General features: G+C 38.9%; 1 protein-coding gene across 13 annotated transcripts; it reads left to right on the top strand.

Annotated features, from left to right (window-relative positions):
• Window positions 1–88,638: 88,638 nt before the first annotated feature.
• On the top strand, window positions 88,639–255,147 carry LOC121445061 (rho guanine nucleotide exchange factor 9). 13 transcript variants are annotated; one of them, XM_041647052.1, is made up of 12 exons: window positions 122,331–123,161; window positions 123,690–123,734; window positions 152,227–152,406; window positions 175,062–175,253; window positions 192,243–192,422; window positions 218,899–219,131; window positions 223,082–223,211; window positions 229,945–230,076; window positions 239,843–240,086; window positions 248,752–248,820; window positions 249,470–249,531; window positions 251,886–252,003. In XM_041647052.1, the coding sequence occupies exons 1-11, from the start codon at window positions 123,153–123,155 to the stop codon at window positions 249,490–249,492; spliced, it is 1,437 nt and encodes a 478-aa protein (XP_041502986.1). In that variant the 5' UTR covers window positions 122,331–123,152; the 3' UTR covers window positions 249,493–249,531; window positions 251,886–252,003. The 13 variants fall into 13 exon arrangements, with proteins under 13 accessions (XP_041502979.1, XP_041502990.1, XP_041502986.1 ...); XM_041647049.1 differs by lacking the exon at window positions 249,470–249,531 and having other exon boundaries at window positions 122,331–123,150; window positions 251,886–255,147; XM_041647044.1 differs by lacking the exon at window positions 249,470–249,531 and having other exon boundaries at window positions 122,331–123,157; window positions 251,886–255,147.
• Window positions 255,148–288,358: the final 33,211 nt, after the last annotated feature.

Here is a 288,358-nt window from a genome sequence, read left to right as displayed (position 1 = left end):
AGGCAAGGCCAGTTCAGAATCCCTCTCCACTATTGCTTAGGGTTTAGCTGGTGGTCATCCTTGTGTTCCCAAAAAGAAAGTACAAGCTGTAGAGATAAATCCTGATGCCACTGCCAGTGGCCCTGCAGTCTTCCCCAGTGCTACAACTGTCATCCACATTCAAAGGGTCTTTATTGGTCCTATTTGTATATAAGAGGGCTACTGATTTTTTTTCTTTAAGTTAATCTTGTATCCTGCCACTTACTGAAGGTGTTTATCGGCTGTAGGAGTTTCCTGGTAGAATTTTTGGGGTCACTTATATACACTATCATATCATCTGCAAATACAGAAAGTCTAATTTCTTCCCTTCTATGGTAATATCTTGTTTGGACAAATAAAGCTTGCCTGAAGATCAGAAGGCCGAGCTAGCCACTAGCTAACCATAGAGGTCTAGAGGTCTATACATACAGACAAGAAGTGATATGGCTGGGCAGAGAGAGGAAGTGATAAGTCAGGAGGAAACAATAACTCTGTCTCTTTTCATTGAGGAAGTGGAGACATAAGGTGGCTGTGGTTTTGCTCCTTCACCTCTCTAGGGTGAGATTTCTCTACTTTCTTTGTGTAGGCACTTAGTGATATAAAGTTTCCTCTTAGCACTGCTTTCATAGTGTCTCATAAATTTGAGTATGTTGTGTGGTCATTTTCATTGAATCCTAGGAAGTCTTTATTTTCTTTCTTTATTTCTTCCTTGATGATTCAGTTGAGCATTGTTCAATTTCCATGAGGTTGTTGAATTTCTGCAATTAGTGATGCTATTGAATTCTAACTTTAAGCCATCGTGATCTGATAAGATACAGAGGGTTAGTACAATTTCTTTTGTATCTGTTGAGGTTTGCTTTGTTACCGAGTATGTGGTCAGTTTTAGACAAGGTTCCATGAGGTGCCGAGAAGAAGGTATATTCTTTTATGTTTGAATGGAATATTCTATAAATGTCTGTTAAGTCCATTTGAGTCATAAGATCTGTTAGTTCCCTTATTTCTTTCAAGTTTCTGCCTGGCTGTCATGTCCATTGTGGAGAGTGGGGTGTTGAAATCTCCCATTATTGTATGTGGTATGATGTGTAATTTAGGCTTTAGTAATGTTTCCTTTACAAATGTGGGTGTCCTTGTATTTGGAAAATAGATGTTTAGAATTGAGACTTCATCTTGATGGATTTTCCTGTGATGAATATGAAATGTCCTTCTCCATCTCTTTTGATTAATTTTAGTTTAAAGTCTATTTTGTTAGCTATTAGAATAGCTACACCTGCTTGTTTCTTAGGTCCATTTGATTGGAAAATCTTCTCCTAACTCTTTACTCTGAGGTGATGTCTGTCTTTGAGATTGAAGTGCGTTTCCTGTATGCAGCAGAAGGATGGATCCTATTTTTGTATCCGTCCTGATAGCCCGTGTCTTCTTACAGGTGGATTGAAACCATTGATATTAAGAGATATTAATGACCAGTGATTGTTAATTCTTGTTAGATTTGGTTTTGTTCTTGGTGGTGGTGGTAGTATTTGTATGTTTCCCTTCTTTGGAGTTTTCTGATGTTAGGTTATTTGTTGCCTGTGTTTTCATGGGTGAAGCTACCTTCTTTAGGTTGGAGTTTTCCTTTTCATGCTTTCTTTAGTGCTAGATTTGTGGATAGGTGTTTAAATTTGGTTTTGTCATAGAATATCTTTTTTTTATCTCCATCTATAGTGATTGAGGACTTTTCAGAATGTCTTTCCAGGACTTTCTGACTTTCAGAGTTTACATTGAGAAGTCGGGTGTAATTCTTATAGGTCTGCCATTATATGTTACTTGGCCTTTTTCTGTTGCAGCTCTTAGTACTCTTTCTTTATTCTATATGTTTAGTGTTTTGATTATTATGTGGCAAGGGGACATTTTGGTCCAGTCTATTTGGTGTTCTGTAGGCTTCTTGTACTTCCATAGATATGTCTGTCATACCAATATTCTATGTGATGGTTAGCCTTAGTTATCAGACTGAGTAAAAATAACCCAGGAGACATAGCACAGGCAATGTCTAAGAAGGCATTTTCAGGGAGAATTAACTTAAGAGGAAGACCCATACTCAGAATGATCAGTCTTCCAATGTACGGCCCACACAGATTGAAGTCCAAATAAAAGCAGTTTGTACGGATCTTCACATTTATTTCCTGACTATTTATTGTTGCTGCTCAAATCAGACTCTGTTTTTTTTGTTGTCCTTTTCTTTTTGCTTCTCTTTCTTCCTTTTTATGAACTTCCAATATGAGCTTAATATCAGCAAGGAACATCAGCACGAGATTGGGACTGCTAAGGCCTTCTGCTTTTAGACTTGGCCAAGCCTCTTTAGTGTGCCAACAGCCATTTTAAACTACCAAACCCCTATCAGGTAAATTTATCTGTCCATATATGTATATGTGTAGGTATGTATGTATGTGCCTATCACCAATTTCTGCACATGGTCACACAATCTATTGATTCTGTTTCTCTAGAGAACCTTGCCTAATATGCCTGATGCCAGACAACTGGGATATGCCTGGCAGGTAACAAAAGTCTACTGGATAAAAAAAAAATCCAAGTCATCAAAGCATCACCAGTGGACTTTAGGGAGAGAGACAAAGCTATAGAATGTTTTAGCAAAGATATGAGCTACAAAGTGTGTTAAATAATGTCCCCAAAGGATATACAAGAACTCTGGACAAGCCTTGGGAGAATACAAAGGTCCTATCTATTAATATGTTTATCCTACCATTTCATAGAAGCAAAGAGGAAGGAAAAGCAAACTTCCTTCAATAATAATAAAGACCAACTGGTGAGATAGACAAAGCTTAAGTCCTGCTTTCAAATTCCATGTTTTCATTTATATCTTCAACACGTTTAGATAGGAATTAGTCCTTCTATTTAAAAAGAGGTAAAGAAAAACCCACGGTACCCTGAGTGACCAGGCAGCAGCATCCTCTTCCACCAACCATCATCTGTCACACCACTTACCACTGGACCCACCGGCCACACCTGCACCTGGAGGGGCAGGTGATTCTTGGGGTTTGACAAGAATTTAGGATTTTGATATTCCCTTTATTTATGTTACTACCCTTGCTCTCTTAAAGACTGGATTGTCTTACCTTTTTTAATCTTACCTTTTTAAAATAGAGATTCATGCTATTAGAAAGATAAAATGAAGGGATGTCCCTGGAACGTGCTTTTATTATCCTAGTTGTTTGAGATAACAAGACAGTATATAACCCAGCAATTAAACAAGATGCATGGGTAGAAAATGGGCTACTAAAGGGACTGCTCATCACAAGTAAACATTTTAAACCAGAATCTTGCTTTTCAGTGTTCTTTAAAAGGTGAAATTGTTTAACACATAGAAGAGAAAACTGGGACTTCTGAAAATGGCCTTCAAATACATGAAAGATTGTCCGTGCCTCCAGAGGCTGGATCAAGGAAAATTGATTGTTTTTAATATTAAGAATTTGATATAAATATAAAGCAACATTTCTTGGCCTGGTTCTTTCTAAAGATTTTAGTATGATCTGAGCATGTGGATTGAAAATATGAGTTAGAGGATTTTCGCTCAAAGGTTCTTTACTTCTAGAAATCCAGAATTTTAGTCCAAACTTTAAGGACATATTATAATGATGAAAATGATTTCGCTAAGCATATTTCTCAAACAATAGAAGATAAGATTACCCATACTTGGTAAGAGAATGCACAAGATTTTTGGAATTATAAAAATATATTAATATCTGTGTCTAATAAATACAATTTGTATATTCTGCTACACGAACTCATTTTGTATTATTTTATTCTCTTGTAGCTTCACAACCACAGTTACATGATGGTTCAGTTTTGAGTAGTTTTAATCAACCTGTTAATATTCATTTGCTAGGCACCTACCATATATAGAGCATTGAACTAAAAATTTTACTTTGTGACAGAATACAAATATTATAAGTTCATAACCCACAAAGAAGGGGAAATGGAAGTAGACATGACCAGAGAACATTTTTGTAAAATATTGTTGAGAGGAGACTAATTTCTGTACCCTCAACTTTCACAAAGTAGCCTTCCTAGTTAATGAAAAACATTATCTTTTATTTTTATTTCCTGCTACAGGATAATTGTCCGCAGGAAAAAGGACAGAACATCCATTAGAGAAAATTGAAGCACTCTCATCTAATTTGAAAGTATATAGAGGTCACTCTGGTAGTTTCAGGTTGAAATTTTCGAAATGGAAGGTTTGGGTGAGGTACTCAGACTAGCTCAGGCAGGGTGTATTACTAGGACTCAGATCAAAGCAGCAAACTTGAAATAACAAAAAGCACGGGCTCTTTCCTCCCAGGAAACTTCAGCGAGCTCTTATTTCTGCAGCACAGAAGTTTTTGTCTCCTAGTTTATTCGCTGCTATAATTCTCAAAACTTGTATGTTTCATGCTGCAAAGAATTCTGAAGCACACGTTGTGGGATGTCTAAGTCAACCTCAGTAGCAAATTTACCACCACAGATGCTCATTTTTTTTTAATTTGAATGTTTAACCCAGGCACAGCTTTATTCTTGAACTTTGGTTAGAAGGAAGACTCTGCAGTGGGAGACAAAAGAGGTAGGTAATGAGGGTTCCTTCCTGCTTTGGAGTCAGCTGCAGCCAGGGAGGGTCTTGTTCGTGCCACCGGTAGCTGTTCTTTTTTTTTTCCTTATTTTATTATTATTTATTTATTTGTTAAAGATTTCTGTCTCCTCCCCGCCACCGCCTCCCATATCACTCCCCCTCCCCCAACTAACTCCCCCTCCCTCATCAGCCCAAAGAGCAGTCAGGGTTCCCTGCACTGTGGGAAGTCCAAGGACCTCCCACCTCCATCCAGGTCTAGAAAGGTGAGCATCCAAACAGCCTAGGCTCCCACAAAGCCAGTACGTGCAGTAGGATCAAAACCCAGTGCCATTGTTCTTGAGTTATCAGTAGTCCTCAATGTCTGCTATGTTCAGCAAGTCCGGTTTTATCCCATGCTTTTTCAGACCCAGTCCAGCTGGCCTTGTTGAGTTCCCGATAAAACATCCCCATTGTCTCAGTGTGTGGATGCACCCCTTGCGGTCCTGAGTTCCTTGCTCGTGCTCTCTCTCCTTCTGCTCCTGATTTGGACCTTGGGGTTTCAGTCCGGTGCTCCAATGTGGGACTCTGTCTCTGTCTCCTTTCATCGCCTGATGAAGACTAATTTCCAGGAGGGTGACTATGTGTTTTTCTTTGGGTTTACCTTCTTATTTAGCTTCCCTAGGATCACGAATTATAGGCTCAATGCCCCTTATTTATGGCTAGAAACCAACTATGAGTGAGTACATCCCATGTTCCTCTTTTTGGGTCTGGCTTACCTCACTCAGGATAGTGTTTTCTATTTCTGTCCATTTGCATGCAAAATTCAAGAAGTCATTGTTTTTTACTGCTGAGTAGTACTCTAATATGTGTATATTCCATACTTTCTTCATCCATTCTTCTGTTGATGGGCATCTAGGTTGTTTCCAGGTTCAGGCTACTACAAACAATGCTGCTATGAACATAGTTGAGCATATACTTTTGTTGTATGATAGGGCATCTCTTGGGTATATTCCCAAGAGTGGTATAGCTGGGTCCAGGGTTAGGTTGATCCTGAATTTCCTGAGAAACCGCCACACTGCTTTCCAGAGTGGTTACACAAGTTTACATTCCCACCAGCAATGGATGAGTGTACCCCTTTCTCTACAACCTCTCCATCAAAGGCTATCATTGGTGTTTTTTATTTTAGCCATTCTGACAGGTGTAAGATGGTATCTTAAAGTTGTCTTGATTTGCATTTCCCTGATCGCTAAGGAAGTTGAGCATGACCTTAAGTGTCTTTTGGCCATTTGAACTTCTTCTGTTGAGAATTCTCTGTTCAGCTCAGTGCCGCATTTTATAATTGGGCTGATTAGCCTTTTACGGTCTAGTTTCTTGAGTTCTTTATATATTTTGGAGATCAGACCTTTGTCAGTTGCGGGGTTGGTGAAGATCTTCTCCCAGTCAGTGGGTTGCCTTTTTGTCTTAGTGACAGTGTCCTTTGCTTTACAGAAGCTTCTCAGTCTCAGGAGGTCCCATTAATTCAAAGATGCCCTTAATGTCTGTGCTGCTGGGGTTATACGTAGGAAGTGGTTTTCTGTACCCATGTGTTGTAGAATACTTCCCACTTTCTCTTCTCTCAGGTTCAGTGTGTTCAGACTGATATTGAGATCTTTAATCCATTTAGACTTGAGTTTTGTGCATGGTGATAGATATGGATCTATTTTCATTCTTCTACAGATTGACATCCAGTTTTGTCAGCACAGTTTGTTGAAGATGCTCTCTTTTTTCCATTGTATACTTTTAGCTCCTATATCAAAAATCAGGTGTTCATAGGTTTGTGGGTTAAAGTCCGGGTCTTCTATTCGATTCCATTGGTCGACTTCTCTGTTTTTATGCCAATACCAAGCTGCTTTCAGTACTGTAGCTCTGTTAATAGAGTTTGAAGTCAGGGATGGTAATGCCTCCAGACGATCCTTTATTATATAGGATTGTTTTGGCTATCCTGGGTTTTTTTGTTTTTCCATATAGAGTTGATTATTGTCTTCTCAAGGTCTGTGAAGAATTTTGATGGGATTTTGATGGGGATTTCATTGAATCTATAGATTGCTTTTGGTAGAATTGCCATTTTTACTATGTTGATCCTCCCAATCCAAGAGCAGGGGAGATCCTTCCATTTTCTGGTGTCCTCTTCAATTTCTTTCTTCAAAGACTTAAAGTTCTTGTCAAATAGATCTTTCACTTCTTTGGTCAGAGTTACCCCAAGATATTTTATGCTATTTGTGGCTATCGTGAAAGGTGATGTTTCTCTGATTTCCCTCTCTGTTTCCTTATCCTTTGTGTATAGGAAGGCAACTGATTTTTTAGAGTTGATCTTGTATCCTGCCACATTACTAAAGGTGTTTTTCAGCTGTAGGAGTTCTTTGGTAAAGTTTTTGGGGTCGCTTATGTATACTATCATATCATCTGCAAATAACGAAAGTTTAACTTCTTCCTTTCCAATACGAATCCCCTTGATCCCCTTATGTTGTCTTATTGCTATTGCTAGAAATTCAAGCACTATATTGAAGAGGTATGGAGAGCCTTGTCGTGTTCCTGATTTTAGTGGGATGGCTTTGAGTTTTTCTCCGTTTAATTTAATGTTGGCTGTCGGCTTGCTGTAAATTGCTTTTATTATATTTAGGTATGACCTTTGTATCCCTATGACCAAGATCTTTATCATAAAGGGGTGTTGAATTTTGTCGAATGCTTTTTCCGCATGTAGTGAAATGATCATATGGTTTTTTTCTTTCAGTTTATTTATATGATGGATTACATTGATAGATTTGCGTATGTTGAACCAGCCCTGCATCTCTGAATCCAAGAACACGTTCGAAAAGTTATTCATTTTTTTTGTAGTGAAAAGACGTGGAATATTGATCCTCAATCTCCCACCCAGGGCCATCACCTGCTGAGTGTCAAACCCAGGACCTTAGACATGCCAGGTGATCTTTCTTCTCTTCAACTTCCTTATAATACAATGTTTAAGTATTAGTCACAATGCTATGTGTATCTCTTGGATTTATTCTCCACATCTAAGCAAAATTTTAAGGATCCTTACCATTCTCTTATTAAACACTCTATGGGTTACAGCTCTGTGGGACTGCCAACATAAAATACACAGGCCTTACCTTGCAGGGAATAAAAAGACATTTTATTCTGGAGCCAAGTATGAGTGATCATAACCTAGGAATACAGATTTAGGTTTCCCTCAACAGTATGTTCCAACATGATAATAATTTTGTAATATTTTTCTAGTAACAGAACAAAGAGCAGCATAAATAAGATGCCTTTCACATACATTGGTGAGCACCTTGGGTAGGTGAGTCATAGGAAAGTGGAGATAACCTCCACTACAGGCCTTCTATGTAGTGTAATGACATTCTTTGCTTTGAGGTCGGTGGAAGCTGGGGGACTGTTCATACATTCCATTGGATTTATCTAATGATCACAAGCAAGGGTGTTATGTCATACACAGAATCCAATAGCCATTCAAAGGCTCACAGTGCCTAAGGCAACTTATAACTAGACACTGGACCTACAATATTCCAGTCTCTCCACAATCACTGAAAGTCTAATCAACCTTTGTAGGGTGTGTACTACAGGTGTATCTTCTTTCTTGGAACCGTAGTTCTAAGTGCTCCCTGTTGTCTAAGCATCATATTGTACATGCAGAGGTCAAAATATTAAAGTATTATTTAATGTCCCTCCTTGCTAGAAATGCTCATTGCTTGGATCTGAGTCTGAGTAAACAGAAAATAGAAAACAGTCTTTTCAAGAGAAGAATGGCTGCTACGACCTTGAAGAAGAAACTCCTAGGTCATACCAAATCCATTAGTTAGCATGATCAGACTTGGCTTGTCATTTTTTTCTGTTTTTCCTTTTTGCATCGGAATAGCATTAGAACAGTAATAGAAATAGTATGCCTACATCAGAAAGGCTTTCTGGCCTAATGAAGTAAAAGTAGCCAATGAAGTGAATAGATAAATATAACCAGGTTAAACATTATGATGCTTTTAAAAGAGATTGACCAGATGTTTTCCCCTTGTAGCCACAGTTTTTTACATTCCATGAAATATTCTTATTTTATATTTGGAGTATATAAAATAATCTATTATCTTTTAATTTTGGTTTTTCTTTTTTCCAGCTTGTTCTAACAGTTAGAGCCTCATATGGAGCAGCTTGCTCTAATTATAAGGAAAGATTGGTCTTTTATATCCAAATTATCATCACTCTGATTTGTTGAGGTTGACCTGATCTGTTTGATTATCTTGATACTAATAATTGTTAATAATTAAGTTTTATTTTTGTTTTGGAATATAAATTAAAAGTTACAACACAAAAGAAATTAGATAACTATATAGTACTCTTTAAATTAAAAAAAATCCTTTTTTCCCACTGACCAAATATTACAAATACCAATTTTAGAAACAAGAGGTCAAACATGGTAGGAATAGTAATGTCAAGTGACTTTACAGTATAACCAGATCTTATATTTTAATTCTTACAGTCATAAAGGGAAATGGGATTCTAGTAGAGAGTCATCCTAATATTGTCAATTTCTTTTTTGTTAGCAAAATAGAAATATTATATAAGTATTTTTTTCTCAATCATGGCTACCTATCTATAAGAAAGTCAAAATAATCATCCAATCAAAAAATACTTGTTCTTATGGTATAATGCACCATGAGTATTTTTAGTATTAGAGATCTTTTGTATAATTTGGATGACTAGAGTTAACTCACAACTCTGAGTATCTTTAACAATGTTGAATGGAATTAAAAATAAAAGTATTTTCTGTTTACTATATCTCACTGTTGGCCACTCTAGAGGTGGTAAGACCTGGGAGAGTGGAGCAAGTAAACGAGACAGACGAAAGTCTCATGCAATAGCCAATGTTTATTCAGAGCTTCAGACAGTTTATACTCGAGGATTAAAAAGAGTCACATTAGTAAACTTTACAATCATAAGAACAAGTTGTACTTGGTAGCCAAGCCAATTGTAGAGGAAACATGTTTTTCTATAGAGCATCTAAACAAGTAACAATAGCCAACTGCAATGAATAATCCAAAGTAAACTCACTCCTATCCGCTACACCTTGGAGGGGCAGAAAAGCACATTAAAGGGACTATTCAGTGTTTTGAAGAAACTGAGGTCACATAATTCTTGTCATGGTTTCTTGGAATTTTCTCACAAGCATTCAGAAATCTCCACACACAACTCCATTCTTGAATCATTTTCTAACAGCTCACCATTTTTAATATTAATGTAAAACTATATTCCAATTGGCAAGAACTAGTTAACTTTCTTCTCTTTTTCATAGTAACAAGAAATTCATTTGTTTTGGCTCTGATAGTTTCATTAAAAGTGGAATTTTCAAATGAAGATTATTTTAGAAGTTATAAAATAATTTTCAAGAATTTAAAAACTAGCAAATATGCTTTGGTGGCACATGCCTTTCATCCCAGCACCCAGGAGGCTGAAGGAAGCCAATCTCTGTGAGTTCAAGACCAGCCTGATCTACAGAGCTAGTTCCAGAACAGTCCCGGGATACACAGATTGAACCTTGAAACTTGTCTCAAAAACAAAACAAAACAAAAAGTTGTAAATTAGAAAATGTTAGAAGACAAAAACACAATATTTAGTCCTTAAGTCATTTCTCATTTGAAATAATTTCCCTTTTCTTTAACCAAAACATATTTAATCAAAACAACATATCTATAACCTATTGATTTTTTCTTCACTTGATAGTTTCTGTCTTTTTATTGTTGTTTCTGTTATTACAAAATTTAGAAGGGACTTTTTATATAATTATATTTTAAATAAAAACCCAGGAAGCTGTTTTTGGAAGACAGGAATCATGCATATTGGATCATAAGAATATAGAAGTTATAAATACATCTAATATTAATATTCCTGTGTTTTCTTAGCAAATTTAAATTAACTACTAAAAATTTGACTCATTATACCAGGCATTTTGATATTGTTTTAAAGTATTTACTTCTCATTTGGGATTATGAGGCCTCCAAATCAGGATGAATTTTGAAATTTCTGTATTTATTCCTTATCTATCTCTTTTCTGTTGAGCCAATTGCATATGTCTTTAAGTAATCATACTGAGTACTTAAGGGAAGCTAGAAGCATGGAGATATGCTATCATTCCAGTCCTTGGAACAAGAACCTAGCATCCCAAATGAATACAATTACCTTTTAAAGAAAATTGTACCCTTAGTAAACATCTCTTGAAAAATCACAAGCAATAAGTACTTCTTAGAAGGCCTTGAGAAAAAAGGGAGAAGATAACATCCTGACCATACCTTTCCAATTGTATCTTGGCTTTTTTTTTTTTAAAAAAAACTTTTTAATTCAAATTCAAGCACTCATGTTAATACCCCCACAAAAGAAAGATGGGTACACCCGAGCCATTTGTTTGTTCTGTTGTTGCAGGGGGCTGCTTGTTCGTCCCAGCCGCCCAGCTAGCTTAGCCCAGAAATAACCACACAGAAATTGTATTCATTAAATCACCGCTTGGCCCATTAGCTCTAGCTTCTTATTGGCTAACTCTTACATATTAATTTAACCCATTTCTATTAATCTATATATCACCATGAGGTCGTGGCCTACTAGCAAAGTCTCAGCACATCTATCTGGGGCTGTGGGTCCATGGCGTCTCCCAACTCTGCTTTCTTCCTCCCAGAATTCCATTTAATTTTTCCCCACCTACCTAAGTTCTGCCCTATCAACAGGCCCAAAGCAGTTTCTTTATTAGCCAATGAAAGCAACATATAGACAGAAGGACTATACCTATACCATTCTGTAGCATAGCACAATGAATAATTATCCTCATCATCATCCAGTATTCAGGATTACTGGATAAGTGGCCAACTTTACTTAAGTTGTTGGAATTTTTGTAAATGAGATTATGTTATGGAGTTCTGTTTTGTTTTTTTTCCTTAAAATTCATCATGCTACAAAATGAAGAAATTCAGTTTTATTTAGTAACTCAATTTACATTCACATTAACTTATAAATCAGTTTGGTGCCAAGTAAACAATATAAAAACATAAACACATGTAGAAAATATTAGAAATTAAATAAGAAAGAGCAGAAAAGCAAGTTGATGAAAAAGAGCTGGATAAGATTACCCTTCAGGGAGAATCAGGCAATAATCCACAGCCCCAGAGAGGCTAAGTAACAATGAGAGCCCAAGGCAGGGACTCAGAGATCTCCCAGAGAAGAGGAAATAGAAGAGATCTCCTGGGCACAGTGGGGGTGGCTTGAGATGAGAGCTGGAGGGATCGAGTTGCGGGACGGTGGATGGAGGGGGAGAGTACTGAAAGAGATGACTAGAAAGGGGGACATTCTGGGGTCAAGGAGAAACCTGATGCAAGGCAAACTCAAATAAATCTACAAGGATGGCCCAAACTAAGACTCTTAGCAATGGTGGAGATGGCCATCCCTTCTGATAAGATTGGTGACTATCCCAACTCGTATCAATGCACCTTCATCCAGTGACTGATGGAAACAGATGAAGAGACCCACAGTCAAACATTAGGCTATGCTTTGGGAATCCTTCTGAAGAGAGGAAGGAGAGATTGTATGAACCAGGGGATCAAGGACATTACAAGAAAACTCAGAGAAACAACTAACCTGGCTCATAGGAACTCACAGTCTGAACCAACAACCAACGAGCCCACGTAAGACTGACCCTACATATATGATAGTTGTGTAGCTTGTTCTACTTGTGGGACTCCTAACAATAGGAGCAGGCACTGTCCCTAATGATTTGGTTGAATCTTGGGAACCTATTCCTCATACTGGATTGCCTTGTCCAGCCCTAATAAAAGGGGGTGCTTAGTTTTACTGCAATTTGATAAGCCATACTTTATTGATACCCATGGAAGGCCTGAGCCTTTCTAAAGAGAATCAGAGGAGAGGCTTGGGGAGGGAATAGGAGGGGTAGAGAGAGGGGAAACTTCTGTCTGGATGTAAAATAAATTAATTATTTTTTTAAAAAAATACCCTCCAGAAGACCGTTATTGGGAGATAAGTCCCTGAAAGAAAGAGCAGGCCTCCAGGTCTGAAGAGGAAGCTTCCTCCCCATGTATAGGGCCTGAGGGAAGAGCCTTCGAATGAATGAACAAAGAGGTTTGACTCACAAGCTTCATGGCATGTGATCTAGCCTGACCTGGCCTATCTGCCAAGGGTTGTGGAGGTAGAGCCATAATTTATTCCTGAAATTGAATGTGGGAAGGGCTGCACTTCTTGTGTCTACCTCTACAGTCTTAGTGCTTTGTCACAGGAAGCACCTGCCATTTTTTTGTTATAAGTGTCAGAGCATGGGGGCCATGGCCTAATGTCTGGGATAGATAGGTAAGTAGAGGATCTGTAATCTAACAATCCAACCATTCTGTTCATACAAAAGGAAATTGCAGAATTTTGTCAAGAAAAGAAGCTGGAGGGTAGGACATAAGGGATGATGGATGTTAAATTCAAGTATTTGGCTTATTCTTCCTGTATTCAGAATGTAGTAAGAGTAGTATGAGGTATTCTTGTTTTATAGGTAGTGGTTAGATGCTGGTCTGTGGCTTGGTGGTATAAAAGAGGAATCTCATGAATCTGAAACTATGTAATGTGTTGAAAAACATCTATATAGATTGAATCATCAGGTAGATTAGAGAGAGACCTATAGATACAAGAATCAGAACAGTAAGATAGGTAATAGATAGGCTATTCAAAAGACTAAGATACCCCAAAGAAACTTTTGGCTTTGGACTTGTACCATCTTAAGTCTTCACACTCATTGGCTTCACTCCCATGAATTCTAACAGCAGAAGTGCAGTTTGCTGAAGTTCTGACACTGGTTTAACTTCTTATGGGAGCCTCAGCTTATAGTACTCAGTTTGCCAAGCATCATATTTTGTGCACGTGACAAGTATAATCTCATATCTCAAGCTGTTAGGAGAATCAATCCTAGAATATGGTAAAGTTGAGACTGAGACGTTAGGGAAACAGATCTCTACAGGAGAGAAATTATCAAAGCCACTAAGGCATAAATCCCTGAGTTTAATTCATACATTAGCTACCATGACCTGGTATGATTTCATTCTTACCCTCTGTATCTAAAACAATAATCCATGTGTGATATCATAGAAGCATTATATTTAAAATGTCAATAACCAGACCTAAAGAAGTAGGGGGAGCAGACAAAGGATACAAGTGTGTGGTGATTTGAATGAGAAATGTGCCCCATAGATTCATGAATCTGAACACTTGCTCTCTTGTTTTTGGTGATGTTTGGGAAAATTATAAAACTTTCAGGAGAAGGAAGCTTGCTGGAAAAAGTATATCACTTTAAGCAGGGTTTGAGGGTTTATAACCTTCCCCACCTCCTATATCTGGTTCCTAGATGTGGGTGAAATACGGTAATTCACCTTACAGCTCCTGCTGCCATGCAATTTTTTCCCCACTATGAGGAATCCATCCCTCTGGAAAGTTAAGCTAAAATAAACTCTTTCTTCCTTAAGTTGCTTTTGTTCATAATATTTAACAGCAACAAAAGAAAAATAACTAATATAGAAATAGGAACCAGAAATGTGACATTGTGAGGATTTTGACCATGTTGCTTTTTGGAGGCATATGGAAGATTTTTGAGCTTTGAACTAGAAAATAAAAAGATACTGAACAAACAGAGATATTGAGCTGTTCTTGTTGGAGCCTGAAAGAGAGTAATGCTGAGAGTAATAAAGACAATGGGGGCCTGGATGAGAGAACAAGGACCCTGTTAACTAGGTTAGAAGGCATTCATGTCTTATTTTCTCAGATAAACTGGCTGAAATGTACCCATGTCATGAGAACTTGTATGAGGCTAAATTAAAAAGTGATGGAGGAAGGTCATTGGTTAAATAAAGAAACTGCCTTGGCCCTGATAGGTTAAAATTTAGATAGGCTGAGTAAACAGAACAGAATGCTGGGAGGAAGAGGAAGTGAGCTCAGACGCCATGCAGCTCTCTCCAGGGCAGACGCGATGCAACCAGCCACTAGGTCAGACATGCTGAATCTTTCCTGGTAAGCGCACCTCGTGGTGCTACATAGATTATTAGAAATGGGTTAAGAGGCTGAAACTAATGGATCAGGCAGTGTTTAAAAGAATACAATTTGTGTGTTGTTATTTCGGGGTATAAGCTAGCCAAGCGGCCAGGAGCCGGGCTGTGGGAAGAGGCCCGCAGCTCCCACAGCAAAAAAAGTAATGGATTAATTACTTTGGTGGAGGAAATTTCAAGACAGCACAATGGTGAGTCTGTAGAGGGACTGTTACTGGTTACTTTTATGCAGATCTACAATGGAAAAAAAGCAGCAAGTTGGGCAAAAGAAATGAAAAAATATGCAGTTTGGAGAGAAAAAGAACACAAGGAGGCCTAAGACTGCAGTAAGTCATATGCTGAAGATGAAATATTAACTGTTAAAGGTCACCATTAAGAGAAGTCTCCTGTACTGAAAATAGTAGAAAAGATATTCTCAGGGTTAAGGTCACACCTAGATAGGTCTCTAGTTTATGAGAGACTGAAGAGTTTTCTGCTTCTAGTCTGCATACAAAAACTGAAGCAACTGTTGTCCAAAGAGGTGAAGGTCTATTCAAAACTGCCATCTGAACTTGGCACTGCTGTACACATGAAACTGTTTTTGGTAAGAAATATGCGAAATTTTAAGGATTGTGAATTATTCATTTATGGTTTCAAAGAGCCACTGAAGCAGGCATCATGTGGCATCGTCAGGGTCCTAAAAGAAGGTTCTTTGTGGCAATTGTGTGTGGGAGGAGGAGGCATTTGTTGGTTCCTGGCTGCCCGGCTAGCTTAGACCCAAAATAATCACACAGAAACTATACTAATTAAATCACTGCTTGGCCCATTATCTCTAGCTTCTTATTGGCTAACTCTTACATATTAATTTAACCCATTTCTAGTAATCTGTGTATCACCACATGGCTGTGGCTTATGGGGTAATGTTCCTTGCATCGGTCTCAGGCAGAAGATTCATGGCTTCTCCCTGACTCTGCCCTTCTTTCTCCCAGCATTCAGCCTAGCTTTCTCAGCCTACTTAAGGTCTGCCTTGCTGTAGGTCCAAAGCAATTTTTTTATTCATTAATCACAGAACACAGAGGGACTTCCACATCACCTCCCCTTTTCTGTTTAAATAAAAAGGAAGGTTTTAACTTTAACATATTAAAATTGCATATAACAAAACAGGTACCAAACAAGAATTACAGTTACAATATTTATATCTACTTTATCTTTTATCGTAACTAAGGAAAACTATAACTGTAGGAGACTTACTGGATCAGTTTTGCCCACCCTGTTGCACTTGGCTTCTGCTCTTCTGATCTGTCAAATACTAACTCTGCAAGGAGTTATTGCTCCATTGTTCCCATGTTCTGAACATTCTGACTTTTCTGCATGTTGCAGTTAGGGACTTTTCACTTGACCATTAGAGCATGGTTAGGTGGCCTAGTAAGTTGCTTAGTTATCCATATATTCAAGGAGAATTTCCCTTACCCTATGTTTACCTGGATTATTCCCTTGAATAAACAAGACTTGATCAGAATCTTGTCTCCATCTCTTGTGTCTCTTGTCCCATCCCATTCTCACTCCCCCTCTGTGGTCTTAGTTGATTTACCTGCAGGCTGGGGCATATAACTATAAATTCTTCAACTCCATCAAAGACTCCAGAAGGATATAATATTGCCTAAGTAAACAGGAAGTACATTGTTAGCAACTTCCAAAACTCTAGAATTGACAGAGACATTTCACTGCCTTGATAGTTACCCAACGTTCTTCCATACCATTGGGGTACTCATCTTCAGCCTACAGGCCCATAGTATCCAGCAGACTTTTCCATGAAGCAGGAAATCTCAAAGACAGTTCTGCCTATATTGGCAGTTTTCAGTCACTTTCTTCTGTTTTTTTTGAAGAATGTCTTGCAGACTCTTTCATGAAGTCTTAGCTATAGGCAAGTTCAATAGTCATTTCTCTGTTGGTCTTGCATGTCCAGTTCATTAAGCAGTCCAATCAAGGGCAGTTTTTTTAACCAAATGGATAACCAATTCCATAAGGAGCCTCTTTGATGCCTATCTTCCTCTTGAAGTAATTGGTGCTGCTGGAACAGATGTGTCTCACTGTCAAAAGTCCTAAGTTATTAAAACACTTTAAATGACATATTCTGTAGTCTTTGAAACATTTGAAGAATGCATATCCATCTAAAATTCATCACTGTACATCTAGAAAATCTAACTAGCATGTCTACAAGCTTGACTATTATAGATGATTATTAGTCTATATTTCTTAATTATACATTACATTTTTAAAAGAACTACATAATCACAATACCTTAATCAAGAGTAGAAATATACATATAACAAGATTGACCTTAAATTTGTATCAATAAACTGATATCTACTCCAATGCAAATCTCTATAGCATATCCCCCTTTAAATGTAAAGAAACATTTATAGACAATATTTGGGAATATGGGCATAGTTCTATCCATATTTCTTCCTGCTTTTTGTTGGGCAAAGTAATTTTTGAGGGGTGTTCAAGGCAACCTTCCAGGGGATCTTGTCTCATCAAACCATTTTACTCTGGAAGCAATCCACAGGTTCTCATCCTCTGTGAAAACAAAAGAAGAACCTCTTTTCCAAAGCAACATATCCATAGATTCAAACTTTGAAGTAAAGATACCTTTATAATATACATGCTGGTTTAGCTTAGCACCCCATAAAATGAAATGTCTCTTTGTATTTAGCTCCTTCACAGTCAAAAAATTCAAAGAAAACACAATAATATACATAATCCACACTCTCTGTGTAATGGCTTATTTTTCTTTACTCCTTTTAATCTATGACTGTCTGTACTCTGTCTCTTTAAAGACTTTAAAAAAAATGATTTACTTCTTTTCCAACTCTGTATACTCTTTCTTTTCTCTCCCAAGCCTATGTAAATTTATCCAACACTGTGATCCATTTAGAGTTCTTTTATATCTAAATTTGCCCTTATTGCATTACTGTCTTGAAGAACTTTTAAAATGGTAAGCAGCTTGGTTGTGGCTACTCTGGATGCTGGCTCTGCCTCTCTCCACTTTTAAAATGGTGGAGATACTGTTATTGCCAATTCTGGGGCCACTAGGTACGAGCCACACTCAGCACTTTAACTCTAAGAATGAGTGTGCAGCACATAAACTCTTTTTATCTGAGTAATAGCTAAATCTGCCATGGAGAGCATTGCACAGCCTAGAAATATCTCTGTGTATGGCAGCAGGAATCTGGAAGAATTTCCTGCCTGTGCATGCCTAGTAGACCTGATCCCACCACCTGCCCAGGCGGGGAGCACTGAGCAGTGGGCATTGTCTCAGCTAATTTCCTCCTGACTCCAAGTGGGCACACAAACACTTGGGCCCACTATTGCCATTTAAATATTCCATAGCTGGAGTTCATGCTGGCAGCATGACCCAGGAAGCTGTGTTTTAAAACTGCACAGCTTTTTTCTGCTACAGCTGAATCAGGAAAACCTCTCTTAAAGGAGCCATGCCTCTGATTGCTTCTAGAAAACAGCCCACCCAAGAAAATGCCGCTACCAAACCATGCTTAATTCTGCTCTTTTGTGTCAAGGGTTCATTTTTAAGCTTTCTGAGGCTTTTATGTGGATGTAGTTACCCACATTCTCATGCCAATCTGTTGGAGAAGAAGACCGCTTGTTGGTTCCTGGCTGCCTGGCTAGCTTAGTCCCAAAATAATCACACAGAAACTGTACTAATTAAATTACTGCTTGGTCCCTTATCACTAGCTTCTTATTGGATAACTCTTACATATTAATTTAACCCATTTCTAGTAATCTGTGTATTTCCACATGGCAGTGGTTTACTGGATAATGTTCCCAGCATCTATCTTAGGTAGAGGATCCATGGCTTCTCCCTGACTCTGCCCTTCTTTCTCCCAGCATTCAGCCTAACTTTCCCTGCCTAAGTTCTGCCTTGCTATAGTTTGAAAGCAGCTTCTTTATTCATTAATGGTAATCTCAGCAAACAGAGGGGACTCCCACATCAATTGTGTGAAGTTGTGAAGGTGAAAGCTGGGCTGTATAGTGTCTTAGTTAGGGTTTCTATTGCTGTGAAGATCACCACAACTATGGCAACTCTTATACAGGAAAATATTTAATTGAGTTGGTTTACAGTTTACAGTTCAAAGAGTTCATCTATTATCATCATGGTGGGACATGATGGCATGCAACAGACATAGTGCTGGATAAGGAGTTGAGAGTTCTATATCTTGATCTGCAGGCAGCAGAAAGAATTTCCACACTGGTTGTAGCTTGAGCATAGGAAACCTCAAAGCCTGCCCCAACACTGACACATTTCCTCCAAAAAGGTCACACCTATTCCATCAAGGCCACTCTCTATGAGCTTATGGATCCAACTACATTCCAAGTACCACAGGTAGAGAACCGCAGATGTTGGAAATAACAAGAGTCCTGAGATATATGCCAAGAAGGGCTGCATATATGAAGCAAAAATCAGCCCAAGAGATAGAGATGTATGTTGCAGAATGCTTAAACCATCCAAATCTTTAGAAACCAAAGAGCAAACACCAGATATGTAGCTAGACAATTTGATAATTTCCCTAATGGATTTCAGTCATACTTTAGTCCAGTATTACTGTACTATGCATTTACTGTACCTTTTTTAAAATGGGTATGCATATTCTGTGTCATTACATGTTAGAAATAAGTAATTTATCTTTTTTTACAGGCTATTGTAATTAAGAAATATCTTTGAGTCTCAGAAGAGTCTTTGAACTTTGACTTTTTAGACACCATTGAAACCATTAAAGACTATGGGGACTTTTGAAGGGGAATAAATGTATTTTACATCATGAGATGGCCAGGAGTCTATGGAGAGTGGGGGTTAGTGGGAGTGTAATTGAGAAAAGTCCTCAGATGGCTGATGTTGTTATATTAAAATTCATCTGGAATCAACAAAACCTTAAGCACCTTGGCACTGTGATCATTCTAAGTGGGAAGACCAACCCTAACTCTTGGTCATTTGTGGTAGGAAGAGCTACCCTAAATCTGGGCTACACCTTCTGATGGCCCCCACAAAAAGAGCATGGAAGAAAAAAAGCGTTGGCTTTAAACTGTTTTCCCTCAATATCTCCCACAAGTTTATCCTGTTCCTCAGGCATTTCTTTGAAAGTATTTGGGTTTTCAGTGTAGACTGAAGATAAACATATCTCTAGGAATTCTGTGAGAGTCTAGATCTCAATTAGGATGCTGAGAAGCCAATCTCATGGTAAAACAAGTACAGGATCCTTGACCTTTCTGTCAGGAAAAAAAGAACATTGTTGTATTACTCAGACCACAGCCTGAAAGTATGTCTAATAAGCCCCTTTAGAAAACCCTAAATAATGCAGCTATCCCAACCTGGTACTATAGCAAATATAGGAAAATCAAATGCTCTAATTTTTCCTATGGTATTGGCCAGAGTGCTCTTGAAAAAAGCAACAGAGAGGTTATGTGGAGAAACCAAAAGTGAAGTTGACTCTTCCTACCCTTTTTCATGCCTTCTGTTCTTTACTATATATTTCTATGGGTGATGTTCCAACCTTGCTTTCAAGGCCCCTAAAACCTGGATATTTTGTGTCTTTATCTCTTTCTGTACCCCCATCTTTCTCATTCTTCCCCTATATTCTTGCTCCAAGGAGGGCTTCTTGGTCCAGATTTAAGGAAGTTATAGTCTTATATGGTATTCATTCCCCTTTTATGAAGCAAATGTTAAATTCATGGTGAACTAGTAACAGAATTGTTCCACCAGACTGGAGGGACTTGGTTACATCAGTATTGGAGCCAGGTCCTCAATTGCAGAGGAGGACCTGGTAGAAAGATGAGACTAGGACCATTGAACAATGAAGTGGTGCTACAGGTATTGAAATCTCCCAAGACCAACTTCTTGGAGAGGGTGATTATATTAACATACAAAGATAGTCTCTATAAGATCACAACACCTTGGCTTTATGCTGTGCAGCAGCTTTGAATGCTTGGAACAGAATTGAAGAAGTCAGAAAGAGAACTGAGTCATTTACTGAAGTTATACATGGTCCAAAATAAATCTTCACTGATTTTTTTTACAAAGATTGACTTCAGCTCTAAATAGAATGATGCCAAATTCAGAAACTAGACAAATAATAATTGAATCTTTGACTTTTGAAAATGCTAATTCACAATGCAAAAGGGCAATTAGGCCTTTAAAGGTAAGACAAGCACCCATAAAATAATGGGTCTGAGACACAATCAATATTGAATCTTTTTTTTTTTTTTTTTGAGACAAGGTTTCTCTGTGGTTTTGGAGCCTGTCCTGGAACTAGCTCTTGTAGACCAGGCTGGTATCGAACTCACAAGATCCGCCTGCCCCTGCCTCCCGAGTGCTGGGATTAAAGGCGTGCGCCACCACCGCCCGGTTATAACCATGATGATGCTTGTATAGGAGAAGTTATTTGCAGAAGCTTAAAGAAAAATCAAAATGTTAGGTGCTTTAATAGTGGCAAAAAAAGGTCACCTAAAAAGAGATTGGAGACAGGGTGTTTCTAGAAACAGTGTTTCTATGAATAATTCAAACAGAAGGCTCTTCCCTTCTGGAATATGCAGAAAGTGTGGCAAAGGCCAACATTAGATCAATGACTGCAAATCAACAAGGGACAGACAGGTATTCTTTGACATTGGAAAACACCTTCAGGGACCTCTCATAGTCTCCCATGTCATTCCCTGTTACCATAGGTAAAACTCCTTCCTAGAGCAATTAAAGGACCTAATGTCCATTGTAAAAAACCATACTGCTCTGGATGAGAGAACAGTGTTAGAAGATAAAAGAAAAATTTTAGGAGAATCCTAAAGCAAATATTATGAAGATTAGATTTGAACAAGAGAGACCTCTTGATTAGAAGAGACCATAGTATACCAACCAGCATAACCATTCCATCTAAACTGGCATATAAGACTAACAATTATTTTAATTTGAGCAGATAAAACTTGCCAAAGGGAAAATCCCAAAAATTAGGGTTGGAGAGAGTTTTGCTTTTGTCTTTCCAAAAAAATAAGAATAGCCATCTTCAGGAATTTAAAGACCTTTGGACAAATAAACATCCATCAAAGAAGGGAGAACTATCCGGGAAATAATTTACCAAGGAAAGGAGTAAACTGAACAAATGATATCCTTGAATTCTTCAAACAGATGATGGAATCCAACAGTGATGATTCCATCTGGACTATGGTAACATCACTAAGCTACAAATACCACCTAAAGACCGAATTTGAACTACAAACTGCTCAGGACAATTTCAAGGATCTCCTAAAGATGCCATCATCCCCAAACAGCAGGAAGTAGACTGAAGAACATGACACACATATTAGAGGTTGGGTGGGTGATTTTTGGTACTTCAGTGAGTTATTGATACTTGTCATCATTTAGGGTTATAAATTGTCATTTATAATGGTCAGAAAAAAGATGAACTAAAAACAATCTACTTATTCAATGTAATCTCCATGAAAATATCAGCACAATTCTTCACTGACATTGAAAGAATAATACTCCACTTCTTATGGAAAAACAACAACAACAAAAAATCCCAGGATAGCCAAAACAATTCTGTACAATAAAGGACATCACCATCCCTGAATCAAGCTCTATTACAGAGTTACAGTAATGAAAACAGCTTGGTATTGAAAGACAAACATACAGGTGGACCAATAGAATGGAATCAAAGGCCCTGATATTAATCCACAAACATATGATCACCTGATTTTTGAGAAAGAAGCTAAAACTATACAATGGAAAAAAGAATGCATATTTAATAATTAGTGCTTGTATAACTGGATGTTGACATGAATAAGAATGCAAATAGATCCATATCTGTTTTCATGCACAAAACTCAAGTCCAAATGGATCAAAGACCTCATCATGAGGTCAGTCACACTGAATCTCACAGAAGAGAAAGAGGGAAGTAGTCTTGAATGCATTGGCACAGGAGACCACTTCCTAAATATAACAGCAGTAGCACAGACACTGAGAGAAACAATTAATAAATGGGACTTCCTGAAACTAAAAAGCTTCTGTAAAGCAAAAGACACAGGCTAAAAGACAAAATGGCAGCCCACAGAATGGGAGAAGATCTTCACCAACCCCACATCTGACAGAGGTTTAATCTTCAAAATACAAAAAGAACTCATGAAACTAGACACCAAAATACCAAATAATTCAATTTAAAAATGGGGCACTGATCTAAACAGAGAATTCTCAACAGAGGAATATCAAATGACCAAAAGGCACTCAACATCCTTAGCCATCAGTCAAATGCAAATCAAAACAACTCTGAAACTATCTTACACCTGTCAGAATGGCTATGATCAAAAACACTAATGAAAGCTTTTGTTGGAGAGGATGCTGAGTAAGGGGAACACTCATCCATTGCTGGTGGAAATGCAAACTTGTACACCTCTTTGGAAATCAGTATGGTAGTTTCTCAAAAAAATGGGGAATCAATCTACCTCATGACTAACAATACCACTCTTGGGCATATACTGAAAAGATGCACACTCATACAACAAGGACATTTTCTCAACTATGTTCATAGCAGCATTATTCATAATAACCAGAACCTGGTAACAACCTAGAAGCCCCTCAATCGAAGCATGGATAAGGAAAATATGGTGCATTTATACAATGGAGAACTATTCAGCAGTAAATCTATGACATCTTGAAATTTGTAGGCAAATGGCTGGAACTAGAAAAAAACATTGTGAGTGAGGTAACCCAGAAAAGAAAGATAAACACAGTATATACTCACTAATAAGTGGATATTAGCCATAAAACAATGGATAACCTGCCTACAGTCTACAACCCCAGTGAAGCCAGGAAATAAGAAGGACCCCAAGTGAAGACATACATGGATTCCTCTAGGAAGGGGAAATAGACGAGATCTTCTGAGTAAATTGGGAGTATGTAGGAGGAGAGTGGATGATGAGTGGGGATGGAAGAAGGGGAGGGGAGAGGAGAACATGAGGGACTGGAAAGGTTGAGTTGAGGGAAGGACAGAGAGGGAAAGCAAGGAAACATATATCTTGATAGAGGGAACCATTATGGGCTTAGCAAGAAACCTGGCACTAGGGAAATTCCCAGGAACCCACAAGGATGACCCCAGTCAAGAATCTAAGCAATAGTGGAGAGTGCACCTTGACTGCCCTTCTCCTGTAAGCAGATTGATGACTACCTTAATTGTCACCATAGAACTTTCATCCAGTAGCTGACAGAAGTAGATGCAGAGATCCACAGCTAAGCACTGGGTCAGGCTTCTGGAGTACAGTCAAAGAGAAGGAGAAAAGATAATATGAGCAAAGGGGTCAAGACCATGATGGGGAAACCCACAGAAACAGCTGACTCGAGCTAGTCAGAGCTCACTGACTCTGGACTGACAGTTGGGGAACCAGAATAGGACCAAGCTAGGTCCTTTGAATTTGGGTGGCAGCTGTGTGACTTAGGTAGTTTGTGGGGCCACTGGGCATAGACCCATTATTTATCCCTGGTGCATGAACTCACTCTTTGGAGCCCATTCTCTACGGTGGGATACCTTGCTCAGGCTAGATACAGGGAGGATAGCCTTGGTCCTGCCTCAAGTGATGTGATAGCCTTTTTTGACTCCCCATGGGAGATCTCACCCTCTCTGAGGAATGGATAGGGAGTTGGGTGGGGGGAAGGTACCGGGGAGCAGAAGGAGGGGAGGGAGAAGGAACTGGATTGGTGTGTAAAATGAAAAGGATTGTTTAAAAAAGAAAACAAAAGCATCTGGTATAGTCCACAGTCCAAAAGAGATCCTCAATAACTCTTATTTCTCTGACACAACATACATTTGGACCCCTTCCCCTGGGTTTCGTTTACCATGGTTATCAATGTGTTGAGAACTTGCTTGTCAATCTAGTTAGCCAAGATGCAAAACTCTGTTGCTGTTTCTGTGATGCCAAGCCCCCCCCCCCCCCGGCCCTTCCATTCACCTGGCATTTAGGAAGCAGATCATATACTGTCTCAGGATACCATGCTTCCCCATTACCACATCCCTAGAGACCCAGGATGTTTATAGCATCTTAGGATTCAAAATAAATGAGTGAGCTTAATGGCCGTTAACCTCCTGTTCACTGGAACTCTTTTGCAGAATTCCTATTTGTAGCATCTAAACTCTGGGGGTTATTCCAGTGCAGGTGGTGTTGGTCATGAAAATGCTGTGGCTCTGGGGGATGACCCTCTTTGCTTGCTACTGTCAAGAATTCCACTTGACCTACCCTCCTTAAAATGTAGCTATCTCTTTATATACTGTTTTCTGAATTTAGACCAAGCTTTGCACATTTCCCAGTCTAGCAGTTGGAGTGTTGCCAGCAAGGTCTGCTCTGTTTCTTAGCCCCACCCCTGAAAACAGAGATGCAGTATTCTACTTTGCAAAGCCCCAAATTTGCACTCAATTCTTGTGTCAGGAAAAGTCAGCACCATCAAGCCCTGAGGACTGAGGGTAGACAACTGGAGTTAGCATGTGAGAATTAAAGAATGTTTCCAAGATGAAGGAAAAATGAACTAAGCAAGCAAAAAGAATATCTTGGGCTAGAGGATGGCTCGGCAATTAAAAGCATGTGTTGCTCTTCCAGAAGACCCAAGCAATTCCCAACCGTCATGGGGGGGGGGAGTGACTCACAACACACACACACACACACACACACACACACACACACACACACACACACACAAATGAAAAAATAAATCTTTTTTAAAGAATACACTTTTTCATAATGCCATTGGAGAAGTGTTACAGACTCCTTTCCCAAGTCTTTATTTTAAAATAAATACAGCAATATAAACATGCAAAAAGAGACTAAACAGATTCATGTTTCATTCTTCCCCAAGAGAATAATGTAACTCATGGGCCTATGTAGATAGAATGACATCTAATAAGTTACAGGCTTACTTCTTAGGTGCCTGTTTGATTTTTCACAGGAATATTTCTTCACCTGGAACCAAAGTTTCTAGGCCAGCAGAATGTTAAGTCTGTGTGAAGAGGAAGCAAAAATTTACCTACTGGTTCATTAGAGGTTGTAAGGGTGTAAACGAATGCAGACAGATTGTAAAAATATATATACAGCTTTAATGGCGAAATAGACTTACAGAACCACCGTTCCCTTAGAGACCAGGAAAGCAGAAGGGATGGCTGGGAGCATGCTCGCCAAATTTATAGGCAAACATTAGCCCAAGGCAAACATGCCCCCCAAGGGGCAGGACTTATCCCTACATCTCCCCTTTTTGTCTAAATAAGACAGAACCAAACCAAATACAACTATATACAATAACAACAAATAATAAATATAACAAACAATATTGAGAACAAAAGCTTTGCTAAACATTCTATCTCAAGGAGTCCAAATAATGTAGAGAGTAACTACAATTATATAATCTTCAACTCCGTCAAAGATCTGAGAAGGGAATAAACACTACTCAACAAACGAGATATATCCAAAATGTGCAACAATTGACAGAGACAACTGACTACCTGGGCAATCACCCAAAGTCTCGTTTGCAATGTTGAGTCAAGCAATTTTGGCTATGGCCTAACATAACTGACATACCATTATTAAAGGCAAAGAACTTTTCAAAACTATCTTACCCTGTCTTGACAGGATATGACAGTCCTGTTTTATCCATTGATGCACGCTCTGTATCTCTGTCAGTGGTTGAGGTATGGGCATTTTTTGCCCAAAGGCCAGTTCTGCCAAATAGAAAGGCTCCAGGTGGAGTGTCTTTGGTGCTCAACCTTCTCTCGGGAATAGAGCGGTGTTGCCAGGAGCAATTGTGTCTCACTATCACGAAACTCTGAGTTAGATTAAAGGCCATTTTCTACAGCTCTTTGAAGAGGTCGAAGATTATCTATCTATACTGAGTATAATCTCTATATATCTAGAGAACCTGATTAGTCTAATTATAAATGACAAACTTAGATGACTATTTATCTATATTCCTGAGGGTCGGAAAAGAGCCCTTCACCTAGAATTTTATCTAGGGAAATGTCAATTCCCTTCACTTTTCCTGCTGTTCTAAGAGTCTAGCCTCTTGCCTGAATAAGCATTTCCATTTCAATTGCTGTCCACTCTCAAGTACCGCAGAGCTCAGCTGGAGCCAGTCCGAGGGGGTTGCTCTGCTTGTCGTGGCCCAAGTTCTTAGCATCTCTTTAACAAAAGAGGCTTGCATCCCAAAGTCATGACAGCCTGATTTATTTCCTTGAGATCATTCATACGGACCGGCTCCCATGTATCTTCTTGATGACCCTAGGGTTTTTGGAACCAATCACCTTCTCTGTTGTTATTACTGGAAAGGCAGGTAGAGCTGTAGGTAGAGCTTTGTGGAAATTGTCCCGGAGAGATTTACCCACAGATGTAGTTAAAATTTGCCTTTCTACCCTTTGCTCTTCTTCATCAGAATTTAGAAATTCCTCAATCTTTTCAATTCTATTGACCATTGCCTTCTGCAATGTCTGAATCTCCTGTCCAGAATTATGTTCCAAAGCCTTCATTGAGGATTCTAAAGTATGAAGTTTGTCCGTTAGAGATAACATCTCATCTTTGGACATAATTTTTATGGCATAAACCGTGCCTTCTTGTATTGACAATCTTTCCGCCAATCTGTCATAAGCTTTAGACAAAATCCGATTGTCACATTCAGCAGTTTTGATTCTCTCAGTTAATGTTTCATTTCCTACAGAAAGGGACTGAATCTTATTGTCCAAATCAGCTGTTCCCTCTTCCATAGTAATGAATTTCTCCTTAATATCAGCCACTAATGTTTCAGTTCCTACAGAAACGGACTGAAGCTTATGATCCAAATCAGCTGTTCCCTCTTCCATAGTAATGAATTTCTCCTTAACATCAGCCTGGAGAACTTCAAACTGATTCTTGAGAAGATTGTTGTCATTCTCAATTGTTTTTAAGCGTTCAATCTCTGCCTTAAGAATCCTGGATTAGTCTTGTAAAGACTTTATCATATTTCTATTATCAAACCATTTAGTGCTAATGAAAACTATGAATCCCAGAAGGATCCATAGATGTGGGGTGATAGACACCTCTTGTAAAATCTCCCACATGGTACAATTAAAAAAACTGTTAAATTCTTGAACAGTAATGTGTTCAGACATTTTATTTATAGAAGAAAAATTTTTTTACCTGCAATGATTGGTTCCTGCCAGTGGTGGTCTCTGTGTTTTTGGTTCCTGTCCTGGAACTAGCTCTTGTAGACCAGGCTGGCCTCAAACTCACAGAGATCCGCCTGTCTCTGCCTCCCAAGTCCTGGGATTAAAGGCGTGCGCTACCACCACAGGGCCAAGTCACTTTGTATCAGACCAAATCTGCCGCTGTGGCAGCTTTTGTTGCAAAACCACAGGTACTTGAGTTTCTGCTAATTCAGGCAGTGGGGTTCCGCTCCAAACTTAGCCAAGGCAGGCAGGGAGGGGTTAGTTGCTCTGGCGAGCAGGCGGGGCAGAATGGGCCTGTGTGGCCAAGTGTGTCTCGGACTCGGCACTGGGGCCCGAGTCATGAACTAAAAAACAGCACCCAGGAGGGTGCTGTGTTAGCTAGTGGGATACCCGCTTGAGTCAGGGGCAAAATGGCCCAACGTTGGATGCCAAAATGTAAGGGCGTAAACGAATGCATACAGATTGTAAAAATATATATACAGCTTTAATGGTGAAATAGACTTACAGAACCACCTTTCCCGAGGAGACCAGGAAAGCAGAAGGGACAGCTGGGAGCATGCTCGCCAAATTTATAGGCAAACATTAGCCCGAGGCGAACACGCCCCCCAAGGGGCGGGACTTATCCCTACAAGAGGTAATAGTGGGTAGAACCACTCACATTTCTACCACTTGATTTGTGGGCCTGTGAAGCCCAGCTACGGTAGAAACCGTACCATATACTGGATGCTGACTGTGGTTTTCTGTAGTGGTCTGCATCTATTACAAAGAGAAGTTGCCTTGGTGATGGGTGAAGGGTCAGCCAATCTTAAAATGAGAGGCTAGCTTTCATTTTCCACAACATGAACTTTATCACTTCTGGAGGGAAGCTTTCATTCAAGGGCTCACTTTGAAGCATTTAGCCTGCCTACTTGAATTTGGAGCGAGTGGATTCAGTCACTGAGCTCATACCTTCTCACTGTCAGTTTATCCAGAGCTTCGAGAAGCAATCAGCCAACGCCATCATTTTCCTTATTTTCCATAATGTGTTCAATTTCATACAGAGTCACTTAATTCCCTGTTGCCCATAGTAACCCTGCAAATATTTCTAAACATGTGCTCCCACTGTTCTCCACACTACCAGGAGAATTTTCAGTAACTGTAGGTGTTGCTGAATTACAAACTTTGGACCAGGTACTTAAAATAAAAGTTCATCCTTACAGTTCCGTGTCTCTAGAACCACTCCTCCTACCACAGTCTGTATCAGTCAGGGTTCTCCATAGGAACAGAGCAGATAAAATCAATATAATATACATTCAAAAGGGATTTGTTAGAGTGGCTTATAGGCTGTGCTCCGAGTAGTCCAGCAATGGTTGTCACCTGACAGAGAGGTCAAGGATTCAGTAGTTGTCCACAAGCCTGATGTCTCAGCTGTCCCAATCTGGTGCTGGACTCCCAAAGAATTCCCAGAAAGCTGCTGGTCTTCAGTGTATACTAGACTCGCAGAGAAGCGGGTTTAGGAATGTCTTACAAACAGGATAGAGTGGGGGCAAGCAGTGAAAAGCAAAACCTTCCTTCTTGCCTGTCTGTGGGTATGTGGATGGACTGTCACCAGGAGGGGCCAAGATTTAGGGTGATTCTTCAAACCTCAAATTATCCATATTTATGGTTGATCTTCCTACTTAAAATGATCCAGTGAAGAAAATCCCTCACAGTGCCCAGCCGCTTGGACTTCAGCTGATCCCAGATGTAGTGAAGCTGACAACCAAGATTAGCAATAATGACCCCTCAGAACAATTGAACAATTGTTCCCTAGTTGGTGGCGTTTGGGAACATTGTGGAACCTTTAGTTGAATGAATTGCCCTAGTTGAATGAATATGACACTTTCTTTCTCTCTCCTCCGTCTCCTCCCTCCCTCCTGCCCTCTTCTCTCTCTCTCTCTCTCTCTCTCTCTCTCTCTCTCTCTCTCTCTGTGTGTGTGTGTGTGTGTGTGTGTGTGTCTCTGTGTGTCTGTGTGTGTATGTTTCATGTTTGTAGTATGATCTGGCTACCTGTTGTCATGCCTCCTACAACAGAACTCTGATGTGGGGAAATACATCCCTGGGAAAGGCTTAGAGGGTTTATAGCCTTTATAGCCTTCTTCTACTTCCCGATCTCCTTTTCTTCTTCTTGTGTGTGGATGAAATGTGATCAGTAGGAGCTTCCTACTCCTGCTGCCATGTCATGTCTCTCTATGGCTGTAAATCAAATTAAGATCTTCCTCCTTTAAGCTGCTCTTGGCCATTTTTTTTTGTTAGCATAGCAACAGAAAACTAATGCTCTAAAAAAAGGAAGAAAAGAAAATTACTATTTATTGTTTCAACTTAGATTAGAAGAGTTCATTTAAATCTTTAGCTATTTCTAACTGTAGTACATAGAGGTAAAATTAGAAAAGTAATAGTCTAATCAGTTGCTCCCAATTTTGTGTGTGTATGTGGTGTGTGTGTGTGTGTGTGTGTGTGTGTGTGTGTGTGTATGTGTGTGGAACTTTTAAATATAAAATTGTTTAAATAAGGTAGGAGATCAGGGTCAGTACATTTTCATATCTGGGTCAGTAAATATTTATATCAAAAATGTGATTAATGGAAGTACAGAATATCTTTATCTATGTCTTGGTGAAACCAATATTAGAATCCCAGGATTTTGAAGGTGGGATCTGGAGAATCAGAAGTTCATGGTCATCCTTGACTACAACTTAGAGAGTTCAAGGCCAGCCTGGGTTATGTGAGATTCTGTCCCAGACGAAATAGAAAAAGAAAGCAAAACAAGAAAAAAGTTTACCATTTGGGTCTGGAGAAGTGGCTCAGTGGTTAAGAGCAGTTGTTGCTCTTTCTAGAAGACCTGATATCCATTTACTGCTCTCATCTGATGGCTCACAACCACCTGCCACTTTTGCTCCAGGGAATCTAATGCCCTCTTCTGACTTCTATGGGCATGGCACACCACACATGCATGCACACACTCGTGCGTGCTCACACACACACACACACACACACACACACACACACACAGAGAAAGAGAGAGAGAGAGATAAGAATGAGAAATAAACCAAATATATTTTAAGCAAAATAGGATTTAATAAATTTATGAGTACAGTTTTTCCCTTTGGACTAGAGGGAGTCTTCTCTTAATAAAATTATTTTGTCATTTTCATTTTCCAAGAGCTTATTGTGGAAAAACCCACAATTTATTATTGGTAGCTGTGTGTTTAATCATCAGTCTAGAGGATTTAAGATTATAGATGCAATATATTTAAGTATCTGTTCATAAAAATTTTAGATTACTAGAAAAATACATTTTAACATTGTTATGCAGTTCAGTAGGAATGTATCAGGTAGAAATAATTCTTTGAATAGAATGTTTTTTTTTTTTTTTCTTTTTTTTAATAATTTTTTTATTAAGAAAAGAAGAAAAAAAACATAAACAAAAAACAAGTTTCCACCTCCTCCCAGCCTCCCATCTCCCTCCCCCTCCTCCCACCCTTCTCCCCCTCCTCCCACCCTTCTACCCCTCCCCCCACTCCTCTCCCCCTCCCTCTCCAGTCCACAGAGCAGTCCAGGTTCCCTGCCCTGTGGCAAGTCCTAGGTCCTCCCCCCTCCGTCCATATCTAGGAAGGTGAACATCCAAACTGGCTAGGCTTCCACAAAGCCAGCACATTAAGTAGGATCAAAACCCCGTGCCATTGTCCTTGGCGTCTCATCAGCCCTCATTGTTCGCCATGTTCAGAGAGTCTGGCTTTATCCCATGCTTTTTCAGTCACAGTCCAGCTGGCCTTGGTGAGCTCCCAGTAGATCAGCTCCACTGTCTCAGTGGGTGGGTGCACGCCTCGTGGTCCCGACTTCTTTGCTCATGTTCTCCCTCCTTCTGCTCCTCATTGGGACCTTGGGAGCTCAGTCCAGTGCTCCAGTGTGGGTCTCTGTCTCTGTCTCCATCCATCACCAGATGAAGGTTCTATGATGATATGCAAGATATTCGTCAGTATTGCTCTCGGATAGGGTCATTTCAGGTTCCCAATCCTCAGCTACCCAAGGAACTAACTGGGAACCTCATGTTGGGCACTTGGGAGCCCCTCTAGGGTCAAATCTCTTGCTCACCCTAAAGTGGTTCCCTTAACTAAGAATTGTGGTTCCGTGCTCCCCTATCCACCTTTCCTTTATCCCAATTCTCCTGGTTCCCCAAGTCCCCCCTCCTTCCCTTCTACCTTTTCTCTCCCCATCTCCCCTTACCCCCATCCCACCCCACCCCCAAAATCCTAATTTTCTCCCCGGCAATTGGGTCTACTTCCCTTAGCCAAGAGGATAACTATATGTTTTTCCTTGGGTTCACCTTCTTACTTAGCTTCTTTAGGTTCACCTATTGTAGACTCCGTGGCCCTAATTTATGGCTAGAAACCAATTATGAGCGAGTACATCCCATGTTCATCTTTTTGGGTCTGGGACACCTCACTCAGGATAGTGTTTTCTATTTCCATCCATTTGCCTGCAAAATTCGAGAAGTCATTGTTTTTTACCGCAGCGTAGTACTCTAGCGTGTATATATTCCATACTTTCTTCATCCATTCTTCCATTGAAGGGCATCTAGGTTGTTTCCAGGTTCTGGCTATTACAAATAATACTGCTATGAACATAGTTGAACAAATGCTTTTGTCATATGATAGAGCATCTCTTGGGTATATTCCCAGGAGTGGTATTGCTGGGTCCAGGGGTAAGTTGATCCCGAATTTCCTGAGAAACCGAAACACTGACTTCCACAGTGGTTGCACAAGATGGCATTCCCACCAGCAATGGATGGAGGATCAACATAGTAAAAATGGCAATTCTACCAAAGGCTATTTATAGATTCAATGCAATCCCCATCAAGATCCCATCAAAATTCTTCACAGATCTGGAGAGGACAATAATCAACTTTATATGGAAAAACAAAAAACCCAGGATAGCCAAAACAATCCTATACAATAAAGGATCTTCTGGAGGCATTACCATCCCTGACTTCAAACTCTATTACAGAGCTACAGTAATGAAAACAGTGTGGTACTGGCATAAAAACAGAGAAGTCGACCAATGGAATCGTATAGAAGACCCGAATTTTATCCCACAAACCTATGAACACCTGATTTTCGATAAAGGAGCTAAAAGTATAAAATGGAAGAAAGAAAGCATCTTCAACAAATGGTGCTGGCACAACTGGATGTCATCTTGTAGAAGAATGAAAATAGACCCTTATCTATCACCGTGCACAAAACTCAAGTCCAAATGGATTAAAGACCTCAATATCAGCCCGAACACACTGAACCTGATAGAAGAGAAAGTGGGAAGTACCCTACAGGAGCTGGGCACAGGAGATCGCTTCCTATGTATAACCCCAGAAGCACAGACATTAAGGGCAACATTGAATAAATGGGACCTACTTAAACTGAGAAGCTTCTGTAAAGCAAAGGACATAGTCAATAAGACACAAAGGCAACCTACTGATTGGGAGAAGATCTTCACCAACCCCACAACAGACAAAGGTCTGATCTCCAAAATATATAGAGAACTCAAGAAACTAGACTTTAAAATGCTAATTAACCCAATTAAAAAATGGGGCACTGAACTGAACAGAGAATTCTCAGCAGAGGAAGTTCAAATGGCCAAAAGACACTTAAAGTCGTGCTCAACTTCCTTAGCAATCAGGGAAATGCAAATCAAAACAACTTTGAGATATCATCTTACACCTGTCAGAATGGCTAAAGTCAAAAACACCAAGGATAACCTTTGCTGGAGAGGCTGTGGAATAGAATGTTTTCTACTGTTAATGCAGTAGTGATCTAGCAAGTAAAAGTTTAACAAATGACAAAATATATCTTCTGGTTATCAATATGAGTTTCATAAATATTATTTAGAGAAGAATCAATACCCATAAAATTTTCTTGTTATAAATGGAATTATGCATTAGTTGGAGTATTGAGTTTTGACTTTATGAATTTTAACCATAAATCATCAAACATAAATTTTAATATCCCTAGTGGTTAAAGATGCATATCATATATCATGTTTAGATTTTTATCTTCCACAAACCTTGAGCAACTTACTTGAATCTTCTCCAGTGTAGCTATCATACCAAAGCCCTTTTATGACTATAATATAATCTCATATTTGCTTGCCTTTTACCATCCCCCATCTACACATCAGTTTCATTTTATCTTATTTTCTTTTAAAAAATATTTATTTATTTATTTATTATGTATACAATATTCTGTCTGTGTGTATGCCTGCAGGCCAGAAGAGGGCACCAGACGCCATTGTAGATGGTTGTGAGCCACCATGTGGTTGCTGGGAATTGAACTCAGGACCTTTGGAAGAGTAGGCAATGCTCTTAACCTCTGAGCCATCTCTCCAGCCCTTATCTTATTTTCTTTTATTTTTAAAACTTAAAAAAATACTACACTCATGATTTGCATTTCATATATATTTTCCTCACTTTTGGGCAGACAAACAAGCAAGTCATGCATATTTATGTACAAGTGGCATTATTGTCAATAGAATTGCTTGACAGATCTCCCAAATACCACCTAAGATTAAGTAACTTGATAAAGAAAGCTATTTAACACATTTTTCCATATTGTTATTTTTTATTTATTATTTTTTCTTAGGTAATTTCATATGTGTGTATAATGTATTCTAATTATTGTCTCTCCCCAGTATCCTTTAGCTCACTCCCATTCCAATCGCATTTTCCCCATCCTACTAGTCTCTTCCCCAGTTTTATGACTTCGGTTTTACTTTGTGACCCATTTAGTTTAATCAGGGCCATCTGTGTGAGCATGCAATCAGAGCTATCTGTTTAAGCCTGGTGATGCCACTAGTGGATATCCAACTGAAGGCATTGACCCCTTAGTTTATATTTTAATACTATGAGACATAGCATAGCAGCATATCAAAATACATTTATCATCATGTTCATTACACAAATGGCATAATTTGAAAAATTGAGATTATCAGTTTGCGTATTGTTAAACTGTCAGGACTTCATTATAAGTCTTAGGTAAACCTCATATCCAGTTGGAACTTTAAAAGGACTCTTTTAAGCCCCATCTTCTTTCTCTTTTAGTCTCATCAAAGTTTGATAGTTTTAGGATGTAAATTCTAGTTAAAGTTGTAAAATAAGAGAGCCTCTTAATAACCTTTGAGAATAATTGATGTGGTTGCCAGACAGACAGAGTTTACATGTTAACCATGTGATTTCAGTGCTGAACCCAAAAGGCATTTGTTCCCTGTGAAACTTCAGAAGATTAAAAATGGCTACTCATTACTCTTTGAAGGACTAAGGGAAAATACAGGAGCTAAAAAATCTAAGAGTAGGTGAATTTTTCCTTTTCTGCTAGACAGAGTGTTGTTTTTTTTTTTTTTAATTAATGAAATCATCGAGTTGTCTTTATTTCCCTGGAACTCTGATTATAACATTATAAGCTGCCCACATAAAGTTCTTTGTTATACAAATGTTATGGAATTAATATGTCTTTTCAGTGGCAAATCACTCCATGCACTAAGAGATTAATAGAGGAAAAAGCTCTTTAATAATAGCATGGTCTGGCACAAAAGGCCACCAGTCTTGAACAGAAAATTTTACCAGCTTATATAAACCTTAGGCTTATATATTTTACATACACTCATCCTCAAATCTCCTTCAGGTCCAGGACCCAGGTCACACTTTGAACAATTAAAACAGAGACAGGAGACTACAAGTTTGTCTTCATGGGAAATTTACACAGCAAAGATACTGCCAGGATTTTTTCAATGCGCCAATGCTGTTCTTTTCAAATTGTTGTCACCCAGGTTCATCCCGCCCACCTACAGAATTGTTTTTCCTGTTAACAGCACGAGGGGGGGGGACTAATGGCAGAGCAGGACTTAATGATGACTGTGAACCTGTGCTGCCCCATTTAGCTGCTCATTAGAGGCATTTTAATAGGCCTTTTACATAGGGATGGGCCTAATGGCTGGTTGTGAGTCAGGGTTGTCTCCTTGTGTTCTGAAAATGAAGCTTTTTTTTGTTCAGTCTTGGTGAACAAACATTAGCAGAAACTGTTTCTCAGCAACCTAAACTTCAATTAAAGTACAAAACTGTCTCGCCTATCATTTCTAACAAGTCTTGTCTTCACAGTACTTATCTTCCAGTCGTACTGGAGGCACGACTTTAGCTAAATTCTACTTTGTATAACAGTATTTTCTAAGCAGTTGGTTAACAAAGTCTTTGATTTACTAATCAATTGAATAAATAAATTTTTGCCTCAAGTTTCTCCTGCATCACAAAGGCATTTTCTGTCAACTTTTTCAATCAAAAGTGCATTTATATTTACATCATTATACCTCCCTTTTTATTTTATTTTTTTTAAAATTTAAAATAATGTAATTTGATTTTCAAGTTAAACTATCAGCATTAAGGAATAATCAAACAAAACATTATGAAACTTGGACTGGACAGTTGGTTCAGAGATTAAGAGCACTGACTGCTCTTCCAGAGGTCCTGAGTTCAATTTCTAACACCTGCATGGTGGCTCACAGCCATCTGTATACCTCCCTTTTTAAAAGATAGAGTCAAACTACATAGCCCTGACTGGTGTGGAACTCACAGGTAACCAACCACCTACCTCTGCCTTCCAAGTTTTGGAATTAAATGCATGCGGCACCACACCTGGCCATACCTCTTTTTTACCTAATGTGTTTGTTTACTTGGTTTATTTTTAAAATCTTGGAAACATCTTTGTGTGAATAAAATAATTATATTTAAATGAAAATTCATATGCAAGAAACCTGTGTTCACAAAACTGTTACTGTCCTTAGTACATTGTGAGAGAGATGAATTTATGGTATAATTTTTAAATCCCTTATGTGTATATACATACTTATGCATATTAGTTTGTCCACATGTATATATCTTAAACATGATAAGAATTGTAGTATTGCTGCAAACATTTTATGAAGTAGTTGTAGGTCAATTATTTAGATGACTTTTTAAAAACATACGATGATAGGGTTCATAGAACAGATCCCATAACACGTTTTCCAGCCAACAAATTATTGAGTATGACAGTCATGTACTTTTTAACAACCCTGAAATAACACTTGTTGCAGTACAAATAGTTGGAGTTTGTAGCTGAGAGCAGTGCAGGGATCTGAGCAGACTGAAGTGATGTGCAACTTTGGGTTGATGGAAAGGGAACTCACTGTTGTAGAAAAGGCAACCATTGATGTTCCAAAGGTTTGTGCAGAAGCAGTGGACTTGGTGGTAGGAATGGTGGCAGTTTTAACGTTCTAGAGAGGGTTGGGAGTGGCTCTTTTAAAGCAGTCTTGCTCCATGAACCCAATTGACTGGTGAGAGGAGCTCAAGCCATGTCCTGGAGGTGGTGGCTGCAAGGTAGAACAGTTGCTGGGTTTGAATGGAGCAATTATCTTTAAGAGGAATTATAAAAAACTTTTAGTTAGGCGGGTCCTTGACAGAGAAAGATAGATTTGAGTTGGGGGAAGTGTAATGAATTTAGCAACCCTGAGGGAAAAGGACAACAAAGAACTAAATATCTCTGAGAACCATATTTCCCTTTCAGATTATGAGAACCAGGGCTAACAGATCAGCATCTGTAAATACCAGTACATCTGGGTAGAGGCCGAAGGCTGATCCAACATTAGGGCTTAAAGATGTGGTAGATTTAATCAGACTCTGGGAAAGCAGAACAGACATATCAGACAAAGTGCCAGATGTAGGAAGGGGTGGGACTGGGGAAACCTGGATGCTGACAGAGTTTTCCTGTACCATAGCTGGTCTCAAATAAACACACCGAGGCTTATAATAATTGCAAATGCTTGGTCAATAGCTCAGGCTTGTTACTAGCTAACTCTTAACATTTTAAGTTAACCCATGTTGCTGGGTCCTAAGGACTTCCTCAGAGGAGGGGGTGAAAAGGCTCGATGTCAACAGGCACAGAGACCTGGAGTCAGAAGCTGACAGGAGATTATAAGAGGTCCTGAGTACCTAATCATAAAGATGCCAAAGAGACACTTGTTCCCACTGACCCAAAGAGAAGAGGTGCCAGGAAAAAATCCCATGACTCGCAATGGCCTCATAGGAAATCCCAACAAACATACCCCATTCCTGGATCAGAAGGAAGTTTATTAGAACTCTGGTGAAGACACGTATGAAAAATTGGTCACCCAGTATTTTGTTCATCCTCGAAGTTGGATAAACACACTGTAACCCCATGACCCAGTGGGAGAAGCAGTGTAGAGGTGGGAACAGAGGAAGTTGATCCCAAAGGCCACACATAAACCTGATCCCAAACACCCTACCTAGTGCAGACAGGCAAGTTTTTGGGAGAAGGAAAAAAAGGGGGGAACAAAGTTTTCAAAAAGGAGACTTATCTGGAGGTAAACTGCCATCTGGTACTCAAGTTGGCTTTCTATGTGATAATTACTTTCAGTTTGCAAGTACATGGGACAGAATGGGGAGATAGAACTAAAGATAACCTGACTTTTCCCTCAGTGAAGAACACTTACTACCTCCAAATTGGTTTATTTTGTGAGCTAAACAAAAAACTAGGCAATACAATTTTTAAAAATCTCAAATAGGCAGCCTGCTTTAATTAAAATATAAAATAATCTGGGAAAATGGCTTATAATGGTAACGTCTACAAGGCTACATATTTCCTGCCTTTGTCCAATCAGGGGCTAGCATACTTCCTGCCTCTGTACCTCCTGCCTAGGTGTGGTCAAGCACATCCTATGTCATTGGGACAACCAAGCTTGTTTACAGAAGCAAAAACAAGTGGCTTGTTATCTGACATAAACAACAGGCCCTAGCATTCCAGAAAGGTATCTGTCATTGGGCTTATAGGTTAGGGGCATTTCTGTTTTAAGATTTCTTAAACACAATAATTTAAACTTAAAACATACTTTTAGCCATCACATTACCTTCTAGAAGAGAGAAAGTGAATGATCTTAAGTCTATGTGATAAACTTCACCTTTTGTTCTTTTCTGTTCTCAAGCCTTTCTTATACCTTAAAGAGATAGAGACAAAAACTTCCTATCTTTTTCCCCAAACAGTTGCACCTAGACTTCACATAATTGTGTCATGTGTACCTATGATAATTGTGGTTTTTTTTTGTTTTTTGTTTTCATTTGTTGTTTGTGAAAACAAAAACCTTGTTAAACAGACTGTGGATACTTCGTTGTTGTTTTTTTAATTCATTTTTTTATTGAAAAAAAAATTTCCGCCTCCTTCCAGCCTCCCATTTCCCTCCCTCTCCAACCACTCCTCTCCCCCTCCCCCACTCCTCTCCCCCTCCCTCTCCAGTCTGAAGAGCAGTCAGGGTTCCCTGCCCTGTGGAAAGTCCAAAGTCCTCCCTCCTCCATTCTGGTCTAGGAAGGTGAACATCCAAACTGGCTAGGCTCTCACAAAGCCAGAACATAAAGTAGGATCAAAACCCAGGGCCATTGTCCTTGGCTTCTCATCAGCCCTCATTGTTCGCCATGTTCAGAGAGTCCGGTTTTATCCCATGCTTTTTCAGTCACAGTCCAGTCATTTTTGTTGTGTTAAATTTTATGGCATGCTTTATTACAATGCACCTGTAGATATATACATTTGAGTATTGTGATAGTATATTGAAATGTCTGATAAATACATACTACCTTGTACATTTGAATATTCTAAACATCATTAAAACCTTTTAGAATGATATCTTTGAGTATATTAAATATTTCATGAAAACTTAGAATGCCAGTTGTTTATATAAAACATTATTCTGAGAACTATCAAGATAAAGATTGCACTAAGTTGTAATATATATACTTATATATCTTATCACCTATATATTGAATAACATAAAATTTATATAATTTTCTTTTCCAAATTATACTTAATATAAAGCTGTTAGATATAAAGTATTTTTAAGACCAAACTACATAAATTAATAGATATGTATATTCACTAAAGATCTCTAAATTAAGCTTCCTTTTCACTATGAGGATTATGGGAAATATAAGCCTAACAACGATTTGTTCAAAATGTTGTTTTGTTAAGTATATGTTATATATGACTATGCATGTGTACATTGTCTGTCTACACATGCATTTATTTTGTTTTTACATAGTGTACTTAAAAACAAATTGGGTTATAGGTATGTGTCATGTAAACTAAAGTTGTTAACATGGCCCAGCTTTCTTCTCTTTTCTTTCTTTTGCCTCAGAGTAAAACTAAAATTTTAAGAATCAAAATAATAACAAATAACGAAAAGAATACATTTAATCAGTATGAACACTGAGAAAAAAGAGATGGCTAATGGTACTAAATCTTTGTACCAAAGAATTAGGACAATTATCATGAGGATTTTTAAATTTTTTAATTTTCATTTTTTAAAATCTGTGTTTAAGTAAAAGGATATAATCATACAATTATGGTCAAGATGTTATTTTCTTTTGGCTTATTCCTACTCTGGTTCTTCAACATGGTCCCTATTGCTTGAGGGTACAAATTAACTTTAAGATATGACTTCTCCTAATCCAGGATACATTTTCTTCCCACTAGACAATTGTCCTCCTTTTAAAACGCTGTTTATTTTGAGCATTAAAAAGATACCTATGTGTGTGATTTTTAGATATGTTTAATATATATGTAAGTGAACATATAAATATATAAACATTTTAAAGATTTTTAAGGATATTTATAACCACTACTGCCTCTTTCAAAACAAACAAATGGATTTTTTAAGATGCATATGCAAAAAACAAACAACCCTAAAACTTGCTTTAAGGTTTACAGAGACATCTTGGAATTTACAGATGTTAATGTGTTACATTATAATGAAACAGTTAAAAGAATTGTCTCTAGTCTGAAAATGAATAATCTCATGAATGCCAAATTTTATTTTGCTCTGGATTCCTTATTCTACTTTACTTAACTCTAATAAAAGGTAAATACTTTTTCTGAAAAAAAAAAACATTTTCAAAGTGCCTTTTCTAACTTGTCTTTAAAAAATTAAACTTGATTTAAAAACAAAAATAATCCCAACACATTGAATATGGAGTCAGGAGGATTTTGACTTTCAGGTCAAGTTAGTCTACATAGCAAGAACCTGTCTTAAAAGTAAACATTAAACAAACATTATTCATACTTTAGATTTCAGTACATAGCAAGCTGATGCAGGAATATCACCAATAGGTTCAAACCAGGCCTAAGGCATCTTGTGAGACGCTTGTCAACAAAATTTCCCTTCCCCAAACGTTTCAGACTGCTGTTCTTTTTACCGTTTCTTAAACCTAACAAAAGTCTACCCATTTGTTTGGGAATGCTGAAATCAATACCTAAAATGAAAATGGAGAACTTATTAGCACATATTGTAGATTCTAACTTCACAATTTTCAAGGGGAGAAATATTATCTAAGCTCTTTTTACCCCTTTAAATAAGAGAGCCTGTTAAAAATAATCTTAATTTTTTTTATTAAACATACAATGATTTACTAACTAGGGACTTGAGAAATTATGAGTAAAATTTATCTCAGAAAAACTTCAGATTGTTAATTCAATACATCCAATATGTCAGTGAGTTTTACCTTGCTGTGGTTTAAGTTTTAATGGTGGTATTTCCCTTTCAAGCATCAATTTACTTAATTTTAAATTTTAATAGTCTTGAATAAATAACAGCAAGATAAAATTAGTAGATAAATAGATTTCTACTAACAAGCACCTTCAACTTGATCAAAACAAATGATTAAATCTTGCCATAGATCTAATGGCTCATACTATTTGATAAAGTTTTCATCAGAAATAACATTCAATATTGTATTTCACGTTTTCCCATACTCTGATTATTACTGTATGAAAGGTTATTTTCTTCAGATGTATAGAATATGATACTAAAGTATTTACTAAAAGTGCTTTAGGTGTTAATTAGAGCATAAATAAATTTGGAACTAGAAAAAATATTAATATATTTTATCTACATTTATAGCTGCTAGATATCTATAAGACACCATGTTTTAACCATAGAACCCTGTGCTTTCATTTAAAAGTACTTCATTAAAATTGTTTTCTAAATTTTGTAATAAAAATAATATTAAGGTCAAAATATGTTGTAAGAAGACTGTTTAAAAACAGGATACAGTTGTAACTGAGTTAAAAATAATATAAAAGTCATAAAATTTTAAGGTCGAATTCAATACCCTGAGATAAGAATTATTGCTTACTTCTTTACAACATTTTCGTGAATATTGATTTGTTCTTAGTAATATTTACCAAAAAAATGTTAACTTAAAATGAACAAACAAAAACCCTTCATTTTATTCTTTCAGTAAGTGGATATATAAAACCTTTGATAAGATTCTAGTTTTATAAGTTTTCTCATCAGACAAAGCCTTTGCATTTGAGATAATCAATCATTGCTTTAACCATAGGAAAAATTCTGCTGAGATAGTTATGCCTATTTAGAATATTCCTAGTAAATTGCATAGGATTGTGAAATTCATTTTAATGGACAAATATTTAAAGCCATTTATAAAATTTGGTATATTACATAAATAGCACATAGTATCCTAAAGGAATTTTAACTAAGATAACTAAATTCAAAATTAGTTACAAAGTCATCATCAAAGGATAAAAAAAACTAGATGATTTCATCAACTGGGAAAAATAAAAGGCACCACATCAAAGACTCCATACTGATTAAAAGGTCAAGACTGTATCCAAGTATTTCTAACTCACTCCTGGACTGTGAAACCCAAGGCTGTGAACTTACGTACATCTTCTCTGAACATATTCATGTAGACTTGGAAAAGACTAGATGACACTCATTTTCAATTACAACTGAAATAGACTATAGACAATCAAATACCCAAACTAACTAAATACTTTTCTTACATTTTATGAACCTTAATATTTTTATAATTAACTTCTTTAATTTCCTTGTGATATTTAATATTTCACCTGGTAAACTTCTAAGTGATAAAATAATATTAATCTTGGTTTTAATGAAATTTCAAATGAAGATATTATGTTATCTCATTTAATCATGTTCTTTATAACTACGGCCTTGCCCTAACCTTTTATTTTATTAAAAGCTAAGTATATAGCCAGGTGTGGTGTCATACTTCAATCCCAGCATTCAAGAGGCAAGGCAGGCAGACCTCTCTGAGTTTGAGGCCAGCATGATTTACATAATGAGTTCCAGAATGAACAGGGCTATATAGTGAGACCCTGTCTTCAAAAAAAAAAAAAACTTAACATAATACTCATTACTCAGTATAATATGGATAAAGAAAAAGATTTAGTATTAAATTTGATATCCTTTTATTCTAACTAAAGACACTCAAAGATTTTAGTTTAATTTTCATCCAAACTGTACAAAAGACACCAGTCTCCAATAACAACTTTCATGATGTTTTATACCTTAAATCCTGGCATTGTTTGATTTAATTAGTGTCTAAATTGTCCTACAGAACAATTATCTGCGATTAAAAATTAAACAATATTTGTACTTTACTAATAAGAAGGGACAACACTATGGTGATTCCTTATAAAGTCTCATTTCTTACCATGTATAAATAAGATAATTCAGAGTACAAATAGCTGTAATACAGGGGAAGCATAGAAGCAACATAGTTTAAACTATGTAAAGCTTTATTATTTTTAAATACAACTTTCCTTCAACTGTTACTTTCACTCCATTAGGCTAAACTGTCTTTTTGATTACTTGATTTCATGTATAGTAGTCCTATTATATGTAACAGAAATAGAGGGTGTAAGAAAAAAATCATATCCAGGTCATAATGGCTAATAATTTTTATATGGCCCAGGTATTCCTTAATGTCCACTACCAGCTATCTTTCCGTCCTGAAGACTGCTGTTCTTCACACTACTCGGTCTCACTTACATCTGATACTAGGACTGAGATCCTCAGCTACAAGGAATCTTATAATTATTTAAAAAATTATATATGCTCCTCCACATAAACAAAACATGATGGCTGCCTAACAGGGAGAACTGTGAACAAGAATTTCTGAAAGGAGCTGCGTTTGCAAAGACCGATTGCTTGAATACCTGTACAGCGATGTGGAGGGGTTGGAGTGTTACAGGTGCAAAGGCTAATTACCTATTGGGGGCCAGTTTTAGCTCCTTGAATACCCACCCATTCTTTGTCCACTTCTGTGTTGGAACTAACATTCTGACTACCAGATAAAAACCTTTTGTTAGCAGACCACTAACTTCCAACCACCCAAAAGTTAAGAATGTCACCAAATAGCATCTGAAGCTTATAGAAAAGTCTCTCTGATATACCCACCAAAGTATTTATGACTCTTTCTGTTCTGTAAAACTATAAAACTTCATGAAACTGTTTCCACGTTACAATTTAGAATTTGGGGTAACCTAAATCTGTATTCCTGACCCATGGTCACTCAAATGACTCCTTAATAAACTGCCTCATATTCTCTTTAAGATGAGATCTGTGTTTTTCCATCAAAAACGCCGAGGCACTGAGACTGAAACCTTACCTTGAAAATGGAGGGGGGTACTGAAACCCAGTACTTTCAGTATTCTCAACTCCCAAACTACATGAAGCATTCCTGTACCCAGTGATGTACAGATATGATAGGTAAAGAAGTCTGTCCACTTACCTGGAACTGTGAGCCATCTTGAGATTTAGGGAACTGAAGTTCTTCTACAGATATTAGGGACTCCTCTCTTGGTTTGAAAATGGTGGTATAATTCCTTGACCTGCTTCCTCCATGTTATGGGGGGAAAATCTGTATCTGTAAGAAAGTTGGCTTGTCTCTCAGAACTGGTCCCCTATACTTCCAACTCTCCATGTAGAGAAGGGCACTGACTAGGGTCCAACCATGCTAAGTGTGATTTAGGGGTGGGAGGTTACTTGGTTGGTGTAACTATGTATATATATTCCTGTTAGATGACAGACTATCTCTCAGAAATGAAGCCATACTGTCCCCAGCACTCTATGCCTTAGGACAAAGAACTGACGGGTACCTCCAGTGATAGAGCACATGGGTCATGGGGGAGAGGAAACAAGCCTCTTGATGTTGTTACTGTTGCTGCTGTTATTGTTCTTCCTCATCTCCTCCTCCCCCTCCTCCTCTTTCCCCCTCTTCCTCTTCTTCTCCTCTTCTTCCCCCTCTTCCTCTTCTTCCTTTCTCCCCTCCCTATGCTATTGTAACTGAAAGCAAAAGTCAGGGTACTCAGGACATAATGTGGTATAAACAAAAGACAACAAATGTGAATCATTTGGTGGGGTTAAAGAATATTCTGTTTCAATGAAAAACAACTGTGAAGAATCCAGGCAAATAGCATGCGCTATGACTCAGTGTCCTGCCTTGGTTACAACAAGAACCCATTAGCAGCAGCTTGAATAGCACCTGGCAATTAGTCCTTTGAGTTCCTGTTAGTATCTGTGCCTTCCCAATATTTTGGCCCTAGGCAGCTGAAAATTCACAAGAGCTTTCCAGGTCTAGCATCTCAAAGTGTTAGCTCCTGTTATTTTTCGAACAAGCTTTCAAGATAGATTAGCACAGATATAACAAGAAATTACCTTCAGGTGTGCAGGCCCAAAATAGCAAAGTAAAGAAGCAGAAAAAGGAATTCCATTGTCTCTGCTCAAGAATAGTTGAAGCTATATGCAGTCCTAAAGTGACTAGTACCACAATATGAGGTCCCTCTAAGATAGCTTCTGGAGAGGCAGAGAGAAGAAATTTAAGCATGTTTAAGCTAAAATAATAGTGGCCCTGTTTTTCTTTAAGTGTTACAAAAGGGACAACAGAAGGATGGGGGAATTTATGGCTTTAAAATAAATTAAAAGGCTGGTCATGGTGGCACAAGCCTTTAATCCCAACATCAGGAAGCAGAGGCAGGCAGATATCTGAGTTCCCGAGACTCATCTACGTAGTGAACTCTAGGGCAGCTTAGGCTATACAGTAAGACCCTGTCTCAATAATAAATAAATAAAAATAAAAGAAATCCAAATTTTGTCTGTATTCAGTGATGAATTTTGGCTACTTTCATGGTCTTAAAGACCCAACTGAAAACTATAACTAAGCCTAAAAGAATTGGTGTGTTTATTTAATGGTCTAGGGCTCTCATTCCTAGGCATTAACCAAAATCCATAGGAGACATCATTTAAACAATTTTTTGTTTGTTTGTTTTTGTTTTTCGAGACAGGGTTCTCTGTGTTGCTTTGGAGCCAGTCCTGGCACTAGCTCTTGTAGACCAGGCTGCCCTGAAACTCACAGAGTTCCACCTGCCTCTGCCTACTGCGTTTTGGGATTAAAGGCGTGCGCCACCACCGCCTGGCTAAACAATTATTTTTCACTGACAATTTCTTCTTAATAGGAAAAATGCTGCTCAGATATACAACATCATATCCTCTAGTCAATTCAATACTGCAGTGCTTACCTCCAGTCAACACACAAGGGCCCACTGCTGTTTAAACCTAAAAACAAGTTGATCTTTAAATTTCTTCTGTATCTCTCTCTAGAAGCTATCTGGGAGAGGGTTTATGCTAGGATTCTAGCCACTCCAACTATCAAAGGACCTAAAAGCAGTTCTGTGGCTTCATCACTCTTAAGCCCAGCCCTGGAGACCAATATCACCTCACTCCAGTGTATTTGGTTTTTTACTCTTTCTGCTCTTTTACTATTTGGGGGCCCGCCATGTAGCTCCCAAATAACTACACAGAGACTTATTCTTGTTTATGAATGCCCAGCCTTAGCTTGACTTATTTCTAGCCAGCTTTTCTTAAATTATTCCATCTATCTTTTGCCTCTGGACTTTTAACTTTCTCTATTTCTGCATCTTTTATTTTCTTCTTATTCCATGTCTGGCTGTGTGGCTGGGTGGCTAGCATTTGGAGCAAATATGAGTGACCTCGCCTAAAAATATTCATTTAGATCTCCTCAAGTATAATGTTCCAGGGTAGAAGCAGTTTTGTGGAGTTTTATCGTTACAGGGAAAAAAGTTATTAGTTAAAACATTTTTTAAAATGTTTAAAAAATGGCAACATCAATCAGAAAGGTGGAATACAGCAAAACGTCAAAATCTCTCTCTCCTATAGGCCTCAGGTATCATCCAATGACATTTTTAAACTTTCTGATGACATTTTTAGCTTTTAAGTTGAGGGTAGCTGTAGTGTACCACGCCTGTCTGCACTCTATGAAATACCATACAGTTCGAGAACCGTGCAAGGGGCTGGAAATTGAAACACACAAAGACACACAGACAGAGACACGGGTCATCCTTGAAACAAGAATGCCCGTTTTACTGTGTACCAGAGCAGCTTATATAGAGACCCTTAACTGCTAGCCATGCCCCAGCCAAACGCCCCAGAAATCACTCCCCTGCCATCAGGAACTCCTGAGGGTCTTGTGCTCAGAGCAGCTGCAAGCATTACAAGTTGTTTACCAGAAATTCAGGATGGGGGAGTTCACAGCTCCCAACAGGTAGCTAGTGGTCTGCTAAGTAAATACATTCCAAAACGTTTTAGTCTCTTAGCTACAGGCTTTTATTTCTTTTCTTTTCTTTTTTTTTTTTTTTGCTGACTTTTATTAAGCTCTACATTTTTCTCTGCTTCCCTCCCTTCCTCTCCCCTCCCCTTCAACCCTCTCCCATGGTCTCCACACTTCCAATTTACTCAGGAGCTCTTGTCTTTTTCTACTTCCCATGTAGATTAGATCCATGTATGTCTCTCTTAGGGTCCTCACTGTTGTCTGGGTTCTCTGGGATTGTGATTTGTAGGCTGGTTATCTTTTCTTTATGTCTAAAAGCCACTTGTGAGTAAGTACATATGATATTTGTCTTTCTGGGTCTGCGTTACCTCACTCAATATGATATTTTCCATCCATCCATTTGCCTCCAAATTTCAAGTTGTCATTTTTTTCTCCATTGTGTAAATGTACCACATTTTCCTTATCCATTCTTCAGTCAACAGGCATTTAGGTTGTTTCCAGGTTCTGGCTATGACAAACAATGCTGCTATGAACACAGTTGAGCACATATCCAAAAGTGGTATTACTGGGTCTTGAGGTAGGTTGTTTCCTAATTTTCTGAGAAATCGCCATACTGATATTCAAAGACATTGTATCAGTTTGCACTTCTACCAGCAATGGAGGAGTGTTCCCTTTACCCCACATCCTCTCCAGCATAAGTTGTCATCAATGTTTTTGATCTTGACCATTCTTCAACACCCTTAGCCAACAGGCTTTTATTTCCAACACTAACTGAGGTGGGTAAGAAATTCTGGGGGCTAAAACTAGCCCAAAATAAAGAACAGTTAGTCTCTAGACCTATAACAATCCAACCTCTCTACATTACTGCAGTCCTGATCAGTCTATGCAGACACAGCTTCTTTTCAGGACTTCTCATTCACAGATAGCTACTAATAGAGGGCACACTTTGTTGTAAATACAATTAGATATTTTAATATCCACATATATTAGTTAGGTACTCAGAATTCCTTTTTGTGGTTAGTCTCGTTGATGAGGTTAATTAATAATTAACTCCAAAGGAAGCTCCCGTGCCCTAGCTGGAGTCTGAGGAGGACAACAGGACAGGCAGGCAGAACATTTTGGTCAGCGCCATGAGGAGGAAAATGGTGAAGAGGCAGGAAGTCATACTTTTTGACACGGCGTCCAAGAAAGCAGTCAGGCTCAAAATGGAAGTGAATATAAAATACGTGGATGGGTTTTCAGAGAGTGAAGATGATGTGAGCGTGCCGGCAGATATGTGATAGAAAGGGCAAAGTAGACAAATCCAAAAGATTTTTAGGTTGGAAATCAGAAAAGCTGGTGAGCAACAGGAAAGGTGTGTGAACAGTTCTCTCAAAAAAGGAGAAAATGTGGTGCTTTTGTTTGGTGGTGGTTTGGTTTAGTTTGATTTGGGTATAACTTGTTCTTTGTTTTAATATTCCAACCAAAGTTTCCTCTCCCTCTTCTCTTCCTAATTCCTCCCTCCAACCGTTCCTCTACCCCCACCCCATAATCCACTCTTCTTCCTCTGTTTCTCCTCAAATATAGGCAGGAATCCCATGGATATCGGTCACCCATGGTATATAAAGTTGCAGTGAGACTCGGCTCCCCCTCTTCTACTAAGGCTGAATGAGGCAATACAGTAGGGTAGGAGAAATGGGTCCTGAAAGCAGGCAACGGAGTAAGAGACAGTACCCACTCTCACTGTTGAGTCTCACAAGAAGACCAGGTTACAGAACAGTAACATATATGCAGAGGGTCTAAGTCAGTTCCGTGCAGGCTCCCTGGTTGTTGGTTGAGTCTCTGTTCTCTGTACACTCCTCTGAGTTCAGTTTAGTTGGTTCTGTGAGTTTTCTTATGATGTCCTTGACTCCTCTGACTCGTCTGGCCCCTACAGTACTTCCTGCCCCTGTTCCATAGGATTCTCCAAGCTCAGCTTAATGTTTGGTTGTGGATCTCTGCATCTGTTCCTATCAGTTGCTGGGTGAAACCTCTCTGATGAGCCTTGGACTAGGCATCAACACCAGCTCATCTTGTGGGCAGGACAAATTCTAGGACGAAGGGTTTGTGGCTGGGTTGGTGTCCCAATCCATCCAATGGAAGTCTTGCCTGGTTAACAGTACATGGCTGGCTCAGGCTCCATATCTCCTTTGCTAGGAGTCTTTTTGGTTTTTGTTTTGTTTTCCAAGACAGGGTTCCTCTGTAGCTTTGAAGCCTGTCCTGCAACTCACTTTGTAGAGCAGTTGGTTCTCGAACTCACAGAGATCCGCCTGCCTCTGCCTTCCAAGTGCTGGGATTTAAGGCATGTGCCACCAGTGCCTGACTCTTTTCTAGGAGTCTTAGTTAGAGCCACCCACATAGATTCCTGGGACTTTCCATTGTTCTAGGTTTCTAGCTCATCCTAGAGCTACCCCTGATTCCAGTTATCTTTCCTAGTACTCACCCCCTCAATACTCCCCACAACTGATTCCCCCCAGTTCTCATTCCCATTCCCCCTTCTAGGCCTCTCAGCCCGCACACTGGTAATATCCATTGGGTATGTGACCAAGAGTGGTATAGCTGGGTCTTGAGGTAGATCAAATCCCAATTTTCTGAGAAACTGCCATAGCGATTTGCAAAGTGGCTGTACAAATTTGCACTCCTACCAACAGTGGAAGAGTGTTCCCCTTGCTCCAGACCCTCTCGGGCATGAGCTGTCACTTGTGTTCTTGATCTTAGCCATTCTGATTGGTGTTAAGGTGGTATCTCAGAGTCGTTTTGATTTGCATTTCCCTGATGGCTAAGGGTGTTGAACATTACTTTAGGTGATTATTGGTAATTTGAGATTTTTTTTTTGTTGAGAATTCTGTTTAGGTTTGCACCCCATTTTTTAATTGGGTGATTTGAGTTTTTGATGTCTAGTTTCTTAAAATTCCTTATATATTTTGTTGTTTTCCTGATTTCATTCTCAACCAGTTTGTTGCCTGGATTTTTGAGTTAATTTTGTACCCAGCCACTTCACTGAAGGTGTTCATCAGCTGTAAGAGTTCCCTGGTAGAATTTTTGAGGTCATTTATGCATACTATCATATTGTCTGCAAATAGCAATACTTTGACTTTTTCCTTTATAATTTGTATGCACTTGATGTCCTTTTGTTGTCATATTGCTCTAGCTAAAACTTGAAGTACTATATTGAATAGATATGAAGAGAGTGGACAACCTTGTCTTGTTCCTGATTTTAGTGGAATTGCTTTAATCTTCTCTCTGTTTAATTTGATGTTCACTATTGGTTTTCTGTAAATTGAGTTTATTATGTTTAGGTATGTTCCTTGTATTCCTGATCTTTCCAAGACTTTTATTATGAAGGGATGATAGATTTTGCTAAAGGCTTTTTCAGCATCTGGTGAGATGATCAAGTGTTTTTTTTTTTCTTTCAGTTTTTTACATGGTGTATTATATTGACAGAGTTTATATGTTGAACCATCTCTGCATCTCTTAAATAAAGCCTACTTGATTATGGGTGATGATCTTTTTGATGTGTTCTTGGATTGGGTTTGCCAGTATTTTATTGAATAATTTTGTATCTATGTTCATGAGGGAAATTGATCTGTAATTCTTCTTTTTTGGTGAGTCTTTGTGTGGTTTGGGAATCAGGGTGACATTGGCCTCATAAAATGAATTTGGCAATATTATTTCGGTTTCTATTTTGTGAACTAATTTCAGGAGTATTGGCATTAGCTCTTCTTTGAAGTTCTGATAGAATTCTGCACTAAAACCATCTAGCCCTGCATTTTTGTTGTTATTGTTATGAGACTTTTAATGATTAATTCTATTTCCTTGGGAGTTATTGGTTTATTTAAATTGTTTATCTGATTTTGATTTAACTTTGGTAAGTGATATCTATAAAGAAAATTGTCTGTTGCTTTTATATTTTCCAATTTTGTGAAGTAGAGGTTTTTGAAATTTGATCTAATGATTGGTTAGATATCCTACGTGTCTGTTGTTATGTTCCCCTTTTCATTTCTGATTTTGTTGATTTGGACATTTTCTCTCTGCCTTTTAGTTAATTTGAATAAGAGTTTGACTGTTTTGATTTTCTCCAAGAATCAACTCTTTATCTCGCTGATTCTTTGTATTGTTCTCTTTGTTTACTTAGTGCTCTGAACTTTTCTCTTAGCCCTGCTTTCATTGTGATTCATGAGTTTATGTATGTTCTGCATTCATTTTCATCAAATTTTAGAAAGTCTTTAATTTCTTTATTTCTTCCTTGACCTAGTGGTTATTTAGTAGAGAGTTGTTCATTTTCCATGAGTTTATGGGTGTTCTGTTGTTGAAATCTCTATTGTTAAAATCCACCTTTAATCCATAGTAGTCTGTTAGGATACAGGGGTTTATATCAATTTTCTTGTATCTGTTAAGACTTATTTGTGACCAGGTATATGGTCAGTTTGGGGGAAGTTTCCAGTAGGTGCTGAGAAGGTATATTTTTTGTGTTTTTGTGAAATGTTCTACAGCTATTTTAGGTCCATTTGAGTCATAACATCTGAAGTTTCATTATTTCTCTGTTTAGTTTCTGTCTGGAAAATCTGTCCATTGGTGAGAGATGGATACTGAAGCCTCCCACTATTAATGTGTGGGGTTTGATGTGTGATTTAAGCTTTAGTAATGTGTCTTTTACAAATGTGTTTGCCCTGGCATTTGGGGCAGAGGTATTAAGAACTGAAATGTCATCTTGGTGGATTATTCCTTTGATGAGTATGTCATGTCCTTCTTCATATCTTTTGATGAACTTTGATTTGGAGTCTATTTTGATATTAGGATAGCTACACCAATGTGCTTGTTAGGTCCATTTGATCTTTTTCCAACCCTTTGCTCTGAGGTAATGTCTGTAGTTGATTGTCTTTTACTCTTTGTTCTTTTGAGGGGTGGGGAGCCCACCACCCAGCTCCCAAATAAATCATACATGGAGTCTTATTCATACTTATAAATGCCTGGCCTTAGCTTGGCTCATTTCTAGTTAGCGTTTCTTAAATTATCCTATCTACATTTTGCCTCTAGGCTTTTTTTTTCTTACTTCTGTGTATCTTACTGTCACTTTTACTCTGCGGTTGGCTATATGGGTGGGTGGGTGGACCCTAGCAACCTCCTCTCCTTGTTCTCTTGCTCCCTCTTCTTCCTTCCCAGATTTCTCCTTCTATTTATTCTTTCTGCCTGCCAGACCCACCTATCCTTTCTCTTGCCTTGCTATTGGCCGTTCAGCTCTTTATTAGATCATCTGGTGTTTTAGACAGGCAAAGAATCACAGCTTCGCAATACATCTTTGTGTGATTAAAACAAATGTTCCACAGCATAAACTAATGTAATGTATCTTAAAATAACATTCTACAACAGATGTCTATCTTTGATGTTAAGGTGTGTTTACTGTATGAAGCGATATGATGGTTTTGTTTTTGTATACATTCTGTTAGCCTGTGCTTTTTCATTGGTGAATTGAATCCATTGATATTAGAGACATTAATGACCACTGATTGTTAATTCCTGTTGTTATTATTATTATGTTGGTGGTGGTGGTTGGGGGGGGTGGTAGTGATGTGTGTGTATGTGTATTCCGCTTCTTCAGATTTTGCTGTTGTGACATTACCCATTGCCTGTGTTTATGTTAGTGCAGTTAAGTTCCTTGGGTTGGAATTTTCCTTCTAGTAACTTCTGAAGGGATGGATTTGTGGATAGATATTGTTTAAACTTTACTTTGTGGTAAAATATCTTGTTTTTTCCAATTTATGGTGATGTATAGTTTTTCTGGGTATAGTAGTCTGGGCTGGCAAACATTTTCTCTTAGAGTCCTCAAGACATCGGTTCTGGCCTTTCTGGCTTTTTGTGTCCCCACTGAGAAGTCAGATGTAATTACAATAGGTCTGCTTTTATATGTTACTTGGCCTTTTTCCCTTGTCATTTTTAATATTCTTTTTTTGTTCTATGTATTAGTGTTTTGATTATTATTTGGCATGGGTACTTTCTTTTCTGGTCCAATCTATTTGGTGTTCTGTAAGCTACTTGTGCCTTTATAGGCATGTCCTTCTGTGATTTTGTGAAATATTGAAATATCATGTCTCTACATAGGAGGAAAGATAGAATTCATATTCTATTATTTTTGATCATGGAATATAGCTTTCCCTTAATGGATCTGAGCCAAATTTTGATACCTTCACTCTCCTTCATTTCATATGGTGTTTTGGATCTTAAGGAGGGGTACTCATGATGCTTCCCTTTCTTGTGTGTTGCTGGGAAATAGGGGATGAGGTTCAAAACTGATGATGATGGAGGAGTCTGTCCTCAATAACCTCCAAACCTGCTAATGCCTGTCTTTTGTTTAGTTACCTACAGTTTGGTATGTCTGTACAGTATAACATTATCAGATAAAGCTGCTATCTCCTGAACTTCCACTAGAGAAACCTATTGAGTTCTAGAACTTTTCCAGACTGAAGTTCAGTATAATTCCACATTCTTCCCCCAAACCAGTTACACCTGGCCAGATTCATAACAACAACCAGTCTACTTCTGGTATCAGTTTACTTCTATTAGTTTCATTTTTCACTGCCATAACAATATATGTAGAAAAAGCACATTTTAGAAGATCTGGTTTATTTTGTTTTACAAAGACAAATTAAAAAATCAGTGTACATGTGGCTGTATTTTGTCTGATGTCTCTCAGACTTCTTACAAATCATCCAGTATTCATTCTTGAAACCTGCAAACTCAGGACTTCAATTTAACTGCAAACTTCCCAAAGCCCTACCTCTGAATACCATAAATCCAAACCATATATATTATGTAGTGACTCCCAAGGGGGATTAAATTTCCACAGATAGGACTTGGTAGGCATATTCAGACAACATTCAAACCATAGCAATCCTTTAGGAAACAATTATGGATTTCAGGTCTCCAATTTCCACATTCCATTTTGAACAACTTTGCAAGGACAAAAGTTGCCCATGCCAACTGATTCTTTCCATTTTAAGCATCTTCCCTGAAAGGTGACATAGGAGCTCCCACTGATTTCTCACTTACCATTAATACTACCAAAGATTGATTAGGCACATGAATGTTCTCAAGAAAAAGGCAAAATAGATCTTTTTTTTAGCTACTTTAAGAGTTTATATTTATTACTATTCCTTTCATTCTGTGTGTGAATCTGTGTGGGGTGTGTACACACAAATGGCCTTAGGGTTCAGACGAGTTATCCTTTGAGTTGAGATTGCAGGCCATAGTAAGCAATGTAACATTTGCTGTGAATAAAACTCAGATCCTCCGGAGAATCAGTAAATGCCCTTAGTCATCCACAGCATCATCTCTCCATCCCCCCCCCCCCCAAAAAAATGGATTTTTAAGAGACAGCTAGTAGTCTCTGGCACGGTTCTCAGAGCCAGCAACTAGTTGTTTACTACAGTGCCTGATTCTGCTTCCACAGTCCCAGACTCTCCCTGCGAGCTTTGACAAGGGAGTTACCATCCCTTATTTGGGAAAATGCAGAAAGTTCAAAAATAAGGAGAGAGGTCAAAATCAATTTGTAGAGGGGCTTGGTTGCTAAGTTACACAAGAGCCAGGTTGAATGCATTTGAATGTGCTAAATTTGAAACATTTGAAACATGTCAAATCAGAGAGCACATGCTACGTCTAAATGGAGGCTCTATTGCCTGGCTTCAGCTCCACCATTCTGGCCAGTCCTAATGTTTTCCATGGAATAAATCCAGATTTTCTTTTATAATATTCTGCTTTTTAAATATTGAATGAAATTTATCTCTTTTAATTGTATAAAACAGAATACAGTTCCAAGTCTTTAGGTTCAATTTCCTCATATAATATAAAAGGCACTGCATCGAAAGATCAGGTTTCTAACCCAGGATTTGGTGTGTGACCCTTTGAAAGTATTTTTGCCTCTCTGTACTTCAAATTTAACATTTTTAACTTTAGAGCATTTAATGACATCCTATCTTTTTTTTGTATAATTGCCAAATAAAGGATTACTTTCTTTAAAATTTCCTAGAAACTTATTTCAAATTATTCTTTTCAGGAAGCCAGTCATAGAGGTACATGCCTTTAGCCACAGCACTTGGGTGCATAAACAGATAAATTTCTATGAGTTCCACTTCAACATTTTCTACATGATGTGTTCTAGGTCATCCAGGTCTTCATAGTGAGACCCTATCTTAAAAATAAAATTTTGCTTTTTAGGAAATATTATTTATTTCTTTTCTATTTTTGGATTCCTTTGGAAATACAGATGGGGTGGTACTTACCTACATCACAGCACTCGTGAGACAGAGGCAAGAAAGAGGATTGCTATGATTCTGAAGTCAGCCAGGTCTCAAAGTGAGTTCCAAGCCAAACAGGTCAACATCATGAGACTCAGTTTCAAAAACTATAAAGAGAAAATTCCATGCGGGAAAGATATCTACTTATGTACTTATTTTTTCTAATGAAGCCTTCTTTGAGTACCAATTATTTGCTTTAAGAATTTTAAGGCCACCGAAGGTCCTACTTCAGCTTTGAAAAGAACTCCTTTTGGTAGTACTTAACAAAATTGACCACTTCATTAAAACTCGTAATTGCCTTTAAGGACCAACCACTCCACTCGTTTTACTCGTCATTCACCGATTGCCTCTTCTAGGCTATTTTCTCTCTACTTCCCATTCCTGCAACCTCTAAATGGTGGAATTCTCTAGAGCAGTGCTTGCCAAGTTTCCATGTTGTGGTGACCCCCAACTATAAAATGACATTGTTTTTGTTTTTGAAGACAGGGTTTCTTTGTAGCTGTGGAGCCTGTCCTGGAACTAGTTCTTGCAGACCAGGCTGGCCTTGAACTCACAGAGATCCCCCTGCTTCTGCCTCCCGAGTGCTGGGATTAAAGACGTACACCACCACGGCCTGGCTAAAATTACTTTTGTTGCTACTTCCTAACTGTAAGTTTTGTACTGTTACTAATTTTAATGTAAGTATCTGTATTTTCCAGTGGTCTTAGGTGACCCCTGACAAGGTGTCGCAATTCACAGGTTGAGAACTGCTGCCTTGGGGTTTAGTCACCGAATCTCCAGTCTTCATTTGTGCTTCCTTCCTGGATCACATCTAATCCAATGGCTTTGAATAACATTGGTACTTTAATGATTCCCCAAACCATAGCTGCAGCCTAACACATGTGTCTTTCAATTTAACACTCACTCAGACAACTAGTATGCATGTTGTTCTAGTTAGCTTTTCTGTTGCTGTGATAAAATACTGGCCAAAACCAACTTAGAAGAGAAAAAAAAATGTGTTTCATCTTACATCATTGAGGGAAGTTAGGGCAATGGCTCGAGGCAAGAACCAGGAGGTAAGAACTGAAGCAGAGACCACGGAGAAAGGCCGCTTACTACTTCCTACATCTGGCTTGCTCAGCTCTTGTCCTTATATAACCGAGGATCACCTGTCCGAGGATGGCACGGCCTGCAATGGGCCGATCTCTCCCACGTCAATGAGCCTTTAAGAAACTAACCCAAAGCCATGTGCACAGCCCAATTTGATAGAGGTAATTCCTCTATCGAGGTTCTCTTTTCCCAGGTATCTTTAGTTTGTGTTCAGTTTAAAAAAGTAGCCAGCACATCCCTCAAATTGACTATGTCCTGATCTGAACTCTTGATATTAAAGGTTCTCTTTTCCCAGGTATCTTTAGTTTGTGTTTAGTTTAAAAAAGTAGCCAGCACACCCCTCAAATTGACTATGTCCTGATCTGAACTCTTGATATTAAAATTTGTATTCGTTTCTCCTTCACTGTTCCTGACTCCAACAAAAGGTGATGTCCAGATAAGTCCTTCCATCCATTCACACCAAAATACTAATGACTCATTTCTGTCACTTCCCACATCTGATACCCCAGGAAGTTCTTTTGGTTTTACCGAAAGAATCAATTTAGAATCTGCTGTTTCTCTTTCCCCTTCTGTCATGGTTAGTTGTTGTCAACTTGTCACAGGCAGAGTCATTTGAGAAGAACCTGAGAAGCAACTGAGAAAATGCCCCAACCAGATGGGCCTGTAGGCAAGCCTGCAGGTATCTTCTTGATGACGATTCATATGGGAAGACCCAGCCCACCAGGATGATGCCAAGACTGGACAGGTGGTCCTGAGTTGGCTATGCTGAAGGCAGACATGAAGAACAAACCAGTAGGCAGTGTTTCTCCATGGCTTTGTTTCACCTCTTGCCTCCATTTTCCTGGTCTGCTTGAGTTCCTGCTGTGATTTCCCTCAGCAAAGAACTGTTGCCTCAAAATAAAGTCAAATAACCCCCTTTCTCCTCAAATTGCTTTTGGCCATGGTGTTTTATCACAGCAATAGCGACTCTAATAAAGACACCTTTCCTGCTCTCCACTCTGATCTGAACTGCCATCTTTCACTGGGAGCACTACATAATTTGACATCCTCCTTCCTGCCCATTTCCTCTGTTCACGTCCTATTGTCAACTCTCCACACAACTGCTAATGAGGGTAATAATTCTGGTGAAATCCTGTCACATGTCTTTCTTTGGCTCAGAATCTATCAGTTGAGTCAGATCTCAGGATGAACACAACCCTAATCCTCATCATGATTTCAAAGGCTCTGTTATTATCATGTCTCTCTTAACTCGGTGACTTCAAAGCAGTGCTCACTAGACTCTAGTCACAAGTGGCCTTCCTACTTTTCTTCAGAGAGAGCACACTCTAGGCTGTCCTAGCTATTCCTTTCATGTGAATCAAAAGATCTGTGTCATTTCTTTCAAAGTTCTTCACCATTCTGGAGGATAGTGATAGTTTCTTCTCTGTCTTCGTCTGCCTGTCTGTCTGTCTGGCTCTGCCTCTCTCTCTCTCTCTCTCTCTCTCTCTCTCTCTCTCTCTCTCTCTCTCTCTCTGTGTGTGTGTGTGTGTGTGTGTGTGTGTGTGTGTCGAGGTAAGAGGTCAATTTTGAGTTTTTTCTCAATTGTTCACCACCTTAATGTTTGACATAGTGTTTCTCAATGAACCTATAACTCACAGATTTGACTAGACCGACTGGATAGCAAAATCTAAGATCCCCCTTCCTATCTATGCCTTCCCAGCACTGGGCTTACAATTGTACACCACTACATCTTTGTATTATATTAGGGGTAGAGGATCCAAACTCCTGTCCTCATCTTGTGCTGCAAGTACTTTTGCCAATCAAGTTATTTTCCCCGACCAAATGTTTTTTTCCCTAAATTTACAGCTTCATGTCTAGTCATTTACATGTGCCAAATATTATGCTAAGGGTTTTGCATATATCCCCTTGTCTACTTTTCTCATCAACTTTTGTATATAGATACTCTTAATATAATTTTTCAGATGAGGAACTTGAGACCCAAGAGATTTGGGTGTCTTATTTTGCTGTTAAAATAGCATATTTCAAACTCTATAGACTGAGAAATGTGTTAAAAATATTTTTTTAAAATCACAACTAACATAACAAATTAAAACTAAGACTTCACGAAATAATAGCAACACTATTTGTTTCACAATCTAACATTAGCATTTCTGTTAAAATAAAAGTTGTCAGGAAATTCTTAATTGACTTTACCACTCAAATGAGTTCCCTACATCATTGTAAATATTCTTTTTAGAAATCATTTCATTGGTTATAAATCATGTATTTTCAGGCTAATTTAATTTTTTTCAGACCTTCAAAATGTCTCTAGCGCCAAAAGATGTCACTTTAATTGTGGGCTGTCATGCATTAAGAAAGACATAGACAGTGATGGAGACATTTCTAGGACGCCTCAGAATGGTACAAATTGGACCCTATTTTTTTCATTCTTCATATTTTTAAACTCAGCCAGAAGTATTACATATTAGTCAGGTTTCTCTACAGGAACTGAGTTGATATAATAAATATGTATTAAAAGAAAACCACACTAACAGATTGTTTCCAATAATGAACCATTGTTTTATAGGATCCATTTGTCCTCTGCACAGGTCAAGTAGGAGAGTTAAAAGGAAATTTGGTAGGACCCACTACTCCTTCATCTTTCAAGTCTCTGATGGTGGCACTTATGACCATAATGCCTCCAGAGATGAGATGCCAATTTGGGTTCACTATTTTTCCCTGCAGAGGCAGTTCCAATGACTTCCATTTGCTCTATCCAATCATAATAGCCCTTACCCAACAGAACAAGGGGTCAATGTGGGGATTCTGCCAGCTTCTAAGTATGTGTGTCCCAATTACAGATTTTGGGACTGAAGAAATAACCACAAGATGGTTTTAAAATCCCACGAAATCCACTCTTAGTTGGACTTTGGCTAACACTCCTTAAGCTCACACTTTAATTGGAGGGGCACAGTGCTTGAGGGAGGGGTCCCCAAACCAATGTCAACTCAAAGATGGTGTCTAGTATCCTCCAAAATGCATGATTATTTTCTTTTCTGAATGTATCGTTACCCTAGTAAAACACCATAGGTCCCTTTTTGGAAGGATGGGAGAAATGTCAATAGCAACAAGGTCCTTCACCAAGGAAACCTAGCGTCTGCCTCGCTTCATCTGAGAGATTCTATATGTGTAAACTGGCTCAAAACTGGAAATACGATTCTCTGTTGCCAAAATTTAAGATAGCTTTTCATATGATTGTTCTAGAATTGTTCTGCTTCTATAGATCAAGCAAGAACTTAGTTCGTTTCTTATGTATTTTACTTCAGGAAACACCAAGATGTATTTATTAGTCACTGCCAAATGTCTACATTAGTCAGACCATTACGAACATTTCTGTCCCTCTGCTGTCCATTAAAGTAAGTGAGGGGTTAGGACTCAGGCAACTCCCTGGTATGCAGACAGGAATAAGAGCCTCCAGGTAGATTAATGGACTTTTCATTTAAACATTTAAGAGAGTGGAAAAGAATTTGAAGGCAAGCAGGGGGAGGTATATGAGAGGGTTTGGAAGCAGGGACAGAAGGGAGAAATGTAAATATATTATAAAATAAATTTAAAAAAAGGATGGTGGATTTTTTTTTTTTTTTTTTTTTTAGTTTAGTTTTTCGAGACAGGGTTTCTCTGTAGCTTTGGAGCCTGTCCTGGCACTAGCTCTTGTAGACCAGGCTGGCCTCGAACTCACAGAGATCCGCCTGCCTCTGCCTCCCGAGTGCTGGGATTAAAGGCGTGCGCCACCACCGCCCGGCTGTGGAATTTTTTGGATGATTCTCTTTTTCCAAGACAAAAATTTTGAGAGGCCCACCCCCCACTACCTTCTCCCTCTCCCCCCTCACAGGATGGAACTGTTCAACAAGACTTTCAAACCTCCCAGGATGGATGAGAGCTCCTGTGCTCAGAACTAACCAAATAGTTTCTCTCTGTTTAAGTTTCTCTTTGTCTGTATTTTTAAATCCCCTCTATTAATTCAAACCAACCAATTCTGAGGGAAATGGGGAACTGATTTAATCCTTAAATATAAAATTTTGACTGTCAGCAAACTCAGTTACCAGCTCTGGGTCTCCTCCACTCCTCACTTTGGGATGTCTGTCTCTTTGTATGCTCTCTCTTTCTCTCTCTCTCTCTCTCTCTCTCTCTCTCTCTCTCTCTCTCTCTCTCTCTTTCTGCCTCTTTCTCCTCCCTCTCTCTCCCTCTCCCCCCCCTCTGTTTACCTTTACTTTGAATAAAACTTGAGTGATTGTTGAGACTATAACACGGCCCCATACCTTAATAGACTCCCAAACCTTAGGACAACTGACTCCATGAAGGAGGTACCATCATTACAGCTGTAAATCTCAGCATATAGACAGTACCGCCAGGCAAAAACAAAAACAAAAACCTAACCCATCAAAGTCCATAGTTCTGGGAAAGTCTCTGAAAATAATAACCTTGCTTTTTGGCTTCTGTAGTTCTTCTTCTGGTTAACTGTTGTTAACTAAAGTATGTCAACCCAGGACATTGTTTTTGTGCTTATAAGCTCACCCTGAGAAAGGCTCAGGGATACACTGGGACTGGACTTTCTATTGGCTTAAATCCAGGTCCGAGCAGTCTTCTCTGGTGAATACCCAACAACAGAGACCTTCCTTTTCTTTTTATTCTTTGAATCAGCAGAGAAAAAAATTGTTCCTGCAAATCTAGACAACCCTATCATGATGGCATCATTTGGGGGTCCACTTTGTTATTCTACCAAGGACAGTATTTGTCATGTCAAACTTTGAAGAGATTAGAGAGAATGGCTGTGAACTTCAAGGACCTCTTCAGCATCCAGAAATGAGGGAATCCCTGACAAAGTCAATGTGGCTGAACCATCACACCGATAATTTTATTTTCCTTTTCTGGGAAATAAAGGTCCCCTAAGACGTCCCTCCTTCTAACACTAGTGTCTGTGTATTGGAAAGGACAAAATTCTTTCAGACAGCAATACCCTAATGGCAGCCAGTCTTGATGGCTGAGATTGATGACTTCCTGGGTTAATCACTGACAGCTGGTTCAAGAGACTTCAAGAATTTTATCCCACACAAGATTGAATTTTATGAGTTTCTCCTTGTATTCAAGGTCTTTAATTAGCCCTGTTGTGTTCTATCTTCCTTCCCACTCTTCACCACACCTGCTTGAATCACAATGCAGAGGGAAATTAACAAAAGAATTTTTAGCAATGTCCAAAAGTTCTGTAAGCCAGCTAAACCACTTTGTGATATTGATGGAATTCTACACCCCTTTTAAAGACTTGTGAATAGAGACAAAATGTCATCCTATTGATGTAAGGTCTGGCTTAGAGCTTGGTGTAATCTTACATTGTTCAGGGTGAATCTTGACCCCCTGCTGCTGGAAGAAGGGAAGCCAGTGCTTAATTCAGATCAGGAAATGAAGAGCTGTGAAGGCATGTTGCCTATTTAACAGAAGGTCTCGATTCATAAGAAATGGGTCAGGAAAAAAAAGCAAGGAGCTCCTTTTCTTAGAAAATTAAGGAGAGATCACACTGCATAAAATCTTGCTAGACCATAGACTACCTTCTTAGGGACATATGAGAAATAAATCTCATTCAGGATACAGACAGTAATCTTTGCTTTCTTTCTTAACAACTGTGTGTGCGTGTTCATGCGTGCGTGCGTATGCGTGCGTGCATGCAAATGGAGATTTATTAGAATAGCTTACAGCCTGTGGTCCAGCTAGTCAAACAATAGCAATCTACTAACAGAAATCCAAGAATTCAACCCACAAGGCTAGATGCCTCAGGATATGTTGGAATCCGGGGAGAAAAAAATTGACTCTAATGCCAGTGAAGGAATGAGTTTGGCCAGTGAGAGCAAGATCAAGCAGGCAAAGAGAGAACTTCCTTCTTTCATGTCCTTTTATATAGACTGCCACCAGAAGGTATGGCTCAGATTAAAGATGGGTCTTCCCACCTCAAAATATCCAGATTAAAAATGGATCTTCCCACTTCAGATGATTTAATTAAGAAAAAATATCTTACAGGTGTACTCAGGCACTTGCGGTTTAGTTAATTCCAGATGTAATCAAGTTGACTACAGAAAATAGCCATCACAGGGTACAAGATCAGGGAGACCCTTAAGGAGAGGAATTTGTCCTTTTTGATTTCACCTGGGACATTGTGTACTTTCTTTATCCCTCCTCTAGGCCAGTCAAAAAAAAAAATCTCTATGTTTGTGACAGACTGAGAGTCAGGTACTTCTTAATTAGATAATGTTCAAATTACTCTTTGAAAACTGCTGAGGTCCAAATCCCCTCTGCCAGGGCTGAAAGGTCACTTACATAGCCTTCATTCTCAAACAATAGGACCCTAAGCCACTGTATAGCTTTTGGGAAAACAGAAAAATTATACCTTTATAGCATCAGCCTTTCCTTACCCTGATCTGTCCTTTCAAGGAAAGATTAGGAGGCAGTTAGTAGATATTCAGAAATGGAGATATCCATCAGAATTATCTAGGTCATGTACAAAATTATCAAGGTAGTTGAAATTCCTGGAAAGATGCAAATATGAACAGGCAAGAAACAAAACCCTCATTCCCTATGTCCTCCTTATATTTGGGCTGCCACTGTAAGCTGCTGCCCTCATTTAAGGCTTCAATGAATGCAATCAGGAATTTTCTTCACAGATACTTCCTATAAATTTAACTTTTGAATGACGACAGATCCAACCGCATATGTAAAAATCGTATCTCTCACCTGTTGTACAACATTTTCCTTCCTTATTGAAACATTCCATCATGCAGGAAAGCTCCTTAAGAAGGAAGGAAAAGAACTTAAAATAGCTTCAGAAAACCCTAACACTGTCCAGATTCACCAGGCCTCTCCCTCTTAGAGTTAAAAAGTCAAGCTGCAAAGCAGATTTTCAAATGAGCCAAGCTGTAAAGAAGACTCTGAGACCAGAACAGCTGCCTGGAGGAAGAATAAACCAGCTGAGCTGCCTGGAAGAGGTTTAGAGTGAGTCATTTAGAAAGGACACCCTCCCACCTTTGAGCTGCTTGTGGGCTATACAGTGTGCCCCAGCTTTTGTGAGCTGTCACCTGTTCTGGGGTCGGCTCTGGTGATGCAGTTGGCTTTGAGTCATTTCTGTTCCTGTAAGTAACCCCTCACCCATACTCATGTAAGCAATCCCAGTAAAACTCATTGGTTCAGCAAGTTGAACTTTAGTGGTGTCTGTACTTTGGTCTGCCATGGGATTTCTATGTGGAGTGAGTAGATGTGTGTATTGCAACTCCACAAGAAAAGTCTTATCACACATGACCTCAATGGGAATAAGAGATACTTTATTTCACTGCCAACTTTGAGTGATCATGGCCCAGGAGCACAGATCTTGGTTACCCTCAATTCCATATTGCAATGCAGAGGCAGTTTTATAAGGTTTTATAGTACTAGAACAAAGAAAACCAAGACACCTTTCAGATACATTGACGGGTACACCAAAGAGATGTATAACTTTAAGACAATTCTGAGGCCATTATTGAGCCCTCAGTCTTAGTGCCTTAGTGCTCCCCCCACCAGGGAATCTAACAACTATCCATGCACGTACTGAAATGTTGGGAACTTTCCATCTCCCTATGTCCTTGTGGATGTTCTCCAAATAGAGCTCCGTTCCTAGAATTGGGACAAGATAACCCACAGATGTCCACAGATGTTTTGACTCTGTCCCTGGAAAGGGGTGAGAATGACCCCCTTCTGGCAACCACTCTCCAACCCTGGCTCAGACCACTTGTTATTAGAAGCCCTGCTGAATAAGCCAATCCTAATAGTTGGAAAACAACCCCTAAGTTCCCCCTTGTTTCTATGGCTTTTTGCTTTAGAAATGGCTTTAAAATGGCTTGTAACAGGCATTCGGGGGCCTTGGCATTGAATGTTAAGTGACCCTGCCATGGCAGAATTAAAATCCACTTGCTATTACATCAACTGAGTTGTGAGAGTATATTTTTGGGGTGACTCCTTCTCATTAATTGGACTCTAGGGTCCAACACTATAGGCCTCAGATGCTCTCTGGGAGCTAGTAGTCTGCTAAGTTTAACAGATTTGAAAAGGTTTTGTTTGTTTGTTTGTTTTTGTTTTCTTTTACATTTATATGTCACTGAATGTTAGTTCTGACACAGGTGGACAAAAAATGGCTATCCCAGGGGCAAAAGCTATCCCAAGATAAGGTACCTAACTTCTAGATATGTGGTATTCTATCTTCTCCACAACACTGCGGTTCTAATCAATCAGTCTTTTCAGACACAGCTTCCTCCTGGGAATTCTCATTTGACACAGGCTGACAACCAAGATTAAATATCACCTAGAAGAAAAGAAATTTCAAGAGAATATGATTTAAAAATCATTGTGACTTGTAAACTGTGCATATGTGAAGAGATTAAAGGTTAAGGTTAGAGATTAAAAGGTTAAAGTTAGGAGAGTATTGTCTTAGTTTGTTTCTTTGTTGCTATAAGAAAAGAGTGACCAAAACATGGGAAGGAAAGGGTTTATTTCATACTGTTATACAGTCTTCCATTGAGGGAAGTTAGGCCATGACCAGGAGGGATGTTGCTTAGTGGATTGCTCAGCTTGGTGTCTTAGATAACCAAGTGATACCTGCCAAAAGTGGCGCACTACTGTGCGCCTTCCCATGTCAGACATTAATCAAGAAAATGACCCCCCAGACATGCTCACAGGCCAATACCATGGAGGCAGTTCCTAAATTGGGCTTCTTTCTTACTAGGTGATTCTAGTTTGTGTCAGGTTGACAAAAACCAACCAGCACACACCTGATGGGAGCAGGCTGTTATGGATGCTTACCCATATCTTGTTAAAGAATTTGCATTTCATCTTATTACCAAATGGGGAGGCCATCTGAAGTGATGGTGGAGAGATGGCTTAGTGGGTAAGTGCTTGCCACACAAGTGTAAGGGCCTTAGTGTGGCTCCTCAGCACGCATGTCACAAGTAGGTACAGTCTCTCCCTTAGAAGTCACCTATAGTTTCCCAAGGGATCCCTAGGGCAGGCTGACTAGTAGCTGGAACTGGTGACCTTAGAGTTTCTCCCTCAGTAATTAGAGGGGAGAGCTATTAAGAAAGCTACTCGATGTAAACTCCCGACTTCCGTGTGCATATGCACCTACACCACATGTGAACAAGCACACACACACACACACACACACACACACACACACACACACACACACAATGACAAACACGTACGTGCAAAAATGTGGAAGATATGGAGCAATTAGTGTTTTAGAATTGTAACTCTACCAAGAGTGAGTGAGAGAATGGATGTGAGGGCAGAAAATGAAGGTGGGACATATTTAGGAGGCTAATATTCTGAATTTCATAGAGGAGAAAGTGGTACAGGAAAAGACTTTCTGGAGGACCCTGATAGCACAAGTATTAAAACCAACACTTACTAAATAAGACATTATGAATCTAAAAACCTTTTGCATCGCATAGAACACCATCATTTGAATCAAGACTTCTTCTTTGTTGTTGTTTTTTTTTTGTTATTGTAGGTTTCTTTGTTTGTTTTCGTTTTGAGACAAGGTTTCTCTGTGTAGCAATGGCTGTCCTGGAATTTGCTCTGGAGACCAGACTGGCCTCTAACTCAGAGATCTGCCCTCCTGGGATTCAAGGTGGGCGTCAATATGCCTGACTTCATCCTGGGTTTTGATGAAAAGGATCTCTCTCTCCCACCAAAGCCCCATCGTACCGCCTCTACATATGCTTCCTATATTTCTTTTAATGACCTATCACTTCAAACCACCCCCCCTCCGCCCCGCACACACACAGTTGAGAAATGTCCTTTCCTAAGAAAGTTCATGTTGAAGGGTACTTTTATGTGACTTCCCTCCAGGACCTTCCACTCTGACTTACATTTTGTTATAACAGTTTTTTTTTTATGTTTTTAGCAACAGGGATGAGTTACTCAATCAAAATTTATCTCAAAATTTAATGTTTAAAACAAATAAAAGGAAAGCTACTCTAGGTGAAATGAGATCCAAAAGCCTCCTACTCAGCTTCCTATAAGCTTCCTACTTAGCTTGGCCTGTAGGACAAGGCCAAGACTCTACAGGAAAAGACAGACATAGACCCTATAAGACAAGATATTACAGGACCTTCTTTACACTGTAAAAAAGTACAGAATAAAAACGATTGCGAAATTCTAACCACACATGAAGAGACTAAGTGGCTTATCCAAGATTAAACCGAAATTTAGCAGTCATCCGATGACTGGTCCAGAACTCCTCTCATGTTGACTTGTCAACATTTCCAGGTCACAGACAGTAAGCACAGGTCCCCAGTGCACTAGCATCCTGAGGAATTCTCTAGACTTTTAGGGACCTTGACTCAGGCTGAACTGGGATTTGTGGCTTCAATGCAAAAAAAGAATTTCAGTACCGCTGATTTATGAGGCAGAGTTTGGGTGCAATAAAGGTATTTTAATATAAGTTTAATCACGAAGTTTAAGAGAAAGAGGTGTTCAGAAGAAATATATACCTGAGAACATGGATATGGGCTCTGTAGAGCAGAGTTGCAAAAAATAAAACCTGAATGTGGGTATGAGTTCCTCAGGAGTCACAGCTTGTTGGTTTTTGTTGTTGTTGTTTTAAAATAGTCTTTTAAAAGCAGTTAATGGTTCCTATCTTTAAAGGGTTGCTAGGAAACCTAAATGAGATCACAGGGTGGTTGAGAGGCACCTGACAGGGCAACAATGCTAAGTCCCCCAGAATGCAGGAAGGTATTACAACTTCACAGCAAAGAAGCTTGAGAGTCTGTTTGACATTTCAACATGTTTGTGGCAAACAGTGAAGCTCACCCCAAGGTCACACACATTCAGGCTTTAAGGTTGGTTTCTTGGTACTTTAACAGGAAATATCTGTTTAATGAAAGGAATATTAACTCTATGTCAGCAGTCTTTATAGTAAATGTTGTTGATTGAGCTGGAGTACTTGAGCTTTCAGTTGGGAAGAGGCTTAAATCAGACTCCAGGAGGGATCCTTTTCCTTTGGATGTTCCTGTACTTTTTCCCACGTTTCTGTCCTGCCTTAAGCTCACAGGCTAACTCTGGCATCAGCTTCCATCACGGGAGGATTCATTAATAGCATCTCTGACAGGTACTGTTGCGGATTCTTTTATGGTATTATTATGCTTTCCCAGTGAGGAATCACTCCAAGCACTTAGAGATTAATAAAGGAGAATGCTTTAAAAATAGAACATAACTGGCTCTGGCTGATGCCAAGAGAAGAGCCAGCACCGGAACAAAAATCCCCCTCCACTGCTACAGGTTTGAGCTTTGACATAGCATTCTTACATACGCATTCATCTGTGGGATGCTTTAGACTTGGGCACCAAGTTATCCTTTGAGCAATTTAAATAAATATGTTTCACAGAGACAGAATTTCCAAGGTTTGATTGTTTGAACAAATGGGGAGATTTAAAATGTAAAAGTGCTGTCGCAGTTCTCTTGAGACAGAGCGGGGCTGCTTTTCCCAGGCAGCTGTTATCCGGGGTCATCCTGCCTGCCTGGCAGAATTATGCACTTCCTAATGAGAAGCACAGGGCTTAATTAGTGGCTGTCAGCCAGGTTCATCTTCTCTAAACTGCCAGGCAGAGGCAGTTCACCTTTAGGTAAATTTTACCTTTGTGTAACTTAGTATTTTCTGACCAAATCCTTCATAATATCACTTTATTACTTCCATTGCCTTCTTCATGAACTTTTATAAGAGTGGCCATGAATTGATAGAAAAATCTTTGGTAGCTAGCTACGTGTTTGTTGACATTAGAGCACTCAAACCAACCCAGTGATTGTAACTAACACCTGACTGCATATGGATTAAATCTGTTCGTCTACTCAAAGACAGATTAAATTATTATAGCTTGTCCTTTCCAGAATACAGTGAATTGGAGAACAAATTCCTTAGCAGACATGAAACCAAGACTGAAAGCATGGCATGGTATAAAGAGAGGAGGGAGGTATGGAATGAAAGGTGTAGGTGAGAGCTAAAAATGAGCTTAAAGATTACAATACAGCGACAAGAGTTTGGTCTAGAGCTGAGCTGCTCACACCTTTATTTGCATGTAAATTACTGGGGAATCTTGTGAACACTTACTCATGAGGTCTAGGAGTTCGCATCTGAAATAAGTTCTCTAAGAATGGAAGGTGCCGGTCTGAGAACCACACCGAGAGTAATAAAAGAAAGGCAAGACAATCCTAAGGACTTATCCAGCTGAATTTTGAATCTCAAAAGTCTGAGGCTCTGTTTACATGTAGGCCTACACACATTTCCTATTGTACCAATATCTTGTTTTTAGTTATATTCTGTATTTGACTTTTGGAGAATAAAATTCATTAGTTCCTGTTTTTGTTGTTTTTTTTTTTCCCTTTCCTTCTTCATAGGTCCTGGAGCCTTGGAATCACATGCCATTACTCTCTGTCAGGCATTCAGACTTTCTTTTTAATCTTGCTGTTATGGCTCCATCCGATTCTCTGAGATCACCACTCACAACTGACCTGTACTTCAGTGGTCCTGAACTCGTGTCTATCACACCGGCTTTCAGCTTCTAGGCTTTTGCAGTTACTTTTCCTTTGTATTTGAAAGGCTTTTCCCATACGTCTCTGGGTGAGTGATTTCTTGTCACCCTCTTGGTATCAACTGAAATGTCATCACCTCAGAGTGACCATCTACATAAAGTAATATCTCCTCTCCTCAGTAACATTCTAGTACATCATTTGATATAACCTATGGTTATATTATTTTTGGTTTGGATTTCAAGTGTACATTCTTCCGGATAACATAAATTCCTTGAGGATAAAAATGTTTGTTGTGTTCATTACTGTATTCCAATTCAGTATCTACAATGCACCTGGTACACAGTACGTACTCATCAAATACTTTTGGATGCTAAACCATCTTTCTGAGAGGTCTTCCTCATTCATTAGGAACAAGCTCCTGGATTACCACTTGTCTTTATTATTTCTATCTGCCTGACCTTAGCATTACTGGAGATAGCTCATCCAATTCTGACTTCACCTTTGGCAGCCTTTTAATTTCCTTGACTCAACCAAAAATCTCATGTGGTAACACGTTGCATCTTTTCAAAACTAGCACAAATTTACGTTTTTCAGAATTCTGATCTCAACACAAGAATTTCTTCTTGGGTTACTCTGTTCTGTTCTTTCAGCTACCTTTGATTCTTCTTCAGTAATTTCTCTGGCAATGTTGCAGGCTGTAGTATCCACAAGAATCCCTCCCTCTCTCCCTCCCTCCCTCCTCTCCTCCCTCCCTCCCTTTCTCCCTCCCTCCCTCCCTGCCTGCCTCCCTCTCTTCCATCCTTTCTGAGACAGTGTTTCTCTGTGTAACAGCCCTGGCTATCCTGGAATTCACTCTGTAGCCCAGGCCGCATCGAACTCACAGAAATTCTTCTGCCTCTGCCTCCCGAGTGTTGGGATTAAAGGTGTGCGCACCACTGCCCAGCTGAATAATTCTTTTATACATTACCACTGAAATGAAGCTGGAATTTCTGAGCTTGCCATAGAGAAGAATTCTGGGACAAGTCATCATACATCAGAGTTATAGTTTATTAAGAAAATGTTTTGACATAGACTTAAAAACAGGAATTGGAGGGGACACATAGGGAAAGGACACTGTACACCCCAATGTGGATGTGAATTTTCAAGAAAGAGATACAGAGATAGAGTTTTAATATTAAATGTCTTAACAACAGCTATATATGTGTGAATTTTGTAACTTCTGATTTTACTTTGTTCAAAGGGTTCCTAAGAAGTATTTTTAGTTTTTTATCTCTGATAAATGCAAATCATGCATTTATCATGATTTATCAGAGATGCATTGGATAGGATTAAAGGCTGCAGAGAGAAAACCATAGGTCATAAAGTTCAACAAGATGCTTACTATGCTGTGTCACCAGAGAGTTGAGCCATATGATTTGGATATAAACAAAGTCCTTAATCTTATTTGTGAGTGTTGTATTTTCCTGGGCAGGCATTGCTCACAGTATAGATTCTATCTAATTCCAATTTGCTGTACAAATGAGTTTATTGGCTTTACCTATAGGAGCATGGGTCAGGGATTACCCAGGTAGCTCCAAAACAGCTTCATCACTAAAAAGTCTCATCCAGTATGAATAATGACTTTCCCATCGTTACACAGATGATGTCCCTATGATCTTCAGGCAAGCTTTATTTATTAAAATGCAAATAATATATCACTGTATTCATGGGTTTAGGACTATTCACTGGAGCATAGGAAACCTACCCATGTCCACATTTTCAAAAAACGATCCTCCATCCCCAGCAACCATCTACTGTCAACAGCTACTCACTAAGGAGTAGGGCCTGCAGATTACCTGCCTCGTCGAGGTCAGAATTTTTGTTGTCTTGATCCTGTGTTGGTCTTAGGCAGGGAACCACAGGTTCTGTGTGTTCATGATTGTGACCACCATGTTTTATTCATTTCATCATAGTCTTCCCCACACCCCCAGATCATACAGTCTTTCTGCCTCTTCCATGACACTGTCTGCATCTTGGTGTTATAGGCTGTGCCTGATAATGATGTCTCACTTAGGTCTGAGCATACAGTCTCTTATTTGCAGCACTCTGACCAGTTATGAATCTCTGTATTGAATAAATTCCACTGAAGAAAACTTTTTGACTAAGGTAAACAGCAGTTCAGGTATATAGTTATAGGCCCAAATACTTAGATGGCAGTTTTGTAGCAGGGCCCCAAACCTTAGCACAACTGTCTCTATGATGGAAGTGCCATTCAGGCTGCAAAATTCAGCATGTAGACAGAGCCACCAGCCAAAATGAAAACAAAGACTTCATCCATCAAAGACTATGTAGTTCTGACAAAGTCTCAAAATGTACTAACCTTGATTTTTAGCTTCTGCAGTTCCATTTCTGGCTAACTGTTCTTGTTCACTGAAGTATGTCAACGCAGAACATGGTTTTTGTGCTTAAAAGATCACCTTAAAAAGGGCTCAGGGATATACTGGGATCCACAGCAACCAGTGTAGCTGCCAGCCAGCTAATAAAGACTTTCTATTGGCTTAAACCCATGTCTGAGTAGTATTCTCCCGTGAATACCCCACAAATAGTTGACAGAATGAGCATTTTGCAAAATAACAGTAAAAGGTCTACTAAGGGTGTGGGGGCGCAGTCCACAACCCTCTGTTGACTTTTGACTTTTGACCAGGATTACAGTATCAGGCATAAAATTTCCTCCTGTGGAACTGGCCTCGAATCTGACCAGAAAGTTCCCGTATGGTGTGTACACTCTTTGGACATGATGACATCATCCTTAAAAATATACATAATCAAGTTGGAAAAACAAACAAACAAAAAACTCAGATAAAACTTTTTATTTATTTATTTATTAAAGATTGCTGCCTCCTCCCCTCCACCGTCTCCCATATCCCGCCCCCTCCCCCAATCAAGTCCCCCTCCCTCATCAGCCCAAGGAGCAGTCCAGGTTCCCTGCCTTGTGGGAAGTCCAAGGACATCCCACCTCCATCCAGGTCTAGTAGGTGAGCATCCAAACTGCCTAGTACGTGCAGTAGGATCAAAACCCAGTGTCATTGATCTTGACTTCTCAGCAGTCCTCATTGTCCACTATGTCAGCAAGTCTGGTTTTATCCCATGCTTTTTCAGACCCAGTCCAGCTGCCCTTGTTGAGTTCCCGATAGATCATCCCCAATGTCTCAGTATGTGGGTGCACCCCTCGTGGTCCTGAGTTCCTTGCTCGTGCTCTCTCTCCTTCTGCTCCTGATTTGGACCTTGGAATTTCAGTCCGGTGTTCCAATTTGGGTCTCTGTCTCTGTCTGCTTTCATCGCCTGATGAAGGTTAATATCCAGGAGGATGACTATATGTCTTTCTTTGGGTTCACCTTCTTATTTAGCTTCTCTAGGATCACAAATTATAGGCCCAATGTCCTTTATTTATGGCTAGAAACAAAATATGAGTGAGTACATTCCATATTCTTCTTTTTGGGTCTGGCTTACCTCACTCAGGATAGTGTTTTCTATTTCCGTCCATTTGCATGCAAAATTCAAGAAGTCTTTGTTTTTTACTGCTGAGTAGTACTCTAATATGTATATATTCTATACTTTCTTCATCCATTCTCCCATTGAAGGGCATCTAGGTTGTTTCCAGGTTCTGGCTATTACAAACAATGCTGCTATGAACATAGTTGAGCATATACTCTTGTTGTATGATAGGGCATCTCTTGGGTATATTCCCAAGAGTGGTATTGCTGGGTCCAGGGTTAGGTTGATCCTGAATTTCCTGAGAAACCGCCACACTGCTTTCCAAAGTGGTTACACAAGTTTGCATTCCCACCAGCAATGGATGAGTGTACCCCTTTCTCCACAACCTCTCCAGCAAAGGCTATCATTGGTGTTTTTGATTTTAGCCATTCTGACATGTGTAAGATGGTATCTTAAAGTTGTCTTGATTTGCATTTCCCTGATCACTAAGGAAGTTGAGCATGACCTTAAGTGTCTTTTGGCCGTTTGGACTTCTTCTGTTGAGAATTCTCTGTTCTGCTCAGTGCCCCATTTTATAATTGGGTTGATTAGTTTTTTACAGTCTAGTTTCTTGAGTTCTTTATATATTTTGGAGATCAGACCTTTGTCAGTTGCGGGGTTGGTGAAGATCTTCTCCCAGTCAGTGGGTTGCCTTTTTGTCTTCGTGACAGTGTCCTTTGCTTTACAGAAGCTTCTCAGTTTCAGGAGGTCCCATTTATTCAATGTTGCCCTTAATGTCTGTGCTGCTGGAGTTATACGTAGGAAGTGGTCTCCTGTGCCCATGTGTTGTAGAGTACTTCCCACTTTCTCTTCTATCTGGTTCAGTGTGTTCGGACTGATATTGAGGTCTTTGATCCATTTGGAATTGAGATTTGTGCATGGTGATAGATATGGATCTATTTTCATTCTTCTACAGATTGACATCCAGTTATGCCAGCACACTTTGTTGAAGATGCTCTCTTTTTTCTATTGTATATTTTTAGCTCCTTTATCAAAAATCAGATGTTCATAGGTTTGTGGGTTAAAGTCCGGGTCTTCTATTCGATTCCATTTGTCAACTTCTCTGTTTTTATGCCAATACCAAGCTGTTTTCAGTACTGTAGCTCTGTAATAGAGTTTGAAGTCAGGGATGGTAATGCCTCCAGACAATCCTTTATTGTATAAGATTGTTTAGGCTATCCTGGGTTTTTTTTTTCCATATAGAGTTGATTATTGTCTTCTCCAGGTCTGTGAAGAATTTTGATGGGATTTTGATGGGGATTGCATTGAATCTATAGATTGCTTTCGGTAGAATTGCTATTTTTACTATGTTGATCCTCCTAATCCAAGAGCAAGGGAGATCCTTCCATTTTCTGGTTTCCTCCTCAATTTCTTTCTTCAAAGACTTAAAGTTCTTGTCAAATAGATCTTTCACTTCCTTGGTCAGAGTTACCCCAAGATATTTTATGCTATTTGTGGCTATCGTGAAAGGTGATGCTTCTCTGATTTCCCTCTCTGCTTCCTTGTCCTTAGTGTAAAGGAAGGCAACTGATTTTTTGGAGTTGATCTTGTATCCTGCCACCTTACTAAAGGTGTTTATCAGCTGTAGGAGTTCTTTGGTAGAGTTATTGGGGTCACTTATGTATACTATCATATCATCTGCAAATAACGAGAGTTTAACTTCTTCCTTTCCAATTCGAATCCCCTTGATCCCATTATGTTGTCTTATTGCTATTGCTAGAACTTCAAGCACTATATTGAAGAGGTATGGAGAGAGTGGACAGCCTTGTCATGTTCCCGATTTTAGTGGGATGGCTTTAAGTTTTTCTCCATTTAATTTAATGTTAGCTGTTGGCTTGCTGTAAATAGCTTTTATTATATTTAGGTATGCCTCATGTATCCCTAATCTCTCCAAGACCTTTATCATAAAGGGGTATTGAATTTTGTCGAATGCTTTTTTAGCATCTAATGAAATGCTCATATGGTTTTTTTCTTTCAGTTTATTAATATGGTGGATTACATTGATAGATTTGCGTATGTTGAACCAGCCCTGCATCTCTGGGATGAAGCCTACTTGATCATAATGGATAATTTTTCTAATGTGTTCTTGGATTTGGTTTGCCAGTATTTTATTGAGAATTTTTGCATCGAGGTTCATGAGTGAAATAGGTCTGTAATTCTCTTTCTTGGTTGGGTCTTTGTGTGGTTTTGGTATCACGGTAACTGTAGCTTCATGGTAACTGTAGCTTCATAAAAGGAATTTGGCAATGACTCTTCTGTTTCCATATTGTGAAATACATTAAGGAGTATAGGTATTAGCTCTTCTTGGAAGTTCTGGTAGTATTCTGCATTGAAACCATCTGGTCTTGGGCTTTTTTTGGATGGGAGATTTTTGATAACAGTTTCTAATTCTTCGCGACTAACAGGGCTATTTAGATTGTTCACCTGGTCTTGGTTTAACTTTGGTATATGGTACTTATCTAAAAATATGTCCATTTCTTTTGCATTTTCCAGTTTTGTGGCATACAGGCTTTTGTAGTAAGATCTAATGATTCTCTGAATTTCCTCTGTGTCTGTGGTTATGTCCCCCTTTTCATTTCTGATCTTATTTATTTGCGTGTTCTCTCTCTCGTTTAATTAGTTTGGACAGAGGTTTGTAGATCTTGCTGATTTTCTCTAAGAACCAACTTTTTGTTTCATTGATTCTTTGGATTGTTTTCTGTGTTTCTATTTTGTTGATTTCTGCCCTCAGTTTGATTATTTCCAGTCTTCTACTCCTCCTGGGCGCGTTTGCTTCTTTTTTTTTTTTCTAGAGCTTTCACCTGTGCTGTTAAGTCCCCAATGTAAGCTTTCTCCATTTTCTTTAAGTGGGCACTTAGTGCTATGAACTTTCCTCTTAGCACTGCTTTCATCGTGTCTCATAGGTTTGAGTATGTTGTCTCTTTATTTTCATTAAATTCAAGGAAGACTTTAATTTCTTTCTTAATTTTTTTCTTGACCCAAGTGTGGTTCAGTTGTTGACTGTTCAGTTTCCATGAGTTTGTCAGTTTTCTGGGGGTAGCATCGTTGTTGCCTTCTAACTTTAATCCGTGGTGATCTGATAAGACACAGGTGGACACTGATATTTTTCTGTATCTGTGAAGGTTTCCTTTGTTACCGAGTATGTGGTCAATTTTGAAGAAGGTTCCATGAGCTGCAGAGAAGAAGGTATATTCTTTCCTATTTGGGTGGAGTGTTCTATAGATGTCTGTTAAGTCCATTTGCTTCATTACCTACAATATTTCTCTTAATTCTCTATTAGGTTTCTGTCTGATTGACCTGTCCATTGGTGAGAGAGGTGTGTTGAAGTCTCCCACTACTAGTGTGTGTTGTTTGATATCTGTCTTGAGTTCTAGTAATATTCCTTTTACTTAAGTGTGTGCTTTTATGTTAGGGGCATAGATATTCAGGATTGAGACTTCCTCCTGATGAATTGTTCCTGTTATGAGTATAAAATGTCCATCTCGAGCTCTTCTCATTGATTTTAGTTTGAAGTCTGTTTTGTTAGAAATTAGTATGGCCACACCTGCTTTTTTCTTAGGCCCATTTGCTTGAAAAACCTTTTCCCAATCCTTTCCACTGAATAGATGCCTATCTTTGTGGTTGAGATGTGTTTCTTGTAAGCAACAGAATGTTGGATTCTGCTTTTGTATCCAATCTCTTAGCCTGTGCCTTTTTATAGGTGAATTGTGTCCATTAATATTAAATGATATTAATGACCAGTGGTTGTTTACTCTGTTTCTTCTTATTGTTTTTGGTAGTAGGGTTTGTGTGTCCCCCTTCTTTGCATTGTGCTGGTGAAGGGTTGCTAGATGCCTGAGTTATTTTAGGCAGTGTTGGCAATGTTGGATTCCTTGGGTTGTGATTTTCCTTCTATAACTTTCTGTAAGGCTGGATTTGTGGCTATGTGTTGTTTAAATTTGTTCTTATCCTGGAATGTCTTGTTTTCTCCATTAATAGTGAACGATAGCTTGGCTGGGTATAGCAGTTTGGGCTTGCATCCATGGTCTCTTAGTTTCTCAAGTACCTCTATCCTGGACCTTCTGGCTTTCATGGTTTCCATCGAGAAGTCAGGTGTAAGTCTGATCCGTTTACCTTTATAAGTTACTTGGCCTTTTTCCTATGCAGCTCGTAATATTCTTTCTTTAATCTGTATATTTTGTGTTTTGATTATTATTTGGTGAGGGGATGTTTTTTTTTTTTTGTTGATCCAGTCTATTTGGTGTTCTGTATGCTTCTTGAATATTCAAAGGAATATCTTTCTTTATGTTGGGAAAGTTTTCTTCCATAATTTTGTTAAAAATATTTTCTGGGACTTTGAGCTGTGACTCTTCTCCTTCTTCTATCCCTATTATTCTTAGGTTCGGTCTTTTTATTGTGTCCCATATTTCCTGAATGTTTTGTGATGAGATTTTGTTGGCTTTGCTGTTTTCTGTGATCAGTGCGTTAATTTTCTCTATGGTGTCCTCAGAATCTGAGATTCTTTCTTCTATCTCTTGTATTCTATTGATTGTGCTTGTTTCTTTAGTCTCCGCTCGTTGACGTAGATTTTCCATATCTAGCTGGTCCTCGGTTTGTGTTTTCTTCCTTGCTTCCATTTCAGTTTTCAATTCTTGAACGGTTTCCATTACCTGTTTGATCGTTTTTTCTTGGTTTCCCAGGGTATCATTTTGTATTTACTCATTTCTTCAAACTTTTTGTTATATTTCTCATCCATTTCTATAAGGGCATTTTTTACATGTTGTTTAAGGGACTCTAATGCTTTCATAAAGTCAATTTTTCCCACTTCTTCTGTGTTAGGGTGTTGCAGACCTTCAGTTGTAAGATCATTGGGTTCTGGTGTTTTCATGTTGTTTTTCAGATTGTTGGGTGAATTTTTGCCTTGGCACCTGCCCATCTCCTCCTATTGATGCTATCTAATGGGTCTTTTAAAACAGGATCAAGTTTTTCTCCTGGCCAGCCCCCGCCCCCTTACAAAATGCTCTCGCTCCATTTCCTGGTTCCTGCTGCAGGCCAAAATCCCTCTTACCACTCAGAAGGGTCTTCAGGAGCAGGACCATGCTCCCTGTTCGCCAGCGACCTCATCAACGAAAGGCCTACCTCTTTGATTTAATTGTAGTGGGGCGATCTGCTCTCAATGTGGGCTTCGTTGTTTCAAGCTTGGACCATCCTGTGTCCACCGCGTGTCTGCGCTGGTCTCTCTGCACCTCCGTGCGTCCCCAGATAAAACTTTAAATAAGCTCATATTCTGTGTTGGGCTGCTGCTCGTAGCTATCCCTGGCCATATATAGCAGTTTAGATGTGACTGACAGGCCCCAGAAGCTCCTAAGACAATTTGTACCCGGGGAAAAATGACAGACATCTGAGAAGGTGGTAACAGGGGGGTGGGGTGTCTGAAAGTGAGGGTCTAATTACCTTTTCCTCAGCCTCTCCTTCTATGAAGGATCCTCAGACCAGCCTGATCTTGTTGATGGTTTCTTTTAGATAATTAAAGTTGTTCTGATTGAAGTGACAAGGGCTTTTGTGCTTAGAGGACAGTGATCTACAGCATTTCAGCTCTTTCTCTTGCTATTGTATTCTTTTCAGCCCTTCTTTTGCAATGTTCTCTAAGCCTTAGAGTGGGTGATTTAGCAGTCTGATTATTTCTTCCATTTGTGGTTGAAAACTGGGCACCCATGCCATAACAACAGCCACTTATTCTTTAGCATCTAGACTGGATATAATTCTCTACTGTAGCTACAACCCACAACCTCCTCTGGAATAGTCCTTAAATTCAATTGGAAAGGAATCGATTGCACCCATAGTATTTACACTTCTGTGCCACAGTAGACAGATGTTGTCTGGCATGTTTGTAGGGTAACACACAAGATCCACAACCTAGTAGGACTATTGGTGGCAATCCCCTGCCCAAGGCTGTATGGTACTTTCAGGTACTAGGAACACCAATTTCTAGTGAAGGAGCTTCTGACTTAATTCCAGCTTTAGTGCTCTATGACTTACAGCAAAGCATGCAGTATCTTTAGCAATGTGATCTTACCACCTAGTTCTGATGGGCCACAAAGAGCAATCGCAGTAGACTGTGTTGTTTGGGGAGCCTCAGGAACCTCCCTGGACAATAATTCTTAGGAAGTTAGCCAACCATTGATAATGAGACGTCCATTTAATAATCTTATGGCTTTGGGGAGTGTTTTGTTGTTAACTCTTGCAAATTACCTTGGGTCAAAATCTTTAAATTGCCCTACTAGCTATCATTTCCTTTCACAAGGTGTCTATGATCATACATAAATTGATGTCATCATCTATTCCTGTCTAATCCTCTTTCTTGTACCACCTAATCATCTACAACTGGAAAGAGTTGATTGCACCCATAATATTCATGCCACCGTGCCACAGTATACACATGGCTTGGCTGTTGGTTCAAATTCTGGGGAGGACTCAGGGGTCTGAAACAACACTGGCATAAGCACAGCCTCTATGAACAACAGGATTGGTGGGCACCACGGCTCATTGCTGTATATATCCAGGCCACATTTGCAGAATTTAATTCTATCCACCTCAGAAAGAGGCTTGACTAGAAGGCCTTCAATTTAACCTTTAACTTGATAATTTATTTTTAGTATTACTATGGTGATGGATTTCACCTGTGACAGTGTTTTATGGACAGTCAGAAACTGCTGTTCAAATGTTATATACTGATTTTCTGGTTTTTTTGTACGATTATAACCCTGTTTGGACTGCTTGTTCAGGTCATTTCTTCCAAAGCTGCGAGCTCTAGATCACTGAGAGTCTAGTAACTTTCAACACAAATGGGCATAGCTGATTAGTCTGTCTGGTAAGGATCTCGTCTCTTTTAAAAAACAAACAAACAAAAAAAAAAACATGCTGAGCTTTTTTTGTCCCAATCTCACATGGAATCACTTTTAACCAAAATACACATAGGGTGGACATTTTGAGCAAGATAGAGCATGAAAATGTACCAGTGCTTTAAGAGCATTCCGGACTCAAAAGAAAACACATCTGCAGCTGTTTTATACCTACCAGAGTGGGCTACTGAAGGATATTCTCAATGAACCTGTCAGGTATCATATGAACCTTAACAACCACAATACTCAAAAGAATTAGCAGATCTGCCTGGCCTTTGCCCCCTGTGTAAACTGACTTCCCACCCTTACCCCTTCTGCGCATATGCCATATCTCAAATCTTTCCTAAACCCGTCAGACACTCTTAGGATAGTCTGATATAATGAAAACTATTTGTAGATGCTCAACGGGATCTCCAAAAGCCCACCAAATGTTGATTGCTCTTACAAATCAGCAGCTAAGGAGACACTAAACCGATATCTGAAAGGTCCAATATGGCATGGAAAGATTGTATGCCTTATATAAAGCATTTCCCAAAGCAAAACCAAAAATACTGCAAGGTTGGGTACAGTGGTGTCGATGGAAGGTACAACTGTAGGGTACTACTCTATTTAATCTTCTGTAATCTGCTATCATTCTCCATATGTCACACAGCTTCTTTATCCTGGGGAGATGCCATAGGGACACTGCATTTCCCTCCTGAGTGGAATTGTCTCAGCACTACTTGGTCTGGCCTGAAAAGATAGTTATGCTATGCTCAGAGGACCAGGATAAATAACAGTGAAGTTCTATGGAATTGACAGGTTTATAGGACCTAGGTTCAACTCTAAGGCTACATATGGTTAAGCCTTGAACATGGTTCATTGCTATTTTAATATTCTTGTTTAAAATATCTTAAATAAAATGAATATTGTCTCTATATAGGCAATATTCATAGTGTGTTTTGCGAGTTGGGTGTGATAGCTATTTTGGGTTGGCTACTTGACTACTTTTGGAATTACCTAAAACCAAAAACAGCTGGACACATGTGAAAGGAATTATTTTTCTTAAATAAGTCATTTGAAGTGAGAAAACCCACTTTGAATTTAGATTTTTTCAGGTGGGAAGATCCACCTTTAATCTAGGCCACATCTTCTGCTGGCAGCCTATATAAAGGGCATTTTTTTAAAAAAGGAAGCTTGCTCTTTTTGGCTGCTTGTTCTCGCTGGCACAAGATAATGATGTCAAAATGGCAATTTGTAAGTATGTTCAAGGATCTTAGAGTGTATGAACAAATACCTGAATGAGAAATGCAAAAATACAAACAAGCTGGGTGGTGGTGGCACACGCCTTTAACCTCAGCACTCGGGAGGCAGAGACAGGCAGATCTCTGTGAGTTCGAGGCCAGTCTCATCTATACAGTGAGTTCCAGGACAGCCAGAGCTATACAGAGAAACCGTGTGTCAACAACAACAACAACAACAACAACACCCCACACTTAAATGAAATAAAGAAAACAACTGAATACATGAAAATTGAGTCTCTGAAGAAAAAACAAAATGAAATAAAACGTGAAATTACAAACTCAGCAAGTAAAACCAGGAGCTCAGAGAAAAATGTTACCAATAGATGGGATCAAATGGTATAGGGAGAATACCAAATCTCAAAGACAACACTGAGGAAATGGATCACTCAGTCAAAGGAAATGTTAAATAGAAAAGCAAAAACAAATAAACAAGAAAGAAAAAAATAAAAATGGAACGTAAAGAAAATTTGGTCACTGTAAAAAGACTAAGCCTATAAATTATAAGTATAGAAAATAAAACTCAGGTAAAAGACACAGAAAAGATTGCCTACAAAAGCATAAAAGAAAATTACCTACTCTGACAAAACATAAGCCTATTAGGATGTGAGGCATACATACCACATAATAGATAGGACTAGAGAACAAAATTAATATATAATGTAATAATCAAAACACTAAATGTATAGAACAAAGAGAGGATATTGAAAACCTGTGAAAGACAACAGTGAAGTCACGTATAAAGGTGGTCCCATTAGAATAACACTTGACTTTTCAATGAAGATTTTGAAAACCAGAAGACCCTGAACTAGTGATCTAAAATTTCTCAAAGACCACAGATGCTAACCCAAACTACTATTCCTAACAAAACTATCAGTTGTAATTGAAGGAGATAGGAAAAATTACTATGAGTAAAAGCAGATTTGAGGAATTTATGTCCACAAAGTCAGCCTTATAGAGGATACTAGAAGGGACACTTAGGTACAAAGATAAAATTAACAATATCAAAGAGGGTACAAGGAATATATAATCTAATCCCAGACAAGTCAGCCAAAAGCTCAGTAAGGAGACAATACCATAACAAACAACATGAATTAATATACATTGTTTAGTATTAATGGTCTCAAGTCTTCCAGTAAAAAGACAGACTAACTGGTTAGATCAGAAAATAGGATTCATCTCTTCGCTGCCTCCAAAATCATACCTGACTATCAACAATAGACACCATCTGTCTTAGTTACTGTTCTGCTGCTGTGAAGAGACACCATAACCAAGACAACTCTTGGGCTTGCTTCTTTTCAGAGGCTTAGTCCATGGTCATCATGGGAGAAGGTGACAGGCATGGAGCTAGAGCACTAGCTGAGAGCTTAGTATCCTTACTGCAGGCAGCAGGTGGTGGGAGTGAGGGTGGCTTGGCTTGGTGTGGGCATTTGAAACCTCAAAGCCCACACCCAGTGACACACCTCCAAAAAGTCCACACCTACTTAACCTCCATGAAGATGTAAGAATGCAAAGTCGATTGAGATTAACTTTGTCACCTAGGATCAGACTTGAAGAATCTGATGTCAGTGGCTCATTTTCAGCATATTTAAAACAGAGTACAATTTGGGGAAAAGTTTCCAGACAATACTCATTCCATTCCAGGTTTCTAGGCAACAGTCATTTCAATTGCAGGCATATAATATAGCTTAAGGTGTGACTATGTAAAAAGTCCTTTGCAAAGTACATAAAGGGTGGGTTCTATAGTTAAAACGCCCAGAATCTAGTGTGGTCTCTGACAGAGAGCATAGAAGTCAGCGGTACATGTGATATCTTCCCTAAGGATGGGTTCTATTAACTTCGAGCTAAAATAATGACCTAGGGAAGGAAGAATTTGTGATCAACATTCTAGGTAATTTGAATGAGGTCTGCCTCTAGAACAGAAGGTAGGTGAGGTCTGCCTTCACAGATAGCATAAAGGTCACCAGATCAGTGATGTCAATGGTATTCACTCCCAGCCTTCTGGGCAAAAACAGGCCATTCTTCCTTTGAGGAGAGACCCCTGAATGTTTAATATTCCTTCTTCCCTAGTGCTCTGTGGGAGCAATGACACTTGTGCCCCAAAGGAAACATTTGGAAGGCAAACCTCACCCGCTTTTTGTTGTTGTTATTTAAAAGATGTTTTTACTCTGCTTATTTGTGTGTGTTCTTGTGCTATGGTCTTTTTTGGATGTCAGAGGGAAACTGACAGGAATTGGTTCTCTGTTTCCATCCTGTGAGACTCCAAGATTAAACTTTGTTCATCAGACTTAGCAGTAACTAGTTAGCCATCTTGTCAGTCCTGAGTCTAAATTCTCTTTCCATGCCCTTCAATGGTTTACATGGCCTAGATTCTGTCAAATTTGTCTCTTAGAACTTTCCTTTTATCTCTTAGCTTCTAGCCTTTTGTGCTTCTACTACCTGAGACTTCACAAGACAGTCTAGTTGTTTAACGTGTATATATATATATATATATATATATATATATATATATATATATATTTTCTATGCGTAGAATACTTTCCCCTTGCCTTTTATATGGCTGACTTGATTTGGGCTTTTAGACATTATTTAAAATGTCATATTGCAGCTTTTGAAAAATTCTTTCTCTTTCATCATACTTCTCCCTGACTATAGCTGTGCTGTTATTTACCTTTTTTATTTTTCTATTGAATAGCAATGAGTACACAGACTGTGTCCATCGTGTTCACTAAAACAGCATCTGTGCTTAGCACAATTTGCTTGACCGTATAAACTTGAATTTATGAATTGTAAGAATAAATAGCAATGTATATAACGATTTTGAGTGAACTTATAAACAACAGAAATCTTTCACTTATATTTCTAGAGGTTGGGATGCCAAAGATTAAGATGTGGAACATTCATTTTCTCGTGAAGTCTACTTTCTGGCTTGCTTGTCACCGCTCCTGGTGAGACAGTGAAAAAATAATTTGAGTTGTATCATAAAGGCACATTCCTTTTCACAATGCCTCTAATCTTATGAACAAATCAGTTTCCAAAGGACTCCCCCTCCAGATACCATGCATGACCTTCAAGTCTAGGATTTCAACATGTGAATTTTGAGGAGATATATTCAGGCCATAAAAAATCCAATTCAGCATAATATGTTACATTTGATTGTTCTATACTTTGGTATCTTTTAACAATGGGGCACCTATGTCTTTTTTGTCATCAGAAGCATCTATTAGTTGCAGTTGGTTATAACATACCTGATATAACTAAACCGCATTCGGAGACCTGAAAAATTGGTGATGCTAACTATCAACTTCAGCTTCATTTGCAGTGTGATATGTTTAAATCTTTGAGAGACTCCTAGACTGATTTGAGACTAAAAAGATAAGATACTGTCGAGTGATGCTACTCCTGGGGAGACATGAATATCTGTGGTTTACTCACCCCAGATAGGGAACTGATCAAAGCATGATACCACCAAAGTCCAACTTGGTGAACTAATGAGTTTTATTGGGATTACTTACAGAAACTTGGGTGAGGGGGATTACTTACATTCTGCCATCACAAAAAGTGCATTCCCTGATGGGTAAGAGTTCACTCAAGTCAGAAACCTGGGGTACACTGCACAATTTGCAAGCACCTTAACAGGTTGGAGAGTGTTTTATCCCAGTGGCTCAGATGATCTGGGCCTCTTCTAAGCAGCTCTTCTGGTCTTTGCTTTTTCTGGGCAGCTTGGTTGGTCCCTGCTTCTTTTGGCCTGCTTGGTTCATTTGGTTTTTCTTTTCCATGCTGTTCATTCTTAGCCTCTTCTAAGCGCCTCAGTTTGCAAAGAGACTCTCAGCCATGGTTAATGCTTTTATACTCTTGGGGGTGTGGGGAGGGGGAGGGAAGGGCCTAGTGGATCTGGTCAGTTTCAGGAACCTCCTGAAGATATTTGTGTTATGTCCCATCTTAATGAGTTTTCTTGCAGGACATGTTATTGTTTCACCTCCTTGTAAACATTGTATTCTAAAGTATCCTGTTGCTTCATTCACCTCCTTGTAAGCATCCTATTCTACACTAGCCTGTTGTTTCACTTTGCTTTTTCATTGTATGCCTTAAGAAGTTTCTCTCAAAGATGGATTTTCTGGAAAGTTTTAATCTTGAATGAAACTGCTACATAACAAATTTATGTGGATTTTCTTGAAAATCTTTCTGGGAGGTAAATGCCAGAAGGGTAAATGAGAGTTCACGAATCTGTTTGCTTTTATGAATGTTAAAAGTTCACATAAAAATGTCTAAAAGAATCTGGCGAAAGCTGTAGACTATCTCCCCTTAAAGGTCCCCTGGCTTCACCAGCCTTGTACCCTCAAAATAATCCTGTTTATAGCCAATTTAAAAAAATGTTTTAAATTAAAAATCAGTAATTCTTTAATAATAATTTCATGCATTATATTTTGGTCATATTAATTCCCTTCTGAACTCCTCCTAGAACCACCCACCTTTGTTTTCATTCTTCAAGTCGAATATGTGCTGCACGTATGTTTTTGGATTTGTGGCCTTCCACTGGAACATGGTCAACTTATCAGGGGATATACTCTTAAAGAAAATGGACCACCCTCTCCCCACAGCTGTCAACAGCCAATAACTCTTCAGCTACGGGTGGGGATTCAAGCCTGCCTCCCCTCATCTTGGGATTTGGTTTGATTTGCGGTTTTATGGGGCTTGTGCATACTGTCACAATCTCTGTGAGTTCACACGGGCAGCTGCCCTGTTGATCCCATAGGACACTATATTCATCCACAGACTCTGGCTCTTGCACTCCTTTTTCTTTCTCTTCTATCGTGTGTCTGACCTTTTGGAGGTGAGGGTGTCATATAGTTATATAGTCCTAGATGGTAATATTCCACAGTATCTTTGTAACTTGGTCAGTTGTTGGTCTCTGTTAATCATCATATTAGGAATGCTTTAATACTATGTCCATTTTGCAAAATAACAGTAGGAGGTTTTCCTCTGGGACTAATGACATGTTTAACCACAGCTTCTTGGACTTTAATGGTGCCAATCCTCTGTAGTGGGATTGAAGTACAATCAGAAGGTTGTGGGTTACCCCCATGATGTTTGTATCATTACTGTCCTCGCGGATGAGTCTTTCCAGGTCAATCATTGTTGTTAAGTCACAGGGCTTAAAGCTGGGTAAAACTGGTGATCACTTTGCTCTTCTAGTAGCGTACATAGCACCTTCCAGCATTTATAAAAGCTAGCCAGTGAAATGAAGCATTCAGGTCAGTCACAGCTTGATAGCTCCATGTTCTGTGACATAAGTACATGGTGTCTTTAGCAGTTGAGTTTCATAAGATCGTATTATGTAATCCTAGCTGGATTATAGCTTTATAGACTGGGCTAGTGTCAAAGTTGAGGCAATTCTGTTTCTTCTTCCCAAGCACTGGGAATACAGGTGTGTGCTTCCATATTTAGCTCCCTTTGTACTCCCAATTTTACTTTTTTCTCCTACTGTACTTCATATACTATCCGGGGTCATAGGTTTGAGGTGTTCCTCCCTACTCCCAATTCCACTCAGCCACACACATGTACACACACCACACACACGCATACACACCACAACACACACACAAACAATAACAGTAAAATAAAAACTAAAATCAATCAGTTGTACATTTTATGTGCCACTCAGTGTTGTAGAAAATACCAAGGTCAGGAACTTATTATCGCCTCTTTCAAAATATTGAAGATTAAAAATAAATATAATTTCAGTTAAATGACTAGATAGAAAAACATACATATATCCAGCTCACTCATTAGCTATGGCTGCCATAATCAAAGAACCACAGATTAGTGGCTTATCAGAACTTAACTTTCTTATAATCTTGGGAGCCAGAAAATTGAGTTCAAAGTCAACTTTGATTTCTTCCGGTCTCTCCTGGGCTTATAGATGGGTTTCCACATGGTCTTCACCCTCTACTTGTCTCTGTGCAAATTTCCTCATCATAAAGTCATTGAATATGCTGGATAAAGGCCCACCCTAATGGTTTCGTTTTAACCTATTTACACCATTAAAGACCCTACATCCAAATACAATAACAGTTCGCAGTATTAAGGGTTTGGACTTCAACCTAAAACTTTGTCATCAGTAGGGACAATTTTATCTGTACAACCAGGAAATAAAAGTTATCCCTCTCAACTGGCAATATTAAGTGGGAGTGAGATAGGACTCATCTCTGATGGCATTCTTGGGAAGCTTCCAACAGGTTGCACAGCCATTTGCATCTCTTAACAGAATCATGATAATCTCAATGAGCTGGCAGACAAGCTGGCTGGCAGGCAAGGCATATCTAAGACACAGCACAAATGAAGACCCATGGGTGAGAAAATGATGAGACACTGTAGAATCACTGATCCCTGGACTTCCAGACTTGGGAGGAAACTGATAGGTTATTCAAACCAAGCCCCATTTAATTCAAGATTCCCAGGCAAAGGGCAACTGAGCTTCCACTTCTGTTTGTATGCCTCCAGTGCCTGGGGTCATAGCAAAGCTTTAGTCTTCAGCCAACTGTGACTGCTCCAAACAGTGAGTTGGATAAAATGAGCAGTTTACTAAGGAGAGATCAAAAAGTCTATGTGTGTACCATGCTAGTGATGGCTTCATGATGATATCCTCCAGGAGCTTCTTTCTAATATCACACTTTTAAATTCTATCTTACTGCAGCTGCAACCAGTACAACCTATATTATGGGGCAAGCCAGGAACCCTGGATTCTTGTTTTTCTGTGTTACTTTGGGCAGAGATGTCTTTCAGTCTTCAGTGTACATGCATATAACAGAGGGAGTAATGGAAACTCCATTTTGTTCACCTCACAGAGTTATGGGAGATGAGACAGAATAATAATGGATGTGATTGGAGCTGACAACCTCAACTCTCAGCAGATGTAAAAGGGCAGGCCTAGGTTTCATTGCCCAGAGTTGGCGTCATGAAAAGGTGGGCAGTTTCTGTTGATAAACGTTTTTTATAATTCTCAGCCAAATAAGTAAAGGGAAAATTCATCCATCATTTAGACTCCCCACTATATTCCTGAAGATACAAAGGAGACTACTGGAATGGTGTGCGTGTGTGTGTGTGTGTGTGTGTGTGTGTGTGTGTGTGTGTGTGTGAAAGAGAGGTGGGGGGAGAGAACACAGTGAGCTGAAAGAAGTTTGGAAAGCTGCTGCAGAGGGTAAAGTCAGAGCTTTATTTTTTATGTGACCATATACAGGTTCCTTCCCTCTTTCAAACCGCCTTTTATTTTTCTGTACAATGGAGATAATGATGCTTGCTTTTCCACGGTTATTCTGAGAAGTGAAAGTAATGCAGATAAAAGCGCAAGAGATTAGACACTAGAGAGAGGGCACCGGGACAATATACAGAAGAAGGGCTTAGGGAGAGAGGCGTGAGAAGTCACTGGCATGGTTTCAGTGGGCCAGGATCTTAATATTTAGAGACTGTCCCAACACCTTTTGCAACTTTGGAGAAGACTTTCCGCTGAGTCAACATAATTGGGAAGCCCCACAATAAACTGCATATAAATCGAGAGCAGCAGGAGGGCAGGCAGGGGTGGCAGCTGCCTTACCCTTGGCGGAGGTTATTCCCCCTATATTTTCGCCTGCATCCAACCCCTCAGTTTGCAAGCCTTGGAGGAAGACAAAGGCGGCTCACGAGGACCCCCTCCCCCAGTTGCGTGTTTCCTTCCTGTCAAGCCCCCTGGGAAGCCGCAGGGTGGAGAAGCACAGCCCGCACGCCGGCAAGAAACAACCTAACTGAAGGCTAGGTCAGGCTGAGGGGATTCGGCTGTAGAGCCGTGGAGGAGGGGAGGCGGAGGGGGCGCTGGGGCTCTCGTTTCCTCCAGCCCAGCCCTACCTCCCAGTGAGCCCGCGACAACCCGCGCCAGCCGCCCGGCCTCACAGAAGCTGGACTTCGTGGACACCATGCAGTGGATTAGAGGCGGATCGGGAATGGTGAGTGCACATAGCTCTAGTTTTCCCTGCATGAGCCCTAATCCTCCAATCCAACCGCAAACCCCTCAAATTAACCTCCACACCAGGAGCCCCCATACCTCTGCCCACCGCCCTCGCCACTGTCCTTCAGACACCAATGAGCTTCCTGTAGCCATTTTAGGAGTCTCTGCTTGCCTGACAGACCTGTAAAGACCCCTCCCATCCCCCCTCCCCCAGACATTTCTGCCGCCCTCCCAGGCTGAGGTAGGCTCAAACTGGGGGATTGATGAAGTGGCCAAGAGCATCCCAGGTAACACCTGGGATGCCAAAGAGGCAAGGGTCTTACAGTAAAACTCTCAGGATGAAAGCAGGCTGGCAAGGGGTTGAGGGGAGCAGCCACAGAACCAAGAATTGTAGAGAGCTTTATAGCATAGCTGCATGACCCCCTTAACTAGGTTGTGCGTACCTGTCACCCCTAGCCAGCTCTAGGGCCCAGAACTACCCCGGTGGAAGCTATCTGGGAAAGACCTGCAAAGCATCCTTGCCTGGGATGGTCTCACCCAGTCCACATTTAGGGCTTTGTCAAGGAGAGATGCTACAGAAACCCTCATCCTCTAAATGGGAATTCAACAAGCAGACCCCCCACCCATGGAAGGAGTGTGTGCTTTTGTTTGTATGTGTGGGTGTGTGTTTAGTACCATCTTCAGCTCATTTTATGCCATGGTGATCCCTTTTATACCTGGAGACCTTGAAATGACTTCCCTTTGCAGAGAGGAAGTGGTGCCCGAATCTTGAGGCTTCTCTGAATCAGCCAGGGCCAGTCCAAGTCTGGTTAGGGGCACTGGGGAGTGGAAGGCCACAATGACTTTGTATTCAGTACTGACAGGGGGTATTGGAGGGCAGTTGGGTTGGGTCAGCAGGCGCTGGTGCCGGTGTCAGCACATACTTCTGCACTGCCACCCACAATCTGCAGCAAAAGCAAGAGAGCCCGAAGCAATTGGGCACACACTCACAAAAATTGATCTTGAACTCCTTTTTTTGTTTCTACTCTTAAAGGAAGGAGAGAATCTGCTGTGGGCTAGGAATGTATGCAAGGGAACTCCCCTTCTCCCTTCCTTGGGGTTTTCTCAGGCTCTCCTCTTTCAGTAGTTCTTAAAGGCAGCTAGTTTCTGTCATTAAATACAAGGGCTTACCTAGTTCCTTTCCCCAGAACTCTCTCCTTCCCTGGGGACTCACAAGGCTAAATCAAATGTTTGTAGAACCAGTAAAAGTGAGAGCAGGTAAAGATATTAGAGTCCTTGGAGTCTAGCCAGCACACCAAAGGACACAGAGAATGGAACAGATTTGCTCAAGGCCACAAACTCTTTGGAGGTAAATTGGAGTCTCCTGACTCTCCTTCACTGTCCTTCCTTAGCATTCGGCCAATTACTGTTTCAGATGGCGCTGAGAAAGGTAGAAAATAATGAATCAAGGAAAGACTCTCCAGTAGAAGCAAATGCTGTAACAGTTGCCTGAAAAATTCCATGCAAGTTCTGTCATTTGTGGCAGCTGGGGCTGGGCGAGAGTTCCCTCCTCTTGCAAATGGATTGGCATGTCAGGACTCACAACCATGTGCTGGAGACAGATTACATTGATGGAGAATTTGAACTTTTCCCAATTTTAAAAGAAGCCAATGACATATTCGCATATCACTATGGGATTAAAGGTTGCTTGGTGAGGAAAAAATCTCAATAAGATTTTAGGGGACCAAAGTGATGACTATTCTATGATAAAAGCATTTACCAGCTCAACATGGTGGTGCATGCCTTTAATCCCAGTACTTGGGAGGCAGAAGCAGGCAAATCTCTGTAAATTTGAGGCCAGCCTGGTCTACAAAGCAAGTTCCAGTACAGCCATACTGCTACAGAGAGAAACCCTGTCTCGAAAAACCACCACCAACAAAGCATTTACCTAGCCACTTGATAGAGGGTGATATATTATTATTTTAGCCAGGGAGGCAGAAAACCTTTAGTCTATACCATGGTGTTTGCTGTTGGGAATATTTCTCTCTCTCAAATAAGATTACTAATGACCACCAACACTCCTTCCTGTAAATGTTGGATAAAAGTTAACTAGTAGCCGGGCATTGGTGCCATACGCCTTTAATCCCAGCACTCGGGAGGCAGAGGCAGGCGGATCTCTGTGAGTTCGAGGCCAGCCTGGTCTACAAGAGCTAGTTCCAGGACAGGCTCCAAAACCACAGAGAAACCCTGTCTCGAAAAACCAAAAAAAAAAAAAAAAGTTAACTGGTAAACCAGCTAACTTTCCTGGGCACAGGACTTGCTCTGGATTGATATTGATATGCCCAGTGATGCTCTACAGGAAAAAAAATGGATTTTCTCTTTCCCAGCAGGTGTCAACTTCAGCTTCTTGGTTAGGGGTAGAAGTCTATGTCCAAATTTCCTTCTCAGTGCTGGAATTTTGTTTGGTTTGAATCTGTGCAGGTTTTATTTTTCTGTTTGTTTTATTTTCTTTTTTGTGGTTTTTGTTGAGGAGGGAGAGAAAACATAAATTTGGGTGGGTATGATCAAAATATATTGTATGAAAACCTTTTTAAGTAAAAAAGTAAACTAGTAAAGATTGTGAGAGAAAAATGGGGAGTAATATGTAGTCACCATTTTGTAATATGGCCCTTTTATTTACACTACACATTGAATTTTTCCCCACATTTGAGAGCCGTAAATTAACTCACGTGTTACCATGTAACTCATAAGATATTGTTGAAGAGTTTAAAGAGTTTACGGAAATTGCTGTCTTTTAGTGGATGCAGGATGTTTAACTGTGAGTTCATGTTGGATGATAAATTGTTCAGTACGCCGATTTATAGCTTCCTCCGGAAATGATAGTTGTCACTGAAATACAGATTATGTCTAGAATGAAAATAACATTCTGTGCAGAGTCACAAGTCTGCGATTAAGGGCCTGATTTTTATGCCTTTCTTACTATTCTTATCCATGAATAGAAGTACCGTTATTTTCAAGGTGTTATTGTAGACACTGATTTACTTAAAAAATGTTAGGCTATCTGCTATGAATTTGCATAGCTGTGTTACAGAAAAGAGCAATGAACAAAAATAAATTACAAATTATGCTTAGGAAGTTTACAATCTAGTAGGTTGATGGGGGATAACAAACCAGTCACACAAAATAGTATATAATATGACAAGATGTGTTAAGCACTCAGGAAAACAGAACAGAGATGAGAATGGGATGATATATTAGATCAGTTAAACCCTTTATGGTTAAGGAACAATTAAATAAAAATATGAAAGAACTTAAGGTCCATATGCATATTTAGAAGAGGATGCTAGATATAAGGACCAACCAGAAGAAAATCTAACTGGCTTGTTTAAGAAACAAAATACAGCAGGTAAGGAATTAGTAAGTGGAGAAAAATGTTGGATGAAATCAGAAAGAAAAGAAAAATAGATCAAAAAATATGGGGATTTTTTATGACTGATATGAGACATTGAAAGATTTTGAGTTGATGAGGGTCCTGATCTGACTTATATTTTATATGAAGACTAGATGATAGTGGGGTAAGGACGAGAATTGTGAAGATGCTATTTCAGTAGTTCAGATTAGAGATAATGATGGTTTGGCTCATGAGGATAATGGTAGAGATGATGTGTATGATGGAAGGAGTGTTGCCAGTATAATTTGTAAGTGGTTTGTCTTCTTTTTATTACCTATTGAGGCACTCAGATGGATGAGACTTGGGTTAGAAAGAACAAAGAATAACTATATACATACAAGCGTATTTCATATAAAAATCAATGATTTGAATGATTTGGGTTGGACTCCTAACCACTAGTGTAGGTAATAGAGATTTGGTTTTAGTTAGCATTTCAGTCAATTAGCTTTGATTTCTTATCTTCCAAGAAAATTAAGTATAATATTAATGGTTTGGAAATTTGGTATGGTATCTAGAATGAATCAAAAAAATTTTGAGACAGGGTTTCACTGTATAGTTCTGGATGTCCTGGAACTCACTCTGTAGACCAAACTTACCTTGAACTCACAGAGATCTACCAGCCTTTGTCTCCTGAATGTTGGGATTAAAGGTCTACACCTCTACCACCCAGCTAAATCAATTTTTAGTATTTTCTTCTGTATGACAAAATTATATTCAGTAATAATCATGCAATGGTCAGCGCTATTCTTCATTTTCATAATTTGTTCTTTAATTTTAAAACAATTAATGGAAATGAACAATGCATTTCTATTTTAAAGAAATATGAATTCAGAGTTATCACTTGTGTGCCATGAAACAAAGATATTATGCCCTATACCGAGCTTTGTCTTGTTCTTTAAGATTTAAAAACACAAACGAATTTCCCGAGTTGATCATATAGAGTAACAGAAATGTCATGTTCTGTTTCTGTCTTCATAATCACTGTGGTCTCACTGTTTATTTCAAACCCACATTTAAAATCCAAAACAGAGAGTACAAGAGGAATTGTGGATTTTATAAACGCATCTAGAAATACCTTTAATGATTCTGAACCTTAATAAAATGAAAGAAGCAAATGAGCATATGTAGTTAATTCTGTTTGTGTGTGGGAGTGTCCTAGTTTGCTTCTCTGTTGCTCTCATAAAACACTGGCCAAAAGCAACCTGGGTAAGTAAAAGGTTGATATGGCTTACAGGTTATAGTTCATTATTGTGGGAAGCCAAAGCGGGAACTCATGGCGAGAACCTGGAGGTGGAGAACTGAAGGAACTCTGCAGAATAATTTACTCCCCATGGCACACTCAACTTGCTTTTTTTAACACAACGCTGAACCACCAACCTAGGAGTGGCACCACCTACAGTGAGCTGGGCCCTCCCATACCAGTGATTAATCAAGAAAATTCCCCACAGGCATGCCTATAGGCAATGTGATGGAGGCAGTTTGTCAGTTGAGGGTACATTTTTCCAGGTGGTTTAACAGAAACTGACCACCATGCAGGGAACAATGACTTCCCTGTAAAGTAGAATGTCAGGAACAGAAGGAGAGAGAGCATGAGCAAGGAACTCAGGACCGCGAGGGGTGAACCCACACACTGAGACAATGGGGATGTTCTGTCGGGAATTCACCAAGGCCAACTGGCCTGGGTCTGAAGAAGCATGGAATAAAACCGGACTTGCTGAACATAGCGGACAATGAGGACTACTGAGAACTCAAGAACAATGGCAATGGGTTTTTGATCCTACTGCACGTACTGGCTTTGGGGGAGCCTAGACAGTTTGGATGTTCACCTTACTAAAACCTGGATGGAGGTGGGCGGTCCTTGGACTTCCCACAGGTCAGGGAACCCTGATTGCTCTTTGAGCTGATGAGGGAGAGGGACTTGATCGGGGGAGGGGGAGGGAAATAGGAGGCGGTGGCGGGGAGGAGGCAGAAATCCTTAATAAATAAATAAATTTTTTTAAAAAAAGAAAAGGATAAGCACTCCGTAGTCCTCAATGTCTGCTATGTTCAGCGAGTCCGGTTTTATCCCAGGCTTTTTCAGACCCAGGCCAGATGGCCTTGGCAAGTTCCCGATAGAACATCCCTATTGTCTCAGTGTGTGGGTGCACCCCTCGCAGTCCTGAGTTCCTTGCTAGTGCTCTCTCTCCTTCTGCTCCTGATTTGGACCTTGAGATTTCAGTCCGGTGCTCCAGTGTGGGTCTCTGTCTCTGTCTCCTTTCATCGTCTGATGAAGGTTAATATTCAGGAGGATGCCTATATGTTTTTCTTTGGGATTTCCTTCTTATTTAGCTTCTCTAGGATCACTAATTATAGGCTCAATGTCCTTTATTTATGGCTAGAAACCAAATAAATCAAGAACAATGGCAATGGGTTTTTGATCCTACTGCACGTACTGGCTTTGTGGGAGCCTAGGCAGTTTGGATGCTCACCTTACTAGACCTGGATGGAGGTGGGTGGTCCTTGGACTTCCCACAGGGCAGGGAACCCTGATTGCTCTTTGGGCTGACGAGGGACAGGGACTTGATAGGGGGAGGGGGAGGGAAATGGGAGGCGGGGGCGGGGAAGAGACAGAAATCTTTAATAAATAAATAAAAATAAAAAAAGAAAAGGATGAGTAATTAAAGATGGTAGTTTGAAATACATACATACACACACATGTATATACTATACATATGTGTGTCAAAACAACCATTGTTTTAATATTTTGACCAGCTACACACCTTTTAAAGGGAAGATTGTTTTGTACTGCAGTTGCTTATGTTGCTGGTGCATAGTGGTAACAAAATATACTTTAACTTTAAATCTTTAAAAAATTCTCTGTAGATACTGTATACTGATACTGTCCATTCCAAGAGTTCTGCACCTCCCATTGCCCAATGCTCATTTTGCTTCGGCTTTAAAGAAAACGACAGAGTTCTTTCTTATAGATGAATTCTTTGTCGAATCCTTGTGACACTGCAAGTCATAGCATTTGGGTTTGTAGTATGCTTTGTATAGACAAAATGAAATGACCAGCTTACTGTAAGTTTAACAGTATTCGATCCTGCTATGAGTTACAGGGATGCATCTTCATTGGCTTCAAACACAGAGAGTTTTATTTTTCCACACAAGAAATGAGGAGATAAGCATCCGCGGGCCAGTAGAGCAGATTCAGGGAGTCTTTTAAGATTCCTCTGTTCCAGTATTCATAGCATGCTATTCTTCCTGGTCCAGGAAGTGCTGAAGCTCCAGAAACTTACTAATACCCACACTTTAGAAGAGCAGAAGAGGAGGAAAAGAATGAAGGTATCTTCTCCCAAGTCCTATTTGATACTTTTCCTTTCACGTCATTGAAAACCTGCACTATGACTGCTCTGATCGGCAGTGGAGACTAAATGATGCTATAATTTACATTGCTTGGCAAAGTTTACACCAAAAACTTGTGACTGGGATTTCTGACACGAAGAAGAGAAAGAATTGGATGTTAGGTGATACCTGCAGTCACTGTCACGATGACTTTACCTGTATGTCTGCCAGTAGAGATGTACGGAATTACAGGCTGCATAGGATTAGATTGTGAGACAAAACCTGTTGCTAATGATAGCAGAGAAGCTGTCATGATATATCTTGTTCTACTTTGCTTCCAGCGACAAGAGTATTCTTGTGAAACCAAGTGGAGGGTGGCGTTCTTCACTGAGATGAGCAATGCAAACTGGAGGAGTGAGCAGCCTTTGGGGAAGGGCTAGAGAAGGCAGACGGCCAACATAGTCTGAGGCTGAGCCCAGGTGTTGAGTCTGATATCTGGACAATCTTGAGTTGTAACTATCTGGTAGGAAGTTGGTGATCTGTATATTGAACTTGGGATTGAGAAGCACTCTTGACAGTTGAGTCGTATCTATCTGACAGTAGACACAATGAACTAAGAGTCTTAAAATGACATACAGCCGGGAAAGTGAGAGGTGGAAACAGAACTTGAATCTTCTTTTTAGGTATCCGAACCTAGATCAGACCCACAGATCAGGGTGGAAATGATGAGCCTAAAGTGGAGGGTGGGGTATAAAATTATTTACCAGACTAGAATCGTTATAAAGATTTTAAAGCATAATACATACTGTGGCCAGAGCATGTAGGCAAATTCTGAGGGGGTGTGGATGAATATGAATGAAAATCGCTGAATGGAGGCCTTTGTAGCAGTTGGGAGAAATGATTTAGTCTTGCCTCCTGGGCCATTTGTGTGGGATCTATCTAAAAAGAGTTCAAGGGGCACTCGTTATTTTGTGGCAGTAATATTTATAACACCACTTGCCCTTCTTGAGATTAGCCATTTGAGGTGCCTTTCCCTCAAGGAACCATTATAAGTTAGGCTCTAATTGTTTGCATAAAACATCACAAATCACTGGGTTATGCTTCAAGCAGTTCGGGTCTGTCTACTAAAGAGTGGTGAATTTTTCTTCTTATTTTTGACCTTTTTCGTATTTTTTCCTTTCCTCTAACCTTGACATATCAGCAAAGGCAAATAATGGACAAGGGAGTGAATATTTCTTCCCTTCTGGAAATGATTTCGAACTGTGAAGCAGTGAATTTGTATCTGGGGACCTGTTTGGCATTGCTGATCTGTCATACAGTCGTAAGACTATAAAGCATAAGAGATTTGAGAATTCTGGGGAGGGGAGGAGCTAGTAGTTGTAGGAGTTCAAGGGCAGAAGTGTGACATTGCTTGGAGAGTAAATCAGTCCTCGTTGGTGGGAGGCAGGTGTTGGTGAGGATGGTAACATTGGACTTTCCCGAGAGCTTTGTGGCTTGTGACCAGGAACGCACCAGTCCCAGAGCTAAGTTAAAAACAAGAAGTGTGCTAGAGGAGTCATGAGTCCCAAGTCCTTCCTGTGAGATCTGGGAGGAGATTTTCAGGCCAGGAGATGTGTAAATATAAGGGAGGAGGGTCAGGAGAGAGAACATCAGGAGAGTCATGGCTATTTGGATAAAAGAATGATATCCAGGTGAGATTTTCAGTGCCTCGGACTCAGGAAAGGCAAAGGAATGGTTTGGAGGGGGGTTAAGGGTTGGTTTTAAGATAGAGGTTATGAGTGAAATGCTAGTGAAAAGGCCCCAATATAGTATAACTCAAGGCACATGAAGACCTACGCCCAGGAATAGTTGAACAAGTCTCCCTGTAGAAACTGGTCTAACACGAACTCTCTAAACTGAGTAGGATTCTGTAAGATGGCAAAGGAAGGAAAAGAGAAGGTTATAAAAGTATATTGCAGAACTCAGAAACGTGACTTAGTGAGTCTTGGCTCCTTACTGGGGTCTGGGGATGTCATGGAAGAGTCTTAGGTTTCTCTAGAAGAGTGGACAGATCTCCAAGAACCAAGAGCCTCCCAAGAATAGCTTTTTTGAGCATCTTGTGGGTGAAGCGGTCTTAATTATGCCCCCCCCCCCAAATGCATAGTGATAGGCCTTGCAGTTTGAGTGTAGTTGGAGACATTATAGAAGGATTTGATAGAATCCATTTCTGATAGCATTGAGTAGCTTTTTGTTTTGTGGGAGGAGGGCTTAAGAGAGACCCAGTCTCTAGGGTTAATGTGAAAAGCCATTTCTGGAAGATGGATTCAGTCTTGCACTATGCTTGTTCTGGTACTCAGCGACAGCCTTGATTGTTTGCTTCAGTGATAATATGCTGAAATAGATGCTGAATATCTGAATCTAGTCCAGAGTCTGTCTGAAGGGAGGGATGACTACAAAGGACTTTGAAGGAGCTGAGGTAAGTTGTAGAATTGGGAGTCATGTGAAATCACAAATGTGCACTTGGGAGAAGAGTAGGCCAGACTATTGAGTGTTGAACACAGCTTAGAGAGAGATCTCTTAAGGGTTAAATGAGCCCTTTCTACATTTCCAGAAGATTGGTGGAGCCAAGCTACATAATGCTCAATTTTACAAGCTTCAGTCACTTCCTGAGGGGTTTTGGAAATGAAAGGCAGACCATTGTTAGACTATAGGGGCTGAGGAACTAAGAGGGAAATAGGCCCCCTCTGTTTTAGTGAGGAGTCCTCTGTCTGGTGATGATATCTACTAAACTAGTAGGTACTTTAGTCCTTTGCCTGGGTGTATGTGAAGGATTTCACATAAACAACTGGGACCTGCTGGGCCACAGGTTTGTTAATATTCACAGTGCTACTTTCTTTTACTCATGTACATTACAGAGAAAGGGGTGTAGTAAGGTCAGGGCGAACTAGTACTAGGGAGTCCATTAGTGCATACTTTAGGATAGCTAAGGCCCATGCCATTACAAGAACCCAGTCTTTTTACTCTTCCTCTGATCCGTTTTAGGCTTCATCAAGAGGTTTAACTTCATGGTCAAACTGGGGAACCGAGTTCCACAAAACTCTGCCCTGCTCAAGAAGGTCCTTAGTTGTGTGGCAGCAGGAGTCCCCACGGTTAGAATAATATCACTGTGGTATCTGTAAAGACTCCTTGGACTTGAGGCTAATAAAGTTCCAGGAACTTGATTGTTTTTTTCTTTTTAATAATGTTTTTATTTATCCTTTGATAATTTAATACCCTGTTTTTTTGGTTGAGACTTAGGAGGCTTTGAAAAAAGAAAATGTTTCCATACAAGGCTAACTTTTAAAGAGCTAAGATTGGATTTAGATTGTAAGTGGGTTAGTCTCTGTTGTTGATTAATAGATCATGTACATCCTAGGGAAGTTACTCTAAGTGGGAAATTTAGGGGAAGATAAGTCTTTGGCTATCGTTAAAGCTCCCAGGTAAGACGGTCTTGAGAGGAAGAATTCTGCCACTGGCAAGTAAATAGGAAGTCAGAGTATGGATGGATAGGAATAGAAAAGAAAACATCCTTTTACTCTAACACTGAAAATCAGGAAGTGCTGGAGGGTATCTGTTCCAAGAAGGTGTAAACATCAGAAACTGTGACCCCTGGGTCGTGGACCATTCTGTAGAATCTGACTTTTTTTTTAACTGCCAAGACAGGGGGTGGCATGGGAAGTTACAGGGTCTCAATTGCCTAGTAAGTAGCAACTTATCAATAAGAGACTATAAACTTTTGTGTGTGCGCGTGTGCGTACACATGCACGTGTATGTGTGCACGTGCCCGTGCAAGCACACCCCAGGTTTTAAAGTATATTGGAGCCTTAGAGAAAAATTGTTAAGAGCTTGTGATAGTTAATTTCGATTGTCAACATGAGATCTAAAGTCACCTGGAAATGGTGCCTCTCTTGATCAGGCCTGTGGAGAAGTATCTTGATTAAGGAAATTGAGAAAGGAAGACCTGCCCACTGTGAGTGGCACCATTCCCTGGGCTAGGATCTTTAGTGAGCACTAAAAGTGGAGGTATCCCATACTTTTAGGTGGAATTTGTTGAGTGATGTAGGTATCTATAGTAGAGTCTTTGGGGAAGACTTTGGGGACATGATCAGACAGGAAATTGTCATGCCACATAAGCAGGAAACCCATCATTTCTGGAAATAGGCTTTCCAGTTAATCAGGCCCTAAATAGAAAGGGTTGTAAGTTGGACAAGACCATACCCACCTATCCACTGCCTGGAGACAGAGGCAGACTGAGCACTGTCGATCCTAACCAAGGATCATGTCCCTCAGGTCACATATTAAACAGGCTTGTTGTTTTCCAGAAGTCTCCATCTGACTGTTCACACAAGAATATATTAGAACATTGTAAGTGCATGTCCCTATATAAAGCTACAGGCACATTGGGTCATTAAACCTTATTTGGTAATATAAAGGGACCTTTAACTACTTCTGTGTGGTACAACACCTTGACCTTCTGACCACCTCAAAAGTGACCTGAAAAGAAGATACCTTGTGTTTTCATGTTGCTGGCATTAATGACATTTGCCTGAAGGACAACTTGATGCTATGACTCTCTTTTTTCCTCTTCTTTCCTCTCTACAACCTAACAGTGATTTGTTGATAAAAGCACCGTAAGAGCCTTTAGAGTCTCAAGGATGTTTCACTGGGCCTGAAACATAGGTAGAGGATAGCTCTGCCTACAAAGAAGATAGTGCCGCTAGATAGGACCAGAAAGGGATGAGTGCAAAGATATGTATCTGTTATGCAGTTTAAAAGGCATGTAAACTGAGGTGTTGGGACTCACCATCAATATATATGAGGAAGCCTGGGACTTGAAGGTTGAACCCCAGCGGAGGTGAATTGGGCTGAAAAATTAGTGCTGGTAGCTAAAAATATAATTTGGTTCTTTGCCACATCAGATTACATGAAGCTTGTTCACCAAGATGGAGACTATGGGACCTTGTATTGTCTCAGGGCCTCATAAGTCCTGAAAGAGAAAGGGGCTTCATTGAGCTCCCCACAGTCCAGGAGCAGAGTTATGGCCATTTGTCCTTTTCTTAGGTTGGACTAGAGCCTAAGGTTCTCGGATGGAGGCTGGACTTCCCTCATTAAGGAGTAAGAATTAATCTTTCTCCAGAGTCCTGGGGAAAGTTTATGGCCTGTTATAGAGTAGAAAAATTTTGCTTTTTATTTTTGGTCCTTTTATTTCTGGCCATTTTGTCTCCATACCAAGCACTTTTGTCATCTGATTTCAGAACTTTCAGGGCAACACTGTAGACTTTGCTTTCTGTAGTGCCCATGTTGCTTCTAAGCCGCCTCAGGTATAGGGTTCAACTTAGGTGCACTTTTGCCCAAATCTTTAGACTAGGGACGAGCACTCTGTAGTCTGCCAGGCTGAGTTAGCTCACAAGTTAAAAATGGGTTTCATAGTATTTAAATAGTTAGGGCGAAATCAAAACAGGTATCTTTGGTGGCATAAGTATATGGAATTATGAAACCCAAATTTCAGGGCTTATATCATACTTTGAACCATAGACGCCATCATTTATTTTCTACGGCTAATTAAGCAAAGTTGAATGGTTACAAGCGTTTATATGGTTCATGCTGTCTAACGTCCTTAGTAGTTGGCTAGCCACACAAAAAGTTTTGCAGATTCTTGACATAAAGCTACATAGTTACTATGGACATGCCTCAGAAAGACAGAGAAGGGACAGACAGGAGTCTGAATCTCTCTCTTTAACTTATCCCTACTTTATGTCTTGAGTCATAGCTTAAAATTTTGAAAAGCAAAGGTTTTGTCTATCTGGCATTCTCCCGAGCTGTAACGTGCTTAAGTATCACTCATTTGATAGATTGTGAGCGCAAGTTTGGAGAGGAAGGGTGCTTTAGCCAGGGCCACAAAGATATTCAATATCTAAATAAAATGAATCCACAGAAGTAAGTTCCCAATTGACAGTACATTCTCGGTAAGATAAATTTAGTAGGGCCCAAAGAAGAGAAGCTTACCAGTTGTGTACTTGTTATATGGAAAGCTATCTCAACCAATCTTCACATTAGTTCTTACAAAGTCATTATGTCTCTCTATATTTGTGGATTTGTTAGTTTATAACCTAATGCACAGTTGCTGACTGGATATATTCTCTCTAGTCCAGCATTCTTCTGGACTAGAGAAATGCATTGGGGAAGGAAACTGAAACGTGTATCTCTGTCTTCTGAGAGTTTATAATCTAGTCCAGTTGGGAAACAAGGATAGATAATTTAAACATCTTGCTCAGTGTTAATGAAATGACAGTATCAGATATCAAATTCTCATCTATCTGATGGCAAACATTTTTATATTATATACAAGCTGCCCACCCATGACCATTGTACTCCTTCTTCTATTATCTGTGCTCTCTAAATGCAGCTCACTTATACACATGCCGTTCTTCTACCCATCCCTCTACTTATATATCTATCCTGTAATTTATTGATCAATTGTAAATTTCTGGGTGCTGACAGTATAGCATACACAGTCTTCTAGCTTTTGTCTTCAACGTTGGTGCCAGTGACATGTGTAATGGTTAAAGGGATAAATCCATGACCCAGGTTACCTACAATCAACTGTTTCCTCTGGTCCTTTATTGCTTGCATGTCTTGTGTATCTCAATCTACTCCTTGGCGTCTTTATCTTCACATTTGGGAATATAGCTGTAATACATGCATATTTTACAACGTAGTTGTAAAGAAAATATAAGTATACACATAAAGTACCTTGAACAGTGCCTGACACAGATAAAAAAATCTACATAAATATTTTACGTTTCCTTGAGAGTCAAAATCCATCTCACTTGGCTCAGAAAATCAGCCTCATATGCAAAGAATCACTCACTAATCATATTATATTCCTCAGGGTTCTTTCAAGCCATACAAAAAAGGCAGTTCTCTATATATAGTAATGTATAAAAATCTCCAAGGCATATACTTAATTGAAAGGGGGAAAATTTGAAAATTGACATGTCAACACTTAGTAATAACTCAATGTGTTTTCTTTTCTATGTCATTGGTGGATAAAAAAATAACTTTATTTTGGATAAGTTAATACATGTGCAGGGTACAGAATTCGAGAAATAAAGCAGTTGTGTGTGGTGGTCCATGTCTATAATCTCAGTGCTCAGGAGACTTAGGAGAACTACTACAAGTTCATGTCAAACCTGACTACATAGAGAGTTCTAAGCCAGCTTGAGGTACGGAATGAGACATTTTCATGATGAATAGTATGTCTTCTTTCTTTGCTGAAACCCTCTACTTTGTTACTTTACCCAGAGGCGACTACTGTTATCAATCTCTTGGGCATTCAGGAAGAGATAGTCTTTGCCTTTATAAGTACATACATATGCAACACACATTTTTCTTTACTTCATATATATAGCAATGTAGACTCTCCTCCTTTTCATTTAACTATATGCTTTGGAGAATTTTTGTCTATTGCTACATATATAAAGCCTCATTTTTATGTCTGCAATAGATTCTTTTGTGTCTCTTATTAATGGCCAGTTATGACTAGAGTTGTTAGCACTGACTAACAACAATGTTGCAGCACATTTCTACCATTAAATATGTATCATTTATCCTTTGAGAGTAACATATATGTAAACAATGCGTTTTGATCATATCCACACCCATTGTCTCCATTAGCATTCTTTTCAGACCCCCCCACCACGTCTCCCTCCCAACTTCATGTATTCATTTTGGCATCCACTGAGTCCAGTGAGTGCTGCCAGGTGACATGCCCTTGCTTCGTTGTGACCTTGAAAGAGAGAGTACAGACACAGTTAATTCCCTTTACTTCAAAAAGTTTTGATACCTGATTTTATTTTTATAAAGTATTCCATCCATAATTTGTTATGTGATAGATTTTAATAGGCCTCATTAAGGAAAATGAATGTTGATCAACTGGCTGTGATTTCTAAGGTACTATATAAAACGGAAATATGACCCAATCAAAACAAGATTTGAATTATGTTTTCAACGTGCTTAAAACTATTTTTTATTAAGAACTATTTCTATACTCACTTGTTTATTTTTGAAATTATAATTACATTTCCCCTTCCCCTTTTTTCCCTCCAAACCCTCATATGTATCCCTTCCAGCTCTCCTTTGAATTCATGGGTCTTTTTTCATTCATTGTTATTATACACACGCACGCACACGCACACATGCACACACACACACACCTAAATATAACCTGTTCAGTCTATATAATGTTAATTGTATGTATGTTTTAGTGCTATTTCATCCTGGACAACCAATGGATGTCCTCTTCTTTGGAGACCACTTTCCCCACTCTCAGCTTTCCTCAGCTGCCCATAGTTCTTTGTGTAGCTTTGGGTCCTTATGGTCTTTTCCCCATCCACTTTGGCACATCCACTGGTATTGTCCTTGTTCTATTCACATTTGAGCAGTCATGTGGTTGAGACTGTATGGGTCTAGCTTCTGTCACTCCTAGGAGACACAGTCTCACAGCAAACTCCCTGATTGTTTGTCTTTTTCAATCTTTCTGTCCCATCCTCCACAATGTTCCCCAAACCTTAGGTGTGGGGTCATTTGTAGATGTTACTCATTGGGATTGAGTTCTACAACACTGCATTTTGATTGGTTGTGGTTTTCTGTAGTGGTCTCTGTCTGTTACAAAGTGAACCATGTCAGGCTAGACCCTGAAGGAGGAAATAAGAGTACATTAGGGTAGTAGAGGTAGCCTATAAGGGACCTGTGGATGGATCGATTTACTTATTTCTTTATGGATACGAGTTCATAGATGTACATGCACCACTGTGTGCCTGAAGAAGCCAGAAGAGGGTCTCAGACCACCTGAAAATGGAGTTACAGATAGTTGTGCACTGCCTTATGGGTGCTCTAAAGTGAATCCATGTCCTGTGTATGAGCTGCAAGTGCTCTTAGCAACTGAGCCATCTCTCAAGCCCTTTAAGGTGTTTTTGAGTGACTAGAGAAGAAATGCATCCAACCTGGGCTGAGCACTGTGAGTATCAAGAAGATAATTATCAGAAATCCAGGAGTACAAGGTTAAAGAGGACTAGATTGGACTTTGATTAAAAGATGTATTTAAGTGATACTTTTAAGCTTCTTAGATAGCAGAGTTGGCATGCGGTAGGGTACTAAGAATCATAGGCATTCTAAGCTGAAGATAAAGCATAAAACAAATAATCTATGAGACAATATGCCATAGAAGTAGCTTCTGGATGCTCTGGTATGTTGCTCAACTATTTGGGTGGAAGGATTTATTTGTATTCATCGTTTCAGAAGTTTCAGTCCATAGTCAGCTGGGTTATTATCTTCAACTGATTATATGAGGCCCACACACATCAGAATAAGCAGTGCGCTTTATGTAATCTGCTGACTCAAATGTTAATTATAGCCCGAAATGCCCTCATAGACAAACCCAAATTAATGTTTGACCAAAAATTCAGACACAGTGACATATTGAACTGTCATCCTGTTCGGCTATGAGAATCACATTAGTAAAGCCAAGTAGAGCCAAGAAAGAACTGTATAGACAATGCTACTCTTTACCTGCAGGAGGAACATGTATTATTCCTTATAGGTCACAGGGGACACATTTTGGTGGACAGGGTAAAATATGTTCTACTTCCCTGAATTCATATTTTAGAAGAGCAGACATCAAATTCCTCTTCTTTAAATGTGAAGAGATCCAGCCATAATTCATTTATAAGGAAAAAATTCTTCCTTCATCCGAAGGCTTCCTGGATTCTTTGTTTAAAGAGAGACCAAGAAGGCCCAGTTTTTTTTTTTTTTTTTTGTTACACTGAAGAAACTGAGTAACACAATGTGGGTGTTTTATAACATGACTAGTTGTACTAGTGACTAAGCTATTAACTAATAGAAACCAGATAATGGGGAACAGAAATGCATTAAGCTGTCTCTAAGAGGTTCTATTGGCATGATGGAGAGAACCTATTAAAGCACTTGCCCGACATGCCAAAAAGTGACATTTAAGCTGAGTCAGCTGTGGAGGGATTTGAGAAAAAAAAATCTTGATGCATTTGGATTGCAAGAAAAAACAAGGGAGATGGTGAGTTTTCTGAGCTGAGAGAAGGCAGCAAGAATAGCAAATACAAAAGCCTTCCAGTTGATACAGTGTGACATACTTTGGAAAGACCATTGTGACCAAAATCCAAGGCAAGAGGGAGGTAAGTAGAGAGATATGAAAGCAATCATACATGTATTGTCTCATGTAGGACTGTGTAAGCTTAGAGATGATGTATATTGGCTGTACTTGAGGGTGGTGTGGTTAGGTGGCCAATAATGTGGACTCCAGAAGTAGAGTGCTTGAGCAGATGGAACTAGAAAACAACAATCTTGAGTGATGTACCCCAGACTCAGAAATACAAACATGGTATCTACTCACTCATAAGTGGATATTAGATGTAAAGAAAAGGATAACCAGGCTACAATCCATAACCCCTAGGAAGCTAGGTAATAAGGAGGACACTAAGAGAGACATGCATGGATGCCCAGTGCATGAACTGGTTTTTTTGGAGCCCGTTTCCTATGGAAGGATACTTTACTCAGCCTCGATACAGGGGAGAGAATCTTGGTCCTGCCTCAACTTGACATGCCAGACTTTGTAGACTCTCCAAGGGAGGCCTTACCCTTTCTGAGGAGTAGATGGGGGGTTTGGGGGAGAGGTGGGGAGTAGCAGGAGGAGGAGAGGGAGGGGGAACTGTGGTTGGTATGTAAAATGCCAAAAAAAACTTTTGAAAAAAAATTCAAAGAAAGAAAGAAAAAGAAGTAGAGTGCCTGGATTCACATTCTGACTCCATCACGTCTTAACTAGGTGCCTTGTAGCAAGTAACCTAATCTTTCATTGCCATAGGATTACTGTGCAAATTAAGTGAATTAACATGCTCCAGAGTGTGCATGGTAATATTGGGCATCTAACAAACACTGTTTAGTCTCAATGCAATACAGTGTTTAGATGTTACTTGGTGCTACTTTATAATTGGAGAAGATGACTTTTATGGACTATAGAGAGAATGAATAGGAGAGTTGAAAGTGGAGAAGCCGAGCTCAGTTGAAAGACTGGCAGAAATAGTAGAGCAGAATAAAGGAGGACAGGCTGATATTCATTTCAAAGATGGAATCAAAGGAGCTTTCTACTGGATTAACTAAGAGCTGTAGGGCAAGGTAAAAATAGTACTGGAGTTAGAATTTTTGGTTCTCCCCCCCGACCAGCTGTGTAATTTTGGTCAATCATTTAAATCTTTTAATGCTTCAGTTTCTTTATTATCTAGGCTTCTCTGGAGATGAGAGGGCAAGGAGTGGTAAGAAAGAGAGATTTAGTTTTAAGAAATTGGTTCATATAACTATGGATCTGGAAGTCCCAAATCTGCAAGGTAGCTAAACTGAAGAGTTAATAATCCAGAAAAACACTTTCAGCAAAATATTTGGAATACTGTTTGGCCAAGTATCTCTGGACCCCTGTTCTAAATTGTAAGTGTTCATGATATTACCCCTAAGGTTGAAACTGAGATGTTTTGTCTCTGCTTTTCCAAGGTTACAATTAATTTGTTTGACTCTCCAGAGTCAGGCCTGCAGTACACAGCTTTCATAATGACCCTTCAAGTGTTCCTGAGACGCATCTCTGTGTGTATGTGTATTCATATGCATGTATGTAAAGGCAATTGTGTGTGTGTGCTGGCGTGTGTGCATGCACACACAATTAGGTGTGTCTAAGTGACTTTTGAATACACAGCAGACATTTTGTATATGTTTGTAGAATGGATAAGTGTGCCGATAAAAGGGGAAAACTATAGGTTACCTTTGGTTCAAGAGAGGGCAAACGGATTTGCAAGAACTGTTTTTGCACAGGTGAAATGCTACTGAACCGGATATGCGGTGAGGTGAGGGCAAGAGGCTAAGACTGGAAGCTTCAGAAATTCTTCCAAGGAAATTTGCTTAAGACCTCCGGATACCAGTTTATCCATATGTAAAAGGAGGTTTTTTCTCTCTCCGTCCCCCACATCCCCCCACGTGTAAATATCCCTCTATTTACACATTCAGTAATATTATTGAGTATCTGTTATGTACTTATTCTAGGTACTATACAGTGAATAAAGCAAAAGCAGACAAAACCTTTAAAAGGTAAAAATAAAACAAATTTAAAAATTATGGGAGTTCTAAGAACTAAGGAGTGAAAAATAGAACAGGGCAGAATGATAAAAACGTTTGTGTGTGGGTAGTTACATTTTTAGGTTCCTGTTTCTTGCTGTACTTCCCTCACAAGATCGCCACAAAACTGGTACACAATAAAAGTCATAGTTTCTAGGAAGCTGCAAAATTCATTAAAATTTTGATCCATTTATTTATTTATATGTGTGTGTGTGTACACGTGTGCACATGTGTGCTAATGCCATGACCCCTTGTGGTGGTTAGAAGACAACTTACAGAAGTCAGTTTTCCCAGGGGATCAAAGTCAGTCTGTCAGTCTTGGCATCAAGGACTTTTACCTACTGAGACATTTTGCAGGCCCACAGTATCCTATTTAGATAGAAGATGCAGCTAGCTCTTCTTGGGGGATTCTTTTCTGGAGCTCTCTATTTGGTGTTCATTTTCCTGCTCTGCTAGTCACCATGTTAGTTGCTTTTTTTGCCATTGTGACCAAATACTTGACAGAAGCAACTTAAGGGAGGAAGGGTTTATTTTGGCTCAGGGTTTTAGAGGAGAGTCCATGGTCCTTAACTTCATCAGTTCTGGGATTTTGATGCAGAATATCATGGTAACAGGGATATGAGCAAAGGAGGGCATTTATCGCATTACTGACAAAACGCAGAACAAGCCGGGTGGTGGTGGCGCTTTAACCCCAGAACTTGGCAGGCAGAAACAGAAGGATCTTTGTGAGGTCAAGGCTAGCCTGGTCTACAGAGTTGGAAGGACAGCCAGGGCTATATACTGAAACCCTGTCTCTAATCCCTCCCCCCAAACAAAAGCAGAACAAAAAAAAGTGTAGGGATGAATAACCTTCAAAAGCATGCCTCTAGCTAGGTCCCATCTCCTAGAGATCCTATCAGCTCCCAAAATAGTGCTACCAGCTGGGGACCAAACATTCAACATGATGAGCTTGTTGAGAACATTTTATATTGAAACCATAACAAGCGCCAGTTTTTGCCTAGAGGATGGAAACTTCGGTTTTGTGTTTGACCCTGATATTGCAGTCTTTTCAAATTCCAAATGTATAGAGTTGTATGGATTCCAAAGCACGTTTCCTAGAACTGTCTTTTCTGGCTCTTAATCTGTTGTTCTTTCCAATTCCATAAAGCAGTGGGTAGGAGAAGTGGTAAGTCACATTCTTACTTCTAAACTGAGAACCATGACTCCTCAGGCTACTGTGAAGTACAAAGCAGAAATGTATATGCAAGGGCCTTATATGTGAAACTCTAAGAGCTGGTTGCTAGGATCGAGAGAATTGATGGCCTTAATTAAGTTACTGTTTTTCTCTTTGTGAATCAGGTGTATGTGAGCCTTTTATACTTGTGCCATTTCCTTCTCTCCTTTTTTGTAAGCAGCTAAAGGAAGTTGGGGTAGCATAGAGCCTAAGCACCTCCGAGAAATAGGAACAGTTTCCAGAAAACACTGTATCATCTGTAAGTGGAATGGCTGGCACTGTTGTGTAGTCCTTCTTGTTGACTTGCTTTTAGGAAGCAAAAACTGATACTCATTTTCTGATGCTAATATAGTTGATTCAGTGCCTTTAAGGACTGTCATTTGTCTGTTAGTGGTAACCTCATTCTGAATGCTGGAAGTGGAAATGGAGTATCTTGAGCAGCTGGAATCTTCATTTAGCACGACTCTCTGTTTTTTCTGTGGCAATGCTTGACTTCCTAACTGAATATATTTTATTCCATAGGGTGCACTTAAATCCATTGTGTCATTATCTCTTTGGCAGGTATTATTTGGGTCTTCTATTTATAGATGAGGAAATTGAAGCTCACGGAATGTATTATTTGCCTGAAGTTAAGGGCAGAGATTGTATTCTAATCCTTAAATAATATTATTTACTAGCACTTACTGTAGTCTTATATGTCAGAAATCTTTTGAGTGTTTCACATCACGTGTACCATCGCTAACCCCCCACAAACAACCATAATAACCTCCATGCTTTGCAGATGAGACATAAAAGCAACGGTAGCTATTGTGCTTGCTTAGAACGAAGGGTAGGAAGAATACTTAATATTAAATCCTTCTCTCTATTTTAAGCATGCGCAAAAGAAGAGCCAAGGACACTAAGTAGCTTGCTTAAAGGTCATATAATCAGCAGTATACAGAAGAAGTAAGGTTGAATCTCAGATGGTTGGCTCCAGAGTTCGATGTTGGGTCTCTTGCTAAACCTGTAGATGCCCCATTCATGAATACTAGGTGGCAAACAAGCTTCAGGGGTCCTTCTGTCTCTGCCTCCCCAGTGATAGTATTACAGATACACATTATTACACCCAGATTTTTATGTGACTATTGGAGAACTGAACTCAGGTCCATATGGCTTGATGACAAGCACTTTACCATTGAGTCATCTTCCTAGTCCTAAAGTTTGTATTCTTAACCATATATTCTGCTTCTAAGTCTAGGAGTTTTTCTTAGCTTAGCTAAGCGAATTGTTGAGATAGAGAAACAGAGAGGGGGAGACTTAAGGCTACTCAGCAAATTTAACACTTTTTATATTTAATTTTTGAATAAATAATATATTTTCATGGTCAAACATAATCAAACTATAAAAATGAGGAAATTGGTATTGTTTCTCTACCTACTATAGGGTAGGTCACCTGCATTATAGCTTTTTATGTATCTTTCTAGAATTTTAAACTTTAGATATGAGCAGAGGAAGCATTATTCCTCCTCCTTTTTATCCAAAAGATCATACAGCACAATACTGTTGTGTACCATGCTGCTTTAACACGCCAAATCTGTATGGCCTCTTCTTGTCAGTCTACTGAGAGCTTCTGCAGGTTTAGCTGGACACTCATGGATTTCTAGAAACCGCTGTCTTGCAAACATATTTTCCCCAAGTGTTGGTGGGATCCAGGCTTCTCTTAACAGGTTCACTCAGGATATGGTTGCAGAGCTGTCTTGGGCTTCAGCAAACTACATAAATTTTCAAACCCAGTTCCTTAGCTTCCCTCACATATCATCCAGCTCCTGAAAAACTCTTCAGCTGAACTAATTGTCTTCCTCCTACTCCACTTTCAGCTTATTTATATAATCTGACTCACTACTTATTTATTTAAAACTAACTACTTATTATTTAAAAACATTTCATTAATTCTTTGAGAATTTCATACAACTTATTTTGGTCGTGTTAACCCCAACTCCTCCTCTTTTATGTAATTCTTGTTTAGTTTCTCTTATTAGCAAAATTCTATGACTAATTTAATGATGAGTGCTTGGTGTCCTGAATGTTCATCCAGTGTCTTAGAGCTGAAAAGAAGCCTGCAAATAAAACCGAGGCAACAAGGTTAGAGAGCGGTAGCTGGCTGAATGAGTCATGAGTCATGAGGACCAACAATGGAACTGTCTAGGAGCTTGGGCTCCAAAACTAAACATTCAGTCCTGATATTGACAGATGCACTCTCTGTCCATTTCAGTCTTGAATGGATACAAATAAGGTTTTGGCTACCCCAGAAAGAGCACAATCCTAGAGGAAAGCATTGTTTGTCCTCTGCGAGGCCTTTTGGATCTTTACTATTCTTTTCTAACAAGTCTTCTCTGTACCCTGAGTAGAGACAGATGGCCTGGCCTACAAGCTTGTTTGAAATAGAACTGAAATTGGCCGAAAATAAATGTGAAATAGGATTGAAATAGATCTAAGCAAAGGAACAGGAGGAAATTGCTGCTCTTCTGTATTTATTCATATGCTTCTTCATGCCTGCTGGCCACAGGAGGGCGGTATAGGAAGCAGTTTCCTGAAGAAAGACTTCCTACTGGTCAGCAGGGAAAAGAAAACTGAAGAGGTTCTGCAGTTCTCAGCCTGTAGTCTGCTCCTTTAGTTCCTTGTGGAGTTCTTACTATCCAAGGCTCTTACAGGGGCCAGGAAGACCTGTGAAGCAAAGGCTGGTATTCCCAAGCTGCAGCTGAGAATGCTTTCTATGATGGACGTTCTCTATATCCTACTTTCAGTCGAGTCCTGTACTTTGTCCTTTTTCCACTTAGTCATTTGCTCATTTAGTTGTTCAGTCCCTAAATCTGTATTTGCTGAGTGCTAAGTAAATTTTGAGTGCAGAGTAGAGCAGTTAGGAAACTAGTTTCTGGTGCCAGGCGGTGGTGGCGCGCGCCTTTAATTCCAGCACTTGGGAGGCAGAGGCAGGCGAATCTCTGTGAGTTCGAGACCAGCCTGGTCTACAAGAGCTAGTTCCAGGACAGGCTCCAAAACCACAGAGAAACCCTGTCTCGAAAAACTGAAAAAAAAAAAAAAAACTAGTCTCTGCCTTCATGGAGCTTACATTTTATAAAAGGGAGACAATACATCAATAAGCAAAGAATTGTGTAATAGTTCAGGTCATAGCGAGGTTTTTAAGGGAAAAGCAAGCTAAAGGTTAGGCAGTGGCATACAATGTTAGAGAAAGTGGTCAGGATAGGAAAATTTTGAGGAGGCGAAAGAGCTAAATTTGTAGATAGTCAGGAGAGAGGTGATCATAGAGTGTCCAGTTCATTCCCCTTCTTTGATTACTCTCCAAAACTCTGCCCACCACCATCTAATTAGAGGCAATCTATTTGTTTAACTCAAAGTAGTGATTCATCATCTTGTGTTTAGGGAACCACCTCGCATCCAAGGCCATGCCTGTTCCACCTTCAGCCAAATTGCTGAGGACTTAAACAATCAGTGCTTATTTTCAGCTAGCGCTGAAAAGGTTTTTGAGAAAAAGGAACATTAAGGACATGTTGGAAGATACAAAGCTCCCAAGAAACGGAGGTTGAACTTCTGACTTCTATGTGAAAGCTTTAGTTTTTTAAATCTACATTCTGTGATGAGCTACTCAAGGCATTGTGGGTGCACCTTTGAACATCAACTATTTTGATGAATTATTTTTACTGAAGAATAGAAAGGAAGGTGAGTGTTCAGAACAGGAGTGCTGATAGTCCTACTCTATTCTCCTTTGTCTCTTCCATTGTGATTCTTGGATACGTGCTCTGAAAGATACCCAATGAAAAGCAGCAAACCTTGGGAGAAGTGATGGTGTTGGGGGCTGGAGAGATGTGCTGATTAAGAGCACTTGTTCTCTTGCAAAGGACTGGAGTTAGGCTCCGAGTACCTCAACTGAGTGGCTCACAATCCCCTTTAATTCAAGCTCCAGGAGATCTGATATCATCTTCTGGCCTCTGCAGGCACTTGTACACAGGTAAGCATGCACACATGCAGACAAATGTGTGCACAGATAACAAAAAATGCAAAATAGATGTTCCATTTCTCTTTGTGGAAAGTATTGTATAGGGGAAAGTGTTTAGGAGGGATTCGAGTTTGAATCGCTAATAGATGACTTAAAAACACTTGAGAACTATCACTTGGAAATGTATCAGAGAAAAGAGTAGACTTTGAAAACAAATTTCAGTTCAAGTCCTTCTGTTTCTATATTATGCCTATGTGGATGTGACCAAATGACATAAACACTTAGAAGTAATTTCTTCCTCTTTAAAATAATGATAACAATTCCATCTTCTATGACTTCTGCGGGTAATTCAATAAAAACATGTTTAAGCCCAGTACCATGTGTGCCGAATGTATGTCCTACTCTTGCTTCCCTAGATTTATATGTAGGAACATTGAAACAGTCTATTTTTCCTCCTTGATCATTAAATTCTACAACTCACTCTCTAATCATTAACAACTTCATTAATTATCTGACTGTGCTTGGAACACTTAACATATAGCATTTAAATTCTGTACATCATTGATTGTCTTCTCCATGAGATTGCAAGCTTTCTGATAACCTTGTTAGCTGTCAGAGTAACTGCTTATCGAATTGGGCTCATTTTAGAGTAGTGCAGATATCTGTGCTGAATAGTTAAACAGGTGTTCTTGTCCTTCAGAAGTTGATTCTCGTAAACAGAATGGACAGACATAAAAGTCCAAGAGCTTCTAGTAACATAGGTAACACGGACTCAGTATTTGTAGACTGATTGTTACAAGCATCAAGAGTTAACAAGTAGGCCAGGCTGGGGGGTTAAATGACGAGTGGGTAGAATGTGGGAGGGGTCAAGGTAAAATGTGAAACTTTTCTTGAGATTGCTTTCTGGCAGAAGTGAGACTTTGGGATCTGTTTGAAACATGATTAACCAAAACTAATCAGAAATGAACTTTGAGCTGCCAGAAAGAAACGCTTCATGCCTAGACATTTTCTGGATCTGGGAGAGTAGAACAGTGAAACCTGTACTGGACTGAGTGTGCGTCTAGGCAGTACAGTGACAGGAAGGGATTCACCATTTAGATCAGAATAAGAAGAATCGTTTAGTAGCTACACCGGAAGAAGACAGTGGGCAGGGTATTATCTGGAATGCTACTTGCAATTTAGGGCAGGGGGGTCCTGATGGGTGGGAATGGGGGACTTCGGGGCATGTGGGATGTTGTCTCTATTTGGAAGACGTGCAGTTTCCTGGCGTGTAAATTGGGTCGTTGTACTAAGGACTGTCTAGATTGGCCAGTGCATAGTTCTGTGAGGCTAGAATGATCCACACTGTATGTGATTTCCAGTTGTGCAGTTTCTGCCATGCAAATCAGACTCCTGTAGTTAAAGGCCTTTCTGATTGATCAATGCTCAGTCCATGTCAAGGGGGTTGGACTGCAGCTCTGTGATGTCAAGTTACAGGATTCTTGAATCGTGCTTCTGAAAATTCCTAATTGGGATAAACTCCATTTTCTGGCCTGTTATTAATGACCTTCCCAGAACAAAGCCCAGTTTAGAACATTGAAGCAATTTATCCCCAGGACCCAGGAGATACCTTATCATGTAAAGGAGCTATATTGTTTGTATTTATATTTGATTGTTGCTAGCAATGTGACATTGGACAAGTTATTTGATTCACTTTGTTTCAGTTTTCATACATCTAGAATAGATACAGTATTATTATGTTTCATAAGGTTCTGAGAATTTAAATAGCACAATAAAAGGGCTTAGAATAGTACCTGGCACAGAACATGTACTTAATAAGTGTTAACTTTTATTATTCTCTGTGTAACTGAATATGGGTCCTAAGAAATAACATGAATTTGGAAATATTTATATCCCTCATACTCTCATGAATGAACACCTTTTCATCCGTAGCTGTGAGAGTAGTGAAAATATCTGTCTCAAAGTGGTAGCTACCAACTGAGATTTACCCAAAGGTTTAGCAGCTATCTCTGGAGGGAAGAATTTTCTCATCATTGTGAATATTGGAGTTGAAAGTAGGGAACCATGACATTGCAGAAGACAAGAGAGCCTCAGAACCCTTCATACTTAATAGCAGAAAGCCTGAATTGGGCTGGAAACTATTGCTATTTAAAATGAGAGGAGTTTTTGTTTTACATTTTGAATACAAGTTACCTATACCTTTATGGCATAGTCAAAAAGTTTTGGTTTTTATTCTGCCAATAGTTATCCACGTAATCTTGAACAGATTGTTTTTTCAATTCACAAAAGATGGAATATTGAAAGTGATGGAGGAAGGTCATTGGTTAAGTAATAAAGAAACTGCTTGCCCTCATAGGTTAAAACATAGGTGGGAGGAGTAAACAGAACAGAATGCTGGGAGGAAGAGGAAGTGAGCTCAGACTCGACAACTCTGCTCTCTGGAGCAAAGATGCCATGCTCCCCTCTCCTGGGCGGACGCGGGGATAGCTCTGCTCTCTGAGGCACACACGATGAAGCTCCAACCCAGGATGGACGTAGGCTAGACTCTCCCTGGTAAGCCACCTCATGGGCTACACAGATAATTAGAAATGTGCTAGTCTAGGTGTGAGAATTAGCCTAGAAGAGGCTAGATAGAAATGGGCCAAGCAGTGTTTAAATGAATACAGTTTGTGTGTTGTTATTTCGGCCATAAGCTAACCAGGCGGCCGGGGTGCTGGGGATGCAGCCCCGCCGCTCATATTACAACAGAATGGCGCCTGACGTGGTAGCAACAATTTCTCGGGTCTACTCTGCTTGCTAGATTTTTCTCTGTGATCCCACAAGGCCTTGCTTCTCTTGTCAGAAGATATAACTCTTTGAGCAGAGGCTGGTGGATGAAGGCAACATCCTTGCATTTAATAAATGATTATGAAGTACTTGATAGATGTTAGACACCGTAATGAACATGGTTGAAGAAACTATGGTTAGAGAAAGCCTGTTTGGAGGAGGCGACACCTGAACTGAGCTTTAAATCAGGGAATGGGAAGATGGCAACAATTTACCTAGGCTGTGAAGCCAGAAAAACCTGGTAGAGTACCAGAGCCCCTGTAGGTTCTGTGTAACTGTGAAATAGAAAATGCAAGTGCCCTCGTAAAAGCTGAAGTTAATGAGATCAAAGAATACCGTGTGGGCAGGACATTGTATGTCAGCTCTAGAATTTGTCATTAAGAGCAGTGGGGAGCCACTGAAGGCATTAGCGCTAAGGAATTATGTAAGTTGAGTCTCAGCTAGAAGAAATGAAGCATGTTAGTTGTTTTCAGCAGAACGTGTCTTAATATAGAAAAATCAAGGGTTTACCAAATTGATGCATGGGCTGGAAAGGCAAGGTTGGAGCTGCACTTGCAAGATTGACTCCCAGAACCTTGTCAGAGTAATTCCTACCTCTGCAACAAGGGGCAAGGTGTGGCATCAAGGATTCTGGGATTGCTTTACTTTATCTGCTTTCTCAAAAATCAAGATGCTGCCATTGTTCTGACTATTTCATATCTTCCAGATAAAGAAAAATGGCCCATTCTCTGGGTCTCAGAAAGTGCAGAGATAATCACCAGGCACTAGGATTTATAGTAAGAAAGCTACAGAAATCTCCAGTGTCCTCACCATGGTATTTGGGAACAGAAGCAGAAATGATCCAGGGTTCTACCTTCAAATCTCCTATTAGCACATCCACAATGCTGGCTACCATGGAGTCTGGAAAAGGAGAGAGTTTGTTGAGTAGTTTTTGGATTTGTTTTTCTGAGCTTTCTGGCTATATACAAAAGCAAGCTTTACCTTAGAGTATAATCCACATTATCCATCATAGGATTAATAAGAAAAAAATTCCTTTGAGAGAGATAATTTGGGCCAGAGAGTAGAGGCAGAGCTGAGGAGGCAGAGTCACACTAGGGACCAGGTAATGGATGGTAATAGACCAGAGATGAAGAAGAACCCTTTAAAAGGTAGTAGCAAGCGGAAGCAAAAGAGACAAATAAGAAAGAAATTGAGGGTGAAGGAAATCAATGGATTCTGGATACCGGGTACTTTTTGGAGACATGAAGGAGAGACAGGATGTACGAATTGTTTCTTGCTATTTTGTTGTGTAAATGCCATCCTCAAAAGGCAGGAAACTGAAGGGGAAGAATAATGCTGTCAGCAGTAGGAGAGAGATGACTTTGTTCTTTCGACTTATTAACTTTGAGGTACCTGTGAGACATTTAGAAGGACACGATGAGAAAGCAGTTGGAGACTCATCCTGGACTTCAGGAGAGCTCCTTGAGTAGCAACACCAGAGACGTAAGTTATCTGCTGAGCTGTAATCAAAGGCCGCTGTCTGTTTTAACTTCCACTGTGCCCAGCGAATTTGTTGAAAGGAAGTGTATGAGTGTGTAATGTAGGTGGCAAGTCAAGCTTCGGGAGAATTGAAGAGCAGTATGGAATTGAGAGGCTAAAAGAGCTGAAATTAAAAGGATTTTGAGAAGCCGCGACATTAATGACTAGATGCAGAAAAGCCCAGGTGCAAACTGAAGACAGGTCGTGTAAATGGCATCTTTAAGGCAGTGGGACATTTTAGGAAAGAGAGGAAGCCATAGGAGAAAGACAGGGATTGAAACTTACCCAAGAAGTTGTTTCTATGGAAACCTAGGGATAAAGCTGGGTTATCATAGGGTGAGGGGTCAGAGAAAGAGAGGAAGTCATTCTAGTTTTCTTCTGCTCCTTATGGCAAACACAGTCAACTTAGATAATGATAAGGTTTGTTTCATCTTACACGTCTGAGGCACAGTCAGTCTCTGAGAGAAGACAGACAGAAACTCAGGCAGAAATCAGGAGGTAGAAATGCTGCTTTCTAGCTTGTTCAGTGGCTTATGCTCAGCTACCTTTCTATTTTTAAATTTTTTTAAAAAAATTATTTAAATAACTTTTTTCATTTCTTTTACATACCAACGCAGTTTATCCTCTCTCATCTCTTCCCAGTTGTGCCCCCCCCCCCCCGTGCTCCCCAGCTACCCTCCTCCCCTTCCACTCCTCCTCTGTCCCCATTCAGAAAGGGGCTGGCCTCCCATGGACTTAAACAAAGCCTGGCACTCAACTGAGGCAGGACCTAGCTCCTCCTCTTTCGTCAAGGCTGGGCAAGGTAATCCAATCCAGTTTGGGGAAGCATTCACAGCCAGGCACTGGGCTAAGCTCCCGCTGAAGAAAGGGAAGAGGGATTGTAGGATTCAGGGATTCACGAATGACTGGGAACCCACAGAGACAGCGGACCTGTGCTCCTGGTCACTGGACCAACAGTTAGGGAGCTTGCTTGCATGGGACCGACCAAGGCCCTCTGCATGTGTTTGACAGTTGTATAGCTTGGTCTCTTTGTATGGCTCCTAGCAGTGAGATCAGGACCAGTCCCTGGCAGTTAGCTGGCTTTTGGAAACCTGTTCTCACCTAGTGTTCTTATATAGTGTAGGTACATCTGTCTAGGAATGGTATTGCCCAACGTTCTGGTCCCTCCTACATCAGTTAGCATTCAAGATAATGTCCCACAGACAGGCTTACAGGTAAATCTGACCAGGCAATTCTTCAACGGAGGTTTCTAATTCCCAGATGACTCTGGTTATAGCAAATTGAAAAGTAGCCCGCACAGAAGCAGAACTGGATAAGGATGAACTCTTTAGAGGAAAATTCTAGTTATATGGAATATAGCAGTCATGAGAGTCTATATTTGTCTTAACAATCTAAGAGCAGATTTCAAGCTGGGTGTGGTAGTGCATACCTTTAATCCCAGCAGTTGGAGGTAGGGTGGCTCTCTGGGACAGCCTGAGGCACATAATAAAGAAACCATGTCTCTTTCTTTACAAAAGTAGATGCCAAATTGTTTTGGCTATTACTTATCAAAAATGTGCATTTCACATCACAAACTAATATTTGCATTTATATTTGTATATAACTGAAATAGATACTTTGCTAAGTAGCATTACCTTAAATACATGAGTGTTTCAGATTAACGGAATCACAAATAAGCAATATTTCTTTTTATGGTTGAATAATATTTCATTGAGTGAATGTATGCCATTCAACTGCTTAAACTGCTTTGGTCTTTTGGCTATTATGAATAATGTTGCTATGAACATTTCTATATGAATTTGTGTGTGGACTTGTTTTCCTTTCTCTTATGTATATATCTAAGAGTGGAGTTTTTTTTAATCAGATGCTAATTCTAATTTTTTTTAACTTGGAGGAACTTTTAGACTATTTCACAAACTGTCTGCATCATTTTTCATTCCTATCAACTGTATGAAAGTTCTAATTTTTGGTATTTCTAGGTTCCAACCCAGGGTCTCCTGCATCCCAGGCAAGCATTTTGCCACCTAGCTATACCCCTAAGCTCATTATCTGGCATTTCGTTTTAAACTGTTACAGTGAGTGTAAATTTGTATCTCATTACCAAAAATGATGTAATGAATATCCTGTATTTGCATTTCCCGTATTTGATTTGAATTTCCCTGATGGCTAACCATGTTGAACATCTTTTCATGTATTAATTGACCATTTCTTTGGATAAATGCTATTCAGATCCTTTGATGAGTTTTAAATTGGGTTATATTTCTTTTTAATGATTGTACTACATTATATTTATTATATTTTATTTATAATGTATTGGAGGGGCGTGGGAAGGTCAGAGGACGCTTGTGAGAATTGGTTCTTTCCTTTAAATGTGTGGGTTCCAGGGATGTAGCACAGTCCATCAGGATTGGATGGATGTAAGCACTTTTGTCTGCTGAGCTACCTAGCTGGCTCATAGTTCTTTTTCAAAATTATTATTATTGCGTGAGTGCATATACTGTGGCATGCACGCGGAGGGCAGAGGACGAATTTGTGGAGTTGCTTCCCGTCTCCTATCTTTTCATGGGCTCTGGGGATCAAATTTGTTAGGATTGCTCATCAAGAGCTTTGCTTTCTGAGCCATCCCACCAACCCTTGAGTCATATTTCTTTCGGGGAGTTGTAAGAACTCGTTGTTTATTCTAGATACAAGTCTCCAGTCAGATGCTATTTGCAAGGATTTCTCTCTTTTGGTGTGTGTGTGTGGGGGGGGGGTTCCACACATATGATAGCATCCTTTGAAGACAGTAGTTTTAAATTTGGATGCTATTAACTAATTTTAACTAAATTTAACTAATTTCTCCTTGGTGGCTTGTGCTTTTGCCGTAATTAAGACACCATATCCAAGATCACAAAGGTTTACCTTTAGTCCTCCTATTTTGTTAGTCACTATCATCATATCTAAATATTTAATAGTAATTCTTCAACATTATTATTTGATTTATGTTCAGATTTCTAGGTGTTTCATATGTCATAAATGCACATGTACCTAATATGCCCAAATTCTACCTCAGGCCACTGAGTTATTTGTGAAGAGATCAAAATTTGTTTGTGAAAACTGGATTATTGATCTTGTAGTTTCTCACAGTGTACATTTTATTATCAGAATCACTGTACTGCAGTAGCCCCACCCCCTTTGGTTCTCTGTGTGTCTGGTAATTGATAATTGGATCTAAAAATTTGATCTGATTCAGGCTTTTTGTTTTTGTTTTCTCAAGAATCATTCACAAGTGACTGCTCTATGAGCTAAAATGTGTAAAGCGTGGTCTCATTTGGAGTTTATTCTATCCCAAAGGGCTCGAGACTATTTTATTTATGACTTGTACCCATTCAGAATTTCCAATAATTTAATTAAGATAATGACTGCCTGAGTCTCAAAGACTTCTAGAGAATAGCAAACAGTTCCCATTCCTGTTAAGAATCCATCGTATGCTAACAGTTGCAAATCAAGTTTGTTAGATCTCTAGCTAATCCACTTTCTTTTTTCCCTCCCCTGTTATCTACCCATTGACTCTGAAGGTCATAGGAATCTAAAAACATGAAAGGCTTAGAGAGATTATATATATATATATATATATATATATATATATATATATATATATGTTCTTCCTTCTTGAGGACTCAGGCAGTTGTAGAAATTACACATATTCTTCTGCAGTTGGAATTCTGGGATTGCACTTTACTCTCAGAAAAGTTATTTCTTATGCAGCAGAATGTAGAAGGAAGCCCAGAGAAGGGAAATTAGTTGCCTGAAAATTACACAGTCAAAAACTAGGAGTCAATTTGAACTCTTCTGGCCTCTAGTTCAAGACATTTTCCCTCTAGATGTAGGCACAGAGTTGTAAACACTGAACACAGCGATGATTGCAAGACTTTTCAGAGTTTATATATAGCAACTATTTTACCCACAGTTAGCTCTCCTTCTTCGTACTCTGAAGGCTGGGAGAGTGCGTGTTAACTGTAGCATGAAGAAACCATATGCAGAGAAGGACAGAGCAGCCAGAGCAGAGAAAGCCAAAGAGAATTGAATTGTGGCTAAGTTGGTGTTCCAACGGTTGTGTTCACAGCACTGATTTGTGACATTTTATTGCTGATTGTGAGTAATTTAGTTTAGGCAGTGGACAAACACATATTTGCTTCTTATTGGCCTGTGCTCCAGAGGGACTCCCAAGTTTTATGCCTCCCACCAACTTACCTATCTACCTACCTGCATTTCCTATTCCTTCTCCCTTCTCTCCATCCTCTATCCTGGCTTTTCCTCACCCTTCTCTTTTTTCACCATATCCTCTATTTCTTCTTCTTTTGTCCTATTCCATCTTTCCTTCTTTTTCTGCTTCCCATACATGCTCTCTCTGCCCTCCTCCTTCTTCTTTCTTATGCCAGTTCCCTTTCATTTGATTCTCTTTGCTTCCTCCCCCTTTCTCAGTCTTTTCCCTCGTCCTTCAGTATCTTACCCTCCCTTCCTCCACAAGTTCTTCACCCCCACGTAAAAACTGACTGTTGGTGGCTCCCGAGGAGGGAGAGAGAGGAGACTCTGTGAGCCTTGGCTTCTCCGGATTGGCTGTTACTGCTAGCACACCAGCTCAAGTCTTGCCTCCGGGCACCGAACAGAGCAGCTGCTGCATCTGCTATTGGCTTGTTCTCCTGTAGGCGTCTCTGTCAGCGACTCACGCTGGCGCCCCCAGTCCCGGCGTGAATAAAAAGGCAACCTACCGGCTGAGGTGGGGGTGGGGAGAGGAGAGGGAGAGGGCCAGCTAGGAAAGGCTAGGAAGAGTGGTTGGTAGCCTGGAATCCCTTTAACAGAGCTAGCAGACGAGGCATCTTAGGAAAGCTAATGAACTAGAAAGAGTAGGGGAGACTGAGACTGACCGGTAGCCAGCTAGACAGACGGACGCATGCCCGGACAGACAGAAGGCTCTGGAGAACCGATAGGTTCTTTTTGCCTTTCTTTTTGAAAAGCAGGATTTTGATTTTTTTTCATTGGCGCCCAAGAGAGAATGCTGGACTCTGCTGTCTTCAGCTCAAGCTAAGATTTCTCAGCTAGCGAAGAAAGATCAGTCCAGTCCCGTGAGGGGGAGGGAAGCAAAAGCCCCTGCCTCCAACCCCCTTCCCTCCCCCGAACCAGACTCGGGGGCCAAACCCAGACCTTCCCTAACCATCTGACTTCCTCCTTTCCTTTTTAGCATGGTGGCTGTATGGACAGTCTGACAGAACAGAGATTGACATCTCCCAATCTGCCGGCCCCCCACCTGGAACACTACAGTGTTCTGCATTGCACCATGACCCTGGATGTGCAAACTGTAGTCGTTTTTGCCGTGATTGTAGTCCTCCTGCTTGTCAATGTCATACTCATGTTTTTCTTGGGAACGCGCTGAATGGAGTCCAGCCACCTGAGCTGTTGCGAACTCTCACTTTGATTTCATCCCAAGAGCCTCCGAGGGGGAAAAAATCGAGAGAGACAGTCTGAGACAGGGAAAGAGAGGGAGAGAAAGAACAAGCTTTCATACTCAGGGGGGAAAACGTTTTTTGAGCTTCAACATGGCCTCGCTGTGATATGTATGACGTTGGTATATTATCTCTCCCTAAATCTTTTGTCATGTCTTGTCTTTTAAATTTGCCTGTGAGTGTAGTTGCTTATTGCTTGAGTAAAATTGTTGGTAAGAAATGTTTTCTGTTTAAGTGTGCATGTTCGTATGCATTCTTTATGTGACGTTTGCAGAACTAGCTGTGTCCTGTTAAGGTGGCTTTGCTATTTGTGATGTTTTGTTAACTCATTCTCTTAAAAACTACCTTTGAACTCTGTTATGAAATTTTAATCAAAATTTCTCTCTTGCTATCAGAATACATTCGTGTTTGTTTGGGGCTGGGGTTGGAGGAAAGTATTTCTGGAAGAGCATGCTGAATTTTTTGGCATTCGGTGAAAGTCTTGCACTGGTTGTTTAGAGAGGAAGAAAAACCTATGCAAGAAACGGATTTATGGAAAATAGTCTCTAAATGAGGAGCAAGAATTTGGGAAGTGACACACTGGGGTGCCTTGAGTTGGCACTTAGTAACTGTGTCCTTTGAATTTCAATTTTGCTGTTCCGGGTTTCCAGTTTCTGATTTGGAAAGCTGCCACCGCTAAAACATTTGCTAAAGCAGTAAGTGTCACTTTCTTTGCTATCATGGAGTAGAACAAAAAGTATTTCTTTGCATTTTAAATTAGCAAGAGAGGATTTTGAAAAGATGTTTGGGCTCATTTTTACAGATGTTATACCCCATGATTTGAGTTTGAGGATTTTTTTTCTGTGTCTCACGCAGAAAACAAAATCCGGCATCTTATATAGTTTGTGACTAATAGTATTGGGTATTAATAGTATTGGGCTTGGCTCCTTTGGGTTAATACCATTTGCGGTGGTCTTCATGAACTACTTTACATAGAAGTTGATAGTGCTGATGAGATTTATTTCCTTGTTTGTTGCTTAAGAACAGAGGTCTCTGAAACATTCATCCAACTGTAAGTATGTAATGTGCTAAATTAAGAGTTTGAACACAAAAAAGGACGTGTAATGGGATGCGAGCTTGGGAAACGTGAGCTAGCTGGTGTTCCAATTTGAGATATGTCTTATATAGGCATTGTTGTATTTGCTGTTATTGCTGTTTTTATATATTATATATATATATTATATACATACATATATTATATATACATATATATTTCTGTTTTTGCTGAGATACCTCTTGGCAAAGCTAAGTAAACAATTGTTTCTGATACCAGTGTGTACATAGTATTTGCTTTTTTTCTTTTTTCTTTTTTGCTCTTCTTTCTCTTTGCTGGTGCAGGCAGATATTCCTCATTCCGTTGCTTACCTGACTTGAAACGGTGCCATTTCTGGCTCATACAGCAGTGAATCATGCCACATACACGCCCACACACATGCTTCTAGCTATACTCATGTGGGTGGATGCTCATGTGTGATGTGCAAATCAGCTAGCATTATGCTGTCAATTTTCAGGTCTTGTTCAGTCTCTTTGGAAATGGTTATTGAGGGGGCATTGAAATTGTCCTGATAGACCAAGAGAACATTATTTAATGGCATCAGTTGAGGTTTTGAACCTTAAGGTATAATCTGGTTGACTCACTGTGAGAAGCTGAGCTGGTTTTTTTCCTCCTTATTTGGTACCGTGATAGAAGTATGATTTGAGAAGTTTGCTAGCAGTGGTTTCATATTTAGCATCCTTTGGTCTCTTTGTGACGGCCACTTGGGTGGAAATAAGAACCTCGTTCAAATGAGAATCTTGTGTAATTTTTTTAAAATTTCTTACTTGTTTGCTTCAGAGAAATATTTAAAGTAAGCTTGTTGTTTTTGAGACAATCTTGAAGAGTGGAGAAAAGCTCAATCCTGGGTAGCTGCAGATCTGTTTTCTCCATTCACTGGTGTTTTGACAGTGGACTACTTTTCCCCCTCTCTCCCCAGTGAGTTTGGGATTCCCTATAACATTGACAGTTGGAAATCTTTGTTCCAGGTGACTTCGAAGTTCTAGCATTCTGTGATTTTTGGGCACCCATAAGGGCTTGAAGTCAGAGGGAAATGAAAAGGAAAATGAATTATTAACCAAAGGGATTGGGAGAGAAAAAAATATATATAGTGTCTGATATCTGCAGAATACATTTTTCCCTAAGGGATTTTGTTGTTGTTGTTTGCTACCTGGTCAAGAAATAGGAACTCCAACACTAGAATGCGTTTGACTTTTTATTTTATTTTAAAGGGAAAAGGAGTTTCTATAGCCAGTTTTTGGCCCAGGTTTATGACTGAGTAATGTCATGAAATGCCTGACAAAGCCTTGCCAGAAAGCCTTTGGGAATGGATGTGGGTGTGGTGGTGTCAGTATATTTGTGGATGTAGGTGCATATTCATCTGTGTGTGGTTGTGGGGGGGGGTTGCAAATATTCCTGAGTGTGGATGGAGAGTGTTTGGTGTAGGAATCTGTGAAGATAGCATCGAGTTGCACAGTTCTAAAGAGCCTTCGCTAGGGCTGGATGAATGTCTCCTGTCATCACCTAAAGCCTTTCATGCTAGAATAGAGGAGTACTTTGAAAGAGCCCTACCATCAATAATTTAAGGTATAAAGGCTCATACTTTACAAATTCAATTCAAGAGCTGTTACTAGTGAGACAACAAGCCACCTCAGAGCAGCCAGAAGTAAGTTTAGGGAGTAGACAACAGGGTACTGGTGTGACTTTAATTCTGTGCCTTCTAAAGTCTTTATATTTCCCCTTCAAATATGCGAATGTATGCACCAGGAGAAGGAAATGTAAGAAAATGAGACACATTCCTGCTCCTTTCTGCCTTTTTCATAACTTTCCCTTTTCCTCACTCATCTGTCACTCTAAGTGCTTGAGATGTAAGGAAGAGGATAGGCTTTTGAGTTCTGATTTGTTTAAACTTTTTCTTATAAAGCCCTTTAGTTCCCTTCCTTAGTCTCTTATCCTTTTGCATAAAGGATAAGCTTTTGCTACTGGGAGGGTGCTAAATCCATGCTAAGGGATTTTAGCCCTCAGCTCCCCACCCGGGAGTTAAATAAAATGCCTTATACTGGTATCCTAGTAACCCATGAATCACCCTGCAACCACTGAGCTTCAGAGCCCACTCTTTAAAGGTACAGGCACTCTGGTCTCTCTTCAACAGAAGCTGGAAGCCAGCAAAACTGGAAGAGATGCTCTTTAGGGAAGAACAAGATAAAAACAAAATCTATGTTCACAGGACATGGAGAGCCCAGCTTTGAGCTTCCATGGTGACTGTTTATTGGAAAATGGTTCGAGTTCCACTCTCTCTTTACTTACTACCCTCATTTTGAAGATTAACCGAGCCATTTCACTGCCTGCCTTTAGTGTGGGTCTTGAAAGAAACATTTTACAGCAATTTTTGGCTTTAGGCAGTGAGACAGTGAAGTGATAATTTAGTGAGAACGAGCTGACCAGCATATTTTATTCATCAAGACAGGTCTCACCTGTCAAGACCTGCAATATCTGCTTCTGTAGTTTGCTGGAATTTTGTTTGTAGCTCAGGGAAGCTTGCCAGCCCAGCTGTAGTGCATGACAGCTGTGAATGTTCTTTTTCTGTGTTTCAGTAGTGTCTGACTGGGAAGTGGAGCAAGTTAGGAAAGTCGTTTGGATTGCTGATGTGATGAATCGGGCTTGGGCTCTCGTTCACCTGTGTGATTGTGTGTGTGTGTGTGTGTGTGTGTGTGTGTGTGTGTGTGTGTGTGTGTGTGTGTGTAAGTTTTCATAGAACTTAGGGATCACAATAAACTTATGGATGAGATGTCCCAATGTGTGGTGAGGTTCAGATTCAGAGTCACAGAAGAGACACTGTGGTGGTAGCAACGATGGGACTGAATGTCCTCTTTAGCTTATCTGCTACCATTGCCTCTGATCCCATGGTGTGCAATGTGAAAATTGAGCCTTTGTTCCCAGAATACCTCTTGCAAAGCATCTACATACATATCTAGTCGCTTTTTTTGGTAAGAAGTGTAATGGAGGAAGCAAATCTTCGATTTTCTAGCCCTTTCTAACCCTATTTAAAGCTTTGCAACTTCTCTAGGCTATGTCTCCGGCTTTCCAAGAATCCTTTATTAAAGCTTAGTTCTTCCAATATGTGCCCAGAGTGTCTCCTTCTGTCCCTATGGATCTAGCACTCTAGAATATTTAATTCATTATGCTTTGCCCTGGCACCAAAGTACAACGTGGAAAAACTAGAAAGGAGAAAGGCCTCCAGGAAAGAAGCTGTTAATGGCTTTGTCAGTAACACATTGTCAATGCATGGTCCTATAAAGTTTGCAAAGTGGTTGTACATCTTTTCTAATTTCACATCATATTAGCCATTGGAAATGGGCAGGGATGCTTGCCCTGACTTACAGTAGAAAAGAGTAAAGGTGAGAAGAGCTCGTGGGTATGCCTTTCTAACAGGGAAGGAGGAACATCAGTGTGAAGCTGAAAGGGGTCAGCTGAAGAAGGGGGTGTGGATGAGTCATTCCTGAAGTCACGTGACTCCTCTGGATTTGCATGCTTACATTTTTAGTGCTTTATAATACCTTTCATTTATATAGTACTTTTGAAAAAAAAAGTTAGTCCATAAAATGTCATGAAAAAATCACCAAACAGTTGTGTTTAGCCAGTCTTATGAAAAGAAAATGTCACTATTTTGAATCTTCAAGGTAAAAGCCAAAGTGAATTGCTGAAACCTAAGATACAAAAGGTTTTGGAGGAACTAAGCTTTCATGCACTTGCTCTTTTGGAGGCACATATTCTTTTATATATTGATTTTCAGATGTGTTAGCCAAGATCGGGTAGGTTGTTTAATATTCACAGACCCTCGACTGCCTAGTCCAGCACCAAAAATTAGAAACCAAGAGCAACAACAAAAACCATGCTCCTCAAACTGATCATGCTGTTCAACCTGGCACCCAGCTAAGATCAAATATGCAGGGGCTCTGATTTTTCTAGGAAATGAATGATTGAATGTAAACCTCCTCCAGCCGATTCAGATACGCAACATACTCTTTTGGGTTTAATACAGTCCATTTTGGACATTGGTCTTTTAAGTCAGTTTAGGTTTTTTTTTTGTTTCAAAATTTGTCATATTTTGTTTTGATTGGTCTATTCTTATAACTCTGTGAGTTTTAATTTTTCTCATTCTGTGAAAGAAATTCAGGTTTAACCAGCACTGTATCAGTTAAAATATTTTTATGTGTATGTACTGTTTCAGACTTTTGGAGGTTTGAAGTTGTTAATATACAAAAGATTAGCAATTTCTAGTAGTACTGCATTATTTGAAATTTGAAAATGCATTACACAAGTTGATTCAAAGACTGTTCTGTATGATGAAATTAGTATTACTCCTTTGATATCTTAATAGTGCCTCCTTTGAAGTTGGAGTCTCTCAGTTTTTCTATGTATTTGGTCAATAAGTGCTGGCTTCATCTATTAGTGCCATTATCTGTCCTACCATTGTGTTGATGAGGACAAAATTGCATGAGATTTGTTTTGTATGCTTTATGGGCACAAGGATACACCGCATTTATAGCTATTATATGTCAAACTAATGGTCTCATTAGAAAAATAATATGTTGCTTGGCATCTCACTTCTGGTAAGTATTATTGCAGGCTCCACAGTGCCCTGTTTTCTTTCAGTGTCCACAAATCAGGTATTCTCTAATTGGGTACAGAATTTAGCTGAAGGTCAGTCGCATAGTTGGAATTTTTGCTTGTCAGGAATGTTAACCATCATGGATATAGCTTTAAAACAGAATATATTTTTGTTTTAAGGGTTCTGTAAACTGCCTGATTTCCTTTTTGCTTTGCCAAATTCTTTCCATAACCCAGTAGTTCTTTGCCTTGCTATATGTTAGAATCACCTTGGGGAATTAACAAGACTAAGAGTTCATAGACTCTCTCTTTTGGAGTTGGTTACAGTGTGCCTTTCACATCAATATTTTTCTAAAAGCGACCAAAGATGGGAAAGTGTGGCTGGGGTGGAATGATTCAGAGGAAGTATTAGCTTGCCCTGATTGTAGTTTCATATATATATGAATATGAAAGATCTGCAGATTTGAACAATATATAGGAATTATGGGAGTCATGAGGAGTTCCATAGGCTTATGTCCATTTCAAGGAAACTCTACTCTAGGCAAGGAGTAGTGTGGTACCAGACTACTTTTTAAAAAATGAGTCGATTATCTGTATTTACAGGTTCTACTGCATCCACAAATAGAAAAAATTAGAAGAGAAATACATATGTAGAATGTAGTATAGTAACTATTTTTATAGCATTTACATTGTGTTGGCTATTTAAATAGTCTAGAGGTGTTTTAAAAAACTTGGGAGGTTGAGCTTCATGTATAGCACAGTGTTACGGCTCAATGTATGTGAAGCTCTGGGTTCTATCCCAAGTACTAGAGTAAAAACAATAAAGTATAAAGAAGGACATTCATAGAGTATAATATTGTATTTTTGTATTTGAAAGGAGTCCAGGAACCAATATCCAAGGGATACCAAGGAACAACTATAATCAGTTTTATCGTTTGATAGTTTGAATCTTTTAGTAACATCATTTTCTGTATAGTTGCTGTATTAATGCATATTCTGCTAGTTTCCTAAGTGACTATAAATAAATTACTTTTACCTTCTGAAGTTTGTTTTCCTCATTTGCAAAATAAGGATAGTTAGATGGTTTCACATATTTCTTCCATCTCAAATAATCAGTGCTAACTTTCTATTTAATATTATTTAAATGCTGCAGGCAATACAGTGGTTCATTTCAGCAGCCTTGGAATCGTAGGATGGCTATGGAAGTAATAGGTCTGCCTTTGTAATTACACTTGGAATAGGTTTTCTCTGTAGCAAGTGAAACTTGGATTGCATTCTTTGAGCCAGCTTCTGGCCATTGGGAAAGAAAGGAATCCCTTACTGATTTGAGTAGGAGTCATATGCCAGTTTGGGATGCAGCTTGTTAAAAAGATATGTCATATGAGTAGTTGAGAGTTGTCTTTTATAAATACAGAACCAGTCTCATATACTCCTGGGAGAAACCCAGGAGTTAAGGACTGGCTGCCTTGACAGCTTAGAGCCACTTTGAACATTAAGAAGTCACTCATTTGGTTAGTACTAGTACTACCAGTAGTATATAAGTAAGATACTCAACCAAGTCCCCTAGCAACTCCATTGTTTAGGAAATGAGACTCCGAAGGATTAAGCCAACTTTCTTAATGTTACACCAAAGGAAGTGGTAGGTAGTGCCTGACCTAGAACTCAGCCCTCCGTCACTACCTCTTGCATTGCCTTGTGTGTAGTCACATTGTGGTTAGGATGTAGTTACAACTCTGAGAATTAAAGGGGTCCTCTGACATACTGCAGTAGTCATTAAGAGGCTTTGAAGCATGGACCAAAGAGGGGGACAAGAGTAGAAGTTGAGAGGAATGTGTCCGAGTTTAGCTCTTCCCTGCCTTTGCCAGTCTTCTGTGCTAGTTGCTGGCCTACTTTGAACAACCGAGCTTCTAGCAAGTATCTTGAGAGTTGATAGGAGAAAAGTGGCAGAGTTGTGTGTGCGTGCTCAGAGGACAGTATATAGAAGACAGACCTGTAGAAGAAGAAAGTACTAGAAAAAGCATTAACCCAATAGAACAGGCTATGACTCTTTACCCACCTTGCCGCCACATCAAGGTCTCTATCTCAGTTTCTATGTTGCTAAAATTAAGTTGTTTTAATAGAGAAGAGAAGTCTTTTTTTTTTTTTTTTTTTTGGTTTTTCGAGACAGGGTTTCCCTGTGTAACAGTCCTAGCTGTCCTGGAACTAGCTCTTGTAGACCAGGCTGGCCTCGAACTCACAGGGATTCATTTGCCTCTGCCTCCCGAGTGCTGGGATTAAAGGCGTGTGCCACCACTGCCCAGCTGAAGAGTCATGTTTTCAAGGAAGGAAAAAATCTACATAAGACAGGAAAATGTTGCATGGGTCTGGTTTCAAAGCACCTTATGACAGGAATAGAGAAGAGACTGGAAAGGTCCAGGTTATCACTTTGTCAATGCATACCTTACTTACTAGGGGGATTGGGGAGAAGGATGCCTTTTCCCAGTGGGAGACAGAATACCCATGGATGGGTGCGTGGCTAAGGTTAGAATTGCTTATGGGGAAGAGATGAAAATACCTGACCAGTCTGCAGTACACTGCTCCACTCCTTTCATACAAGGAAGAAAACTAAGACCCAGTTGGGGTCCGGTGTCCAAGGTTGCAGTGATGGGTCCTGATTCCTCATATCAGGTTCTTGGCCATTGTAAACCAGTATCCTTTTCCCAGGATTCTGGATCTATACTTTCTGGGGTCTGAATGTTTTTTGAGATTTGGTTGAAGTAAGAAAGCTGAAGAGAGAAGAAGAGTATTATGTAACCTCCCAGAGGGGAGCTGGCCTTTGGGTGCTAGGCAGTGGGAAAAGGGTGGCAGGAACACAGAATCTTCTGTAAACCACATTAGCTTTCTTGAGGCAAAGAAGCCGTGGATGCAGCCCTATGCTGAGTAATCTCACCCTCAGGGCCCAGAGCAGGCCAGTATTGTTCATCTACAGCCAGCTCTTGGAATGGCTCTGGCAGCCGATTTCTCTGCCTGCCTGCCTTCATTAGAGGAGGAGAAGCCATGCACCTCCATGCCCAGCTGGCTGCAGAGAGGATGTGCTAAGATCCCACCCCCACCCACTCTGAGTGGTGCCTAAAGGCAATAGTTACTTTTAGCTAAGCCTCCCACAGCCTCTCCTCCACCCACATTCTTCCTGCCTCCTCTTGGTGAATGCTGCTGGTTGGCAAGAGGGTTGAGTAGTGGGTGCCTTGGTTTACGGATAAAGGCACAGGAGGAGCGAGGTGTCTCTAGGAGGGCCTCTGATAAACTAGGCACCGTGGTGGAGCTCAGAACAAAGGCAATTAATGATGACATTATTTTGTACTTAGAATGAAACGGTAGTGGAGGGGTTTATTAATAATTTTGGATCTTGCAACCAGCCAAGTGATGTGCAAATCGAGATTAAATTGCACAGGAATACTTAAGATTTCCTAAACCATCCATATGCTTTAAGGAAAAGGAACAGGCACTGGTTGATACTTGATTCTTGACTTTCCCTGTTTGATGTTAGGCTATATTTTTAGTGGGTTTCAGATTTTGTGTCACCTGAATTTTCCTGTGACCTTGTCAAGGAGGTATGCTGGAGATGGAGGGAAATGAGATGCAAAGACTCAATTATTATATAAATGCTTTCAGCTTGATCTAGACTCAAACTGGAAGTTACATTGTCATTTAGTCATTCCAGACAACTTTATCGACTACAAAGGAGACATCAGAGCTGTCTTAGGTCTAATCCTCTCACTGTGGAAGCTGAGGAACCAGACAGCTGAGGAGGACAATAGTTGCCTAGGGAAACACGATACAATTGTGGTAAGGCTAAAGCTAGAGCATTTCTCAATAATGATGCGAGTTCCGAACCCATCAGATGTGCTAACCACTCTGGTCTTTCCTTCCAGAGGTGACTTTAGAAACCTTTATGTGTTCATGGAAACTTGGGGTCTGTGACAATGGGCAGAGCAAGACAACCTCTCTGAGGTTATAACCTCACTTATAAGTGGAGCCTCATAATCTCAGAGCTCTCTAAGGCAGAAAGATCTGTGGGTGGCTGATGCAGTGGAGGGGTTTGATAACTCCATACTCCCTGAATACGGAGGACATGCTTATAGGAAGCCAGTCACTGAGTGCCCTTGAACAACTCCATTTGTCTCTGTAACTAACTTCTCTCCACCATAGCAGAGAGTATTCTTGTTCTGTCTCTTGGAAAGAAAAGGCTTTATGATCCATCCTGTGCTTGGATTCGTGGTAAAAAGCTGGGGTAATTTTTTCAACACGAAGCTCTCTTTTATTTATCCCCAGCTCTATTCTCTATGGAGCCACACACATGTTGCTATGAATAGCAAACCAGTTTTCACTCTCCCTCTCTCCTGCAAAGCTAAAAGAGGAGTTTGGAAGGCAGCCCAAATTAATTGTATTATTATTTAGCACCTTTTCAAGTCCCTCAAGCCTGAACTACCTAAGCACGCTGCAATTACAAAACAGCCCTTGGCCCCCAGATCTTTGGCTAAGATTTGTTGTATATATTATTAGGTTTTCTTAATATGATTTGGAGTTGTTTTGAAATCACAAGCTTTTGACCAATGACCTACATAGAAGAAGTGACTGTTCTCCATCTTTAACTCTGTCATTTAGTTCGGAAATATCTCCTCCCTGCTCTGGGGGTAGATGAAAAAGATAAAAACGGGTGAGAGAGCAGTGGAGCCTGAGATCGGAGATTGGTAATTTCTTGAGAAAGGCAGGTAGATCCCGACTACCCCCCACCCAAAAAAGCCCACAATAATAATTAAGAAATGAGAACCATCATAGTTCTGTATTGCTTTACTGACTCAGATCGGTGGTGCTTTAAAAGCGGTGGTGTGCTAGGCAGAGCTAGCTATTCCTAGTCCTTGGATACTTTGAACAAGGAACTCATCCTAAAGCTGCTTTGTGCCCTTTGCTTCTATTTAGGTCTTTTTCTTTTTTAATAAAAACTAGTTAGCCAGGCACCTTTAATCCCAGTACTTGGGGGGCAGAGTCAGGCAGATCTCTGTGAGTTCAGGGCCTGGCCTACAGGTTGAGATCTAGGCCAGCTAAGACTATATAACACAGTGACACCCTGTCTCAAAAAACAAAATAATGATATTAATAATAATGATAATAATAATAATAATTAATGAAAAGCTAGGCAAGACATCAGGAAGAACCGAGTGGAGGATACCACTGGGTAGCTCTAGCCTTGCTAACACTAAGCCACTAGCTAGCATTTCAGGTACTCCGTGTATGCTAAGTCTATCCGCATATCTATTATCTAAGAATACCCAAGAAGCCTTACCACATGTAGAAAAATTATCTAAGTTTGGTAGCCCGTTGTTTCCTGATTAGTTGGGATGTTTTCTCTGAAGATTTATAGAGATTTGCTCTTAAAGAGTGGGCCTTGATCTTAAAGTCTGAACATTAATCCAGGCATTGCATGGTTCATACCTATAATTCCAGCACTCAGGAGCCTATGTCAAGAGTATTGCCATGAATTAAATGCTCTCCTGGACTACATAGTGAGTTTTAGGCAGCATTTCTATAGTGTGAGACTCTGTCTCATAAAACAGATCAAAATGCTGCCCTACCTCCTATCAGGTACAATGATTGAGATAAACCATACATATTTTCCCTAGACTTCATTGAATAGCATATGCCTTTGAGGCCTTGTTTAAGCTTATATTCCTGTTTACGAAGGCCCCTGGGAAAATGGGTGTTGGATGTCTGACAGAAATTTTCCTTTGTCTAGACGGGATTTAACTGGGATAAGACATTTCAGATGCTAATTTACAGTTACATATCTGCATTCTGATACATTATGGTAGGGAGAAACAAAATTAACCCATGGTACTTACGGTGAGGAATCACTAAATGAGTGAGAAAGAAGTCACGCATTAAGCCTGTTTCCTCCTAGTGCTGCTTAGGAAGTTGAAGCATAAGCACAGGCAAGCAACTGCTTGAAGACTTCAAGTTGGTATTTGATCAGTGACTTGTATCTGTTCAGTACTTGCTGCTGGACTCACAGTGTGGATCTCTCTCAATAAAATACTGGAAATGAAATTTGAACCCATATTCTCTGACTAGCTCTTGTGCAGATTGACCCGGGAGTATTGAAGGAAAACTGTTAAACTGTTGGGAAGTCAAACTGGTTTAGCTTCATTGTCCAGTAGTGCCCTTTATCCATACCAATACATACATGTACACTCGAGTTTGAGATACATACAGCACACTCAGGCACACATGTGGAACACACTTGGGATATGTAGGGCATACACAGTTGGTGAGTACTTTCACATTTGCATACATAAAGCACAAATATTCACTGCCCTTTTAACATTTGAACATTCTCAGCAAAAGCAAGATATATACAGGATCACATGTGGTATACTTGCATATATTTTAATGTTTAAACATGTGTATACTACATACCTATATACACATGGAACACACTCAGATGCATGAATGAATATGCTTTAACTCCCATCCCTGGGCACACACTTAGATTCCTGAAAGACAAAATGCTAAGGACACACTTGGAAAAACATTCCACAATGACAACATGAGAGATTCTTGAATACAATTATAGGACACACTCACATATGCCCGACACACCTGTGCAGAATGTGTCCTAACCCTGGGGCCAACCTGGATGTGTACCTTTCTTCTTCTAAGCGGTAATGACAGGTTTCTGGCCTTCTCTGGTGGACGTCTTATCAGCTTTCTCTGGCTTTCTTTATCTTCTAAGCGATAATGACAGGTTTCTGGTCATCTCTGTTGGACCTGTTATCAGCGTCCTCTGGCCTTCTTTGCTTCATCTTTGCCATCAGGCATAGGAAGGCAGGAAGAAAAGTAATAAAATTGATGTTAAAGATGGTTTTGTTTTCCTTATGGCAGGCTCCATACGGAAAACAAAACTCAGATGTGAGACCCCAGAGGTGAGTAAACAGGCAGATATAAAAAGAATGGAAAAAAAGCAAATTGGCACTGATCAATGTAGAAATCTAAAGCCTGCTCCTTCATCCCAGTCTAATTACAAAACATTACTGAGTGATGCAATTATAAAGCAGTATCCTAGAAAACATAAAGTAACCTAATATTGAAGTTCATTTTCCTTGGAGCTGAAATAATACCTTGGATCAGAACTTATATCTGAGTTGTCGATGGGAGGTTTGAGGGTGAGTGATAAGATGCATAAAGACAGACACCATTGGTCAATGACCCAACTCTTGCATTAGATCTGGGCTGACAGACCAGTCACAACCTTAATGATCACAACTAAGACCCTAAGCACAGCGGCTTAGGCCATTTGTCCCCATTAAAGAGGACCTACTATTTTTAGAATTCCTCAAGCTAGAAACCAGGTCATGGTGTCCAGAGGAAGAGTTTTTGGCTTTGGGTACTGCAGTCTGGAGCTGGAAGCAGGTGACCCTAAACTGGATAAAGGGTGGGAAGCAGTGTCACAGGTAACCGATGTGTACCACCTGTAGAAATCGCTCTTCAGAAGGAGCTTCATAACCTTTGCTGCATTCCCATTGACTGTTAAAGCCTGGAGACATTTATCAGCTTTGGACTCAACCTCAAGCAACAGGAGTTCCAGTTGATACTCTTCCTTTCTGGGCTGAGCCTGTTTGTTTCCACTTGCTTGTCTGGGTCTCATTCAGTCCACTTCTGAAAAGCACGACAATTACCCTCAAATGATGTTGAGTCTCTAAGATTCAAAATGCTTTTTAGATGTACTTGATCTCCACCCCAAAATCCGCATCTCCTCTGTCGTTGAGCTGGCTTAAGTGGCATAGAAAGAAGAATCCTAAAAGGGACCATGGGAAGTCAGGCAATGTACCTTGATAGGGTCAGGTTGCTTAAAGTCATGCTGGTTTTGCTTCCACTCACATGGTTTTTTGATGTCAAGTCAGCCTGCTAGGAAAGACACCAGGTTTGCAACATTTACGTGATCAAATAGCTGAGGTTCATCAGGAGGTCAGTGGAGTGACTGAAGGGAGGCATCACGGACACGATCTTTCCCTAAAACCAAGAAAGGCAACCCTAGACTGCCTGTACTTGCCTTCTGCTTGAGGAAGCATCCTAGGGTGTCAGTTTTGGCTCCACGAGAGAAAATATTTCAAAGAGTTTATACTTACAGCCATCTACTTTGTTTTCTCTACTTTTTTTTTTGAGGGGGAGATCAGGAACTAGGATATATAGTTTAGGTTCCCTCCCAGTCCCAGATATTGTGAACAAAATTTAACTGTACTTCAATTTCCTGTTCTATAAAATAGGCTTAACCGTAACATCTCATGGGATTTGGGTTATAAGAATACATTTTGACAAAGGATATGGGAAGTGTTATTTGAAACATCAGAAGTGGGTCTGTACTGTTTGAAATGTTAGGATTTCATTCAGGTTACAGTTACAGTCAGTTCAGGGGTAGTCAGGCGCTTATCTTGCCTTCCCCATACTTCTAAATTTTACTTGTTCCCATCTCCTGCTCCTGCCTCTAAAATCTGCTTAAAATATCAAGATAGCAGAATAGCTCAAAGACAACCTCATCTTTTCATTAAAGTAGATTGTCTTATTTGCTTTTCTATTGCTGTGATAAAGTACCCTGCTGCCTTAATCACTGTTCTATTGCTGTGAAGAGACACCATGACCAAGGCAACTTATAAAGGAAAGGATTTAATTAGGCGCTTGCTCACCAGAAGGTTAGCTCATTTTCATCATAGGGCAAACATGGGAGCAGGGAGGCATTGTAGTGGTGCGGTAGCTGAGACTTTACATCCAGATCTGTGGGCAGGAGACAGAGAGAGACATGAGACTGGACTTGGTGTAGATTTTTGAAACCTCAAAGCTCATTCCCAGTGATTCACCTCCTCCCGCAATGCCACATCTCCTAATCCTTCGTGAGCAGTCTACCAACTGTGGGCCCAGCATTCAGATATATGAGCCTATGGGGCCATTTTCATTCATACCACTACACCTGCTAAAAGCAACTTCAGTGAGAAAGTGTTGATTTGTGCTCACAGTTGAAGGGTATATTCCATCATGGTGGAGAAGTCAAGGTAACAGGTGCTTAAAGCAACTGATCACATGTCTTACATAATCAGGAAGCAGAAGGCAATGGATGTGTTCATCTAGCTTTCTCCTTATATAGACTAAGACACTGGATTTTGGAAAGGTCTTACCCACATTCATGGTAGGTCTTCTCCCCTTAATGATTCTAATCAAGACATTCTCCCAAAATATGCCTAGAGGATGTCTAAATCTAAATAATCCCTTATAGGTGTACCTGGAGACTGGTCTAGAAAACTCCATGTCTTGTCAAGTTGATAATCACGTAACCTAATTCAGGTGGTGGGATTGTCCAAATTATTACGGTAAATAATTAGGCCAGACTTGTACATAGCCTATTCTTATTTCATTTGTTTTTCAACTAGCAGTTGCATTTCAGATTGAATTTGAGTTAGAAATTTCTAAGACTACATTTCTGGTTGTGAGGAAGATTCTGGGGTGTCTGTATTCAGCCTTCATTCTGAGATGTTCATACTCCTCAATCCATAGAAGGGTCGGATCTATCTGAGAGCTGGAAAAGAGGACAAAGCAAGGACTGGCTATAGTAATGAGGGGATAATGTGTGTAGAACTGTGAAGAAACTACTACCAGAAATATCTAAAGTGATAATCCCCTACGTGAAACTTATTTGCTTGTGGAAAAATATTAGACAATAAAAATGTTTGTGTTGAGTTTATAATTAAATAATTTCCTCACCATTTCCAACCCTTTCCATGTCCTGCCTCCTGCCCCCTCTCAATTACATTACCTCTTCTTTTTAATTACTGTTACATATAATATGCAAATAAATATGTAAATTCAACTGGCGGAATCAATTTAGTGTTGTTTGATGTATGTTTTTAGGGCTCAGCACTTGGTATTGGATAACCATTTAGGGTATTCCTTCCTCTCTCGATGGTCGTTAATTGCCTATAGCTCTTCATCTAGGGATGGCTCTATGACATTTCCTTCATACACACTGGTATGTCTACTGGTGTTGTCATTGTTCAGGTCTTATTTGGGCAACTATATTGTTGAGATTTCATGGGTCCAGCTTACCGTTTTACATCTAAACAACGCACAGTCTTACAGCAGGCTTCTTAGTCCTAGGCTCTTATAATCTTTGTATTCCTTCCATCATGTTCTCTGAGCCTTATATGGAGGATGTATCAGTTGCAGATATATTATTTGGAGCTGATCACCCCAAAGTCAGTTACTTTTTGCATTTGACTGTGTCTTTCTTTAATGTAATAATTATATAATTATAATTATATTAGTAAAGTGCCAGTAGTAGGTTCTTCTTTAAGATCCATGATCTCACTGACCCTTGGTAGTTGGCTAAATTTTCAATACCAGGCATGATTTTCTTCCTGTTGAAGGGGTATTATGTTCAATGAGAAAGCATTTCATTACCAGCAAGATGTAAATGGCACTATTATACCTTTAAGGATATTTTCCTTGTTGGTCATGTTTTTGGTTCGTAAGTGTCACAGTTGGGTAGGATTATTGATTACTTTCAATAATCTTTCAGCTCAGATCCAGCTAAAATTCTATGAGTATAGTGTCTCCAGTATAGGGACCAGTCGTCAAATTCTGGAAAGCATCAAGGTAAACAGCCGTAGCCTATATTGTTTTAGGAATCGCTTGGACTTCTCTGATCAACAACTCAAAAGGAGGTTGAAGTTTCTCATGCCTGATACTGGGGTTTTTGTTAGTTACTAGTTCTAGATTATCATCCCAACTAACATAACTTTATTTAAAATGTGTGTGTATAGTTATATGTAGTATATGTAATTTTAGGTAAGCATAAACTAATATTCATTATGGTTTCAAAAATCCTTAGTGCTATTTGTTCTTCCTCTATTGTCTTCCATTATCCTGCCCCAATTATAGCACCCATATTTCATTTTCCATTTCATAACACCTGTATCTCATTATTCCCATCTCCAGAGCTCTTTACCCACCCCCATGGCACTTCTTTTAAATTTTCTGTTTCTCAATTTTTTTAAAATTAAAATTGAATTACATTTCCCCTTCACATTTCTTCCTCCAACCCCTTTCATGTACTGTCTCAAAACATGGCCTCTTTTTTTTTTCATTCTTGCTGTGTGTGTGCGTGTGTATTACTAATACATATAAATACAAATGACTCAGTTCATACAGTGTTACTTCTTTGTATATGATCACTTGGCATTGGATAACCAATTTGGGGCCTCTCTCCTGGAAAGATTATTTCTTCCACTCTCAGCATTCCTTAGTTGCTTATAGTTCTTTGTTTAGTGTTGGGGCCCCATGAGATTTTTTTCCTTTCATGTTAGCTTGTTTTGGTGTCCATGTTGAGATCTTGTTTAGGTAGCCATGTTGATGAGATTTATTGCTGTAGCTTCTCTGACATTTCTAGAAGATGCAATCTCACAGCAAACTTCCAATTCTTCCAGTTCTTATACTCTTTCTGCCCCCTCTTCTGCTGTGATCTCTGAGCCTCTGGTACAGTTAGTTGTGTTGTAGCTGTATCTCTGCCTTTTGGAAAGGGATGTTTTCTTGATGATAGGTGAGACCTATACTTATGTGTGAGTAAAAGGATAAATAGTTAGAATGTAATAAGGAATTATGTTGGTTTAGTAATGTGATAGTTGTACATTCTCTTCCAAAATCCATGACCTCACTATCCCCAGGTAGTTGGCCATGTTTTCCAGTACCAGGCATAATTCGCCTCTTGTAGTTGTTGGTTATTGATATTTGTGACACTGTTGCACCCTTAAGGGTTACCCTATCTTTCTGGTGGTTATTGTGGTTCATAGGCATCATAGCTGGGTAGGATTGCTGACTGCTTCCCTCCTTTAGTAGGTTGCATGACATCTTACTGTACTATGAAAGCTAGTCCTCAGGGAGGCTTTTGGGTAAGTTCCAGCCTAGGGAACTCTGGGCCCTGTGTCTGAAGTGCAGGATGTCTTCAGCAATAGGGACTTATTTCAACCTCTGTGAGACAACAAATGGCAACAGCAAGAACTTAGAATGTTTTGGGAGTGTCTTGGACAACCTTTACTAACATGTCAAAAGAGAACTACCTATGCTTGGTGTTGGGTTTGCTGTTACATAGTCTGTGCATCTTACTGGGAGCATTAGCCACCCAAATGAAAATACATGGACTTTTAAGTATATGGATATACAGACTTACATGTATTAAATGTGATTTTAGGTAAATAGATAATTCCTCTAGACAATCTTACTATTGACCTGGGATTCTTCTTCTGCATCTGTGCCTATAATTTAAAGATTTTTTTCTTTTCATGGTGTCCCACATTTCCTGAACATTCCTTTCCTCCCTGCCCCCTCTGTGTGTGTGTGTGTGTTTAATTTTGTATATTTTTTTGCTTTATGGTCTATTTCATGCCTTACTTGATCCATTCTACTGGCAATACTTTCCCCTGAGTCTTCAATTTTGTTATTGAGTTTTTCATTTTCACCTTAATTTCAACTTCAGTTTCTCTTCAACATTTCTGTCTCTTTATTGGATTTGGTTTTCAGTCCTGGATTGTCTTTACCATTTCATTTATACTTATATTTGTATTTTCTTGGGTATTGATCAAGCATTCTCTTTGAATTCACTCTCTTTAGGTTTACTGAGCCTTTGATTTGTGTCTTCTTTAAACTCCGTGAATTCTTTGATCAATATTATGACTGTCCTTTTAAGTTCTGTGTCCTTTGGTTCATCTAGGTAATTCTCATTGTAGAACATTTCCATTGGGCTAGTGAATTTGGGGAAACGACATACTGTCTTGATTTTTCATATTGTTTTTCAAATGAGACCTGGGCATATGTGCTTCTTTCATTGAATGTGGATCTCATGTGGACACAACAGGCTATGCTGGTCCATAGGATGGACCACCAGACACAAACCTGGAAGTTGTGAAGTGTACAGAAGAGGCTCACTAATTTGGGCTGGAGTCCTTATGAGACTCAGAGTAATGTAAGAATTCAAAATGGTGTAGGCAGTGTAGGATCAGGTAGACTTACTAGATTGTGTTGTAGAACAAGATGTGTCCTTTGTCCTGGGCCTGGAGGATAGATCTGTTGTACCCCCACCCCATCCCATCCCTACTGCCATGGGTTGACTGGAATGTGGTACTTGTGCTGAGTACCACAAATAGCTTATTGTATCTCTATGCCATGTAAGAGAGCTAGAGAGCCTCTGGTTGGGTCAGATCTATGATCTGGCTAGTCCTAAAGAGAGGGAGAGGAGCTAGGAGGAGGTTATGATTTCTGGTAAGCAGAAAACAACTAAGAGGTTGTGTCAGGGAAAACACAGGTAGGTAACCCCTGTCTCTGTGCTATTGGGTAGACTAAAGGGTCTCCAGTTGAGAGCAGCCAGTCTATGATCTGGCCAATTCCAAAGAGATAGATGGGCAGTAGCTGGTAGGATACTATGATCCCTGGGAAACAGTCAAAATCATCAGAGTGGAGGGGGCTATACTTGGAAGCTCAGATGGTTTTCCAGAGGGTTCCTGGAAGGAAGGACCTATGATCTGAGGAGTCCCAAGAAGAGGGAAAGAGGTCAGGATAAAAAATCAGGGTCCCTGGAAAGCAGCTGAGAGGTGACCAGTGTAGGGTGGAAGGCTGTACCAGTGAGTGCAGGTCTAGAAATTCTTGGTATATTAGTTGCTTAATCTCATTGATCTTGCCATTTTATTGATTAGTAGATTTTATGGAGTGTATACTGTATCAAGTAGTATTTAGCTACTGGGTTTAATATAGTCTATTTTAAATTTCTGAAAATGTACTTTTATTATGCATTTTCATAATTTATTTGCTCTTCCACCCCTTCTCTTCTCAAGCATCTGATTCCCCACTGCACTCCAATGGCCCCATTTTTGCTTTCATGTCTTATGTATTTTATCTTTCTCTCTCTCTCCTTTTTGAGACAGAGTTTCTTTGTGTAACTTTGGCCGCCCTGGAACTAGCTCTTGTAGACCAGGCTGGCCTTGAACTCACAGAAATCCACCTGCCTCTGCCTCCTGAATGCTAGGATTAAAGGCCTGTGCCACCACTGCCTGGGGCTTTCTGTCTCTTTTTAAAAATCTCCTTCCTCCCTGTTTTCCTGAAGTCTCTTCTTCCTCCTTCCATTCATTTTTTAAAATAATTTGTATTGTTACATTCGAGGTTTACAATATAATAGTATGGGGCACATGTAAATGGTAAAATTATGATAATAAAACACATTGATGTATGATTAAATATCTATGATTAACATACAGTTAAAGAACTAAACTCTAGTTTTTGACAACAGAGGTATATAGAACAAAAACAAATGCCAGCCATTCTTGTAAAAGATTCAGACTTAGTTTCTAATGTTAGCTCTGCTGTTCACTGAATTAACACCATAGGAACCTTTTCTTGTTGGAGCCTTGATTTTCTTACCTGTAAAATAGAGGGCTGAATTAGTTCTAATAGCTCTTAAGGGTCTCCTATTATAATCACTTGTATGTGGACCCACTGATTTTCAGGCTCTTGAGCCCCACCCTAAGTCAAAAAGAGCAACTTTGAGCCCTAGAACCTTATTAGATGCTCTGTCCCGTAATCAGTGTCCCTGGATCCTGTACGTTCTCCACCCTGACACCCTCTACCTAGTCCAGACAGGCATATGCCTTATATAAGTTTGACTGACCTATTTGAAGTACTTTTATTTAAGCCCAACCATTTTTTTTGGCAGACATAGACCTAGTGCAATTTCTCTAGGTTCCTGAGAGTAGGCTTGATTTTGCTTCTCTTGTATTCTGTTGAAGTCTAGGTTTTGATAATGTATCCTTCTAAATCTTTAGCAAGATTTGAGGGGAAGTCAGAGCAAGCAGTTTCATTGCCTGAGGCCTGACCCAGTCTTTTTTTTTTGTCTTTTTTTTCTTTTTTTTTTTTTAAAAATTTAATTTATTTATTTATTAAAGATTTCTGTCTCTTCCCCGCCAGCGCCTCCCATTTCCCTCCCCCCCCAATTAAGTCCCCCCCCCCTCAGCCCGAAAAGCAATCAGGGTTCCCTGTCCTGTGGGAAGTCTAAGGACCACCCACCTCCATCCAGGTCTAGTAAGTTGAGCATCCAAACTGCCTAGGCTCCCACAAAGTCAGTGTGTGCAGTAGGATCAGAAACCCATTGCCATTGTTCTTGAGTTCTCAGTAGTCATCATTGTCCGCTATGTTCAGTCTTTGTGCACTAAAATGTCCCAAGCCCTCTGCCGTCTACCATTCACTGAATGCTTGCCAGAAACCTGGGACTGTGTCAGGAGAAACATGGTCTACTGGCCGTGAAGACTGTTGACAAGGACTATGTGTTTGACCCGGGTTGGAGTTGCTTTTTTCTCTCCGGAGTCTATAGGCAGAGGGAAACTGAGGAGCCACTGGAAAGCATCTTTTACTTTCTGATGGACTGTTTAAATGCAGTTTCCTCTTCGAGCAGCAGACACATTCTTTTTGGAAATGAATACCAAGGTCACGAACTTAAACTTTTGTCTTAGGAGATCATATCAAGTAGACGTTAAGGTGATTTAAGTGTATTGAAATATGTTTCTCCTCTCTGTTCTCTAGATGTAGGCATTACTATGTTGAATAAATGATGTTCTTGTTCTAGCCACCTTAGCCAGATGGTCACATTTGGACATTGGATCCATTAGTTTCTGTTCCAACCTGGCTCTTCCTCCTTTCCTCCCCCCACCTACAATCCTCTTTTCCCAGCAAGATTTTTAACACGACATCTGTCAAATGGATGAAAAAAAATGACTTCTTCTCTTTGCCTTGCCCACCCACCCTCTGGCTATGGTGTTGATTATAGAGCTATGCATGTGGGTGGGTACAGAGGACAAATTCTTCATGCAGTTCTAGCCCCCTCCTCCTACCCTTCTGGAAGCCTATGGGCTTTTTAGCCAGGAAACTCCAAGACTGAAGTTCAAATCACAGACTGGGGAAAACTGAAACCCCAAGAACTATTCATAGTAACCCAAGAAAAATAACTTAGAATTCGACTGTGGATTTTAAGATCGTTTTAGGTTACCTAAGTGACTTGGCACTCTTTGAGCTCCTCTGGCTTGCCTCTAGCAACAAGCAGATTGAAGACGGAAGCAAGCAGGTCTCAATGTCCTAGAAAGAAGTAAAAAGCAACAGTTGTCATTGTTCCCTCCATTAAAAGTGGGTTTTTCGTGCCTGTCATCTCTTTTTCTTTCTCTTATGCAAGATACATTTGTTGAGCTGTAACAAAATCCAGTGTAAAACTGCAAAAAAAAATTAGATGCTAACTCAATTTAACAAGCCTGTAAGCCACTTGGATACATATTGTATGAATAGATTATTTGTCCACATACTATGTTTTACCACCTGACAGAAATGCCAACCCCCTTACTGATCCACTGGAGAGATTGTCTAGTTTTTAGGACTCATGTTAGTCACAGAAGTTTGAGAAAGAGGTTAATAACAATGCAGTTTATTGTAGATTAAGTAGATGTTCTATAGCCACTACACAAGTGATGTTATTTGTAGAATTATACTCTGCTTTACAATTTTAACTTCTCCTAGTTGTTATTTACATTTTATTCTCGGTAGAAATGACTAAAAGTGGCAAAGGGAGAGGAGTTATCTGTGAAAGGAATAAAGAGCAGGTGACCCAAATCACATAGGAAGAAGCAGCTTGGCTATAAAGTATGGCTACATCACAGGCACAAATGTAGGCTTGGACCTTGCTATAAAATCCAATTTGGCAATCCAGGGTGGGATTGTAGTTCAGTGGTAGAGCACCTTGCTTAGTATATGTAAGATCCTGGGCTTAATCCGAAGAATCACATGAAGAAAAGGAAAAAAAGAAGGTTCCTGCCCAGTTAGAGACAAGGATTGGATTCAGAGATGGGACTAACTTACACAAAGTTTTTAGAGATTGATGATAGGGAGTTATTAAATCTTCATGAGTGATATCAGTAAGGAAAATTGAAAAATACATCAAGCTACTCCTTACAGTAACTTGAAGAGGGAAATGTGGGAGGTAGAAGACTAGTTAGAAGGAGGACCAGATCTAAGAAGGGATAGTAGTTAGAAGGCAGCTTGAGGTGATGAGGACCAGATCTAAGAAGGGATAGTGGAGGTGAAGAAAGCTTGATCTGACCGGGAGATATACAGAAGAAAGAAGTAAGTAAAGTGGAATTTTGTAAAGTAGGAAAACTTAGGAAGGAAAGGAATATGACAAATTTTATGTTTCATTGAAGGTGAAAACAGGCATTTGGAAGGATGGAACTGGAGGCATATGGGAGCGAATGTTATGATAAGGAATGACTTCTCTGGTCACCTAAGCAGAGAACAAAAATTAAAATATCTATTGATTTTTTTTTTTTATGGAGCAGCCAAAGGCTAAAATGCAAAACCCATTCCTCAGTTTTCCTAGCCATTCTGGGAAAATGCAGGCAGAAGCCTATGCTTTAATGTAATGTCATCTAGTCTCTGCATGGGTTCTCATTTTCCTCAGCAATGGTCCATAAAAGACATCCATTAAGCCCAAGGAAAGGGTAAAAAGAAATAAACTGCAGAAAATGAAATCTTTGTCCTTTATCCTTTGAAGAACTAAAGTATTTATCGCAACAGGATGCCCAAAGTGAGAGGGAATTGATGGATCACATTTAATTTCAGTGTGCCATTTGACTGATTAAATTTTAGACAGAGGGCTTGGTAGATGACTCAGTTGGTAAAGTCCTTATCGTGTAAATATGGGGGACGGAGTTATATATGAGGCACCTGTGTTAAAGGTCAGGCTCTGTGCCACACACTGGTAATCTCATTCCTATGGCAGTGGAGACAGGAGGTCCCCAAGACTTGCTGTCTAGCCATTTGAACTAAATTAGCTTCGTGTTCACTAAGAGACCCTATGTCACAGTAAGGTACACGGTCAGGGGTGATCGCTCAGCAGGTAAGAGCTCATACTGTAACTTCAGTACCAGGTGATTCAGCACCCTCTTCTGGCATCTGCAGACACCCCCACACATATGCACATATGCATACACTACCACAGACACAAATAAAAGAGTAAAATAAAGTGTACCTGCAGACACACACAGAGAGAGACAGACAGACAAAGAGAGAGAGAGAGATAGATAGAGAGAGAGAGAGAGAGAGAGAGAGAGAGAGAGAGAGAGAGAGAGAGAGAGAGAGAGAGAGAGAGATTACTGGCAAGATTTTTCCAGTAGCCATTTGGAGCCCCTTTTATATACTATGGTGGTTCTTAGGTGTTGTTGCAGCAGCCTGGGTTATAATTTGTCAAAAAACTGGGATGGTTGTTCATTAACACTTTTGGCTAAACAGTCAGCATCTATTTACAAAACTGTTTTAAAAGGATAGCTTATCTACTCTAAGAGAACATAAAATCCTGGCTTGTCTCAAATATAACTTAGAGAAAATCAGGAAATGGAACTTAACTCTTGTTCATGCTTAGGCATTGAGAAAACGGGCCATCTGAGGGGAAAAGGACAAATACAACGTCATAGGGAGGTAACAGCCTTCCTCCATAGCCTTCCTTTTCCTCCTATGTATATTTCTAGAAGGCAGACCTTGCACAGTTACCATAACAACAGTTGGAACATTTGTTATTCTTTACAACACATAGTGGTTTGTGTTTAAATTTAAAAAGTTATTTTATACATGTGGGTCTTTTACCTGCATGTTGATATGTATACCATGTGTGCACTTGGTGCCGGTGGAGTTGATTATAGAACTTTGGAACCCCTGAAACTGGCATTGCAGATGATTGTGGACCTCCATGTGGGCTGGGAATCAAACCCAGGTTTTCTGGAAGAGCAACCAGTGATCTTAATTGCTGAGCCATCTCACCAGTCCCAGTAGTTCACTTTTTAAATGTATTCTGATTCTTGATATTAAACTTTAATATCCTGGTAGCCAGTCAGGTTAATAATTAAGTATCTATTTTGGAGGGGTTATATTGTTCAACAAAGGGGAAAGAACAAAAAGAATAAAACAAGTGATACAATTCGTAAAAACTGAATGAGGACTGTGATCTTAGGGTGCTTTATCCTTCTTCATTGCAAACCTGCGATTGGGCATACATTTTACATGAGCATAAACACCCTCAGACATCTACCAACCTCTGATGAAAGCCCTGTGCATGGGCAGGGAACAGTGGGGGCAGAGAAACCAAGCTCCATGGTTGCATAGGGATTTCTGGGGAGAATGAATCATCAGGAGATGAAAGGACAGTCCTTAGATGAGAGTTCTGACTTCCTGGATTAAAATAAGCCTTCATCCGTTTACTCATATCCTAGAGTCTCTTCAGTGTACATATTGAAGCACTGTGTGCCCCACTTATTGGTAAATCTCAAGAAGAACTAATATGTATTTGGTGCTGCATCCAGCATGCCTTGGGAATTGGAAGTTAATTTGTTAGCTATCACAGGAGTGCTATTCCATGGCCTAGAAATATCTGTTTCCATGCTAGAGTAGTTAAGTACCATCTCCTTGCTTTATATTGGGATTTCAGGATGAAGTGTGGAGGCAATTGGCAATCAGGACTTTTGGTGGGAAGTGAGGCAGAAAGAAGAGGGAAAATAGAGAATGGAATTCCTGGTAGAGTCACTCCCAAATGACTTTTCTTGGCTTTATTTACAATGATCTGCTGCCAGCTTTATTTCAATTTGTTTCTTTGGCTATTTTTCTAGTCCCCGTCTCCCTTTGTTATTAACTTTTAAGGTTTATGGCTTTTTCTCATAATTCTGTCCTCCGAGACAGAATTTCTTGGTTTCTACAATTTCTCCAAGAACTTTCCATCTCTCTCTTCCTCCGACTTCTCTTGAAATCCCAACATATTTATGTATTCAATTAACTCCCCTCCATGTTTAACACATTCAAAAGTGTATTGGTCATCAACTTTTTTCCTTCAAAGTCTTCATCGTTTCCTAATATTGCTTATATTTTAATAGGCACACTTAGAACTGAGATCATCTCCTCCATCAACTTTGACCTCATTTCCTTCAAACTAAATCCAAGCCTTTTCACATATACCTCCAGATGACTTAACCTCCTTCTTCAGCCTCAAGTAGCCCGCTATTTCCCTCAGCATATGTCATTCACTTATCTTTTAAACCATACTTCAGTGCTACATAAAACCTTTCGTGGATCTCAGGAGCTATGCAGAATGCCTCCTACCCATGAAGTCTTACAGGCTATTAAGTCCAAGTCTTTCTAGGCATTGTATATTTGTCATGTTAATCCACCCTTTCTGTAATCTTGCCTTTTGAAGCAGACTTTATCCTGTTTCATAGATGAAGAAACTGAAGTCCAATGTTGCATAGTTGGAGTCTCTTGCGTTTGGCTTTTGTAAAATGGTACTCCTCTGTATTTCTATTGCATGCTGACAGCTCCACTTTGTTTTGTTCCTTTGACTTTTCCATTTTTCCCCTTATATCATCACTACTATTTTCTAAAGTAACAAAGTTCAGAATCAAAGGTAGATTTTCATGTTGTTTGAAAGGCTTTTTGGTCTTTAAGTATGAATAACCGCAGTGAGCAGATCTGTGCACACAGCAGGTCATTGAATGCATGCTGGATGAAAAATGAATGTGTGGGGTACGAAAATGTATGAAAACCTTGTAGCAAATTAAAATTTAATTCTGTACAGAAAATGAATACATATGACCAGTTTTTAGCTCAAATTTAATTTACTTTTATTAAAAAACCCAGAAGATGGGAGAAGAACATTCTTTTACTCTGACAGGTTATTTATGGTAAACGTGCTTAGAAGCTTCTTATAGCTTGAAGACCCTCTGAATTCATTATATTCATCATACCTCTGCATACACAACAGCCAGCTCTTGGCTCAAGGTTTTATAACTCATGCAGCAAGTAGGAGTATAGAACCGCATAGCATAGCTTATAAGTTAAAAGTAGATTCTCCAGGGAAAGGCTATATCTGCATTTGAATTTTGTTTTTATAGATGGTGTCCTGAACAGAGGGCTGATATTCAAAGCTAACAAACTGTAGACAGTTGATCAGAATCTGGGAATATAGTTCAAACCATAAACACTCATGGTCCTCTAGATTTGGTCTATCTGGGTTTATTGTGCTAATTTAGCAACACTCAGTTTGGACCCATCTTTAGTTTTTATCTATAAATATTTATTTTACTGAGACTACTTTTCACATCACTTTGATGTTATACTTGACAGAAACAAAGTAAGGGAGAAATTTATTTTGGTGCATGGTTTTTAAGGATATAGTTTATCTTGGCAAAGAAGGCATGGATGCTGGGTTGTCTCTCTCTATAGCAGCAGGAGCATATAGCAATTTGTTCTTATCTTGGCAGATCAGTACATGGAGAGCTTGGGTTTTCATTAGAAGTGTGTTTAATTTTCAAGGTCTGCCTCAAGTGACCTTCATTTAGGTCTGATGTCCCAAAGATTCTATAAATTCCTTAGAACAGCACCGCCAACTGAGATAAAGTTCTAAAACACATGAACCTGTGTGGGGCATCCCACATTCAAACTATAAAAACCAGAAACTAGCAATTCTCTTTCTTCACTGAGACAAGATCTAGCAGAAATTGATTATTTTTCTTTGGAAGAAAACAAGATCAACATAAAAATGAATCTTGTTAGAGAGGAGATTAAGATCTCCTTCCTCAGAGTTCCTTAAGGCCATCTGTTTTGATGTTGACATTCTTGTAAGTTTAGTATAAGTGAGCCCATATTAGTAGTATGGTTTGATGCTTCTGAGGCTGAAAGACCTGTTTTGGTAATTTATTCATTATTACTGGCAGAAAGACAAGTTTATTTCACTGAACCTCAGTCTTCTCATTTTTTAAATATGGCCAATAGTGAAAAGCAGCTTATTTAGTACAGACCGTGCATTATGCTGGGTGAGGAAACCGTTTGTGAACAGTGAAGCACAAGGTATTGAAAATACATTCGAAAAGGTCCTGTTAGATATTTCCATACTGAGATTTTCCTGTGCCTAGATTGCTGTGGAGAGCATAGAGGTTAGACTCCTGAGCAAAGAAGTATGTCTTAGACATGGCCTAGGAGATTAGTATACCAAGTCATAAAAGCAGTGTATATTATATGTATGTGTTCATATGTGTACAGTGTTCTGCATATTCATTTTCTGATTGGACTGTAGCATTCATTCTCTGGACAATGTAGTATATGATCGGTCTGTTGGAGAGGCTAAATATTCTTCAGATGACAGCTCTGCTGTCTTTGAAATGTTTTATCTTTGGTATTATGGAACTATGATTTCCTCAGGCAGACGTTTCTTCTTCAAATAGGCTCAGGGAAAAACTTATTTATAAATTGGCATGTTCTGTAATTGAGTATGGAGAGAGAGTGTTTGAGTCTTTTTGCCAGGAAGGCCATATGTTCTCTAATTCCAAATTGTGCCTCTACAAATGCCGGGGAGACCAATAGGTACAAGGTGGAATAGTTCAGGGGAAAGTAAACATGAAACCGTGGTCAGTAGCCAAGGAGAGGCGGCCTAACTCCCACTCCATCCTTATCTACGAGCTTAAATGAGTGTCATGACTATATGTGTTTTGTTCATGTGCACGTGGTAATGGATAGATGTTTGCTCTCCGGTGTGTGGAGCCCAGTCCTGATTTCTATGAAATTCAGTCACCCAGGTTAAGATCAAGGACTGCGCATACCCTCTACCTCACTGAGTGGTCTTTAGTTCTTCATTATCAGTTTCTTTTTAATGTATCAGATGAAGCCAACACGGACTCCCTAGCTAAACCACAGGTCCGCTGAACAAATTTGTTTATGCATCTAAGCCAGAATTGAGTTAATCGTGCACAGCAAAGGAAGCCATACTCTTTCATACCCATGATCTATGTAAATGGAATCGAGCATGGGTGAGAGTAGCAACTGTAGGACTGGGGTCGGTTGTGTTTGAAGAATGCTATACTCTCTTATCACACGGGAAGGCATATGGTTGAGTTAAATAGTATGCTACCAACTCTCAATTGGTCAGTTTCAAGGAGGAGGAAAAAGGGAAAGGAACATGAAGAATTGAAAACAAATATGCCTGCACTTTATTTTAGTCATTGATGCTAGCCTTTCTACTTTAAAGATCCAGGTCTGCTTTAAAGCACCAAGGAGATATGGATAGAGCTTTGTTTGTTTGTTTGTATTCATGTTGGGAAGAAGAGTTCATGAAAATAGATGAAAGCATGATGCTTTGTCCATATTCACATGCTGGATTATTCCATGCACTGGCTAATCGAGAAATGACAGCATTGTTTGTCATGTAGTCCAATATAGCTTGCATGTTGGTGTCATTTCCCCTTACCGCCACATCTCACCACCGGAACATGTAAGCATTTCCATTATAAGTAGAGCATTTGGGGTGAGGGAATGCTCAAGTAGACTAGTCAGATGTATGGACTGAACACATTCTCATTTTGTCTCCTAAGCTGATCACTGGAGATTCCATCGTTAGTGCTGAGGCAGTATGGGATCACGTCACCATGGCCAACCGGGAGTTGGCATTTAAAGCTGGCGACGTCATCAAAGTCTTGGATGCTTCCAACAAGGATTGGTGGTGGGGCCAGATCGACGATGAGGAGGGATGGTTTCCGGCCAGCTTTGTGAGGGTGAGTGCCAACCTTCACTCTGCTCTTCTCTCATTGGCTGCCTAACCCAGCTTTCCCGACCCACACTCTTGCTCTATTCCTTTTTCTCCTTGTCTTTTCATTTCTTTTTCTCTTTCTCCCTCTCTGTCTCTTCATCTCCTTCTTTTGCTTCACTCCTACCTTTTTCTTAAATCTCTGCCTTTCTAATCTTTTGACCTCTCTTCTATCTCTTGTTTATTTTGGTTCATTCTCTGCTGCTCACCTTTTCCTAAGTCACTTCCTTTGTTTGATCTTTATCTTTCTAGATTTGGCTTGGATAGTTTTGAAGTCTTTTTCCCCAAACCTCTATGTAGCTGTGATTTTTTCACCTTTCTTTTTCTTTTCCTCCACCTACTTTATTTTCTATATCCCCCTCTTGATCCTTTCTTCTTCTAGATCCTTCTTATCTCTTCCACTCTTCATTTTTGCTTATTCTCTTCTCTTTCTCCTTACATCAACTATTCTTCTTTCCTTTTTTCTTTGTTTCTCTCCTTGGAAGAAGTATGAACACCATTATGGACTGGTACAGTCTTCAGCTGTTAATGTCAGAGTGTGTACTCCCTGTTCTCAAGGGGCTGAAGCTTACTAATCTCAGGTCTCACTTCTTATAGCAAAGTCAAATGGCTGGGATCTAAGACATGCTATGTATGGAAACAGGAAACCTGTAAAGGCTTGGAAGGATATGGATTGTTTGATGTTTTACCATAAAATTAATACCGTTGTTCTGTAAGGTCTCTGTTTCCACTAGGTCACCTTTTAACAGGTTGCTATTAGTGATTATAACTGACCATGTGTTCTAGATCTTGGCTTTCCTTGAGGTTGTTAGTTTGAATTTGTTCTTTGAGTATTGGAAGGGCCAGATTCTCCCATCTGCAAAATGGTCTTGACAATCTTTTTTTTGGGGGGGGGGCAGGGGATATCACAACGGAAAAGAGACAATAAAAAATTCTTTATGGGAAGACAGATAGCAAAGAGTTATGAGGGTGTGTTATGGCCACCCTTTCTATAACCTATATCTTTCTGTTAGTTCCTTCTAGAATGCCGTGTTCCTCTTTTATATTTTTAAAAAGAATTCTTTTTTGAGAATTTTGTACATGCATATAATGGAAGTCTAGCCTTTAATGGTGTACCAGCTCCTGTGGTTTAATGATTAACACACTGGACTCTGAGTCCAGCAATCGGAGTTCGTGTCTTGGTGGAACCTGTTCCTTGAGGAAGAGACTTGGTCAGCCATCCTCATCAACTCAGATCTCGAAACCCAGTATAAATGGGCTGCCCATGCATGCTTCGGCATTGCCAGGGTTATGTTTTACTTCCCTTCATATAATAGAAGGTCTTTAATTTTTTTTTTTTTTTTAGTACTGAGGAACCCAGGGCCTCACATGGCAAGCTATATCACCATCTTTATTGTTGGTGTTTCCTCTAAGATAAGGTTTAAGTATTCTGGGTCTCAAACAAAAGATTAGAGGCCTTGGGCTTTTGGAGCTCAAATTGCCTAAAGGTTGGCCTTATGGCATGTATTTTGAAAGGAAGGAGCAAAGTGCTGAAGTTAACTTGAAGTGCAACTTTACTAGTTTTTACCAATATGCTTTGTACTTTTTATTTATTTTTTGGCAAGGTTTTCACTGAAACATAGGGACCACAACAGACTTTCTCTAAGAATTTAATGAACTAACACATGCTAATAAAGATTTAGCACAGTTTGACAAGTATAAAGTACTTGAAAAATGACTATTTACATTTTAGTTTTCATCATAAGTATAGCTGTGATCATTTTTACCCTATATCAATACTGGACATATTAGTTGAAAGAAAAACCTATCCTGCAAGGGCTATCAACTTATAAAGCACAGTGAACTGATTGATAGGATTTAGGTGTTGGCAGCACCCTGAAGTAGGGAAATAGATAAAATCATCTCTTAGCTCCTATGCCGAGTGTTTTCGAATGAAACATCTAATTCTTCATTCTCCACTTATATGGCTTATTTTGTTAACACATTGAAATGTTATCTGTGTCCCAGTCCAGCTTTACTGGTTGATGAGCCAATCCCTAGGGTATTTGAAATGAAGCCATCAATAACCACAAGACTTACGAATGAATGTGGATCGCTATGCACACAGAGCTTGTGCTTCTTCTGCTGACCACCCTCTCTGTTTTAAAAGAATGATTAAACCACACTGAAATATTAATATGTTTTGTTTTCAGGGAGACAGACCATAGGATGAGAAGGAACATTGAACACATCAGGGTGGCTTGGGGAAGTTAGTGTCAGGGTCAAAGTTTAGAGAATAACCATGAACATGCACTGATGGTTTTGAGACCATAGCTAAAATGAGTGGGATTTCAGGCACATATCCCCAGTAGCCATTTTGTATAGAATCACAAAGGAACAGATTAATAAAACCCAGAATTTTAATGAAATGCCACCCCCTCATTTATTATATAATCATCTGAATAGACAGTTTTCCAAAGAAGACATGAAATAAATGATCAATAAATAATTTTTCCAAATGTTCAACATTTTCAACCATCAGGAAAATGTAAGTCATTAATAAGACTACTTTAAAATATAATCTCATCACAATCAGAATGGCTAACATCACATACCACCACTACCACCACCACCATTACCACCACTAGAAACAATAACAACAACAAAAAAAAAAACACCAACAAATGCTGGCAAGAATGTGAGGAAGAAAAACTTTATGCTGATTGGTAGTGTGACCTTGTGTTGTCCCTATGGAGATGAGTATTAATGTTTCTTGAAAATGAAACATAGAACTGCTATCTAATCCTGGGTATGTGCTGTGTTAGTTTTTATAGCTGTGATCAAATAACTGACAAGAAGCAACAAGAGTTGGTTTGTTTAGGCTTATAGTTTGAGGGAATATAATCCATCATGACAAGGAAGGCATATGTTTTCATTTGCATTCTGTTGTTGCGAGAAACACCAGACCAAAATACATCAAGGAAGATATTTTATCTTATAAGTGTTAGGCCATCACTGAGAAAAACCTGGACAAAAGCTCATGGCAGGAACTTGGAGGCAAGAACTGAAGCAGAGATCATGAAAGAATGCTTCTTACTGGCTTGCTCAGCTTGTCATCTTATGTAGCTCAGGCCCGATGGTCTAGTGATGACATCACCCACAGCGAGCCAGTCCCCCCACCACATCAATTAGTGATTAATAAGATACCTCACAGACAAGACTACATCCCAATCTGATCTAGGAAATTCTTCAGTTTAGATCCCCTCTTCCCTGGTGACTCTAGGTCTGTTTTAGTTAAAAATTATGGCAGCATGGCAACAGAAGCTTGAGACAGCTATTGTCACCAGTCAGGAAGCAGAGAAAGGTTAATGCTGATGCTAACTTAACTTTCTCTTTTGTATTCAGTCCAAGAGCCTAGCCTGTATCATGGTGCTGCTTACATTCGGGGGGAGGGGATATCCTTTTCTCACATGAACTTTTTTGAAGACATCCTCATGTACACCCCTGAAAGTATATTTTCATAGTGGAAGATTAGCTGCCATGATTCCAAAAGCACTCTCATTTCTACCGCAAAGATATGTGCACATCCACATCACTGTTGTGTGCTGCACAATTCATAAGAGCTAAAACTACAGAACCAGCCTTAGTGTCTATCAACAGCAGAAGCCATAAAGAAAATGAGAAGAAAGAATTTGCAGAATGAGATTTTATTTAACTGTAAATAAGAATGAAATTTGCAGGAAAATGGATAGAACTAGGAAGCATTATGTTAAGTGAAATAAACCACACTCAGATAAATGGGAATGTGTATAGTTCCTGAAACTAGAAAAGGGACCATGAAAGAGGAAGAAGAGCTCTTAAGGGGACTTTGAAAAGAAAAACAAGGTAGTAGAATACATGTGACATGGAAGTAGAAGAGTATATATTGAGGCAGATAGTAGAAGAGAGTCTTGGAAGAGGAGTGACTATGAGAACAAGGTATGTATGAAAATACTATAATGATACCTGTTCCTTTATATGCTAAATAAAAGAAACAACTTTAAAAAGAAGGGAATGCTCCACTCAAATGCAAGCTAGCTTAATAAAACTCTTTAAAGATAAGAAAATTATAATTTTTTTTAAAGAACACCTAGATCAGCCATTCTAAACCTGTGGGTTTTGACCCCTTTGGAGGTTGAATATCGGGTATTTACATCATGATTCATAACAGTAACAAAATTACAGTTATGAAGTAGCAGTGAAAATAATTTTGTGGTTGGGGTTATCACAACATGAGGAACTGTATTAGAGGGTCACAGCATTAGGAATGTTGAGAATCATCGCTCTAGATGCTTTTATGTTGGAGTTGGTGTGTAAAAATGTTATTTATTATGTTTCTACTAGAAAATATAATGTAATAAAATACATAGATGTAGTTGAAAAGTAGTCACAAGAAAAAGTAAAAAGTTACAGGTGAAATTAAATGTCATATATTCCAGTATATTCAAAATATTATAGAATATCCAATAATATCACTATAAAATCAATAATGCTTTATTATTTGCATTTTAAAATATATTATATATGTAGAATATAGCTCAATTAATATTAGTAACATGTGACTAATTTCTACTTTCCCAATAACAAAAGTACAAGCTTAGAGTGAATAGTATACAGATCTGCAATGTTAATGACAGAGCATAAACTATAACAGGACTCTAGTGTTTTCTACAATATCAGTGTTTATCCCGTGAGTATTTAAAGTAGTATCCCATGTCTGCTTCAAATTGTACTCAACACTAACATTTTATTTTCTTTGTGATCTCTTTCTTTTGTTGTTTTAAGTAGAGTCAAATGGGTTCAGCATCACTGCTGGGGACACTTGGGGAATACCATGGAAACGTAGATGTCAGCTACAATGCTGTTGTTAGTTAAAGAAATGATGTTAAGCTATTTAATGATTGATAGTTTTATTAACTCCAAGATAGACCTTTTAATTCTCATGAATATTTATGATTGTGTTTAAATTTATAGTACCATTGTGCTATTGTTGAGGAATCCCATGATGAATTACAAAGGTTCTTTTCTAGTAGAACTCAAAAATTAGAATTAATTATGTCTGTTTTTTTGTACTGGTTTTAGTTGATGGTGGAATGGTATTATGAAAGCCGATACTGTCTGGCTTAGGAATTGCTACTGGTATGATAAGTGATGATGGATGATTGGCATTTATTTTTTGTTTGTCTCTGAAGCACTATCTAGAGTCTAGTTTAGGTCTAGGTAGCACATAGACATAGTACTTTAGTACCTTTAAAGTAGGCTTGTGAATGAACAAGTTTCCTGGGATGATACATATATATGTATGTATGTGTATATGTATATTGCAGAATACTTGTCCAATTTATTGAGACTCACTAAAAGCTGAGATTCAGTATCTTAGAAATGGATACCTAGGTTAAGTGGCACATAATAAAAAGAAAGTATAATAAAGAAAACTTCCTTCAAACGGCATATCAAATGGATAATTTTGTACATCATCAAGCTAAACTGATGACCGGCATAGTGAGAAATCTCCATTTCCTACCTGAATGTCTCATTTTTTTGTTAATGTTCAAGTCCGAAGATGAACAATCAAGGGTATTTTGTGTGGTTCTGTTCAAGATAGACACTTGTTAGCATGCTAAAATAAAAAAAAAAAGCATGGAGAATCTGAGAAACCAAAATTCTTGCTTCAGTTCTGTCATTAGATGAACAACTTAATCATCTTCCTATGCGACTTCAAGGCTCAGGCTTCCTTCTTGTAAACTGGGTATAATGGGTCTTGTGAAAATGCTTTTTAAGTTGTGATATTCTAGGTATATGAAAATAGAAACTACGTGCCATTGGCTTCTGTAAGGAGTTATTAGATATATGTCTTCTCTCCAGTTAAATCTGTCTCCCCCATTGTTCAGAATTCTATTCTTGTGTATATATGTTCTTGGTTTCTTTTCTTTTTGAAGTGAGAATTTGGATTTATAAGAGCAACACAATAGTCAGTGTACCATCTCATCCATTGATCAGGTTAGGTGAATCAGATCATGGAGAACATCAGTGCCCATATCTTATTGTAGAAATCTTTACCTGCTTTCCTGGGCTTGTTTCCCTGGGAGCTGAGAAAATTTTGCTGGCACACGATTGTGTTTCTAAGTAACCTGTGGTCGGTTTTAGTTTTCCCTGCGAGGGACCAATTTCAAGTCATTCAGTCTGTTTTCCTTTGATGCTGTGCAGAAAAAGAATCTTTGTTCTGACATTGGGCCATGGCCTGGGGAGCGCATACATTAGGGCAGTTTTTATATAGGACACAAAACACCTTGTTAGTAATGAGTGGTGAGGTCTGTGTTACAAGGCATGGGTTGATTCAAAAAGTAAATAGTTGGCAAGCAAGGTGACTCAGCTGGAAAAGGTGCTTACTGCTGTGTGCAATGAATGATCTAAGTTTGATCACTTGAACCCACATGGTGAAATGAGATAAACAACTTGAGTTTGGCAGATTGTTCTCTGTCCTCTATACACATGAATGTGTACTGCCCCAGCTCACTCCTCAAGAAAACCCAATAAATGTGTATATGTATGTATGTATATATATATATATATTTAAAGTTGTATAAATTTTTCTTGTTTGTTCTTTGTTCTGTTCTGTTTTCAGTTCTAGATTTCTTTGGTATCTTGCTTTCCTGGAAGTTGGGACATAAAAGGATTACGTGAGGCTGGCAAGATGACTCAGTAACGCGCCTGCTGTGTAAGCAAGCATAAGGACCTAAGTTTGAATCCCTAGAGTCTATATAAAAAGCAAGGCATGGTGCCATGTGTCTGAAATCCTGGCTTATCAGGTTTGGCCAGTCAAGGGGTCCAGGGAAATAGGTGGATCTCTGAAACTCGTTGGCTAGTCAGCCTAGTCAGTGACCTTTAGGTCTAACTGAATCAATGACCTTCAGGTTTACTGAGAGATAATCCTCAAAAAAAAAAAAAACAACAAAACAAAACAACAACAACAACAAAAAAACCCGATGGGAGCATTTGAGGAAACACACACACCTAATGTCTGCCTCTGGCCTCTATGCATGCTTGCATACAAAAGTACATGCTGATACTGACAGGCACATATGTCACCATACACACACACACACACACACACACACACACACACACACACACACACACAAGTATTAGGAGATGCACTACTATATGGGCATCGCTATAAATCTTAAGGAGTTAGTTTTCTCATTTAGCAGAATAATAGTACCAGATTTTCCCCTAGGGCTTAAATCCTACCTAGTCTCAGGTTCTGGGCCCCTTTAATGACAATAGTTCTGAGTTTAGTCTTGTGGATCTTAAATCCAATCAGAAAGTAACTGATTAGCACCATAATATTTGTGCCACTCTTGCCAGACTGCTTTAAATGTAGCTGCCAGAGTTTACAGCTGGGTAAGATGGATTATTTCATTCCGCCTGCCCCAGAAGCATGCATATAACTTTCCAATACTGTAAGAGCTAGCCAGTAGGGATGAGGCTTTGAGTCAGTACTAGCTTTATTTCTTTCAATGTTTTATGAATCAAGTATGTGGTATCCTCAACAATTTCTGGATGGTAACCAAAAGCAATGACAGTGGCCTATAATGATCAAGTTGGCTTCATCTCAAAGACTCGGGGATGGTTCAACATATATAAATCAATTAATGTAATCTATCACATAGACTCGGGAACAGAAATAACATTCTCATCTTACTAGGCACCAAAAAGTCCTTTGACAAAATCCAGTATCCCTTCATAATGAAAGTCCTGGTAAATCTAGGGATAAAGGGAGCATATTTCACTGTAATAATGGCAATATTCAACAAGCCCACAACCTATATCATGATAGAGAAAAAAGTTAAAGTATTTCCACTAAAATCAGGAATAAGACAACTGTCTACTCTCTTCACCCTTGTTTGATATAGTGCTTGGAATTTCAGAACAAGAATACAAAAGAAGGAGATAAAGAGTATACAAATAGAAAAGGAAGAAGTCAAAATATCTTTCTGTGTAGATGCTACTATACACAGAAGAACACGAGGATTCCACCAGAAGACTACAACTGTTAAACATATTCATCAAAGAAACAGCATACAAAATTAACTCAAAAATTAATGGCCTTTCTATTTACAATATATCAAGAATGAAATCAGGGAAATAATTCCATTCACAATAGCCTCACAAATTGGAGGGGTAATTCTAAAAAGGAAGTGAAAAAAAACTTTAAAGAAAGAAACTGAAGAAGAAGCCAAAAAATAAAGACCTTCCTTGTTCACAGACCCATAGAATCCATAGTGTGGAAATGCCCATCCTATCAAAAGCGATCTACAACTTCAATGGATTCCTCTTCAAAATTCCAATGCAATTCTTCACAAAAATTGAAAAAAAAACCTTAAAATTTATATGGAAACGTACAAAAAATGAAGGATAGCAAAAACAATTTTGAACAGTAAAAACACTGCTAGAGGTATCGCCTTCTCTGATTTTAAATTGTAACTACAGAACCATAATAACAAAAATAACATGGTATTGGCATAAAATAGACACAGTGACCAATGGAATATAATTGAAGATGCACGAAACAGCCCGCATTCCTATAGTCACTTGATTTTTTTTCTTTTTACAATGGGGCCAACACACACACACACACACACACACACACACACACACACACACACATTGCAGGTAAGGCAGCATGTTCAACAAATGGTGCTTATTAAACTGGATTACTACATAGAAAAGAATGAAACTAAATCCTTGTCTCTCACCCTTCACAAAACTCCGCTTCAAATGGATTAAAGTCCTCAACATGAGACCCCGTAGCCTGCATCTGTACGAGAAGAAAACACAGGTTATAGCCTTCACCTTACAGGCATTAGAAAGGACTTTCTAAAGAGGACCCAACAGCACAGGCATTAAGACTAACAATTCACTAATAGAGTCGCATGAAACAAAAGAGCTTCTGTATAGTGAAGGACACACTGCTGCCTAATCTGCTGTCAACTTGACACACAACCTAGAGCTATCTAAAATGAGGGAACCTTAACTGAGGAAATTCCCCTATAAGATACAGCTGTAAGGCATTTTCTTAATTAGTAATTGATGGGGGAGGGCCCAGCCCATTGTGGATGGTGCTACCCCTGAAATGGTGCGGTTCTAGGTTCTATAAGAAAGTAGGCAGAGCAAGCTAGGGGGAACAAGACAGTGAACAGCACCACCCCCACCCCCCATGGCCTCTGCATCAGCTTCTGCCTCCTGGATGCTGTCCTGTTTGAGTTCCTGTCCTGGCTTCCTTCAATAATGATTAGTGAATAATGATGTATAAGCCAAATAAACCCTTTCCTCCCCAAGTTGCTTTTTGATCATGGTGTTATGTCTTAGCAATAGAAACCCTAACTAAAACAGACACCGTCACGCAAGTAAAGAGACAGTTTACAGAACTGAGAGAAAAAAAATCATTACCAGCTATGTGTTTTCCACACCAGAGACAAAACAAAGTGTCACTCAGTGAGGTCAGATTAAAAGTCCTTTATTTGTCAGTGCTCTAGAGCAAACTCACACCAGGAAAAGATTCTGGACCCCAAAGTAAGCAGGATAAGGTTCCTAAATCCCCAAACAATTACATCACAGCAGAGGTAGGCCAAAAAACAAAGGTTTCAAAAGCTTGAGTTGATTAAGTAATTTGTTTCATTTTGTAAAACATGGATCTCTCCAAACTTCAGATACTTTAGAAGGCTCTGCTTATCAAGATGTGGATAGCAGGGTCTGGGAAGCAGTTGAATGAAGCAAAAGCTGACATTAGCTAAAGCTAGGGTAAAATGGAGTCACTTTGGGCAGTTCCCTACGCATCTGACAGAGGGTTATCATCTAGACTGTACAAAGAACTTAAAGAAAAAAGGAACCCTCAACACCAAGAAAACAATACTATTAAAAATTGAAACTTGGAGTTAAACAGATAGTTCTCAAAAGGAGAAATGCAAATGATTCATAAATATTTTGTGTTTAATGTTCAATAACCTTAAGTATCAAGGAAATTCAAATGAAAACTACTCTGAGATTTCATCGTAGCCCAATCAGAATGGCTAAGTTCAACAGGAACAAAACGACAACAGATTCTGGCATAAATCTGGAGAAAGGAAACACTTATTCACTGATGGTGGGAGTGTAAACTGGTACAACCACTATGGAAATCAGTGTGGATCTTCTTCAAAACACTGAAAATAGATCTGCCACATGCTCCAGCTATACCGCTCTTGGGCATAACCCAAAGAATTTTATATCCTACTACAGAGTCACCTGATTATTCATGTTTATTGCTGCTCTATTCACAGTGGCCAGGGAATGGAAACAGCCTAGACGGCTTACAGTTACACAATGGAATGCTTTTTAGCTGTGAAGAAAAATGAAGTTTACGGGTAAATGGATGGTGCTAGAAGTATTGTGAGTGAGATAGCCCAGACTCAGAAAGGCAAACACTGAGTGCTCTTGCTCATACGAAGGTGCTAACTTTGAATCTTCAGACACGTGTGTTTAAATAGGAATACCTATATTATTCAGGAACCCAACACTGGACTGATTGGGTGAGCTTTCAATAGAGGAGAGATAGGGTGTAGGTGATATAAAGGTGGAATGATGAACGAAGCAAGAAATATTATATGTGATATGGGCTGGGACAGAAGGATAGAGGACTTAGTATGGGGAGGAAAAATTAACACTAAACTTTTTAAAAAGCCATATGGAAAGCTACTGCTGTAAAAGCTTCCTAAAACATTTGCATATACACATATTTTTATAAATAGTTTAAATAGAGTTACACAATAATGGGGTGACAGTATTTTTCTCACACCATAAATTATCATATACAAAGCCTAATGGAAAGAAAATGCATCTATAGCCCTCCTTCCATTGTCAAAGAGAGGAACATATGGACATATGTGGAGAAATCTATGTGTAGTACTCAGAACCTGGAGTTCTTGGTTTGAAAGCTGCTGAAGACGTTTAGGGGACCTAGGCATTTTATATTCATGCCCCTTTCCCTCTACTGCCATGACCTTTCCATCCCTTCTCCCTTGTCACTGGCTATTACTTAACCTTTACTACTTATGGAAAAGTTTAATCATTCCTTTTCCCATCTCAGTTACAGATAAAAGGCAAGGGAATGCAGACTGAAATATAGGATGTGATCCATCAAGGATCCTGTAGATAATTAGAATTATTATGTTGAACCAGTTTCCAGTTCAGCACTTTTGATTATTCATTGGTGTTTATATGACATTATATTACCCATTAAGCTATATTTGACCATCTAAAGATGCATGGAGATTAAATTTTCTTTTTTCTCTTTCTTTTTCTCTTCCTTCCTTCCTTCCTTCCTTCCTTCCTTCCTTCCTTCCTTCCTTCCTTCCTTCCTTCCTTCCTTCCTTCCTTCCTTCTCCTCCTCTTTCCGTCTCTTTCTCCAGGCATGTGCTTTGATTTTAATTATGTAATTCAGGCTGATCTTAATTTTATGATCCTCCTGTTTCATCTTCCCACTGCTGGGATTATGAACCATGCACCACCATGCTATGGTTAGAATTTTGCTTTATGTAGCATAAACTTCTCTATGAATCCCTTCTTATATAGCAACATCAGCATGTAACCTTAAATTTGTTCCCATGGATTATCTAAAACAAACTACCAGTTAGGTTACCGTTAGTCTACTGACGGCTCCCGGCCTCTTCAAGTCATTGCTTATGGCTTAGGATGGGCCTAGGAGATTTTCTTTTTCATCCAAACAATACTCTGCTTTTCTGGAACTTCTACTCCTGAAATGGGTATATATGGCCAAGACCACTGGCTCTGGAAATTATTTTTCTTGGTTGGAATTAGACCCTTCTTATTTATTAATAAATGTCTAGGAACAGGTAGCGGCTTGTGCTTTCTGTGCTACGGTGACCATATTTTTGTAAACTAATGATTTAACAGCGCTTACCTGAATCTTTTGTTAAGAGAACCATACAAAATTATGCAGTAGAAGTACTGACAATATATTTATTGCAGAGGAAGCATTTAACAACAGTACTGCCGATACAGCAAACTTTTAAAGCTAATGTCAGAAATGTGTTTCTTTTTCCTTTCTTGCCCTCTGTTTGAGAATATTCTCTCTTTCTATTCAAGGGTCTGGATTTCAAGATGAGATCCTCCTATCCTCCTATCCTCTCCTATCCTCCAACTTTTAGACTTTTGGCTTCTTTTTTCAAAGCTTCTTTTCTTTTTAAAGAAAAGGTTTCTCTGTGTAGTTCTGACTGTTGACTGTCTTGAAACTGGCTTAGTAGATCAGGCTAGCCTGGAAATCAGAGATCCACCTGCCTCTGCCTCCTAGATACTGGGATTAAAGACATGTGCCACAAGCTCCTGGTTGGCTTTCAGCTTTTATCCATCATTTAGATGAGTTATTCCATCTGAATCATCTTCTTGCTGCTCCTACATGTATGTTGCTAAGTTTAACTGGGTATACAGAACTCAAGTTCCATCTCATTCGGCCACTTGTCCAAGGACAAGATCTACTCAGAGATCTGAACATGCTGCTAATGTCAGGCTTTCAACGTAATAGTAATAGTATTGTGAGTAATGAACCTGCCTCATCTATAGTTGGACAGTGTGCTTTTTTTTGGTTACTTGGTTTCTAGAAAGAAACATAATGTTACTGCAGTAGTACCTTAGCACTTAGCCTCCATTTGTAGACAAGTACAGTACATAGGAGGCTAAAAATAGATTAGATGCATCAAGGAACAGAGCTATAATAGCAGACCTATAAATTCTTCTCATTACTCATTACTCCAGCCCTGCTATCGTTTTTGCACAAAGGTAAGCAGATAAAATACTTAGGATAATGTGGGAAGAGACGTAGTTTTCAAGTTGAGGCGAGGAAGGATCATATGGTTTGAGTAGCCATTAGAGAATACCAAAGCTTGTATAAAGAACAACAATGGGTGAAAATATAAGGAGAGTGTTGCAAGAGATCACGTGGCAAGAAACTAGCCAGATTTGAGATATATCTACCATTCTGCAGGATAAGAATGAATGAGACCCTACCTTTGCAAATAGATGGTTTAGCCCAAAACATGTTTCAGTAAGTTATTTTTATCCCTTAGGCTGACACCATCTGCCCCTAGAATTATGAGGTAACATCTGAGAAAAGCTTGTCCTTTATAGTCATTGAAGAGTTTAAGATTGCATTTTTGTAGGCCGGGCGATGGTGGCGCATGCCTTTAATCCCAGCACTCGGGAGGCAGAGGCAGGCAGATCTCTGTACGTTCGAGACCAGCCTGGTCTACAGAGCTAGTTCCAGGACAGGCTCCAAAGCCACAGAGAAACCCTGTCTCAAAAAACCAAAAAAAAAATGCATTTTTGTAAATGTGTTCCTACTTTCCTCAAATCTTATCATATTTGAAGAGCTACTCCCTCACAACCTGTTTCGAAACAATTTCTTACAGCACTAACAAGGGGAGACTTAGGGTCCAAGCTAGGCAAATTGATGTCCTTTCTCATGACAAGGATTCCTAAGGTGAGGTGTCAAGGTTACCAAGCCAGTGTTTTATCAAATCACTACCAACACTTTTGTTTTAAGATTTTTTTCTAAATCTTAATTTTAAAAAAAATTTTGTCTGTTTTCTGGAAGATGAGTAACTTGGGTAAGATTGATTTTTCAGCATTTTTAACTGTGGATTTCATCATGAAATCAGGCAGGGAAGGACTTCATATGTCCAAATCTGATAGCTTAAATAGAGGCCTTTTATATTTTTTCATATGTTTATACAGTGTATCTTCATCTCCCATACGTCACTCACTGCCCCCGGCTCCCACCACACACCTTACAACATATCTCCTATCTCTCCTAAAGCAGTGTCTTTATTATAACCTACTAAGTCCAATTGATAGGGCCAGATGTACATGTGTTTGGATTATCCAATGAAGCATGAATAACCTACAAATGACTATCCCCACACCAAACAAAAGGGACTGTCCCTTTCTTAGCAGTTACCAGTTGCTATTAGGGGGGCTTTGGGAGTTCCTTCCCCCTTTATGCTTGAATTCTTAACTTCATTGATCTTGTGGAGGTCTTGTATCTGTAACCAGAGTTGCTGTGAGTTCATGTATGTAACAGCTATGTGATATACACAGACCAGGTTTTCACAGTACTCTTCCCATCCTCCGGCTCTTATATTTTTTTTTCCCAGCCCCTCTTTTGTGATGTCTCCTGAGCTTTAGAGGTGGTGGTGGTGATGGTGGTGGTAATATAGATGTTCCATCCATAACTGAGCACTCACTCATAGGTGCTTATTCTCAGCCTCTTAAAGAGTTTGAGTTCTTCATTAACCACTGCACATTACAATAAAATGCTTCTGTGACCAAGGTTGAAAGCAGCACAAATCTATGGATATAAACAAAAATATTTAAAAAGGAATTTCTCAATATGACCATTTAGCAAACAATTAATAGGCTGTACCATATAGCCAGCCTATGGAGTTCCTAGCTGTGAGTATTGATCATGCTTACAATACCAGGTCTGAATTACTTCCTATGGAGCATGCCTCAAATCCAATCAAGAAAGTAATTGGTTACCCCAGAAGCTGTCTTGCCACTATTGTGCCAGTGGGCATATCTTGTCTGACACATCATTATTATAGAATGCAAAGTTCAGCATTGGCTAAGACCATTGATTTTTTTTTCTCCCCATAGCACTTTCCATCATTATGAACGGTAGCTAGCAGGAAGCCAGGCGGTGGTGGCACATGCCGTTAATCCCAGCATTTGGGAGGTAGAGGCAGGCAGATCTCTGTGAGTCAGCCTGGTCTACAAGAGCTAATCCAGGACAGGCCCCAAAACTACAGAGAATTCCTGTCTCAAAAAACAAAAACAAAAAAAAAAGAAAGAAAGAAAAAAGAAAAGTAGCTAGCACGAAGAGTTTCTTGGTCAATCAATATTGATGTCTTTATGTCCTGCGACTGAAGTACATTTTGTTTTCAGCAATATGTTTATGTATGTATGTGTGTTTATTATGTATTTATGATGGCAGCCAAGGGCAATGCTAATAGCCAGTCCTCTTTAGGGTGTCTCTGGGGCCTCCCTCACCAATAATTCATAGGGAGGTAACCTGTGCTTGGCACTGAGATTTTTACTTAATAACTTACATCTTCTGAGAACAGCATTATTTTCCCATGTGGGACATTTCTGTTCCAACTCATTTTCTTTTAAAATTATGCTTTTGTTAGTTTATACTAGTGGGGTTTCATAAGGCTTCTTCACACATTCTTTGTTTTGGTTAATCCCCACTTATCCCTTTTTTCCTTCCCCTCCTGCCCCTAGCCCCATTAAAATCGTTAGCGCCCAGTATGGTCACACTGTCTTTGAATTCACATGTGTTCTACATTATGCAGTCTCCAGGACTTGCAAGATCATAGGTTCCCAGGAAGTTTCTCAGTTTAGTTGGAAGAATTGCCCTCTAGCAAATCTTCCCTTGCCATCTAGCGTCCCCATTTCTCCAGTACCTGCTTTAATTTTTCTGCCCTCAGTAGTTTCGTGCTCCGCTTTCACCTCACCTATGCTCCATACCCCCTTCCTAATATGCACCCCTTTACCCAGTGGAACATCGAGAGTTTCCTGGTTACTACTTGTTCCCTAAGCTAAACATACAAAACACAAGATTTGAAGCTACTACCCACATAGGACAGATAACTGCACATTTGTCTTTTGGGGCCTGGGTAATAACCTCAGCAAGTAATTTTCCAGTTTCATCCTTTAAATTTTATGACTTAATTTTTCCTCACAACTGAAGTGTTCAGTTTTTTATAGTTACCACATTTGTTATACATCCATCAGTTGATATACATCTATTTTATTCCATTTCCCAGTTAACAGAATAACAATGAACATGGATGTGCAAGCATTTCTATAGTAAGCTATAAAGTTCTTTGGGTACATGCCCAGGAGTGGCATAACTGGGTCACATGGCAGATCTGTTCCTAGTTTTTTGAGATACATAGCTGGCAAAGATATTCTTCCATTTTGTGGGCTTCCCTTTATTTGTTTCATGGTTTCCTTTGCTGTATGGAAACTATTTAGTTTTATGAGGTCCCATTTGTTAGTTGCTGGTCTTATTTTCTGTGCTCCTAGAGTCATATTCAGAATGTCCTTATCTTTGCCTGAAAGTTGCCATGTACTCCTTACTTTCTCCTTTAGTAGTTATAGGCTACGAAATCTTATGCTAATGTCTTTGATCCAGTTAGAGGTAAGTTTTTGCAGGTTTTTGGGGTTAAGGATCTGTCTTCATTTTTCTGTATATTGAAATCCATGTATCCCAGTACTATTTGTTGAAGATTCTGCCTCATTTCTCTATATTCTTGGCATCTTTATCAAAGGTTATGTAGCTGTTGTGTTTAGATTTATATCTGAGTCCTCATTCTATTTTATTGATTTGTGTTCCCCTTTGCTAGTATCATGCTGTTTTCATTACAATAGCTCCTAGCTTGAAATCAGGTATAATGATATATCTCACAGCTCTGCCCCACCCCCAGATTGCTTTGGCTCTCTTTAATATTTTGTAACTCCATATAACTTTTTAAATTTTTTCCTATTCTTATGAAGGGAGGCCCTCATATTTTCATTTGGATTATATTGGATCTGTAGGTTTCTTTTGGTAGGGTGACTATTTCCACAATATTAATTCTCCCACAAGCATAGGAGATCATTCCATCTTCTGATATCTTCCTCAATTTCTTTCTTTAGTATCTTGAAGTTTTTATTGTAGCATTCTTTCATTTTCTTGGTTAAATTTATTTCCAATTATTTTTTTTTGGCGATTGTGAAAGGAACCATGTTTTCTGATTTCATGAAAGCTCAAACAGAAAGCCTATTGGAACTGTAGAAGGTCCTGCCAAAGCACTTGTTTGGGACTCCTTTATTTTTATTTTTATATTTATTTATTTATTTATTTTTGCAAGACAAGGTTTCTCTGTGGCTTTGGAACCTGTCTAGCTCTTGTAGACCAGCTGGCCTCGAACTCACAAAAATCTGCCTGCCTCTGCCTCCTGAGTGCTGGGATTAAAGGCATGCACCACAGCCCGGCTAGGGCTCCTTTATTAATGAACGTGTATTCCATCAAGGTCCAAGCAGTAGAGCCCCATAACAGTCACTAAAAAGAAAAAAAAACAGGGAGAAGGAGAACATGGTTTATCTTAGAGGGATTCAACTTTTGTTTTCTTTTTTGACTGACTAGAAAAATGTATTGCCTCCGAAGCGCTTCATAGGACCCCAAGTTACCCTCATTGATTTGATACATTACTTAGGAAGACTTTTAATAGATTAAATATCAAGATTCCTGACTATGATGATGGGGTAGAAGGGCTATAGAGTCTGGTTGCAAAGGAGGGGGTATTTAGTGTGCGAAATATTTAGGAAAATTATGAGAATAAAGTACTTTCTAAGTACTTCCTAAAGTAGCCTGACCAGAGAATGCCTCTCAGATGTTGCTTTATTATTCTAGAGGCAGATGGTATCAAATTACGGGATAATTAGAGTCTCGACTTGATGCCAGGAACTATTATTGATATCTCATGTAAGAGTTTTAGATGCATATGATTCCTGCAGTAGTCTCTGAAGTGGACTGATACTATTCTGTTTTACTGATGAGGACATTGAGGATTAGAGAAGTCAGGTAACTTACTCTGTGTTGGAAAGCCCATATTTCTACCCAAGCTATCAAGTCTACTTTCTTTACCCTGCCAGATTTTCTCCTGATTTGGTCTAAGTACTTAGAGACTGTGCATCAATCTCAGATTCTGCTTGTTTACCATGAGAGACCCACTGCCTTGGCTCTCTTGCATAGGAAGTGGAAATAAAATTTTAAAAAAGGAAACCTTATTTGGTCTGTTACATTGGTTTTGTTTGTTTGCATGTTTTGGGTAGCTGTGACCAAAATACCTGAAAGAAACGAAGGAAGATGTATTTTGGCTTTTACACTTCCAGAGTTAAGTTCAGGGCACTTGGCTTCATTGTGTTCCAAGGATGTGTTGGAAAGACGTGGTTGATATCATGGGTGTGCTATGGTACAGTAAAACCCTGCGGACAAGTCCTAGTTTAGTGTGTAATGTAGTTATGAATGCATTTCTGTGAGGTTTTCCTTATTCTCCCCTCCATTTCTAATGCAACCAAAATTTTCATTGTTTTATTGGAGATCATTACTTCTAATTATATGTATGGTAGAAAGGGAAAAGCAATTTGTTAACAGCTTTCTTATGGTGATTTTCAGTTAATTAGTAATAATTACTAATTATCTTTCCCTTGAGGGCCAAGGAGTTGGCTGATTGTCTTTGTGCTAGGCAAGAATGCTAAGTGTTTATATATTGATTCGTGGGGCAATGTCCTACTTTACTTCTCTGCTGCTATGATAAACACTGACCAAAACTAACTTGGGGAGGAACCGGTTTAATTCATGTTAGAAGTTACTGTTTATCGTCTAGGGAGAAAGGGAAATGAAGGCAAGGACTGAAGCAGAGACCATGGAGGGGTGCTGCTTACTGGCTTGCTCTACCTGACTTGCTTGGCCATCATTCTTTTATATAGTTCAGGCCCGCCTTCCCAGGAATGATGCCATCTTCACTGGGCTGAACCCATCCACATCAATTAGAAATCAGAAAGTGCCTCAAACATGCCCATACGCTTGTCCAATAGAGACAATTACTAATTGAGGTTCCCTCTTCCTGTGTATATCAAGGTGACAAGTAAAGCTAACTGTGACTTTTAACTACGCCACATGTTGACAAGCCTCAGCTTGTCTCTTCAGTCCTACAATTTCCACTTACTGACACTTGACCTTCACTGATGGTCACTCAGTGTGTCTCTGTAGATCCTCCAGCACTGCCACAAGGTTTTGTGATTCAGCAATTCTTTGTGTCCCTTTCACATCTTCAAAAACTAGTACCATGTGGAAGTGTCTTACACATTACTTAGCAAGCTCTACTGTCAACTTGAAGGTCTTAGCCCTGCCTGGACCAAACATTTATGTGCTAACCCCGAGAGAACACTTCCCAGGAGGTTTTGCCTCAGTAATGCCTGTCTCTTATTAATCACAGGTGATTTTTCATTACTAGCTCACCAGTGTCCATTGTCCCATTAAAGCAAAGGTTTCACTTCCGCAGATGCTTAACTCATCTATATCCCACAAATGAGAGAGCCTGACCGAGTCTTTATGTGATTCTCAATGTTCTGTTTGAAACTTCACAACCCAGGCCTCCATTATCTTCTTTTTTCTCAGCATTGTCTTCCAACCTCCCACAGAACTGCCCGTTAAACTCTTAGCATGCACTCTTTGTTTTCCAGCTGACAGTTCTAAATACTCCATCTTTCACCTACAAAACATCACATTGCTCCATTAAGAGATAAGACAAATTTCTAAGTAACTCTAGAACTTTCCTTGAACGCATAATGGTGTTACCCATAGTAGTTGGCGTCCTGTCATTGTGACCAAATACCTGAAGGAAAAAAAAAGGAAGAAAAATTTAAAGGGAAGAAAAGTTCATTTTGGATCATGGTTTCAGAGATTTCAGCCCAAGACTATGGAGGCATAGCACAATGGTGCTAGGAAAAGGTTCCAGAGGAGGCTGCTGATCTCATACCATGGAAGCAAAGAGAGAGCGAGAGGGCATGAATATGAATGAGAAAAAAAAAACTGAGGACACACTCTTAAAGGACTACCCCCTTTAGCTAGATCCCATCTCTTGTTTCCAGCACTCCCAATAGTCTATCAAATTATAAGTCCATCAGTTGATTAACCCATTGATGAAATCAGCACTTTCATGATATAATCACTTCCCCAGTGTCACCTCTGAGCACTGCTACATTGGGAACTGATTCTTTAGGAATGTATGAATCTTTGGTGAGACATTTCAGTTCCTTTTATAATTATTAATTTATTTATAGAGAAAGACTACTAAAGATGTCAAAAAATGTAAAGTTGTTGAATTCACTCAATTACTTGATTTTTCATACTATTTAAATGTAGTATTCCTAATTTTAATCTTAGATAGTACAGTTAATTTTAACATATTTATCCCATATTCTACAAATATTGCTGAATTTGTTTATTAGCACAGCTTTTGGGTGGATTCTTTAGAGTTTCCTATGTATATGATTGCATGATTTATATATATGAGTTAGTTTTATATTTTCTATTAAATTAAATTCCTTTTATTTTTTTTCCTGTTCAGTTACTCTTGCTAGAATTCTTAGTACAATATTGAATCACAGTGATAAGAGCAGATAATAGCCTTGATTTCTTGGGTGTATGGTCTTTTCATAAATACTCGTTATCATTTGGAGGAAGTTATTTCTAGTTTATTAAATACTTTTTAATCACGAAGGAGTATACTGATTGAGATAAGCATGTGGGATTTTATAACCTTCATTATTATGTTGTACTACATTGCTTTTCTTATGTTAAACCACTTTTGTATTGCAGAGATCAATCCCATTTGATAAGGAAGGTTTAAAAAATGTTGCTAACATTTTGTTGAGGTGTCTGCATTTTTGTATTTTGAGGGTTTTTGCCAAAGATGAACCATAATTCTTTAAATATTTCAAATCAAATATTTAAACCAGCAGACCTTGTCACCTGCTTCTGTGTGAGCAGCTTCTGATTACTCAGTCTCATGCTTCTTATTGCCCTACTTAGATTACTGTTTGTTCTTGGGTTTGTTCTAGTCTGTGTGTTTCTAAGAACTTATCCATTGCATAATTTTTAATTGAATTTTTAGTGTACAATTGTTCATAGTGTTCCCTTTCAATGACTTTTCTGTAAGTCTGTTGTAATATTGCCATTCTTCATTGATTCTACTAAACAGGGTCTTTATCTTAGAATTTCAATTGCTGTGAATAGACACTATAACCATAGCCACGCTTACAAAGAAAAATATTGAACTGGGGCTGGCTTACAGTTTGGAGTTTTAGTTTATTATCATTATGGTGGGGAGCATGGCAGCATGCCGGCAGGCATGATGCTGGAGAAGTAGCAAGGGAGTTCTACATCTCAATCTGCAGGCAGAAGGGAGAACACTGGGCCTAGTTGAGCTTCTGAAACTTCAAAGCCCAGTGATGAACTTCCTCCATAAGGCCACACCTTCTAATAGTGCCAGTCCTTATGGATCTGTGGGGACCATTTTCACTAAAACCACCACAGTCTTACTTGTTTTCTATTTTACATTTTTGTGAGGCATATATCTCCTTTGTATTGAGTAAATAATTTAAAACCATTAGAAGATACACACACATACATATATCAAAGATGCTTTCCCTGGCAGTGCCTGTGAAGATCAGTTTCTTTATCAGAAAATTGAGTGCTTAAGTCATTATTTAAGTTTTTAAATACGTTATTTCTGTATTCTATATAGGCTTGATGTATATATATATATATATATATATATAGCAATCTGTATTAGAAAAAATCTGAGAAAAGCCTATTAATTCTGAAGAGAATAGGAGATAAGAGTGGAAATACAATTGGGGTCGTATTGTGATAATTTTGAACAGTAGATGAAGCATTTGGACTTAAGCAGTGTGAGGCTTTTGATAATTTTTGGTTTGAGGCTCGCTGATCAAAGTTATTGTCAAGGACCTGGTCTGTTAGTAGCATGTAGGACAGATTGGTGTTAGGTGTTTCCCTTGGACTGTGTCTTATTATAGAGAGATGAAGGCAGTAACAGAGGGAATGCAAAAGGAAGACAAGAACTAGATTTTGAAAGACTTCATTGACTCTAATGAAGAATGAGAAATCCATCATCTTGTTCTCCGGGGCTTCTTTTACAGTCATGTAGTGGTTAGACATAGTATATATCTGATACAGATAATTGATAAATTTGATGTCACTAACCCTGATTTACTTCTATTCAATGATTCAGTCATTCATTTAGTACTTTAATAAGTCCTCTAGAAATATGACAGAGTATTGGCAGTTTTTATATTTTTATTTGTCATCCAGGAGCCTGTGTATGCTGAAGCATCTATGAACAATATTTGTGAAAATGTTTGCATTAGTCTATCCAGAATTTTTGGCAAGTTTGATACAGCATTCAGAGATGAAATTCCACCCAATGAAGATATCTCATATGCTGACATAGGCTGGGATGGGAGAAAGTAACAGAATATTAGGGAATAATTGTTTTCATTATTATAAATACAACTAATTTTATTTTCCAGTGTCTTGGAATAAATTTTTAAAACCATATCTACTCCTTAAAATATTTATTCATTATAGAACTTTTTAATTGTGTTAAATGGTAGATAGTAAGGGATCAATTATACACATTTTTTAAAAAAGGAAAGGAAAGAGCCAGGCAGGGTGTGTAAACTTTTAATCTCCAGAACTTAGAGATAAGTTAGGTAGATCTTTTTTTTTTTAATTTGAAGCCCAGTTTAGGGCCAGCAAGACATCCTAGAATTAGTCTTGGCACTCTTGTTTTCAAACGCTTCTGATTGAAGGCTTTGTAAATATATAGTTACTCATTTTTCCTTTCTCTAGCTGAAAATTTCTCAAAGAAGGTTAACCCATTATTATTTTTTTTTCTTTGCCTACTTCTACAGCTCTGGGTGAACCAGGAGGATGGGGTGGAGGAAGGGCCCAGTGATGTGCAGAATGGGCACCTGGACCCCAATTCAGACTGCCTTTGTCTGGGCCGGCCACTACAGAACCGCGACCAGATGCGGGCCAACGTCATCAATGAGATCATGAGCACCGAGCGTCATTACATCAAGCACCTCAAGGACATTTGTGAGGTAGCCATGGTGGTGCATGGGGGGGCATAGGTGGTGGGATATTCTTCTTCTAGGAAGAGCTGACAATCAGCATGGACCTCTTTGTGGTAGTCCCAAAATGTTGGACAAATTAGCTGCACTGACCACCCAGACAGTTTTCAATGGGATGAAATTGCATCCTTTGGGTTTTCAATTTCTTTTTCTCTCCTCTCTTTGATTCTTCTTTGTCATTAATCCATTAATATATACTTAATGTCCCTCTGCCCTCTACCTCCCTGTCTACCTTGTCTTTGTCTCTGTCCTTTCCTTCCCTGAATCTGTACTCTTAACCTCTTGGCTTCTAATCCAGGACAGGCCTAACCTTCCTCATTAATTAAAGCAAATTTAAGCAAGAGATTAAGAGACTTGAATGTATAGAAAAGATCCTAGAATTTTTTTTTTTTAAATTTCGGATGCAGATGTAAGGTTTTCACTCCTGCCACCTAAGTCATGAATTATCCAGGGGTTCGGTAAGACACGCACCTACTTAAGTTCCAAGAGCATCGTTGATGATCCTAATGTGCCTGTCTGCTTCCCCACGTGGAGAACATTGTGGTTAATTTGAACAAATAAATACTTATGAAAGGAATCACCAGGAGGTGAAGGCTAGAACAACAGTTTGTGTCACTATATCCCCTAACTCCATGCATTCTAGCTCTCTAGACGATGGGAGTCTCCTGTTCCCCATCCGCCCCATATTCTCTTTAGCTTAAGGAGGCCAGTTAACATTTCCCAAGGGTTTATTACTAAGCAGAAAGCGAAAATCAATGGAAAGTGGAGAAAAGAATGTTTTCAAAATATTTTTAAAGTTTTTATTTTATGTGTTTAGATGTTTTGCCTGCATGTATGTTTGTGCACCACATGTGTGCTTGATACTCAAGGAGGCCTTTGGCTCCCTGGACCTGGAGTTACAGATGACTGTTGTCCACAGAGCTGTTTCTCGAGCCCTGTTTTAAAAGGTTTAAACACACACACCGAGAACAAAACTAGCCAGCTTGCTTTTGACCTTCCGAAAACTCCTCATTGACTCATCTTGTTTCCTTCCCTCACAAGAGAAATCAGAACCCATTTTCTTTTCTTCGCCTGGGGCCTACTTTCCAGTCCAGGGTATAGTTGTAACATTTTCAAAGTCCTTGTTTCCCTAGAGCGGAGCTAGCTAACAGAATGTTCTGCAGTGATGAAAAATGTTTTATCTCCTCTCTCCAGTAGACATCTGCTAGCCGGCCAAGCTTTTGAAACATGACTGGTGTTAATGAGAAGGAAAACCTAATTTTTTATTGAAATAGAATTAATTTAAATTTAAATAATAACACTACTATTTGAAATCACATTGGAAAGTACAGTTATGGGAAGATGATTTGGCAGTATTTCACCTCAGCTCATTTTCTTTTCTCAATTAAATGTATTAAAAATTATCCTATTGAGTGGGTGGGGGTTGGGTGTGGGAAGGTAGGGAAAAATGAGAGGAGAGGAGGGAGGGAGAACTCTGGTTGGTATATAAAATAAAAAAAACCGTTTAAATTAAAAATTTTTAAAAATCCTCTTCATGTCATGAAGCAATAACATAGGGTAGAAAGAACAAGGGTTCTAGAAACATAATGTTCTGGCTGTTATATCTCGACTTAGTCACAAATTAACCCTGTAGGCTTAAAGGTAACCCCATCCCAAACATACACATACTCTGGGCTTAATTTTCTCATTTGTCTTCTGGGCTTCATTATATAGTTACTTCTTTTTTTTTTTTTTTGAGAAAAGGAAAAAAGTTTCCCCCTCCTCCCAGCCTCCCATTTCCCTCCCCCTCCTCCCACCCTTCTCCCCCACCCCCCCCTCCTCTCCCCCTCCCTCTCCAGTCCAAAGAGCAGTCAGGGTTCCCTGCCCTGTGGAAAGTCCAAGGTCCTCCCCCCTCCGTCCATGTCTAGGAAGGTGAACATCCAAACTGGCTAGGCTCACACAAAGCCAGAACATGAAGTAGGATCAAAAAGTTCCTTGGGCAGATGAGGATACGGAACCTGAAACGACCCTATCCTATAGCAATACTGACGAATATCTTGTATATTACCATAGAACCTTCATCTGGTGATGGATGGAGATAGAGACAGAGGCCCACACTGGAGCACTGGACTGAGCTCCCAAGGTCCCAATGAGGAGCGGAAGGAGGGAGAAGATGAGCAAGGAAGTCAGGACCATGAGGGATGCATTCACCCACTGAGACAGTGGGACTGATCTATTGGGAGCTCACCAAGGCCAGCTGGACTATGACTGAAAAAGCATGAGATAAAACCGGACTCTCTGAACATGGCGAACAATGAGGGCTGATGAGAAGCCAAGGACAATGGCACGGGGTTTTGATCCTACTTCATGTTCAATAGTTACTTCTTAAAGTTGTTGATGGAATCAAGTAAATGCACTGTGGTTGTTTACATGTGCATTGTCCTGGGCTTTAACCTTGGGCCCTTGTACATGTTAGGCAAGTGCGCTACCAGTGAGCTACATCCCTAAGATCATAAATGTATTACTCTAATTAAATATGATCCAGATATTTTAGAAAGTATAGTTTTAGTTCTCCCTTCAAAGTTCCTTTTTTCTGTTCACTTATCTATCCATAGCTCTCATTTTCATCTCAAAGATTTGTACGGTAGCCAGCAACATCTGCATCACCCGAGACCTTGTTAGCCATGCAAAATCTTTGGCTCTGTCTCAGATTTACTGAATAAGATGATGTATTTTATTTAGTAATTCACCCACTTGATTGCAATAGATTTAAAACTCTGAGAAGTGGTACTTCAAAATGAAAGCTAGATTATTTGTGATGCTATCTTTAATAAATGAAGTAGAGTCTGTTCAGCACTTGCTAACTAGGACAGGCTATCATGACCTAAGGTATTTTTTCCCCTTTGTTTAAAGCTTTCCAATGGCTCATAATTTCTATTCAAGTAAAAATTGAAACTTATTACTTACAATGTCATGTAGGGTCAGCTTCCTCACTGTTTTGACTTCATCTTTTGTTCCTTTTCCTGTGTTCTTACTAAGCCACCCCTACTGGCTCGTTACTATTCATCTAATGTGCCAGACATGCTCTCAAACAGAGATCTTGAACTATTTGTTGCCCTGCCTAGAGAAATCTTCCTCCAATAAGGTGCTTCAAGTTTTTATGTTAAATATTCTATTTAAAATTTTAAGCTTGTATTGCTTCTTTTTCCTGTTTTATTTTTTATCATTATACTTTTGACTATTGCAAAATTGCACATTTCTGTATTCATTTACTTGTAGCTCATCTATCTTATTAAATTGTAAATTCCATACATGGAAGGGAATCTCATTTGTTGATTACTGATGTCAAATCAATAACCCAGTGCCTGACACGGAGTAGATTCTCAAAAAGTATTGCAAAACAATAAAATTATATATATACATATATATAGATATATATGTATATAATTGCTCACTTCTGCATACTTAAGCTAGTATGACAATAAACTATTGTCATTTTGTCATATCATTTGGTCTTCAAAGAGGGCAAACATTATTGTTATTGTCTGATTCAACAGATCATTCCTAGTTAAATTTCTTTTCATAGTGTTTCTAGTCTCAAACCCCATGGAAATCCTTTAGTCTTAGAAGTATGCCCTATTTTTCCCAACTCTCAAACATCATGTCTTCAAAACACAAGATCCAACAATGGTTATGCTAATCTGAACAAAAGGAGGAGCACTGTGATTCTGCTTTAAGAAACTGTCCAGTGCAGCCAACCTAGTTACAGCTTTTGTTGAAGACGTTAGAAACTATCTCTTTGCTCTACTCCTCAACAATAGATACCAAAGAGAATTTGAGAAATCTATATTTACCTGGACCATGGATGATACTCTTGCTCTAGATAGTAATAGCTATGAACCAAAACCTGCAAGTACCAGAATATTTTCAGGAAAAACACCAGAGTTAGAATTGAGAGTCCAAAGCTTAAGTCATATTTTTGTTGCTGATTGGCAAAGCTTTTTCCACCCTTGGTCTTCTTTCCCACCTCTAAAATAAGTGAGTTGGGGAGCTTTAAATAATATGGCACTTAATCTTTCTGGGTTTTCACTAAGTAGATATATTTTCACTGGACAAATCTACGGGAGTGAGACAGTCCTCTTCTGCACATTCTGCCTCCTCTTCCTTAGCACTCAAGGAAGCATATTGTATTCACGTGTGACGGTGTTAATATGACAATCTACCACATTCTCCACATATTTCTAAATCTAGCCAAGGGGATGAAAACTCTGAGTTTAGCTTGGAATCGTTATGACTAATCATCTGTGACATTGCCATTTGTAACCATGGAACTAATTTTACAATAGAAGGAACAAAGCACTAAACAGATAGGGCTAAAGATGATTCAAATCATTGTCTTTCCTGTCCCTGGGGGGAAATTAGCTCAGACATCATAGAAATGTGAAATCAGTTCTATTCTCAGATGTCGCCAGGAAACCTTGCCTATCTCTCCATGGTCATTTGGATTAGTCTCAGATGCTTCCCTATAAAGAATTCTTCCTTTAGTCTAATAAGGTTTAACGTGCTATAGTTTCAAGTCATCTCTAGATTTTATGTTTAAACCTAGGTTTTAAGCTGCATGTGATGGCACACATCTGTAACCTCACCATTCAGGAAACGGAAATTTGAGGATTTCTAATTTGAGGCCAGTCTGGGCCATATAGTGAGAAATAAATTAAAACCAAAACCAAGCAGCAGCAGCAGCAGAAACAAAAATCTTTGAGCTTTTGAAAGTATTAGATTTTCTCTTTCATTATTATTTTTACCTAGGTACTCACCAAAGGTCATTACATCTTGACATATTTAGATAATGATAACATGTAGTAGAGTGTGGCAGTGTCTGTATAGTATATTAGAATAACCAGATGAGACAGCTAATTAGCCTAAAACGATCACCACAGGATTTTATGCCGGCCCTAAACCCTACCCTACCCAGACATTTTAGATAACCAGTTAGGGGCTCATTCCTAGGGAAAACTGATTTTTCTCTCAGCATTTGGTAATTGGTCTTTATCTGTGGGTGGAGTCCTATGAGAGTTCCCCCAGCCATGTTGGTATGTCAACTGGTAACCATTGTTCAGGTCTTTTTTGGGCTACTATACTGTTAAGATTTCATGGGTGCAGTTTCCCTGTCGTAAATAGAAGACATAATCTCACAGCCGACTTCCTGATTCTCTGACTCTTACCCCGCTTTGTGCTATTCTCTGAGCCTTATGTGTTTTGTTACAAATATATCAAGTGGACTTGGGAATTCTGCTATTTATTTCTTCTCTGCATTTTGACCTATTGTGGCTTTCTGCAATAGTCTTCTTCTGCTGCAAAAAAAGATGTTTCTTTGTTAAGGAATGACAGCCACGTATCTCTTTTGGTAGAAGGATAAGTATCAAAAATGCAATTAAAAAACATACTGGTTTGAGAAAGTGGCAGTGGTAGTTTCTTTTCTAAGATCCATGATCTCACTAGTCACTAGTAGTCAGCTAGACTTATAGTACCAGGCATGAATTCCTTTCTGTTGACCAGGCCTTAAGTCCAGGTAGGGGCCTGTTGGTTACTCCCGATTTCTAAGTGCCACTATTGCACCTTTGGGGACATCTTTATGATTGTCATTTTTGTATTTTGTAGAAATCGTAGCTAGGTAGGACTGTGTCATTGCTTTTCTCCCTTTGAAGCTTCCAGTACCATGTGAGCTAGTCCTCGTGGAGGAATCGTTCAATTCACTAACAGTTGGATTCTTCCAAGTACCCTGACTGAAATGTGTGGTATCTTCTGCAATAAGGACTTATCTTTAGTCTCTGAGAGGAAACCAATGGCAACAGAAATAGCCTATATTGTTTTGGGAGTCTCTTAAGACTTATTCCTAAATTAGCAATTTGAAAGGAGGTTTTCTATCCCTATTATTCTTAGGTTTGGTCCTTTCATACTGTCTCAGATTTCCTAGATGTTTTGTGTCAGGAATTTTTTAGATTTAGCATTTTCTTTGACCAATGTATCAATTCCTTCTATCATGTCTTCAATGCCTGAGATTCTTTCTTCTATCTCTTATATTCTGTCAGTGATGATTGCTTCTGTAGTTCCCGCTCACTTACCTAGATTTTCTATTTCCAGAATTCCCTCAGTGTGCTTTCTTTATTGCTTCTATTTTTATTTTCAGGTCTTAAACAGTTTTATTTGTTTCCATCAACTGTTGTTTGTCTTTTCCTGTTTTTTATTTGCTATTCTTTAAGAGATTTATTGACTTCCTCCAATTTTTGGTTGGCTTTTCCTCGATTTCTTTAAGGGAGTTTTTCATCTCTGCTTTAAGGGTCTCTATCATCATCATTAAGTTGGTTTTAAGGTTGCTTTGACTGTGTTGGAATATTCAGGGCTTACTATAGCGGGATAGTTGGGCTCTGGTTGTGATATATTGCTCTGAATGTTGTTGTTTATGTTTTTATACTTATATTTAGGCATCTGGATTTGGAGTTCTTATAGGTCTAAGTGCCAATTTCTGGATTTGTCTTTGTTGGATGGGTATTAGACAATAGTTCTCTTTTGTGGAGTAGAACTTAATGCAACCAGAAAGTGGTTGGTTGCTCTCAGAACATCTGTGCAACTATTGTACCTATGGGCATATATTACCTTGCTGGTTATTGTAGTTTGTAGGGTTCATGGTTGAGTAAGATTATTAATGACTTTTCTTATGACTTTTCTCCCCAAGTAGCATGCATAGAAACCCCTAGCATTATGAAAGCTAGCCAGCAATGCCCAAACATCTATCTAGGTCAGTTCTAGTTTGGTTTCTCCATGTCCTATGACTGAGGAATATGACGTCTTTGGCAATAGGGTCTTCCTATCGAGTTCTGCATGGTAATCAAGAGCAGTGGTATTAAACTGTGTTGTTGGGGGCATCTATTGGATCCCATTGACCAACCATTGGAATAGAGGTAACTCTCTCCTGGCACTGGGATTTTCGTTTGATACCCAGGATATCTGATGAGGCATTGTCCCCTGTTAGAAGGTAACTCCATCCAAACTCCTTTTAGATGTGTATATGTAGGGATTTTAGGAAGCAACTACAGTATAAGGTTTCCATGTGGCTTTTTCAAAAGCTATTACTGTTAATTATCCCTCCCCATACTCCCTGTTCTCCCTTGCCTTCCCATCCACCACCCCACTTAATCCTTCCTGACCCAGAACACATTCTTGTAGTTTACTTTCTATTCATATATAAAGTGAAAGGAGGTTTTTTTGTGCGTGGTACTGGGATTTTTGTTGGATAGACTATGACTCTTGGGGAGTATTATCATCGCTGGTAGTATAGCTTGATTTAAAGTGTGTAATATATATTCTATATAATGTTAGGTAAGTTAAGATGATTACTTCCTTATGGACATTTCAAACATCCTTAGTGTTATCTATTCCTCCTGACTCCTATGTCCACCTCCCCAGCTAAGTCCCCCAATTCTCCCCTTTATATCATCTGTCTCTTGATATTCCCCTCTGTAAATCTTTATAGCTCTCCATACAGTCCCTTTCTATGGTCTTTGTTTTTGTAGTCACTCCTGGTGATAGCTGAAGAGTTTCTGCTCATCTGAAGATTTGGGCCTAGGATGCAGAAATAACAAAGAACTTCATGGCACTTGTCTTTCTGGGTCTGGGCTACCTCACTTGGTCAAATATTTTCTAGTTTTATTCCTTTACCTGAAATTTTCATAATTTTATTTTCATTGATCTTCAGAGATGAATAGAATCCTATCACCCATATGGACCATATTTTCATTATGCATTCATCAGTTGAAGGACATTTAGGTTCTTTCTATTTCCTAGCTATTCTGAATAGAGTAGCAATGAACATGGCTGAACAAGCATCTGTGAGGTAGGATGCCAGCCTTTTGAATAAATGCCAAGGAATGGTATAGCTTAGCATATGGCAGATTTATTTTTAGCTTTTTGGTGACTTTCACACTGATTTCCAGAGTTGCTATACCAGTCTGTGATCGCAACAGTGAATATGGGTTATGCTTTCCCTTCATCCTCACAAGCATTTGTTATGAGTTGTTTTCTTGATCTTAGCCATTCTGGCTGTTGTGAATTGAAATCTCAAAGGAGAGGATTGTTATCCAGAATATATAAAGAACTCAAAAAATAAAAGTAAACAAGTGACTCAATTAGACACCGAACTATTGATTTGAGCAAAGGATTCTCAAAAGAAGAAATTAAAATATATCAATTTAAAAATATAACTAAGAGATATATTTTTAAAAAGCTATTCCTTATCCTTCTGAATTCGAGAAATGCAAATTAAAACTACTTGGAGATGACACGGTACTCCTAGTATCTTTTAAGAATAATATCTTCCCATGTGAGGCATCAATCTATGACATCCATCACTCTAAACAATTTAACAATACTTTCTGGATATCCTTTTTATTTTTAAACCATGTCTTTTATATCCTAGGCTGGGCTTGAACTTAAGGTTTCTCACCTCTACAACTCAAGTTCTGGGAGTGGAATGCATTACCATACCCAGTTTACTTTGTGGTGAGGATCAAATTCAAGGTTGTATTCATGCTAGGCAAGCCCTCCACCAATGACTAAAACCTCAGACTTGTGAAGTATCTCTGATGTGTTGCAGGCTGCTGGTCCTCTAAAAGGGTGTCTCAGAACTGAACACTGCTCTCCCACAGTTGTATTACTGCTCAAATTACCCCTCTCTTTTGTTTGCCTCAGTCTTTTTTGTCTTTTTTCTAATGTAAGATAGCATTTATATTTTGATCCATCACATTTCATGACCAACTCATCTTAAAACTTATATACTTTCAAAAATGTGTGAAAGAGAAGCCACATATATTGATAAGTCCATGGTCCACTGCTATGTAAAATTCATAGTTAGTACACAGTCAAAGTAAAGGAAGCTAATTATCTCATTTGATCTCTCTTCTCCCTACCGTATTATTATACCTGATCCTTTATTTTCTTTTTGAAGAGCCTTCTAAATATTGGAAAATACTACACCTAACGGAGACATTTAGAAAATAATAAATTTCCTTTCCTGGTAGTTACATATTTTGTTCTTTGTATTTTTCTGGAAATACTTATTCTTACTTTGAATAATGAAGACAATTTTAAAAATCAGAGTTTGAAAGTAAAAAAAAAGCTGACAAAAATGTAAAAATATAACAGAATTGTACTTGCATTAATTCCCTGTCATTAACTTTCAGAAAGTACTCTACCACCCTCCATTCTTCTTAATATAGAGATAAATTTCAATGTACATAATAGGAAGAAAACAAGTTACTTCACAATGATAATGAAAATATTAGAATTGCGAAGCTTCTCTGGCATTTCCTATCTTTCTCTTTTTTTTTTTTACTTTTAAAACAATCTTATTTTGCATACCAATCCCAGTTCTCTCTCCTTCAGGTCCTCCTGCTCTCTCCACCTTCTCCCCACCTCACCCCATCCACACCTCAGACAGGGTGAGGCTTCCCATGGGGAGTCAACAAAGTCGGCCTCATAACTTGAGGCAGGACTAAGGCCTTCCCCACTATATCTAGGCTGAACAAGGCATCCCTCCTTAGGGAATGGACTCCAAAGAGCCAGTTCATGCACTAGAGATAAATACTGGTTCCACTGTTAGTGGCCCTACAAACTGCCTAAGCCACACAACTCTTACCCACATTCAGAGGGCCTTGTTTGGTTTTAGGCAGGTTCCCCAGGTGTCAGTCTGGAGTCAGTGAGCTCCTACTAGCTCAGGTCAGCTTTTTCTGTGGGTTTCCCATCATGGTCTTGACCCCTTTGCTCATATTACTGCCCCTTTCTCTCTTCAAATGGACTCCTGAAGTTCAGCCCAATGCTTAGCTGTGGATCTCTGCATCTACTTCCATCAGTTTCATGAAGACAATTAAGATAGTCATCAATTTGTTTACAGGGGAAATGCAGTTAAGTTACCCTCTCCACTCTTGTTTAGATTTTTAGCTGGGGTCATCCTTGTGGATTCCTGAGATTTTTCTCTACTGCCTGGTTTCCTCCTAACCCCATAATGGCTCCCTCTTTCAAAGTATCATATCCTTGCTCCTCTTCTCTGTCCTTCACCCAACTCTACCTTTCCAATCGTTCATATTATTCCCCCACTCCTCTTCTCCCCTCTCCACTTCCCTACCAACCTCCACCCTCTCCCCATGCCGTCAATTTACTAAAGAGCTCTTGTCTACTTCTCCTTCTCGGGGATCCATGTATGTCTCTCTTAAAGTTCTCATTGTTTCCTGCCTTCTCTGGGGTTGCGGACTGTAGGCTGGTTATTCTTTGTTTTATGACTAATATCCACTTATGAGTGAGTACATACTGTGTTTATCTTTCTGTGTCTGAGTTACCTCACTCAGGAAGGCTTTTTCTAGTTCCATACATTTGTCTGTAAATTTCAAGATGTCATTGTTTTTTACCATTCCATTGTGTAATTGTACCACACGTTCTTTATCCATTCTTCAGATGAAGGGCATCTAGGTTGTTGCAAGATTCTGGCTATTATGCATAATGCTGCTGGGAACATAGTTGAGCAAATGTCCTTGTATGAGTACACATCCTTTGGGTATATGCTCAAGGATGCTATTGCTGGGTCTTGAGGTAGATTGATTCCCAATTTTCTGAGAAACTGCCATACTGATTTCCTAAGTGGCTGTACAAATTTACACACCCACCAGCAATGGATGAGTGTTCCCCTTACTCAGCATCCTCTCCAGCATGAGATTTCATTAGTGTTTTTGATCTTAACCATTCTTACAGGTTTAAGATGGTGTCTCAGAGTTCTTTTGATTTGCATTTCCCTGATGACTAAGGATGTTAAGCAGTTCCTTAAGTGCTTTTTTCTCTGTTGAGCATTGTTTAGATCTGCACCACATTTTTAATTAGATTATTTGATATGTTGAATCTAGTTTCTTGAGTTCTTTGTATATTTTGGAGATCAGCCCTCTGTCAGATGTGGGGTTGGTGAAGATATTTTTTCCCATCCTGTAGGTTGCTGTTTTGTCTTGTTGACTATGCCCTTTGCCTTACAGAAGCTTTTCAGTTTCAGAAGATCTCATTTATTAATTGTCGATCTCAGTGTCTGTGCTACTGGTATTATATTAAGGAAGTGGTCTCCTTTACCAGTGTGTTCCAGGCTACTTCCTACTTTCTTTTGTATCAGGTTCAGTGTAGCTGGAATTATGTTGAGGTCTTTGATTTTAGTACATGAGGATAGATATAAATCTATTTGCATTCTTCTGCATGTCGACATCCAGTTATGCCAGCATAATTTGTTGAAAATGCTTTTTTTTCCATTGTATAATTTTAGTTTCTTTGTTAAAAATCAGTTTTTTATAAATCTGTGGATTAATATTGGAGTCTTCTATTTGATTTGAATGCAGTGGTCCACCTGTCTGTTTTTATGCCAATACCAAGCTGTTTTCATTACTGTAACTTTATAGTAAAGTTTGAAGTCAGGGATGGTGATACTTCTGGGAGTTTCTTTATTGTATAGAATTGTTTTGCTATCCTGGTTCTTTTGTTTTTCCAGATGAAGTTGAGTACCATTCTTTTAAGGTCTGTGAAGAATTGTGCTGGGATTTGATGGGAATTTTGTTGAATCTGTATATTTTGGAAAGATTGCCATTTTCATTATGATGATCCTACCTATCCAAGAGCATGGGAGATTTTTCCATTTTCTGATATCTTCTTCAATTTCTTTCTCTAAAGACTTAAAGTTCTTGTTTACAGGTCTTTCCTTTGTTTGGCTAGAGTTACTCCAAGAAATTTTATGTTGTTTGTGGCTATTGTGAAGGGTAATGCTTCTCTGATTTCTTTCTTAGCCTATGTAACATCTGATTTTTTGAGTTAATATTGTATCCTGCCACATTAGTGAAGGTGTTTATCAGCTGTATTTGTTCCCTGGTCGAGTTTTTGGGGTCACTTATGTAAACTATCATCTGCAAATAGTGAAAATTTGACTTCTTCCTTTTTCATTTGTATCCCTTTGATTTTCTTTTATTGTCTTACTGCTCTAGCTAGAACTTCGAGTACTATATTAAATAGATAGAGTGGGCAGCCTTGTCTTGTTCTTGATTTTAGTGGATTGCTTTGAGTTTCTCTCTAGTTTAATGTTGTCTGTTGGCTTGCTGTATATTTATTTTTATAATGCTTAGGTATGTTCCTTGTATCCATGATCTCTCTAAGACACCCTCACAAAGGGGTGTTGTATTTTGTCAAAGTCTTTTTCAGTATCTAATCAGATGATCATGTGGGTTTTTTTTTTCATTTTGTTTATATGGTGGATTACATTGATGGATTTTCATACGTTGACCCATCCCTGCATCTCTGGAATGAAGCCTACTTGATCATGGTCGATGATTTTTATGGTGTGTAACCTTGGATTCGGTTTGCGAGTATTTTATTGAGCATTTTTGCATCAAAGTTCATGAGGGAGATAGGTCTGTAATTCTCTTTCTTAGTTGCATCTTTTTGTGGTTTGGGTACAGGGTAACTGTCGCCTTGTAAAAAGAGTTTGGCAGTTTCCCCTCTGTTTCTGTTTAGTGGAACAATTTTGAGGAATATTGGTATTAGCTCTCCTTTGAAATTCTGGTAGAATTCTGCTCTGAATTCATTTGGCCATGGGCTTTTTTTGGGGGGGGTCTGGGAGACTTTTTAATGATTGCTGCTATTTCCTTAGCAGGTATAGGTCTATTTCAATTGTTTATCTAGTCTTGATTTAATTTTGGTATGTGCCACCTATCAAGAAAATTGTCCATTTCCTTCAAATTTTCCAATTTTGTAGAATATAGGTTTTTGAAGTATGACCTAATGATTCTCTGGATTTCCTCAGTGTCTATTATTATGGCCCCCTCTTTGTTTCTGATTTTAATAATTTGCATATTATCTCTCTGCCTTTTGATTAATTTGGGTCAAGGTTTGTCTATCTTGTTGATTTTTCACAAAGAACCAGCTCTTTATCTCATTGATTCTTTGTATTGCTTTCTTTGTTTCTATTTTATTGATTTCAGCCCTCAATTTGATTATTTCCTGTCATCTACCCCTCCTGCATGAGTTTGCTTTTTTTTGTTATAGAGTTTTCAGGTGTGCTGGTAAGTTGCTAGTGTGAGATTTCTTTATGGAGTCACTTAGTACTATGAACTTTCCTCTTAGCATTGCTTTCAAAGTGTCCAGTAAGTTTGGGTATGTTATATATTCATTTTCATTAAATTCTAGGACGTGTTTAATTTCTTTATTTCTTTCTTGACCCAGGGGTGATTCGATTGTTCAATTTCCATGAGTTTGTTGGCTTTCTGCAACTAGTGTTGTTGTTGAATTCTAACTTTAAGCCATGGTGATCTGATAAGATACAGGGGGTTATTCCAATTTTTTGTATCTGTTGAGGTTTACTTTGTTGCTGAGTATGTGGTCAATTTTTTTTCCTTCTTTGGGTTTTGCTGGTGTTGGATTATCTATTGCCTATGTTTTTGTTGGTGTAGCTAGCTTCCTTGGTTTGGAGTTTTTTCTTTTAGTATTTTCTGTAGAGTTGGATTTGTGGATAGGTATTGTTTAAATCTGATTTGTCATGGGATATCTTGTTTTTTCCATTTATGGTGATTGAAAGTTTTGCTTGGTATAGTGGTATGAGCTGGCGTCTGTAGCCCCTTAGTGTCTGCAGAATGTCTATCTATGACCTGGCTTTCAGAGATTCCATTGGGAAGCCAAATGTAATTCTGATAGGTTTACCTTTATATGTTACTTGGCCTTTTTCCTTTGCATCTCTTACTGTTCTTTCTTTATTCTGTATGTTTAGTGCTTTGATTATTATGTGGCAAGGGGACTTTTTTTTTGGTCCAGTCTATTTGGTGTTCTGTAAGCTTTTTGTACTTTCATAGGCATGCTCTTCTTTAGGTTGGGAAATTTTCTTCTATGGTTTGAATACAGTTTCTGTGTCTTTGAGCTGGACATCTTCTCCTTCTTCTATCCCTATTATTTTTAGGTTTGGTCTTTTCATGGTGTCCCAGATTTCCTGGATCTTTTGTGTTAAGAGTTTGTTGTATTTAACATTTTCTTTAACTGATGAATCTATTTCCTCTATCGTATCTTCAGCACCTGAGACTCTCTCTTCCATCTCTTGTATTCTATTGGCTATGTTTGCCTCACATTTATCTAGATTTTCCATTTCCAGAATTCTCTCAGTTTTTGTTTTCTTTATTGCCTTTATTTCAGATTTCAACTCTTGAGCCATTTCCTTCACCTTTTTTTGTGTGACTTTCTTTGCTTGCTTCAAGCAATTTGTTGACTTCTTACAATTTTTCTTTTTCTTTTTTTAAATTCAAACATTTTATTCATTTTTTTTTGCTTTATACCCTTCAAAATTTCCACCTCCTCCCCTCCTCCCATTTCCTTCCTTCTTCCCCTTCCCCCTCCCCCTTCAGTCCTAAGAGAGGGCAGGGTACCCTGCTGTGTGGGAAATCAAAGGCCCCACTCCATCCAGGCCTAGGAAGGTGTGCATCCAAACAGACTAGGATCCCAGAAAGCCAGTACATGCAGTAGAATTAAATCCCAGTGCCATTATCAATGGCTTCTCAGTCAGCCCCCATTGTCAGCCACATTCAGAGAGTCTGGTTTGATCACATGCTCCGTTCATTCCCAGTCCAGCTGGCCTTGGTGAGCTCCCCTTAGATCAGTTACGCTGTCTCGGTGGAAGAACCCCTTGTGGTTCTGACTTCCTTGCTCATTTTCTTCCCTCATTCTGCTCTTCAACTGGACCTTGGTAGCTCAGTCCAGTGCTCCAATGTGGGTCTCTGTCTTTCTCCATCTATTGCCGGATGAAGGTTCTATGGTGATATTCAAGATATCCATCAGTTTTCCTCTACTTTTTAAAGGGAATTTTTCATTTCTTCTTTAAGGGCCTCTATCATCTTCATGAAGTTATTTTTAAGTTCGTTTTATTCTGCTTTATTGGCGTTGGGATGTTCATGTCTTGCTGATGTAGAACCACTAGTTTCTGGTTCTTTATGTTGTTCTTTATGTTGTTGTGGTTATTTTGTTTTTTTCAAGTCAGAGTTTCTCTGTGTAACAGCCCTGGCTGTCCTAGCTATTGTAGACCAGACTTGCCTCGAACTCACAGAGATCTGCCTGTCTCTGCCTCCTGAGTGCTGGGATTAAAGGCATGCACCACCACCTCCTGGCTGTTGAATGTATTCCTACACTGCCATTGCCCATCTTTTCCTCGAGTGGGGCTTGTGCTTCAAGAGATCCCTCTCCCTCCAATTGGTGCAGGTGGGACTTATGGCTTAGGTAGTAGCTCTTCCTCCAGGTGCATGCATGTCTGTGCTGCTGATGGATGCTGATATGACTCGGAAGCTCCTCCTGGCGTAGATGGGGCCTAGACTCAGGTGGTTGCAGATGCCTTGGGGAGAGGTTAGGGGTATGGGAGGCTGCTGCCAGGTCTCTGAGGCTTCGCTGAGTGGAGTGATGCATGGGGTGTGCCTCAGGGGTCTAAGGCCTAGTGGATAGGGCCCTCCAGCTGGGAGCCCAGACACTCCTTCTTCACGTGTAGGTGGGCAAGGCTCTGGTGATCTCAGATGTTGTGAGGGGTGGTTAGGGGTGTGGGGAGACTGCTCCCAGATCTCTGTGGCTTTACTGCGTGGGGGTGGGGCAGGGATGTTCCTCCAGGGGCTAAGGCCTAGAGGAGGACCCTCCCATCAGGGAGCCAAACACCTCTCCAGGTGAGAGCAGGACCAAGACTCTGGTGGTCTCAGATACTGTGGGAGATGGTTGGGGGTGTGGGGAGGTTGCTCATAGGTCTTTGTGGTTTTCCTGGGAGGGGATAGGGCAGGAATGTTCTTCAAGGGGCTAGGGTCTAGAGATTAGGGCCTTCCTGCCAGGGAGCCAGATAATCACCTCTCCAGGTTGGGGTGGGGCCAAGACTCTGGTGGTCTCAGATGCTGTGTGGGTGTTTGGGGGTATGGAGAGGCTACCCTCAGATTTCTGGGGCTCTGGTGTGTGGGGGTGGGGAACTTCTGGAGTAGGCTCTAGCCGGGGAACCAGATACTTACCTTTCCAGTCCTATTTTTCTCTTTTATAGACATTACTTTCCATACTGGTGTTGCACTCCGTCACTCTTGCTGCATTCTGGATATAATAAGATATTTGGAACTTTCCTTAAACTTTTCAAATGGGAAGAATGGACATAGCTATTATCTATTTTCTGAATTGACATCTCAGGGAGTATGCTATCAAGGCCGAATGCTTTTGTCACCATTATGTTAGGACTTTCTTATCAGGCAATGAATTCTTTTCTTTTCCATTCTCCTTTCATCACCGACATTCTGTAAGTCCTTGTGAATCTGAAGCAGGAGGGGAATGAGTTCAAGGCGAGTTCAGGCTACATAGACTTTTTCTCAAAGTAAGGAAATAATGGTTTCATTTTTTCAATTCTTGTTTCTTTATTTGAGATTTTTGTGCTTCTACCTTGGTTACTAGATTGTTGTCCATACATGCTATTTTAGTAACTTTTGCTTTAGCTGAACCCATTCACACCTTTGGTATTTTATTCCCTATCAACAAAAAATAAGATACCTTTTGGTATTAGAAACTTATTGAACGCAGGTCTTGGGTTTTCTCAGCAAATGTTCTGTCACTGAAATTTATCTCCATCTTCCCCTAATATTCTTAATACAATTAATACTAAGTACAATCTAGATTCTGGAAAATGGCCCTTGGTCATTTGTTTTTTTTTCCTCATCCAAACAGAGGGGAAACAAGCATTCCAGTGTAATCATAGTCGAAGAGTTACTAATTTAATAACTCCCTTCACTAGAGCTCCATTCCCCCGTATGAAAATTGGAAATAAGTATTACCTGCCTACTTCCTGGAATGAAAATGATTCTCCATGTGCTTCGGAACCAGTAGGGGGGACATCCACACCCTGAGCTCTTCCTTTGTCTGCAGGGCTACCTGAAGCAGTGCCGAAAGAGAAGGGACATGTTCAGTGATGAGCAGCTGAAAGTCATCTTTGGGAACATTGAAGACATCTACAGATTTCAGATGGGCTTTGTAAGAGACCTGGAGAAGCAGTACAACAATGATGACCCCCACCTCAGCGAGATAGGACCTTGCTTCCTTGAGCACGTAAGTATCTTATTTTGTTGATTTTAAAAGCAATGTTAGGGAACAATAGAAGGGTATGTGAGATTTCTGGTTCTAGTCAGTTGTGGTGCTCTGGAATGGGGGATGAGTTGTTACATGACTGATTTTGACCCTTCATTTTTAACAAGGTTAGAAGGTTTATAACTTGTTTAGCATTATTTTTCTTTGCTATTATACTCTCTTCTCTCCCAACCTTTGAGGAAGTTATCAAGAGGATTTTTTTTCTAACTTTTCTTTTCTTGTTGGGTTCAGCTTCTTTGAGAGCCAATATTTGGGGCAGAATTCAATATATTCACTGCATAATTTGAAAAATAAGACAAGGCTTAGTTCTATAGAAATTAGTTCCTGAAAAGTAATGAAAAGTCAGAACTAGAGTATGAGAAGTGGCAAGTGTAGCAAAAGGAGCCATGGGTTTAAAGTAAGCAAACTAGTGACAATTTGGTACCTGTGCCTGAGCTTACTGGGTAACTTTAGCTCTGTATCTTCATATAGAAGGGGAAAAAAATTTACAGCGATACCTTTGTGTTTCTCTCTTCTGTGTATTTTTCATAAACAATTTAATTTTTGATAATATATTTTAAATTTGTTTTATTATTTTATGTACATAGATTTTTACCTGCATGTGTATCTCTGCACCATGTGTATGTGTATATAGTACCCAAGCTGGCCAAAAGAGGACTTTTACTACTAATGATTGTGAGCCAACCTGTGGGTGTTAGGAATTGAACCCTGGTCCTCTGGAAGACCAGCTAGTGCTCTTTATTGCTGAGCCATCTTTTCAGCCCTATAAAGTATTTTTTTCAAGAGCTAATATATACATGTGTATCAAAATTCAGGCTATACAGAATAAGTTCCTGGGGGCAGGGGGTGTTTGTTTTGTTTATGGGAATGTGTGCTAAAGGGGTCTTCTAGGCAACTCTTGTATTCAGTGATTTGCTAAGAAATCTGAAATAACATAGTACATAGCTTGTCCATGACTATGCCTTGTTATAATGAAACAGCTAAAACAACCAAGAAAAGAAAAAAGAGAACACCTGGCTGAAGGTTCTAAGAGTTGTATGAAATGTCTCTAAGAAACTAAAGATTCTGTGTCCAAGATTTCATGGAGGATGGATTATACAGGTAGCCTTTGTATAGCATTGCTAAAATTTCAGATTTTTGGAAGAAAAGCAAATATTTTATATAAACCACATTGCTTCTTCTGTCTGGCACAATGAGCTGTTGTGGCCAGGACATGGTAAGGATCCTTGTTGGTAGTCAAGTTCTATGATGCTTGCGAAGGGCAAAGTTTTCAAGGAGACCTTTCTACATACAGGACTCCAAGACCTGATACGGTAACTCTTTCTGTATAGTATATTGACTAGTTCAGCCATTTCAGATAGTACCTGAGTAGTTTTATAAATATTACACATGAGTATGACCTAGTAGTTCCATTAAAAAAATTATAGCTGAGAGACACTATAAGAGATCCAGAATGCTCAGGCACAAAATTGCTGAGTGCATTCAGTGCTGAGTGAGCTGGAGTGAAGTCAGAACAACAAAAACATCAGATGGGACATTTTGTTCTTAGGTATTACATAAGAGCAGACTAGATATACGTCCTTTATAGCAACACATAGATATCAGTTGTGTTAGGAAAGCAGAACACAGATCAATGTCTTCAACCAGAGGTTTCCTTTTGCATTGTCATGTGTGTTATTAGCATTCTTTGGCTCTATCTGCTAGATGCCAAATATCGTTTTCCTGTCCAATGGTTATAACAACCTGTACATGTCTTCCTGCATTGTCCTATGTCCCCTAGGGGATAAGAAGACTCTTTTATGCTTTAATATGTTAATGTTAATATTTTATTAATTTGAATTGAATAGTTTTCATATGATAAATGAATGTTATAAAACTGGGATAAATATTTGATAATGATATACTATTCATTTGAAATATTGTTTTGCCTTCAAAAGTCACATTGTTCTAGAATGTACTTATCTTTATTTTATTGTTTAAAATGTATTGGATATAACTTACATATAAGATTCCCGAATATGAATTATATATGGCAATGAATTTTTTAGTAATTGCAAGTAGTTATGTAACTACCATTCTAATCACGAAGTAGTGGTGCATCCCTTTAATCCCAGGACTTGGGAGGCAGAGGCAGGCAGATCTCTGTGAGTTCAAGGCCATCTTGTTCTACAAAGTAAGTTCCAGGACAGCCAGGGCTGTTACATAGAGAAACCCTGTCTTGAAAAATAAATTAGAATATTTTCATTTCTACATAAATGTTCTTATCTTTCTTTTATGTTTTAACCCCAGCTTCCTTCAAACATTGATATGCTTTTCATTATTACATTACTGCTTCTTCTAGAATGTCATATAAATGAAGTAAAGTGATAGGATCTTTTGTACATGCCCTTTTTCACTTAACACAGTGCCATTCATGATGTGATAATTCTACCAGTAGTTGATCTTTTTTACCTATTCACCAGTTAGTGAATATCTTGGTTGCTCCCAGTTATAAATACTTACAAATAAAGTTCCTGTGAATATTCTAGCATAAGGTTTGGTAAAAACATAAATTTTTATTTTGGCTTTGAAAAATAACTAGAATTAGAATAGCTAGGTTGCATGTAATTTCCATAATTTTTTTCCATTTTTTTATTGAGAAAAGGAGAAAAAAAAACAAGTTTCCACCTCCTCCCAACCTCCCATTTCCCTCCCCCTCCTCCCACCCTTCTCCCCCTCCTCCCACCCTTCTCCCCCTCCCCCCACTCCTCTCCCCCTCCCTCTCCAGTCCAAAGAGCAGTCAGGGTTCCCTGCCCTGTGGTAAGTCCTAGGTCCTCCCCTCTCCGTCCATTTCTAGGAAGGTGAACATCCAAACTGGCTAGGCTCCCACAAAGCCAGCACATTACGTAGGTTCAAAACCCCGTGCCATTGTCCTTGGCTTCTCATCAGCCCTCATTGTTCGCCATGCTCAGAGAGTCCGGTTTTATCACATGCTTTTTCAGTCACAGTCCAGCTGGCCTTGGTGAGCTCCCAATAGATCAGCTCCACTGTCTCAGTGGGTGGGTGCACCCCTCGTGGTCCCGACTTCTTTGCTCATGTTCTCCCTCCTTCTGCTCCTCATTGGGACCTTGGGAACTCAGTCATAATTTTATAAGTCTAAAACAATTCCAGTGTTATGCTATTTTACATTTTCACAACTGATATTTTGTTTCAGGTGTCCTATATAATGGTTAACATTTGATATTATTAATTTAAAATGATCATCAATTTCATTAAGTAGAAAGTGATATCTCATTATGGTTTTGAAGAATTTTTAAAGAATTTTTAAATTAATATTTTGGGTTAACATACAAAGCAATGAATTTCATTATGGTATTTTCGTACCTATCTATGTGTTATTATACTTTGTTCTAATTTGCTGCTCTCTCTCATTGTCACCCCTATGGCTCCTATACGCTTCTGTCTGGTTTTTCCTTCTCAGTATTGTTTTGGTTGCCTATTCACAATCTATCATGTTTCAATAGGGATTTTATAATTGTGTTACTTTTTGTGAGAATGATATTCTACATTTTGTATGAACAAAAATGTTTTTCTTTGATGTTGTGTTTGTATTTTTATTTTTCCTGAGGCATTATTTTCTAAGTTACTTTTTCATTTATTTTTTTACCAACTTGTTATTCAACAGCATACTACTTAGTATCTTAGTCCATTTTATATGGCTATAGCATGATAACTTCTTAAGCAAAGAAATCTGTTTCTTAGAGGTATGGAAGCTCGGAAGTCCCAAAGCATAGTCCTACCACAAAGTATGGCAGGGATCTTCTTGCTATATCATAGTATGGCAGGGATATAGGAGCACATACAAGACAGAAAAGAATGAGTCAAACTAACCATTGGATGTAGAGCTTATAGCTACATAACCAACCCACCTTTGCTCTACTAACATTTTGGGGGGTAATGAGGAGAGATGGCAGATCTTAAATTTCCCTCTTCTTTACTTCGAAGATTTATTTTTATTTTAAAATTTGTTATTTAAAATGTAGCCATTAAAAAATCGCACACTATAATTAACCAGACCCAAAGCCTATACAATTCAACGACCTTCTTAATACTATTACAATGCCAATTAAATTTCAACATAAAATTTAGAGTGTGCATTCAAATTATAGTATCCTTCCCTTGGCCTCCTAAAACCATTATTTATGTGCAAAATCCATTTATTGTACCAGTAATTTCTAGGTTTTAGCTAATTACAGCACCAACTCCAAAACTCAACAGTATGTCTCATTTAAATAAGTTATGAGTGGAAGCCTCAAAGAACCCTTTGTCTGAGGCAAATGAATTCCAGCTGTGACAATGAGATGAAAGTAAGTTATCTACTTCCAAAATTTATCATCTCATCATCTTCTGTCTACTATGTAAACAACATGTAAAAAATGCCCTTATAGAAATGGATGAGAAGTATAACAAAAAGTTTGAAGAAATGAGTAAATACGTACATGATACCCTGGGAAACCAAGAAAAAAACATCAAACAGGTAATGGAAACAGTTCAAGAATTGAAAACTGAAATGAAGGCAAAGAAGAAAATACAAACTGAGGACCAGCTGGATATGGAAAATCTAGGCCAACGAGCAGAGTCTACAGAAACAAGCATAATCAATAGAATACAAGAGCTAGAAGAAAGACTCTCAGATGCTGAGGACACCATAGAGAAAATAAACGAACAGATCAAAGAAAACAGCAAAGCCAACAAATTCTCAACACAAAACATTCAGGAACTATGGGACACAATAAAAAAACCAAACCTAAGAATAATAGGAATAGAAGAAGGAGAAGAGTCACAGCTCAAAGGCCCAGAAAATATTTTCAACAAAATTATGGAAGAAAACTTTCCCAACTTAAAGAAAGATATTCATTTAAATATTCAAGAAGCATACAGAACACCAAACAGACTGGATCAAAGAAAAACATCTCCTCGCCATATAATAATCAAAACACAAAATATACAGGTTAAAGAAAGAATATTAAGAGCTGCAAAAGAAAAAGGGCAAGTAACTTATAAAGGTAAACCGATCAGACTTACACCTGACTTCTCGATGGAAACTATGAAAGCCAGAAGATCCTGGATAGAGGTTCTGCAGAAGCTAAGAGACCATGGATGCAAACCCAAACTACTATACCCAGCCAAGCTATCGTTCACTATCAACGGAGAAAACAAGACATTCCAGGATAAGAACAAATTTAAACAATACGTAGCCACAAATCCAGCCCTACAGAAAGTAATAGAAGGAAAATCGCAACCCAAGGAATCCAACACTGCCAACACTGCCTACAATAACCCAGGCATCTAATGACCCTTCACGAGCACATCTCAAAGAAAGGAGACACACAATCTCTACTACCAAAAGCAATAAGAATAACCGGAGTAAACAACCACTGGTCATTAATATCACTTAATATTAATGGGCTCAATTCACCTATAAAAAGGCACAGGCTAAAAGATTGGATACGAAAACAGGATCCAACATTCTGCTGTTTGCAAGAAACACATCTCAACCACAAAGACAGGCACCTACTCAGAGTAAAGGGTTGGGAAAAGGTGTTTCAAGCAAATGGTCCTAAGAAAAAAGCAGGTGTGGCCATACTAATTTCTAACAAAACTGACTTCAAACTAAAATCAATCAGAAGAGACCGAGACGGTCACTTTATACTCATAACAGGAACAATTCATCAGGAGGACGTCTCAATCCTGAATATATACGCCCCCAATATAAAAGCACCTACTTATGTAAAAGAAATATTACTAGAACTCAAGGCAGACATCAAACCACACACACTAGTAGTAGGAGACTTCAACACACCTCTCTCTCCAAGGGACAGGTCAATCAGACAGAAACCTAATAGAGAATTAAGAGAATTATTGGAGGTAATGAAGCAAATGGACTTAACAGACATCTATAGAACATTCCACCCAAATAGGAAAGAATATACCTTCTTCTCTGCAGCTCATGGAACCTTCTCAAAAATTGACCACATACTCGGAAACAAAGGAAACCTCCACAGATACAAAAAAATATCAGTGTCCACCTGTGTCTTATCAGATCATCACGGATTAAAGTTAGAAGGCAACAACCACACTGCCCCCAAAAAACCGACAAACTCATGGAAACTGAACAGTCAACTACTGAACCACACCTGGGTCAAGGAAGAAATCAAGAAAGAAATTAAAGTCTTCCTTGAATTTAATGAAAATAAAGGGACAACATACTCAAACCTATGGGACACAATGAAAGCAGTGCTAAGAGGAAAGTTCATAGCACTAAGTGCCCACTTAAATAAAACGGAGAATGCATACATTGGGGACTTAAAAACACACCTGAAAGCTCTAGAAAAAAAAGAAGCAGACGCGCCCAGGAGAAGTAGAAGACTGGAAATAATAAAACTGAGGGCTGAAATCAACAAAATAGAAACACAGAAAACAGTCCAAAGAATCAATGAAACAAAAAGCTGGTTCTTGGAGAAAATCAACAAGATCGACAAACCCCTATCCAAACTAATTAAACGACAGAGAGAGAACACGCAAATAAATAAGATCAGAAATGAAAAGGGGGAAATAACCACAGACACAGAGGAAATTCAGAGAATCATTAGATCTTACTACAAAAGCCTGTATGCCACAAAACTGGAAAATACAAAAGAAATGGACATTTTTTTAAATAAGTATCATATACCAAAGCTAAACCAAGACCAGGTGAATGATCTAAATAGACCGGTTTCTCGCGAAGAATTAGAAATGGTTATCAAAAATCTCCCTTCGAAAAAAAGCCCAGGACCAGATGGTTTCAATGCAGAATTCTACCAGAACTTCCAAGAAGAATTAATACCTATACTCCTTAAGGTATTTCACAATATAGAATCAGAAGAGTCATTGCCAAATTCCTTTTATGAAGCTACAGTTACCCTGATACCAAAACCACAAAAAGACCCAACCAAGAAAGAGAATTACAGACCGATCTCACTCATGAACATCGACGCAAAAATCTTCAATAAAATACTGGCAAACCGAATCCAAGAACACATAAGAAAAATTATCCATTATGATCAAGTAGGCTTCATCCCAGAGATGCAGGGCTGGTTCAACATACGCAAATCTATCAATGTAATCCACCATATAAATAAACTGAAAGAAAAAAACCATATGATCATTTCACTAGATACGGAAAAAGCATTCGACAAAATTCAACACCCCTTTATGATAAAGGTCTTGGAGAGAATAGGGATACAAGGGTCCTACCTAAATATAATAAAAGCTATTTACAGCAAGCCAACAGCTAACATTAAATTAAACGGAGAAAAACTCAAAGCCATCCCACTAAAATCAGGAACACGACAAGGATGTCCACTCTCGCCATACCTCTTCAATATAGTGCTTGAAATTCTAGCAATAGCAATAAGACAACATAAGGAGATCAAGGGGATTCGTATTGGAAAGGAAGAAGTTAAGCTTTCGTTATTTGCAGATGATATGATAGTGTACATAAGCGACCCCAAAAATTCTACCAAAGAACTCCTACAGCTGATAAACAGCTTTAGTAACGTGGCAGGATACAAGATCAACTCCAAAAAATCAGTTGCCTTCCTATACACCAAGGATAAGGAAGCAGAGAGGGAAATCAGAGAAGCATCACCTTTCACGATAGCCACAAATAGCATAAAATACCTTGGGGTAACCCTGACCAAGGAAGTGAAAGATCTACTTGACAAGAACTATAAGTCTTTGAAGAAAGAAATTGAAGAAGACACCAGAAAATGGAAAGACCTCCCTTGCTCTTGGATTGGGAGGACCAACATAGTAAAAATGGCAATTCTACCAAAAGCAATCTATAGATTCAATGCAATCCCCATCAAAATCCCATCAAAATTCTTCACAGATCTGGAGAAGACAATAATCAACTTTATATGGAAAAACAAAAAACCCAGGATAGCCAAAACAATCTTATACAATAAAGGTTTGTCTGGAGGCATTACCATCCCTGACTTCAAACTCTATTACAGAGCTACAGTATTGAAAACAGCTTGGTATTGGCATAAAAACAGAGAAGTCGACCAATGGAATCGAATAGAAGACCCTGACATTAACCCACAAACCTATGAACACCTGATCTTCGATAAAGGAGCTAAAAGTATACAATGGAAAAAAGAGAGCATCTTCAACAAATGGTGCTGGCAAAACTGGATGTCAATCTGTAGAAGAATGAAAATAGATCCATATCTATCACCATGCACAAAACTCAAATCCAAATGGATTAAAGACCTCAATATCAGTCCGAACACACTGAACCTGATAGAAGAGAAAGTGGGAAGTACTCTACAGCACATGGGCACAGGAGACCACTTCCTATGTATAACCCCAGCAGCACAGACACTAAGGGCATCATTGAATAAATGGGACTTCCTGAGGCTGAGAAGCTTCTGTAAAGCAAAGGACACTGTCACTAAGACAAAAAGACAACCCACTGACTGGGAGAAGATCTTCACCAACCCTGCAACTGACAAAGGTTTGATCTCCAAAATATATAAAGAACTCAAGAAACTAGACCGTAAAAGGCTAATCAACCCAATTATAAAATGGGGCACTGATCTGAACAGAGAATTCTCAACAGAAGAACTTCAAATGGCCAAAAGACACTTAAGGTCATGCTCAACTTCCTTAGCGATCAGGGAAATGCAAATCAAGACAACTTTAAGATACCACCTTACACCTGTCAGAATGGCTAAAATAAAAAACAGCAATGATAGCCTTTGCTGGAGAAGTTGTGGAGAAAGGGGTACACTCACCCATTGCTGGTGGGAATGCAAACTTGTGCAACCACTCTGGAAGGCAGTGTTTCGGTTTCTCAGGAAATTCGGGATCAACCTACCCCTGGATCCAGCAATACCACTCTTGGGAATATACCCAAGAGATGCCCTATCATACAACAAAAGTATATGCTCAACTATGTTCATGGCAGCATTGTTTGTAATAGCCAGAACCTGGAAACAACCTAGATGCCCTTCAACGGAAGAATGGATGAAGAAAGTATGGAATATATACATATTAGAGTATTACTCAGCAGTAAAAAACAAGGACTTCTTGAATTTTGCATACAAATGGATGGAAATAGAAAACACTATCCTGAGTGAGGTAAGCCAGACCCAAAAAGAGGAACGTGGGATGTACTCACTCATATTTGGTTTCTAGCCATAAATAAAGGACATTGAGCCTATAATTCATGTTCCTAGAGAAGCTAAATAAGGTGAATCCAAAGACAAACACATAGGCATCCTCAGGAATATTAACCTTCATCAGGCGATGAAAGGAGACAGAGACAGAGACCCACATGGGAGCACCGGATAGAAATCTCAAGGTCCAAATCAGGAGCAGAAGGAGACGGAGCACGAGCAAGGAACTCAGGACCACGAGGGGTGCACCCACACACTAAGACAATGGGGATGTTCTATTGGGATCTCACCAAGGCCAGCTGGCCTAGGTCTGAAAAAGCATGGGATAAATCCGGACTAGCTGAACATAGCGGACAATGAGGAATACTGAGAATTCAAGAACAATTGCAGTGGGTTTTTGATCCTACTGCACGTACTGGCTTTGTGGGAGCCTAGGCAGTTTGAATGCTCACCTTACGAGACCTGGATAGAGGTGGGCAGTCCTTGGGCTTCCCACAGGTCAGGGAACCCTGATTGCTCTTCGAGCAGATGAGGGGGGGGGGACTTGATCGGGGGAGGGGGAGGGAAATGGGAAGCGGTTGTGGGGACGAGACAGAAATCCTTAATAAATAAATAAATTTAAAAAAAAAAAAAAAAACCTCAAAGCCTGTCCCCAGTGACACAACTCCTCCAACAAGGTTACACCTCCCAATCTGTCCCAAACAGTTCCACCAACTGGGTACCAAGTGTACAAACACCATAGCTCCCCGTGGTCATCTATCTCTGAATCTTTTCCAGTTATAGCTTTCTGCAATTATCTCTATTTACTACAGAATGTAGGTTCTAATAAAGTGTAAGAGCTATGTTATAGGTGTATATAAGTGTAAGGATTTAAAGTTCTGTTAGAGAGTATACTAATTTTAAAAATATTACAATAGTATGTTGTCCTCTAGGTTTCTTGGCCTCACCAGCAAAGATACTTGGGTACATTTATAGTGCCAGGAACTAATTCCTTTCTACTGAGTAGACTTTATGTTCAATTAGGTGACTATTAGTTGTCTCCGGATATGAGTGCCACTATCGCATCTTTGGGGATATATTGCTGTGCTATTTATTGTTGTGGTTTGTTGGGATTACAGCTGATAGGATAATTGGTTGCCAGTCTCTACTGGTTGCTTGCATGGATCTTTCCAAAACTATGAGTGCTAGTCCTCAGCGATGATGATTCTATGTCAGATCCAGATCCCTTCCTCCAAATCCTGTGTCCAGAGTTTGTGGTATTTTCTGCAGTAGGGTCTTACTTTTTTTGTGTGTGTGAAAGACACCAAGGACAATGACAGTAGCCTATATTATTTTAGGAGTTTCTGACTCCCTAATCTGCATCTCAATAGGACGTTTCCCATGCCTAGCACTGGGGGGGGGGGTGTTAGATAGTGTATGTATTTGGGGAGAAAGAATTGTCACTTCAACTGGCATCTTTAATTAAAATATTTGTAGATGCATTATATATAGCATATGTATACACACATAAACTTATGTATATATCACATGAAATTTTGAGTAGCTATAAAATAACATAATGCCCCTTGGCTTTTTCACATATACTTAGTGTTATTTATGCTGCTTCTTTCTCTCTCCCTCTGTGAGGGTTTCCTCTCACCCTAGGTACGTTTTCCCTAGCCACTTTGCCCCTTTCCTTCTTTATAGCAACTGTGTTCTATTGTTCTCCTGATTAGTGTTCCCTGATCCACCTCCCATGGCCCGTTTTTACTTTCCTAATGTCTGAAGTTACTCCATGTTATATACTCACATCTATATTTTTATTCATTGTTCTGATGGACACCTAGGGTGAGCCCATGCTATAGATTGTGGCAATCTGCACAAATCCAGATAATGAGCTAACTAGAGTGGCAAGGGAATGAAGAAAAAGACAGACACAGATACAGAGACTCAGAAAAGCTGGGATAAGGTTGTCTGGGCTCTCTTATGGAGAAACCACAGTGCCCTGAAGCTCAGCTTGTTTTATATGGTTGAACAGGGAGGTGAGGTTATTACATAAAGCTGGACAAGGAGGCAGAGCTTAGGTATACAGCTGGAAAAGGGACAGGTTTAGCTAATCTCAGTAGGAGCAGTCTCTATAGGAGAGCTATCTTCCGGCTGTAAATATCCAGGAAGAGAAAACTACAGGGGACATTTTCTGCACACACTGTTAACATTCACACTTGGACCAGAGGAAGGCCTTGTCATTACCTGGGGAAGGCTTTGTCACTCCCATGGGTATGAGGCCTTGGGGTCCTTGACATGATCATGCACCTGTCAAACAATACATACCTTCACCAGAAATTCCCTGGCACCTTGCATCACCCCTTTCTTATATGTTCAGAATTGATCTACTTGCTTAGTCCAGAGGCAGCATGCTGCCATTCTTGACACCAAACTTTAAGGATGATAGAAAAAGAAAGAACATAACAGTTTTTTTTTCTCAGTAGAAAGAAAAGGAATATTTTCACAGGTTAAAAAGATTGAAGTCTCAAATTGTGTCAAAGATTGTTTTTGCAGTAACAAAAGGGAAACCAGTCTGATCAAAAGCATTGTGTTCTTCTAGGAGGTGCTGACACAATTGGGACATATCCATGCTGTTATTATTGTGAGTACAAGCACAGAGGAGGTGGATTCTAATTAATTTCCAATTCTTCCTGTCAGAATCTCAAGGCTCTAACACACATTGAATAGTTGAAAAGTGCCTATTGGGACCCCAGGTAGTTAGAGAAATAATCCTTCAAATAGAAGAACACATTAGTATAGGTTCTGACTTCTCCTATGACTGGTTTTACATGCATGCACACATCAGAAATAATAGCTGTTGCATTATTTGACTCAGGTTGTTAAAATAGCTGGTAGCATTTATTTTTAATTTTTGAGTTTATAATATAATTACCTGATTTATTTATATTATAATTACTTTAGCCCTTCTTTCCTCCTTCCAACCCCTCCCATATAACTCTTTTTACTCTCTTTCAAATCTATGGCCTCTTTTTCATTAATTGTGATATATATATATATATATTTATATGTGTGTGTGTGTGTACATAAATATAACCTGTTAGTCTGTATAATGTTTCTTATATGTATGTTTTCAGGACTAGCCATTTGATACTAAATAACCAATTGGTATGGTTTTACCTGGGAAAAATTATTTCTCTAGCTCTTAGAATTCCTTACCTTCCCATGATTCTTTGTGTAAGATTGAGACTTCATGAGCTTTCTACATTAGCTTTGTTATTGTTGTCCATATTCTGCTCTTCTTTATGCTGACATGTTGCTGAGACGTTATGGGTGTGTCTTCTGACATTCCTAGGAGACAAAATCTTACAGCAAACTCCCTGATCCTCTGACTTTTACAGTCCTTTTGCCCCTGGTTCTGCAATGACTCCTGAGCTTCAAGCACGGGAGTTGTGTTGTAGATATGTGTCTTGAGAATGGACTCCACAACTCTACATTTCTGTCATGGTCTCCATCTGTTGCAAATAGAAGTTTCCTTAAAGATTTCTTTTAAACTACTTATGTATATTTATGTACACACGTGTGTGTATTAATAGTTTGTCAGTTATACAGCAGACAGAGGATTAATGTTCACAACACATAAAGAACTCAAAATTAAAAAAATCAAAACAAAACACAAAAACAAAATATGACTCGTTCCGTAAATGAGCCTGGGACCTGAACAGAGAATTCTCAAAAGAAGAAATAAAATGTCTAATAGATATCTCAAAAGTGTTCATTTCCTCTAGCAGTTAGGGAAATGTAACTCAAAACAACTCTGAGATTTTTATCTTTCCCCAGTCAGAATGACAAAGATCGGCAAAACACCTGACACTAAATGCTGGAGGAGATGTGGGGAAAAGAGAACCCTCCATCATTGCGGGTGGGATTGAAAACTGGTCCAGCCACCTTTGTTAGCAGCTTTGCTCTGCTTTCTGCTTCAGCTCTTGCCTCCAGGTTCCACATTGAGTTCCTTCCGTGACTCAGTATTGGAGGAATGTTGTAAGAGGAAGTAAACCCTTTTCTCTCCAAGTTGCTTTTGGTCATGCTGTTCATCACCTATTCTATTGGTGAATAGAAACCATAACTAAGACAATGTACATATATTCAGAAATGTAAGTCCTCTTCTTGTACCACTCTGAACATCCAGTAATGGTCAGATAGCTATTATTTAAAATATATTTAATATATTTAAAGTACCCTTTAAATAATAACCATTTTAGGAAGTAAGGGAACTCTGATAGACCCTCATGCCACAAGATATCAATTACTGTGGTCATGAGTGGATAGGAAAAATGAAAGTGAGACTAGTGACTATTATTGGGTTGATAGGTCAAATGTGAAGAAGAGGAACGTCAAAAGAAAGGGCATCAGTAGGGACAAAGGAGATGAGGCAGTTTGGGTGAAAGGTAGAATGAAAAGATTAAAGTAAAGGAATGCAGTCTTCAAACTTTCCCAGTTTGAATCTAAGGAATCTAAGCCAGAAATCTCACAGACTCATAGACACTCTGTATTTTGTAAAGGACTATTAAATAGAAAAATGGAGGGGATCAAGAAGAGAAAGAGAGGGAACCGGAAAAGGGAACAAAATGTGAGGGTGGGATGGAGGGAATGGAGATAGGAAGAGGGGAAATGGGGAAAGAGGAGAGAGATAGAAAAAGAGGGAGACAGGAAGAGGGAGAACGGGAAAAAGGAGAGGGAGAAGGGAGAACCAAGCTGGCATGCTAAATTGATGTTAGGTATTTATTAAAGGAGAAATAAATGTGAAAAAGACAAGGCTAGATGGAAATGCAGAGTCTGGATAGTCTTCCCTGTTCCACCCCTCTGGTCTCCCCACACAATGCTCCATTCTAGGCTCCCAGATGCCAGTAGTGCCCCTTTATAGTCCATTGTGAGCTCAGATCACTGATGTTGGTCGTGTTCATGGACATTCCTTCATGGATTGGGTCACAATACTAATCACCTTTCGGGGGTGGTCTTTCAGTTTTCCATTTTACAGTAGTGGACCTCCTCTGATCTGTCCTTCCTGATGCCTGGCTCACGGTTTGGATAATGTACCTATATTCTCCTGCAGTCTCTGGTTCTGATCATATTTCTACCTTGCTTAGGAGACACAGGAGGATAATGATTCAAGATCAACCTAGGTTATATATTAAGACCCGAATATTACTTTCCTATATTTTCCAGTTGGATTGTTTCAAAGACCCACATTGCTCCCCCCCCACCGAAACACCAAGCGTGTAGCAGGTTATGAACATATTTGTTGACTTCTGAACAACAACATCTAGTCTCAAAAAAGCCATGACCTCCAGCCATGGCATAGGGAACAAACAACAATATTGGTGCATGTTGACTTTTTGCTCTCCATGTTAAATACAGCAGGGCCAACTTCAGCTCCCCAGGTATCTCTCTGAATGTCAGTATGGGATCAATCCACTATTATGCACCATGATATGTACAGAAAAATCCATTTAATGTTTCCATCTAATCCTCAGAGATGTTTTTGCCTCAGCTCTCTGCTCATCTGTGTCATGCTAGGTGCTGTTCCCATGCCTGATCCACGCATAAGACAAGGAATCTGAGAAATCTTTTGATCTTTATCAAAACTTCCTTCCGTGTAATGTTCTTTTGTTTTTCTGCTTTTAGAATTCTTAGAGTTTTGTGCAATCTTTTGGTGAACTCTACTTTTTTATTATTATACTAGAGATCACTAAGCCTCTTGAACCTAAGTATTTGTATTTTATCCCCAGATATGGGGAGTTTCCAACCACCATTTCTTTAAATGTGCTCTCCTCCCCACCCCCTCTTTCTCTCCTTCCATTCCTCCATCCATCCTCCCTCTCTCTGTTTTTCTTCTGGAACTTGAGTTTTACAAATATTAGATTTCTTCATTGTATCCGATGGATCCTGTAAGCATCTATTTATTTATTTATTTCCCCCTTTTCCATTTTCTCCTCTGGGTAGTTTCAGGTGATCTTTTGAATTAATTTATTCCTTTTCTGCTTGATGTTGTTTTCCTTCTAAAATTTATTTTAGTTCAGTAAACGTAGTCTTTGGCTCCAAATACTTTATTTGGTTCTCTTTTTTTTTGGTGTTTATTAATATCTTCGACTTTTTCTTTTGATTTTGTACTGTCTTCTGATTTTGTTGACTGTTTATACTTGTTCTCTTCATTCACTTGACTTCTTCTAAAGAATTATTTTGGATTCTCTGTTAAACAATTTATGGATTTCCATTTGGGGGTATTTATAGTTTATTGCATTCCTTTGATGCTGTGTTTTACAAAGATTTTGTTTGAGATCTTTATAATCTTTAAAAATATGCCTTTTAAGAAACATTTTCCCTATCCAGAATTTGTAGACTGGCTTATATAAAGTCTGTTTAAAATAGTGGAAGGCAGGGTACATTTCGGCACTAGATGCAGTGCCACAATGAATGATGTCTGGGATCATTCAGTAGTTCTTTGTTTGAATGAAGATACTAAATTGGTAGTCCAGGATACTGTATTGACAACAGCAAGAGCTGTAGAAGGTGTGCAGTGGCTTTTAGAACTCTTGGGGTCCTAATCTCTACAGCTGTGTCTATTGGCTAGATATCAATGGTGGACGACAACACTAGTGCTAAAAATTGAAAGGCCATTTTTAGACATGTGCATTGTGGCAGGAAAAAACTGTGGGGTTTTTCAAGTCATGAGGCCTTGGATGAGTGACAATAAGTTGGGTCAATGGGGGTACGTTTGTTATGAGAGCTTGGCTACACATGGCAGTAAGGCTGGAGCAGCGGGCATGTTGAGCTATCATAGACTTATGCTTGGTAGTTACTCAAGTCACTGAGAGAGAGCATTCGAGAAAGAGGTAGCTAAAATAATTCTAGGAAATAAAAGTGGTAGCTTAGAAAACTTATAAAATGTGAAAGCTGGGTTGCTGTGCTGGAATGGCTCCAGGAAAAGCAGTTCAGACAGTACGGACACCTGGAGGGAGACATCTTGTAAATCAAGGACCTGGAGAATATTAAAGCTACAGGAATAGGTCCTTGGATTAGGACAACTGGAGCAGGAACTGCTTACCTCTAGGAGATGACTTAGTTCTAGGAAAACAAGAGGAGATGGAGTGCATCATCTAGCTGGAGAATGTGAAGGCAAAAAATAATAAACTAAAATCCCTGGAGATTTCACTGATAGAGGTTGGAGTCAGGCTGGTGCTATGTGAACTGTCAGTTGTCTCCTGAGTGCAGACTACTAGGACTGCCAGGATCTTCTGAAGACCTCTTCTCTCCAGCTCCTCAACACTTCCCATGTCCCTTCCAACTAATGGCCTCTTTTATTATTATTATTATTATTATTATTATTATTATTATTCATATAAATACATAACTATATAAATGCAACCTGCTGAGTCTGTTTAACGTAGCTTGTGAGTGGGATTTTAGGACTGACCACTTTTTCTTGGACAACCTTGGGGGCTCATCCCTAGGGGAGGCTAATTCTCTCTTTCAAGCTGAGGGGAGCAAGGCAGTAAACAGCAATCCTACATCTCTTCTGTTCACTTCCGGTCTATAGGTTACTGCCCTACATACATCCGTGCCCTGACTTCCCTCAGTAATATACTGTTACCTGAAGTGTAAGATTAATTAAATTCTTTCCTCCCCAAGTTGCTTTTGAACATGGTGCTTTATCATAGCAATATAGAAATCCTAATTAATAAATGTATGTCTCGATCTTGTGTAGGGCTTTCTCAGGTTACCAAAACTGCTGCATAGCCATATCATACTGAGAAGATGGTTACAATTTTTTAAAAATATTTTAATGAAAACAGAATTATATCACTTACCTTCTCCCTTTCCTACTACCTCCAGCCCCTCTTCATTTACCCTTCTAATGCCTCCCATGTCCCCACCACTCTGGAGTTGATAGTTTCTTTTTCTTTGGTTACACACAACACACACACACACACACACACACACACACACTGCTCAGTCACTTTTTGTTTTTTGATATATATAGTTTCATGACTGACCACCTTGTATTGGGCAATCAGTAAGGTGGCTCATACCTGGGAGAGGCTAATTCTCCTTCTCTAAGAAGTCATTAGTTTCTTATAGTTCTTTGTCTGTGGGTGGGTCCCTGTGAAATTTTACCACTTCCGCATTAACGTGTCCATTGGTATTGTCATTGTTCTGGACTTGTTTATGCAGCCATTTCTAGAAGAGACTGTTTGACAGCAAACTTCCTGTCTCACAGCCCTTCTGCCCTCCCACTTCTGTGGTGGTGCTGAGCCATAGATGCAGGAACTGTGATGTAGATGTATCCATTGGAGCTGCATTCTCAACAATCTTTTGATCTTTTCATTGTATCCAGTTGTGATTTCTGTGATAGTCTCCACTTGCTGTAAAGAGAGACTTTTTTGATGAGGAGTGAATAGCTACACTTATCTGTGGGAAAATTGATGAGATTTAGAATACAGTTCAGTAATTGCATTGGTCTAACAAAGTGGCAAAAGCAAATTATTTTCTAAGGTTCAAAATCCAATCATAAGTGGGAAAGGTATTCTCCAGATCCTATGCATTAATGAGGTGCTGTTAACAGTTATAGCTTTTGAGGAAGGGAAAATCATCCTTTTGGAGTTTGGAGAGAAAGTGTGGAGACAAAGGTCTGGAGAGAGAGGGAGTTTGGATAGAGGAAAGTAAAGAAGATATAGAAGTTGAAAGGAGAGGATGGAGGGTAGATATTTTCATAATTTATTGTATACATGTATGAAATTTTAAAATAATTTAACTCTACTAATATCTATTGCAGTTCTGTTTTAAGGATGTTTCAGAGGGACCATGTAACCTAACCTAATCAAGGGAATTTTAACTTATTTTGCTTTCTCCTCCTGACATTTTGAAATCATTCAGTCATTTTTCTATAATCTCTTATCCCTATGTGTAAAAGTATGATGTATGTACTCTTATACATTAACACATATTTTAATATCTGTATGTTGACTGACTTTCCTATTTTTGTAAGTCACTGACAATTTCATTTGACCTTTTATAATAATAGTTTTGTAACAAAATTCTTTCTTCATTGCTCATATGCTATCTGAGTCTCTATTATAGTTTTGATTTAAATCCTTAACTTTTTGGTTGATTAGTTCTGATAAACTATCCCCATTTCACCACCTTCTGTTTGGCTCTGGTGATCTGCAGTATTTATTTATTTATTTATTTATTTATTTATGGTTATTTGAGACAGGGTTTCTCTGTGTATCTCTGACTGTCCTAGAACTTATTCTGGAGACCACTTTGGCCTACAGAATTTCTTGAACTCACAGAGATCCCTGAGTTCTGGGATTAAAGGCGTGCCACGCCCCCTCCCCCACTTCTGCAGTAATTTTGTAACCAACCAATTTTACACCACTTAGGTTGTATACTGAGGTCTGCAGTGCCTTCATATCTTCCTCCTCTATGGTTCAATCCTAGGGTATATTACAGGAAGGGAGACGGATATATTTCTAGTAGGAAATCCATTGACGTCTTGTTACTAACACACTACTTTATAAACCATCAAGTATCACAGGAAAAAATGGAGTAATTCTTCTACACAACTACCTCCTTCTCCTCCCTCAATATCTCTAATTCAGTAGAAAAGAATTGGACATGTTTGCTCAGATATTTTATAATGAGAGCAATATAGTAAACAACATTCATTTGATAAGCTAATATTTTATGTATCCGTTATAGTTAATAAAATATTGAATAAAATTATACTTTAGTAAAATTAAGCAAATACTTAATAGAAAACAAATCTATGTTTCTTATAAATCATATTACATAAAGATAATGAAATCCTGAAAATTGTTCACCTCTGTACTTTCCCGATTTTCTCAATAGAGTCTTTGCTAATATGAATGGATTGCTATTTTTAGTTCTTAGTACACATTCATGTGATTTTGGGAATATAAAAAATAGCAACCCAGTTGCATAATATTGATTTCTCTTCAGTCAAAGACTAGTGAAGTATTTCTCCCGTGAAGCGCATATTGAAGTGTGAAACTCAATTGGGCTCCACTGAAAAGTTTAACATTCAGAGCCACTGCCCTAAAGCGAGCTGCTATGATCCAATTAGGAAACATTTTATGGCAGAGATTGTTAAAGCTTTTATACCTCGCTAATTCTTAATTATTTGTGAGCTTTTTGTATTTTATTAAACTACTCATTTAGTGTAATTTAGAAAAGTATTTGAGAGATAATTCAAAATTAAAAGACTGATTTATGTGATGGTTTTTAATTTTAACTAGCACTTAAATTCTTTTATATTTTTATTTAATTCTTCAAGAATTTCTCATAATAATATTCACCTCTGTCCCCCAACTTCCCAGGTCAAGTTTCTCATTCTCTTCCCACCCACCCAAACTTTGTGTCCTTGTTTTTCCCAACCAAGGGCAACTTGTGCTGCTCAATATTCCTGACTACGCGACCCGATGGTCCACTGGGGTGTTATTAGCTCTTCGGGTGCTACACTCTTAGACAAAACTGCCCTTTACCCTGCCAGCAGCTACAGTTGCCTAAAGCTCCTTGGCTAGTGGTAAAACTTCTTGTCCAACTCTTCTCTCTGGGACTTGGCCTGACATGGCTTACACCGTTATCTGCATGGTGTCACTGCTCTGAGCTCACGCAAGCAGCTTCGCTCCTGTATGCAGAAGACATTGTTTTCTTAGAGTTATCCATTGGCTCTGGATTTTACACACTTTTCTCTTTTTCTGCAGGGATCTCTGAGCCTCAGGGCCGGGGAATAGTAGTATATAAAGTTCCACTTAGGGTTGACTATTCTACAGTCTTTTGTTCTCTGCACCTTGGCCACTTTGTAGGTCTTTGTGCTGATGATCATCTACTGAAAATACAAGCGTCCCTGACAAGGGTTCAGAGACTAATTTACCTTTAAATTTTTAGATATGTGTGTTTCATTTGGAATACCCATAGAGTTCAGGAAATTATTAAGGGGCCATGGAGAGGAGCATTCAGGACCAGCAGATGGAATGCACTGCTGGAAAGGGTAAAACTGCAATTGTGTAACAGTGATAGATAAATTAGGGTCAACGAAGTGATGACAGGGTAGAAGAGGAAAACTAGGAGTGATAAATAGCATTAAAGAGTTTTCCAAAGTACCATAGAAGCTTCCTAAAATATACCTATACATAGCATAAAAAGAGTTAAAATGAAGTTTTTCTATAAAGGGGCAAAAATATTCCTACTAGATGCCAGAGGCTAAGAAATGCAAAGCCCAGTCCCAGGAATAGATTGTTGCTTTTGGAATTGTTGGCCAGTGAGTTCCCCGAAACCCCAAACATCACAGGGTATTGCTGATGCTCTTGGTTACCTTCCAGAACTTCATGGTAAGATCCCATTGCCAAGGCTAATACATGCTTTAGGCATAGAACCTAGAGAAATCAAGCTACTACTGACTTAGAAACTTTGTCCTCAGTACCTTGTTTGCCTGGTGCTGAGAGGTCTGCGCATGCTGCTGGAGGCTAAAAGGAGTCATTGGCCTTACTCAGCTGTGAACCCTATGGCCTAAATAAAGACAGTCAGACAAGACATCTCCACTGAGGCAATGGTGACGCGAGTGTCATGGGAGAAGCCAACAATTTTATGATTGTATTTAAGTCCTGTTGCAAGATCAAATGCATACCTGGAAGCTTTGTAGCACAAGGAACCTGTGGCTAGGTGGATCATAGACCCTAAAAGAAAAATGTCTACTGTTACTCTGATGGACAGTGTTAAACTAACTCCTAAAGACTTACAATTCTTACTTGAAATATTTTGAAATCACAATATAATTACGTCATTTCTCCCCTTTCCTTTCTTCCCTCCAATCTCTCCTGTATATGTCCCTGCTTGCTCTATCTAGAATTCATGGCGCCTTTTTCTTTAATTATATATTCCTAAACATATAAATACAGCCTGTTTAGTGTTTAGTGTTTATAATATTATTTGTATGTTTTCAGAGCTGACCATTTGGGATTGGATAACCAATTAGTAAGCTCTTTCCTGTGAGAGACGATTTCTCCTGCTCTCAGCATTCCTTAGTTGCCTGTAGTTCTTTGTCTAGATCTGAGACCTGTGAGCTGCCTCCTTCCATGTTAGCATATTTATTGGTACTATCTTTGTTCACATAATGTTTAGACAGCCATGCTGGTGAAACTTCATAGGTTTAGCGTCTGACATTTCCAAGAGACATACTCTCACAGAAAACTTCCAGTTTTGTGGCCCTTAAAATCCTTTTACCCCCCTCTTCAGTATCCCTGAGTCGTAAGTGCAGGAGTTGTGATGTAGATACATCAGTTGGGGCGAGGCTTCACAACTGCATTGTGAATGATTGTGGTTTTCTATCATGGTCTCTGTCAGTTTCAAAGAGAAGTTTCTCTGATGAGGGGTAAAGCCCATACTTATGTGTGAGTATAAGGATAAGCATTTAGAATTAGTTAGGTATTACAGTGGCTTAGTAAGGAGGTGGTTGTAGGTGCTCCTCCAAGATCCATGACTTCACTAGATTAGGGCAATTGACTAGGTTTCAAGTATGAGCCATAAGTTCCCTCAAGCAGAAGTTCAGTTGGAGAACTGATGGCCACTGCATTCTTAAGGTCATCGTGACATGGTGGACATTGTTGTCATTCATTGCATTACATTTGGTCTTATTATTTGTTATTTCCCTTCTTTGGAAGCTTGCTTGGTGCCTTCTGGTAGAGCCTTCTCATGGTGGAGTCTTTTCAAGTCAAATTCAGGTCAGGTCGTCTAGGTACTCTGTCTGAAATTCATAGGATACATGATGAATAATAAGGTGTTACATTCCACACCTGGGAGGTAACCAAGGACCGCAGCAATGGCCTATAATGTTTGGACAGTATCTAGGATTACCCTGGCCAACAACGCAAAAGAGGATTTCTCATTCCTGCCGTTGAGGGGTTTGTCTATGGAGAGAACTTTGCCTGCCAAAATGGGAAATTTTCATTTAAATTATGTATAAATATATACATATATATATATATATTTATTTACAAGTATTTTAGGTAGATAGCAGTATGATTCCTTATGACTTTTTCAGATTACTCTCGTCCTCATTTTTCTGTAATTATCTACTTCCTCTTCCCTAATTAAAGCTGCCCACTTCTCCCTTTTCCCACCTCAGATCACTTGTACCCTACCATTCCAGTCTCTGTTGCTCCATTTTGCCCCCACAGTGTTCCCTTTTCACTTTCCCGATTCCAGTAGTTACTCAAATTATATACTCATATCTTCAGATTTGGAGCTAGGATTCACAGTTGAAAGAGACCTTACAGTGTTCGTTTTTCTGTATCTGGGTTACCTCACTCAATATTATCTTTGCTAGTTCCGGCCATTTACCTGCTAATTTTATGATTTCAATTTTCCTTACCTTGAATAACATGTCATAGTGCACATGTATCACTTTTATGTTATCCTTGTGTCATTTGGAGAACACCTAGTTTTTTTCCATTTCTTAACTATCGTGGAGAGAGCAGTAATGGGCACGAATGAGCAAGTGTCTGTAGAGTAGGCATATGCCGAGGAGTGCTATAGCTGAGTCATAAAGTAGATTGAAGTTTAGCTTTTTGAGGAATCTACACAGATTTGCAGAGTGGCTGGACAAGTTTGAGATAGCATCAGTAGTGAATGAGGTTCCCTTATCTCCAAATCCCCTCCAGCATTCCTTCTTGGTTGTTTTGTTCAGCTTTGCCATTCTACTGGGATAAAATGAAATTTCAAAGTTATTTTAATTGCATTTCCCTAATTGCTAGGGACAAGGAACATCCATCTTTCTTTTCTCTTTCTTTCTTTCTTTCTTTCTTTCTTTCTTTCTTTCTTTCTTTCTTTCTTTCTTTCTTTCTTTTTCTTTTTGTTTCTTATTTTGAGAATGCTGTTCAGATACCAGGCCCACTTTTTGGCTGTATGATATATTTTGAACTCTGGAATGGTAATTCTTCCAGCACTGTTCTTTTAATTCATAATTGTTTTTGGCTGTCTGAGGAACTTTTGTGGTTCCATACAAATATAAAGCTATTTTTCCCCTGTTCCTGTTAAGAATGTAATGAGAATTTTGATTGGGATTGCATGGAATCTGTAAATGGCTTTTGGTAGAATGGTAATCTTCACAATGTTACTTCTACCAATCCATGAGCACGGCGTGTCTTTCCATTTTCTAGTGTCTTTCTCTATCACTTACTTCAGAAGTTTAAAGTTTTCATTGTAGAGGTCATTCACATCCTTGATTTAGGTTATTCCTGGATGTTTTATTTTCCATGAGGCTATTGTACATGAGATCTCTTTCTCTACATGTTTTTTGGAGTACAGAAAATCTGTAGATTTGTGCAAGTTGATTCTGTATCCTGTCATGTTGGTGGAATTCTATTTCATTTCTAGAAGTTTTCTGATAGACTTGTGGAATCTTTTTTGTATAATATGTCATTTGCAAATAAGGATTATTTTCCTATTTGTATCCTTTTAATTTCCTTCTCTTGTCTTATTGCTGCTTCTTTGTGCACAGTATTGAAAAGGAGTGGAAATGGTGGACATCTGTGTCTCATTACTGACTTCAGTGGAATTGCTTCAAGCTTTTCTTCAAATAGGATGATATTGAATGTAGGCTTATCATGTATAGCTTTAATTATGCTGAAGTTGTTCCCTCTAATTCTGCTCTCTCTGGGAGTTTTATCAGGAAGTAATGCTAGATTTTGTCTCAGGCCTCTTTGTGAATCATCAATTGGGATGGTCATGGGATTTTTCTCTTCAAGTTCATTTGTACTTATAATTATTGACTTACAAATGATAAACCATCCCTGCATCTCCAGGATAAAGCTAGCTTGGTCATAGTGTGTACTCCTTTTGATAAATGTCTTATTCATTTGCAAGTATTTTATTGCGAATTTTAAAGTCTGTTGCTAATCAAGGATATTGTACTGCAGTTTTCTTTTTTTTTTGTTGTGTCTACTTGGTTTGGGCTTTATTTAGCGTGATTGAAGGAGTTTGGGAATGCTTATGATATTTATTTCTTCTCCTCCTCCTGCTTCTTATGTTTAAAATTGACTGGTTACAGATCTTTGAATATCTGGTAGAATTTCCTGGTAAATCCATCTGGCTCTGGACTGTTCGTAGATTGAAGGTTTTTATTTCTATTTCAGTCTTCTCCTTTGTTATGGATTTGTTTAGGTTGTTGATTGCTTCTTAGATTAATTTTGGTGGTTTGACTTAATCTAGAATTTCATCTATTTCAAGTTTCCAGCTTATTGGAATATAGGTTTTTAAAATACTCCTTTACAAGGTTCTGAATTTCTTTGGTGTCTACAATTTGTCCCATGTTTCACTCTAATTTTGTTGATTTGGGTCATTGTTTTTGCTCGTTTTTGTTTTTCCATTTCATTAGTTGACCCAAAGGTCTGTTGATCTTGTTTATTTTCTCAAAGCACCAGCCCTTAATTTTGTTGATTCTTCATATTTTTTCTAGTTCATTAATTTATGCTGTGAGTTTTATTTTTTTGTGCAATTGACCAAGTTTAGATTTGTTTTATTCTTGTTTTTCCAAAATTTTGTTGGTTCCTTAAGTCATTTATTTGTGTTTTTTATGATAGTTTAGCTATAAATTCCCTTGGAGGACTCCATTTAATGGGTACCAGAGGTTTTCTTGTATTTTATTTCACTTAGTTCCAGGAGATATTTTATTTCCTCTTTGATCCATTCATCATTCACTAATATGTTGATTAAACTGTATGAGTTTGTATATTCCTAAATATAACTTGTTTGCTGCATATAATGTTACTTGTATGTGTGTTCTTTAAATATGTATTTGTTATAAATGTGTCAGGTCCTTCAATACTTCCTATCTTACTAAGATTCAAACCTCAAATCACTAAGGTTCTGAACATCCAGAATACTTTTATGTCATTGACCCCATATTTTATTTTCTTTTCCCCATGTAACTTAATCTAGCCATTCTGTCTCCTAGCTATCTCTAGAACGCACCAATTTAATTCTGTCCTTGGGATCCACAGTATTATGCTTCTTAGAAAGTTTTCAGATAGCTATGTGATTCTTTCCATTTCTCCTTCTTTAAATACTGTCTTTTAAATTTTTTCTTGGAACTTTGTACATGAACATTGCAGCTACATAGCCCTCTGGTTCCCACTGCTCCCATATTTCCCCTCTCCCTCAAAAATTCTTGATCACTTACTATTTATTGTTATATGTACATGTGTGTGTATATATATAAATATATATGTATATCAAGATATATATATATATGCACATTGTACATACAACCTACTGAGTCCATTGGGTGTAGCTCATATGTACATATATTCCCCTTTGGAATTGGATAACCTCTACAGGAGCTTGTCTTTAGAGAAAGAGCAGCCATTGGCCACCTGTAGCTCTTTATCTAGGTTAGGTCCATGTAGAATTGGCATGTCAGCCAGTGTTGTCATTATGGTGGTCTTTTTCAGGCAATCATGTTGAGATTTCATGAGTACATTTCCCTTGTCATATCTAGGGGACATTATCTTGCAGCCTGGGCCTCGGGCTCTTATGGATAATAATTTCCTCAGGAAAATTTCATTATACTCTTTAGACTTTCATAGCTTCTTTCAAGGGCAGAATGTGTTAGTCTGTCATTGCAAGAACTAGAATCTCTGGTTACTCTCTTCTAATAAGTACTAGAATTTTATTTGCCATATTCTGTTTACTATTGGTAAAGTTGGTGTCCCTTAACTACCCAGAATTGTTTTACTTTTCCCACTTACTCATTATCGCCACATGAACTTTACGATTGGTTTCTGTAGCTACTACTTGCATAGCTATCTCTTAATTCTTTATTACTAAATTATGAATCAAATCAAAATTAACATTACCTTAATATTCTTACATATGAACCTGCTGTAGGAATTCCTACAGCCAGTAGCATTTAAGTTGGCCATACTATTTATGCCGATGTAAAGTGCGCATCTGGCCTCTTTTCCGGCAGCAGGATTCGATTGCTGTTCCCTGTTCCAGCAGAGGATTGTGATCTGTGAGTCTACCCCTAAATAAATAACCCTCTATTATACTCAGTTCGGAGCTAGTGTGGGATTTCTTTTAAGCGTCCTTCTTCATGAACAGGATCTGTCTTTCTATTATTTTAAGACTTCTTTAGAGTCTCTGAGCCTTTCTCCTCCTTTTCTCCACAGCAAGATGGATTCTGGATATACTCAGAATATTGTAACAACCACCTGGATGCCTGCATGGAGCTCTCCAAGCTCATGAAAGACAGCCGCTATCAACACTTTTTTGAGGCCTGCCGACTCTTGCAGCAGATGATTGACATTGCTATCGATGGTTTTCTTTTGACTCCAGTACAGAAGATCTGCAAATATCCCTTACAGTTAGCTGAGCTCCTTAAGTATACTGCCCAAGACCACAGGTAAAGGATTTGAGGACACAGAAGTAAATGTCTTTTAAATATTGGTACCTTTTGACAATATATAGCTTTTCAGTTTCTGAGCTGTGGATAGTTTATGATATATTCCTCTTTACTTCACAAGGTCCTTATGAGGAAAGTAAAGGTTATACTCTAGAGAGTTGTGTATAAACTTGTAAGTCAGTATGCACACCAAATCCCATGCATTGTCATTATTATATAACTTATACCACACTTTCATGGACTGCAGCTTATAGCTTGACTTTTAATACGAGGCTCAGTCTCATGAGTCAAACCTAACATAGTAACTGCTCAACCACTTATTCCATTCTGTTTGAAATATTCAGATGCTCTACTAATACTTTTCCCAACAAGTACTAATCCTGCATTCTTTCTACAAAGCTAATTGCAGACTGAGTTTTTCTACCCCACCCACTGGACATTTTATAGAGACTTAAAATTGTGTGGAGGTAAAAAAGATTGAGACTTTCCTTAATGTTTTTTCTTTAGTTTTTAAATATTTCTTTTTTCCCCTCCTCTTTCTTTGAGACTGAGTCCAGCTCTGTATTCCTGCCTGGACTGTAACTCGTTATGTCAATAGACCAAGCTGGTTTCTAGCTAAAACAGATCTGCCTCCGGAGTGCTAAAATTAAAGACATGTGACATCACACTCCACAGTTCCTAAATCCTTTTCAGGGAAACTTCCCCAACCAGGGCTATGAAGGCTATCGCTTTGAGTGGAAATGATGCAATTAATCTCTTACCAGTATGGTATGTGCTAAAAATAATCCCCATTCATGGTGATGCCTTACAGTAAACAAGCCCCACCCTTTCATATATCTTACCTCAAAACGTAGAGACTCAGAATATTTTTAGTTTGTCTTTATTTGGTATGAAATTCCTGGCTTTGGGCTTGTTGGTTCAGCTCAGCACTAATTCTTATAATATGCATTCCAAGAAGAAAAGAAGTCTTTCACTAAAGTTCCCCAACTTGCATTTTAAAATAAAGTATAGTTACATCATTTTCCTATTTCATCTCCTCCTCCTTACTCCTTCCATGTTTTTTTCTTGCTCCCTCAAGACCTCTTCTTCTTTAAAAATTGTTATATATACATATAAATGTATACAACCTTATATATGTGTTTTCTGCATGTGCGATCCTAGGGTTGATCACTTGCTACAGAATAGTCAGTCTGGAGGCTTTTCCCTTCATCATCTGTTTCCAATGATGAAGATTCAATGTTCACATTTATTAGGCAAATTTCTACATCAACTTCAAATTTTTCCCTATCAGCCTTCTACAGCTTAATTGAAGGAATAATACTTGGTCTCATGACAGTGGTCCAGAGACTGACAGGAGTAAGGATATGTCTAAGGAAGAAAAAGATAAAGACAGAAGACAATGCCGGAGAAAACCTTTTTTTAGTTCTCAGGGAGTTATAGTAAGATGTCCCAAGCAACCTGTAGGCAAGTCTTAGAGACTTAGTCAGATATGAAATGAGACAACCAGGGAGGTCTCTGAGGTAGAAGACTGGATGAAAAGTAATAAACGGTAAATACAATTCCATTTGCTAGTGAAAACTTGACATAATTGCCCCTTATTTAAGTTAAGAAAAACAAAAATATATACATATATTAATACATAATAGTAGAGTTCATTGATGTATCTAAAACTAGAAAATTTTGGTTCCACACTCACAGTAATTGGTGGCAAGCAGACCTCATCTGAGAACTCAGAGACACTAACCAGAATTTGGAATACAACACATCTATTTTCTTATCTTATTCACCTTTAAAGCTAGTAGTACAGATTAGATACGATAACATTCATCCTTTAACCATTGTAAGAAAGATAGCCGGCAAAAATGGCAAAACCAACCATTCTAGAACAACAGCCATGATTGCTTAATTCTTGTGGTCAGGAAAAGCATTTTGATATCCTCAGTGTCCACTTGAGTGTCCTGTGTATATGACCTTGGAGTAACTAAGATCATAACTAATACAACCAAGGAACTGATTTTATTAGCTTCCTTCAGTTTAATTAAATGTGACTGATTAAAGAAAATGTCATGAGAAACAGATGCAGAATGTTATTTTTCTTCTTAATGTATTGGAGAATGGGGTGATGGAACAAGTATGGGCCTAAGGAGGGGACTTCTCATTTCCAGGACGGATGCTATGCAACACCCCTTCTTAGGGAACCACCCAGGGCTCCAACCTGTAACTTTTACACGATCCAAAACTATGGACCTCAAACACTATTATCACATTGTAGTACCAGCTTTTCTCTGAACCAATTCATTCTTTCTCAAGAAAGTTAGTATTCTTATTTTGAGACTTAATGAATGTTATCTATTACTTTGATGAGTCATATTGAGTATATTATCGACTAATTATATTTTTTTAAGTCTCTTCAAAACCTGCTATCTAAGGAGCAGGCTCTCTCAACTAGTCCTTGAAGTGCTAACGGCTTGGATTCACCTGCAGAACTTCCTATCTGTCCTGACTGTATGTCATCCTTTCACACCCCTTGTTCCTGTCTAAGGTTGACTTAGGTCTCTACCCTTGTCAGGGTTTCTTCCTGACAAGCCTGTCTGAGCCTGCCACTTAGACACAGGACAGAACAGTGACAAAAATAAGTACATCAGTTCTCCAGGCCCAGTTGCCTATCTGCTGTGTCTTTTTGTTAGTTGATTTGAGGTCATCAGTATTTTAATTCACTTTCTGGGAAGTAATCATTCTGCACAGAGAGGCATAAAGATAAAGATGTCTATTTCACCTGTGAAAATGTTTACAGGTAGAATACCTATGGGGCTGACACAACTTCTGTATGAACATAAGTCACATAGTTATCTCTTCCAAAAATAGGACTGGAAATGTAGTTGTTCTCTAGGTGATGTAGGGTTACCATCTGATAATCAAGAGTCTTTCTCAAAAGGAAGGATGTATTTAAGATTGTATTTAATCAGTGCTGGGAGAGAAGGACGGCTACAACCACATGATTTTTTAGCTTTACTAAGAGAAGGTAGTTACACTGAGCGGTAATGAATCTTATTGCCTTCCCAGGTCATTCTGTCTGTATCATTTGGCTGGAATTGCACGTCTAATCTGCCTTTCATAAGAGCTGCTCAATTGGAAATTAGGTCAGACAAGCAGACAAAATTGGGTAGAATTATAGGATTTTCAACACATGAGTTATCAAATGTTTCCAGAATCTAGGGTATAGGTTTTACTTCTCAGACCAAGAATTCTGTGGGCTGGGGGCATCCTGTATTGTATCTACTTACTGGAGAAATATTTCATTTGAAATAAAAATACAAATAATACTTGGGGATCAGGAGTAAATTAGTATGCATGGATGATTGCATTTAATTTATTAACCCCCTCAATAAATTCTGCCAAAATTCACCCCGTTTTATGCATGAGAACATTGAATCAAGTGTGAATGATACTTGCTAACGGCAACTTTTCTAGTTAGCAATAAAGTTGGATGTGAACTCATGGAGTCTAGCTTCAAATTCTGTGTCCTCATACATTATGCTATACCTCTCTCCTTATGGTGCCAGAGAAAAAGTCATGGTGACCATGGGCAGAGACTGTATTTCCAGAGGGAAGAGATGGCTAGAGTGAACTATGCCATACATGATGCTTTCTTCTTGACCCTTGGCTGGCTTTATCAGATAGAACACAAACAGAGAGGCATAAAGATAAAGATGTCTATTTCACCTGTGAAAATGTTTACAGGTAGAATACCTATGGGGCTGACACAACTTCTGTATGAACATAAGTCACATAGTTATCTCTTCCAAAAATAGGACTGGAAATGTAGTTGTTCTCTAGGTGATGTAGGGTTACCATCTGATAATCAAGAGTCTTTCTCAAAAGGAAGGATGTATTTAAGATTGACATATTGCACATCAATTCATCCACCTTTCGCTCTTACACCTTCCCAGTGATTACAGATACGTTGCAGCTGCATTGGCTGTCATGCGCAATGTGACTCAGCAGATCAATGAACGCAAGCGACGTCTGGAGAATATTGACAAGATCGCGCAATGGCAGGCCTCTGTCCTAGACTGGGAGGTAGGACCTTTATCAAAACGGGTGTTGGGAGGTCCCAGTTGCTTGTTGAAAAGTTTGTCATCTTAGCCAACAATTAAAAGGGAATTAGAAAGAAGGATCTGTATTAATCCCAAAACAAACTTTCCTACCAAGGAAGGGGTATTTAGAGTAGTTTCTGGAGTTTGGGGAAATCAGTGTGACTTTATTTATTTTACTTTATTGTGACATATTAAGAAAGATAGTCTTCATTTCTTTGGGTGTTATTAGGAAACAACTGAATTTGCTTAGTACCATTCCAATGCTCTGTCTGTCCTGGATTTAAGATCATGAACTTCGCAGACAGATTAAAAAGTATTCCAAAGCACAAAATAAAGGCTTGGTACTCTTTTTTTATAATCATACAGATAGCAGATATACTTCTTTTGCTCTTGGTGAGATCACCTCATCTTAGTATATCTACTAGACTAATCAAGCATGCATATTCTAGGCCATAACTATCGTCCTGCTAAATCCAACGACTGAGCTCTGTTTTCATCATCATTCTAAAAATAATTTATTCCACCTAGTCATCCCAGTGTAGACACCTACAGTTTCTTTGAACTTGGAACGGAAATGACTGAAGTCATCGACCTTTCCTTCCCAAATGCCACTAACTAGGAGTAATAACATTTATTACTCATCTCACAGGCCCAAGTTTTGTGACCGGATACTCTGTAGGCTGACATAACCAAGAAGGAAAATGTCAGCAGGCAGGAAGTGACATTCTCAAACTTTATGGTGATAGTATAAATGTAGATCCCATACCTTGTTGTATTGCCCTCACCTCAGGTATATTTTTTTACGTTTAAGTAACATTTTTTTTAACATTTCAAATTGTTTAGTCTATCCAAAGGGGACCATTATTAGTCTTAACAAAGAGTTAGCCAATGTTCAGGCAATTTTTTTCTGCTACTTCTATTCTTCCTAATGTAGATGATTTAAAAACATCACAGTTATTATCAGTTGCACATTCTTATCCTGCTTGATAGATAAAGTCCTCTAAGGGTAGAATAGAAGTGATACCTTGAGATACAAAAAAAATGAATAGAGAGAATATATGCATTCATTTTATTCATTTATACACTTATATTTTCACACATATATATGTATGTATACATACATACACACACATACATGCATACAAACAGTCTTGCTTATAAGGAGAAACCATAACTGGGCAAGACTTACTAGAAAATAATGGATTATCTTTTATGTGTTTTTTTCCTCTGTTCTTTTGGTATAGCAGAAATAAGGAGCTTGACTAAATTAACTTTAAGCAACCAAGCTTACCAACAGAGAGCCTCTGAAACTGTTTGGCAAGATCCTTTTTCTGCCCTTTTTCGGGCTTCTTTGTAAGGAAAGGTACCAAAAAGCCACCAAATTCCCATTCTCTGGAAGATTTTTCTTCTGCCCTGAAACAATTTTTCCCTTCTAATTTTATATCTTGTCTGAGTCTCCAGTCATTGAAGAGGTGAATAAAAGTTTGAAAGCCTTTCGTCTACCTAAAGAGCTTTATTTTTAGGAAACTCCAAGGACTTGAGCCATGGTTTAAGGAATCAGCATCCGAGAAAGCATTTCCTGTTATATTTCTGGAATGAGGGAGGTGCTCCTTGAGTAGACACATATAGTTAATTCTGACAGTGTTTCTGGAGGGCATGGTGGAGAACAACTGGAGGATGAAGGAGGTAGGAGATAGCAGACAGTGGCTGCCTTAGGCAAGCTTTACAAATAAACAGGCAAGCAATGCTTCCCAGTCTGGACCATTCTCCTACCGCTCTCAGATGTATAAACAAAATGTGGGGATTGTCAAAAAATGTCCTTGTGGTGATTTCTGCTTTACTCATCAAATGAAAACAGTTCTCACAGGGGAAACCTTCTAAACCTAATCTCCCTTGAAGGACAGGTAGGATTGGTGACATACAGGCAATTGTCGTTGGCTTGGGAAATCAGATTATCTGGCTAAAGAGCAGAAAACCCTGCCTTAAATCAGTGTCTGTCTCTTTCTCCTCATCTTTTTCTCATGAATATTCAGATTTCTTTATGTAACTCCGTTCCCCTATCAGTCACTTATTATACCCTATGAAGACTACTCTATCCCCCATAGCTCCTGAAAAATAAAGAGATCAGTTAAATTGTCATGTCCTTCCTGAAGTGATTATAACTTAGAGCAATTTAGAGTGGCAGAGGAGAGGAGAGCCTGTTTCCATGGACTGCAGTTTCTGGAAATTTTCCATTTCTCAGTTCTCTGGTTCAGAGGCTTGGATGAGCTGTCATTTTGCCTCCTTTCACATTAAATCATTTTAAACAAAGAGAAATGGAACATAACCCCGAGAGTGTCTCTTCAGCCTTTTTTTTCTGAAGATCTTCAGAAAGTGCCCATGTTTGTAGCTCATGTTTGGGAGCTGGAAAATGTGGTGATAATTTTCTCTCTGTGGTTTTGCTCCTTTTCTTGCCTGCTTGTTTAATATTTGATGTCCTTTTCTGGCTTACTATTGTACTGTATAACAGAAAGAAACATCGGAAACAACAAAATAGTATGATAGATATAGAAAAGGTATCCATTTAAAAGTGAAGGTGACGAAATGACCTAGACTTGCCTTGGTCCAGAAGGTTAAACGTAGGCCCAGGTAGATTCATTACTTCTCTGCACTTATTGACACATTGGTTAACACAGCTGCCACTGAAAATTAAACTCGTTGAAAAAGGTGACATTCTTTTGCCCTTACTTCTGGACTGTTCAAACCTTTTGACATTAAAACCTGACATTTTTCATCAACAAACATATTGGGTCTTATTTGTACCAGGCTTTTTCTTTTGGGCCACCAACCAGCTCCCAAAATCATGACACAGAGATTTATTTTTAGTTTTGAATACTTGGCCTAACTTAGGCATTTTTCTAGCTAGCCTTAACTTTTAAGTTAAATAGCCTGTCTCTCTTTATCTACCTTTTGCCTCAGGGCTTATTACCTTTCTTAATTCTGTATATCTTACTTTCATTGCTTCTCAGTGTCTCAGGCTGGCTTGCATCTGCCTAGCTTCTTGTCCCGATGTCTCTCTCATTCTCTCTTCCTTTCTCTTATTCTTTCTTCTCTTCTCTCTCAAACCTAGATTTCTCCTATTTATTCTCTCTGCCCATGAGCCATGCCTATCCTTTCTCCTGCCTAGCTATTGGCCATTCAGCTTTTTATTAGTCCTGGTACCTTAGGCAAGCAAGGTGAATCAGATACAACACATCTTTACATAATTAAACACACATCCTCACATTGTTAAACAAATGCAGCATAAACAAAAGTAACACACCTTTACACAGTTAAAGTAATATTTTGCAGCATAAACAAATGTAACACATCTTTGCCCAGTTAAAATAATATTCTACAATACTCATTCATAGGTCTCCTATGATTCTTGCAACTTATGAATCACAGGTTAAATATGCCTGTTGGGTCATTCAGACCACAGCTGTATTATCAATTATCCTGTCATCAGCATAAAGTAAGGCTGAACAAAATGGGTTAAGTTATAATTAATTAAAATTAAATAAAGCCTACTACTTGAGACTTTGGCTGCAAAAAAATATGAAAATCTGATAAGAAAGCTCTGGGTAGGGTTTAATGGCCACTACTCATTTATTAACCTTTGATGATTCCTTGCAGGTCATTTATTGAATGCTTACTCTCTATCAGGCTCTATTCTGTATTCTAGAAATGTGTGGTAGAGCAAAGTTTCTATAATTTATGTTTCATTAGAGAAGAAAAGCAACACATAAGCATTTTATGGATAAAAATAAAATATTTTAATAGGCTAGAATGATGGAGAAATGACAAAAAGGGGATAGCATTTGAGAAAAGACCCAAAGAAGATGAAGAAGAAAATCATGTGACTTTTTGTGGCAGAGCATCTCAGGTAGAAGGAAGAACTGTAACAAAGACCATGAAATATGAGACTGTATATTCTAAGAAAAAAGAAAGTGGCCAGTGTAGCTAGGGAAAATGCAGAAAATTGTATAGGAACAATTGGAGATCACTTCTATGTTTTCATCTAAGTACCTTGTTTCCAGTTTGGATGGAAGACACTGGAGGATTTGATATGTGACTTTAGGAGAATTGCCTTTGAACAGCCCCTCTTTGCTTGCCCTTGCCAGCCATTAAAGAATCCGAGATGAATCAGACATGGCCCTGTTCATCTGGAGTAGGCAAATAGATTCCGAGGAAAGTGAGCAGTTTGTGGTAAATGCTGGAAGAAGGCAGAAACCCTTAGAGGCAGTGGGAATGGATTGTGCTCTGTGGTGCAAGATAAAGAGATGTATAAGTGAGGCTGGGGAGACAAGAATGAAAGCAGCATGTGGAGTAGACCAAACAGTAACTGCTTAAACTGCTTCCCAGGGATACAGAGTGAGTTAGTAACAGCACTGGACACAAGACAGTGAAACGGTCTCACCTAACTAATCTGCTGTAGCCGATTTTCTGCTAGGCAAGGTACCATCATTCAAGTGAAGTCTTTTAGTTAGGCACATGGGTTTTGGAGGGATTCTGAACTTTGTTCTGCTTCTTTGGAGAAATTACTTCCAATTTCTCTGACTTATGATTTTGAGCAGAATCACAGCTCGTCTTTATCAGCTCACTATATTAGTAGAAGACAGAAAATATGTCTTAGTACCTGGAACACCCAAAAATACCCAAGATGAAAATAAAATATGTAAAGTTTACAATGCCGTGCGTATATTCCTAAGTAAGTACTTACTTATGTTAATTTAAGTATTCTTCACAACATCTAAACAAATTTGTAATGGTATATTCTAGAAAGAATGAAGAAAGAACCAGGCAGTGGGGATGCATGTCTTTAATCCCAGCTCTCAGGAGATAGAGACAGGCAGGTCTCTGAGTTTGGGGCCAGCCTGGTTTACAGAGCAAGTTCCAGGGCAGCAAGGGCTACACAGAGAAACCCTGTCTCAGAAAACTGAAAAAAAAATTAATGAAGAAATTGAGACACAATGAAAATATGTTAGTTGTTCAAGGTTAGTTAGCTTAGTGAGCATAGAAGTTTGTTTTTTTTTCTCAACATTTTTTAAACTTGGTTTTATATGCAGCAACTATTTAAAATAGGGTTAGTAAGCCTCTGCCTAAGAAAATGTTGAGTATCCCCCTAGGTCTGATCATCCTCAGTTCATCAAATTGTAACTGTAAAAGTCATCCTGTAATCTGGGCATGGTGGCTTATACCTATATCCCCAGTACTTGGGAAGCTTCAAGTGGAGGGTTGCAAGTTCAAGATCACCCTGAGCTATATAGCAAGTCCCAGGCTTTCCTGGACTACATAGTAAGACCCTGACTCAAAAATAGTCATGTTTGTCATCAACTTGTATTATATAGCCAACTTTTATGCATTCTTCACTTTATACATACTCCAAATAGGTTGTGGTACATCTTCCTCTCTTGTATCAGGAAAGGTCAACTCTGAGGAGAGGCCTGACCCAGCCCTATGCATTCAAAGGCTCAATGCTAGTATGTCAACTCAAGAAGGACTGTTTGTTTACCTTTATCTTGGATACTCTTGTAACTCAATTTGGACGGTAGAGTCAAAATGGTATTTTTTGAGCTGCTTTCAAGTTTTGTTATTAGAAAATAATCCACTGAGATCTTCTTTTCTTTCCAATCTCTCAGACTAGATAAAATGGTGCAATTAAGAATACTGTTTCCTGATGTCACTCTTTTTAGCATATTATTCTGCCAGAGCTATTTGATTCTGACTATTTTGGAAGTATAGGGATTTCTATCTTTAATCAAACCTTGAACTTTTGGTATACATTTGACTGTAAAGGTCCCAAAGCTGGTGCTCTAGATATTATGCTTATCCACCTCATATAACAGCTGGTAAAACAGACCTAGGGAGAGGAAGAAACTGGACATCTAGATACTTTCGATGCTAGAAGCCATATAATTTATGGGGAAGAGTAAAGGTGCTCTCTCAAATCAGAGATTAGTATCAGAGTATCTGCAGCTAACAAATTTCATGATCTTGTCCTATTCCTTCACCTCTTGGTACTTGAAGATGTAAAATGGGACCAAGATGGTTTATCTGGCAGAACTTTTGTGAGGTCCAGATGAGATAGAGTAAAAAGTAAGTAGCATAATATTTGACCCATATACATCTTCTGGAATGGTGAGTTCTCTTCCCTGAGACACTGCTTATTTCTTCCATCTTCATATAGGCTGAAGCATGTGTAGTAAACTTTCTGATTTGATCATAAAATATATTCCTTATTTCATTTTTATATGGATAATAGAAAATTTTTGACTACATTTTCGGGCATTCTCTTGAAGTAAGTGAGAGGACAGATAGGAATTGAGAGACTGGAACAGTAAAGAGATTAATAAAAGATAAAAAAAAATGCCTGCCTGCCTGCTTGGGTCTCATTTAAGTTCAGAATAAATAAGAATACGGGAAGAAAAGAGGGAAGTATGGAGGAGATGGGTGGCTATCTGACTAAGGGATGGGTCTTATTTAACCCCACAGTAAATAAGAATATGAATCTTCTCACTTACAGAATTGTAAACTTTTTAAGGGAACCCAGAAGTCTCTCTCTTTTCCTCCATCGCCACAATGTCTTTTTGGCTAACCTCCCAGTCCAGTCTATGCTCGCAGTTGGGTATCTCTGCGTAAGGAATTGTACCAGCTCTACTACCTGGCTCTCTCTCACCATCACATATCCTTCCTAGGGAGAGGACATCTTAGACAGGAGCTCGGAGCTGATCTACACTGGAGAGATGGCCTGGATCTATCAGCCCTATGGCCGTAACCAGCAGAGAGTCTTCTTCCTATTCGACCACCAGATGGTCCTCTGCAAGAAGGTAATTTAACCTCTTCTTTTCTAAGAGAGATGAGAACCTCGGGAGTACAATAAGCTCCTTCTCTTTCATTAACCCCCAGGTTTTTAAAGAAATAGGCAAAAACTGCCAGAGGAAATTGGCAGCAGCTCTATATCAGAAGTGCTGGCATGGCGTGAAGATCATAAGCAACAGTGAAATGCTGAGGTTAACTCATTTTTATCCCAATAGCAATTCTGTTTTCCCTCATAACTCTTGTGGTATTCCTTCTGAGCCTCTTGCACCCACAGCAGATAACCAGCAAATTTGGACCAGTGTTGAAGAATATTGTTGTATTTGTAATCCGACTTAGCAAAGAATAGCTTCCAAGAGTACCTTTCCCAATTTCCACTTTAATGGAACCACCTGCCCACTTCCTATCCTAGGAACCAACAAGGGGACAACTTGTCATTCAAACAATTAGGTCATCTGTGGTACAAGAGTTTTCTTCATACCTCTATCCATTTCCTATACAAAGGGTAGCATCAGTTGCCCCAAAAATTCTCACTCATGTTATTGCTGGATATCCTATCCCTGTAATCCTTTGAAGAGACATCCTGTACTCGTTACTGATCCTTGGATACCTCTGTGAATATTGGCTTCTTAGCCACTTCTCTTTGATAGAGGGATAGCATATGTTCCCCCACATAATCTCTTCTGAGGGATCCTAATGGGATATTGTTTCTTCTTTCATGACAGGAGGCACAACCCAGCTTTGTCAGTAAGATTTGGCTGGGAAGAATTTTGAATCACACAAAGTGAGAAAATGAGGGAGAAATCAAGAGTACTCCGAGTGACTTTCAAAATTTGTTCACATTTTTGGCTTTTTCTTTATTACATAATACCTCTTTTTTACATTTGTGATCTTCCTTACCCAGTAGCTAATGTCCCTAAAGAGTGGTGCCAAATCATGACATTCCAAGTTAAACACTAAGCAGACATCTAGTTTATGTCCCTTGCTCTCTGTGGGTGTGCATGTGTGTAGTGTGTTCGACATTAAATCGTTACGTGTTTGCCTTTCACAATCAGCTGAGAGAGTAAATCGAGCTGAGATTCAAACTGCCTTGGTGTTTGTCGATAAGCTCAGAATGCCAGATCTGGAACCAGTAACCTGCTAGTGGGTTAAGGTAGTTATTTCAGACTGGATTTGACCCTGGGAGAGAAACGTATGAATCTGAGACTCAGCAAAACACCAATGTCTCTTCTTAGCTCCCCCAACTCCTAGCAGAACTTTCATATGAACCAAGAGTCAGAATTTCTGAAGGTTAGTTAAAACAACAAGGAAGCGCTTAGTTTATTAGCTATGTCACCAACAGGCATATGTCCATTCTTCCCACTAATGTATGTTCTTGCTTAGAACAATTAGAGAGAGAGGGAGAGAGGCAAAGGGAAAGGGAGAAGGAGAGACTGAGAGAATGGGGGAGCTTGGTGGAGGAGAAAGAGGAGAGAGAAAGAAAGAGAAGGGAGAGAGAGACAGAGAAACTAGGAGCCTGTTTTATTTCAAGGTTCCACACTACCTGCCCATACTTCTTGATTTTTGCATCTGTCCCTGAAAGATGCAGTTGCTTTAAGTAAAATGTGAAACTGACTTCTGAAAAGCAGTGGCTAAGGAGGCAGATACACAAGAGTAAAGCAGAGCCTAAGGATAAAGGAAAAGAAAAAAAGATGGAACAATATGCTCTATTTAGGAGTGAAGGGGCAGCAAAACACCAAGATGAAGTGGTGTGTCAATTCTAGGACAACTAGTTGGAAAGACAATGATTTAAAAAACAGCAGAAGTTAAGGGAGGGCTTCTGGATTCAGAGCAGCCATGTTAAGAGTTTGGGGAAAAAGCAAACAACAGGATGGCAAAGACAATGGACATCTTGATAAAGGCATAGCTTCTCTCAGATGAGAGTTTTCTTGTTTTCGTGAGGTCATGGCTTTCTCTCCAGAACAAAAGCCAGCCTAGAGTTCAAGACTGTTTACTCCACATACTTGGATGTTCTTACACTGCCTTCCCAGGGTTGGAAAGCTACAGCCATGAAAAGTATCTGATGTTTGTCCATGGTTGAGGATTTCCATGAGATGTGCAATAAATCTTTCTACTTTCTATTTATCAACTAGGAGGTAAATCAAAAATAAGAATGGGGTAGAAAGAAGGTATGCAAAAGAGCAAAGTATTATGTCTGCCAAATTGTTCTTACCATTACTGCAAAAGAGTAGTACTTGGGGTGGGGGTGGGGTGGCACACCTTTGTGGAGTTAAAGATAACCTTTGACAAAGGGAAAGATGGACAAGGCTAAGAGTGGGTTGAATTGAGTAAGGATTCATCTCACGTGATTCATCTCTGGAACACAATTTAAATGGATGCCCTAAAGCTCAGTTATTTTTTTCATAAAGAAAGAATGGGCTAATCAACAATTAAATAATTGAATATGGCTACATTATTCTTTCTGATGATAAGCTCATATTTAAAAGGAGTCCTTCAGAAATGTGATACTTAACAGGAATAACACAAATAATTTCATAAATCCTGGAAGGTTAGTTTAAAATTATTCAAGATAATATTAAATATTTCTAAGTACTTGAATGGTATTAAAAATAAAGGAAGAAAAATAGCTAATAGTCTAATAAGACCTTTCATGAGACCAAAGACTTAATGGGAACTGAGAAACAGAAAGTCCTTAACCAAGAGGAATTGAAGCCCAAAGGATGTGAGGTTGCAATAAAGTATCTCATGGCTCTGAATTTTTATTTTGAGTGCATACTCTGTGACAGTCACATCTACCTTCATGGGACCTGTAATCTAACAAAATTTAGTATAACGTAAGAGAAAAATTTACACTTTTATTTACTGAAATAATGCTCAGATGTGTCTGGTGGAGTTGCTTTAGGAAATCTTGGCAATACTATAAATACTAATGAAATATGTGACAAACATATAGATAGGCAAATAGACCAGTATTCAGAACAGAAAACTATATTGTGGAAAATATAATTAATAAAAAGTAGTGATAAATTGGCATTATTTGAATGCCTCTATGATTCTATTTAAATAACTTTAAATTCATTAATTCAGTATTCATGACAAATTTGCCAGGGAAATACTGTGATTATTCACATGTTAATGATATATGAAATTGAAATACAAGATAATTATGTATTTATCATGGCTGATAAATAATGAAACTAGGGATTAACCTTCATTTTTTTCATTTCTCAGGATAGATATTGACCCAAGAATTTGCACTTGTAAGGCAAGTTGTCCACCACTGAGCTGCATTCTCCAGCCAGGGACTAAAACTAGTCAAACTGTCTCAAGGTTGTAAACAAGCGACTTCTGTGTCACTATTGCCATTAAGCTTGTCCAAATTTTGTAATTGATTATTAAGTAGTCTAAATATTTAGGACAAGATTAATTAATCCTGCAGGCTCAGCATTTGTTTCTAAGAACAAGTTAAGATGTTTTGATAAGAACTTTATTTGTATTATTCCGGAAATGGAGGATAAAACTGAAATTCACAGAGAGAATCTATATTTCAGGGTGGGAGTCACTTGTTTGATTTAATTTGGGACAGGGTCTTCTGCACCTCAGCATGTCCTAGGGCTCACTATGTATCAGAATGTAAGTTCAAACTTCTGATCTCTCTTGCTTCTACACTGAGATTGCTGGCATGTGCCACCTTTCAGTGCCAGTGATCAAACCAAGGACTTGGTGTATACTCTACCAAGTTGAGCCAAATTCCCAGCCCCAAGAATAATTCCTTTCGCTGCCACTTAAAATTTTCTCACAATTTCCTTGTAGAGAGAAGAAACATGGAGGGATAGATAACGTCAAATGGTTCTGCTCTTAAATCCTGGTTTTAGCATGCCTGTTATTTCAAGCAAGCAAGTAACTATTTCATGCACCTTCATTATATCATCCCTAACGCAGGGCGAACAATCAACAGGATTGTTATGAAGAATAAATGAGATCAATGCATATGTAGTGGCAGTTGAGGGACAGGACTGGTGCAGATGCATGTGAAGCTTGTTCAACCCCTACTTTCAACAAAAGGCATAATATTGTAAGTTGGTGAAGTCCCCATCAGTAGATTTACCCAACTCTGGACTGCATAATTATCTGCTACAGGTAACACAGGGAACATTTAAATATTCAATCTACTCTTCAAAATTCAGCAACTAATGTCCACCTACTAAACTTCTGTCTGACTCTTTCAGTTTCTTTAACATGAAGCCAGTTAAACAAAACCTTGCCTGTTTTGCACACTGGGAGTTGGGATTGAATAAAGCACTCAGAAGAGATTGAACATCTTGTACAGCTTGGAGTTTGTTTTGTAGAGGAAAGCATAAAGCAGGGTACTTTTAAAATAGCAGTTATAATACACATGAAAGACACCAGTAGCTCCTTTAATTTCTGTTCCTTTTTTTTCCTTGTCATTTTTTTTAAATGGTAAGACCCTTTTGTTCTCTTTCCTCTTATCCTGTGCACTGGCTGCCTCTGCAACTCTATTAGTTTAGTTTTGTACATGTTTTGCTGTTTTCTCCAAGATATCATTATTTTGAAATTATTTTGATGTTTTAGAAAAAATTCGCCGTATTTTGCTTTTTGTTCTCCCTTTCCACTGTTTACTGTGGAAAAGAACAGACCTCTTTATCCCATTATCCACCAATTTTCCTACATGCCCATTATCGTCCCAAGCAACCTTTTATCTGCATTCACTGTTCTTACTTGTGCTTGTACTGCCATGGTCCATTGTCCGCTATCATAACTGCACTGCATTTATGTTGCTTTCACAATATTCTGAGGGATAAGAACTAAATTACATGTAATGGTGCTGGACAGAGGACTTTTGTTCGGGGAAGTTTGTGCATTTAGATATTTCTTCTTGTACTGAAAGGACAGAATTGCAGCATGAGCCATTTGAAACAACTCAAATACAAAAGTAGCAATAAGCAGGAGGGATGGGGAGGTGGAGAGGTGACTCAGTAGTTAAGAGCGCTCAGTACTCTGTGGAAGACCTGGGGTTCAGTTCAGATACCCACATGGTGGCTCACAAATACCTATAACTCTACTTCCAAGGAATTCAGTGTCCTCTTCTGGTGTCCACATTCACATGCCCTCACATGTTTCAAATAAATAAATTCAGGCACACACCTGTACACATAAATAAATCTATCTTAAGGAAAGAAACAGGGACAATATAGATATAAGATAGATAAGGGAGTTTGAACCAGAAAAATTGATACTAGACTCTGTTCACTTCTTACCAATCAAGTCCAATGTTAGCCAGTACTTTTTAATCTATTTTTCTTTTATTTATCTTCTTCTCATTCATCTATTTTAATCTATATTCTCCACTGTCCAACTGAACTAGTAATAGAACACAGTTCAGAAAGGTGCTAGAGGGAAACCATAATAGCTAGCAGGAAGCAGTGAAGTATGGTGTTAAAAGCATGTCTAATACAGGCAGATTGCCGAATACTCATTATTTTTCTCCAATGAGCTGTCTGAATTTAAATAAGTTTTCTCTGCTTATAATTATTCCTCATTTGAAAAAAAATAGACATCCAAAGGAAGTCATGAAATTCAAATGAGGCGGTGCAGATAATAATTGTTGGCACATTCTATTTACTAAATGTTCGCAATTAATACAATTACAGAATATGTCATGTTGCTAAGCATTTACTTAGCAATTTTAATTCTAAAGCAATATGTAATACATTTCTCAATAAAAGGCCCAGATTTCAGAGCCGGATGTGTGGACCCAAAGCCTAGCTCCACCCTTTAATCTTAATTAAGTTCAGCAGGGGTTCTCTATCTATAGTTCCTCATCCAATGCAGCTTCCTACCTTGTAGCACTTTATCAGCAATATTGCAGTTGACAAATGCAAAGTCATTAGGACAGCAGTTGGCACAGCGTATATGCTGTTCAAGTACTCACTGCTGGCTGATGCCATAGTTACTTTTGTTTTGACTGCTACGGATGTGCTCTACATGTTGGAATATCATAGTGACAACACAAGCTCAGCCTTGTCCACATGCATTGCCCAAGATCTGGATAGAAAACAGGAAGGTTGTAGACTGGGGAAGCATAGCCAGGACCCTCTCTAAAATAGTAGAGACAAACTTACTGATAAATAAGTAAGGCAGGCTATAATCCTGAACAGCTTTATATTCCAGATTGTAGCATCTGTCATTTGTACAAAATGTCCTATGAAGTCTTGCTAAATCCTAGGATTACCTAGTGGGATCAAGTTGAAATATCTGTGAGCTGTTTGAATTATGTAATGGCAGGGATTAGGGTAGTCCTTGCTGGAGCCACAGGCTGTGTCTGGGAGCTTGGTTTCTAACAGCTATAAAAACAATTCTGGAGCTCTCTATGTCCCATGACTTGGGCAACTGAGAAAAGCTGGTATCCTGTTAGAAACAGTAAATTCTACTAGACAGGGAAACTGTGATCCAAATAGTATCTATTTGGGGCATATTATCACCACGCCACTTGGGAGGCATTAAACCATGTAATACAAACAGTACCACAAGCACCTAGGACTCAGGAAGAATTTGTCTTGCTGTTTCCAAAGGCCCAAGAAACCTCAGAAACTGCCTTTCTATGGACAATCTGTGAGTGAAGCAAGTTCAAAAAAGACAGAGTGATGAGCACAATCTAAATTAACAAACAAAACTAAATGCTGTAATTGGCATGATGGTTAAATGCCAAATGAGTAGCATTTAAGAGCCTTCATAGTTAGTATTAGACTTTATACAACGAGAGCCACAACAGCTAGAATGTCTAATCAGAGAACATTTCTTTGGGGAAGATTTTGTGACTTTGATAATGAAGGCTAGAAGGACTGAAATAGAGCTGACTGGGAAGAAAAGGATACATTAGAGTGAGCCCAAGTAGATTTGTGTTTTGTATGAGTGCGTTAGCAAGTACTTTCCTACCTTAAATGCATGTTAAATTTCTAGAATCAGTGGCAATGTAAATTAAAAAATATTGGAATTTGTCTTTTCTTTAAATTTGACTTGCTTGGACAGTTTAAGTTGCAAGAGTCAGTAAAATTTGAGGATTTATTAAAAAAATGATTTTAAAGGAGCACAAAGGCACAAGGCTACATTTACTGGACTAGGCCGACTTCATAGGGTTGGAGCTTTGCAGTTATTTAATATAAGGCTAACTTTTCTAATTTTACAGTTGCAATAATTAAGACTGAGAGAAGCTAACTGACTTGCCCAAGGCAAGTTAGACATCGAGAACTCAAATTTAGATACTTGTATTTATTCATATTCTTTTCACTGCCCCATGTTGTTTCATGGCCTTTGCTACCCATTCTGGTTGGACTTCCTGAGGCTGTAGAGGATTCCTAATCATTTCTATCATATCCCTATACTTAGATTATCACTAATCTGATGCCTGAAAACTCATATTGAGCCCTCTATCAGCCACAGAGAGAAAAAATTAACAGAGTTTTAATAATACGTCATTCTAATCCCTGTTCTTCTGCTAAAGACATAGAATATTTCCTTGTTCCTTTGTCATACATAAATATATAAACATTAAGATATTATGATTAATGCTGGTAAAAGGAGTCCGATGATCAGGCACATACTTAAATTTTAGGAAACTGCCAAAGGCACTTAAAATTGAAAATGATTGTGAAGCACAAGTTTGGTAGAGGGGAGAAGTAATTGTTTGTACAAAGGTTAAGAACCAGGAAGTTGTGGTTGTTAAGACAGCCATTATGCAGTGTGCCGTCCAGATCTGTCTTTCCAGGTGTGTATATGCCATGTGATCAGCTGTACGGGAGAATTCAAACTTTACATCCATACACTCTCCCATATCATTCTCCTTTCACCTATTTCAGTTTGCCTGATAGTGCTCAGTTTTTGAGCATGTATCTCCCAAAATGTGCCTGAGAATTTGAAATCCCTTCATGGGAGTCACTCCATTCTTTGGGCCAGGACTAAGCTTGTGCACCTCAGACGTGGTTGAAACAGGCCTGAAAACTATTAGCCTTCTCTGTGCAACTGGCCTCCGTCTCTCCTGTGATCTTCGTTTTACACATACCCAAGAGATCTGTCAGAGCCTAATGGCAGGGGTACCCAGTTGATCAGAACCTATATGTATTCTACTTTATTTGTAGGCATAATAATTATAGCAGCAAAAAGAACTATGTGATGGTTATTGGCTGCAAAACAGCTAAATAGTACCTGCATTTTCAAGCCTAAGGATTTGAGATTGACAAATCTGTTGAGAATAATTCAAAATCAGGTTTACAATACCTAGCATATATTTCCTCCCATGTGGCATTCTGCATATCTAATCAGAATGCCGTTTGTGAACCCCCTAAACTGTCATACCATTGTGCAAATAGACATATTTTGCCTAATATGTCAGTATGGTAGTATTTAGTGTCCATAGCTGGGTAAGACCCTTAATTAATTTACTACTGTGCTATGTAGATATTTCAAATGACACAAGCTAGAATCATCTGAGAAGAGGGAAAGTTCAGTGGGCAAAGAAATGTGCAAAGCACTGTGAGCAATGCAATCTCTGGGCAAGCGGGCCTGGGTTGGACAAGAAAGGTAGGTGAGCAAAGCATGAGGAGCAAGCCAGTAAGGCAGCATTCTTCCATGGTCTCTGCTTGAGTTTCTGCCTCCGGGTTCCTGCCTTGAGCTCCTGTCCTAACTTTCCTTGATGATAGCCTATAAGCCAAAGAAGCCCTTTCGTCCCCATGCTACTTTTGGTTATGTTGTGCATCCCAGCAATAGAAAGCAAAGTAGGACATGTTCCTTTCCATTTCTGACTCACTTCTTCCATTTTCTCCACTACTCTTGAATTTGCTATATGTCATTGTCATATGTCCTTAGAAGTTTGTTATTTATCTATGTCTCTAAAATATATAGCATTGTTTTCTATATTGATTGTGGAAAAATAAAAATCAGTTTACATGGAGGGTAAATGAAGTCAATGATGAACATGAGGTTTCTAATGACAGTGTTTGGGGGTCTTAGCTTTGCATAGAATGGAAGGCTCACCAATACTCAATATGTCATTACAATGCAAACAAGAAAGTAGAAAAGTAAGAGCACTATGTACAGACTTAGGATGAGTGTCAAATTGACTAGAATTAGAATTGATCTACTTCTATTATAGATGAGTAAAACAAAAGATAGAGAACACTGTATTTGATCATGAGATTCATCTGTGTTGATATATGTATTTTTTTGCCCTCTTTTAGCCAAGTTTCCTGTGAGACTAACTCTTGTCCAAAAACACTAAATATTAAAACACTACGGTTAACTCTTTCTATCCCAACAGTCTATGACCTTCTAGTAACTCTCACCACTGAACTTTCACTTAAAATTTTATTCTCAGTATCCTGCTTGAGATTTTCAGCGCATCCCAGCAAGTTCATTTTATGCTTCCGGTAATTATGCCAAGTTCTTGGAAGATGAAAAATTCTTTCCTGGTAGTGCTTTTGTTGCATACTACTTTCTACTGCTTATAAGCCGTTTGCATTCCAGTGATTTGTGCTGGGGTTTGAATCAGTCTTTGAATGCGAGTCATCTCTTAGAGCATCTACTTAAACCAACTTGTCAGTGTCCAACTGGTCATCTCGGTGCATGTATTGAGACTATAAGATCTCCATTTATTTTCCTGAATAATGACAGTGTTTGTGTTCTGTTGTAACCAAGTGCCACCTCTGCTGGCATCCGCTCTACCTATACTTCTGACAAAATAACCTCTTTCATCCAACCTAGGACCTAATCCGGAGAGACATCCTATATTACAAAGGCCGCATTGACATGGATAAATATGAGGTGATTGACATTGAAGATGGCAGAGATGATGATTTTAATGTCAGCATGAAAAATGCTTTCAAGCTTCATAACAAGGAAACAGAAGAAGTTCATCTGTTCTTTGCCAAGAAACTGGAGGAGAAAATACGTTGGCTCAGAGCTTTCAGAGAAGAGAGGAAAATGGTACAGGAAGATGAAAAAATTGGTAAGTGACCTGAGAGCAGAAAAAAAATATAATTGTGAAGAACCTTCCATAGAGGGATACAATTGAGTTCTTTCTAGAGTCAAAGGGAAGATTTTTGGCACAAACTGACCTAAGTCACTATGGTGATTCCTTATCTTTGTTAATACCAATGGGTATGGTTTATACACTGATCATACCTAATACCTATTTCCAGATAAAAATATTATACCACAATCCGGTTCCAAACTCAATTCTCCTCCTACCACACACATATGTATTGGCAAGCAAACACAAAGGAGTCATGAATCCTATTCTGTAACCTCCATAAATTCATAGATCTCTCTGTCTTTAGGTGTATAAGGAGGACATGTTTATGAACTGATTTGTCGATGGAGATTTGGTAGAGTTATACCAATTAGAAGGATAGCTTTCTTTCTTTGTCTGTGTTGCCAGGAATAAATGCCATGCTCGCCAAATACGCTGCTAGTGAGTTACATCCCCAGCCTTCAGTAAACTTCAAAGGCAGAAAGTAGAAACAATTCTAATGAAGGCCAAAGCAAGGTGTGGTAGTTTGAATGTAATTAGCCCCCGTAATCTCAGAAAGAGTGGCACTATTAGGAGGTGTGGCTTTGTTGGAGTAGGTGTGCCCTTGTTGGCGGAAGTGTATCACCGTGGAGGCGGACTTTGAGGTCTCATATATGGTCAAGATACCACCAAGTGTCTCAGTGTCTCCACTTCTTGTTGCCTTCTAATCAACATACAGTCAGCACCATGTCTGCCTGTGTGCTGCTGTACTCTCCACCATGATGATAATGGACTGAACCTCTAAATTGGAAGCTGAGATGTCAATTGAATGTTTTCCTTTATAAGAGCTGCTGTGGTCATGGTGTCTCTTCACAGAAATAGAGACCCTAACTAAGACAGAAGTGATCTGGTTTTATTCAAAACCTTAGGACCCTTTCAAGTTACAGGTTTATTTCATTTTTATACTGGGTTCTGAGAAGGCCAAATTACATGTACACATCTTGAATTACATTCATTTTACCAGTGAAAATTGATGTCTAACAGAGTTAAGCTATTTAGACCTCCTCTATTAAGGTGGTAGTATTAGTGCCTGGGACAAAGGCATGTGAGTATTTAATTCTTATAAAGTTACTTCATATATTAACTTATAATTAAAACAATCTGCACATAGTCATCTACTCTAGAACTATTTAAAAATAAATTAGAGAAAATACAAAAATATCAAAAACTATGAGCACTCATTTCATTTAGATTCAGAATAAAACATCCTTTTTGGATGGAAACAGTTTATGTGGCTGTGGTTTGTGGCTATAGATTTGTAGCTTATTAAATACTACCAAATATCTTCCTCAAAGTCCTATTTCTGTAATAAAAATATCAGTCAAATACAATGCTTCATACCTGTAATTGCAGTACTCAGAAGGTAAAAGCAGGATGATTCAAGTTCAAGGTCAGCTTGGGCAGCATCATGAACGCCCACCTGAACTGTAGTGGGAATTCATTTTAAAAAATGAAGGGCCAGGGATGGTCTCAAAAATAGAGTACTTACCTGAAATGCATGAGCCCAGCACTGAGGGAGAGGCAGCAAATAAGATAAATTAACCTTTCTAATTCCTAGAAACGTTTTTTTGTTTTGGTTCATGTTTTCGTCAAATACAATTGTACCTTAAAATGTCTAATGTTCAAGGCTGCAGAAATTGCCTCTAGAAAAATATGCTTGCTTGTTGAGTTCTGGCACAAAAGGGTTCTTATATCATACCATGATAGGGACCGAAATGGCCCAGAGTGAAAGATAAAAGGCCAGAAAGACAGGGTAATTTTTGTTTCCCAGTATCTTAAAGTCCACCTTGAAAACACACTTAGAGTTTTATTAGAGTAATTTCTTTTAAAGTACAATCACTGCATTGAGACATGATGTAGAATGGTATTGAGATACTGGCTGTCAGGCCTGTCGATGGATAGTCTGAGTTCATAGATCTGCATTAATTAAAAGGCCTCTGCCATTCCCTGTGCCTCTAGCACCTTATCTCCCATACAATGCCCTAGTAACTTGTGCCTTCAAAGATCTGCTCTTAATGAAAAGCTTTTGTAAATTAGTTTCTGACAGGCTTGTGTCATCTTTGTCTTGTTTTTAAATATGTATTTATATGACTTTTCCCCCAGCCTGATTACATTAAATTAGAAAATTGCAGAAAATATTGAGCAACAAACAAACAAAAAAACCCAAAAAGGTAAAAATCATAATAACATACACTGTAATATTGTAAATGTTTTGATATATTTCATTCTAGTCTTTTTTTACTTCTATTTAAATAAAACTGTGAGAATTCCTGACTTTCTCACACACCTATTTCTATAAGTGCAATTTTTATACCCATTTTTCATTTCATATCATTTTATTTGCATTTCTACAAACCATTTAATACTTTATGGCTGCCATGTATATTTGACATAATTTTATTGTTTTGTGTGTAGATTTAATTATAAATCTTGGCCATGATAAGCATTTAAATCATAGGAGAAATATATAATGCATTATTTGCATTTCCTCTCACTCTTGTTTTAATATTAATCAGAATTTAATAAATCCTGAATAAGTGACTAATTTTTATTAGAATATTAAATGAACAATTTCATGAGAAATTGCATAGTTGAAATTTGTATGATTTTTTTTAAAAGTGAATAAAGAACAGCTTATTGGATAGTGTTGTAAGCTGAATATTTGTCAGTATACTTTTAGCTTATTAAAAAAGAAAACACTATTAGGAATTTTTATCTTCTGTCATACAGTACATCCTGACTGCAGCCTCCCCCTCTCTCCATTCCTCCTAGTTTCTCCCCCAGATCCACTAAAAGAGTCAGAGGCACCCCCCTTCCCACTGTTAGGAGTCCCACAAGAACACCAAGGTTCAGTGGTAGAATCTTCTATGAGATAATGAACATTAATAATTTGCTGTGTTTCTTTTCATACTTATCCCAAGCATTCTATCTCTAGCCTTCTCTCCTTTCTCTCCTTCCTCCCTCTCTCTCTCCTTCCCCCCTCTGCCTCCCTCTCTTTCATACATACACAGGCACATATGTGTGCACTTACAAAAATGTGTTTTACATATTGCTTTGCAATTGGTCTTTTAAACTAAATTTTTCTTGCATAACTAACTAGGTATTGAACCTTCTATACTTCCTCACATCAGTTGAGATTCAAGTAGAGAAGCATAACCAGGATTACTTTGAAAAGCTTTGTTATAAGAAATTGGCTTATGTGATTGCAAAGGTTGGACAACTAATTTCCTACATCTGAACAGAAGGCAGTCAGGCATGGAAGGTCATGAGTAGAGACCACGTTGTCAGGTACAAGACAAAGTTAGTAAGAGAGAAGATCACAAGAAACATATTCTACAGGTAGAATTTCTTCCACCGGATACCTTAGCCTTCTTTTATAAGGGCTTCTAACAGCTTCAGTCAAGTTCATTCATATTATGTAGGATACTATCCTTTTATCTCTCTGATTAGGGGTTTTTATTACATCTGGAAAATTCCTTCATGACAATCCCTATATTTGTAAGGAAAATACTCTAGTCAACTTGCTACATCTGCAATAGCAGCACATATCTCTCTTTTAATAATACTCCATATGGAGAAGGGGCAACCATTCTCCTTTTGATAGACATTCAGAATGTGTATCCAACTATTTTATTCTTTTTTACACTTGTAATTATTATTTTATTTTATTTATGGGTGTTTTGTGTGCATGTATATCTGTGCACCATATACATGTCTGGAGCCTGCATAGGCCAAAAGAAGGCATCAATTCTCCAAAAACTGTACGTAAAGACTATTGTGAGTCACCATGTAGATGCTGGAAACCGAAACCAGGACCTCTTCAAGAGAAGCTAGTGCTCTTAACTATTGAACTCTCTCTCCAAACCCTTATTTCTAGCTTTTCCTCTGTGAAATATATTGCTGTAAAACATATCTACATGTATATTTCATTATACAGTTTTTTACTCCTGTAGGATAGACATTCTAAAGTGAGATGAATGAACATGAGGATGCATAAACATAATATGTATTTAGACATTATGTATCAGAAAAGTTAAAAGTCTACCTCTCAATATGATTTTGTGCTTATTTCTTCAAATCCACACAAGTACTGCATAATATTTACTTCCTTTAATTTGTTACTTCAGTTACTAAAGTTCAGCTTTACTTAGCCATGTAATTGCTGTTTGTTGACAAATTATTTGTGAAATTAACACTGAATACTCTTTACCTGTTCTTATTTTTATTTTAATTGAAAAATTCTAAACTTTGTCAGTCACAAATAGATTTGCAATTGCTTATAATGTGTGGGCTACTGGTAATGAATGAAAACAAAACCTGCCGATTTTAGACTGTATTTATTTTTAAAGAGGAGATAGAAGAGGAAGCAAATGTATACATTTGAGCTCTATGTAGGTCACATATATGTACATGTTTATATTTTATAGTGCTTTTTTATTAAACATGCCTACAAAATCATATATCCCAACTTTTACATATTATGTTCTCAAAAATTGATTTAATTTGTAGGCTTGCTGTTAGTTCAGTAGTAGAACACCTGTCTGGCATACATCAGACCCCGTGTTCCATCCCTATTTCTGCAGGAAGAGGATAGAAGTGGAGGGGGATAAAAAGGAAAATATAAATTGGTATGTACTTTATATTGAAGATAGTTAAGCCTTGTGAGTTTTCATTTTCACATAGTTTCTTCAATTTTATAGTTTGACTTTCCAGTTTGTTTGTGGTGCTTAATTTTGCCAAAAGTAATTACTTTAGCAAATGTACCTATTACGTCTTTTTGCCTCCCAAGTTTATTCCGCTTAAGCATATCCACACTACCAACACCTAACAATTTCTGAATTTAAAAAAAAATATGTAGAAACAAAATTTATCTGAAATTTCTTCTCTGAATATAGTATACAGATTTTATTTTCATTTGGGCAAAGAGGCAATTGCCCAGCAGTAATTTACTACGTCAGCTGTTTATTTCTCACAAATTTCTAGTTTTGTAGACTGTAACTGTCCACGTATACTTAGGTTTGTCTTAGAATTCCTATTCTTTTTCACTATTCTGGTTGTGAAGACTATACTTATTCTTCTTCATCATTGTTTCTTGGCAATTCTTTGATATGAACATCAAATTCCTTTCTTCTAAATCCAACAAGATACATTTAGGTTTCTGTTTGGCATTCTTTAAAACTGAGTAATAATTGAAAGCTTAGAATTTTTTTAAAAAGATTTATTTATTTATTATGTATACAACATTCTGCCTTCATGTGTGCCCACATGCCAGAAGAGGGCGCCAGATCTCATTACAGATGGTTATGAACCACCATGTGGTTGCTGGGAATTGAATATGACCTCTGGAAGAACAGCCAGTGCTCTCTCTAGCCTCGAAAGCTTAGAATTTTTATTGTTTCCTCATTCAAAGAGGATGCTCTTTTCTCTTTTAACCCAAGTCTTATTCTTACCTGCTTCAAGAACATGATTAGTATCCTTCCGGTTATACTGCTTTCCCCTTTATGCACTGATTTTAATAGTTTGCTAGGATGTCATTCATAATATTCATAATATGTTCTGTAATTGTGCTTATCTCTCCTTTTCATTCTTGATAGTGAATATTATTTATTTTCTAACATTTTTATTTACTCAGTTATATTTTTATAAGGTACATTATAATAATTTGACACATGTGTACAGTATATAGTAATCAAATTAGGGCAAAGAACATTTCTGTGTCTTCAAACAGTCACTTTTATGTGTTGAGAAACTGATACTTTGCTAACCATTTTTAAATGTATTGTGTTTTGATTTGTAGTTTTTCTACCATGCTAAACAACAGCTAGAACTAATTCTTGTGTACTGTTTTGGTGCCTGTATTTGAATTTCTTATGTTTCTCACCCTACACTGGTCCTTTGAAAATAACATTTTTCAGCAACCATTAGCTTTTTGAAGGAACTTTTGGGGGATTTTTATATGTTTTTATAATTTTTTAAGAATTAATTTTAGATTTTCTATATCTTTGATTTTCTTTATATATATATATATATTCATTATATATGGTATTATGATACAGAAGGGCATTTCCAAGAATGTGTTGTATAGTGATCATACTGCCCTTATAACCTCTTTTCTTCCCCTTTTTTACCCCAGCCTCTCTTGTTAGTCCATTGTGTATGTTTGGTTGATCTAATTTTTTTAACTGAAAATATTATTTTCTGAGTAAACTTTCTTTGAGTTAAATCCTGCATTTTATATTTCTGTATAAAATGCTCAGGTTTTGAGGAGAAAATGTTTATAATGTGATTTGACCTATGGGTTCTGTATTTTTTCAGACTGCTATTACTCACAGTGTTTTATATGAACTTTCTTTGGCCGTGCTGGAGTTGGAACCCAGGGTGTCTCCTACTTGGTTGGCAAGTGTTTCTAAAGCTGGGCTGTATACCAGCCCACAGATAAGAATTCCAGTGATAATGTTGTAACCAAGCTGCCATTTCCTGCTTAGAGTATGAAAGATTGTTTTCTTTATCCTTTAAGTTTAGGAATTTCAGCCATTAGTCAACATTGTCATGTCTGAGTGCCTGGATCATAGAAGACCTTTGACTATCTCAGCAAACATGTGGTCTTTTTACTCAGTAAAATTTTTTGTTATTTGTTACTTTTTTTCTTCCTTCTGAAACCTTTATTTTTCAAGTATTCATTTTCTATTCTAATTCTCTTATCTTTTGAGTCATTGTTTCCTTTTCTTTATATTTTTGATTTATATAGTGTTTCTTCTTGTTTACATAATAGTTTATTTAAATATTCTTCATACTTTATTTTAGTTTTAAGTTTTGTTCATAACTTTTGTTGCTGTATTCTATAATATGCATCTTTATAGCCAAGTTTTAGTTTTAATTAATTACATTTTAATTTAATTGCATATGTTTGTATATATTTACTAAGCACAATGGAAGTAACAAACATAATTTCTCCCTTCCCCCATGCACTATACCTCTTCCTTATCTCTTTCAAATTCAAAGCCTCCATTTTTCATTCTTTCTAGTCACATGCATATATGTATATTAATTTTTAACATAATTTTTTATTGTTTCTTTGGGGATTTCACATCACGTACCCCAATTCCTCTCATTTCCCAGTCCTTCCATATCTATCCTTCACCCATATAACCTTCCCCACAGGAATACTAAAAAAGAAATAATAAAAGTAAGATAAAAATAAAAAATGAATAAAATATAAGTAGGAATATTGCTTGAAAAACAAACAAGCCACTTGGCTTCCTCTTTTCCATCTCTCTATTGCCTCTTCATTCAACTTAGTGGCATGGGATCTGCTGTGTATCATGCAGTAGATTCTTACTTGCAAATATTCCTTGCATAATGTGTTGTTGGTCAGGTTCAAGGCCTCTGGCTTCTGGTACACCATCAATACTGGACCCTCACCTAAACTCCTCTCTGACATCCTGCTGTCGCCCTGAGTTATGGAGATGCTGCAGCTATGGTTCTGACAGACCAGTGCCTTCACACACTCCAGTAGGCACAGATGGGGTGGATGTTAGGGAGTGCAACTTAAAGCCCCGGATGTGTGCTTGGGTGTTCTCTGTACAGGCTACTGGGACCAACCCCCCTCAGGTGATGGGTGGGGCCAGCTCTCCCAAGAGGCAGAGCGAGGAATGGGGGGAGCGCTCCCCTTCTGGTGTCATAGGAGGTCCTCTATTCCAGAGCCAGTGAGGGGTGGGGCCAGCTCTGCAAGGCCTTCACACCTTTCAACACATGCCCAACACATGGTTCATATGGGTCCCTGTGCTACCATGGGCAACATACTAATATTTATATTTCTAAACTAGGACATAAAGTATTTGGTTTCACTATGGCATTTTCAAATGTAATTTGTTGGTCCTCTTCTCCCAGTCTCTCACTCACCCTCCAGTCTCCCTCGGACTTTTCTACCTCCAGTAGCCTCTTTGCTGCTCTCTATGGCATATCTATTACTTCATCTCTTCCTCAAAACATCAGTTTCCCGTCTCACAGTTTCTTCTCCAATTTCATGATTTATGCCTATGTACTCACATTAAAATCTAGGCTCCACAGACAAGAGAGACCTCTGAATATGTGTCTTTCTGCTTTGGGGCTACCTGATTTAATGTAAGTCTCTACTGTTGCATATTTTCTGCAAGTTTTATAATTTTGTTTTACTCATCTTAATAAAAGTGCATTGTGCATATGTATCATAGTTTTATTATGTATTCATCAGTTGATAGGCAGCTTGGCTGATTCTAGTTCCTAGGTATTATGAATAGAACAGCTATCAACATAGATGAGCACCTGTCTCTGTAGTAGGATCTAGAGTCCTTTGAGTATGTGTCCAGGAATTTCAGTCTTATGGTAATTCTATTTTTAATGTTTTGAGAAACCTCCAAATTGATTTCCTTAATACCTACAGCATTTTATGCTCCTACCAACAGAGATGAAGAGTTCAACTTTCCCCACATCTTTGCCATCATCTTGCTTCAGGTTTTATATATATTTGTCAGATAACTTTGGAAGGAAAGGTATACTCATTTTACAGTGCATAAAGGTGTCTGTTTTTCATAACAAAGTTCAATTTTCTTTTCTCCTGTAGGCTTTGAGATTTCTGAAAACCAGAAGAGGCAGGCTGCAATGACTGTGAGAAAAGCTTCTAAACAGAAAGGTATACTTGCCTTTGCTCCTTCAGACCCACTCCCTGTCTGTTTGAGACTAGGAAACCATAGGTTATATGTTTGCACATTCCTTGGCTCCTTTCCATACTGACATTCACTTGGGATAGTGTCCAGCTACCCAGGTATCTTTGACAACAGGTAACAAATGCTCTTAATGTTTTAATGCTTTGGACTAAATGGTGTGGGGTAGTCATATCCATGTCATTGACTACATTAACAAAACAAAATCATTGTCTTTGTTTTTACTTCAAAAGAAGAAAACCTTTGTGAATAATATAGAGAGAGGCAGGAGGTAGTGCATGTATTTAATTTATTGAATAAATATAAATATATAGGGATATGTTTTCGACTTCTTTTCAGTTGTCTAGAATTGCTGACCTAGTCAGTAGCCCCAACCTAACGTGAAGCGCCTCATATTGAAACAAGATAGTTTCTCTCTGAGGCGTACACTGAAATACCTTTGAAAATTTAAAATACAAGCAGAATCAACTTAAAGATGAAACAGCTTTTCTTTTCTTTTTTCATGAACCAGAACAAAACTAACGTGCTCAGTTGAGCCAAAAGAAGGAGCTACCTTCCACTTACTAGAGTGTCTACTTAGTTTTAAATTTCTTAATTTCTTTCATTTCATCCTTATAGTAACCCAAAGAAAATGGCACTAGTAGTCCCTGTTCCAGGTTAAGAAACTGAAAACATTCCAGGTAAAGTGATTTTTTAACCTAAGTCATCTTGATTCTGAGCCCACTGCTCTCTCCTCTTCATCTCAGGGTCCTGACGATGATGATGATGCATACCTCTTGTTTGCAAGAAGAGCTCATTTTATTGTCTCATCTAAATCACTGGCAGCTGTTTTGACTCCTGGCAGTATTTTCACTGTCCCTAGGATTGGATAATCTTAACAAGACATCACTTTCCCCAGCCCTTTCCTTCTGCTCTCTCGTTAGCGCTCATTAGTTCTGAAGGAGTTCTAGAAAGAGTGGAGGGGAAAATTGATTGAAAGGCTCTAGGGCAAATATTATTAGATAAGTAATTACTCTACTGTCCCCTACCTGTGCTATTTGTACACCACAGGATATTATCAACCATCTATTTTTCCGAGGGAAAGGTTATCTGGTTGATAGAAAGACCTTTTCAGTTTCCTTTTTTTAATTTTCTGCTGTCTTGGTTTTCAGAATTTGTATAGAACTTCTTCCAGGTTCTGGCTATTACAAATAATGCTGCTATGAACATAGTTGAACAAATGCCCTTGTCATATGATCGGGCATCTCTTGGGTATATTCCCAAGAGTGGTATTGCTGGGTCCAGGGGTAGGTTGATCCCGAATTTCCTGAGAAACTGAAACACTGCTTTCCAAAGTGGTTGCACAAGTTTGCATTCCCACCAGCAATGGATGAGGGAACTTAAGTGCTAATTCCTAAACATCAATGGAATTGAGTTTATCAATACAGAAGATGTCAGAATCATAAACACAACCTCTATCTTCATAGGCTTTAGGACCAGCTAAAAATCTGATTAATAATCTAGCATAACTAAAACAATCTTGAAAAGTAAGAATAAAATTTAATTAATTTATCTAATTTCAACACTCATTGTATAGGTACATCACCTGAGGGATTATTGATAGTTGAATGGGAAAGAAGTCTGAAATAGACCTACACACATGAGTCTGGCTTACTTTTGACAAGGACAGACGAGCAAGTCAGCAAAAAGAAAAAAATTGTAACCTTTTCAACAAATAGTACTGAATTCGATTTCCATACCCAAAATAGAACTTTGATATAAGCCCACACCTAGTATAATAATTAAGTAGAAATTCACTGTGAAACTAAATATCAAACTATAGAGCCCTAAGAAAAAGTGTAAAAAAAATTGTTAGGATCTAACATAAAACAAAGGAGTTCGTAGATTTGACATCAAAAGCTTGAAACAGAAGATGGAAAATAGAACTTGATAAAGTGGGACTTCCTCCCTGGCATCTCTTTGTATTGTTTGTTGGCATACCATTTTATTTCTGGTACTTGCCACCTTTTAAAAATGGCTCCAGAACCTAAGATGTCTCAATGGTTGACAATGGATTAACATTATAACTACTGTCAGGATAGTTGGATTCCTTGAAAGTTCCATTAATGTGAACTTTGTGGGGTGGTTGCAACTCCCCCCATTGAAGCTGTGTTCTTTAAAAGGTCACAGATTTCATTTTTCTTTTATTTCTATGAATCATGGCTTCTGATGATGAATTTCCCTTCTGCTTCAACTACTAATGTCAAGTTTCTATTAAATATAGGTTTGTCATTGTCAACCCAAATCAAAACACTAAATCACTTGTGTCTTAAGCATTATGGAAAGTCCTGAAGTCAGTAGTTCTTAGCTAGGTTATTTTTGACACTTTCAGGGAGTATTGCAGAGGAAGAGAACTAAAGTCTAGAGATAAAAGGTGTTTATTGGGTTCTTCAGAGGAACAAGACTTAAATTGGGGATTATGGTCTCCTAGAAAGAATCCCTAACCAAGAAGTCAACAAAAGTTGGTTCTGGTTCTTGCTTTGTTTCTAGATGACCATGAGAACTTACGTATAATATTTCTCTCTGGTCCTTGGTTTTCTTGTCTGTTAAATAAGTGATGATAACACTCCATATTTTTTTTTGGTGTTACCCGATAATATGGTGAAGGATGTGTTGTTGTAGAAATAGAGATACAACTGCAAATATGCTAGGGAAAGAAATAATTTGCACTACTGGTTGATTATCCTTTACCCAAAATGCTTGGGACCCAAAGTACCTCAGATTATAATTTTTTTTTAAATTTTGGAATGTTTACATAGACATGTATTGATTGGACAGCTTTAATGTGGAAATCTTTAAAGGTTCAAAATATGAAACTGTTTGATTGCTGGCAAGTTTTGGATTTCAGAGTATTTCAGTCTTGGGAGTTAGGGATATTGTATGTCACCAGGTAAAACTCTCAAAACTAGTATAGTGTGAGGGGTCATTGATTAATATGAGAACGCACCTGGTACTAAATGCATACTCTTTCCTTTTCGTCTCCTGTGTGTTCTAGGTGTCAACTCTGCCCGCTCAGTTCCTCCTTCTTACCCACCACCACAGGACCCGTTAAACCAGGGTCAGTACCTGGTTCCCGATGGCATCGCTCAGTCTCAAGTCTTTGAGTTCGCTGAACCGAAGCGCAGTCAGTCACCATTCTGGCAAAACTTCAGTAGGTTAACCCCCTTCAAAAAATAATACCTGTAGGAAGGCAGATAATTTTAAAATAAATAAAATTATATTTATAGATGGACCTTTTTTCGGAGAAGCACTGTTGAAAATTTCTATATATATGTGTGTGTGTGTGTGTGTGTGTGTGTGTATGTGTGTGTGTGTGTGTGTGTGCCACACACACACACACGCACACACACACACATAGACCTTTAAGTATTCATGTGTGTGGGGGCATGTGTGCACATATGCCCGCACACATACATACATATACACACACAGAGAAGGACCAAAACCATTTTCTGTTGTTTTGGGAAATTGAAATCTGTAGTTGGTAAGAAGTACCACTGACTTCCAAACATGTGATCACTTCTTAAAATTTTTAGTTCTTAACCTTGTTCTCCTCGCCCTTTCTTTCCGAAATTGAATTTCTCTTTGTTCTTTTTCCTGTTAAGGTAACCTATTTGCTCCACTGGTTCACTGACCTGTCATTACTACCATAGAGTATTTGCATTGTTTTATTTCCCTTTTCTGATGATACTGATGCTGATAACTTTTGCATTTAATTTATGTGGTGGATTTGGAATTTTATTTCTTACTCTGTCACTTTCCACGGAGAAGGGGAAGATTCCCATCTCCTGTCCCTCATGCAACCATATGCAAATGTTCTTGTAGCCCTGCGGTTATACCAACAGCCTTTTCCCAGCATCCTGTGTCCACAGTTGTGCCAGTCTAGACATGCTCTGTTGTGCCCTGTGACTTATCTGCTTGGTATTTCTATTGCTTTCACTGTTTTAGGTATTGTGGAAGGATATAAAACCAAACAGAAATTAAGGAATAGAAGAATGTAATGAGGGTAGAGAAATCTTCTGTTGGGGGGATATTTTTTATTTAGATGATTTCTTCTAGCACTGAGGATCCCCATGTAACAGCACTGCTAAGTCACTGAATGTTTTCATCGAAGGGTTATTTTGGACCCATTAGTCTCCTTTTAAAGGGCCCTTTATTATGAGCCTCCTGTTCAGCCTGTCTTTTCTCTAGGTGGAAGGTTTAGCTAAACTGGAAGCCATGAAATTGAGACTCCTGGGGAAGAGATTTATCTCCATCCCCACAACACATACCTAATAGGTAGGTGGCAGGTGGGCCACTCTATATAGCAGTCATTTTAGTGTTCTGGTCATCCCTGCTTCTATTTTTTCAGATTCTTAAGGCATCACAGTTAGAAGCTTATGAAGGGGTTCGAGACAAAATCTGCTTGACCAAGATCATTAGTTACCTTCAGATTAACCTGAAAAGAGTTCAAGATTGATGATAACTTCATACAGGGAAAGATGGGAGACTATCAGGGAAAGAGACAGGCTTAAATCAAGATAATATACCTGTAATTACTACCACTTAAATTATGAGAAACATTCCCAGTCATTAGCAGATTGCATGGATAATCTTCTCTATCTCCATTCTTGCCCTTACTCTGTCTTCCTGGTAGAGGATTGTGAGTATTGGCATAATTAAAGCCATTCTGGCACTCGAAGTAGGCCTTGTTGCTGACATACTCCCATCCCAGGACAACTGAGGTAAGTGATAAAGAAGCCTAGGGCTGCTTTACCTCTGCGAAATAAGATCGAGGCCGAACACTGAAGTTAATTCTTAGCAGGCCTTCCATTTGATCAGAGCTTTCCCCACAGAAATCAGAATCCCCATGAGTACAGAAGTACACATTCTTCCTCATCATGTAGCCCTTTGTGTGGATAGAGCTTGGATAGCGAGGATAAGATGACATAAAGAAGTGAGAAACCCACCCTAATCCAGGATCTGCAGATTGAGTCTGTCCTGGACCTCACAGGAAGACTTCGTCATGAAGGGGCCTAAGCTTACCAAGCAGCAGCCATAGCTGTATGAGGTCTTCAGTCAAGCTGGACTGGGTACCCCTTTGTGCTTCCTGACCTAGACTAAGCCCTACCCAGCTTGCGAATCTTTCCCCTTTGGAAAACAAATTACAAATTGATGAAGCTTCCATTTAAGTCAGAATTAACAGTTATCAAAGCTAACTAGCAGGAGACCAGGGCTCGGGACTGGTCAGACATTGGACTGCACATGACAGAGCTACTTAAGCCCCATGGCAAGAAGTCTGGTATCTAGCACCTAGATGACAATATTCTCCATTGGCAAACTGCAAGAGGTTTCACTTCCTGTGCAGGCCTCCCTTAATGTACCTTCTTTTCCTACTCCCTGCCCATCCTTACTAGGTTTGGCCTTGGCAACTTTCTCCAGGGATTGGAGGCACCCCACGAGGAGTAGCTTTGAAATGTTGCTAGATCTGTATTATCTTTTGGCCAGACCCTGTCATTCTCTTGTCCCTTCTAACATTCAAGGCTACGGGATCAGGGGAATCACCTCTCATCATCCTGTTTCTCCATACATTCCACTGGCCTTGCGATATGTAGTAATTTGTGAAGGCACTACTAATTCAGCTATCCTTTGATTTGAATGCCCCACCCTACCCCCCACACTTATGGCTCAAAGTAGATCAGTGGCCAGTAGCCCAAAGGGAAACCCATAAATCACCTGGACTCAATATCTAAACCTGTTGTATCCCCCACAGCCTTGTTATCCTCCCCAAATTCTATAATTCTCCTATTTCTGCATGGTCCTGTATTCCCCTTTCCTTGACACAATGAGGCCTGAATTTTCTTTCCGAAAGGGTTTGGCCAGTTTGTTCTATGAGTTCTACTGCAGGGAGGTCCTAATACAGAAATACATTTTTTTCTCTCCTTCTCTCATCCTCTTTCTATGTGTATATCTTTAATTGATCTATTAAGGACAGCAACAAGAGAGTTATAACAATTCTAGTATGAAGCCAACTAGTGCTATTTTAGTGCTTGGGGGTGGGCGGGCTGGGTGAATAGATGGGCACCAGTGACTTTGACTACCCCTGCTGCTCTGCATTCGCCAGCTGATTCTTTTCTTCTGTTATCTGACTGTTTGACCCCGTCAAACAAGTGTCAAAATTGTGTATTTGGAAATGTTTAATAACAACAAAAATGATGTTGTAATGACATAAAGCCTTATGAAAATATTTATGGAGTTCAATAAAAGAAGTAAAAAGACTCTCAGGCACAGCTGTGCAATTTGTGTGTGTGTGTGTTGTGTAGTGTGTATTGTGTAGCCAATTGCAAAATAAAGGCAATTTGTGTGGTGTGAGGTTACTTGCTCCAGCTATTGTGAGTTGCTTATGCTGCTCTTTCATTTCCCAAGCATTCCATGGGCTATTGGGAAACATTTTCTATCATTTCCGGAAGAGCAGAAGACAAGAACGGAGATCAAACCTGTAGCCATGAGCACTTAAAATGTTTTATAGATAGGACTGTCTTTTATTTTATCTGGTACTTTGCTAAAACCTAAGGGCCCATTCCTAATGTTGCTCATTTTCCTTGTATCTGCAGTTTTAATATCCATCCTGGGTATTTGTAGCAGCTCAACTTTTCATTTTTAACGTAGCCAAAGGCTGTAACACTTAGAAATCTCCCACTCCAGATTCCTTCTTAAAACTTGTGAGTGTATCTCCTTAAAAATAGACTTTCTTTAATTGTCCTTGCGTGGGTATAGGGATCTCACTATTTCCTTTGTTATTTATTGCCTGTGTGTACATATACTTTGTTTCCTACTAGGCCTGCACATAACACGTATTTTTGCCTGTCAGAGTCCACATGAGTAAGAATGTCTCACAGCCTTGCTCCAGAGTGATAGGACACTTAAGTTAGTAAGATTTTTATTTACTGAAAGACTCTAGGCAGTTTCTCAAAAATATCTCAAGCTTGAACTCTATTCGTGCAGGCCTAGGAAGTGCCCTCCTACACTTAACCATTTTAAAAGTGATAATTTAAAAATTCCTTTTCTAACTTGCTTTTGTCCATATATTTTGTCTTCTCTTTTATCCCCTTCTACTGTCACTACCCTGTCCCTTTTACCTGGGTCCTTCAACTCTGTCTATCCAAATCACCAAGATTTTGCCATTCTTTTTTTCTGTATGACCAATTCCCAGCTTCCCCAGATTCCAGGATTGAATTGTAATTACTTTTTACAGAGTAAGTGGGCAATATCTGGTTTCAGTCTTCCTAGACAACCTTCTCGGAGCTTTAGAAGTGGGAAGACAAACAACAATGAGTTTATTAACCTGGATTTGACAGGGGAAGACAGAGGCTAAAAGTGACTAGCTAGGACTATGTACCCTCTGAAATTTCCTTGCCTCCCCTGAAACTGATTTAATAGTCTCTTGTCTTAAGTTTTTGGTGGCTCAAGGGAAGGCAAGAATGTGGAATAAATCAACAAGTATATGAATATTATTCTGTGCAGTCATTAGTAGATCCATCTCTTATATTTTTCATTGTAGCCATGAAAAACAAACAAAACCATCCACAGTTTGCAGATATTTTTTGTCTCCAGAACCAAGAACTAGTGGGCAGAGAGCCAAGGTCTCCAGGGTGGACTTTGCTTTCCGTCACTCACTGTTTCAGTTATGCCACCGCTTTGCTTCTTAGCCCACTGGCTTCTGGACCATTAGGGCTTTCCTTATTCATATTCACCTACTCCCTGGCTCCCAGAGACATCTTCCTGACAAGGCTGTGGTACTTTTGAGGTAGATCTTGCTTGTCCAAGACTGTACTTGCCAATTCCAAATGTACAAAATAAGAGTATCCTGTGTTGTGCCCCTTGAACCCCTATCAACCGCAGAATAATATTTCTGCCTGACTCAATTTATTTATAACACAATTGATCAGACTTAAGAAGAAAACTGTTCTAGTTGTATATCATACTTAGCTCTTGTGACCTTCTCCAGTGGACTATTAGCATCATATAGATAATGGTGTATAAGAAAGCAGAAAGAGGAGTTGGCATAGAGTGGTCCCTTGTCTTCAGATGCTACTGCCACATTTACTCTACACCAAAAATTAGAGGCTTCCAAAAAATGTGTCATTTAAGGTAAGTTCCTGTCCCAGGCTACATCTCTCTCTGCAATAGCTATGGATCTCTCCAGTAGTTCAGGTAATACAGCTCTTGCACTAGCCCAGTCTAAGAAAGGACTGATTAGCACATCAAAGACACTCCAAAGGACGGAGTACATACCCAGGTCAAATCTCAACAACAAAAATAATATAAATGGCTAAGAAAGCATGTGTACCATCACATTTATTAGTCCTATTAGAAGTATTATCTAATAAGCACTACCTAAATGAGCCCCCACGACACAGAATTTTAATGAACAATTAGAATTTTCATCAAAGAATTCAAGGAATTAAAAATAAAATCAAACATTCACAAAACGCCAAGAGAATAATAATAAACAATCGAGTAATGGCCAAGAGAATACAAATACACAGCTGAATGAAATGATGAAGACAATTAGGGATTTGAAACTGAATTTAATAAAAAGATATAAACATTGATGAGAACAGAAGCTGAAATGAAGATGAAATTGAAAATCATCTAAGCCAGAAGATGATCTTACATCCAGGAGTATATTGGCAACATAAGTTTTACTTTGATGAGTCATTAAAATAAAAAGGAGAACACCCAGTGAAGTGTGAGAAGAGTTAGGGAAAGAAGTATGGGTTAGTATCAAAATTCATTACATTCATGTATTAAATTATCAAAGAGTGAGCAAAAATTCATTTTTAAACACTTAAATGTATATGGGATTTTATTGTAGTTCAATGCATAATCCCTCTCTATCACACTGTGATTTACATTCTAGTATAATTGAACTGAAATCATGCAAAACTGCTACTCTTTTGTTACTACATATATTCAGTAAGATGTGTCTTCTTAAACTTTATTTTAAATGACCCAGGTTTTTATGCCACGATAGGCAAATACCATTGAGGTATAATAGGTCAAAAGCTTATGTGGAAATCACCAATTTAATTTTCAGGACCTAGGGTATCCTCCCATAATTAATCGGTGGGCTATAGTACATATCTTGTGTTAAGCACAGAGTGTTCTGGGTACCCAGGATGTGAATGTTAGAAAGGAGGAGGACCCGCATCCTCTGCTCTGGAAAATGTTTTTCCTACTTTACTAAAGTGATGCTAGAACATCAGTTTAAGGTGTTTTCAGTCTACAATGAAAGAAATTGGATTCATGGCTCCTACAAGCCATTAAAGTGTTGTCTCTGAACATCATCAGAAACAACTCCTGTACCCATGCCTGTGCTGCATGAACCTCCAGGTCCCTTTGTCCTGCTCCAAACTCCGACTCCCCTTCCATCCCCAGCCCTACACTGGAGTTTCCTGCTTCTCTTGCGCTTTTCCTAACATCCTGGGTTCCAACCCTAGACCCAGAACACATTTCCTAATTATAGAGCTCAAGGCAGATGGCATACTTATTCCGGGTCTCAGTTTCCTCATCTGTCCTATAGGAATAAGAACTATCTACTCCCCATCATTGGCGTTCAGGAGTAAATTTTTAGTTAAACACAGAAAGCACTTTTACAAGAAGAGTCACAATATTCATAATTGTTCTAAGGTGAAAACAGATCAATGTTTCTTAACTCGTGAATAAATAAAAAATGTGAATTGATACAACATGCTACTTGTCTTAGTTATGGTTTCCATTGCTGTGAAGAGATCATGACAACAGCAATTCTCATAAAGGAAAACATTTAACTGTGTAGCTGACAGTTCAGAGGTTCAGCCTATTATCATGGTGGGACATGGCAGCATGAAGGCAGATATGGTGCTGAAGAAAGAGCTGAGAATTGCATCTTGCACAGGCAACAGGGATTAGTCTGTTTCCCTGGGAGTAGCTTGAACATAGGAGACCTCAAAATTTACCCCCACAGTGACATACTTCCTCCAACAAAGCCACACCTCCTAATAGTTCAACTCACTTTGGGGGACATTTTCTTTTAAAGCATCACATACCACTCTGTAGCCTAAGCCTTTGGGAGGTTACCAAAGGCTTGAACCCATATCATAATGTAAAAATGCATTCAGTCCAACTTCAAAAGTTTTATAGCAGTCTCAAACTTGTTTAAAAGTATAAAGTTCAAAGTTTCTTCTGAGATTCATACAATCTCTTAACTGTAATCCCCTGTAAAAATCAAAATAAAAAGGTAGATTACATACTTCCAACATATAATGGCATAGGATATATCTTATCATTCCAAAATGTATGGAAGGGAGCATAGTGAGGAAATACTGGAACAAAACAAGATCAAAAAACCACTGGGCAAACTCTAAACTGCATCTTCACATCTGATGTCAAAATGTTCTTCAGATCTCCAACTCCTTTCAACTTTGTTGACTGCAACACATTTGTCTTGAATTGGTTCCACTCCCTATTAGCATCTCTCCTCAGCAGTTATTCCATGACTTTGATATCTCCAACATCATGGGGTCTCCAAGTGAAGAAGGATGCTTAAAAGAAATCCCACACTAGCTCAGAATTGAGAATAATAGAAGGTTATTTATTTAGGGGTAGACCCACAGATCACAATGTTCTGCTGGAACGAGGAACAGCAACGGAATCTCACAGCTGGAAAAGAGGCCAGACACGTGATTTACATCAGCATAAATAGTATAAGAGACCATGCCCAAATGGGCTGATATCTTAAAGGCTGTGGACTGAAGGAGCAGAATGTGGTCCCACAGCACCTCCCCCTTTTGTTTAAATAAGAGAGTTCCAAACCCAATACAAAACTATATACACTAGGAACAGATATAAAGTATAAGATTAGAATTACAGCCAGCATAAACAATATTAAGCAAGGAACGTTTGCTAAATGTTTTAATAAACATTCTATCCTAAGGAGTCTAAGTCTTGTATAGGAAATGGCTTGGCTAGATCATAAAAGGACAGTAACTATGACTATCTAATCTTCAACCCCACTGAAGGCCTGAGAAGGGAGATAATATTACTTGAGAAGTGCAATCAAGCACCTTCCAAAGCGAAATGGAGACAATTAGCTACCTGAGCAATTACCCAAAGTCTCATTAGCAACACTGAAGCAACCAACTTTGGCTAAGGCCCAGCGTAACTGACAGACCACTTTTAGAGGTAGGAAACTTTTTAGAACCATCTTACCCTGTCTTGAAAAGATTTGACAGTGGTTTTCCTTGTGTCCTGCTTATCCATTTCCTGATACCATGTACTTTGTCAGTGGCTGAGGTATGGGCAGTTCCTTGCCCAAAGGCCAATTGTGCCAAGAAGTAAACAAACTCTGAGTGGAGTGTCTTTGGTGCTCAACAGTCTCTCAGGAGTAGATTGGTGCTGTCAGGAACAATCATGTCTCATGTCAGTAGAACCCTAAGTTATTTAAATGCCATGTTCCACCTATCCTTGAAGTTGTTGAAGATTACCTATCTAGACAGAATACATTCTCTATGTATGTAAAGAACCTAATTGATATGACTGTATATACAACAAACATGAATAACTATTGAGTTATAATATTTAATACCTGTATAACTTAAAGACTCAAACTTCATGTCAGTATATTAAATAATCTGTAAACAAATGTCCAACAAATGAGGACAATAACCTCAAAATGTAAACAGTGTATAAGTATCTTGATCAGAGGTAGGAGTAATATATAATGCAGTATGAGAATATATTATAAAAGTTGTATCAATATACAAAATATCCTAAACAGAGGTAGAAGCATGCATATATACAATCTGACAGAATAACTTTGCATAGGTATACAAATATTGTAATTTGAATTTGTATCCATATACAAAAACTATACCAATGTAAATTATCCATAAATAATAGCTCACAAGTATTCAATTTACCACTATTATTATCCCCTTTTTTAGAACATAGTATAGACCCCAACTATCCACCTGATACAAGTAGTAATCAACAACCCTTAAAAGAGGCCAGACGTACACTTTACATCAGCATAAATAGTATAAGAGACCACGCCCAAGTAGGCTGGTATCTTAAAGGCTATTGGCTGAAGGAGCAGAATGTGCTCCCACAGCACCCAAGGCTATCCAGGCTTCAACTTCACAGCTTCATGCAATGGCTTCTCCTGGCCTCCTTTCAGGGACACTCCTGATACATATTTGGACTCAGCAGATTTCCTTAGTCACACTGGGAGATTCCATAACTCATTTCTCCTCCTATTCTTGACTCTAAAGCCAGAACCATGTGGCTGAAGCTGCCAAGTTCTGCTACTTACTGAGGTTGGAACATGGACTGCTCATTCAATTACATCTTCAAAAGCTTTCTGTTTTGATGACTTCCTTCACTGCCTAAGCTTGACTGTTTGAAAACTAGATATGTAGACAAGGTTGGTCTCAAACTCTGAGATCTGTCATTCTCTGCCTTCTGAATGTTATAATTAAAGGCATGCACTATAACACCTGACTCTAAATGTTTCTTTAATTCCTTTTCACAAATTAGAAATTTAGCTGGGTAGTATCTTGCCCTGAGGTCACCAATCCTTTTATTCCATTTCTTAATCTGCTTATCTCCTTGAAAACAGGATGTAGCTCCATTCGTTTTTCTGTTTTTCCTTTTCTCTTCAAATTGTATATTTTGTACACCTTTCTCTTGCTCAGTGTCTTAGTTGGGGTTTCTATTGCTGTAAAGAGAGATGATGACCACAGCAATTTTTATAAAGAAACACCATGGCCACAGCAACTTTTATAGAGGAAAAACATTTAGTTAGAATCTTATATTTTCAGAGGTTTAGTTCATTAGAAGTAACTAAGTGTCTTGACTCTTAGGCAATAGGAAGTATACTGAGACACTGGCTGGTACAAATTCTCAAAGCCCACCTCCATAGTGACACACTTCCTCCAACAAAGCCACACTTCCTAATAGTGCCACTCCCTTTAGTGGAGATTTTCTTTCAAACTACCACACACCAGTTTGTTCCTTTTCATTATAAGTTTTCATTAGAGTGACCACAAATAAACACACAACAGAGTCAATGCTAGGCTATTTTGAGATTTCCTCTGCCAATAGAATCAATCCAAAACTTCACTTGAGCCTCAGGAAAACTCTTAAGATAAGGGCAAAAAACTGCCACATTTCTTCACCAAAATATCACAAGAACCATCTCTAGACAACATACTAAAATTCTTTACCTCTGAAACATCTTGAACCAGGCCCCTCCCACAGTTCAAATCAATCTTAGCACCGCTGTCTTTTATGTTCCTATTAGTTTGGCCAATTAAGCCGGGCTTAAAGCATTCCACTTCTTTAATAACCCAAAGTACCAAAATCCACATTCCTCCAAATAAATCCATAGTCAGGCCTATTACAATACCCCAGTCTCTGGTACCAATTTCTGTTTTTGTGTTTCTATTGCTGTAAAGAGATACCATGACCATGGCAACCCTTATTAAGGAAAACAAGCCGGGCATTGGTGGCGCACGCCTTTAATCCCAGCACACAGGAGGCAGAGGCAGGCAGATCTCTGTGAGTTCGAGGCCAGCCTGGTCTACAAGAGCTAGTTCCAGGACAGGAACCAAAAGCTACAGAGAAACCCTGTCTCGAAAAATCCAAAAAAAGAAAAAGAAAGAAAGAAAGGAAAACAATTAATTGGGTGGCTTAGAGTTCAGAGGTTCAATCCATTATCATTGTGGGACATGGTGGCATGCAGGCAGACATGGTGCTGAAGAGGAAACTGAGAGTTCTACATCTTGCACAGGCAACAGAAAGTTATCTGTCACACTGGGAGTAGCTTAAGCACAAGAACCCAACAGGACCACACCAACTCCAAAAAAGCCACACCTCCTAAAATGCTATTCCCTTTGAGGTCATTTTCTTTCAAACCACCACACTACTTGTCTCCAAAAAGGAATAAAGTACTGATGCATAAGATAATCTTGGGTGAACCTTGAGAATATACTATAAAAGAAGTCAAAGCCAACAAGATTTTGTGTAGCTAGTCTTTCTCTGTCCTGCCAGCCAGCTACTCCCAAATCATGACATAAAGATTTATTATTAATTATAAAAGCTTGGCCAGTAGCTTAGACTCATTACTTATTAGCTCTTATAACTTAAATTAACTCATATATGTTAATTTACTTTCTACCTTATGGCTTTGTTACCTCATCTCTATATTGTCAATCCTGTTTGCTCTTCATCTTGTGGTGTCCCTGCTTTCTTTTTCCCAGTGTTCTCTCTGCCACCAAAGTTCTATTTGGCTATTGGCCATTTAGCCTTTTATTAAACCAGAGTGATACATCTTCACAGTATACAAAAAGATTATTTCATAATAATTTTGTATGATTTATTCATGGGACAAACCCTAATAGGCAAACTTGTTGACAATAAATTAGTGGTTTTTCTGGGACACTAGTCCACACTCTTTGAAATCTTCTGTGTCAACTGGTGTCCGTGGCCATAGCCTATTTGGTGTATTCAATGGAAAATCATAGGTGTGAAAGAAATGCTGTGTAGGCTTGGGTTTCCATACAGTTTCTTTTTTGAAGGATGCAAATTATCTAAAATTAATTGTGATGATGATTTGCTTAACTCTGTGATATACTAAAAGCAAACTGAATTATGATTTAAAGGGAAGTGATGTAAACTGGTTTTGTTTCTTTTTGAAGAAAAAAGATAACACACTAATTTTATGTACATAAATTCTTGAGGGGTGTCTCAACAAAGCTTTCCCAATTTGTCTCAAAGAGAAAATTCCATGTAATGGCCTGTACTTGCCCCAACATACCTATATGGGAAATTTTTTTCTCAAACAGCAGGCTTTCCTTTCAATGATGTACCCAGACTTCTAGCCATCAACTGTTTGCAATCCTCCACATCTACTGGGATCTGAGGTACTACAATCTTTGATTTGTCCACTGGAAAATTGTGGGGGTAAAGGAAAGGCTGTGCAAATTTGTATTTTTAATTCAGAAAACAAATAGAGAGATATACTATGTTTTCTACATGTTTTATGTTTATATTAAGTCAGTTGAAGAAACACCCTGGCATCCACAACGTGATTCAGTGGTGCTTGCCACCAAACTTGTCAACCTGAGTTAAATGCCCAGGCCCCACATGGTAGAAGGAAGGAACCAATGTACATAAGCTACTCTCTGGCCTCCACATACCTACAGTCCATGGCATGGATGTTATTGCATGAATGAATGAATGAGTGAATGAATGTGTTGTTTTAGCTTTCTAGCGCCGTATGATATTCTTTAAGATATAGAATATATGACAAGTCATATAAGAAACACTCTGGAGAGCCTGTCCAACTGATGTAGAGACCAAGCTAAGTTTTCAGCAGTCTTGAACTTCCTTCCTTTCTGGTAGTTTAAGTCCTGTGACTGCTTGCCAGACACTGCCAGCTCCTCTTGGCCTCTCTCTCTGTTTTTGGGATACACTAGATCCTAGTTTGCTCTACTCCATGGACTCTCCAGCATGCCCGCATGGCATACAGTCCCAGGTAAACTATCTTCACACTTGTTCCTCCTTTTATTCAGGTCACCCAAGCCCAGCAACTGCTTTCCAGAGACACCTCCCAAACACTCTGCCTCCCTTTGAGGCACACCATATCCCAGCCTACTCCTCACCGGGAACTCTCCAAGCACCACCAATGACTTGGAGATCCAGAACCATGCCAGCTGCCTAATTGGATGCCCCAGTTGTCTTATATTGCCTTGAGACCCAAGGCAAGTCCAGACTTTCAGAACTGGAGAACTGTTTCAAGCTCCTGGCAAATGTCACTAAAGACACAAGACTATATTTGACAAACAGAAAAACTGGGATATAGGCTGTGGTTCCAAATATCAGATAGACAGAAAAGATCAATAACTCAACCCTTCTATGAATTAGCTCCTCCTAGAACATTATAAACACTTCTATGAAAAAAGGAAAGTTGGCATGAGCAAAAAAGACTCAAACAACACGCTAATTCATATGCACCAATTCCAACATAGAAATAAAAGTAACAGAAACACATTTGAGATAAGAAATTTAAAGTAATAGTAAAAAGAAAACTTGAAGGAGACAAAGTAATGAATGAAACAATGAAATTAATCCAAGGCATGAAGGTGGAGTTCAAATTGCTAAAGAAAACTCAAATGCAAATGAGTCTAAAAATGAAAAAAAAAACCTCAATAAAGTCTCATCAACAAAATAGATTTTGTCAAACACAGAATCAGAGATGGAAGAAAAAGTAGAGAAATTGGAACACTTAATACATCCTATAGGCATAAGAGAAGAATGCCATAGTAAAGGCATTGAAATTATCTTAAGTAAAATCAAAAAACTTAAATTCCTAAACCCAGAGAAAGAAATGACCATCCAAATGCATGAGCCTTATGAAATAGACAAGACCAGAAATTAAATTCTCCACAAGATATTATATTTAAAAGATTAAAAACTCAGTATTAATTATTCAGAAGCTGCAAGAGGGAAAGGTCAAGTCACTTATAAAGGTAGACTGGAATAGCATCTGATTATTTGCAGAAAGCTTTAGTGGTAGAAGGGCCTTATTTTAATTAGGGCTTCTATTGTTGCAATGTCCAAAAAAGCAAGTTGGGGAGTAAAGGGCTTGTTTGACTTAACACTTCCACATTTTTGTTCGTTACTGAAGGAAGTCAAGGCAGGAACTCGAACGGGGCAGGATCCTGGAGACTTGAGCTGATGCAGAGGTTATGGGGTGTTGCTGCTTAAAGGCTTGTTTCAGCCCACCTTCTTATAGAACCTAAGACTAACAACCCAGGAATGGCATCACCCACAATGGACTAGGCTTTCCCCCATTGATCACTAAATGAGAAAATGCCTTACAGCTGGATCTCATGGAGATATTTCCTCAACTGAGGCTTCTTACTCTATGAGGACTCTAGTGTGTGTCAAGTTTACACACAAAACCAGCTAGTACAGAACTGAGAAGATATATTTCAACTTCTTAAAGACCATAACTCAAACCAGATTATTTATTATACCAATCAAAGCTATCCCCTAAAATTGAAAATTAATATTTGTAAAAAAATTTTCATAATAAAAACAGATTAAAGGAATTTATGACTACCAAGGCTAGTTCAACAGAAGATACCAGAAAGAACACTAATGTCTGAAGAGAAGGATAACCATACCTAAAATGCTAAAAGGATCAAGTAAACAATCCTCAGACAAAAGGATACAACAAAATTAATAAAATGACAGAAAGTTATACACATACTTCAATAAGTCTTAATATTACTAATGATCTAAATTCCCCCAACAAAAAAGATGCAGGCTAACAGGCTGGATTTAGAAAACAGGATCCTTCTTTTTGCTGTCTCCAAGAAACACACTTACCCATAAAGCATAGACATTACTGGGTAAGAGGATCAAAAAGGGTATTCCAAAAACATAATGAAATCAAAAAACAAGCAGGCTTAGATATTTTGATATCTGACAAAATCTTCTAACTAGAATTAGTCTAAAGAAGGTAACTTAAATCACATTTAAAAAATTATACTAATAGGATACTACAATTCTAAGCACAGAGATAATAAACACATGCCTACTAAATGTCATAAAGTAAACATTATTACATCTAAGACCACAGACTGATATCAACACAGTGATGACAGGTGATTTCAATATCCCATTATATCCAAAGACAAATCATCTAGAAAAAAATCCAGAGAGACTCTGGAGTTAAATGGCATCATAAACCAGATGAACCTAGCAGATATATACAAAACATTTTACCCAAACACCATAGAATGCTATTCTTTGCTGTGGTCATCTTTTCAGCAGCTCATCTGTGGAAAGCACAAATGTAAAATTCTCAATAAAATATTTACAAGTCATATTCAAGAACACAAAAATAGATTAATCACCAAGAAAGATGACTTCATTTTAGAACTTTAGGGATGGTTCAACATACACAGGCCAAAAAATTTAATCCATTACAAGAATAGACTCAAGGATAGAAACCACATGATCATCTCATTTGCTTTAGAAAAAGCTTTTTACAAGATCTCCTGAGCAAATTGGGAGCATGGGGACAAAATCCAATATCACTTTATCATGAAAGCCCTTGAAAATTTAAGAATATGTGTTAGATATTTCAACATAATAAATGAAACATATAGCAAGCCCAAAGCCAGCATCTTTCTAATCTGAGGAAAAATTCAAAGTATAACCATTCAAATTACAACAAGAAAAACTCACCCAATAAACCCCAAGCTGCATCCCCTACCCTGGGCCCCACAACCCTGGCTTCATAACTGGAGGCCAAGCTGGTTCTAGGGACTTGAGGGATGATGACATCACCCACCTCCCACGAAACCACTTTTAGCCTTCTGAACAAACACAGACTGCACTGCCCCCACCCTGGGATTCCATATCCCAGCCTACTACTTTGGAAGAAAGAAGTCTTCAGCATTACCAGAGGCCAGGCAGGATTTAGGAACCTCAGACTGTACCCTCTCTCTTGGGCTCTACATCCTGGTGTACAAATTCAGAAGTAGACTTTGGCTTTACCAGAGCACAGGCAGAATCTAGGGGCCCCAGGTAAGCTATCACCCACTGCCCACTTAAGGCCTTTAAGCCTAGAACAACCACAGACTGCAGTTCTCCCACGAGGGCTACATATCCTGGCCTGCAACTCCTGAAGAAGATTTTGGCTTTACCAGAGCCCCAACCTGATGGCAGAGAGATTAGATGCTTAAAAGAAATCCCACACTAGCTCAGAACTGAGAGATAGTTATTTATTTATTTATTTAGGGGGAAAACTTACAAATCAGGATTCTCTGCTTGAACAGTGGATGGAGATGGAATCCAAAACAAACCAAATGAGCAAACGGTAACCACTGGGGAGGAGGGAAGGGGCAGACTCCACAGTTGCATCCAGGTATATAGTGTAAAAGGCCATGCCCAAGTAGGCAGGTAATTACTAGCTGTAAACCTTCCTGCAGCACCTCCCCCTGTTGTTTAAATAAAAGAGTTCTAAACCTAATACAAGATTATACACAATAGGAACAACTAACTAGCTTAAGTCCTGTATAATAAATAACTTGGCCAAGTCATGAGAGGAAAGTAACTACACTTATTTAGTCTTCAACCCCATCAATGATCTGAGAAGGGAAATAGTGTTACTTAAGGGAGTAGGAAGTGCAATCAAGCAGCTTCCAAAAAGTGCAACAAATGACAGAGACAACTGGCTACCTGGCCAATCACCCAAAGTCTCATTTGCAACATTGAGGCAACCAACTTTGGCTAAGGCCTAGAATAACTGATAGACTATTTTCAAAGGCAGGAAATTTTTCAAAACCGTCTTACAGTGTCTTGGCAAGATTTGATAGTCCTGCTTATCCATTTACAGATACTAGGTATTTTGTCAGTGGTTGAGGTATGGGCAGTTCCTTACCCAAAGGCCAGTTTTGCCAAGAAGAAATCAAGCTCCAAGTGGAGTGTCTTTGATGCTCAACATTCTCTCAGGAATAGATTGGTGCTTCCTGGAGCAATTATGTCTCATTTCAACAGAACTCAAAGTTATTTAAATGTCATTTTCTACAGTTCTTTGAAGTGGTAGAAGATTATCTATTATACAGAAAATAATCTCTATGTATCTAAAGAACCTGATTAATTTAACTATAAGTATGACAAACATAGATGACTATTGATCTATAATTCTTAATACCTATATAATTTAAAGACTAAGACAACAAACAACTGTGCAATAAATGAGGACAATGACCTCCAAATGTAAACAATATATGAGTATCTTGATCAGAGGGAGAAATTTCCACTGCAATATGGTAAATATATATCAATAGATAAAAAATGTTTTAAACAGAGATAGAAACATGCATGCATACAATATTCAATATTATTTAACTTTGTATCAATATAAGAGAATCTATACCAATGTAATTGTTCATAAATAATATCTCACAAACCAATCTATTATCCCATCATCCAATTCCCCCCCTTTTTTAATAAAAAGATCCCTGAGCTTATAAAATTTCCCCCATCCCTCAACCATATACCAATTATAATCAACCCCTAAATGATATCCCTAACCCTGAGGACAAACTTTGCTAGGAGAGGGGATGTTGTCTTCTAGAATTACTTCCAGCTGTCATAGGGGCAATGTTCTTTCTATGGGGTCCTGTGAAAGTAAAATGTTGTTTAAGTTTCAAGATTAATGTCTGGTAACATTTCAAATGGTCTCTGAGTATTTTGTGGAGGCCTGGCCAGAACACTGTAAAAGATGTGCACCATTTCAGCTAACCAAGTTGAAACCATCTTGTGCAGCTGGTACCCAAAACTATCAGTATCATGACATCATATCGATCAGGTGGAGTTGTTGTTGTGGGGCCACATCTTCTTCCTAGAAACTTCAAAGATTACCACAGGAAAATTCATTATTCATTGTAGAAAACTTAATCATTATTTATATAGACATATACAGACATATATATTCAATGAAGGGTATGATAAAGGCAGAAATAGACATGAAAAAATTAAAGATTTTATTCTAAATTCTTTTTTTTCTTTCTGACCCATATCATGGCTCCTAACATGAGACAGAAATTCTGGGCTTTTCTCTTAACAACAAGCTTGGAATTAGAGAGGGATCGAGCCAGTGTCCAACTCCAAAACCAGCTCTCTATATTTATAAATATAAATACACACACACACAAACACACACACACATACACATTCTCAACATCTATACTTACAGAACATTTTCGTTTTTCTTGATGATCCTTATTGGGTAGTTATTTTTCCAACTGTCAGTATTCAAACATCCAGGGTCCCTTGAATTCTTTGAAGATGACTGTTTTCCTGCAGAGATAAGAACAGAACCCTGAACCCATCCTATATGTTTTTCTTACCACCTGTATGATTATCATCATTGTGGATGAACTGTCATTTCTCCCTTCCAAGAGATTTCTCCTCTTCAAATTGAACCTTTATTAATTTCAATGGTATCCACAATTTTTCTTCTCCTGTGGAAATAAGAGCAAAACCCCTTCCCCAATACAGCACATCTCCTGGCTTCCATTGAGAAGTCAGCACATCCTTGAAATAAACCAGTTCATTTAATTCAGCAGACTTTTCCATTATCCAATGTCTTTCTGCTGCTGTCATTCCTTTCTCATTAGCGTTAAGAAAATTCAAGGTTAATAAAGCATTATGTAATCTATTTCTGGGGGCATTTTCCACCCCTTTCTGTTTGTTTAACATATCCTTTATAGTTCAATTTGATCTTTCTATAACTGCTTGACCTGTAGAATTGTGTGGTATACCTGTAACACACTTAATATTATAATAAGCAAAAACCGTTTCATTTTCCTAGTGACATAAGCTGGACCATTATCTGTCTTTATTTGTGCAGGTATACCCATGATGGCCATAACTTCTAATACATGTGTGATCACTGAATCAGTTTTTTCTGAGCATAAAGCAGTGGCCCACTGAAAGCCTGAATAAGTGTCAATGGTGTGGTGTACATATATTAATTTTCCAAATTCTGCAGAGTGGAACACATCCATCTGCCAGATTTCATTCCTTTGAATACTCTTTGGGTTAATCCCTGCAGGTAGCAGTATTTGGTTATATAAAGAGCAAGTAGGGCATCTCTTTATAATCTCCTTTGATTGTTGTCATGTAATAGAAAACTCTTTCTGTAAACCTTTGCTACTGATGTGATGTTTTTTAATAAAAATCTGAGGCCTGCAACATATTTCCAATCAATAATTGACCAATATCTGCATTACCTTGTACTAGAGGACCTTGCAGACCCATATGGGATCAGATGTGTGCTATGTTTATAGGACAAAGCCTATTCCTGATTATGTCTTGCACCTGAATAAACAATGAAGTCAATTCTGTATCATCTGGTATAAATTCAGCGGTTTCAATATACAAGATAGCTCTTTCTGCATATTGTGAGTCAGTAACTATATTAAGAGGTTCTTTAAAATCCCTTAGCACCATAAGAATGGCATATAATTCTGCTTTTTGGACAGAATTATAAGGGCTTCTTTCCCACCTTACTCAATTTATCTGATTTGTAACCTGCCTTTTCTAATTTATTAGCATCAGTATAAAATGTATGGGCTCCAGTTATTAGAGCATCACATACAATTTGAAGAAGAATCTAAGAAGTTCTCTTTATAAGGTTAAGTCTATCACTTTTAGGATAGTTGCTATTAATTTCTCCCAAAAAATTAGCACAAGCTCTTTGCCATGATTCATTGTCTTCCCATAACTTTTTTATTTCATCAGTAGTTAAAGGCACTATAATTTCTGCTGGGTCTATACCTGCTAGTTGATGAAGTCTCAATTTACCTTTTATAATTAATTCAGAGACCTTTTCCACATAAGTTTTTAAATTTTTGTTTGGTTTATGTGGTAAAAAGATTCATTCTAAAATAATATCTTCCCATTGCATTAAAATTCCTGTAGGAGAAATTCTGGAAGGGAATATGACTAGAATACAACTAAGATTTGGATTCACCCTATCCACATGTGCCTCCTGTAATTTTTCCTCAACCATTGTCAGTTCCTTTTTTGCTTCAGCCGTTAATTCTCTGGGACTATTCAAATCTTTATCACTATCTAATGTTTTTTTTAAAATGAATTATTACATCAGGTGTTATCCCAACAGCTGGTCAAAGACTGGGAATGTCTCCTAACAATCTCTGAAAGTCATTAGTCCGTAACCAGTCTCTCTTAATTTGTGCCTTTTGTGTCCTAATTTTCTATAAACCTATTTTATAACCTATGTAATTGACAGAATCTCCTCTCTGTATTTTTTCAGGAGCAATCTGCAATCCCCAATTAGGTAAAACTATCTTTACTTCTTCAAACATTCTTTCTAAAGTATCTGTTTGAATCAGATAGCAAAATGTCATCCATGTAATGGTAAATTATAGTCTTGGGAAATTGCTTACATATTATTTCCAATGGCTAACTTACAAAGGGTGGGGCTATTGAGCATTCCCTATGGGAGGATAGTCCACTGGTATCTCCTAATAGGCTGAAAATTATTATAAGTAGGCACTGTGAAGGCAAATTTTTCTCTATCTTTTTCTTATAAAGGTATAGTGAAGAAACAATCTTTCAAATTAATAACTATAAAAGGCCATCCTTTTGGTAACAGAGAAGATAGAGGAATTCTAGACTGTAGAGGGCCCATAGGTTGAATTACCTTGTTGACAACTCTTAGATCTGTCACCATTCTCCATTTACCAGATTTTTTTTACAACAAACACAGGAGAATTCCAAGGGCTAGTTGATTCCTCAATATGGTGAGCATCTAAGTGTTCCTGTACCAATCGTTCCAAAGCCTACAATTTATCTTCAGCTAGAGGCCATTATTTAACCCATATTGGCTTCTCAGTTAACCATTTTAAAGGTAGGGCTGTTGGTATCTCTAAAGGTTTGTTAGTTGCTTTATGTTCTTGTAGAGCCTGAATGGCTGGTGACCTTTGTTCATAGTACCTTATTACATCCTTCCCAGAATTAAGAGTTCGTGAGACTGCAGGAGTGTTAATCTGGGTATTCCATTGCTGGAGCAGGTCACAGCCCCACAAATTTATTGCAATATCAGCTACATATGGCCTCAGCTTCCCTCTTTGACCTTCTGGCCCAATACAGTCAACCGATCTCATGCTTTGTTTAACTTGAGATATGGTTCCAATTTCTAGTAATTGAACATCTGCCTCTTAAAGAGGCCATTTTGGATGCCATGATTCTAAAGTAATGATACTCATATCCGCTCCTGTGTCTATCAAGCCAACAATTAATATTCCATTTATTCGCACTCTCAGCTTTGGTCTCTGATCATTGATAGAAGTTTGCCAAAATATACGCTTCTTATTTCCTATTTGAATTTTTGACTTATCCTCCAAATTTGATCCATCATTTAGAACATTATGGTCTTGCACAGAAGGTTGTAGATTTTTTTTTAATTTTCCTGGTGTGACATGTCCTCCATGGTTACTGTCAACAACTGGGCTACTTTTGGCTTGGGGCCTGTGAGAGGCCCCTCAAGGAGTTTTCCAATGGTTTCAGGTTGCCTTGACTCTGTCTGTTGTTGTATCTGCATTCATCAGTCCAATGTCATCCTTTACCACACCTTCTACATATACCTGAAGGCTGAGGTCTCCTATTTTTATCATTTCCAGATGAGATATATTATTCCTAGAAATTCCTTGCCTGCAATCCCTTTTCAGACATCCTAATTTACCACAATTAAAACACCTGGCAGTTTGATGTCTCCTCATTGCTTTGGAAATCACTTCTCCTACTCAAGATTCATCATTATAGTCAAACGTCTCAACATTCATCGCATGCTGAATCCATTCATCCATAGGTGCTGATCTAAACCTTAAAGGCCCAATTATCTTTTTGCATTCTAAGTTTGCATTTTCAAAAGCCAGAGATTCAAAAATTATTTGTCTACCTTCTGGGTCGGTTACTCCTATTTGTATATCCTTAATTAATCTCTGTAAAAAGTCAGTAAAGGGTTCTCTCTGTCCCTGCCTAACCCTGGTATATAATTTGATCCTTTTTCCTAGTTCCTGGATCCTATCCCAAGCATTCCAGGCTGCATTGTGGCAAAGGGACAAAATTTCTTTGTTGTAAAGAGCTTGGACCTGTGGGTCAGTATACAGGCCTTCACCAAGAAGTTGATCTTGGGAAACCTCAAGACCTTTAGCTTTTCCCTATCATTCCATATGTTTGGATTCCTCTCTGAAATAAATTCCAAATAAAGTCCATCATTCAGGACTGCTGACCTTAACTGAGAAAAATCATGGGGGATAGCTCTAACATTAAAAGCCCAAGTCCTTATCATTTCCTTAACAAATGCAGAATGCAAGTCATAAGTAACGACAGCTTGCTTAATTTCTTTTAGATCATTTAGTCCTATTGGCATCCATTTACCTCTTTGGCTCCCTTTGAGCCTTTAGAAGTTAGTGCTTTGTCAGAGTAAATTACAGGGTAGGATGCTAAAACCCTGGGTAAGCCAGTTCTGACAGCCAGTGGTGACACTGTAGCCTGTCCTTGTGCCTTCTTACCCTATTCACCAGCTCCAATAATTTCCTCAATCATTTCAACCGAAACCTAGTAACCAGTAAATTGAGGTAATTCCATAATCATATAAGACTTGTGTAATACATTGTGGTAGCAAAGAAGGCAGTAAAAGTTCCACTAGAAATGAAATCTGCCATATTACCTGTTCTCCAGCAGATGGCGCTGTTTCCAAGTTGCAACTAGAACCAATGCAAAGGTGGCATGACAGGTCCTGTGTTAGTCGGCCTTGGTGCTTGTTAAAGACTGGGGAGATATGAGTTGTTCAACAGATTAAATGTAATTAAATCAATTCCATACACGGAGCAAGAAAACCCAGAGTCCAGGCGCAAAGAACAGAAACCCAGAAGCTGCACACACCCGGGTTCAGCAGCTGGCAAACAGCACTTCTACTCGCGCTCCAGCTTCCATGCTGAAAACTCCATTTTAACACACACACACACACACACACACACACACACACACACACACACACACATTCAAGCAAAAGCAAATCTGTCCAGGCTGTGGAAGGACTAAGCCTCCTGGCTGGAGGGTGTGAAGGTTAAGCCCACGTGGCCCCAAGGGATAGCAAAGAGATTGGACACTTAAAAGAAATCTCACACTAGCTCAGAACTGAGAGATAGATAGTATTGATTTAGGGAGGAAACTAACAAATCAGGATTCTCTGCTTGAACGGTGGATGGAGATAGGATCCAAAACAAACCGAACGAGCAAATGGGAACCAGTGGGGAGGAGAGAAGGGGCGGACTCCACAGTGACATCCAGGTATATAATGTAAAAGGCCATGCCCCAGTAGTTGGGTATTTACTGTCTGTAAACCTTCCTGTAGTACCAGCCAGATCTAGGGACCACAGGTAAGACGCCACACACCACCCTCAGAAACTCCTTAAAACCTGCCCAATAACCCAGACTGCACACCTCTCCTGGGTTCTATACTAGGCCCCACATGATCATCTCATTTAATGCTGAAAAAAAAAATCTCTGACAAAATCCAATACCCCATCATGATAAAAAGTCTTAGAAAGATCAGGGATACAAAGAACATACCTAAACACAATAAAAGCAATATTCAGTAAACCAACAGCCAACATCAAATTAAATGGAGAAAAACTCAAAGAATTCCACTAAAATCAGGAACAAGACAAGGTTATCCACTCTCTGCATACCTGTTTAATATCATACTTGAAGTTCTAGCTAGAACCATAAAACAACTGAAGGAAATCAAGGGGTATACAATGGAAAGGAAGAAGTCAAAGTATCATTATTAGCAGACGATATGGTAGTATACATAAGCAGCCCCCAAAACTCTACCAGGGAACTCCTACAGTTGATAAACACCTGTAAACAAGAGACAGGATACAAGATTAACTACAAAAATCAGTAGCCCTCCTATATACAAATGATAAATGGGTTAAGAAAGAAATCAGAGAATCAACAAACTTTATAAAAAGCCATAAAAAACATAAAATGTCTTGGGGGTAACTCTAATCAAGCAAGTAAAAAACCTGTATGACAAGAACTTCAACGGTCGGAAGAAAGAAATTGGACAAGATATCAGAAGATGAAAAGATCTCCCATGCTCATGGATCAATAGGATTAACATAGTAAAAATGGCCATCTTTCCAAAAAGCAGTCTACAGATTCAATGCAATCCTTATTAAAATTCCAATCCTTTATACACCTTGAAAGAATAATACTCAACTTCATATAGAAAAACAAAATAACATAGGATAGCTAAAACAATCCTGTACAATAAAAACTTCTGAAGCCATCCCTGATTTCATGCTCTATTACAGAGTTGTAGTAATAAAAACAGCATGGTATTGGCATAAAAACAGACAGGTAGATCAATGGAATCAAATAAAAGACTATGACATCAATCCACACACCTTTAGCCTCCTGATTTTCAACAAAGAAGCCAAAGTCATACAATAGTAAAAAGAAAGCATCTTCAACAAATGGTCTAACTGGATGTCAACATGTAGAGGCATGTGAATAGATTCATACCTGTTATCCTGCACAAAACTCAAGTCCAAGGGGATGAAAGATCTCAACATAAACCAGATACACTGAGTCTGATAAAAGAGAAAGTGTATAAAAGCTTTGAACATATTGGCACAGGAGACAACTTCCTGACCAGAACACCAGTAGCACAGACACTAAGATCAACCCTTAATAAATGGGACCTCATGAAACCAAAAAGTTTCTGTGAAGAAAAGGACACCATCAATAGGACAAAATGACAGCCTACAGAATGGGAAAGATCTTCACCAACCCCACATCTGACAGAAGCCTGATTTCCAAAATACATAAAGAACTCAAGAAATTAGATATCAACAAACTAAACAATTCAATTTAAAAAAAATGGGGTATAGATCTCAACAGAGAATTCTCAACAGAAGAATCTCAAATGGCTGAGAAATGCTTAAGAAGATGCTCAACACCCTTAGTCATCAGGGAAATGCAAAACAAAATGACTCTGAGAACCCATCTTATAACTAAGATCAAAACTCTACTGCTGGAGATGATGTAGAGCAAGGGAAACACTCCTCTATTGCTGGTGGAAATGTAAACTTGTACAGGCACCTTGGAAGCCAGTGTAGCAGTTTCTCAGAAAAGTGAAATTCAAACTACCTACAAGATACAACTATACCACTCTAGAGCATACACACAAAGGATGCTCAATTACACCACAGGATACTTGCTCAACTATGTTGATAGCAGTTTTATTCATAATAGGCAAAACCTGGAAATAACCTAGATAGCCCTCAACTGAAGAATGGATAAAAAAAATGTGGTACATTTACATTCAACAGTTAAAAACAAGGACTCCAAGAAATTTGAAGTCAAATGGGTGGAACTAGAAAAAAACTTCCTGAGTGAGGTAACCATACCAAGAAGGACAAACGTAGTATGTACTCACTCATAAGTAGATATTATTTGTAAAATAAGAAATTATGCTACATTCACAGACCCAGAGAGATTAGGAGACAAGAAGGGTTTAAGGTGGGGGGGATACCCAGATCTCCTGGGAAGGAGAAATATAAGAAATGTCATAAGTGGATTGCAGACTGGTGGAGATGGGAACATGAATGGTCAGGTTGCAGGGGATGGAAGAGACAACTGGAAACGGGGCATTTCAGGGTCAGGTAAAAACCCGATATAAGGAATCTCCCAAGAATCTGCAAGGATGACCCCAGATAAGACTCTAGTAATAGTGGATATGTAGCCTAAATTTGCCATCTCCTGTGACTAGGCAAGGCTTCAAGTGGAGGGAATGGAAAACCAACCCAGCCACATAATCTTCAACCTATGGCCTGTGCTGTCTATGGGATGTTCTGGGGTAAGGGTGGCATAGATATTGATGTAGTGGCCAACCAATAACTAGCCTAGCCTAAAACTCATGCCAAGGGAGTAAGCCCACTCCTGACACTGCTTGAAACACTAGGACTCACAGGCTGGGTGGCCCAGAGAGCTAGGATAAAACCAACATGGCTGGAGGAAAGAATATTAATGTAATGATGCCTAATGATATTCTATATAATGATAGATTGGTACCTAGCCCAATTGTCAGAGAGGCTTCTTCCAGAAACTAATGGAAATAGATGCAGACCCACATCCACACATTAGGCAGAGCTCAGGGAATTCTGAAGAAGACGGGGAGGAAGGATTGTAGGAGCCAGAGGGGTCAAGAACACCACAAGAAAACTCACAGAATCAGCTATTCTAGGCTCTTAGGGGCTCACACAGACTGAGCTGACAGCCAGGGAGCCTGCATGGGATTGACCTAAGTACTCGGCATAAATGTTACAGTATTGTAGCTTTGGTCCTCTACAGGAACTCCTAACAGTGGGAATAGGGCTGTTTCTGACTCTTTTACTGTATCTTGGGAACCTATTCCTCATACTGAGTTGACTTGGCCAGCCTTAATATATGGAGAGGAGCTTAGTCTTACTGCAACTTGATATGCCTGCCATATGTCTCCTGGGTGACCTACCCTTTCGTAAACTGAAACAGAGGAGGAGTGAATTGGGGGTTGAGAACAGAGAGGCATTGGGGCGGGAGGAGGGACTAGGAGAAGAGGAGGGAGGGAAACTGCAGCCAGAATGTAACAAGGCAAAAATGTCAACTCTCCCCCATTTTATTCAATATAGTACTTGAAGCGCTTATTACCTAGATCAATCAGGCAAATGGTGTTCAAATGGGAAAGAAAGAAGGCAAAGTATCCTTATTCCCAGATAATTCTCTCTATAAAATGTGCTAAAGACTCTACCAGAAAACTCCTATAACTGACAAACACTGTCATCAAAGTAATGGGATATACCATTAAGAAAAAAGGTAGCATTTTTATGTAGAAATAAAAAAACACACCAAGAAAGAAACCAGAGAAATAACACCACTCACAATATACTAAAAAATAACTAACGAGATAAATAAAAGTAACAAGGATGAGATTGACTTGTATAATGGAAACACTAAGGCACTAAAAAAAGAAATTGAAGAAGGTATCATACCAAAATGATTTGCCATGAACAAGGATTGGTAGGAATAATATTGTCAAAATTACAGGGAACAATTTACATATTCAATTCAATCCCCATCAAATTTGTTTGAGAACTTTATATAGGAATATTGGATTTACATTTTCTCTGCCCCCCTCACCCCTCCAACTTTTGTTTTGTTTCCCCCCTTACTCCTCAAAATTCATGACCTCTACTTCTTTGGTTATTATTGCTACATATGTATTTTTATGTATTTATACAACCTTCTGAATCCACTTAGTGTTGTGTGTGTGTGCATGTATGTGTGTGTGTATGTATGCATGTATCTGACCTCTTGGGATAGGGATAATTTATTAGGAACCTTGTCCCTGGAAACTGAATTTCCCTCTCTCAGCAACCATTAATTGCCTGTAGTTCTTCATCTAGAAGAGGAGCCTTGTAAGATTTGTCCCATGCACATCAGTATGTCAACTGGTGTCATCATGCTGACCTTGCTTAGGTGACTGAATTCTGAGATTTCATGAGTGAATCTTCCCTGCCATACATATTTTGTAACAGGTGTCCTGGTCATTTGATTCTTATAATCTTTCAGGTCCTTCTGCAATGTTCTCTGAGCCTTAGCTATAGGAATTATGTCATAGATGTATAAATTTGGTGATGGGCCCTCCATGATCACTTATTCTTTGTATTTTTACCAGTTCTGGATTTCTGTTATAGTCTCCCTCTGTTTTCTCCAAAATAAATTTTCTTTGATGAGGAATGAGAATCTGTGGGTATGTTTTAGTTTGGGTTTTTATTGCTGTGAAGGGACACTATGATCATGGTCACTCTTTTTGTTTTTGTTTTTTGAGATGGGGTTTCTCTGTGTAACAACCCTAGCTATCCTGGAACACACTCTGTAGGCCAGACTGGCTACAAACTCACAGAGATCTGCCTGCCTCTGCCCCCCAAGTTCTGGGATTAAATGTGTGCACCACCACCCAGCTGACCATGGCAACTTTTGTAAAGAAAATATTTAATTGGGATGGCTCGCTTACAGTTTCACAGGTTCAGTTCATTATCATCATGACAGGGAGCATGGTGGTGTATGGGCAGATGAGGTGCCAGAGCATAGAGTGCTACATCTTGCAGGGAGCAGGAAGTTGAATGAAAGTCACACTGAGGGAAGCTTAAGCAAAAGACAACTCAAAGCCTGCCCCCACGGTGACACACTTTTTCCAGAAAGGCCACACCTTCTAATAGTGTCCTTGCTTTGGGGACCTTTTTATTTTCCAAACCATTACATTCCACTCCCTGACCCCCAAAGAACTATAGCCATATCATAATACATAAAATGTATTCAGTTCAATTTCAAATGTCCCTATAGTCTATAACAGTCTCAAATTTGTTTCAAAGTCCAAATTCCAAAGTCTCTTCTGACACCCATGACAATGTCTTAACTGTAACTCCTTGTAAAATTAAAATAAAGAAGCAGATCACATACTTACAACATATAATGGCATAGTATATATATATATATATATATATATATATATATATATATATATATTACCATTTCAAAACATAGGGACCAAAGCATAGTGAGGAAATACTGGACCAAAGAAAGACAAAAAAAAAAAAACCCAGCTAGCCAAACTCTAAACTCTGCATCTTCATATCTGATGTCAAAATGCTCTTCAGATCTCCAACTTCTCTCAGCTTTGTTGACTACAACACATTTCTTTCTCATGGGTTGGTTCCACTCCCTGTTAGCATCTCTCCTCAGCAGTTATTCCATGACTCAGACATCTCCAACATCTTGGCGTCTTCAAAACAATCCAGGCTTCAAATACACAGCTTCATGCAATGGCCTCTCCTGGTTTCCATTCAGGGACATCCCTGACACATGCCTGGCCTCAGCAGCTTTCCCTAGTTGTGGAGGCAAATTCCATAGCCCCTTTCTTCTGTTCTTAACTCTAGAACCATGTGGCTGAAGCTGCCAATTTCTGCTGGTTACTGGGGCTAGAACACGGTCCCCTTATTGAATTACATCTTCACCATTTTTCTGGTTTCAACTGTTAGACCAAGCTGGCCTCAGACTCAGAGATCTGCCAGCCTCTGCCTTCCCAGTGCCGAATTTACACCACCACACCAGGCTCTAAGCTTTTCTATAATTCCTTTTCACAAGTTGGAAACTTAGCTGCATGGGGTCTTGCTCTGAGGTCACCACTCTCTTAATATCTCCTTGAACACAGAATTTAACTCCATTCTACTTCCTGGTGCTCTTTTTCTCCTAAAACTGTATTTTTTCTCCCTCAGCTTGATCCTTTTCATTATAAATCTTCATTAGAGTTACCACTAATAACCACATGGCTGAGTCTATATTAGACTATTTTGAGATTTCTTTTGTTAATGTAATTAATCAAAAAGAGCCTCAGGCAGATTCTTCGGACAAGGGCAAAAAGGCATCCTCTTTATTCACCAAAATATCACAAGAACATTTTGTAGGCAACATACTAAAAATATTCTCTCTGAAACCTCTTGAGCCAGCCCCTGACAATGGTTTGAAATCATTATCAAAACCATTGTCTTCCTTGATTCTACTAGTATGACCCATAAAGCAAAGTACCCAAAGTACCAAATGTACCAAAGTCTTCCACAAACACATCGTCAGGCCTATCACAGCAATACTCAAGTTCCTGTACCAACTTCTGTCTTTGTTAGGGTTTCTACTACTGTGAAGAGACACCATAACCACAGCAACTCTTATAAAAGAAAATTATTTAACTGGGATTACTTACAGTTTCAGAGATTCAGTCCATTTTCATCATGGTGGGGGACATGGTGGCATGCAGACAGCTATGGTGCTGGCTCCATCTTGATAAGCAGGCAACAGGAAGTGGAATGTGACACTGGGAGGAGCTTAAACATAGTAGACCCACTCCACAGTGACACACTTTCTCCTACAAGACCACACCTACCCCAACAAAGCCACATCTCCTAATAGTGCCACTCCCTTTGGGAGCCATTTTCTTTCAAGCAACCGCAGACCCATGTGGCCTCTTTCTAGTTTCCTTTAAAATAAAGAAGGTGTGCCTGAGCTAATGGGAGCTCACCAAATCCAGCTGGACTGGGACTAAACGAGCATGGGATCAAACTGGACCCTCTGAATGTGGCTGACAATGGGGGCTGACTGAGAAGCCAATGATAATGGCACTGGGATTTGTTTCTACTGCATTTACTGGCTTTTTGGGATCCTATTCTATTTGAATGCATACCTTCTTAAGCCTGGATGTAGAGGGGGAGGGACTTGGACTTCCCACAGGGCAGGATTCACTGCCCTCTCTTAGGACTGGAGGGGTTAAAAGGGAGGGTGTGTGAGGGAGCAGGAGGGAAGTGAGAGGAGGGGAGGAAGTGGAAATTTTGATTGGTATTATTTATAAAGTAATAAAAAAGTTTAAAAACTAAACAAATAAAAAAGGTCTTATTATTATCCTACATTGAAAATAATTTATTTGTCTCAGTTACTTTTCTATTTCTGTCATAAAGCACCTTGACCAAGGCAAATTATATAAGAAAGAGTTTAGATGGGCTTATGGTTCCAGAGTATTAGGGGTCCATGGTGACAGAGTGAAGGCAGACTAACATGTGACTAGAACAGCAGGTAAGAGTTCAAATCTCCATCCATGAGCAGGAAGCAGAGTAAACATACAAGCGATGGTGAGAAGATTTTGAAACCTCAACCCTTCCCCCAGTGACACACCTTATCAAAAAAGCCACATGTCCTATGGATTCCCAGACAGCCACTAACTAAGTACCAACAATTCCAATATATGAGACCCTGGACTGTGAGGTATTTTCTTTCTTTTTTTGTTTTTGCTTGTTTTTTTTTCTTTTGTTTTGTTTTCGAGACAGGGTTTCTCTGTAGCTTTGGAGTCTGTCCTGGAATTAGCTTTTGTAGACCAGACTGGACTCAAACTCATAGAGATCCACCTGCCTCTGCCTCTGGAGTGCTAGGATTAAAGGCATGAGCCATCACCGCCCAGCAGTGAGGCATTTTCATTACTGATGTTTGATGTGGGGGGGATCCAGTTCACTGTGAGCAGTCCCACTCCTGGGATGATGGTATTGGGTGCTATAAGAAATCAGATTACGTAAGCTGGGAGAGAAATACAGGAAGCAGAACTCTTCCATGGTTTCTTCAGTTCCTGCAGCCAGGTTTCGGCTTCACTCAGTGAATAGAATAGGGGATAGAAAGTATTTCCTCCTTGAGATGCTTTTGTCAAAACAGCAATAGGAATCATAAGACAGAAATTGGTACCACATTTGTGAGATATCTCGCTAACAGACATGATCATGATTTTGGAAGAATTATGGAAAGACTTTTGAACGTTGGGCTGGAAAAGGCTTTGAGAGGTCAAAGCTTAATGGACTAGTATGGGAACTTGGAAGGTAATGCTGAGAGCTGTGCAGAGAATGGAGGACTGACTTATGAAGTTCCAGAGGGAAGTTTTGAGAGATCCTTAAATACTCTATTGAGATCATTCAATGTTTGAATTTAAGACTCTGCTTCTTCTAGTCAACTGGAACTGAAGAATCAGCAAGACACCAGAACCACTGAAGTCAAACATTTTTTTGTTACTGGACAATTTATACTGTTCAAGAGAAGCTAAAGGATCAGCTGTGGTTAAGAAGAAACCAGTATCGTTGAGGTAAAAAAATCTTCTGGGGAGTGTTTCCTCTGGGTCGGCATAAAGAATCTGTGGTCCAGATTGGGCTATAACTCATGATGTCAAGTGAACATGTTATGTTTAAAAGTTTAGTAGGTGGTATCACTTTTGAGACCATGAGAGAGCCATAAAAAGCTGCTAAAGCAATGATCGGTTCCTGCCAGTGGTGGTCTCTGTGTTTTTGGAGCCTGTCCTAGAACTAGCTCTTGTAGACCAGGCCGGCCTCAAACTCACAGAGATCCACCTGTCTCTGCCTCCCAAGTGCTGGGATTAAAGGCGTGCGCTACCACAAAGGCAACCTACTGACTGGGAGAAGATCTTCACCAACCTCGCAACAGACAAAGGTCTGATCTCCAAAATATATAGAGAACTCAAGAAACTAGAATTTAAAATGCTAATTAACCCAATTAAAAAATGGGGCACTGAACTGAACAGAGAATTCTCAACAGAAGAAGTTCAAATGGCCAAAAGACACTTAAGGTCATGCTCAACTTCCTTAGCAATCAGGGAAATGCAAATCAAAACAACTTTGAGATATCATCTTACACCTGTCAGAATGGCTAAACTCAAAAACACCAAGGATAACCTTTGCTGGAGAGGCTGTGGAAGAACGGGTACCCTCATCCATTGCTGGTGGGAATGCAATCTTGTGCAACCACTGTGGAAGTCAGTGTTTCGGTTTCTCAGGAAATTCGGGATCAACTTACCCCTGGACCCAGCAATACCACTCTTGGGAATATACCCAAGAGATGCTCTATCAAATGACAAAAGCATTTGTTCAACTATGTTCATAGCAGTATTATTTGTAATAGCCAGAAACTGGAAACAACCTAGATGCCCTTCAATGGAAGAATGGATGAAGAAAGTATGGAATATATACACATTAGAGTACTACGCTGCGGTAAAAAACTATGACTTCTCGAATTTTGCATGCAAATGGATGGAAATAGAAAACACTATCCTGAGTGAGGTATCCCAGACCCAAAATGATGAACATGGGATGTACTCACTCATAATTGGTTTCTAGCCATAAATAAGGGTCACGGAGTCTACAATAGGTGAATCTAAAGAAGCTAAGTAAGAAGGTGAACCCAAGGAAAAACATATAGTTATCCTCTTGGCTAAGGGAAGTAGACAAAATTGCCGGGGAGAAAATTGGGATCTTGGGGGTGGGGTGGGATTGGGGAAAGGGGAGATGGGGAGAGAAAAGTTAGAAGGGAAGGAGGGGGGGGGCCTTGGGGAAACAGGAGAATTGGGATAAAGGAAGGTTGGACAGGGGAGCACGGAACCACAATTCTTAGTTAAGGGAGCCACTTTAGGGTTGGCAAGAGACCTGACCCTAGAGGGGCTCCCAGGTGCCCAAGCCGAGGTCCCCAGTTAGTTCCTTGGGCAGCTGAGGATAGGGAACCTGAAATGACCCTATCCTAGAGCAATAATGACGAATATCTTGCATATCATCATAGAACCTTCATCTGGTGATGGATGGAGATAGAGACAGAGACCCACACTGGAGCACTGGACTGAGCTCCCAAGGTCCCAATGAGGAGCAGAAGGAGGGAGAACATGAGCAAAGAAGTCGGGACCACGAGGGGTGCACCCACCCACTGAGACAGTGGAGCTGATCTACTGGGAGCTCACCAAGGCCAGCTGGACTGTGACTGAAAAAGCATGGGATAAAACTGGACTCTCTCAACATGGCGAACAATGAGGGCTGATGAGACGCAAAGGACAATGGCACGGGTTTTGATCCTGCTTAATGTGCTGGCTTTGTGGGAGCATAGCTAGTTTGGATGTTCACCTTCCTAGATATGGACAGAGGGGGGAGGACCTAGGACTTACCACAGGGCAGAAAACCCTGATGGCTCTTTGGACTGGAGAGGGAGGGGGAAAGGAGTGGGGAGAGGGGGAGAAGGGTGAGAGGAGGGGGAGAAGGGTGGGAGGAGGGGGAGGGAAATGGGAGGCTGGGAGGAGGTGGAAACTTGTTTTTTTTTCTTCTCCTTTTCTCAATAAAAAAAACTGCTAAAGCTTGACATTATAAGAAGTTAGGAAAGGCCATTGGTGAAGGTATCACCTTAGTTGCAATACAGCCCCAGGATTGAAGGAATCAGGAAAAAAGTTAGAGGCTTGTTGCTGTGTAGCAGGGTATGAGTCACTAAAGAGAGTCCAGTGGAGAATGTTGGAGGAGGTGCAGCCCGGTTCCTGGGAGACCCCAGAATTTTGGAAATTTAAGTACCATGGGACAACCCCAAGGAAAGAAGCAACTGTAGAATGGAGCTGGCCTGAGTCTTTGAGACAAAATGTGTGTGCTGCCAACAACAGAGCCAGAGAAATGGAGGCCTTTGGAGACCAGAACATCCTGAGTGAAGAATGCTGGAAGAATTACTATTCAAGATAGGGTATAAAGCTATAGTAACGAAATATGGGCACAAAAACAAATATGTACACAAATGGAATGAAATAGAAGACCCAAACATGAGAACTTATATGGTGCGGGAGAATTGTTTGTATTCTGTCAATCATATTATAAATAAACGCTGATTGGCCAGGCAGGGAACATAGGTGGGAAAACCATACAGGAATTAGAAATGATGTAATAAGAACAGGAGAATTCTGGGAAGGAGGAAGTTGATTCCTCCCACTCCTGCCTAGACCACCGAAGCAGCAGGATGATGATCTGCCCCCCTGAAAAAAGGTACTGAACCACACGGCTAACATAGATCAGAAAAAATGGGTTAATCAAGATGTGAGAGTTAGCCAGTGAGAGGCTAGAGCTATGGAGCCAATCAGCTTTATAACTTATAGAGATCTATGTGTGATTTTCTTTGGGGCTAAACAGCTGGGGTTAAAGGGCGGGACAGAAACCACAACAAACAGGATCCTCCAAATTACAGAATGGCGCCCACATGGGTAACTGCATCCACAGAAAGCCTGAGAAAGCTTGGGAAAGACTAGAGTAAAATATCCCCAACATGGATAACTGCGTCAAAAGAAAGCCTGAGAAAGCTTGGGAAAGATTAGAGTAAAATATTTTTGTTTTCAGCCATAGCAGGAAAAAAGCTGCTGTTTTAAAGTACCAGCTTTCTGGGCCTTCCTGACAGGGAAAACTCTGACTCTTTCAAGCAGGCAGTCCAGACTATGGAGCTATGGACACAATGTTGCAGCTTGCTTCCTGGCAAGGACCTTGAAATGCCATAGGAGCTTTTCAGTATTGTTTATACACTGTTGCAGCTTGCTTCCTGGCAAGGACCTTAAAACGCTATAGAGTTGTGGCATAAAACTTCTCCATATTCCTTAGCAAATTAAAGACCCATGTGGTCAGAAAAAGAGAGGTATACAGTAAAGAGAGATTCAAAGACAAAAGTAAACCTCTAAATGGTTTACAGTGTGTTAAATATACAGGCTAAAGGTTAAAGTTCTCAGAGTAAAAAAGAAAGAAAGAGAGTAGCCTGGGAGGCAGAGACAAACAGATCTATGTGAGTTCAAAGATAGCCTGGTTTACAGAGGGAATTCCAGGACAAAGATATACAGAGAACCTGTCTCAAAAAGCCAAAAGTTAAAAGTAAAAATAAAAGAAATAGGGGTTAAAATAAAGCCACATAAAGATGGAAAATACACAGAGAATCTTGATACTGCGTGTTATTATGCTCTCTTTGAATTGTTTGAATGCTGAGAAAGGAGCATCAACTGCTAAAAGATATTTGCTTATAAATGTTGCAGATAGGTATTTTGAAAATACCTTGGCTTCACAGTTGAAGTCAAAAGGTATGTTACTTTGTAGAAGAGATTTTGCTTTGGTTTCCACAGAAAATGAGAGGCTGTAGATTTATTCAGAGTTAAGAAAAATCAGCTTTGATCAAGGAAGACTACCTGAGAAATCTCCGACAGAAATAGATGGCCCAGATGTCTGAGTTCTTCATCCAGAACAAGTTCAAGACTGCTGCCTGAGATGATCAAGACTCACAGGATACTTCAGTCAGGACTTGATCATAACTCTAAATTTTCTTTAGGTTCCCATAAGATTATCAGTGCCTCCAACCAGCTGGAAGTATCCTGAAATACTATGCCCACATTCCCAAAAAATGACTATGGATATTTACCTTTGTTTTTTTTTTTAAAGAGGGGGAAGTGGTGTAGGAGAATTGTCTGTATTCTGTCAATCATATTATAAATAAATGCTGATTGGCCAGGCAGGAAACATAGGTGGGAAAACCAGACAGGAAGTAGAAATGATGTAATGAGAACAGGAGAATCTGAGAAGGAGGAAGTTGATGCCTCCCATTCCTGCCCAGACCACGGAAGCAGCAGGATGTGATCTACATCACTGAAAAAAGGTACTGAGCCACATGGCTAACATAGATCAGAAAAAATGGGTTAATCAAGATGTGAGAGTTAGCCAGTGAGAGGCTAGAGCTAAGAAGCCAATCAGCTTTATAACTTATAGAGATCTATGTGTGATTTTCTTTGGGGCTAAACAGCTGGGGGTACCAGGCAGGACAGAAACCCCAACAAACAGGCAGGCCTAGCCCTCCATGTTACACTTATAACTTATATCATCTGATACTTGACAGAGAGTAAAAACACTTGTAATAGAGAAAAGATAGCATCTTCAACAAGTGATTCTGGGAAAACCAGGTATTCACATACAGAAGAATTAAATTGGACCAATATGCACAAACATTAGATCCAAACAAATCAAAGCCCTCAATTTGAATCCTGAACCACCACTAAAAATACTAGCAGAAAATTTAGACAATACCTAACTAGATATGGGTGCAGGAAAGGACTATCAGAACAGGACTTTATTTGCAAAGAAATTAAGGGCAACAATAGACACATGGGACCTCATACAACTAAAAAGCTGCTGTACTGCTAAAGAAACAATCTAGTTGTGGTGGTTTGAAACAAAATGGTCCCCAAAGGGAGTGGTACTATTAGAACTTGTGGCCTTGTAGGAGGAAGTTTGTCACTGTGGGGGTAGGCTTTGAGGTCTCCTATACTCGTTACACTAGTGACACAGACCACTTTCTGTTGCCTGCAAGCCAAGATGTAAGACACTTGGCTACTTCTCCAGCACCATGTCTGCTTGCATTAAA

Source organism: Microtus oregoni, unplaced genomic scaffold (assembly GCF_018167655.1).
Source record: "Microtus oregoni isolate MIOR12 unplaced genomic scaffold, Mior012 000155F_ref0000269, whole genome shotgun sequence".
Lineage (NCBI taxonomy): Eukaryota > Metazoa > Chordata > Mammalia > Rodentia > Cricetidae > Microtus > Microtus oregoni.
This window is presented reverse-complemented; position numbering and strand designations above follow the sequence as displayed.

What these genes read in the sequence shown, in the direction of transcription:
- LOC121445061 (XM_041647044.1), top strand. An exon ending in ACCTCAAGGACATTTGTGAG is followed by an intron (nt 175,254 to 192,242) that starts GTAGCCATGGTG and finishes CTTTGTCTGCAG; the next exon opens with GGCTACCTGAAGCAGTGCCG. An exon ending in AAAAGCTTCTAAACAGAAAG is followed by an intron (nt 248,821 to 251,885) that starts GTATACTTGCCT and finishes TGTGTGTTCTAG; the next exon opens with GTGTCAACTCTGCCCGCTCA.